General features: G+C 37.0%; 5 protein-coding genes across 6 annotated transcripts; 2 read left to right on the top strand and 3 right to left on the bottom strand.

The window, feature by feature from the left end:
• Nucleotides 1-6,462: 6,462 nt before the first annotated feature.
• LOC114253209 (uncharacterized) lies at nucleotides 6,463-67,126 on the bottom strand. Its single transcript, XM_028187997.2, has 7 exons — nucleotides 66,814-67,126; nucleotides 48,263-48,454; nucleotides 38,887-39,051; nucleotides 12,533-12,610; nucleotides 11,230-11,367; nucleotides 9,058-9,154; nucleotides 6,463-7,780 (listed from the first exon to the last, which is right to left on the bottom strand). The coding sequence occupies exons 2-7, from the start codon at nucleotides 48,441-48,443 to the stop codon at nucleotides 7,627-7,629; spliced, it is 813 nt and encodes a 270-aa protein (XP_028043798.2). The 5' UTR covers nucleotides 48,444-48,454; nucleotides 66,814-67,126; the 3' UTR covers nucleotides 6,463-7,626.
• A 445-nt stretch (nucleotides 67,127-67,571) lies between these two features.
• Nucleotides 67,572-81,655, top strand: LOC114253383 (protein I'm not dead yet). Its single transcript, XM_089734229.1, has 15 exons — nucleotides 67,572-67,676; nucleotides 69,563-69,686; nucleotides 71,869-72,021; nucleotides 72,520-72,635; nucleotides 72,925-73,039; nucleotides 73,472-73,574; nucleotides 75,241-75,301; nucleotides 76,101-76,226; nucleotides 76,521-76,635; nucleotides 77,042-77,154; nucleotides 80,164-80,255; nucleotides 80,585-80,677; nucleotides 80,748-80,941; nucleotides 81,018-81,155; nucleotides 81,407-81,655. Exons 1-15 carry the CDS (start codon nucleotides 67,672-67,674, stop codon nucleotides 81,533-81,535), a joined length of 1,677 nt encoding a protein of 558 aa, XP_089590355.1. The 5' UTR covers nucleotides 67,572-67,671; the 3' UTR covers nucleotides 81,536-81,655.
• Nucleotides 81,656-83,195: 1,540 nt separating this feature from the next.
• On the top strand, nucleotides 83,196-94,892 carry LOC114253401 (protein I'm not dead yet). The gene is made up of 16 exons (XM_028188270.2): nucleotides 83,196-83,278; nucleotides 84,973-84,987; nucleotides 85,108-85,243; nucleotides 85,786-85,938; nucleotides 86,656-86,780; nucleotides 86,860-86,971; nucleotides 87,325-87,415; nucleotides 88,632-88,692; nucleotides 88,777-88,902; nucleotides 89,908-90,010; nucleotides 90,520-90,638; nucleotides 91,501-91,592; nucleotides 92,236-92,331; nucleotides 93,128-93,324; nucleotides 93,906-94,073; nucleotides 94,648-94,892. The coding sequence occupies exons 1-16, from the start codon at nucleotides 83,196-83,198 to the stop codon at nucleotides 94,873-94,875; spliced, it is 1,905 nt and encodes a 634-aa protein (XP_028044071.2). The 3' UTR covers nucleotides 94,876-94,892.
• Nucleotides 94,840-100,185, bottom strand: LOC114253224 (protein I'm not dead yet). Its single transcript, XM_028188017.2, has 13 exons — nucleotides 100,044-100,185; nucleotides 99,326-99,441; nucleotides 98,949-99,063; nucleotides 98,766-98,868; nucleotides 98,332-98,392; nucleotides 97,816-97,941; nucleotides 97,586-97,700; nucleotides 97,286-97,401; nucleotides 96,808-96,899; nucleotides 96,639-96,731; nucleotides 96,351-96,550; nucleotides 95,670-95,807; nucleotides 94,840-95,314 (listed from the first exon to the last, which is right to left on the bottom strand). The coding sequence occupies exons 1-13, from the start codon at nucleotides 100,167-100,169 to the stop codon at nucleotides 95,195-95,197; spliced, it is 1,521 nt and encodes a 506-aa protein (XP_028043818.2). The 5' UTR covers nucleotides 100,170-100,185; the 3' UTR covers nucleotides 94,840-95,194.
• A 1,252-nt stretch (nucleotides 100,186-101,437) lies between these two features.
• stg1 (stargazin-like protein) lies at nucleotides 101,438-178,151 on the bottom strand. Of its 2 annotated transcripts, none has more exons than XM_089734338.1 (6): nucleotides 177,953-178,151; nucleotides 107,020-107,143; nucleotides 104,980-105,218; nucleotides 102,851-102,943; nucleotides 102,575-102,715; nucleotides 101,438-102,498 (listed from the first exon to the last, which is right to left on the bottom strand). In XM_089734338.1, the coding sequence occupies exons 1-6, from the start codon at nucleotides 178,023-178,025 to the stop codon at nucleotides 101,693-101,695; spliced, it is 1,476 nt and encodes a 491-aa protein (XP_089590464.1). In that variant the 5' UTR covers nucleotides 178,026-178,151; the 3' UTR covers nucleotides 101,438-101,692. The 2 variants fall into 2 exon arrangements, with proteins under 2 accessions (XP_089590464.1, XP_028044030.2); XM_028188229.2 differs by lacking the exon at nucleotides 177,953-178,151 and adding an exon at nucleotides 162,284-162,504.
• Nucleotides 178,152-288,358: the final 110,207 nt, after the last annotated feature.

A 288,358-nucleotide genomic window follows, 5' to 3' on the forward strand; every position in this document is an offset into this window, starting at 1 on the left:
GCTTTTGGCAGGGACGATAATCGCGTTTTCTTGCTCGTCACCCATGTTTTAAGCCAATAAAACATACTAAATATTTAATAAAATTACCGAAGAATACCAGAAGTTTCGCAGCGACACAGTTTTTTTTTGCAGGAACCCTAACTAAGCGCGACGTCAAATTATTTATTCTCAATTTAATTAACGGACCTAACAACTAAGCCGAATTACAACTTCTTTTACGGTCTAATCTCGCGTGTACTGTTTTCATTACTATTTCTGACCTTTCGAATAATTTACAGCTTACAGAGCGACTATCATCCGTGACGACGAAAAGCCGTAAAAGTATTTTTTAAATTAAGTGTACGGAGAAAATACAAACTAAGCCCCTAGGTTAGTTCTTGTTGTTGGTCAGATTCTCTACATTTTTATAAGTCGAGTAGGTAAACTTATCAATCATAGATTTGATTTTTGATCACGTTCTATTTGAGATAAGTTTGATAGTTACGATCATGTGTTTTTTCTTACAACTAATTAATAAAATTCTGCTTAGAAAAAAATACATTACATAATATTCGAAATATCTCTTCATTATATAAAAACAAAAACTTATTGGAATCGAAGCAACGTGGAAACGAAATAGAATATAATATAAATTATTTATAACGTGTTTACATACAGAATCTAGATTTAGATCTTTCGTCGAATAAATTTTGACATTTTCTAACTCTTTTAAAAACAAAAAACAAAACTCTTTCAAAGGTGCCTTCAAATCCGATCGGATCTTATGTATGTAATGAAAAATACACGATTAAAATAGACAAATAAAAAAATAAAAAAAGACGTGTGGCACTCGGAGCGGTATAGCATTTTTTATCAATTTATGCAATTATAAATCGGCAATAATAATTTAATATTAAAACAACAATAAAATAAGATCCGGCGAGAAACTCAGTGGGCTAACTTTCAATGAATCTGCTACATTGTGAGTATTCCATTTTGACCGCGCACTCACTAGAGGGCGCTACATGGATTTTTGGATTTTTTGGATTTTTTTCATTTTGGATTCTAGTTCTAACTCTCATTCGCCCAGAATCAACGGTTTAGCTAATTTATTTTTAATGCCACTCCAATCACTGAATGAGTAGTAGAAGTAGTAATAAAATTCTTCAACTAAGCGATACAAAATGGCACGCCCAACTCATTGTAATTTCATATAATTTTCTATTTTACAATTCCATTTGTCACCGATAGATGGCGCTTGACGCAAAAGCTGAATCGCGCTATCGTTGTGTTACCCACGAAATTATATCACATCTTTTTATAGTACACAAATCGGTGTTGAGACTTCTTACTTTAAACACTATACAAGCACAACGTGTGAATGTGTATGAACGCGAGCTACATAGTAGGCGTAGTGAGGGGTGGAAGGTTTTTTTCGTTACGGAATTTCATGATTCCGCTCTCAAGCCGCGCTCAAGGCCCGCGATAAAATCTATGCAATAGCTTAATAATATCCATTTGCACATATTATTACTTTTTTTATGTGGCTTTACTACCTAACGCTACATAACATTATTGTATTTGGTATGTTTACCCTTTCAACGTGCCGTGGGTAACCGACTCTCGAAGCTCATGATTACAGAGTAGCAAACCGCTAATGGGTTTGCTTTGTTTCTACGTTTAATGTAACGAGATTTTGTAATATGCATTAATGTTCATAATTGGACTCGAAAAATAAATTTTGGTTTTAAATGTCTGAAGAAATTTGGGTTTACGGGATATAATGAGAATATATACGCCATTCTGAGTGACAAAAGTTAAAGGCCAATGCCCAAAAGTGGGCCAACTTTATGTCAAAACTATTTGTACTTGAAAAACTATGCCTTATTTTTTCACGTTGTTTAGTTTATGTATCAACATTTCTTTCAACCTGGCATTGTTTTCCAAAAAAATAAATTACTTATTTGATAACATCCCAAAACTATCCATGCCATAGTTTTTAAATTCGCCAATAGACAAAGGGCTTAGCCCATACAGCCTTATATCAAACCTATATGCTGTCAAACGAAAGCGTTGTTTGTGACTTGAACAACAAATTTAAAAAAAAAAGCTAATGCTTATAATACACAGGCTTCTTAGTTTATTTTTGTTCAATTCAATATTTATATATTGTAATAATAATTATTACTTAAAACCATGAATTATTTAATATTTTTAGATATTAATGATTCCATTAGTAAAAATATCAATGGCCTACCATTACTCTATTCTTATTATAGTATAAAATATGATCAGAGAGTTTTGGCAACAACCCGAGTGAAGCGTCACTTGAATTTTTTTTTAATGTTTTTTTAATAGTTTATTGTGTAATTTGCATTATTTGTATTTGTAATATTGTGTATAAAAGGTCTGCGTAAACTCATGCTCAGTCAATGGTATTCGTCGAGTTGACGTCAAAACTCCCAAAAAGCAATAAAAAGAGATACACCGGCTTTTTATTGACATAAAAAATATATAACTTCGACAGACTAGGTTGTATAGGCTACGCTCTTTGCCTGCTTATTGGTGAATTTAAAAACAACAACAACAATATCGTTGCGGGCTTCCACATTTTCATTTCATTTTATTATTATTATGAGGATATAATAATAATAAAATGAACGTAAGGGTTTATTTCTAGCAACATTAACCACAATTAACTTATTTAATACTGTAAATAATTATGAGAGCGATTATTGATTTCGAAGAAAACAATTAACAACTTAATTTTAGCTGCAGAAAAAAACAGATTTCTCTTAAACCTAGGTGAGAATATAAAAATCGTTTTCTGAATATGAAACGATATTTCTTTGTCTATCAAATGAAGTTAAAACCATCATGACAGAATAACTTTTTTAGGGGCCCAAACGCCCATAGAAAATGGGCATTGTCCTTTTGACCATGATTCATGCTTTTTAATTTTATTGAATATTCTTTCCTTACCTACGAAATTGCCATTTAGTACAGAAAGTTGCAGTATTTTAAATTATTGAACAGCTTTTATAGCGGGTTTTGAGCATGGCGACCGAATCAAGAAAATCCGTAACGAAAATAAAACCTAATTGAATTTGTGAATAAACGCGCGACGTGACGTCCCACTGCAAGCGCATCATGAAAAATCTGCCCATCTCTCTCTCTCTCTCGCGCGGTCTAGCTTATGAGTGTGAAGGGGACAGTTAATTTTTTGCTTTTGTTAATGTTTATAAATATAGCGTCTAATTATAATTGCATAAGATCATAAAAAATGCTATGCAATAGCTTTGACGCGGCAGTCTTCGAGTGCTACACGTGTTTTTTTTTGTACAAAAAATATGTTTCTTTAGATTAAAGAGAAGAGAAGCGTAGAGAGGTCGACCGAAGAAGACACGGATGGAGTGTGTGAATAACGATATAAGAGAGAGAGGAGTGAGTGTTGAGACGACGGCTGATAAAAGAGAAAAATTAGCTGTGTCGACCCCACCTAGTGGGATAAGGTGGAGAAAAAGAAGAATAAGAAGAAGATTAAAATATGGCTTAAATACAACTTTGCTAGCACAGTGGTAAGTTTTCAATGCACTTTTCTAAGAAGGTCAGGTCTACGGGAGTCAATAAACTCTTCAAAGGCATTTTATACTGTCTCTCGGGTATTGGATATTGGTTACAAGGACTATTGAGTACGGTGGATGACGTAACTTCGAGCCCTAACTCTTGTAGACTAGAGATCATATGTTGTGCCATATGAGGTCGAGCGTTGTAGTCGTTGAGTCATATAGGAGCAGCGGGGTCGAACAAGGCTGGCCGGAGATTCACGAGCTTCTCCATCATTGTGTTCAGTTCCTCACTGTACACATTCGCAGTAGTGCTGGTGCCATTTGGTAAAAAGCTGTAATGAGTAATACCAGTACCCAGACCTGACCATCGGGCAGTGAACATAAATTTTTAGGGGCGAAATTTCGTTTGGGCCATAGCCTATCAGCTGAACCAGGGCTTAACCGATTAAGATTATCAAAAAGAATCCATTTTTCATCGCAAGTAACAGTTCGATTCAAAATCCCTTCTTTTTTGTATTTGTTAAGTAACACAAGGTACATCTTAACAGGTTCATCGCACTGGAGATCATCCAGTTCATGCGGCATCCACTTATCAGGTTTTTTACCTTGTTAATTTGACGCAAATGGACCAATGTGGTTTTGATGCTAACGTTGAAAGCTGTGACAACTCAGCGGTAGATTGATTATCGTCAGTTTCCACTATCTTCAGTTCGTCGTTAGGCTTAGTTTTTGGGCGACCACTGTGTTCATTTTTTAGATAAACATTTACATATCGGAATATTTCAAACAAAAAATAGTTGTGTGTTCGCTTATAGTGCTCACTCCGTACACGTTATTAATACTGTGAGGCATTTGAGCAACATTACTACTGCAATAAAACTCGTTTTCCACAATTACTTGTATTTTTATCATGCCCATACTGATGAAAAAGATACAAACGTAGTGATAACAAAACACTAAACAAAAAGGAAACGACTGAAATTCAACATTAATTTCAAATATTTTCAAAATGAAATTCATTTGAATTTACGAGTAGAAGCTATTGCCAGCCAAGTATGTTTCGACTGGGCAGTATTGTAAAACATTAACTTCATGTAAATACATGGAAAAGACGTCTTACTCGTACGAGTATTTATATGATAGCTTTATATGATATGATATAGGTTTATATGATATGATAGCGGTCTATTTTCATATTATATTTATATCTCTAAATACTTACCTAATTATAATATGGAGGTGGTAGTGATTAGTGCTGGTATCTACCCGTGCGTTCTCGCAAGAGGTCCTACCACCAGTAAGGGTCCTACCACCAGTAAAAAAGACGGTTTTAAAAAACATGAATATTGGTTCCTCTTCCTTGCGTCGATAATACTCAATGCTAAGGACTCTGGTCTTCTTTAATAACTTTCTCCTAGAATATCCTATAGCAGCCCTGCCTATCTTCAGCTGCGCGAATGGCATCTTGAACTGAAGTGTTGAGTGTAGAGCGTATCTGGTCCGACCAACGCATTGGACTTCTGCCACTGGGTCTTCTTTCGTATACCTTCGAAAATAGGATAAAGCCTGCCTATTATTACTGACATCAAAAAGTCACCGACTGGCCACTTTTTGATAAGACAATGACGTAAAATTTTAGACGTGAAATAGCGGTTTGATGATTTAATTCTTATGTTTTAGAGCAAACTGGAATTAAAGTGAGTTTAATTTAAAATTTAACCGAATCATCATGATACAGTTGCAGTATCATAAATTTATTGATTTAACGACATCGTAATGTTTGGAAATTCTTCTTTTTCAGTCTGTGTAAAATGTGAAAGATATTTACGTACATAAAATGAAATAGCCATAATAAAACAAACATGATTATTTTAGAATGTGCAAGGAAAACAGTTTTTTTTTTTAATAATTTCAAACCGTCACAAAGGCTTTTGTTGGATCTAGCTTGTATGCTAATCGGAGGCAGGGCTTAGTGTGAGCCCGCACAAGTATCATTGTTTTGCTTGTTTCTTCTGAGAAATAGATTTTAATACCAGTTTAAAGGTGGGATAGCTGTGGTACAATAGAATTGAGATAAACTACTGGATTTACTAAACTAGACATTCACATGGGCCGAGACATCTTCTGCATAATTAGAACAATAAAAGCCACTTAATACTTTTATTTGTAGAGTCGGAGCACTTAGCAAACTGTCTATGTAAAATTTACGGCGACACTTCAGGGACGAATAGCAAAATTACTAACCGGAAAACTATTTCAAGCCCTACGGAGGTGTGCCACCGTTCATCACAGAGCCGGCCGCGCGTTCAACAGTTTTTTTTAGGACACTAACCTCTGTTGACGTTGGCAATGTCGCAGCTCAGTGCTGGGCCAGTGCCAGATATTCGACAATGCGTATCCAAAAATAACCGGGTCGAAAATTTTATTCGACATTTTTTGTCTTGTAAAACGCTAAAGACCGGCGGCCGGTTCCGGTGAAGAACTTTCTTGCCCTTTCTAGAAAATCTGTCGTCTGGCATATTATTAAATTATTAATTAATTTTACTATGTTTAAATTTGACATCTTTGTCAAAACATCAAAGGAGTCGTTTATGTTTCAAACGTCAAGAATGAATATGTTAGATTACTGAATTAAATGGCCGAGAATTAAATTACTTAAAATATTATCAATCTTAATAATGTATCGACTTTGTTCTTTTAAATAGGTTTAGGATCCTTAGGAAACGAAATATTTTTTATAAATTGCAATAGTCTTTTTCAAATAAAAAGAGACTTATTTTCCAAGAGTTTATTCAATAAAAAAGATTTATAAATAGGAAGAACGTACATTCGTTACACCAACACACACAATAATGCTAATACAATGGAATAAACAATACCACTTCTTAGGACAACTTCCGTAATTTTTGTAATAAACATGTTAACAATTTGAAAACATAATATAACAATAACTAAAACAGCTACTCCGAGTACAGATTATAATTTAAAATAATGCAACAAATACATATTTATTTCTTATTGATTACGTGATCTTTTGTAGGGATATTAAAACACAATACATTACAATACTGCATATAACAACTCAAAATAGAGACGTAAAAGAGATAAATATTTTACAGCATGAATGATATTGAAATAAAATCAAAACGTTCATTTGATCCTTCTTCTTAGCTTTGTTGTTTAAAGAGTAAATGTATTTCGGTTTAAATTATTTTGGATTTCCCATAATTATCGATTTAAGAGCTCCATAACATCCCTACATGATTTTATTACGCTGGCTCTAACTTCTAACGAATTCGAATATCCCTAAAACTTTGAACATATTATTTCATTTCCCAACGAAACTTGGTCCCTACTATTTGTTCTTACGTGTGAGCATTTGCATAGAATATTATTAAATGCTCTTTTAAAATATTTACCCATGTGAATCATGGGTCTCGAAATTAATGTTTTGATGATATATTGACCTAATATATGAAACTGGTTTCCCTGCTTGTAAATGTATTCTAGTTTTTCATATATTTCAACTACAAGTATATAGTTACTCAATGCTGATTACGGAAGTGTTTCCTTTAAATCGTAATGCGTTAAATATAATAATGACTAGAATCAGTTTGCGAATATGTTTACGAGTACATGACAGCACAAAGTTTTACATTCTAGGTACGTGTAGATACAAACAATGCAAACAATATTATTATGACGAATATATAAAAAAACACTGCAGTCGGTTTTGACTTCGTTAATCCCATAAGACAGCGAATACATTAAAATCTAAATACGTATTTTACATTATAAATATTGCAAGCTGATAATAAAAAAAAAAATGTCGCAATAAAGTTATTATTTCCGTCGCTTATAAGATTAACAAGGCGTTGTAATATAAACGTTACATTAACTCCAAGGTAATAGAATCAGTCAGTTGTCTGAGAGATGTAAGTGACGCGTACTCGATCGTTTCTCATACCGTATACCGAAGACTTGGTCTTCGTTACAGCTATTAGTCATTTGAGCACTGTTCAGTAGAGAGTTGAGGAAGCTATCTCGCGAAGCAGTTCGCTTGAAGTTGAGAAAGACGTCATCGCCCGATGATGGTGGGTTCGTCGGCCATGGCGAGTTCATCGGTGGCTGCTTTGTCGCCTTTTCTCTTCCTTGAGTACCAGAGGAAGGAGCCGGCAGCAGCGAGATTAATGAGAACCACGAACCAGGCAAGAAAGAAACTGATGTGGTAGCTGTGGGAAAAAGAATAATAATTATGTTGTACGCTACTGAATGAAATTTGGCTAATTTTATACTACGAGTATAATTAAATATAGTATAATTATATAGTAAAATGGGTTAATTTTTTTTATCACAATAGTATGTTATTCCTTCGTCATGAAAATTAATAGTGGAGATGTGTTAAGTATTTTATTGGAACGAAGTTCCTTACGGCAGGCTTGGAGGGGATAGGGATTTTGCTGCGCGACCGAACTGAAAAAAATGTGATAGTAAAACCGTAAGAAAAAATCCGTGGAAAAAAGTGCGTGGAATAAAACCGTTAAATGAGACGTGCGCAGGCGCGACAGTCGCATACACAAGCGAGTAGTGTATAATACCTTTCTCTTTCTCCCTCTTTCTTTTCGTTCTGACAGATGAAATGACATCCATTCTCTTTCTATTATTATTTCTATTTTTCTATTTCTATGTAATTTTATGTTGTCAAACAAAAATAAAGAGACATATTTTGTTATTTTAGTTGATAATTTGAATTACGATGTTTTTTTATTTTAAGTAATTTATTATTTCCTAAAATACTGAATTTCCTAAATACTTTCTTGTACTTAAATAAAAACTAATCAGCAAAATTTAAGAGAAAAATCATGAAAACCTACATAAAATTGAGCACGATTTTTTTTGCAATTTGTGTCGATTCTACATTAGCCGAAGGAACTTCGTTACTACCTGGTGTCCCACGACACCACATAATTTCTTTTTTTAAAAAGAAAATGTAGCTGCACTTGGTATTTGAACACTGACATAGTCACATTGCTCGAGACGTATACACTTACTGGTGGTAGGACCTTTTGTGAGTCCGCGCGGGTAGGTATCACCACCTTGCCTATTTCTGTCGTGAAGCAGTAATGCGTTTCGGTTTGAAGGGTGGGGCAGCTGTTGTAACTATACTTGAGACCTTAGAATTTATATCTCAAGGTGGGTGGCGCATTTACGTCGTAGATGTCTATGGGCTTCAGTAACCACTTCACACCAGGTGGGCTATGAGCTCGTCCACTCATCTAAGCAATAAATAAAAAAACACTGGGCGTCTTATCTTTTGGACCACGACAACTTCAGATAAGTAAATAATGTAATGCCTTAAAATCAAAGTGTATGTATTTTATTTATTTAATTCAGAATCAAAACTTAAGGCAGCTCTTGGGCCCACTTTAGCGCGTTTGAAAATTTCATTCCAGACACATAAATCACAAAGATTAAACAGAGCACAGAGTTTAAATATGTAGCAACTCACTTGTGGGTGGCTCGTTCAGGGTACACATACTTCAAGTTTTTCTTCATGTGATCCACCGAAGACATCATCACCTGTACCACCACGAAAGTACACGATGCTGCAATAACAATTTTCATATAAAAGAAATCCTTTAATTTCCTATGAAATAAGTCGAAAAAATATTATAATAAAAAGAACTTCGACTATTTTCAACGATAGAATATAATAAAATTATTTCGAAAAGGGTTAACTCCTTCAAGCATAGTTGTTTTGACATGAACTTATATAAATGTCACTCCAAGTGAACGAGAACGAGGCGCCTTCTAAGAATTTTTCAAGTGATTCAGAGCGTGAATTTTATCAGAGAATAATCGAACTATCCATTAGGTATTTATTATATTCAACTAAAAATCTTATCGTGTATTTATTTTGTATTTAAGCTGTGGTCTACAAAATATCAAAATAACACATTTTAAGAAAAAGTCAAAAACGTAATTAAAATTTCTTCGTTACAAGAAGAGAAATTGAAAATTTTTATGAAGACCTTGAATATGCTCATACCAAGACGGAGGGAAAGGTCATGGGAGATTTAAATGCGAAAATAGGTTGCCCAAAAACAAACTACTATCCAGTAATGGGAAAATATGGTTATGGAGTGAGTTATGATTACCATCATAAACTGTCAATAATGAACTTCAAAAAGAAGAAGAGCCGCAGATGGACGTGTCTATCACCAGACCAAAATACTAATAATGAAATAGATTTTATAATGATAAATCACCATAAACACATTACTAATATCGAGGTACTAAGCAAATTTAAATTCTCTTCCGATCATAGATTAGTGAGAGCATAGTTACTTTTAAGTTGTCCAGTAAAGAGCAGAAGAATCTACACAACACCATCTAGTATCCCCAAGACAGAAACAGAAATTAAAAACTATATCGAAAATCTACGAATACACACAGAAAATATAGAAACAGAATGTAAAGAAAACCCAGATTAATGAATATTAATAAAAAAATTGTCAATTATAACAAAATAGTACTATGAATAGAACGAAAGCTATAAAAAATTGTGTTGCGTATTTTTGGGGGAGGTTTAATAACCTCCTCATATTATTATAATCTGAAATTAAAATCTCCTTTTCACATTCGTCTTGTACGACATAATAAATTTAGTAAACATATGAACGAGTCTACTCTAAACGATCCTTATCTAGAAATCTCTTTACATATTTAATTTGGAATGAACATTCTTAAGTCCCCGGTACCTACATAGTATTATGTTTTAATTTGATAAGAAAAAAAATTCCAAAACTGTTTTTTAGTTCAGTAGTCAATCTTCAATCTAAAATATTCTTAATTGTTAGTGCCAGATACAGCATAAATACTACAGCATTTGTTAGAGTTTCAATGAATATAGCTGATTTGATGATCACCTGATTAGGAAAATCGTTGGGAACACCAAAATAATTATTCGGTCGTCCAGTTCAAAATAAATGATTGAATACCGACATTAGGTTATCAAATATTTTAAATCGTGTTTGTTTTACATCAGCTACGTGACAGTACAAGGTTTATGGCTACCTAAACAGTAATCCACTTGATGCGAAATAATAATATAAAGCTTCGGACATTTGTACGAGATCAACAGGAGAAATAATTTTAGATGTTAGATTGTGGTTGCCCTTTTTTTTGAATTTATTGCATGGATTGATGACGAGCTCAAAACCGGAGATGTGAGTGTGGCCACTCACCTTGAGGCATGAGGTCTAAGCTTCAATCGAATAGTCGTTGCAGAACTCTTTAAAATGAAGCTCATTTCTGCTTTGCAGAGATAAGCAGGGTACCTACATAACCTTGCCATTAAGTGCCATTAACTGGCCCATAGCAACACAAACGTGAATGCCGCATGTGCAATCTCAATTGTGTTTTAAGAGTGTTTTTAAAGTTAATCCACAATTTTAATTTTAATAAAATACCATAAATAGTTTCCGAAAAGTTCTCAAATGCATGGGTACATTAATATTGTTTTTTTACAGTACCTCATAACCTCCACAGTGCCGTTCTTAACTTAATTTTCCTATCAACTACATTTAAGTGAGATAGCCTCGGAATTGAACCAGGTCAGGCTGCACTCACGACGCAATATCTTAATTAACTCGACCGAGCCGAGGCATGTAATACTCACTGCTAATGAAATGGATACCGGCGGCCAACCGCTTGAACATGTACCGAGGGTTGCGGAAAGTGTACGTCGAGAAACCACAGCCCATCGCCATCACGAACAAGCTGATAATACCGAAGGATATCATCGTGCGAACATAATCTGGTAAAGAGAATGGGACTTGAATACATTTTTCTTACTGCTGAAATGGCTGGAAAAGCTCACAGACCCCTTGATGTAAATAAGTGGTCCCATAGATAGATCGGTAGGCAGCGGCTTGGCTCTGATCCTGGCATTGCTGAACTCCATGGGCGACGGTAACCACTTACCATCAGGTGGGCCGTATGCTCGTCTGCCTACAAGGGCAATAAAAAAAATCAACGAAGTAAATGCCGCTAGTTTAGTTCTAAATTTCAGTTTTATAGTACAACAGCTTTAAGGAAAAACGCATTACTGTTTCAGGGCAGAAATAGGCGGGGTGGTACCGACCCGTGTGGACTCACAAGACGCCCTACTACCAGTAAAAATTAAATATTCTGAATTGAAAAAACATTCAACGTTGTGCACTAAGCAAACCAAACATTCATTGTTTTCCCGGGCTTAGCTGATACGATTGCTGGAAATCATATCCACATTGGTTCTGTTGTTGATGAGATCAGAGTGCACAGTGACGTAGAAAAACAAAAAACAAACAGCTTGCGATTTATTAATAGACTAGATAAAGTATTAACTTTTAAAAGAGTTTCCAATAAAAGTTGATTGTATTTAAGACTACTTTATTTAAAGTCAGCTTTGTACCATAACTGTGGTTTCGTAAGAAAGCAATAAAGAGAAAATAACTGCTTATTTAACCTTGAAACATTACTGAAAAGTTTTGTATATTTAGTTAAAAATTACATTTTTCATGTTTTCCTTTTGTGTGTCACAGCTATGTAGGTATTTTCTTTATCTTTGTTTCCTTTTACTCTTTTGGTTGTTTTATCTTAAAATTTATAACAGACTTTTTGTGTGTTTGCATAAATAATAAAAGCTGCCAGTTGGTAACTTTGTCAAAAATATTTGTGGAAGCACTGGAAGAGATTACTTATTGAAATAAGTAATGTCTTTGAACCTAAATTTTTTATTATTTTCTCCTGTAATTTTTTTCGTGATTTTTTAGTAAAGGTATTTAGTTTTCTAAAGTCTGGCAGTAGTTAGTCTTTCTTTGTCTGTGTTTTCAGCATATAGATATACTTTATATAATTGAATCATATCTGGGGCCGATTTCATATGGAAAATTTAACTTTAAATGATTCTGAAGAAATGTTTAGGTAATATAGATACTTACTAGCTATATTCACGTCATAGGCTGGATCAGCCGGTCTGCCGTTCTCCATAACTGGCTGTGAGAGATAATTTGTGCATACTGAAACAATAATTCATTAGTAAAACACTCCATCCAAAAAGTGTATGACCTATCAATTGGCGGAGAGTTCCTTGGCCGTGATAATTTTGTTACCCACATCCAAAATAAGGAGGAGGCTCTCAATTCCATTATTTTTTTATGTGTTATCTCGGAATGTTTTGTGCTTCTCATATGGTTCTATTGAAATCATCACAATCAGAAGTTTTTGAGTTATCCTTATCCTTAAATATGCATCATGCATATTGGATACGCATTATGCATATTTTATTGACATTGGCTAAATTGCTGAAATTCTCATTTTGTTGTAATCGTAGAAAATACAATTTTTTTATAAAAAAGATTACCGTTCACTTAAAAGTTTGAAGTTCGTCTACAGAAACTAACTAAAATAACAAAAACTAAAACACACAATTATGTATTACGCATTAGGTTATTATATTAGTAACTTAATAGGCTTACACATTGATTCCATCCGAAAGTGAGCGAAAAAAGACTGACGAAGCAAAAAATATTCAAGCCAAAGATTTCCCGAAAACATTGTATTAAAGGTATTACGTTACTTAACAGTATCCATTTGCAGCGTTAAACTTTGAGAATCGTTTCCTATTATGAGTAAATTTACGTGGTCGTTAGCTGTCAGATACGCGGCTTTACGCTTCCGCAAAGGTCCGGGCTTATCGTTACGTACTACACTACACACATGTATAGGTATTATAAAAATAGCGTATTACAGCTTAGAATCGCAGAAAGTAAATATTTATAAAAAGGGGCGGTGAAACTTTAAATATCAATTGGCATCTGCTAGGTGGTATATATTTATACACATTTAGCTATTTGTGGAACTATTAGATTCTGGACACTAAATATGTCTTCGTAGAGTTGGAGTTCTTTAGACACATTGCTTGCAGAGAGAGTTACAATGTCGAACTTTTTACTGGCGGTAGGAACTCTTGTGAGTCCGCGCGGGTAGGTACCACCACCCTGCTTATTTCGGCCGTGAAGCAGTAATGCGTTTCTAAGCAATAAATAAATAAAAAGCTGATGGTGACAGGCAAGTTAGAGGCAAACGTCCCAAGGGATACAGTCCCATGAGATAGTCGGTCCAAAATCGATCTTCTTTGAACAACAAGTTCCACGTTGCCTTTTACGAGTGTCAGGGATCGCAGCAGATGGAATGAAATCGTACGTGAGAAAATTTTACAGTGGGGTGGTCACGACCCTCAGTAATGAGGAAAGCGATGTGAGTGGGTGTTACAGTAAAAGCTTTGTGTTCGCGAGGTATAAGTTCTTTAAATATACCGCGAATACAGAAACCGTGAATATGGTATATTTACATATTATAATATATATGCATGAGATTATAAGGGCTACGTTTCCAGGTGACAAAATAAAAACATAATTCAGGCATAGTTTAATAAGGTCTATTTTACTTTTTTTATGATGACGACATGCTTGCAAAGGATATTCGGTTGGATACACCTACATGTTGGAATCATTTTTATCAATGTGTATATTTTGTACTGATGTACCGAATAGATCCACGAATAAAGATATCTTTAGCTGCGAATGTCGAAACTGGCTCGCATTTTTTTAATCCGCGAATACTCGTCGTAAAAACGCGAATAAGGAGATTTTACTCTATATATTTCAGTAAAGTTTTAAGGTTAGTGAGTTCACGGTCCGTCTGGTGTTAAGTGGTTATCGAGGTCGCATAAGCTCGAAGTTTAAATTATATTATATTATTAGCTGAGTTTCAATGCACGCTAATGACAAAATAGACAAACTGTAGGTATGCTGGTACAAATAAAGTTCGTGAAAATTTAAAAATGTTACATAGTATTAAAGACAGATCAGTAAAGTATTGTAGTATTTTCTTCGGTTTTCGCGATATTTTTCACCTTTCCTTCGTTTATATTTTGTTTTAACGGGTTTTACGTTTTAAGCATATTTTTTTTAATATGACACTAATTGCTCATAAATTTATTTCTAAATTAGACATGTAGAAATAAACTTCCTAATGAATATTTTAAATTATTTTCCGAACATTTAATTGGTCCTATGGGTTATGATCGACCTTGTTCTGCGTAAACTTTGTTCTCTAAGCAAGCAGAGATTTAAGCCTAAGGCCACAACTAATTTTATTAGTAAAAGTTTCTACCCTATTCATAAAAGTTTACCGTCACACAATGGAAGTTCAACTTCTCTTTAACGAAGGATGTGTAAGATGAACTTGATTAAAATAGGCTGCGTTTCATATTAAACTTATTGTTTCTCGACCATGTAATATAAATTTCTTTTCAATTCAAGTATTTTGAATGTTTAATAAACAATTAAATTGAATTGAATAATCCTCTTCCACAATAAGTATTAATTATTACGGTATAGTGACTGTTTTTGTTATACATAATATGCGCAGATGAACTTATAATGTAAATGATCTTATGTGGTTACAAGAGTGCATAAACACCAAATACGTGAAAGCCGCTACACACCTCAAGGCATGAGGTCGAAGACTCAATTAAAGAAATACGAAATATGATTATATGCCGGATGATATTATTTACTCGTGCGAGCTCACAAACCACCATCAGTATTTAATTTTGCAACTGTATAAATTTCAACCGTTCGATATTTATTAAAAAATAGCTGACCCGGCAGACTTTGTAGTGCCTCAATCAATAAATAAAAGACCTAAACTTTTGTATAAAATAAACTTAAAACAAACAAAAGGAATCCGTCCGACGGGGGACACATCAAAGGAAAAACAAAATTGTATTTTTTATTTAATTCCGAGTATTTTCATATTTATCTACCTTTTAAACCTTCTCTGGACTTCCACAAATAATTCAAGACCAAAATTAGCCAAATCGGTCCAACCGTTCTCGAGTTTTAGCGAGACTAACGAACAGCAATTCATTTATATATGTATAGATTATTACCTATTTGGCGTGTGATTGATTTTAGCTTATTCGATTTTTATGTTCTTTAAAATGCAAATAATCACGACACGATATTTTCAATTGTCGTAGGCGCCGCTAATTACAACTCTAACCTGCCTGATGCAGAGGCAACTAGCTACCGTCGGTGCTCTAGACCAGCCTTTGCCAAAGTGGGCGATAACACCCCCTTGTGGGTGCTGCAGGCCTAAAGGGGGCGGTAAGAGACCCAGAAAAAAAATGGGGGCGTTGTGTAGAGGCTTAAGAGGCGATTTGTAATTTTATCTAGGAGGACTCTTAGACACCAACAGAGCTCTCGGTATAGTGGTTTTTAAGTAGGCGAAAAAATCGGGACGTTACAAAATAATTTATTCCCAAAGTGGGCAGACAAAATAAGTCTGGGAACCCCTGCTCTAGATGTTTCACAACAGATCCATCTGACATACTCTCAAATTGACTCTCAGTACCTATACTTGCTCTTTGAATACAGCACTGAGAGTTGATTTAAACACTAGAAGCAACTAAAGCATAGGTCACTGTACTCGTCGAAGATCGACTTTTATGACCACATTTAGCCTACATCATCAGTCCATTGAGTTTCATTCCAGATATTCTCAACGGGCTGTGATTTAAATCTGGTAGCAGATGCACTTACAAAACAGTCACTTTTGAAGCATTAAGCGCTTACTTACTTAGTAGCTGAAAAGGCTTTTTGGCCCATAGATAAAGCAACCTTTATCGTAGAAATTGTTTAACGCGTGTTACGTACCTATTTGCTTGTAGAATTTCAATACCATCACAGTCGCAACATAAATTACAATCATCAAGGACGCTATTTGGCATTTATTCAATTCTGTAAGCTTCATGAATGATGATGACGTTTTTAAAACGATGAAAATCGATTTTATTTCATTTAAATTAGGTAATAGATGCAAAAGAACACTTGACAGAAGTGTGCCCGTCCGTACGTTGTGTTTACGGCTGTCAGTTACGACATCGTAAATCAAACGCCGAAATCGAATCCGAAACCTTTGCCAATATAAATCAATGGACCTTTAAAGTCAGCATTATTGGTGCAAAAATAACTTTTTAATATGATATCATAAACTTACATTCGTGAGTGTGATCTCTTGGAGTATTTTATATCGTTTTACTACGATTTTATTGATTCGATTCATTGAATGTGTGTGGTTTCTGGTCAGAGTGTTGCATTATAATTGATATTTTTAATTATAAATTGGATAATACAAGCAAACGTGGAGAGACGTAAAATGACATTATTTAATAAAGTGGTATGCTATTTATTTTTTGTAATCTAGTGATATTTCTGTTGGTGCTAATACCGTAACCTTATATTATGTTGAATCTTATATTATATTGTATAATAATTGCCCCATTATCTAATTATGATTTTTTTTAAATTGTCGCTTACTTGACTGAAACCGTTGACCTAATGCCAGGTGGTAACCGGATCTATTGATAATACAACGTAAATGGCACCATCCACCTTGAGATATAAGGTCGATATTTTATTTGTTGTTATAATGGCTGTGTTGCGTTATGGTAATTAAGCGAGGACTGTATTTTTTGTATGAAAATATATTCATTGAACCTTTATATTACAAATTAACGACTTTAATATAAGAAAACTATAAAATTGATGCGATGTGTTGCAGCTAGATTTGAAAGAGATTAGCTGTCATGGCGGACGTCGCTTGTTGACATTTTTACGTTCAGATATTGAATAACAGTCTTAACATTCAAGACGGAAGGCTTGCTTTACTGTGGCAGGGTGTCATGTGAGCCCGCACGGGTAGATACCACTACCCCGCCTATTTTTACCGCGAACCAATAATGCGTTCAGATTTGCCGTTGTGCTATAACACTGAGACTTAATACTCATGTCTCAATGTGAGTTGTGGTATTTAAATAAGTTACTGATGTCTATGGACTCCGGCAGACACAACTTACCCGTGCGGCCTCCCAATACGCCAATTAACTAATTGTAGCAATTACGAAATGCACTCTGACGTTTTTATCATCGTTGAAACGGGACTCGGGCTATGAGCACATTTCATTCTCTTATTTCACAATTTTCTTTTTCTATAGTTTATTCTGTGAACGCCAGAATGAAATAGAACACACTGCCATGTAAATTAGGTTATGTACATTATTTTGTAAATAGTTCTAAAAGTTGATGAGATTTAATGTATTTTTTTAAACTATACCCTCCTGTCCTCCTCCATGCGTCGTGTTCCTCAGTGCTGAGGATCGTGACCTTTACGAAATACATACGTAAAGGTTTTCTTGGGAAAATTCCGATCATCGTTCTCGTCGAAACTGAGGGCTCGACGAGTAAATTAACCCTCAGACACAGCCCACTGAGTTTCTCGCCGGATCTTCTCAGTGGGTCGCGTTTCCGATCCGGTGGTAGATTCTGCGAAGCACGGCTCTTGCTAGGGTTCGTGTTAGCAACGTCATCAGGTTTGAGTCCCGTGAGCTCACCTACTAGTTAAGGCGACGCTGATAGCCTCTCAAGGCTATCAGCTTAGGTAGGAAAAAAAAGGGAAAATTGCTAGCGGTGGGTTCCCGCGTCCTTCTACAGCAGAATTTCAGAGGCGATTTATTTCTATTAGTTAGTTTAGTTAAAACTATACAAATGAAACTAAATAATTGTCTTCTATGCGTTCCTAAGCCATTCATGCAAAAACTTGGTACAGTTGTTATTAACATTCCAGGATAGATTTCTGGCATACCAGCACTATTTATTAGTAGTAAATGACTTTTTCGATATGCAAATGTACCTATGTCCTTATTTCTGACGCGAAGGAATGATGCACTGCGCTTTTAAGGATGATGATAGCTTTGGCAGAATTTGCGGTACATAAGAGCTGAATACTGCATGGCCTTTGAGCAGATATAGAAATGCAAGCGACAAAAAAAAAAAAAAAAATCATCTATTATATAATTTATAAAAAATTTGGAAGCTACTTAAATGTATGACGGCGCATCACTTGAGAATGGCCGCGAATTCGTCTAATCTTTTTTTTTTAAATAGGATCCGAAATAGTCAGGACAAGCAATACAGGAATGGTTGTTTTTGAAGAAAAATAGGTGTAGACAGAAATTCAGATAGAATTATTATATTAAACAACACATTGGTTTAAAAAAAAAAAACCATAGCTTTAATAAGACGCAACATTACATCCAATGTCATTTCGAGGAGTACAATGTTGATCATATGCCACCACATTATTATGACCGACATTGTACTACAACATTGTACTGTACCGATATCGAAAACTCGAAGTATTTTGAGTTGAGTATTTTCATTTTGAGTTTTAGTTATTATAAATGCTGTTGAACCGATAAATTGGCTATCCAATGAGATTCCAGGTATTTTTTTACTATACCAAAGCACAAAAATGTCTTCAGGTACTTAGTTACATTATCTTTTTAAAATTTCTATTAAACTGGAATAGGTAAAAATACTTGTCAACTGAGTATTTCTATTCCATGCCGTACAATTCAGCAGTCTCGCTAACGCGTATTCTCTTGCAAGGGAATTGAATTTATTATGCATACCACGTCATACTCTCTAAGGCTATAACTTCAAATCACTCGAGAATTTCTGTCTTATATTTTACAGTACACTATCCTTTGTAACGTATTTTCTTGCACGAAAATATATTTTATAAAGCTTATAGCGTTATTTCATACTATCTTTAAGAAAGCTCTTATTCGAATTCCGCTACGTAGTCCGTAGTCCGTAGCTCCGTCCGCTCCGTTCGGGTGCTCGAGTCGAAATGTGTTGTGTGTTTTTTTTCCTACCTATTCTAGTGACCTCGATAGGTCATACTAGATTCACTGAGCGAGTAGGTGAGCTCTCGGGGCTCTAATCTGGGGGTGTTTCTAATACTAGCCCTAGCAAGAGCAGTGCTTTGCAGAATCTGCCACCGGAATCGCGACCCACTGAGAAGGTTCGGCGAGAAACTCAGTGGGCTGTGCTTATAGCTTAGTTTACTCGCCGAACCTTACGTCACAAGCGAAGGAACACAAGAAGTGTTGTGCGATAATAGTAACTCGAATTTATATTAGAGCAGTGGGGATCGTTTGTTCATAATTTTTTCTGAATACCGTCTTAAACAATTGTTGACTTGCGACTTATAAAATCAACAATTTTAACACCGAGGAAATAGTTAACTCTAACCAATCTTAGTTAACTAAATAGCAGGGTTGCGCCGATATATATTAAAATCAAATTTACAAAATATGTAAATTTGCTTATTATCCTCCAAGTACCTCTCTAAATGTACCACCGGATCGGAATCGCGACCCACTGATACGATTAGTTTGTAAATTATGAGTTTTTACGGTTATATTAATATTATCATTATAAAATAAGTGATGTGTATTATTCATAGATATTTTTACGTCTATGCGATTATTGAAATTTTCGTTATGTTACAGAAACTGTAAATATAAACAAGACAGCTATCCGTTGTTCATAAACGTTATTTTGATAATTTGTTTAAATAACATGTCATAAACACGACCCGTGAGATGTGTCCGTTTTAAATAAACGGCTGCCTCAAAATATTGAGATCAACAAAACAATGCATTGAAAATATGATTTGTTGCAACGGAAACATAATTCGCCCAGCAAATCGGCAATGATATTATTGTTATTGCATAAGTCGGAAGTAAGGTTATAATTTTGTTTTAACGAGTTTTTCAATGTCCTAAGTATTATACAAATTATTGTTAGCAGAAACAAATTTGAGTTCAAACATTTTTAGAACATAAAGTACGTGTGGCACAAATGTGTTTAAATTGAATTTTAATAAGGAATAAATTAATGAAAATGAATGAAGAGATTGTGGTGTGGTGGAAACTAATACATAATAAAAATAATGCACATAATTTTTTTATGACTTCACTGTCCTTAAGGTACCAATATCTGAGAGAGATAGAAGATTGTTTTCTCTTCGCATTACACATACCACTTAATCATGAGTATTCAACTCAAGCAATCAATCAAAGCTCGAAATATAAATTGTTACAGTGTACAAAGCAAACGGCAAATACCGCTCTTTGACCAAACCTTTTCGTTTTGAAACTGCAGCCTTTGATGTTGAGTAATTGATAAACATTGATGTTTATAATCGAAATAATTATTAATTATTTACAAAGTAACATAATTTTAGCATTCACGTGTGTAAATGTTTGTCTACATTCTGTCTCCATGTTTTGTACGGTAGCTTCAATGTGTGTTTTATTTATGTAAAATTATTTAATTTTACGACATAGAGTGTATTTACAGCGCGCGTGTCTAATTGGAAATCGGGCTTTTAAATATAGAACCACTTTCGAAGCAAATATATTGATGTTTAATTATAGTAACGGTTTATATTAAACATAATTCCACGAACGTTCAAGTAAATAGAGAGATGTGTTAACAGATTTCGTTCTCTTTGAATATTTTTGATACGTACGCATGGTACATCATCAAACAGATGACGTTTTATAGTATTTACTCACTGTTGTCGCAGTTAAAATATTAACAATTATGAATACTACTCGTAGTAGGACCTCTTGTGAGTCCGCGCGGGTAGGTACCACCGCCCTGCCTATTTCTGCCGTGAAGCAGTAATGCGTTTCGGTCCGAAGGGTAGGGCAGCCGTTGTAACTATACTGAGATCTTATAACTGATATCTCAAGGTGGGTGGCACATTTACGTTGTAGATGTCTATGGGCTCCAGTAACCACTTAACACCAGGTGGGCTGTGAGATCGTCCACCCATCTAAGCAATAAAAAAATAAAAAAATACTAATCGATTATGGCCTACACTTGTCAACGACCTAAGACTCTATTAATTATAGTATTCATTTAAATGGTTTACATGACGCATTTGTAAAAACTAGAGGTCCCGCAGTAGTCTAAATTCGACTATAATTAATTGGAATTGTAAGTTTGTACACTATTATGATTGTATTTTATACTTCTATAATCACAAATTTCGCCAAGGCTACACTATAAAAAAATATTAATAAAGACAAACAATATTTATTCTATTCTCAATTTGACCGCAGACGTCAAGAACAAAAGTTTGACAATAAATAGTATGCATGCGTGTGTGCGTCAAATACATGGTATGTAGTGTGTGTAATGTTTTCTTTATTGATTTAATGTATCTTATATGCATTATTTAAAAAAAATATTAGCATTGTGCACTTCTTCTCTATATTCTCTATAAGTGTGGAAAATTTCATACTCTTCCGTCCGCGCAATTTTCGTAAAAAGGGATACAAAGTTTTTGCTTCACGTATTAATATATAGATATATCTTCTACCCTTTATGATTATTTTACAGTTAGCTACATGCGTAATTGTTTCTGCTGTGTTCACCCACCCGATGCTCGATAGCATCTTCGTACGTTGTTGAAGTTTCCTAGCCACAATACATATTATGTACACCTTCACTGCTCACGTTGTTAAGCTACGGAATTATTTATCGTCTTGCGTTCAAAACTGTAAATCCATATCATTCATTAAGCTCTAATCTAAAATAATCACAGTTCTTTGATGTGGTCATGCGGGTACATTGTATTTATGAGCAGTGTTTCTGTAATGTATATTCAACGGAGCATGCTCATGTCTCTGAAAACTCGGAACGAAGATATACGACAGTGCAAGGCAGTTCCTTCTGCACTTACAAAAAAGTATGGCACGCATCGCGATAATTAAGTTTAATTATGTTTCTTAAGTAGCTCACGATCATTGTTAACAAAAACATACACAGCTATTATTGGGTACATATGTGTATCAATTATTAAATGATGTTAACCTAGCTCACATTTGTTATTATTTTATCGTTATCGCAAATACGACTCTATCATTCTGTTTTCTTTTGGTTTACAGTTTACTATTGTTTATTTATTAACCGGGATTGGTAATGCGTTTTAGATATCTAACCGCGGAAACGACCCGTTGACGACTTAAAAGAACCGATGCGGTATTTTTATCCGTGACTATAAATCTTATTGTGTGGGCAGAATAGAATACTGTTTATTCTTCACGGCATGTCTGGCCGGTTCCCGTGGCTCTCGAGCGATCTGTGTGTTAGTTTAGTTTTTTTTTTCTCTTCGGTAACTAAGCATGATGATTTAACGATTTCTACTGAAATAATAACGTTGAAATTTCACAGATAACGTTGTGTTTTTGATTTCATAAAGCTATAATTTATGCTTCGTACCTGTTGAACGAAAATAAATATTTTTATTGGGATAAAAAAAAAGAATGGTCTTGTAACGTGCGTTTTGTGTTCGTAGGGATAACCCTATGTGTGATGTTTTCTTATTCAAATTAAGGTTACTAATTTTTCAAAATGTAGTTATTTTATTCACATAGTCTATACAGCATTAATGCGTTTCGATTTGAAGAGTGGGGTAGCCGTTGTAACTATACTGAGACCTTAGAACTTATATCTCAAGGTGGGTGGCCCATTTACGTTGTAGATGTCTATGGGCTCCAGTAGCCATTTAACACCAGGTGGACTGTGAGCTCGTCCACCCAGCGTAGCAATAATAAAAAAAATATATATACTTTCTATGAGAGAAAAAAAAAACAATTGATTGGAATTAGAAGGATGCTCATAGCATTATGTTAAATAAAAATGCATATATATATCGGTAGAAACAAGCAGTAAAATATATTACATAAACTTATTTTAATGCATCGTATAATTGGCAAGTAGATTAGCTGTTTCGGAGAACAACGTGTACAAATTTCAAAACAAACCAACAAGTAAATTTTAAAAATGTTCACAACAAAAAAATATACGTGCGCCCAATATATAGAGTGATTGGCTCTAGTGAGTTTCTCCAACGGCTTTCACCAATTGATATCTATCTATACATACGTGTCAGCTGAATAAATTACTTAGTTGATTCCTCAACTTTGGTACGCTAAATAAAAGGCGGGCTCAAAAAAAAAAGGTAATTTTTAATCAAATTTTAAGGCTTTTTGTCTCCATCCAAAACATTTGCAGCATTTCTTAAAATATATTTTTGTATAATATTATTTGAATATTCTTAAAATATAGATTGTAATTTATTTGAATACTCCTTCACATTCGATATCACTCTCACTTGTTCTAGTTACACCGTAATAATACGTTCCGATTTGTAGCAAAGCGTTTCAGCTTAAACTCTGGAAGCTTTCACCTTTTTCCTCAAAGTAAATAGCTGGCATTAACTTTAATAGCCAAAGCTTATAGATAATAATTGCGGGATTCAAACAATGACGAAAACGATCAGGTATTCTGCTTTTGTGTTTTGTTTTTTATCGCACCGGATGGATATGCGACGTTAAGTGGCTAGAGACTATAGTTATCGCAATGTTTTAATAGGTCAATCATGTTCGTTCATATTGTGCAGCAGGGGGAAGTAATGACTAAATTATGCTCCAGCTGTGTCTCAACGGGAGATCCCGTGTTTGTGTATAGCAGAGATTCTGTAACGAAACTACATTAAGCTTGTCCTATAGTAAAATGCTTGTAAGGAACATGTTAGAGTGATTATATGGTACCAATAAAAGTAAATAAATCTATATATTAATACGTGAAGCAAAATCTTTGTACCCCTTTTTACGAAAATTGCGTGGACGGAGGAGTATGAATTTTCCCGTACTAATAGAGAATTTAGAGAAGGAGTGCAGATTGCTAATATTTTTTAAAAATTATGCAAAATAATACATTAAATCAATAAAAAAAGCATTACACATACTAAAAAAGCATTACACATACTACCATGTATTTGACTCACACACTTAAACATATATACCTACTCTTTGTTTATTGTCAAACTTTTGTTATTGCATATAGTCTGTGGTCAAATTGAGAATAGGTTAACATTATTTGTCTATAGTGTAGTCTTGGTGAAATCTGTGATTATAGAAGTTTGTTTAGTCTTTGACAATAGAACGTTAATAATGTTCAAACTTATAATTTCAATTAATTATACTCGAATATCGACTACTGCGGGACCACTAGTTTAATTTTAATACTACGATCTGACTGATGGTAGGACGTGCTGTGACCACCTTACCTATTTTTGGCGCTAAGCAATAATGTGTTTCGGTTTGAAGACTGGGACAGTCTATAATACTTAGGACTTAGAACCCAAAACTCAAGTTGGGTGGTAGCATTTATGTAGCTAATATCTGTGGGTTCCTGTACCCACTTCAGACCAAGCGGACCGTGAACCCCTATTCCCATCTAAGGAATAAAAAATAATTAAATTCTTGATTTTGAAGAGTAGTTGGTGAGATAATATTACTGACTACTGTTCTGTTTTTAAGTAGTCACTGGAGCAACAGCGTATGGGCCACTACACAACTAGAGACATGAGCTTAAATGTGTCTGAGTATGAATATACTTCAAACTGAAACGTAATCTGCTTCGCCGCCGAAATGTCGCGAATAAAGACATTTATCCATGTTGGCTAACATTTTTTTCTCGGCCACTAATAATTATGGAAATTTATAAGCTTTGTAGGCTTAAGTTTGATTTTCCATAATCATTTTTTCATTGCCAAATTAATTCGTCAACACTCGCGTTAAGTATAACCATCACTCTGGCTCCGATGATCTCAATCATATTACTATGTGGATCTCAGAAAACAATAAAACTGACTCATGGCATGTAATTGAACCTTTATGAATTGTGTTGTAAATAACATTAATAAACTTTTATAACTCTGACCTCATTACATGCAATAATCGCGTTGCTAAAGCTGTCGAAGAACTAGTTGAATACTGATCCAAGCTAGGGCGTTAAATTTCTATAGGGATACACAAATATTAGAATTTATACAAACAATTAAGTTGTATTCAAAGTTCAAGATTATTAGGACAATTATTTGTGATTGCATTGAAAAGCCGGTAGCCGGATCTCTGCTCTAGGCATTCTCGCTCACGACTCGGTCGTGCGCGGACGTGCTTTCCGATCCGTGGCCCGCTTGCGAGCTGCGTCTCTGAACTCACAGTTGTGCTCGACAGTGTAGTGACCGTGAATACATCGTGCTTACAATTCGGTAGTGCGGACGTTCCGATCCGTTGGTTGCTTGCGATCTGCGTATCGGAGTCCATTTTTGTGCGCTAAAGTGTTGTAACCGCGAACCCACCCTTTACCAACTGTCTTTTTCAAGGCAAAACCAATCGCTACGATCAGGCTTCCTGTGGCACTCACAGGCTAGCGATTTCCTAACCCTTCCCAAAACAACAGTCTTTTTCAAGACTAGACCCCCGCTCGCGATTCTGCCTGCTGTAGCATTATACAGCCCGAGCGGGTTCCTTTCCTTTTCCCCGCCGATTGCCGTTTTCACGGCATAGGCATTCCCCCCCCCCCCCTGCTCCTTGCTGTCCTGCAGCACAGGGGGGTTACAAATCCTATCCGGGGCCTCGCCTTTCGGCGAGTTCAACAAAAGTCCCGGGGCCGCCCCCCCCCGGGCAAGAAGACCGAAGAATGGAGCATGAAGATAGTGCTAGTGATATTGTCGGGTTCCTCCGGGATAGGTACCCGTCAATTAGGGCCGAGTATCTCGAATTTAGGGCCTCTCGTGGCAATTCCTTCCCCCCCGCGTCCGTCGCCGCGTATCTCAAACGTGCCTCGGAGGCACGCCGCACGCCCCCCGCCGCCGCGTCAAGTTCGAGCGCACGTTCCAACGATGCGACTCACATAGCGCCTAACGCTACCCCCACCCCCGCGCCCGCGTCGATTACGTCATCGCGCGCTTCGTCCGTCGCGACCTCGATCGTTTCGAGTTCAGGCTCCGATACCGAATCGGAGATGGATTTCGAATCCGCGTCAAGCCCTCAGCCTGGAACTTCGGATGGGTTCCAAACCGTAACGCGCGGCAAAAAGCGTACTCGCGCCGTGGAGTCCCGGAGCTCCACGACGAAGCAAACTAAATCCGCGACCGCCTCCCGCCCGCAGGTAGTCGTGACACCAGAGTCGGACTCCGCTCGCCGCGTAACCCCGCCGCCGCGTCCTAAGCCCGCGCCCGCTCCTAAACTAGCTGCCCCGCCCCCGCTGATACTTCAAGAGAAGACAGCGTGGAATCGCGTGTCCCAGGCCCTTCAGGCCAACAAAATTAATTACACCCATGCGCGTAACGTCGCGCATGGGATTCAGATAAAGGTCGCAACGCCGGGCGACCATAGGGCCCTCTCTTCATACCTCCGAAAGGAGAACATAGGTTTTCACACCTATGCTCTTCAGGAGGACCGCGAGCTCCGCGTAGTGATACGCGGAGTCCCCAAGGAGTTAGACATCGATTACATAAAGGAGGATCTGACCGCTCAGTCCCTCCCGTTAGTTAGTGTGCACCGGATGCACAGTGGGCGGGGCAAGCAGCCCTACAACATGATCCTGGTAGCTCTAGAACCCACCCCGGAGGCCAAAAAGAAGATCGTATGTCTCACGACAATTTGCGGCCTATCCGGGATCTCAATCGAAGCCCCCCATAAACGTGATACTCCCGGGCAGTGCTACAGATGCCAGCTTTACGGCCACTCGGCTCGTAATTGCCACGCGCGCCCCCGCTGCGTAAAGTGCCTCGGCGATCACGCCACATTAGATTGCTCGCGAGTTAGGGAAACCGCGACCGAACCTCCAAGCTGTGTCCTATGCCTTAAGCAAGGGCACCCCGCGAACTACCGTGGATGTCCTAGGGCTCCGCGTAAACGTCCGACCCACCCAGCCCCCCGAACCGTCGGCCCAAAGACTTCGGCGCCTTCAGTGCCGAAACCCGCCTTCGTGCCGGCTGCAGTTCCCACGGTCTCGGCGTGGAAAAAGCCGCTGCCGTATACGAAGGCGGGAACGCAAACCGCACCCCCGCCCCGCTCGCGACACGCCCCGCGCCCCAGCCCCTGCTCGCACCTCGCCCCGCGCCCGCGTTCCGTCCCCCGCAACCCTCTACCGCCAACGACTTCGCGCTCGTGCGCGACTTCGTCACTGCGGTCAACTTCGACCGTCTGCGATCGTTCGCAGACGCTATCCGTAGGTCGGTAACCCCCGAACAGCGGCTCGCGGCCGCGTTCGACCACATGGACGTATACGAGTCCGTGTCCCGCACTTTGTAAATCTTTACCGGTAACCAATGGCGCAAAAAGGTAGAAAAAAACCGTATTCCTTTACGTTAGCATTCTATAATGCTAACGGACTCGCGCGGCAACGCGATCAAATTTTTGAATTCCTCCGCGACAATCTTGTAGATATTTTATTAGTGCAGGAAACCTGTCTGAAGCCCTCGCGTCGTGACCCGAAAGTCGCGAATTACGTCATGGTTAGGAATGACAGACTCACCGCCTCCAAAGGCGGGACTGCCATTTACTATAGGCGGGCCCTGCACGTTGTCCCTCTCGATACTCCCCCGCTCTCACATATCGAGGCGTCAGTGTGCCGTATCTCGCTGACGGGACACTAGCCGATCGTCATCGCATCCGTTTATCTCCCCCCGGACAAGCCCCTTCTGAGCAGTGACATCGAGTCACTGCTCGGCATGGGAGACTCTGTCATCCTGGCAGGCGATTTAAATTGCCACCACACTAGGTGGAACTGCCATCGTACGAACGTTAACGGTAGGCGTCTCGACGCGTTTATAGACGACCTCACCTTTGAAGTAGTCGGTCCCTCAACTCCAACATGTTATCCGTATAACATCGCGCTCCGTCTGAGCACTATAGACCTGGCATTGCTTAGGAACGTAACTCTGCGCTTGCGTTCCATCGAAGCACTGTCAGAGCTCGACTCAGACCACCGACCTGTCGTTATGCAGCTCGGTCGCCCTCACAACCCAGTCACTGTTACGAGGACCATGATAGATTGGAATAAGCTGGGCACGTGCCTAGCCGAAGCCGCTCCGCCAATCCTCCCTTACGGCCCGGATTCGAATCTATCCCCCGAGGACACCGTCGAATCCATAAACATCATTACCGATCACATCTTTTCCGCGATCATTAGATCTTCAAAAGAAGTCGATGTGGAGGACAGCTTCCACCGCATCAGACTGTCCCCCGATCTTAGGAACCTCTTAAGAGTTAGGAACGCGGCAATCCGGGCCTACGATCGTCTTCCCACGCATTCAAACCGGATTCGGATGCGTCGTCTACAACGCGAAGTCCACTCCCGCTTAAGCGACGCGCGTAACGATAATTGGCATAGTTATTTAGAACAACTCGCGCCCTCCCACCAAGCATACTGGCGACTAGCTAGGACTCTCAAATCCGAAACTACCGCTACTATGCCTCCCCTCGTACGCCCTTCAGGCCAACCACCGGCATTCGATGACGATGACAAGGCTGAGCTGCTGGCCGATGCACTGCAAGAGCAGTGCACCACCAGCACTCAACACGCGGACCCCGAACACTCCGAGTTAGTCGACGGGGAGGTCGAGCGCAGAGCTTCCCTGCCGCCCTCGGACGCGTTACCCCCCATTACCACTGACGAAGTTAAAGACGCGATCCACAACCTACAACCTAGGAAGGCACCCGGCTCCGCATCCGCGCGCTAAAACTTTTGCCAGTCCAACTGATAGCAATGTTGGCTACAATTTTAAATGCCGCTATGACGCACTGCATCTTTCCCGCGGTGTGGAAAGAAGCGGACGTTATCGGTATACATAAGCCGGGCAAACCGAGAAACGAAACTTCTAGTTACCGTCCGATTAGTCTCCTCCCGACGATAGGAAAAATTTACGAACGTCTCCTTAGGAAACGCCTCTGGGATTTTGTTACCGCGAACAAAATTCTCATAGACGAACAGTTCGGATTCCGCTCAAAACACTCGTGCGTACAACAAGTGCACCGCCTCACGGAGCACATCCTGATAGGACTAAATAGGCGTAAACAAATCCCGACCGGCGCCCTCTTCTTCGACATCGCGAAAGCGTTCGACAAAGTCTGGCACAATGGTTTAATTTATAAACTGTACAACATGGGAGTGCCAGACAGACTCGTGCTCATCATACGAGACTTCTTGTCGAACCGTTCGTTTCGATATCGAGTAGAGGGAACTCGTTCTCGTCCCCGTCAACTGACCGCCGGAGTCCCGCAAGGCTCCGCGCTCTCCCCGTTATTATTTAGTTTGTATATCAATGATATACCCCGGTCTCCGGAGACCCATCTAGCGCTCTTCGCCGATGACACGGCTATCTACTACTCGTGTAGGAAGATGTCGCTGCTTCATCGGCGACTCCAGATCGCAGTAGCCACCATGGGACAGTGGTTCCGGAAGTGGCGAATTGACATCAACCCCACGAAAAGCGCAGCGGTGCTCTTCAAAAGGGGTCGCCCTCCGAACATCACTTCGAGCATCCCACTCCGTAGTAGGCGCGCAAACACCTCCGCCGTTAGTCCCATCACTCTCTTTGGCCAGCCCATACCGTGGGTCTCGAAGGTCAAATATCTAGGCGTCACCCTCGACAGAGGGATGACATTCCGTCCCCATATAAAAACGGTACGCGACCGCGCCGCGTTTATTCTAGGACGACTCTATCCAATGCTTTGTAGTCGAAGCAAACTGTCCCTCCGTAATAAGGTAACTCTCTACAAAACTTGTATACGCCCCGTCATGACGTATGCAAGCGTAGTGTTCGCTCACGCAGCCCGCTCCCACTTGAAATCCCTTCAGGTTATTCAATCACGATTCTGCAGGATAGCCGTCGGAGCGCCTTGGTTCCTTAGGAATGTGGATCTCTACGACGACCTGGAGCTCGACTCTTTTAGTAAGTATCTACAGTCGGCATCGCTGCGCCATTTTGAGAAGGCAGCACGACATGAGAACCCTCTCATCGTAGCCGCTGGAAATTACATACCCGACCCAGTAGACCGAATGGTAAACCGTCGACGTCGCCCAAAGCACGTCATTACGGATCCTCCCGATCCATTAACGGTGCTTTTAGGCACCACAAGCACCGGTCACCGTCCTCGTCGAACCCGTCGCTTGCGACGAAGGGCTCGACGAGCGAACTAACCCATAGACACAGCCCACTGAGTTTCTCGCCGGATCTTCTCAGTGGGTCGCGTTTCCGATCCGGTGGTAGATTCTGCGAAGCACTGCTCTTGCTAGGGTCAGTGTTAGCAACTCTCCGGTTGAGCCCCGCGAGCTCACCTACTAACGTTAGGGCGAAGCTGAAATAGCCTCTCAAGGCTATCAGCAAAGGTAGGGAAAAAAAAAAAAAAATCTGCTCTAGGAAATATTATTTAGTACTGAAAACCTGATCTAATATGTTACTTATAACGACGCTAGTAGCTGAAAGTAAGTATTGTACTTTTTGACGAAGCATGTTGCTGATAACTCTATTTCTGTAATCTGACGAAGCATGTTGCGGATAATAACATGTACTTTTAGGTTAGGAATATTATGCTCATTTTTTATTTATTAATATTCAATTGTGTCTGTGATTATCACTGAATACATGAAATTCTGAATAAATTTGTTTGTCTTATTTAATAGATTCTACAAAAAAGTTTGGAAACGGATTAAAAAAACATTATCATTTATCTAAATATGACTATGTTATTTGATATGTTGAAAAGTGTTTGTTTTTGTTCGCGGCGAGTTTATCTGAATGATTTGAAACTTTGGACAGTTGTTTTTGGAGCTTCAGTGTAGGTTTTTGGTATGTAGGTGGGTATTTGGTATGTCGGTACTTCGGAATGAATAAATAATAAAAGTCTTAATTGCGTTTTCTGTTATATGTATAATAAGATAAAAAAATATTTAAGGCCCTTAATATATTTTAAAATTAATATTAAAAATTAAACAGTAAACAGTATTAATAAACTATACAAAATTGAACTCTCTTTTTACTCAATGACAGACTTCATTCCATAACACTGAATTTTTTTTTTTTAAACTAAAGAGTTTTAAATAATAAAGATTTTTCTTTACACACATACTAGCTGGGTCCTCGTGCCCCCTCACGGAGCAAAGTTCAAGCTTCGGGATCCCCCTGCCCGGGCTTATTAAGATATATACGCGAAACACTTTTAAACATATAATTTGAGTGATACAACGCATCTCAACAGTGAGATCGAGTTTTATATAACGGTTTTTCTCGGCCTATGTTCTCTGACAGTATAGGCAAAGATATTTTAATAAAGCGGCGACATGGTCTGACGTATCTCTGAGAATAATAATGATATTGAACGGAGACGTGACAAAACTCGTAAAATTATATTAGGCACGCTGAACGACTACATTAGAGGAATCAATGCGATTATAAATCATCGTAACATGAAATTACATTTTATCATTACGTTTGATAGCTTGCAATCAGTACAGAAATACATGTTTTCTTTTATTCACACAGGTTATATTATGATGATTTTTTTTTGGGAGTAGCTTCATTTGCCTTGAGTCATATTTACGTATGTCCTATTCGACGCGACCTGTTATGATAATAATTCCAATTTAATATTTTTTTACAAAATAGTAAATGTATTTACTGGTGAATCGTTAAAAATCTAAATCGAAAAAAACTCTAAGGTAAATCTCAAGATACTGTTGATAAATTATGTGTGCAAATAAACATAAACTTCAAGAGCTCAACGTGGTTTTTTTTTACCGCGGAGACCGGCGTTGGTGGCGTGGTTGTCGACGATCGCCTCGACGACCCGTCGGTCGTCCTCGGGGTGGCGCCGCAATTCTCTTTGTAGTGTTATAACCGCTGGAGCCCCCTACTGATCCCAAGTGAAGATTTAACGTGTGGTGAGAGAATGCAAGGGGAGTCGTTTGGTGCGGTAGTGCCTTAAAAACATCCTTGGACCCGCTGTCTGATCACAACATCTGCAGATTACCATCAAGTTCCACTAACCCCGCGGGCTTCCTAGACGCGGACACGTCGTAGGAGATTCGGCCCCCTGTCCGAAAAAAAAGTGTCATTGTTGTGCACTGGAAATCGCTTAGTATCGTATAGTACGCAAGTTCATTTACCTATCATCGTTAAAAAATAGCGACAATGGCTTAAATGGCCTCTACTAAATATTATAGTATACAAACGAGACCTTAATACTAAATTAAGAAAATACATACAATTCACACAGCTTCGCTTCTCGGGCTCCCGACAAAAAGTCCTAAATTAATGTTCATATATCGAATAGAATCGGCATCATTTGAAACCGGCTCTAAACGAGGTCAACCCTGGCCACGCAAGCTGGGAAACTTATCTAAACTTGGTTAATCTTGTAATCCGTAGCTCCAGCAGCAGCGGGTGGGTACACTGAAAATCCATTTTGTAATAGATCCCACACCCTATCCGATACAAGCCAAACCAATTACGGTATGTCGTTAATAAACTTATTCAGGATCGAAAGAATCAAAATGAGAATAAAATACTATTTTTAGGATATTTATTTTACACGAGTTTAAACAAGTTTTTTTACTTGTGGTAGGACCTCGCGTGAGTCCGCCTGGGTAGGTACCACCACCCCGCCTATTTCTGCTGTGAAGCAGTAATGCGTTTCTGTTTGAAGGGTGGGGCAGCGGTTGTAACTATACTGAGACCTTAGAACTCATATCTCAAGGTGGGTGGCGGCATTTACGTTGTTGATGTCTATGGGCTCCAGTAACCACTTAACACCAGGAGGGCTGTGAGCTCGTCCACCCAAATAAGCAATAAAAAAAAATGAAAACCGTCGGTGCCGAGGGCTTTCCAAGTTCGCAATATCTCCATATATCCTTGATTTCCTTAACGGTAATGAGGGGTAACGCGTCCGCGAGTGGCAGGGAAGCTCTGCGCTCAACCTCCATGTCGACTAGCTCGATGTGTTCGGGGTCATCGATTTGAGCACTGGTGGAGCACTGCTCGTGCAATAAATCGGCCAGTAACTCTGCCTTGTCATCGTTATCGTAAGCTGAGTTGGACCTAAAGGGCGTACGAAGGAAATATAGGGGCGTTGGTTTCCGATTTGGTAAAATCAATATGGCGTGGTTCAACCACTATTTATTTTTATATTGTAGCTCATTGTAGCCATTGTGCTTGAAATTGCCTGCTTAATCAAGGTATCACATGGTGTAGTTATCATTCCGCTACACTAATTATAAAAAAATTAATTATAAAAAAAAACTGCGAACATTTAGATTAATTTGATGATGTTTTATGGTTGATCCTTAACTGTTCCTTAGTTTGTGAAAGCATCGTAAACTGTAAATATCTTATTTATGGTACCTAACTACAACTGAACGGGAATTTACTGTATCATTAAATCGTATAGCACGATCGTACGCTTTCAAATTGTGCATCACAAAGTGATTATAGCGTACGATTTTGTTATTATTAAGCAAGTTTTAGACCACCGTATAAATTTTGTTTTGTGGCGATTTAATCTGCCCATAAATGCTGATTTTTTATTCATTCAATATTTATGTTGTATTTATTTATTTGATCGCGTAATGTTCGCTCTTCAATTGAGGCAATTATCTTATTTGCATTGTTAACATTATTACAATAAAGCCTATAGTAAGTTGTCAGTAATATGCCTCGTATTAGAATATTATTTTATATATAGAAACGGGCCATGACAAAAGAGTTAAATGCCTTTTTTTATCATCGGTACGTAAACAGTTTAATTCTTATTTGAATCTATTAAAAGTGAGAAAATTGGTCCTTTTATTTACATTTTTTTTAATCTAATATATAAAATTCTCGTGTCACAATGTTCGTTCCCATACTCCTCCGAAACCGCTTGACCGATTCTCATGAATTTTTTTATGCATATTCAGTAAGTCTGAGAATCGGTTACTATCTATTTTTTATAACCCTAAGTGATTAGGGTTGTCCACCCCTAAAAATTTTTTTTATTTGGACATTTTTTTTTTGTTATAATGAGGTATTAAGTGGTTGAATGAGGTTTTGTTATTTTTATTATATATTCATCCCTCATCGTTCACAGCACTACATACCTCTTTCACTCATTTACCACATCCTTACACACTTACAATAAGTTAGTTTTTTTTTCTACACTAGAAATTCCCTAGAAATCTTATATATGGCAAAACAATGTTTGCCGGGTCAGCTAGTAATACATAATAATATAATCTCAGCGTTGAGATATCAACGATTATAATCGAATTTCGATTGTTGAGCGGGCACTAGGTATATTAAAACCTTTATTTTTCTAGTTATGTGTTTGAAATTTTATACATGTGTATTCCGAACGATTCACAAGGCGCTTGCGATAGTTAAAACACAATGAACGATGAACTGCCCGCGTCTGTGTCTCAGCTAAAATTTACGATGAAAAGTCATAACCACATACGTCATTCCGGTGAAATATTTGGTTTACGTACAATGTTCACGCTGGAACGATGAAATAATTTACTTTCTGACTACAACCGGTCTGCCGGCGGCGGTAGGTAAACGATTCTAGAGATAGCTCACTATATCCTATGACGTTGAATTATATCTGGTTGGTTTCTAATGAATCATGGAAGCTTAAAAATTTTTGTAATCGTGCTTCGTTTTGTTAAAACGAGACACGCCAAAATAAAGCTTATTGCAATTGAATTGAATTAATGATTGAATGAAGGAGTATATAAAAAAAAAACGACAGAAGATAAATTTTGTTGTGAATCGTTTGCTAAGCACTACATGTTAAAATAACAAATCTGTATCAATGTTTCTTTTCTAATTTCAAAACGGCATTTAAAGTTTTTTTTATATTGTAATATATATTGTATATCTTTAAACGAGAAATTATTTTATATAAATATACCTATATATATATATAATCTGAATCTCGGAAACGGCTCCAATGATTTTCATAAAATTTAGTATACAGGGAATTTCGGGGGCGAAAAATCGATCTAGCTACGATTTATTTTCAGAAAATGTTGTTTTATTCGTGTTTTCAATAATCAACTTTATCGATAATTTTGATTTTATTCTTTAAATAACCACTTCATATTTTTTTATTATTCTGTCGGTAAAATCTAAAATTATTATTTATATTTCATTATTTTATCAATATGTAATTCGTATTTAAATATAAATTTTAAAAAACAATATACCAACAAAAAATACCGCGCAAAGCTCGGTCATTATCTAGTATTTATATAAATCGCGCACATTATTCACGCAGATAATACCTACAAATCGCGTGTAGGACACACAAAATCAAAGCTATTTTAAATTTTCGTGTAGCCTCCGATTAACTGAGATCATTTATGTTTCTGTAGTCCGTAATAAGATGAAATTTATTATTAATTAAATTTTAAACATTACCAGCTTTAGCTAGAAAAAGAAAACAGTGCGGTAGTAAAGTAAACCAACGCTAGTTAATGGATAAACTGAGTGAGCTAAAACAGAAGATGCCATAGAAAAAAATAAACGAAAATTTAGTTCGGCGTGAAGATTCGCGTGAATGTTCAAACATTTCACGTTTTCACGTATATACAGTGGCCGTTCATTAGTCGTTTACATTTAGTCGGTGCTATAAAATTAGGAACACCGCACCTATTTCTCAGTTCCTAACGGATCGCAACAAAAATACTGCGCTTATATAAAGGAAATACTGAAAAAATTTGCGTGTGTTTTTTTTTTTTATTGCTTAGATGGGTGGACGAACTCACAGCCTGCCTGATGTTAAGTGGTTACTGGAGCCCATAGACATCTACAACGTAAATGCGCCACACGCCTTGAGATATAGTTCTAAGGTCTCAGTATAGTCACAACGGCTGCCCCACCCTTCAAACCGAAACGCATTACTGCTTCACGGCAGAAATAGGCGGGGCGGTGGTACCTACCCGTGCGGACTCACAAGAGGTCCTACCACCAGTAATTACGCAAATTATAATTTTGCGGGTTTCATTTTTATTACACGATGTTATTCCTTCACCGTGGAAGTCAATCGTGAACATTTGTTGAGTACGTATTTCATTGGAAAAATTGGTACCCGCCTGCGGGATTCGAAAACCGGTGCATCGCTTCAACACGAATGCACAGGACGTCTTATCCGTTAGGCCACGACGACCACACCTACCCGCGCGGACCGAGGCCGAGTTTCATTTCGTGATCCGAATGCGAAGGGGGTACGTGGAATATGTAGGACTGCCAAGGCCACCTAGTAAATTCCCCTGCACTCGCAACCGAAAGTCCGAGCCCCACCCGAGACAAGCTGTAGGAGAAGTAGAAGGGTTGACCCTGGTCAACATTTCAAACCAGACACGTGTTCATGCAAAAGATACCTGACAGGCTGAGTCATCGACAAAAATGACTCTACGTTTGTCAACATTTTTGGCAGCCCGTTAGGCTGCATAGGTAGCCCTACTGTTGTCCCAAGTATCCTGCCAATGTCAGCTATGCAAATCGCCAGGTTTGGGTAGCGCACCTCAATGTCTTCCCTAAGTCGTAAGCTAGTGAGGCCATAGGAGGCGGAATGGGGTATAGTCAGATCGCAACAATCAGATACATTGTCACCGCCACAAAGAGATCAGACCTCTAATACAGTTCACTGAGATTAAAGGCTTCGCCCTTTCACAACACCAGAAATGGGACGCGCCTTCGCTTTTAGGTCACAGGCATACCAGCAAGAACGCACGCGGTATCGGTGAAGGCAGTGCGGTGTTCTCATTTTTTTTAATTAAACTTGGTTGTGCTCTAAGGAACAATTCCCATGTTACAACCGATGTCTGACGAGCGACTCATATAATGACTAACTAACATCGTAGTCGGTAGTCGGTTTTGCGGTGTAGCTCTTGGTGGCTGACGCCGTGCAGTGCCTCGCGCGCCTTTCTCAAGGCATAGTCTCCCGGCAGGAATTGGGAGAAGAGGAGGACCCCTGTCTTCTTCTTCTCCCTGTTCTTCTCTGGAGGCGCCGGAGTCCAAAATAACCCGGTCTCTTACCCCCCTCGACCGGGTATCCGTAAATGGATTCCCCAGCGTTAAAAAAAAAAAAGGTAAGAAATAAATGTAGCCCGCAAAATAAATTCGCATGAATACGAGTGGTGACGCCCATACTGTATAAGCCCATATGGGTAGGTACTATCGTGCTTATAAAAAAGATTGTGTGTGAGAAATTTAAAAAACAAATTACAAGGTTTTACAAACTATTATACTTTTCTTTAATTTCTTGTAAAAAAAATTTTGTTAATTACACTATTAATTTACGAACACATTTATATTACCAGAAAACAATGTTAAAAATAAAATAATTCTGAAATGAGAGTTTATAAGAACGTAAAAGCATTGTATCTGTGTTGGCAATTTTCCAATTTACAAGTATTCCAATCTAATGGCTTAAGTACTTGTCAATCCCCTCTTCACTTGAGAATGCGAGCCCTTGCAGAACAAAGAAACAAATTTGTTTCTATGATACCAAAGCCTTACTCAATCTTTGGTTTATTTATATATATAGAAAATTTTTTATTTTATTAACCGACTTCAAGGAAGGTTTTCGATTCGATCTTTTTATGTGTGTTACGTCAGAACAATGTTCTATATGAACCGATTTTGATGATTTATTTATTTATTTCAAAGTTCGTACTTCTCATGTGGTTTTCATTAAATAGTTCTATCAAGTTCCGACTAGTTGTTTTAGAGTTACTCTTAATAATGCATATTTAGTTGACTCCAACTACGTTTATTAGTTCTTATTTTAATTTGTTTCGTTGAAGTAGATTTTCTTTTTTGTTAATTTTTTTGTTATAAATCATCATAGTCAGGAAAGTGGTCTCAGAACCAATCCTATTATCTTAAACTAGCGACCCGCCCTCGCTTCGCTTCGGAAACATTAAAACACACATGAAACCAAAAAAATAAAATAAAAAAAAATGAAAAAAAAGTAGCCTATGTTCATGAGGGACAATGTCGGCTTCTAATGGAAATAATTTTTCAAATCGGTCCAGTAGTTTCGGAGCCTATTCGAAACAAACAAACAAACAAATCTTTCCTCTTTATAGTATTAGTATAGATTATCTTAAATGATTCCAGTAGCCGTTATTATAACATATAACATAGGTTTAAATTGTTCAACAAGTTCATAAAATGGTTTTATGCTTTCTACGATTATTCATACCTTGATAAAACAAAACCAGTTACGTACTGGTTCTTTTTATTTCCAACCTTATTAAACATTGAAAAACTATTCGTACGATGTAACAGAAAACCAGTATATATAAAAAACCGTTGTCCATCCAAACACAAAGTATGCTACACATTTTCTGGACATCTTAGGTGATATGTCTCCAAAACTTAATATTATAATTTCAGTCAATAAATCATTTTCTAAAACAAAATACATATAGTTAGTTATATAAAGATAGTTTGCGCTACTTACATGTAGAATACGATCCCGTCAAGCTACCAATATCTTGAGGTTTGGGTGTAGTTATCACGGTGTGGTTAACCGTAGTAATATTAGGATGGAACACATATCGGCAAATCGCCCAAACTCCAGAATCACTCCACATTAGGTAACCACCTCTGCCTGGTAAGGGAATACCTGAAAAGATACTTTTAATGATGAATTTGCTTTAGAGAAGCCCCTTTTATATGGCAAAATAATATTGTTATTTTTGTGTCGATCGGCTTTAATACTGTTCATCTTTTACTTAATTCATTTTAATAAGGTTATCCGTAGATGGACATACTGGCAGTTTAATTCTTTTACATGATAACGGTAATTCTATAGCTCATTTCTTTGGTGTAGTGGCTCCTAAATCTTTCTAGGCTTTTCGATGGGAATGCATAGTTTTTGCACGGCCTAAACTCAGGAGATAGCGGTATCGAATTGAAACAAGGATAATGAAGATTTTAAGGAAAAAAAGTTTAAAACAATTAGCTTGTAAACAAGTAGACCGAGCAAAGTATATAAAAATTAATACTGAAAATATTGCAACAGTAACAGAAGAATCTATCCCTCACTATTTCAAGTTATTCAACAAGACATGTATCGGCTTTGCGTTGCCCCGTCGCCTTAGTCGGATGTATAATTAGTGGTGGCCACGATAAGAGGGTTATCGTGTTCTGCCGCTTTCTCGAAGTAGAACTACGATTCTGTCAAATTCTGCACCGAAGCAGTCCAATCCAGTTTGAAAAGTAGAACAGTACTTAGACTTGGTCTTTCGTAACTATGCACCTAATACCAGATGGGTACTGAGCTCTGTAAACAGTGATGGAATTATAATGACGAACGGACAGGACAAGTTAGGTGTAGGATATTTTATGTCAAAAACAGAAAAAACACATTTCGACCTCTGGCTAACGAGGATCACACAAACAAAGTATACCGTCGGAATTTAATTTTTTTTAACGAAACCTACAACTTCGTCCACGCGCGGATATTTGGAGTTGAAAAAGTTTGTTTTAAATTCAGGATCGGTTAAATATTGTAACTTGAAACTTTCCAAATTATAAATGAAATTTTGTGTAGTAAAATTTCTAAATAAATTTCAGTTGAATAATTAGTTACCTAATTAGTTGCCACATCCGATTACAAATTACGATTGGTAATTAGTATTCTATAAAAGACTGGGCTGGTGATTACTGACATATAAAAAATCCTAGCCAAATAATTATAATATTTGGATATGGAACGAGAGCTTAAAGCTCTCGTTTAACGCTTTAAATCAGGGTTGCGTTGTTAAAACAAAAATACGACATGAACAGGCGGGCCACATAAATTGAAAGCTTCAAGGAAAAAAAAACATGGATAGTTATGTTGAAATATGATCTTTATTACAAATACATTTGTGAATTTCCTTTTCTCTTTAGTGCGACACAACTTTCTAACGTGAGGAGAAGTTATTCAACCTATCAAATGTTACCTAAGCAAATGTTACTTTTCGTTAGTACTCATACATTTTACGGATACCTTCAATTCTATAATCCTATGAACTTTTTGTAGGAGGCGTCCTTCCCCGGTGAAGGGCATACTGCATGTCAGCAGTTCTACGAAACTGAAGTTCTACGGAACTGCTGTAGAGAAGCGACCGAATGACGGTGTATCGCATTCTGACCCAACAGTCTAGTTCTGGCCCATCGGGGTGGCTTGAGACGTTACCGGTAACGCCTGGGGCGGCCAGTCAGGCTGACTTAGCGTGACGGCTGACTTAGATTTTCGACGACTTTACCGGTAGAGCGTGCTTGCAGTGAGCTGCGCATCTGGTAAGGTAGACCGTGGGTAACCCTTTATCTTGCTCAGGTTCTGCTTCGGGCGGTGATTGGGCTTTGAGCGAGAGTGCAGGGAAATCATTTCTTTATTATCTCCAGCCACCGTGTCCCGCTGCCCCTAGACGTGGAAACCTCGTAGGTCTAGCCCGAAAAAAAATTATTTTTTACAGAATGACCGGTTTATTCTAAACCGTGAAATTAATATGCCTCAATAAATATATTTCTCATCCAAATAATGTATAATTAAATTTACATGCAGTTAACATTTAGTATTATGATGATTTGTAATAGTCATAAATTTTAGCAGCATCTTCTATTTGTACTAGATTAAATCTAGAATCGTAGGTATTTATCATGTTTAGATGATATATGAGAAAAATATAATATGTTTTTGTAATGACAATTTCTACAAAATGTTGATATTTTCCTTTTAACTATTAAGAGTAAAAATAAGTAACATAATTTTATTTATAGTTTTTCTGATTTAATAAACAAATTCTCGATACGGTTTTTCTTGACATTCATTCTTCAAATTTCGAAATTCGGTCTAGTAAGATCATAATATAGATATCCTGAAACTTCTACAGCCGATTGCATTCATGATTGGTTCATACGATATTTTTACCATGCGATTCATCCAAACTGCAATTCTCGGAATCATTACTTTTATGAATTACAATAAACATTATGAATATGTTTAATGATATCTGCTGGAGGATGTTCCTTTTTTCGGGTTTCACGGGTCCTAGACATAATTTAAACTTCCTACTTTTACGGTATAATTTGGCGTTTATTAGTGTTGTTATTGTATATTAATTTTTTTGCGAAAATTTTACGGTTGCCAGCACAGTAGTCATAATTGACGAATAAAATCCTAAACGGTGACTACCACGAAAATTATAAAGTATTCGAAGCGTCGGTAATATTAAAATGACAATATAAAACGCGAACTTATACCGTAATAGTAGTTTTAATTTTAATTTGACATAGTCGCGTTTATTCTATTCGATAGAAATATAATGGGCGTTTTACCTATAACGGGATGTATGACACAGGCGTTACAAAAATAATAATACCATATTGTGTATTAGCTCGCGACAGCCACATCAGATCGTGGCCAAATAATCAATATTAACTCTGGAGCGCCAAAGTTGATATTACTTATTTAGATGACTTTCAACATTTCAGATTCTTTGTACGAGCATAGAATGGGAGAATAGGTTATTTAGAAATTTACATTTGTCAGTTATCTAGTTTCCGTTCCTCTTCAACGGTAGGCAGCGGCTTGGCTCTGCTCCTGGCATTGCTGATGTCCATGGGCGACGTAATAGTAGTTTTAATTTTAATTTGACATAGTTGCGTTTATTCTATTCGATAGAAATATACTGGGCGTTTTATCTATAACGGGATGTAAGACGCGGACGTTTCAAATAATAATACCATATTGTGTATTAGCTCGCAACAATCATATCAGCTCGTGGCTAAATAACCAATATTAACTCTGGAGCACTAAAGTTGATATTACTTATTGAGATGGCTTTCGACATTTCACATTCTTTTGCATAGAGCGGGAGAATAGAATATTTAGAAAATGGCGTTTGTTAGTTCCGTTATCAAATTTCCGTTCCATTACAACGGTACGCTTGGCTCTGCTTTGGCATTGCTGACGTCCATGGGCGACGGTAAGCACTCAACATCAGGTAGGCCGTAAGCTCGTATGCCTACAAGGGCAATTAAAAAGAAATTCAACTATCATTCGGGAATCAGGTTCGGGAATGTCGCCACGGCACGTGACGTGTTATCGAACTTGCACAGACTCATATAAACAAATTCCGTAGATTACTACACAATTCATTTCGCGGCACTATTTCAGAATTCGAAAACAGAAACAATTGTCAATGCTAATGACTTCGACATAACTGGTTGTTACTGGCTCGTCTCCAAAAAGTCTTGAAGCAATATTAATAACCGCCCAAGCTGTTCCGGTGTTTGTATTGCCAAATGAGTTTTCGTTTGTACTCTTTGTATGTAGGAACGAAGCTAATTGGTTTTTTGAAAAGGAAGACCGATAAAAACAATTTCAACTAAACGATTCGCTTGCTAACTAAAACATTGTTTCTCTGTACCGTATTCAAAAATAAGCGTCTAATATTAATGATTAGAAACGAAGACGTCTTAATTATAAATATTAATTATTTAATATATAAAAGTATCGCAACTCTTGTATACAAGTTTTAGACAGCGGCTTAGCTGCATTTATTTGTTTCTATATTCGAACGCCTACCTAAAAATATATTGGGCTTCATTTCGTTTTCTTAATCAACAAAGTTTCTTGATTTAATTGTCTCTTTCGTTAATCTTGTGTGATCCTAATTACTTTGCTATATCGTTCGGCCTCGATCCAATCTGAGCTACTTTTGTTAAAGACATTCGGTATTTGAGTACTGGGTATTTTTATTTTTATCTCGTATGCATGTATTTGTGTTTCATTATCTACTAGCGATCCGCCCTCGCTTCGCTTCGGAAACTGTAATTTATTATTGATTTTCCCACTATTTAATGGATGTTATTATACATATAAACCTTCCTGTTTAATCACTCTATCTATTAAAAAAAACCGCATCAAAATCCGTTGCGTAGTTTTAAAGATTTAAGCATACATAAGGACAGACAGATATAGGGACAGAGAAAGCGACTTTGTTTTATACTATATAGTGATGACATACAAAATTGTAGCTGGATGAATTTTAATCAGAAACATTTGTGATACAGTTTTTTGTAAAAATTTATACAACAAATGTTTCTATATATAAAAAGACAAACACAGAACAATTAAGCATTATATTGTTTACTTCCGTTTTCGTGAGACTTAGACATAATTAAACATTTTTTTACGGTTTTATCTCACCTTCTTTGTTTTCTTTTCTTTATATTATTTCCGACGTTTCAAACATTTTACAGTTTACGAAAGCTGTATACCGTGAAAACATATATGTAGTTTTAACTAAGTTTAAAATCATTTTGTTTTGTGTTTGTCAACCGAATTTATTTCAGTTATTATTATTTTATTTGGCAGTATATTAATGAGATTTTTTTTGTAATCTTCGGAATTCGTTTATTCTTTCTAAAAGAAAACAAAACAATTAAGTACCCTTTGTCTCTTGTGTTTGCCCTCCGCATTTTAATGTTTAGTAGCTACTGACGAGCTTTAGTTACCCACAAAAAAGTTTGGAAATAAACAGTTTTTGTAATGTAAATAACAAAATAAAAACAAGAGAGAATGTAGCAAATACAATTAATAAGATTTATTATCTTGAAGTTTGAGTAACTGTTGTCGAATTTCGATAATTGAGCAAACACTAATACTAAACGTTACATTGTTCAACTTATATATTGTATTCTCTATAGTAAACAACAGGATTTTATATCGTACATCCACGGGTTATACGATAGCTTTGTAAATAAATTTCAGTAAATATAAAGGGCTTATGTATACATTGAATTCCAAAAAAATACATATTTTGCGAAAGACCGTAGATTGCATTTCAGCAGCCTTCACTTAGGGTCTGTTTAAATCACGCTTCCGTGTGTAGTATTTCAATTTATTATCTCAGTACAACATTATAGTCTTTAAATGTTATTTCTTATATCTCTTTTTATCTTTCAGTTTTCATTTCCTTTCGCCATCTATCTACCAGCTTTCTCAAATAGGTTGAGATCGTTCTACTTAGACCTGATTGTGGACTTTTAGTCTTCCCATATTAATTTGGCCACTACTTTGTTTTCTGTCAAAACTACCCACAAAAAATTAAACTACATTGAATAATAAAACAAAAAATACCGATCTAGTGCCCAGCCGTCGCCGCTTAATAGTTTACTACTGTTAATGGTCATAACTGTCTATAGCAATACAAGTATCTTATATCAATGTAGGCAGTTGCTTGACTTAAGATAATATTACTTGTACCAGCGCACAGCTTTCTATATACTTTACTTCTTCTTCTCCATCGTTCCCTCAATGCTGAGGATCGCGACCACATGTGACTTTCCCCCACAGTGCTCGGTCATGGGTGGCATGGACCACATTATATAAACCATCACCAACCGCTTTCTTAACTATATCTGACTATCTATATTTGTTCTATATTTGACTATATTTGTAGGCAGCGGCTTGGCTCTGCCCCTGGCATTGCTGAAGTCCATGGGCGACGGTAACCACTCACCATCAGGTGGGCCGTATGCCCGTCTGCCTACAAAGGCAATAAAAAATAATAAAAAAAATCTGGCCGGTGTTGTGTCCATCAGCACTACTTTACTACTTGTTCACAAACTGTTCTATTAGTGGTTGACAGAGGTAGATTGTCGTGTTCAGCTTACTCCAGCCCCAAAACAGTCCGGCTTGAAGGATGGGGCAGCTATTATACGATTTAATTGAGGGTTAAGCCTTATATTTTAAGCTGTATAGCGACACTTGTGCTCGATATTTTATTGGCTTCTTATTGGCCACTCAACACCAGGTTGAACATGATTCCTTTGCCTGTCAAATTAATGATTTTAGATCAAATCCATGAATTAATCAAACATGCTTTAAACTAAATTGTGACGTGTTATTTTGACAATAAAGATAACTATTATCTCTTATCATAGACCTATATAGTCTCTTATGACAACCCTCCTTCTCTATTCGGTAAATGAAAACGCGTATATCCCATCTTCCGTGGAGCACGTACAAAATATCACGTACGACGAAGCACATCGATGTGAACCTCGTTCTCAAAATAAAGGCATCGTGATCCCGTCCTGGCATACATTCAAATAAAACAATGCATTACAATGCACTGTCTCTATGTTTGCACGTGTGTACTGAACGCGTGTTACACGAAACAGAAATAGGCAAGCGACCATTGACCCTGTTAGGCGTTCTCAATATAGTAATATATTTCTTAATTTAACACATTTTGGTATAGTAATCGGGTGACAGACGATCAATTTGTAATGAGAGCAAATTATGAAAAATATAGGTAAGTTGTGGCTACGGTTGCAACACGTCCCGTATTTCCTGGGACGTCCCGTATTTTAGGCTTAGTTTAAAACGTCCCGGCGGGACTGATTCTGTCCCGTATTCGAACTGTACGATTATAATTGTATTGATTATTATAAATATGTTAAAACTGACTCGCTCCTCAGAGAAATACCAAAAAAAGTAAATAATTTCACTATATAGTTTTGTTTTTTATTTGTCCAGGGTAAAAAACTAAATTCCCGTATATTTTTTTGCTTATTTATGCATTTGACCCTTATAGGCTGAACTAAAATCTGGCAACCCTAGGTATGGCACTAATGAGCTATATAAAAACTCGATCAACGACTAGCTGACCTTTCTGTCACTCATGTTCGTGAAAGCTCAAGTAAAAAGTAACAAAATATGTCGGTAGTTCAAAAACCCACAATGCTTCTCAAAGATTATCGTGGCAACGTAACATTATTATAATATTAACTAAACGAGTATTAACTTCAAAGGCTGTCTAGCTTCTATTGAAATTTCAGAATGAAACAAACGATAAAGAACCTTTTATTTTTGGAATACGTTCCAAAAATAATTATAGCGCATATGTTACATTTCGTTGATACGCATATATCATTCAATGTACTTAAAATAAACAGAGCACCATGTGTTATCGTGCGCGCTCACTGTTATGACATTTATTTGACATGCCAATAAATATTAAGCTCAATCGATACTAGCAGATTTTTATCACTGCCCGTTTGAGTGCCGTGATATAACTGTAATAATAATAATAATATTATTTTTTCAACTTTTTTTTTACATGTTATTCTAACGATTGTTTTGTAGTTGATAAGTAGTTAAATAATAGTAAGTTTTTAAGGTTTTTAGGGCTGTGCGCGATTTAAACCGGGAAATTATTTTGAATTGGTTATTAATAAAAAAAATTGCATTTCCAAATAGGCTGGTGGTATGACGCCTTTTGAGTCCGCACGGATAGGTACCACCACCCTGCCTATTTCTGCCGTGAAACAGTAATGCGTTTCGGTTTGAAGGGTGGGGCAGCCGTTGTACTGCAAAAACTGAGACCTTAGAACTCATGTCTCAAAGTAGGCATTCCGCCTAATTTACTTTGTAGATGTCTATCTACGGTTTTCGGTAACCACTTAACGTCAGTTGGGCCATGAGCTCATTTACCCACATAAGCAATAAATAAAAGGCTTGATTGATTTAGCTCTATTCTTTAGTACTAGGGCTCTAGTATCTTTAGAATTATCAATAAAAAAATCAGTACATTAGTAAAAATTTCTCTCAATTTTGGATATTCCGCGATGATTGATTTAGATTACGTTAAGTTCAGAAATGAGTGAAACAAATAAATATATGTAGATCGCTTTAAGTGATATAAACGGTAGCGATGCGAGGAGCGAAGATGTGCTTTATTTTATTTATTTAGCGTTTCTTTGGGTTGTAACGAAATGAAGAATAGTGGATTATTAAACGTTTAGCATCTGTGAAATTACGCAAGTATGAGAAAATGAAAACTGGACCTGAAAGAATGTTACTTCGTGGCCTTTTTTCATTTTATCTTTCATTTAAAATAATATGTATTTATATACTAGCTGACCCGGCAGACTTCGTAGTGCCTCAATAGATAAAAAAAGGAATCCGTCCGACGAGGGCCACATCAAAGGGAAAACAAAATTGTTATTTTTATTTAACTCCGAGCATTTTCTTAATTACCTACCTTTTACCTTCTCTGGACTTCTACAAATAATTCAAGACCAAAATTAGCCAAATCGATCCAGCAGCTCTCGAGTTTTAGCGAGACTAACGAACAGCAATTAATTTTTATATATAAAGATTAATAGAATATTTTCATATATGAACAGAATATTTGTGTCTATACAACAGCAAAAATTGAACCGCAAGAAGCTATAAAACTGCCACAAGCTATTAATGACAAATTATTTTCGTTGACGTCGATAATAAGACATTCCTAATTTGAACTTAAAATTCACTGTCGCTGGCGAAACAACCTCAACATACTTTAATTAAATTTGTAAAAATAAAGTGTGAAATATTTTAGATTAGTCTCATGTTATTTTAATTACTTTAAAAACTAATTTTGAATTATACTCGTAGGAGCAACTCAAGTGTCAAATTGAATTTACGACGTGTTAATTCCATGATCACGGCCCGTATTAGTAAATGGCGTAATTAATTTGATGATTTGTGGGTTACTCATAATATAATTTGTCATGAAACGTGGTATTCGAAATAATTTTATGTCTGGTATTATTAGTAGTAAATCGCATATGCCAAAATATAAAACTTCTTAAAACGATAAAATTAGTAAAACACACCTTAAATACGAACTGAATTAATTACAATTAAGTCATGCTTCAGTTATCAACCCCAAGCATTACACAACCATAAGTTCGTGAATAAATAAAGATCAAACGACTAGAAATATATTAGTAAGTAGTAGTTGTAAAAACTTAAAATTCAATAAAGTACTCATTAGGAATCTTACCGTTTCCTGCATCTATGTGAACCCATTTTGAAGTACAGACGGCAGTTATCCATAAAAATGTGCACAGTCCTGAGAATACTGTGCAGCCAAAAAGGATTCGCCTCTCAATCACCAGCGCCTGCAGGAGAGGCCGTCTCTCAGCGCCTACAGATGAGGCCGTCGACATTTTATCCGTCTCCATCTTATCAATCACTGTAACAAAGAAAAGGTTTTCAGTAAGCATTGATAACAAAAATTATCTTTTTTGACGTGCAAACTAATTTTGTTCAAGGATATTTTTTTTCCAATTCTTTTTGTTTCTCGTTTAGTCGCTGGTTCTAAGCCAAGTTTGTTCCAGCAAAACTATTTTTGCAGTAAACAACATTTTCGAAATTCTTCATTAAAGTAATACGCAAATGAAAACATTTTCTATCACCTGCTATTTACAAACGCATCGCTCGCCACCGGAGCATAGTTCATACCTTATACCTGCAACCGCGTTAATCCATAGTGCGTTTACAGATCCTATTTTTATCATGTAAAATCCGGCTCTGGACTTAAATTCGCTCTACGGTACTTTTCGAAATTTTTTGAACATAGCTTAGAGTATCTAGGTAGCGGGCTAGCTGTGCTCTTGTCATTAATTCGTGATCGATCGTATTTTTAAAGACAGACATTCATCTGCTCAAGCATATAGGTATCTTGCAAATATATGTTGTTCTAATCACTAAATGTGATTTATGGAATAGCTTTAGAGACTTTAAGACTGTCGCCGTAAAGAGACCGACACCAGTGTTTTACTTTAGTGGCAGTCCAGTGACTATAACCAGAGTGAAATATAACCAGAATAGCCCAGTGGCTATTCTGGTTATATTTCAGCCGCAAGTAAGATCCCAATTTTTTTAGCTATTTCTCGTGGCAGTGGATAATTTCTTTCTGCTAATGCCCCACGTCACTAAAAAAGGTAGCAGAGTGAACTACCTTTTCCCCACCGAAACCCACAGCCGCCATGCTGTTAGTATAAGTGAATTGAGCTCGTTCAATTTTCGATGAAGGTCCAATCAAACACCATCCAGTTAACGACTAGGCTTTGTATCCTTGGCAAATAAGAAAATATGTGCCGCAGTCTCCTATTGAATTAAAAAAAAAATCTCTAAAAGAAATGGCCGATTTAATCAATTATGTAACTGAAAATACAAGCTATTTATTTTTCAAAACTCAGCCTGCGTTAAATATGATTTTAATTCCATCATTTTATTTTCCCACTTGAATGATCCTTGAGACCTTTGTGATTTATTATGAGCTCTGAGAAAACTTTATGAAGGTTTTTTTTTAAACTATCTCAAAACATGCTATTCAAACGTAATAGCTCTTTGAAATGAATTACATTTGTTCATCTGTCCTGTGATTGCAAATCTAGTTTTTGCGGGAGTTTCACAAAAGATTTCTAGTTAGAATTTTAATTTCAGATTATATCTCGTAAATACGCCCACGGCGTGTTTTATCTCGATCGCCTGATATTCGATGCTAACTCAAGTATGTCCTTACGCTGTCTTACACTGGAATACCGCTTAAGAGATTTTCGATAGCTTAAAGCTTAGTCTGATCAGCTTCGTAGTAATAATCATTTACAAAATATCTCAGTTTATATGCATTATAATTAACTATTATAATTACTAGTTTTATAAGTGTTGAGGTGTATTTTGAGTTCTTAAAGGCCGGTACTACTGTTCCGAAAGTTTATTTCGCGAAGCAGTCATTTTTGTGGGAATAGCGAAACAGCATTTATATAATTATGAAGACTTAAATCTCGCGTCAGGTTGAGAGAGATCTTTGTGCTTGTCTGATGCGATGTATGAAGGTTTCGGAGACTATTGAACAGCAAGCGAGCTTGTTGCACAGCTAACGCATTAAATGCTAATATAATATGAATAAGTACAACCTCTGAAAATTTCATGCTTTTTTTTTAACAATACAAGAGTCACAATATTTTGTGCCGCATTTTAGTTTAGCTGAATGGCTACTCATCTTAGTGAAATTAGGTTTTACGATAGTAAAATCTCTAATTTATAAAAATATTATATTTAAATTAATCACATTTAAATAGCTATTTAATCTGAAACACGACTAAAATACAGTTTACGGTTAACAGATGTCAACCAAAGATTAAAGCCATAACTAGATAATAACACGAAACTAATAATTACTAGAGGTCCCGCAGTAGTCGAAATTCGACTATAATTAATTGGAATTGTAAGTTTGTACACTACTATGATTGTATTGTATACTTCTATAATCACAAATTTCGCCAAGACTACACTATAAAAAATATTAACAAAGACAAACAATATTTAATCTCAATTTGACAATAAATAGTATGCATGCGTGTGTGCGTCAAATACATGGTATGTAGTGTGTGTAATGTTTTCTTTATAGATTTAATGTATCTTTTATGCATTATTTCAAAAAAATATTAGCATTGTGCACTTCTTCTCTATAATCTCTATAAGTGTCGAAAATTTCATACCCCTCCGTCCGCGCAATTTTCGTAAAAAGGGATACAAAGTTTTTGCTTCACGTATTAATATATAGATGTTTAAGTATATAAACGTCAACGGCAATAGTATTCACCGATCTCACATTATTGTAAAATTATTTATTAAACCGAAATATTTTTTTCACAAAGCAATTTCGTCAAAGAGTAACATCGAAAGTCATAAATCTGAATATACCGCGGAAAGAGAGCCGTGATCATTATTTATTGTCACAGTAGACGTATTTTGAAGCTTTAAAAATATGTACGTAATATCGTCTTTATTTAGCTGTACAATGTCATGGTCATTGTATAAGTCAATGAAATTATGAGGATTTTAAAAATATATAAATTATATTTTTTGTTGAAAATTGTGATAATTGAACTTGATTTTAATAAGATAGCATGGTCTTATCGTCTATTATTCATAATGTGCCAATAAATACGTTCAAGGCTTGCGTAGAATGGTCATAGTATAGTTGAACCTTAAAACAAATTCCTTCATCGAACTTTGAGACACAAATTGTATGATATCTGCAATGATAGCATCAAAAAATTACTCTGAGTATTCCGAACACATGAATCCTTCGGAATGTGCATGTGTGTAGTATTTTTATAGGTAGCTGTAGGTGAATGCCCATTACTCTTATTGAGTACTCCGAATACATTAATCCTCTGGAATGTGCGTGTGTGGAGTATTTTTATAGCTGTAGGTGAATACCCACCTGGCAGTAAATTCTTAACAAAACCTTAAGATATTACAAATTGAGACTCCTACAGACACAAGATTGAAGCCTTATCCACTAACTGCTTCAGGATAGAAATATGCAGCATAGGATTCACGCGTACAGGATCAGAAATATCTCTTTAGCAGCATATATGTAAGTTAAAAAAATACGAGTTTGATTACACGACATTAATTAATGGTCCTTCATAAACACGTTTACATAACTTCTTATGAATAGTCAGTTCACTTGGAACGTATATAAGTACCTATATAACGGGAGAATATTTTATCCAGATTACCAGATTACTAGAGTATGAAGAGCGAAGAACGAAACAGAAGAAAGAAGAAATAAAAACGAAGAAGAAAGACACAGTCGAACTGCCCCTGTGGGCCGCAGCGATACATACATTCCCGCCTAACAACGGTTGCATCTATGTAAATATTTTGTATAAAAATTATCATAATTTCCTTATTTAAAAAAACATGGGGAGATTCTCTCTGGGCAGAGGGGTTTCCCTGGGGACTGTTCCTTCCCCCTTGAGCGACGACCCCATAGCTTTTAACCATTGAGCGGACATTAAGATAACACCTAACGAAGCTTTCATGTATTCTTTTTAACTTCGGGAGATAATTGCAGCAATAAAGATATACAATTTTATATATTTTCCGAGCATCTGTCTTCATTCGTTGAATTAAAGCTAAAATTATTACGGGATACTTTTGCGATACGGACTGTATAATCAACTCCGTAAATCACAAAGTCTGACGTTTTTCGTTCTCATCCCTCGGTCTCATTTAAACACATGAAAAGAGTTTCTCATTTTATATTTCAGGATAGAATTGTTTGAGTCTTCTCCGTAAAGTTTCTCACTGCAAAATGCATCTAATTGAAAAACTTACTTTATTAAAATTAGGAGCTTAAAATTTTAAGCTGATTTTTGATGAAGAAGAAGTTTATGTCTGTATAGCATGATTTTGTTACTCAAGATTTCCTAATGCATGCGTATGCTGCATACATATATCAACTGACAACTAGAAATTTAGAATTAATAGTTGAAATCTTATGTTCTGAATACGATTTTTAAAAAAATTCAACAATTTTTACTAAGAGACGAAGTAATTTCCTTCAGGCATGTAAAGTCGGGAACGATTCATCTCTAATTACGTCACGTCGTTTACGAGCTCATGCTAATGGGATGTCCATCGTCGTGTTTAATATCATCTCTGAACTAAAATCGCATTTCATTGCTTTACGGAATGTTTCTACGCTTTATTCAGGCGTTCTACTTATTTCATTGTTCAATGTTCTACCATCTACTTCATAGTTTGCTACTTTTGGCTATAAAAATGCTGGGCCGCAAAATCGTAATTGTAAATCGCATTACATTAGATGGTGAATTGGATCTACATTTGAGGTAGTACTCATTTCAACATTTTATTATTATTACTATAACGAATTAGCGGTTTCATACCCAAAACTGTATTCTGAAAATGTAACGAGAGTATATTTTTTGTTTTGCCACTGTTGGAGTCGATTTTGTCGTTTGACCTTATCATGGGACTTGATAATTCCTAGGCTCTGTAGTAACAAAGGTGATGACCGCATCGTAGTACAATTAGTATTATCCGTACAAATTATAGTATCTCGGCCTCATTTATCTAGGAACTAAGATTGACTGTACTTTGGCAGTCTTGATAATGTTATCGGAATTGCCAATATTTATATTATTCTATCGAAATCGACTAATCACTAACAGTGTTGAATGATAGTTTTTCGCGATAGATGCTGTCTATGGACTAAAATGATTGTTAATTAGGTGTCCCGTGAACTGATTTACTAATCTAAGCAAATAAATAAATTTAACCTTAAAATTTTAATCATTCGTTGAATTTGAATTAATGGTGGTTCAATTACATCGTACATTTTATTATGCATAATGAATATTATAATGTATAATTTTACATACGTCTATTGTTTTTCTTCCTTTTTTCTAGATGTTAGTAGTTTTTTGTATTTTACCACCCCCTAAATCCCTGATCGGGTTAAGATCACCTTAGAAATAATGAATCATTTAAATTAAATCTCATGATTTTAAAGACTAAACATTAAAGTTGTCTACCATTAAAACGCATTTCCACATAAGCATTGACATAAACTCTTAACGCCAGATTTAAGCATCGTTAATTAGACGCGTCTGACGGACCCTTATCGAGGGGAGGATGACTCGGCGTCAGGAAGACTGGCGGCATGTACATTATAAAGACGCCACACTCAACAAACAGAGACTCGATACCAGTCTTATTATTATAGTTAACAATTTAATAACAATCATATTTATATGAATCTTGTTTAATATAAGGAAGGGAGAAGTCCTCTTGAGTTTCGCCGATTATTCTCCGGCATGTTTTTGGAAGAGAGCGTTCAGAATTCAAAAAGTACATGTTGCTTTATTATAATTTTTTAATTTGGATTTTAATAATAAAAGCTTTTAACGTATCGATTATTCTGATTTCTTTGATGAACGGAAAGCTAAAGCGATAAAAGACATAAGGTAGAAATTTCAATTGTAGTGTGACAAGGCGATACCATCTGTCAAAATGAAGTCGTCGTGGCCTAAAGGATAAGTCGTCCGGTGCATTCGTTGTTGCGATGCACCGGTGTTCGAATTTCGCAGGCGGGTACCAATTTTTCTAATGAAATACGTACTTCACAAATGTTCACGATTGACTTCCACGGTGAAGGAATAACATCGTGTAATAAAAGTCAAAAAACCGCAAAATTATAATTTGCGTAATCACTGGTGGTAGGACCTCTTGTGAGTTCGCACGGGTAGGTACCACCACCCTGCCTATTTCTGCCGTGAAGCAGTAATGCGTTTCGGTTTGAAGGGTGGGGTAGCCGCTGTAACTATACTGAGACCTTAGAACTTATATCTCAAGATGGGTGGCGCATTTACGTTGTAGATGTCTATGGGCTCCAGTAACCACTTAAAACCAGGTGGGCTGTGAGCTCGTCCACCCATCTAAGCAATAAAAAAAAAAAAAAAAATGAAAACATATTTTGTAGGCAGCGGCTTGGTTCTGCCCCTGGCATTGCTGAGTCCATGGGCGACGGTAACCACTCACCATCAGGTGGGCCGTATGCTCGTCTGCCTACAAAGGTAATAAAAAGAAACATGACTGCTTCGCGGGAGAAGGCGTCGTTCCACCAGCAAGTAAGCAATTTTTTAAGTGATGCGAATTTTTATTACACGACGTAATTCTTTCATGAACGTAAATTAGGTACATATTATTTAGAATAATTGATACTGGCTGCGGGCATCGAAAGCTGGAAAAATAATCTATACTCATCTTATAAAGAGGAAAGATTTGTTTGTTTGTTTGTATTGAACAGGCTCCGAAACTACTGAAGTCATTTGAAAAATTCTTACACTGTTTGGAAGCTACACTATCCCCGAGTGACATAGGTTATATTCTTTTTTAAAAAAAATAAGGGGTACTTACTAAAACTCCAATAATGTTACGAAAATTAGAAAAATAATAGTATAAAAAAATAAACAAATAGATAAAAACAAAATATATTATTTAAATGAAAATAAAAGTTCATTCAAATGATAATCATTATTCAAACTATCTTTATAATTTTCTATTTTTAGAAACCTGACGTAAATAGAAAGGTTAATGTGTGTGTATTATAATTTTTTATTTTGATATTTTTGTTAAAGTCCCGAGCGAAGCGGGAGCGGGCCGCTAGCATCAAATAAACAGAGTGTTCTATCCTTTCGACACAACGTCTTTAGTCAATACATAGGCGGCACTGAAAATTTCGGGAATTAACGAAGTGACACAACATTACTATTTAAAAATGTATTTATTGCTTTTCGAAGTATTCTCCGCGAAATTTGACACATTTTTCCATACGATGGAACCAATCATTGAAGCAACCATTCCATTCGGAAGTTGAGGTCTCCAAAATGGCCGTTTTGTAGGCGTCCACAGCTTCTTCAGGTGATGAAAATCTCTGTCCACGCAATTTATTCTTTATTTTAGGGAAAGTATAGAAATCATTAGGGCTTAGGTCGGGGCTGTACGGCGGATGGTCTAATAATTCTATGTTTTCTTGCTCTAAAAACTCTTTTGTTCTGTGCGCGGTGTTAGAACTCGCATTGTCGTGATGGAGGATGATGCGGCGGTTGCAGTTCTCTTTACGGAGTTCAGAAACGACCTGTGGCAAACAAATGCTAGCATACCATTCTGCATTAACCGTTCTTTGTCCCTCAAGAGGAATAGTCGTAACATGGCCGGTTTTGGAGCCAAACGTGGCCACCATTTTTTTTGCAACACTCCGTGAACGAACAATTTTTGTTGGCTTTAACTCATTTTCGAACACCCAAACTCGTGACTGGTTTTTTGTTTCGGGTTCGTACGCGTATATCCAGGATTCGTCACCTGATATAATGTTGTATACAGCATTTGAGGATCCTGCGTGGAATCTTTCGAGAGTTCTGACGCACCAAGTAACGCGAGCCGCTTTTTGCTCTTCACAGAGCGAATGCGGTATCCATCGGGAAAACAACTTTTTTACACCTAATTGTTCATGCAAGATTATTTGTATTTGACTCATGCCAATGTCTAAAGTTGCCTGAATTTCGCGGTATGTCACATATCGATCTTCCTCAATCAGCTTACGCACAGCATCAACGTTTTCTTGGGTGACTGCAGTTTTTGGACGACCTTGACGGGGATCATCACTGAGCTTGACACGTCCACGTTGAAACTCAGCAAACCAGCGATAAATTGTGGTTTTGGATGGGGCTTCATTACCAAATGCAGAAATCATCCGGTCAACACACTGTTTTTGTGTTAAACCACTTCGAATGTCATAATAAATCATCGCTCTTGAATTTTCTCGAGTCAATTCCATTTGCTCAACGACTAAACAAGTTTGACAAAACCTCGTGACAAGACCGAGAATCTTTTTTTAAATAAATAAATGGTATTCGATTTTTAAAACCAAGGAGTTTTCAATTAAAAAGATTTTAATATGATAGGAACAGTGGAAATATTCCATTCCCGATACTTTTAGTATATACCTATATATTATTCAGTCGATTATGTTTTAAAATAAAATATATATATTTATTTTGGTTCCATTGTTACTGTTGATACATACATCATAATATATCTATGTGACCTTTTGATTTTATAAAAGTAGATTTAACTTTATGATTTTGGTGTCAAGACTACGCAATGGTTGGCTCACTGCCTACCAATGCTTACATGATGTTCATTATATCTCTTTACAAAGTTGCATGTCTTGTCCGTAATTCATAATTGGATATTGGTTCGATGAAAGGGTAGTTTAATTATAGATGCAATTCTTGCAATAAATTGGTATATTTTTTTTAATTAGCTATTTTCTCAAAAGCAGTAAAGGCACCTTGAGATATAATGAATAATGATAAATGTTACATTCGTACAATAAATGCGTTACTCGTTAAATTTTGACGGTAAAAGTCTTAACGGTAAATGTAGGCATTCAAGCGTACTTTATCTTGCGGGCTTGGAATATACCATAATTGAGATGGAATAGTTCATATAGAGAGCGATACGCATTGGGGAGTTCGTTTTTTTATTACCTATTTGGGTGAATGGGTTCATGGCTCACTTTGTGTTAAATAGTTAATGGAAACCATAGATATAAAAACGTGATTACGAGTACTCATTTTGTGACGAGAAATTGAAATTTCAATTGGATTGTACAACGTATCCCACCCTGGAAGCAGGAACACATGACTAGTACTTCACGGCAGAAATAAACAAGATGATGACACCACTATCCCTGCCACTTATAATACGCTCTAACATCGCTCGTTATCAAAATGAGTAAGATTGCTGCTAGAGAAGGTATTAGCTAATCGGATACTGTTGCTTACTGGAAAAAATTATTCAGTAAACCTTTGAAATCCAGCTCATCATCATCATCATCATCATCAATAGCCCACAGTCGTTCACTGCTGGACATAGGCCTCTCCCAATTTACACCACCGAACCCGGTCTGCGGCTCTCCTCATCCACTTCTTGCCGGCCACCGTGCGGAGGTCATCGCATCATCTAGCCAGTACAACTAACTTTGGTATGTATGTACGAATATCTTGTGGAATCTTTGCACGTCATTGTGACAGACTTGTAGACGTCCGATTAATTTGCATAAAGGATTGCCGAATGCAATTTTATAACTTCGCTCTATTATCCTGACCAGTATCGAAAGGATAAAAAAAATTGTGAAATTAATTATTAGTTCGATTTCGTTATTAAAGCTTGTATTTTGGTTCTTATAGCTCTAATGATACAAAAACAAATACTATATCAGTTTGGAGATAAATGCATCTTAACTAATTATACTTATATGCGTTGGACGAAACATATAATTTATTGGATTATTAATGTGGATTAAAAACTAAACAATTTTAGCGCAACATTTTTATTACGTAATTCAAGATGGCTTGAATTAACGGTAACAGGAAACTACTGGACATACCAACGCAAACTCGACGACGGGGCGTCGCTTAATATTATTTTAAATTACATTTTTTTATGCTATCACAGTTCAAAATACTTTAAGCAATCGAAAATAATTTCATAGCATCAATTTATTATTCGTTGAACAATTATGCTTATTAATTTAAATAATCAATGCTTATCCTTGCGTCGTTATCCTCTTTACTGAGGTTCGCGACTCTCCCACTGCATCATTTTCTCATGTACGTTATAAAATAATTAATACAATACACTGTTTATAATATGTTAGTGGTCCTTGAGTTTTCTTATGTCAGTTAAAATTTGAATTCATGAAAACAATCAAAATAGTGGTAGTGAAATTAGTGATTAATAACAATTTATGGGAAGACGCGCTCACAGTTTACTGGACGTTATATGGTTATTGTAGGTCATAGACCTGTTTTTGAGACAACAAATTTCAGTTTTAATAAAAAGCTCTATGCGGGTGGGATAGCACTTTTTATCATAATCGGAACACGTGATTTCTTTGTGATAGAAACAGGGAAAAGATGATGCACGAAGCACTCTCGCTAGGGCCAATGTTAGCTCATTATCTAAGGTTGAGCCCCGTGAGCTCACCTACCAGTCACACTGTAGCTGGAATAGCCCCCTTTAGCCTATCTGTGAATAGGCTGGCAAAAAATACCCATTATGGTATCAAAACTGGTGGTAGGACCTCTTGTGAGTCCGCGCCGGTAGGTACCACCGCGCTGCCTATTTCTGCCGTGAAGCAGTAATGCGTTTCGGTTTGAAGGGTGAGGCAGCCGTTGTAACTATACTGAGATCTTAGAACTTATATCTCTAGGTGGGTGGCGTATTTACGTTATAGATGTCCATGGGCTGCAGTAACCACTTAACACCAGGTGGGCTAAGAGCTCGTCCAACCATCTAAGCAATAAAAAAATTAAAAAAACATATCCTATTACCAGTTCTCAAGTTAGGATTACGATATTTCCGAGTACGACAAAAAAAGTTTTTTTATTGCTTAGATGAGTGAACAAGCTCTTGGATTACCTGGTGTTCAATAGTAACTGAATCCTAAAAACGTTACAAATAAAAACGTTGTAAATGAAACATGACGTAAAAGATGCAATAGTATATAATTTGGCTATCACACCCTTCAAAACGTAATGTACGAATGCTTCACGGCAGAAATAGACAGGGTAATTCTACTTACCCGTGCGGGTTTACAATACACCCTACCACCACTTTATTCTACTTTACAGGAATATATTGGTAATCAGACATAGGTACTAATACTACGAAGTTTCAATATCAGAGTATCATAAAACGCAATTTCTTGAATTGTAAATGTAAAGTTAATCTCACAAAAATATTATACAATACACAAAAAAAGTATTATAGAAAACAGATATTTGTTATCAAGTTGTCCCCGAACATTATTATGACAGTAAAACAGTTCATTATACTCTGTATATCTCAATGTCATTATGGAAGCTAGCCAAATGAATTGTAACAGAAAAAAGTGCGATATTGTTACGCTACGTTAGTCATCGTTTACCGTTCTGACATTCTAACAGTTCAACAAGTGCCTAGAGAGATTGTAGATATTTTTCGGATAATTAATTAATAATTTCTCTATGCTTCAGTAAATATGAATTGACTTAAATTTATCAATAAAACGATGCAAACGTTTTGATTTTCGGTGTTTAAATAGCACAAATCACTATTTTATATTTTCTGTTTTTGAAGTGAAAACTTCTTTAGAATCGTTGTGATTTCAAACCGGATGCAACGGAAAAAACGACAGGTAAGAGACACAAATACAAAAATGTGTAGGATGAAGCCAGCAAAGAATGAGACAGAAATATACATACTATTTAATACAGCGCCATCTGTGAGATTTTTTAATACTAACGTGTGTATGAAAGCTCTTGTAGTGAATTTAATTTAGGATTATACGTGAAATTAAAATATCAATTCACAGAGGGCGCTACCTTACAATTATTTACTAATGACAAAATTTTACATATACTTAAGACGTTTAGGATAATTGTATTTTAATTTTGGAAGGTTTCACTTCTACCACGTGTGAATTGCACACTTTTTTTTTTTTAATAAGTGGTTTGTGTTTGAATCTGTGATTTATTCAAATTAAGTCCAATCTCTACTGTTTTCTTAATAGGCTTTCTTTAAAAATCTCATGTCTTTTGTTATTTCTAGTCGGCAGATGAGATAAGGTCCTTCGATCGCCTCTTAACACCAATGGACCTCGAGCCGGCTGTCCATACCTAATCGTTCACGTACTCTTAAAATCGGCTTCTGTGAACGCTACAAGCAACGCAAATGACTCCGCTCACTACCAAATCGTAGTAGGTAACTAAAAATGACATAAACAATTGTCTGCATCGTCATCATTAATGGCCACGCAGATATTTTACTTGTCCGATAAAATATGTCTAAATAAGTCTCTTAAAAAGTCTGCTTTCAAATTAAATTAGATTGTTTTATGCAACGTGGACATGTGATGAGACGAAATGAAAATGAGGTTGGTAAGAGAGTGCTAACTATGAATGTGGAAGGATATAGAGGAAGAGGTAGACCTAAGAAGAAATTGATGTATTGCGTAAAAGACGATATGGGTAAGAGGGGAGTGAGCGAAGAAATGGTATATGATAGAAGAGTATGGAAGGAGAAAACTTGTTGCGCCGACCCCAGGTGACTGGGAGAAGGGTAGGATAATGATGATGATGATGATGATGTTTTCTGCAACGTCAGGCCGTTCTACAATGGTCACACACAGATCGATAAACTCGTCACTTCGACTGAAATACTCTACTCATCCGATAAAATATGACTTTAATTTATTCCAACAGCTCAGAAGATATTAAGATTATTTAAGATCTCCAGAGAAAATGTGCAATGAGATGGTCAGAGGGTGTTAAACTCCCTAACCATTTCATTGCGTTATCTTTATTATTTATTAGCTTTGTCTCCTTAAATTGATGTTAACCCGACATTTTGGCATTCTAATATTGTCTGTTACGTATCGATAACCTAGCTATTAAATTAAATAAAATATACTCTCGTGCTTTGTATATATATTATATTATGTAGTAAGATATTAGAAGAAAGTACATGTTATGTAGAAAGACACTATAGACTAGTTTCAATTCTGGTACCAATTCGGCATTTTCGGTACACATAGCAGCTTGGTGTCGTTGGGTCTAAAATATGTAACTCTGTTCAACGACTGTACTTATAATATACTTTTCACACCCATTATACCTATATGTTTATAGAACGACGGGTACTGATAATTTTAGTGATAAATAGCGCGTTATTCAATAACTTGAAATGATTATGCTGCTAAGTATCAAGTGTTACTGTGAAATCGATGATAATATCACCCGATAAATGTATCTGAATAAATATTTACACGCACTATAGAATTTAGATTGCTCGTATAACATTGAAGATATCAAACCCAAATAAACTATTTAAGGAATTAAACGAAAGTAAGCCTAATTATGACTTACAAAAGGCGGACGATGAGTCGTAGATAAGAAACGTCGAAGATCGAACTCAATGGCGTATATTAGAAGAGGCTTATATTCAGTAGTAGATGAGCACAGACAATAATGACGTCACGACCCAAAAATATAGATATGACACAGAATACGTTTAACACATATTATACCTTTTATTGTGTCACAGATAACGCAAATACCCGGTTGAAATGCTATCTATAAGCCACTCTCCTGATTTAAATATGCTTCCATTCAATGCTTTTAGCTCTATACTTGCATTTTCAGCGTAAATTGTATATATTATATGAATAAAGCACACGTGATTCCTGGAGTCTTGTGACGTCAGCTGGCATTCATAGTTGAATTGTCTGTACTAGTAAATGTGCCAATGATGTAAACGCCCGCGCCATTAACTATTATCATCTCAATTTGCTTCACATAATTTTTCATATTATTATAAAAGAATATAAGACGTGCCTCAAAGATTTCATTGCCGGGCAATAAAATATTAATCTTATTTTTTTGCCACTTTGTTATTCTGTTGTGACTTAATCACTAAACCGATCATCCTGACGTTAGATAATCATAATAAAGCAACATAAAGTACCTTTCATTTAATATTTCTAAAGCAAGATTATTTTCTACAATAACATAAGTGAAGCCACGTGCACAAACCAGTATTTGAATATTAAAATTGCCTCTTTTTATTGTATTTTCTGGGAGACTGGCTTCATATAAATTTGAAATTACATTGCATGTGTAATTAATTCGTAGGAGTTCAGCCTAAAAAAATACGGTATCAATCTATATATTAAGACGTGAAGCAAAAACTTTGTATCCCTTTTTACGAAAATTGCGCGGACGGAGGAGTATGAAATTTTCCACACTTTTAGAGAATATAGAGAAGAAGTGTACAATGCTAATATATTTTTAAATTATGCATAAAAGATACATTAAATCAATAAAGAAAACATTACATACACTACATACCATGTATTTGACGCACACACGCATGCATACTATTTATTGTCAAACGTTTGTTCTTGACGTCTGTTGTCAAATTGAGAATAGATTAAATAATGTTTGTCTTTGTTAATATTTTTTATAGTGTAGTCATGGCGAAATTTGTGATTATTGAAGTATAAAATACAATCATAATAGTGTACAAACTTACAATTCCAATTAATTATAGTCGAATTACGACTACTGCGGGACCTCTACTTTTTATAAAAGGGTGGTACGTCGTAACTAACACGCACTTCCGATCGACACAAATGGGAAGTACTACTGCCTCAGCTATTTCTTCCGCGAAGCAATAATGCGTTGCGGCTTGAAAAGTGCAGCCGTTTTACTATAGAGGATTTGAACCCAATGTGAGTGACAGCATTTACGTTGATAATTCTGTGGGTTCCGGTAACTACATGGGTTCAATTGGGATGTTAGCTCGTTCACTCATCTAAGCAATAGGTATAAAGAGATACACACAAAAAAAAATTGTTGATTTTAATAATTTTTTTTTTGCTTAGCTGGGTTGACGAGCTGACAGCACACCTAGTGTTAAGTGGTTACTGGAGCCCATAGATGTCTACGACGTAAATGCGCCTCCCACCTTGAGATATAAGTTCTAAGGTCTCAAGTATAGTTACAATGGCTGCCCCACCCTTCAAACCAAAACGCATTAGGTACTGCTTTACGGCAGAAATAGGTAAGGTGTTGGTACCTACCCGCACAGACCCACAAGAGGTCCCACCACCAGTAATTACTCAAATAATTATTTTCCGGTTTTGATTTTTATTACAGGATGTTAATCCTTCACCGTGGAAGTCAATCGTGAACATTTGTTGAGAACATATTTCATTAGAAAAATTGGTACCCGCCTGAAATTCGAACACCGGTGTATCACTCAACAACGAATGCACCGGACGTCTTATCCTTTAGGCCACGACGACTTAAAACTCCAATAATGTAACCCAAGGTGTAAAAAAATTACCTAAAATATTCTTTACATCGCGTGCCCCGCGAAAGCTATTGATGATAGAATAAAATAATGTACTACGACTTTGTAGAACACATTATTATTTACAAAAAGTGTCGCGACAGCATATGTCTAACTATTATAGTTATGCCGCAATAAGTGTTCTTTTATTTATAAAAAATAAAACAACGTGAAATATCCTTGAAATTTTTGTTAAAGACTCGAGCGGAGCCGGAGCGTGCCGCTAGTTATTATATAATTTTATTTCGTACAGCAAACAATATTGTTTTTTATATGTGTAGTAAGAAATTTTATATAATCGTACATAATAATATGTATGAACACTCGTACACATGAACGTGGCCACGAACAAAGACATTCGTGACACCAGTTTTAAACAACTCATAAATGCTTTGTAGCGTACATAACTTTGTAGTGAATAACTGGATAATCTTATTATTTTCTAAGCATAATAATATATATTATGTGTTATTGGTAAATTATTTCAATAGAAGATTAATGTTGATCATGCCTATCTGTCACAACTAGAGGTCCCGCAGTAGTCGAAATTCGACTATAATTTATTGGAATTGTAAGTTTGTACACCATTATGATTGTATTTCATACTTCTATAATCACAAATTTCGCCAAGACTACACTATAAAAAATATTAACAAAGACAAACAATATATTTTAATCTATTCTCAATTTGACAACAGACGTCAAGAACAAAAGTTTGACAATAAATTAAATAATATACATGCGTGTGTGCGTCAAATACATGTTATGTAGTGTGTGTAATGTTTTCGTTATTGATTTAATGTGTCTTATAAGCATTATTTTAAAAATATATTAGCATTGTGCACTTCTTCTCTATATTCTCTATAAGTGTGGAAAATTTCATACTCCTCCGTCCGCGCAATTTTCGTAAAAAGGGATACAAAGTTTTTGCTTCACGTATTAATAATATAAAGATTCATTTATTCTAATGTTAGTAAAGATCGAAGGGTGAAAGGCGGTGAAAGGTGAAGGGTTTAAGTGATATTTCACTTACTACGCGACGATTACCTTTGTAATTAAAGGTGCGTTTTAGTTGGTATTAACATCAACTGTTCGATGTTTTTTAAATTGAACTTCAATGAAGTTTAATCCATTGAGATAGCTGAGGAAGTTTTTTTTTATCACGATATTATATTTTTACAAATTTTAAACATTAAATGGTTCTCCTGTAAATTTGCACAAACTTCGCTTAAGCCAAATAGCATTTCACCTCTCGATATAATAAGAACCACGATTAACGTGCTAATCTCGCGTTTTTATTATTACTGTATTGTTTCCGACGTTTCCGAGAACATCACAGTTTTCGTGGACACGATTGTAGTAGATATGTCTATATATTAATACGTGCAGCAAAAACTTTGTATCCCTTTTTACGAAAATTGCGCGGACGGAGGAGTATGAAATTTTCCACACTTATAGAGAATATAGAGAAGAAGTGCACAATGCTAATATATTTTTAAATTATGCATAAAAGATACATTAAATCTATAAAGAAAACATTACACACACTACATACCATGTATTTGACGCACACACGCATGCATACTATTTATTGTCAAACGTTTGTTCTTGACGTCTGTTGTCAAATTGAGAATAGATTAAATATTGTTTGTCTTTGTTAATATTTTTTATAGTGTAGTCTTGGCGAAATTTGTGATTATAGAAGTATAAAATACAATCATAATAGTGTACAAACTTACAATTCCAATTAATTATAGTCGAATTTCGACTACTGCGGGACCTCTAGTTATGAATAATTTGTGAATTTAAATGCCCCGAGAAAATTCTTGTGACGATTCTTTTATGTCATTTCTATCATCGTACCATCATCATTACATCTATCTAGTTATATTTCACCCTACAGACGTCCACTGCTGGACATAAGCGTTAAGACCATACCAAAATTAAATAGGTAGGCAGCAGCTTGGCTCTGCGCCTGGCATTGCTGAGGTCCATGGGCGACGGTAACCACTCACCATCAGGTGGGCCGTATGCTCATCTGCCTACAGGGGCAATAAAAAAAAATCGTTTGTGTGTTTCATTATTGTTTTTAAATTACCTTTATATGTAATCGAATATACGACCAAACTGGAGATCGTGGTCATCGAAAGGGGGTACAGTCACTACCTGTTGCTGACTCATCAAGCCGTGTTTCAAAAATGATAAGTCATAGAGTTTTATTAATTAGGATCGTGAAGGGAAGTTCATATTAGATCCGCATTGTGCGTGATAAAAATAATAATAATCCGGAAACTTACTGTGGATGATCGCAGGCTTTAGGTAGTAGGGATATTTCGATGGCTGCCAGTACAGTTTAATAAATACAATAACAACACTTAATGTTAATCTAACGATTACTTAATTTAAGGCACAAAACATGATTAAGCTCTGTTTGGAATTCACAATTCCAAGGACAAGCAAAGTTGAATAAGCCTTTGAAAATCCCCAGTAAGGGTCGAGAGAGGGCTTAATGTCTCTCAAACCTTTAGCACGTTCCTCAAATATTCAAAGGCCTAAGCAAACAATTTAAACGTCAAATGGTCCTCCCCGTCACGATATTTCGATTGAGGATTAACATAATATATCAAAGTTATTGGCCTAAAGTTTTGGCCGGATATTTGGCATTATACTATTTGCAAGATGAGAATTTTCAATATTATAAACTGCTATGAGGGTACCGTAATCCTGGTACTTGTTTATTTTTTTTATTTTAACTGTATAGTAGTACTATATCATGAGCTGGCTAGGCAAATATAGGTAGACCTCTTTCAATACTTTCTTGAAGTTCTTATAACTTTATCTTTTAATTTAGCCTTACAGAACATTCTGGTTTTGTCTCCAAATCCAGTTTACTGCTTCATCTCCAACTTTTTATTCTCATTTTCGATGCTTTAGACATTTTACTATTTGTGATCTCGATCAGGATACAAGATATTTTAAAATTACATAAAGTACCTAATTACGACATTTCAGATAATTAACCTAATTCAACGAGTCACCGTAATTCGTTTTAACGCCTGAAATTCATTCACCGCAATCGAATAAAATCAGTCGCATAGTTATAAAACTGCAGCTGTAACTTTTTCAAATAGTAACTATCCAATTTTCGTACTAATTAAAGTTTTTGTGTTAATACATTGGTCGACAGAAATGACAACGCTGATTATTTTAAAAATATATTATGCACCAGGTGTTAATCAACTAAATGTTAAAATAAAGACAGACCTGTTGATTGACGCGAATACGCTGCCAGATCTCGAGTAGTGTTGAGATACAATCATAAATATTTAACGACTGCGAACATCCTTCATGACGATTACGCTAATCATTTAGTTAGATAACACACATCAACCCGTTTACATGTTATTCGGAGGGCTATCGCGACAAGAACGCACAGTTTTGGAAGTTTTTTTGTGGTGTTTCCGTAGTTTAGAGTACGCGTGATGCGGATAGACGCGCGGTCGTACTTTCGGATCGCCCAAGCGTTGGGCGGGAACTGAAATGAAAGTGCTCGCACGTGAACAGCGGCTCAGAGACTGGGCAAGTCTGCGCGGCCTGTTGCTGGGTTACGTACAACAAACCGTCCAATAATGAAACGTCGATGTCGTCACGAATTCGTATTCATATCTAAGAAACTTTCGTCGGATACCCGCTTAATGGTTTCGCTAAAGCGAACTATGTTGTTCGACTTAATAATTTGTCGAAGTAGCTTTTTTTTTGGTAAATGTCGATTTAAGATTTAACGAATATTAAGAAATTCTGTATTATTGATAATTATAATATTTCAACATATAATACGATATTAATTAATTAATCTAACTAATTCCAAATTTTTTTATTGGAAGATTTTTAATAAGGTTTGGAAAAAGTTTAATTGCATAAATAAAATGCATGTAAACTTTTTGGAACAATTCTCTTAAAAAATAAAGAAGATTTCAAATTAAAAGCGAATCGTTTGACATTTGAATTCATTACAGAAGAAAGTAAGGACGCAAAAACTCAACTAAAATATTAAAAGTTTGACAACAAAGGCACATCAGGACACAGGCACGATTTGAGAGGAACCCACAAGGAGGAGTTAAAATGCCGTTAGTAAATAACCATTTTAAATAACTTCTTTGAAGTGGTTAAGACAGATTGTTCGAGGGGGCGTATAATTGCTGCACGTGTAAATAATAGACGGATTTAGCCAACTGACATGTTAATAGGTAATTTACACATACATTGGATGAAAGAAACGTTCAATGTACACTCAAAATAATCATGTCTAAAATTTTGAAAACATTACGGTTTGCTTTAAAATATATAGAAGGGCTTTAATATCAGTATTCATATTTTCTGAAACAACGGATAGCTTTAGTCTCATGCTAATATTGCTTAAAATTCAAACTCCAAACACGGACATAATATTTGGATAGATATTTAAAATGCTATGTTGTTTGAAGGAATGAAAAATAGCTAATTGAGTATTTCATTGAAAATTGTTATTTTGATGTATGATATTCTTTGGAACGTATTTCCAAACAGTTCCTAATCTAAGGAATGCCTTCAGGGGTCGGTGCTCGGCCCCCTTTTGTGGAATACTGGGTATGACTGGGTTCCACAGGCACCGGACAGCGCCACCTGTCAATACCCATATCGTGGTTGGAAGCGTCCGTAACGGGGTCGGGGTGCAGTTGAAGTACCTCGGTATTATAGACAGTCGTTGGGCCTTCTGTGCTCACTTTCAGAACGGGGGGTGGTGAAATCAATGGCCCTATACGGAGCGCCCGCGGTCGAGGTCACCTTGAGTCCTGGAGGCGCTCGCCGCTGACTATCAGTGGCGGGCTGACCTTCGTGCCCGGGTCGTAGCGCGTCCCAGTCCCAGTGTGGTCAGAGTGCGGAGGGCCCAATCTTGACGGTCCGTGTTGGAGTCATGGTCCAGGCGGCTGGCCGATCCTTCAGCTGGTCGTAGGACTGTCAAGACGATTCAATCGGTCCTTGTGGATTGTGTGAATCGTAACAGAGGACGCCTCACTTTCCGGCTCATGCAGGTGCTTACTGGGCATGGTTGCTTCGTTGAGTTCCTGCACCGGATCGGAGCCGGGCCGACGACAGGGTGCCACCATTGTGGTTGTGACTTGGACACGGCTGAGCACACGCTCACGACATCGATGCTCGGTGTCGACGTGTCGTGGCTGTTTGGACGTAGGTTGTTCAGCGACAGGAGGTTTTAGTCAGTTCGACTCTGACATACCCCGCCCCCTAACCCCAGTGGAGGGCGGAAGTCCGGCGATTTCCTCCTGACAAAAAAATCTAAGGAATGCCTTACGACTTTTTTTTATTTTTTATTGCTCATATGGATGGACGAGCTCACAGCCCACCTGGTGTTAAGTGGTTACTGGAACCCATAGACATCTACAACGTAAATGCGCCACCCACCTCGAGATATAAGTTCTAAGGTCTCAGTATAGTTACAACGGCTACCCCACCCTTCGAACCGAAACGCATTACTGCTAGGACCGCGCTGTACAAAGTCATATTACATAATTGTTTATTACAATACCTATTGTTTATTACAATACCTACTGTTCCAGTTGGTTGTTTATCGTACATAGTGATATAATAGCTGGCCTCTTTGAGAATAAGGACTTTACAAGCATGATTTGAAACGATCTAAGAAATTGAGTTAGAGATGAATACTTATAATAATATTAATTGTCATCTTCATCACAATATCAACCACAGAAAACTCATTCGATTCCCCCGTAAAACACATATTCAAAAGTGATCATAGGGATTGCTTAGAAAATTGTAACTGCCAACTAAATCTTTCCTCCTAATTCCTTAATTTCCTTCCTTCCATGCGTTACTCCTTATTCATTGTTTTTTTTTGTAAGAGAGACTCCCGTACACTTTGCTCCACACCATATTTTTAGGGTTTTCGTATATATTTTACTTGACAAAAATTTAATCACTTTTTTTCATGTTTCAGACCGGATGATATATTAGAGAGTAAGGAGAAAGCCAAGTTGTTTTTTACGGCGCATTGGAAAGGTTTCGTCTGTTTAATTGTGCCCATCATTCTGATACCATTGGTTACACCATTTCCAGGAGAGGTCAGCTGGGTTTATATAAGATTTTTAAAAGAACATTTACACAATTTCAAACAGTAAGAGCACCATAATATAATGAGGATTGTTTTAATTGTCACGCTTTATTTATCTAGTTGCTCGCTTATATTTTCTAAGAAAAGGCAATCGTGATAATAATAACAATAATAATAGTTTTTTTGGTTGAGTGATTACTGTTGGTCTAGAGGCCTTTTCAGTTTCACCAGGACAGGTCGGCGAGTAAGGACTCAGCCAGGAGAATAAACATGAAATTCTAGACAAATTATGAACTAATTAATCAGGGCATAAAAAAATTAAGAATTAGGCACCTCCAGCCTGCTTATTTTTAGAAAACAATTGGGCTTTTTAGCATTTTTTTAGCATGTCCATAAACTCTTGTAACTAATAACGATAAGCCTGAGAGAAGAGTATAATTAGATAAAGAATAATTTGAAAAGGAGCAATTGATGATTTTAATATATTTTTATATAAACTGTACAGATAAAAAATTACAATTAAAAATCTACATTCATATTAGCAAAGACGATCCTGTTTTCATGAGTTTTCTTTCAGAAAATCTTTATATGTACTATATACATACCTCTTTGGAATATATACGTAATAAATTCTGATTTTTTAAGTAATAGGTTGGGGGAAAAGTTATTTCGCATTATAGTATGTATGGACTTGTAATAAAATCTCTTTGGCTATACTATTTGTATCTGGCTGGTTTTGGTATCATGAAAAGTTTAAATTTTAAAGCAGATAATTCCAAATTCAAATTAGGAAAATGTGTGATTTTTATTTATTTTTTGTACTGTCAAGATGAGTGAATCTAATGAAGAAATTCGGTATATTTTGAAATTTTATTACAAAAAACCTAAAAATGCAAAGCAAACCGCGAAAAAAATTTGCGATGTTTATGGACCTATAACCACCTATGACTTATGACCTTATAGTGCAGTGTCTGTGAGAGTAGCACAAATTTGGTTTAAGCGTTTCCACCCCGGAAATTTTGATGTCAAAGATGCATGTCGCTCTGGTTGCCCTATTACGGATAAAATGGATGCCATTTTTGTAAAAGTGGAGCAAGATCGGCATATCAGTAGTAGACGACGACGTAGCTGAAGAACTGGGAATTGACCACAAAACAGTTTTGGCGCATTTGAAAAAACTGGGTACACAAAAAAACTCGATATTTGGGTACCTCACGAGCTCACTGAAATAAACCTAATGAACCGTGTACTCATTTGTTATTCTTTATTACGACGTAATGAAACCGAACCATTTTTGAAAAAGCTGATAAATGGTGATGAAAGTGGATTACGTACGACAAGAACGTGCGAAGAAGGTCGTGTTCAAAGGCCAGTCAGGCTTCACAGACTATGGCGAAACCCGGGTTAACTCACAACAAGGTGATGCTGTGTGTGTGGCGGCATTGGAAGGGCATTATTCATTATGAGCTGTTACCACCAGGCATGACCATCGATTCTAAGCTCTGCGAACTGCGAATTGCGAAACAACTGATGAGGTTAAAGCAAGAAGTTGAGAGAAAGCAGCCGGAATTAATCAACAGAAGGGGTGTGGTTTTTCATTATGATAACGCTAGACCTCACACATCTTTAGCCACTCAGCAAAAATTAAGAGAGCTTGGCTAGGAGATGTTAATGCATCCGCTGTATAGTCCTGACCTTGCACCTTCAGATTTCCACCTGTTTTGGTCTCTTCAGAATTCTTCTGGCAGTGTCAGGTTAACATCACGAGAGGACTGCCAAAACCAATTGTCGCGGTATTTTGATCAGAAGCCCCAAAATTTCTATAGCATGAGATCATGTCCCTACCTACAAGATGGCAAAAAGTTATCGAGCAAAATGGTGCCTACGTACTTTAGTTAAATGTAAATAAACTGTAATAAAAAATGTTGTGAATTTTCTGCGAAGAAGCTTTTTCCCCAACCTGTTATAATCGTTACTATTATTAGAATAATATGAAAGTGATATAAAACAATTTGGCATTAAAATTAAAGGAAATGTTTTTGATCTGTCTTTTAAATGTTCATTAGTCTCAAAAGAAAACTAGTTAATCAAAGCTAGCATTTATGGTATGAAAAAGAGAACTCGATCAATGCACAACTTATATCGGTTAATGCATTGAAGCTTGTTATTTATTAATCTTCATATTCTTTCAGAAGCATCAATGGTGCGCTTACACATTATGTCTTATGGGTATTTATTGGGTGACGGAATGCATTCCTTTAGCTATAACGGCTTTTTTGCCGGTCATGATATTTCCGATGACAGGCGTCGCAACCACTAATGAAACGTGCAAAGCGTACATTAATGTAAGTCAATTTAGATTATTTAAAAAAGGTTTTCAATGACGTGTGACTTAATAAATAAAAAGATATACAGACGAGACTAAGCTATTACTCTTAATCGCGAAGAAGACGTCACGTGTATTGTTTTGAAAGTAAGCCCAAACGCTATTGAAACTTCCAGATCGTTTTCCAAAGTGCGTGGCTGAATTCACTTTAAAATATTGATTCCAGTAATCACTTCATGAGATTAGATCATGAGTTTTTCTCATAAAAGTTACATATTTTATTACTAGCGCGCTAAAAATGTATTCAGAGTTAGTTTTAACTTATTTGTCAACCAATAAATATGACAATGTGTACTGACATTTGTTTGATCAGTATTTTTTAAATAAATTACACAATGTGTTCTCTCTCTATCTCACTCGTTTTAATTGGAATCGTAAATATCCAATTGCAAAAAAATGTTTTCAAGTTTTTTTTTAAACAGTTTTTTTTTTGTTTTTTTCTGACATTCTTTTTTAGGATTCCATAATGATGTTTCTTGGAAGTATTATGCTAGCTTATGCTGTCGAGCAATGTGGCTTACACAAGCGTTTGGCTTATTGTGCAATCAAAGCAATTGGTTATTCTCATTACAAGTAAGATTTACAAAGTTTCTATCAAACTTGAATCAAAAGAGAGATGACTTTTTGATCTTGTTTTTCCGCGATTACATCTTTTTCTTTAATTTCTTCTTCTTGTAATCAGTATCGTTTCAGTTAATGCTTAGATTCTGCTAATGATTCATCTTGCAATCGTGAGTGAGAGAGTTTCTCCTATCTTTCTTTATCTTTATCTTTATCTTTATCTTTATCTTTATCTTTATCTTTATCTTTATCTTTATCTTTATCTTTATCTTTATCTTTATCTTTATCTTTAATCTTTTAGGCTCCTTCTAGCTATGTGCATTGTAACTACTTTTGTATCGCTCTGGATAACAAACACTGCTGCTACAACTATGATGGTGCCAATAAACTTTGCGATATTAAAAGTTTTTGAAGAAGTGCGTACCATTTTAATAACTTTAGTTTAGTTTTTTAGTAACCTTAGTTTATTTTAACAAGTTTAGTTATGTTTTTGGTTGCTATTTAGTGAATTGAAATTCAGGAAAATACAAATTTTTGGTTGTGTGACAAATCGTGCGTAAACGCACAGGTACCGTTGTCCTGCCTACTTATGTCACGAAGCAAGCATACGAAGAACATGACTCTTTGATCTGTAGGATGGGACAGTCGCTACAAAGTAAAGCGAAAACAAAATACAGACAGTAGTTTACACAACAGAAGTTAGACCTTTTCCTGAGGCTCCCTTCCCTTAAGTATTTGGGTTTTTCTCTTAGGTATTTTTTTACTGTAAAATTAACAATACAAACTTATGCGAGAACTTGGGTAGCGGAATTGCATAATTTATTATAATAAATATTCCTATTTTTCAGCAAAAGATATTGAATATGTATGATATAAATGCTGAAGGTGAAAAAGTAGCAAGCGACCTAACAACGTGCTATTTTTGTGCTGCTACCTTTTCAGCTACGATAGGTAAAGATTTACTTCTGAACGAAAAGTAATAATTGTAAACTTTCTTAGTTTTCCATTATTTGAATACAGCATTGAAGTTATTACATATTAAGCTAATTTACAATTCAAATTTAACGGTTTCTAATATCCGAACCGGACATAGACGAAGTGATATCCACAATAAAACCCATCAAAAAACACGATTTAACTTGCCACGCTGGATGCCAAAGTCAGAAATCACTTTGTATAATAATACTAGCTGACCCGGCAAACGTTGTGTTGCCTTAAATAAGACTTTTGGGAAATTCTACTGTATAAAAATTTTTATAACAAAACCTCATTCAACCACATGATACCATAATAATATTATAAAAACCAAAAAAAAAATTCCCAAAAATAAAATTAAAAATAAATGTTTGGGGTGGACAGCCCTTAACATTTAGGGGTATGAAAAATAGATAGTAGCCGATTCTCAGATCTACTGAACATACTATTGATACACAAATAAAACCAAAAAAACAGGGCTGAAAAATGTATAGTGAGTAACACAGGATTCCGGCTATGACCTCATCCCTACTACATGATGTTTGCTGGATAAGTGGTGACACCTGGCGGGGATAACTGATCGATTGATAGTTGATCAGTAGTCGACCGGCAAGGGCGGGAGATCAAATTGAATTTAAAAAAAAAACATAATTAAAGGAGCTTGAAATTATAAACTCTGAATAAGAATTTATCGTACTACAACTATAATATTTGATCGCCATCTTGCAACCTTATTGCGGATCTGTGCATAGAATTAAAAAAAAACGGGATGAAAAAATAGGGGCTAATCGTATAAGAGTGAAAATTGAGAGTAATATGATTTTTTTTATTTTAAGTCATGACAAAATAATAAAAAAACTTGCCAAAAAAATTTAAGTTTATAATTAACAAATAAAAAATAGGCGTTGATCATAGAGGGATGTAACATCAGATTTTTTATTTTAATTCATGACAAAATAAAAATAAAAATCTTGCCAAAAAAATTAAAGTTTATAGTTAACAAATAAAAAATAGGGGTTGATCGTAGAGGGGTGAAAATTTCAGAGTAATATGAAATTTTTTATTTTAAGTCATGACAAAATAAAAACAAAATTCTTGCATAAAAGTTCAAAGTTTTTAATTAGCAAATAAAAAATAAAGGGTTGATCGTAGAGGGGTGAAAATTTAGGGTTGTATGTATTTTTGTATGCTGTATCATAAAAAAATAAAAACAAAAAAAAATGTCCAAAAAACAAAATCAAAATTTAGGGGTGGACCACCCTTAACATTTAAGGGGATGAAAAATAGATGTTGTTTGATTCTCAACCCTGGCCGATATGCACGCTAAGATTCACGAAAATCGGTCAAGCCGCTTCGGAGGAGTTCAATAACGCACCCCATGACACGAGAATTTTATATATTAGATTTTATATATTAGAAGTTAGATTCTTTCTATGATTTGGTTCTAGGTTCCATAAATTAGTGCTTCATGCATGGTTCAAGGAATCTCTCTTGATAAATCTCTTTTTCTATTTCTTCATTTATCTTCGGACGATATTCTTTTATGATTACGAATTTGGGAAATTCGATTTTAACGAATTCACATACAAAATAAAAATATGAAACATTTCACAATTAATTATCGTTTACTTTTGCATTTCAGGAGGTATCGGCACTTTGGTGGGCACAGCGACTAATTTGGTTTTCAAAGGACTATTTATGGCGTAATAAATATTTTACTCTCGTAATATTGGCGTAACGGAAACGGAACAAAGTCGAAAGTCTGTCCAACTCTTAATCAACAGAGACTGGTTTATTAACACTTTGATCTCCTCCAGCTAGTGTAGCGCTTCTCTATAACAGTATCTTCGCCTATTTTTTCTGCTCAACTTTAACTTACCTTACTAGTGCTCAGACTTTTCGTAAGCCATCATTAGTACTTACATCATTTTACTGGTGGTAGGACCTCTGGTGAGTCCGCGCGGGTGGGTACCGCCACCCTGCCTATTTCTGCCGTGAAGCAGTAATGCGTTTCGGTTTGAAGGGTGGGGCAGCCGTTGTAACCACACTTGAGACCTTAGAACTTATATCTCAAGGTGGGTGGTGCATTTACGTCGTAAATGTCTATGGGCTCCAGTAACCACTTAACACAGGTGGGCTGTGAGCTCGTCCACTTATCTAGCAATAAAAAGTGCTTCTGTATAGTGCCGACCAAAAATACACGATCCGTGATGCTTGCTATTAGAAGCTATTTACATAATATGTACGTGACTGAAGACCAAAAATTTACTGATCGTTTTTCTAAATTTGAGATTTTCACCTTGTATCTTAATAATTTAGCTACTAGCATTTGTGTTTAAAATGTTGTTGGCTCCAGTAATTGTTCAGTAGAAGGCAAGTCTCACCCATTTACGTCAATTTATAAGTTATTGTAATTACTTGGAAAAAGCCTGACTTCCAAGGTGGCTTTTTTGTTACTACCTCGAATAAAATATCTTAAATAATAAAATATCTAAATTTCAGTGCGTATCCTACTGCTCCGGAGTATTTGTCATTTCCATTGTTCTCTGCTTTCTCAATACCAATGATGATACTACTGGAAGCCTCTACTTACTTATATTTGACTATTGTTTACTTCGGCTTCCTAAGGTTTTTTTTTTTTTTTTTTTTTTTTAACTGATTGAATTTAATTTGTATTATAATATATCCTGTGCTTTTGCTCATATATGGTTAGTATCTGTAGTTGAAATTGTTAAGCTATTAAAAAAAAAACAAAAGTTATTGGTAAATTGGTAAATTACACTTGATATAAACTCTCAAAATATCAAATCATTTGATTTTACATACTATACATAATTAATATTATGGGTACGAATATCATTGCTTGTTTACACTCATAATTCACGCTCGTGACAGTGAGGTAAAAATTATTTGAAAATTCAGGCCAAATAGTGCTGCGGCTAAGGCTGCTCAAATTACGGAAAAAGCCAAGGAGGCTGCAAGAAATGCTATCGAGGAAGATTGCAAGAGAATTGGGACTATCACGTTTTGGGAAATCGTAAGTTCGAAATTCATATAACATTTTCAAAAATACATATTGATGTATATCGTCTATAGCAATTACAGTGTCCTGCAGTTGTACAGCTTTACGATTATTACATGACGTGGGTTTAGATATCTTGGAATAATACACTGATGTTTTTCAAAAATGCTTAGCTTAAGCGATGAGAAAGAGACTTAAATATATTTTAATGCGTAGCATTCCTAACATTGCCATCAGCAATAATACATCAGTACTGAGTAACAAGAATCTTCTAAAAACTTTTTTACTATTTAAGTAGTATTTCCAAGGACAACTACTAAATAAAATTTTAATATCAATCGATAGCTATTAGTGGTAATTTAAAGAAATAATGAAGTTTATTCTATTATATATATATCATAAGACCGTCAATTAATTTCAGATGGTTGTGCTATTATTTGGAGGTGCCATGATATGTTTCTTCTGTCGATCTCCGCAAGTATTTCCCGGATGGGGTGATAAGATTGCAGCACATTTTGGTGTGGAGAGCAAATTGTTCGTAATAATCATAATAATATAAATTTGTTAGTTCATGCATAACATTTTTAGCATATTTTTAATTTATTCGAAAACGTAACACTTGTTGAGTTTATTACATATTTTTCACACTAAATTTTATCACTTTGTAATTGGGAGTCGTTATGCATTAATATCACCAATTTTACTAAAAATACGTTGCCACGCTATATGTAGCTACATATATTGAACAGTAAGTAGTCGATTTTCTTTATTTCTTTCGTTATGAATTTCAATAACTTTGAAAATCATTACAGCAGACAAATATTGATTACCAATCTACGTTATCAAAAACCATATTACTGGTTCCATTTCAGTACATATTTATTTTGAACGTGTCTTTAGTTAAATAAAACTATATTTAAAAAAATTACAGTAACTGCTAAAAGTAGAAACCTGTACAGATGTAGTGAGAAATTAATTTCCTTCGAGAAAACTCGATCTTTATCGGAATACGATGACACCCAAACTGTCAATGAATGATCGTAATAAAAGAGTGCATTTTCATATCCATTATTATGGAACTTTATCGTTTAGTTTAAAATGACAAAATGAATAATGTCATTGTATAATTAGAGATGTTACAACCATAACAGTTATTTCTTATAACAGGATATTTACCAGTGTACTAAACGAAATGAGTTCCCGATATTTTTAAGTAATAATTGTTATGATCGTGACCATGTTAGTTTAAAATCATAATTATGTTACAACCACCTTCTGTAACTTTGAAAATACTCAGTTTTATTGTCATTAGTAAACAAAACATTATCTCCACTTTAAAACATAATTAAAAGTACAACAAAATAAAGCTTATTGGGAAATATTTACAATAGTAAAACAACGCCTGCCTAAATTTTGTCATTGGCGTCCCTCTCGTACCTAAGTAAATAACCTGCGTCTGAGAGGGATGCAATCGACATAAAAGGCTTTTATACTAAGGTCGTTAGTATACTTATAGGTACCTAACATTAAAATTTTACCTACTGCATATTTGGATCTATGTTTTCATTATTTTCCATTTCACAATCTGAGTAACAGTCAGACACTATCGTCAGATTCTTCAGTGCTTTCATTGACGTTAATAACAATCCTTTGCTGTTGCTATCAATTGCTATTTTTGAATTTGCTATTTTCCGATATGAAGTACAGGTAAATATGAAATATAATTCTTGGACTGGATTTTTTAACCGTTTTCGAGGTTTCGACATGGCTATACCTTTTTATAAGTAATCTGAAAATATAATTAAAACGATAGTTAATATTTTGATTGCGTATTACCACTCTACTTAGTCTAGCCATAAATACTGTTACAATTAAAAATTTAAAAAATCTTACATTTGAATTTGGAATCTGTCATTTTTATATGATTGCTCATTGGGTTCTCTCATTTTGGCGCCAATACATTGTACAATATTTTGCGATATTAAAACGGAGTGGGGTGATAAAGAGAACCGAATCGTTGTGATTGCATTACACAAAGTAGGTATGGCGCCAAACGTAATTTTGAAAACTCTCCCATATGCTTGGTATTAGTAAAATGTTTGTGTACCGGGCTATTAATAGGTCCAATGAGACCTCCTCTGCTTGTGACAGAAAAAGATCTGGCCATCCACGTAGTGTTCGTTCGAAAAAGGTGGTTAAAGCAGTAAGGGAAAGAATTCGAAGAAATCTTGTCTGAAAGCAAAAGATTTTATCTCGGGAGATGAAGATAGCACCTAGAACCATGTCGCGTGTTTTGAAAGATGACTTAGGACTTGCAGCCTATAAGAGACGTACTGGTCATTTCTTAACTGATAATTTAAAAGAGAATAGGGTGGTAAAATCGACACAACTGAAGCGGTACGCAAAGGGAGGTCATAGAAAAATATTGTTTACGGATGAGAATTTTTTTACAATTGAGCAACATTTTAACAAACAAAATGACCGTATTTATGCTCAAAGCTCTAAGGAAGCTTCCCAATTAGTCGACAGAGTGCAACGTGGGCACTATCCGACTTCAGTGATGGTTTGGTGGGGTATTAGCTATGAAGGAGTGACTGAGCCATATTTTTGTGAAAAAGGTATCAAAACATCGGCACAAGTGTATCAAGATACCATTCTTGGGAAGGTAGTGAAGCCCCTTAACAACACCATGTTCAATAATCAAGAATGGTCCTTCCAGCAAGACTCGGCGCCAGGTCATAAAGCTCGGTCTACGCAGTCTTGGTTGGAAACGAACGTTTCGGACTTCATTAGAGCTGAAGATTGGCCGTCGTCTAGTCCCGATTTTAATCCGCTGGATTATGATTTATGGTCAGTTTTAGAGAGTACGACTTGCTCTAAACGCCATGATAATTTGGAGTCCCTAAAACAATCCGTACGATTGGCAGTGAAAAATTTTCCCATGGAAAGAGTGGGTGCTTCTATTGATAACTGGCCTCAACGTTTAAACGACTGTATTGCAGCCAATGGAGACCACTTTGAATAAGCTTATTATACTTTAAATTGTTTTATATTTATGTATTAAACTAACACACTGTAAAAGTAATAAATGTTATTTGCAATATAATTTTATGTATTTTTAATTGTAATAGTATTTATGACCAGACTAAGTATATACATATATATATATTGGTCTGCTGATGCGACTTACCCCTACGGCTATAAGATGGGTACTGAAGCTATTTCAGAGAGCACGATAAATACGAACTTTTCTGAAAAAATACGAAGGAAAATCTTTTCTCACTATATCTATACTGTGACTGTAAACTGGGAATTAGGTACCCCCCACTCTGCCTATTTCTGGCGTGAATACGTTTCGGTTTGAAACGTGGTGCAGCTGTTGTGCTGTAAAAACTAAGAATTCGCAACTCGTGTTTCAAGGTGGATGACGGCATTTTCGTTGTTGACATACGTGCTCCAGTAACCAATTAGGACCAGGTAGACCATGAGCTCGTTCAGACATCTATGAAATCAAATAAACAAGAATTAATTTTTATTTTTCAGCGTTCGAGACTCAGCCCTAGCGATGCTTGTTACATTCCTTATGTTTCTACTTCCATCAACGCTCACTTTCTTTCAAAATTGGAAAGCAAAATGTGAGTTGTATTTGAAGTTTTTTTTTTCGCTTATATTATATAATTATTATGGTATTTGAATGGCTTCCGGTTTTGAAATTCTTGGTGCTATCAAAAACACATTCCTGTCACAGAAATCTTGTGGCTTTCTATATAAAATATTATGTACATATTTTTATACCCATATTCGTTGTATTTGATTCGGTTAATTCTTGAACGAACAGATAATAAATGTGATCATGATGCTGACTTTTTAATTCAATTTTTCTCTCTCTAATATTAAGATTTATAATGTTTAGTCCTTTCTTCGTGCTTATCATATTATTACTGAATTTAAAAAACAATTTTAGTTCACGAGGATCTTCCAAAGTCTCGAGTTTCTTCAGTACTTGATTGGCCAGAACTAAGGGCTCACATGCCGTTTAGCTACATGTTCCTCTTGGGTAAAAGCTTTTATATGATTCTGAAGTATACACTTGCTTAAGATACAATTCTAAAATTTTATTTTTATAGGTGGCGGCTTTGCTCTTTCCATGGCAGCAAAATCATCGGGCTTAAACGAGAAAATTGGAAACTATCTTCAGGGGCTGAAAGTGCTGCCGAATTTCATAAATTTGCTTTTGATTATTATAGTTGTAGTTTTCGTCACGAACTTTGCATCTAACGTGGCCGTTTGTAATGTTTTCGCTCCTATTGCTATGCAACTGGTGAGGTTATCGGATAATTTTTTTGTTTTTGTAAACTTGGAACCGGTTCGAAAGTTATTTTTTTTTTTACTTTTAGGCTAAAGAAATAAACCAGAATCCATTGTGGTACGACATAGCGGCAGGCTTCGCGGCTTCGTACTGTTTCATGATCCCAGTTGGCACACCTGGTAATTTAATTGTGCAAAGTGCTGTGAATATGCCGATGCAGAAAATGGTAATAAATTATTAAGTACTAAATGAAACTTCGGTTTTTGAACTCTTCTGAACTCTGCCTGCTTAATGTCTCTTTTTTTTTAATACACAATGTAAAAAGTAATGAAATTAAACTATAGCCCCTATGTCGAGAACTATGCATTGATCAAGGTTCTACTACTTACTGTTGCCACGCCTTTAAAAAAATATTTTATCAATTCTAATAATATTATTTAATATTGGAACAGTACTTTGTTTTTTATAATATTGCAGATAAAAGCAGGTTTCGGTCCCACTGTATCGACGGTCATCATATCTTGGTTGTGCATTTACTTCTGGGGTCCTGTTATTTGGCCGGACTTACATCAAATGCCAAAATGGATTAAAGATGCAAAACCTTAACTTGAAACCTTATTTTTTTATTCAGATTTCAATAACATTTATTTTAATATCATTTTGTTTTATAACAAAAAAGAAATGTTTTATTTGTGTAAGACAAAAAATGTGCATTGATATTAAAGATCGGAGCTAGCTCTCGGAACGTGTTTTTTTGTACTTGCCTTTTATATCTTATGATCCAAATGTACGTTACTTTCTTTGAGGCAGCGATGGGTAGAATAGAATTTACTGGATGAATTTAGCAGTGTAAAACAAATGTTAAATTACAGCCTAATAAATGTGCTAAAGAAATATACGTTTATAATCAAACCACGTATGACATTTTCGTTGTTTTAGTCCAATCTATATAAAAATGAATTGCTGTTCGTTAGTCTCGCTAAAACTCGAGAACCGCTGGACCGGTTTGGCTAATTTTGGTCTTGAATTATTTGTGAAAGTCCAGAGAAATTTTAAAAGATAGATAAATATGAAAATGCTCGGAATTTAAAAATAACAATTTTGTTTTTCCTTTGATGTGTCCCCCGTCGGACGGAGTCCTTTTGTTTGTTTTTAGTTTATACAAAAGTTTAGGTCTTTTATCTATTGATTGAGGAACTACGAAGTCTGCCGAATCAGCTAGTCTAATAATAAAAATGAAAGGCACCGTTATGACTCAACGTTTATGTCCCATTAACATTTATGTAGTTCCAGAAAATGTGGTTTTCTGTAATCTAAATCTTATTGAATATTGGCATTGGTACATATTTGTATGGTATGCTAAAAGTTTAAAGGCCTCTCTACTTACAAAAATAAGTAGCAGGATGAAAGGATGACCATGTTAAGTTGTGTTATAGATTTTTTTCTTGTGAATCTTCTAATTTCAACTTAGAAAATGGCATGCTACTTTCAAAAATTGTCCCACGCTCATACAGCTACGCTTTTGTTGAGCCTGACTTCTTCTAATATCTAATATCTTGATATTAGATTCACCTGATGTCTTTGAGCTTGGACAAGTCTTAAAAATATTGTCATGGCTTAGTAATAGTTGCCGTTGCACGAGTCTATAAATATATTAGTATATATTATATATTAGTCGTATTTTTACGTGCCACTGTTTACGCTTTGGTGAGCGGGCTTAGCCTGAGAGATTCCAACATCTGCTCTGGCAAGTGCTTGGCTGAATCTACCACCAGATCGGATTCGCGATCCACTGACATCCGATAAGAAACTCGGTGGGCTGTGTTATAAAAAAAATATTGCTTAGATGGGTGGATTAGCTCAAGACCTAACTGTTACACATTTAAGCTAAAAAGTCTATCAGACTCTTTATTTCAACTAGGATGTTATGTAATGTACTTATTAAATATCAAAGTAAGGTTTTTTGATTTTTTTAAATCGCCCAAATAACAATAAAACTAAATCCTAATAGGTTCACGAAGGTCCACCTAGGTCATGGGACTCTATGGTCTTTATTCCTATGAATATATTTTGTTTATGATTAAAAATATATAAATCACGTACAAACTTTTTTGATACAAAAAGTATAAATCAAATCAGTAACCAAATTCGAAATTTCAAAATTATGTCGCGTCGTTATTATTTTAATGGCGCATTTTTTGATGGGTGACATAATAATATATTCCTGACCTTAAATATATTATTGAGTGTGATTTAAACACCAAAAATGGGCAAGGAAACTCCAAAATCCGACGCAAAAGGTAAAAGTGGAAAAAATAAAGATGATGAAGGGAAAGGAATTGTTGATACGTGAGTAAAATTTTGTTTGTACAAAAAGTAATGGTAAATTATTGTGTTTTAATTTTCGAGGATACAGTGAAATTATTTGTTATGGCGAAGAATAAAAACAGAAAAGACATTTTAAAACAAGATTTAACTACTATGCTTAGTTAAAATGACAAAAATATTATTAGATATCTACTCCTCTATTTGTTTTAAATGTTCTTAAGCCCTTCTAATACAACATTTCATAGCTGTAAGCACATTTAGATAGCGCAATAACAGAAAACGATGTGAATTTAATTAATTCATTATGATAAAGCCTGAAAGATATTTTTTTTAAACAAATACACGTCGATTGAGACTTCGACTCCGACGTCTTGTAGATAACAGTATTCACGCTGTAGGTTTTTATAGCCGCTCAATATGAGATGCTCCATGAGTTCGGCTACCCATATACACTATAACACAACAGTTTAAGGCACTGGTATATATATGTACGTAATGGCAAATTGAGATATTATTATGAAACTCAAGCTTCCACGCTGAAGTAATAACATCGTGTAATTAAAATCAAACCCGCAAAATTATAATTTGCGTAATTACTGGTGGTAGGACCTCTTGTGAGTCCGCACGGGTAGGTACCACCACCCCACCTATTTCTGCCGTGAAGCAGTAATGCGTTTCGGTTTGAAAGGTTGGGGTAGCCGTTGTAACTATACTGAGGCCTTAGAACTTATATCTCAGGGTGGGTGGCGCATTTACGTTGTAGATGTCTATGGGTCCAGTAACCACTTAACAGCAGGTGGGCTGTGAGCTCGTCTACCGAACAACGCAAAAAAAAAAAACAATTTTTATATTGCATGCAATGAGAATAATTCAAAAAGTCACGCTTCTGCACTTCTTACACCTCTCTTATTTGTTTCTTCGTTAATCTAGTTCCCTTCACAATTCGATGTATCAGGACCATTTTATAAAACTAAATTAAATAGAGGTCCCGCAGTAGTCGAAATTCGACTATAATTAATTGGAATTGTAAGTTTGTATTATGATTGTATTTTATACTTCTATAATCACAAATTTCGCTAAGGCTACACTATAAAAAATATTAATAAAAGCAAACAATATTTAATATATTCTCAATTTTTCCACAGCGTCAAGAACAAAAGTTTGACAATAAATAGTATGCATGCGTGTGTGCGTCAAATACATAATATGTAGTGTGTATAATGTTTTCTTTATTGATTTAATGTATCTTTTATGCATTATTTTTAACAAATATTAGCATTGTGCACTTCTTCTCTGTATTCTCTATAAGTGTAGAAAATTTCATACTCCTCCGTCCGGGCAATTTTCGTAAAAAGGGATACAAAGTTTTTGCTTTGTTTTCGTATTAATATATAGATTACATAGTGTTCTTTTGGTATCAGTTAACATTGATTGTTTCAGAGATTGGGTATTCTTGGGTATCTTAATAAAATAGGAGTCACGAAAGTTTTAAATATCCAAAAGTAATATGTATTGGCTATAAGACTGCAAATTTTTGGTTATTTTTATAACTTTCCTGTGCTTTACAAAGAGTTCTTAATTTAATAATATTGTAAGGAGCAATTGGTGTTCCTTTTCAAAGAGCCCTGTAATAGCAATTGAAACGGAAACAGTCCCCTAATCAATTTGTTTTTTAACTTTACAATACCTATCTAATGTAATTAATTTTGTTTCAGAATCAAGTCGTTTTTGTAAGTATTTTTTTTGTTTCCATATTATGATTTAAATAGAAAAAAGAAATTTAAATAAGCAGTTACATTTCTTGGTGAAGTAAATAAATAAAATTTTAAACCTAAATAAACATTATTTAGCCGTGGAAAAGACCCTAGAACTCCGGTTAAGGGTGTCGCACCTAGAATTAAAAACGTGGTGCTGATGCACTTTAGAGGAATCTTTGGGATGCTGGTACCGATATGTGCTTTAACGTGGCAAGGAAAAAAAGGAGTGGTAAGTGATTGATTTTGTTACATATTTACGAATACCATATATGTCGTATTGATGTAAGCTGAATTGGCAAGAAGTCTAAAAATCACCTACCACCTACTAGATGGACCGACGACCTAGTAAAAAGCGCTGGGTCTCGTTGGATGCAGGTGGCAATGGACCGGTCGCACTGGAAATCTATTGGAGAGGCCTATGTTCAGCAGTGGATGGCGATAGGCTGAAATGATGATGATGATGATGATGATGAATTGGCAAATAAGTTCATTACTTAGCTGTGCCCACGTTTTGATGTTTTGTAATTTTACTTTATTTTCCTGATTTTGAGCTTTTATATTTTGTGATGTACTTGGTGTTATAAATCTTGTAATTATTTATGTAAATACGTGAACAGCCGTCAAAGATTTTTTTTGTTATTGGAGCGTTATTTATAGGCTTGAGAAGATGCCTAATTAGTGAGGTTTTTGGTAAGTTTAGTCTATGAACTGGTTTTATTTGACAAAATGTTTTTTAAATTATATATTTTATACACTGCTCTTCTTTTTAAGAATTCGATCACAGTTCAATGCATGTGGCTTTGGATGCTGTGGTTCTTTCTGCTGCAGCCAGTGGCCATACCCGCAACTGGATTGATTCCAATTTTCATTCTACCAATGGCTGGTGTTATGCCCACTATTGAGACTTGTGTCTGCTATATGAATGTGAGTTTATATTTTTATCAAATAAAAAAGACAGCCTATGTTTTTCTATCATAATTCAATTCCTTTACTTTTACGTCAGTGTGACTGTTTAACTTATCCAGAAATATATTTTTCTTATTTCATAACGCTTGTAGCTCATCACTAAAACGATCTGACATTGTGTTAATCGTATGGAACACATTCCGGATATATTGTCTACATCTAAATAAATTTGAGTCATACTAATTCATATTACGTCACCTATTTGCGTGCCTTGTAACTTTGCGTAAATTTGCGTAGTAATATTGCTGCACCTACATATATCGTTACTTTTTTTTTTATTGCTTAGATGGGTGGACGAGCTCACAGCCCACCTGGTGTTAAGTGGTTACTAAAGTAAATGCGCCACCCACCTTGAGATATAAGTTCTAAGATGTCAGTATAGTTACAATGGCTGTCCCATCCTTCAAATCGAAACGCATTACTACTTCACGGCAGAAATAGGCAAGGTGGTGGTACCTACCCGTGCGGTCCTACCACCAATATAAAAAACACAACATATTACACCGCCTAAAACAATCCAATTATTATTTTATTGTGGTAAATTAAAAAAAAAATTACCGAAACCAAGTTGCATTCGTTCGTTCATTGAATCAAAGGGCTTTTGTTTTATAATTCAAATGAAACATGATTATGTACCAAAAATCTCTGTTTAATTTTTGTACATTTATTTTAAAGGAAAATATAGTGCTATTTATACTAACGGGAATGTTGCTTTTATTGCTCAACAATTCGGGGGTGGATCGTCGCATAGCGCTTAAGCTTTTGTGTTCAGGAGACGCTTGTCAGTTTTCCGGTAAAAGGTTTGTAAGATTACCATTTTGAGTTATTTTTCCACGTTTTCGTTATAAATATAATTGGTAAGTTACAATTTGTTTTCAGATTGGTATTTAAATGTAGCACAGCGGCTTTCTTCTTATCCATGTTTAGTAGCAGATTGATTACTTCATCCATGATTACGCAAATGGTAACGCCTGCTCTTATGGATTTACAGGTACGTTCGATTTTATGTCATGTTCGGATTTTCAGTTTCACGCATTCACATAAAAAATTACTAAAGAACATTATGAGGTTAACAATATCCCAAAGCACTGATGAAATAACTATACTGAGACTTTAGAACTTGTATCTCAAGGTGGGTGGCGCGTCTACGTTGTAGATGTCTATGAGCTCCAGTAACCACTTAACACCAGGTGGGCTGTGAGCTATTCCACCCATCTAATCAATAAATAAAAAAAAGAAATAGTATTATTAAAAAAAACGAGTATCCAGCTTGGGCTTTCAAAAAACCGTAATTGAATTTTTCTTACCAGATTTTTGTATGCCTTACCTGTAAAACTTTTTTAGTCTGCAACATCAAGATATAGAGACAGCGAGCCTGATTATGATGAAATGAGGTACATCATTAACAACGCCATTCAAACCGCTTCAGCTATCGGTAACTATCGAATATCACAATACAATTTTACTTCAGTTTCTAAACGTTACTTCCCATTAGAATAAAGTAGACTCTGTACAACATACTACATCCATGTCTTGGTTCAATCCAAAATATCTGCTTAAGAACAATCTGCTGTTAGTTTAATGTATTTTAATATTAAGTACAAGATAACTGGTATTAGGGCATCTTGTGAGCCTCCTCCTTGCGTCGGTTTCCTCATTACTGAGGGTCGTGGTCATGGCCTTGAAACAGCTTAAATGTTTCTCTGTCCATGACTCTCTTGGGATGTAATTGTGGTGGGTTCCCACGTCCTTCCACATCAGTATTTCGAAGGGATTTAGTCCTTCACGGCAAACTTGTGAGCCTACACCACTACTATATTTATTACTGCCGCAAATATATGATGTGTACTTCGCTATAAAAATGCGACAGGTCTTTAAGCAGTATTACTTGGACTTTGATCTTATGTATGTAAGATTTGTAAGAACGGAACGTATGAAAAGAGTGGAACGGAGCGTTAAGATGTGAGTGAGAGAAAACCGGAAAGAAAGGGAAAAGAGAGTGACAGACAGAATTACAGAGAAAAGTAAGATGGCGAAGACGGTTAAAAATGTGTAAGGCGTAACAAAAGTGTTAATAATCAATCTTTATTATTATAACCGAAGATTTTGGAACAGTGACAGCTTTATTTTGATACGCTGCGATCCCTATTCTACATGTATATTATTCGATCTCTGTTCTTCTTTTCCTTCTCATATTATATATATTTACTTATATAGATAGACGATTGGCATTTTGTATCTAAAAGTAATTGTTCTTTCCGCGTATGTCTTAGTTCCGACACCTGTTTACGAGAAAAATTAGCTCGTTGTGTCTACAATCCTTAATTATGAGTATCGGAACCTAATATAACACGGTTTGTTCATAAAATTTACTGGTGGTAAGATCTCTTGTGAGTCCGCGCGGGTAGGTACCACCACCCTGCCTATTTCTGCCGTGAAGCAGTAATGCGTTTCGGTTTGAAGGGTGGGGCAGCCGTTGTAACTATAGTGAGACCTTAGAACTTATATCTCAAGGTGGGTGGCGCATTTACGGTTGTAGATTTCTATGGGCTCCTATAAACACTTCCAGGTGGGCTGTGAACTCGTCCACCCGTCTAAGCAATAAATAATAATAATAATTTTAATTTCACTTTACGCTGATTACTTTACAGGTAGCACGGCTATCCTGCATTCGGCGTATGCTACTCTTTGCTTTAAAGCAATCTGGTGCCAGTAAGATTCCGAATTATAAGTCTAGACTATTGTGTGAATGATTTCAATTGATGTGCGATTACGGTTGCTGAATTCCATTTTCAGGAGTGCACCAAAAGGAACGGAATATCCGGATATTTTCAATTACATGCAATACTCTGCTTTTGCGTTTCCGGTTGCTCTGCTAATTCACATACTAAATTTTGCATACCACATGATGCTTATCAATAGGTAATTGAATATATTACAAAATGCTGGATATAGGTATGTGAGATTCAATATTTATGTGTACCAGTGTTCGAAGATTTATTGAAATTCGACAATAATCACTAAAACCTTATAATTTAGATTAAATTTACTTATAATATTTTTTTTTGTTTATTTAAAGAAACAAAAAAAACTTTTTATAAACTATTTTTTATAGCATATCACCACAGCACTAAAATCTCATTATAGCTACTAAACAAACAAAAAAGACCATTGGTTAACAAATAAAGTAAAAGATACTGAACAGTTTTTCTCTTTACATGTTTACATAATTATTTAGTTTGGGGGCTCTTCCACTGATACATGTCTGTCGGGATATTTATTAGGGGGCATGAGTAAGAAAATCCAATCGCTTTTAGCTGTTGATACTACGATACATTCCTTAATTTGTTTCTTGTGTCCAAATTCTTCCTGCTTTTACCGCTAATTTATTGGTACATTTGCTTGTGGTAAGGTGTATTATAGCTTGGCACGTATATGTAATACATTTTTGGTCTATAGCATTTGAACTTATGGTCCGCATATGTCAGGAGGATTACAATAGTATTGAACCCTTAATCTTATCGTCTTTTCGCATTAAAAGTGTACAATTTCCAAAAATATTCGAAATTGAGTTAATATGCGGAATAAATTGGTATCACCAATATTTTTCTCATAAATACTGTCAAAAGAGCTTAATTTAGTGTTAGTTTTTTTAGTTTACCTATGTTTTGACTACTATTAACAAAATTAATACATAATTTTATCTTACTTTAAAAGACAGATAATGCAACTGGTAAAAAATAAAAAAAAATGTTGCAAAGATGATTAAGATTAAAAATATCACATGTTTAAAACACTCTCCTGTAAATTTTAGTAAGTTTTGAGATTATACAGTTTTAATGCGAGAAGACGTTATGTCTTATAAAATCTATAGGTTTTAAACATTTTCCTATTTCAAAACTGTATTTTTTTCATTAAAATGTACAGGTTTGTGGGAAAGCCGATGAGTTCGAACAGTATGAATGAACTACGAAAATCTCTTTTGAAACATAAAAGTTCATTGCCTCCATCAGTTACAGTTCATGAAAAGGTAAATATGAAATAAATTTCAATTATGACTGAATTAGTTTAGCCACGACTTAATTTAAAAGACCTCATTTTAAAAAAATTATGAAGAATTTGAAATCAATCAATTTCAAGTGACCTAGCAATTTTTATATCAATAGAAGATCTATGTTGTTGATGCCTATCTGTGACAATAAAAAAAAAATGATAATTTCAAAGTACAGCGATGTTGTGTGTGTGTGTGTGTGCGTACAATGTGAAGAAGAATGAACTTTTACATTAAGAAAATCATAATCTCAAGATTATGCCGTAAATGTAGTTTTTATTGTGTCTGCGACTCTCGAAGATCTAAATTTTAATTAAAAGATAATCGCATAAATACTTTTACATGTAGGTACTAAAAATTCCGAACATTGAACCCGTCGATTTACGGGGAGCAAAAATGATTTGACTATTTCTTTTTCTATAATTAATTAATTCATTATATTATCATTAATACATATTTGTATAATATCTTAGAATTTTTTTTTTCAGCTCACGGTATTTTTTTCGATTTTGGCTCTGATAGTATTTTTCTTCCGGTGGAGTAGCTTTCTCGAGCACATGGGCTGGGCTGCTTTTAGTAAAGAAAAAGGGGCACCAGAAATACCGGGGTAAAAATATCTTATTAATTGTATTTAGAAAAACCGGTTTGTCGTATTAAATTTGTATCTTTTATAATTACTAGCAGAACACATTAACGGTATGGTAAAAAGTATTGTTGAAATGTTTATATGCGGTGCTGCCTAAATATTTTTATTATTTATCATTATTTATTGTAGATTTCACATAAATCGATGTAAAAATTGACAATCATATAAACATTTCATTAACAGACTACACGTTGTTAAATAGTTGATACGTCATAAGGAAAGTTTTTAAGGAGCTTGATGCATTAGTGTATTTCAGAATACAGCTGTTTTAGATCTATGAGCAGCCGTCAAATTTGAGTGATATCTGTATATACTATATATTTGAGTGATATATATATAATAGACTGCTTACATCACCTACCGTAATAACAATAATACACATAATAATATCACGTATGTTCTCTACGAGTCACCAAACGCTGTATGCAAATTTTAAAAAAAATCTCTGTTGTACCTTACAAAACATGATATTATTATACACTTAAGGCTTTTATAATGTGTTTTTACAGCAATATTTCAAAACGTTGAATTAAAGTTAATGAATACTCATCAAACAAACAGATGATGTGGGGAGTGGTAATTAAAAAAAATACATACAAATTGAATTTGTTTAGCCTTTCTGGACTTAACGATAGCTTTTATTTGGAACCGGTCGTATATATTTTACAATAAGCAAGTTTATTTTAACTGGCATTTAAGTAGAACAAAATGATTTGATTTTGAATTTAACGAATATCCCGCGGCTAATTATTATTAAAGGTTATATTATATTTTCCATTTTCTTATAACAATTATCAGATGATCTTATAATTGTCGTTTTCAGCTTGAAAGACGCTACTGTTGCTGCCTTATTTGTAATTGCTTTACATATACTACCGAAAAGCTTTGGATTTGTTAAGCTCTTAATTGCTGAAAGTAAGTACAATCTGAATACTAAAATTCAACAGTGTAGTTTAGTTATGTAGCAGTAAGCAGCCGCTGTGGTATTGCTGATGTCCATGAACCACAGTGACTGCTTACCATTAGGTGGGTCGTGTATTAAAATATACTAGAGGTCCCGCAGTAGTCGAAATTCGACTATAATTAATTGGAATTCTAAGTTTACACTATTATGATTGTATTTTATACTTCTATAATCACAAATTTCGCCAAGACTACACTAAAGACAAACAATATTTAATCTCAATTTGACAACAGACGTCAAGAACAAAAGTTTGACAATAAATAGTGTGCATGCGAGTGTGCGTCAAATACATGGTATGTAGTGTGCGTAATGTTTTATTTATTGATTTAATGTACATATCTTTTATGCATTATTTTTAAACAATATTAGCATTGTGCACTTTTTCTCTATATTCTCTATAAGTGTGGAAAATTTCATGCTCCTCCGTCCGCGCAATTTTCGTAAAAAGGGATACAAAGTTTTTGCTTCACGTATTATTAAAATATATTATATTACCTATTATTATCAGTTATATAATTTTTAATTCATTCGCATTAGGTACCGATTTTTTTTGTAAATCATGGATAGCTTGTTAATAATTTACAATTTTTTTAGAGAGAAGTGAACTGCCACCGAACAAACCAGAATCAGCCATACTTTGGTGGCGATTTGTCGATAAAAATTTGAACTACGGCTACATGTTTCTCATTGGTAAGAACATTGTTTTACTGCGTTTTTTTTTCTCATGATTTGAAACTACGTTTATTTTTAAATGTATAATTAAACAAATGACCTTAAAATACACTGGGTATTAACTATAAGGATTACCTCATAGTAAATACCTTCGAGGACACCTCGATGTGATATTAATAACATAGATACCTCGAAACGTGACGTCATCGATATGCGTTTCGGTTTGAAGGGCGGGCAGCCTAGCCGTTGTACTTAAAAAAAAACTGTGACTTACAACTCAGGACTAATTACACAAATTATAATTTTGCACGTTTGAGTTTTACTATGCGATGTTATTCATTCATCGTGGAAGTGAATCGTGAGCATTTGTTATGTACGTATTTCATTAGAAAAATTGATACCTGCCCGCAGGGATCGAAACACCATGGTATCGTTCGATAGGAAGGCACCGGGTGTCTTTTCCTATAGGCCAAGACGACTTCGTTGCAAACTGAGACTTAGAACTCATGTCTCAAGGTCGGTGTTGGCGTTTACGTGATTGATACTTATGGGCTCCAGTAACTATTTAACACCAAGTGGGCCGTTAGTTCGTCCATCCATCTAACCAAAAAACCCATTTAGTAATTATCAATAGTCAAGCTATGAGTAATTATCTCATTTTGTAATTAAATATTAGCTTAAAGCTGCTATGGGAAAATAGGAATTATTAGCCGATGCCCTTTATTTTAGTCTTTCAAACTCATTATTAGATGTCATAACGTTTAAGATTTTAGTCTTCGCTATTGCAATTTCGTCCAAACTTATATTGTTTTAGGGTCTGGTGTTGCTTTACAAGCAGCAATTCAAGATACTGGATTAGACAAGATTATAGGTGCACATTTTGGCAAAGCTTTTACAGGTCGATCCTGGAATACATCATTGTTCCTTGTATGTTTAGTGACTGTCATATTTGCGAATGTCATGACTGGTGTAGCTGCCTGTGTTTCTTTTCTACCGTTTGTTTTGAGTATGGTACGTTTTTGTAGACTTTTTATAATATTATTGAGTCAATTTTTGTGAAAAATATGTTGTTACAAATCGATTACTCGTTACACATTACTCGGTCACTGTAAACTTTCATCAAAAAATTAATTAGGTAATAACACCGATTTGGTTGACCAAACAGCAATTAAAAAAATGGGCTATTATCCACTGGATTAAGGCACCGCAGGGCCGATCGTTGTTGCGAGCGTTAGGAAGGCCTGTGTCTAATAGTGGACATCTGTAGGCTGATATATAGATATGCAGATTGTTAATAAAAAGCGAGATAATTTTAAGCAGGTGATTATTATCATTAAATTGATTTTTTATTTTTTTTGGATAATGAATAATAATTATTAATACATATAAAATCAGCTCAACCCGCAATACAGCATTTACTACCAAACGTCACAAACATTGATATCTGAATATTAATTACCACTGTTGTAGATAAGAGACGTTGGTCTTCAAATCATTCAAATGAATAAATGTGTTCATGCCAGAGATTTAATGCTTTTGTTAATCTACATTGTTGTAGTATAAATAATAAAATGAATAAAATTTTCCTTCAGGCTGTTGAACCTAAAGCAAAGGTTTTCCGGAGCCATCCATGGCCATCTAAGGTGTATGTTGGTGCGCTAGGCGTTGGTGTTGGTTGTTCGTTTGGTTACATGTTCCCTTTTATGTATACACCTGCTTACTTTTGTCACTACACTGGGAAAGTTCCAGTTAAAAAAATGGTATGTATTGATCTCGTATTCTTGATATATTAAATTGATAAATAAGGAGCCACGCGTAGCGCCTCCGTACAGTGCGTCATAGCTAGCTAACTATATAAAAGGATAAATGTTTGTCACCAAAACAGACAATATTTAAAATTAATATAGTTTCTAATAAGGATGTAAAATTTTAAACAGCGATATTAGATAGTTTATTTTACTACATTATAATTACGGTAATGTGGGTTACCTGTGTAACTATGTAGTAACACTACAAACACATGTTACAAAATACATAATTTTGATAAAATTTCTTAACATTGACGAAGCTTATGTCCGAAGTAAAAAGTTCTTTATGAGTATCATGACAATTTTAATTATGCAGCAAAAGCTTAAAACTTAACAGAGCTTAACCAAACTATACAATAATCTACCAAATATACAAGTTTTATCAATATTTTCAATGTCGAGTTAATAATATTTTAAGTGTATCTAAATTTTTACCAGGCTAATTTTCCCAAGTAATGGGATTCTTGACAGTGTAATCTATTTTGTAACTAAATCATGTCTGTTTATTTTTTTCTTTCTTTTTTAGGCTAAATATTCTATAGGTAGTGTTATTATCAGTCTGATCGTGTTATGGTTGGCATTGGTCTATTGGGCACCGTATTTATGGGATCCCACTGACAAGGGTATAATGCCTGTAGCCACGGCCACTGTTTCTCCATCTGGAAATGGAACTACCCACGCAGGAGCAGGACCAGCAGCAAAGCCGACACCACCTCCTCCGGGACCAGCAAAACCGCCAGCGAAGAAACCGTAAACGTAATGAAAAACGAACAGACGGAAAAGGTTTTTTTTGTTGCAATTTCATTGTTCTTATATATAAAGGACTGATAGTTTAAACCATTTATTGAATTTGTTCAAAGTCACATATTTAGTATTTCAATGCCCATAAAACGTTTGTCAAAAAGCTACTTGCACATATGAACTACTTTTTATCAGTTATTACGTCAATATGTTCGAGAAGAACGGGATATTTATTTTTAGTTTAACTGACAAGTTTCATTTTGTAGTCGCATTGTAACTAAGGTTTTAAATAAATATTCAGTATTACAAATTGTTTATTTATTTATTTCGCACTAGGAACTTATCCATGAAGGATATTCATGTAAATCTGGCCATATAACTGGAGCCCAAAAGTAAATAGCAAACCAAGTGAGGATTAAAGTTGAAATCGTTGGTCCTATGCCTGCTTTTATCTAAAAGAAGATACATTTTCAACTTAATATATTTTAACTTTATCATAGCTACTAATATCACTTAAACACGGTGGAATATAAGTTACATGGTATATATAGTTCACACGCTATGGACACATTTTCTGTATAGACTAATATCTAACTGCAGAAACAATACGTCTGAGATTCCTGGATACAGTCGTACTTAATAAAATTTATTATTTCACATTTAACGCCTAACCCAATCCTATATATTTACTGATAAGATTTGTGAGATACAATCTTAATTATTTTAAAGTACATATAACATAAAAATTCAATTCAATCACCAAACGAGCTGGGTCTTAATTATACCAAACTGTAGAATAATGCCTACCATTTTAGAAGTAGGGATATCTGCAGCACCTTGAACTATCAGATTACCCGGAGTTCCAACAGGTAAACAAAAGCAATAAGATGCAGAAAATCCAGCTGCTATGTTATACCAGAGCGGATTAACCTTTAGTTGCTTGGCCTGAAATGAAAAATATTTTACCACTATTTTTCATATAGTTCGTAAAAGTTGGTGATTGAGTCAGGTGCAAAATTGGGAAGTAAACTGCTATTTATTTTAGAGCTAAATACCTTTTTTTTTTGTTTCTATCGCAAAGTAAATTAAAACGTGCTTTAAAAAATAAAGGTTTAAAATTAATAGAGAATTGACCCTAAAAAATCAACACTTCAATTAAACTAATACCGCAGCAAATGTTTATTAAGCCTGATTACTTTTTAAAAATTGTGATCAGACATATCAGTTAGAAATGTATTTATTACTTAAGTTAGGGCATTTTTTGCGTCTGCACACTTCCTCTTTCTGTCACGAAGTAGCAATGCTTTTTGTTTTCAACAGTGAGACAGCCGTTATGATTAGAATTATGATTTAGACCTCATGTCTTAAGGTGGCAGCACATTCACGTAGTGATTGTCTATTAGCTTCGGTAACCATTTAATGCCCGTTAGCTGTGAGCTCCTTCGCCCAACTAAGAAGAAAAGTGTGTTTTCTCTGTGATATTCGTACCAACTGCATAGCTATTGGAGCCAAAACATTGCAGACAACAACGTTTGAAGCAAAATTGGTAATGAAAATAGTAAAAGTAATGATAAGAAAAATTATGAATGAATTTGGTAGTGTCTTTAAGTTTTGCAAGACATCTCCGATTCGTCCATTTAAGTCTGAATACTCTTCTTTCGCTGCTTCAGAGAGAGCAAATCCACCTCCTGCAATGTAATGTAATCTTAATATTGCTCCGCTTATAATTTTGTTTTTTACTGAACAGTCTTATTCAAATTAGTTACGTCGTCTTACCTAAAAGAAACATAAAACTGTATGGCAATGTATCATTTACTATTTTCCAGTTTAATACAGATGATATAGGTGCCTTTGTTAAATCCCCGTAAGCTAAAAGTAATAAAAGTCCATAATTAATTACTTGATGTTTTAACGGGATCTTAGTTATAGATGAAAAGTAGCTTACATTTTGCCCTAAAGTTCTTAAATATATTTAAATTTGATGGGAGAAGAAGCATCAAAGTGCAAACTAGCATAGCAGGAACAGAATCTCCAATGCTAAAATTAATAAGTGTTTTCCATTAAAAGGGTGTTTCACTTGTAATGAATTTTACCAATATTAAAAAGCGTTGTTAATTGATAACTACTCTAGTATTATTGATGTTATTTATTTGTTATAACTATAATAATATTTTATTTATTTATTTTGAACGATGCAACAGGCGTTATTCAATACAATTAAGACATCAAGCTGACCTGCCAATATGGTGAGCAGCATTTACGTTATAAAGTATATGGATTCATATTACCAATTAGCAACGTACGGACGTAGAAGTTGGATGAACCATTCAAGAAACACAATGTATATTAGATAATCATTTCAAATAATTTCATATAGAGAATATTTCAAATCTAACACGATGAGTTTTATTAATATTACTTACAATTTGTTATTTTTAATCCCGAAATAACTGATGATTTTATCGCCCCAACCTTGAAAAATTTGAGGGGATCTTGCAAAAAATAATACCATTGCTCCACCAAATAATACGATTACCATCTGTAACAATAATGACAAATTACAAAACTTACTAAAACTATGTAACGGTCAATAAGCGAATCGCAAATTTTAAGACTGCACTGTAGTTGGTGTAGTACTGAACAATAAACTTGTATTCAGCAACGAATGTTTATTTATTTATATTAAAATTTCAGAAAGTTACTTTATTACAAATTTTACTTACATATTCCCAAAATGTAACTTTTCCTAAATTTACCCAATCGTTATCAACGGTCTTCTTTGCTGCTTCGATACTTTCTGGGGTGATCACAGAATCTTTAGCAGCTTGGCTATTGGGTCTAAAAATTTTGTATCCTTTTATATTTACAGTCTGTAAAATATTCTACATTTTTCTTATAGATTTAGCTAGTTAATTAAAATTATGCAAAGACTTATATCCCAAAGAACACTTACCTTAAAAATCCGAAGTACACGATAATCAAATAAAAATACATAGCTATCTCCATAAGTAACATATATGGTACAGAAAACGCAGAAAACTTTGGGAAAGATAAATATTCTGGGGCCAGTGGAAATGCTCTGAAAAATGAAGAGACGGTAAACGAAAACTACTCATTGGAATATATTATGTATATATGTGGGTGTATATATCTGTGATAATATCCGTAATATAAGCCTTTAAATTAAATATTTCTAATAACAATATTTGATTATTTCAAATTACAATTTGAATTATTCAATTCCAATCAAATTCAATTCAAATTTAGAACTTTAATGTACAATATTTACTATTAGCCTAAACTACAATGTATGATTAGAACATTTTTATTATTATATCTCTTTAATATTATAAATGTGACATGATACTGCTTATGTCGAAATTTCCTAAGGTTCCAGCGTTATGAACAAATTTTTTGTTGTAAAAACTATTACGAATGTTGAATTTGAACGATTTTTTTTTTATGATACCTTGAAAACAGTCCTTTAAACACCAGATTAGTAGCTGTTCCTACTAAAGTTCCAATACCACCTATAACAAAAGAAATGCTTCTTCTGATTTACTAAATACAATAGATAAAGAGGTAAATTACTAAACAAACATACAGTTGTAATCAGTACAATTCCATTTTAGCCGCTATGATTATTTAACAATGATTATATGATTAGTTAACAAGTAGAAGGGCTTGCCACAGACTTGCTGAAGATGTAAGCTATAAGACAAATAAGTACTAAGCAGTAAACTTTTCAATAAGTGGCACCATTATCAAAGATATGGATGCTTATTAGGATCACGAACCAGATAATTATTTATGTTTTAATTTTTGCGTTTGTATGTGTGTTAGTATTTTAGTTGTTCGTCGTGTTTGCAGTATTAATAAAGATGCATTTAATTTATTACTTACCTATAGTCGCCGAAAATGTGATAGCGCAAAAATAGCATGATGACAAATCTGTCGCAACCATATCACCGTTCTTATTGGGTTCATACATTTTTAAAGAATTTTGCTAAAAGTATATAAATGTTGATTGAGAACTTCACATAGCGAAAACATGTCATGTTATTCTTTGTAATTAATTATGCTTACGTCTTCAAAAACTTTTAATAAGGCACTATTGATTGGGACCATCATCGTTGTAGCAGCTGTGTTAGTTATCCACATCGAGACAAACATAGTAATGAATGAAATTGCAAATAGCAATCTGTAAAGTTTGGAATCATTTTGTGTAAAATAACACAGAAGTAATAAAATGAATACATACTTACTCTATGATTCTGTACTAAATGAGATTACCACTTGCGCAAGAAAACAGTAATTGGCCTAAGTAATTACATAATTTTTGCACAATTATTTTAAATCTTGAACACTATAAGTATATTTATTATTATATACAAAATATCGATACTTGAGAAGGATTTGTTTTAAAAATAAAACAAATAATAAGTTTATATTGCAAAATGTACTTGTAATGCGATAAGCCAATAGCTCTTATGGTCCAAAGTGCCAATCGTTTATGAAGTCCAGATTGCTCGACAGCAGCAGCCAGCATCATGCTCCCAAGAAACATTACAATAGTGTCCTATGGAAAATACGTTGTTTAGAGCAAAAAAGTTAGTAATCAGTATCAAAAAGTACAAAACCGGCCTGCAAGATATGTTCATTATGGTTTTGATCGTTTTAATTTTTATATCATTTCTGTTGAGAGAAAGCCTTTGGATTACTTTTTACAACATGGTTCGTTTCGGAGGTTGCATTAGAAATGATTGTATCATCTCCATTTTATTGCTAACCAATAGTAAAACTGTTTTCTTTAAAATGAAGTTCCTTGCCTTGTGTCCATTGCGTTTTTTCAAGTTCCTTCTTTCTTAAGCTGTGGAAAGAACCTCATTCTTGGATATTTCCAGATGCCATGACAGATCTTTCTTCAAACGAAATTTTAAAGATATTTTAAGACAGACAAGATTACATTCGTACCATTGCCGCTGTCCATAATTTACAGTCAACAATCTAGATGAAGTGAACTCGACCTCATCTGACGCTGTTGGCAATTGAACTATGTTTGTGTAGATTAAGGAATTAACTTACTGGAACTATTATTTCATTGATTTCCAATTAATTATTGTCAATGCAGAGCAGTTATATGTTATAAATAGTTATTGGCAATTTCAAAATGTTGCTTACATTCATATAGCAGCGGCACGTTTTAGCAGTATCCATGACGCCAGACATAGGAAAGATAAGAATCGGCAAAAATGATGTCACCGGTAGTGGGATACATTCCGTTACCCAAAATATAGCCATCAACATCAGGGTGTATGCACACCATTGATATTTCTAAGAATCATAATTAAATTTCTTAAGCGTTTTACTCCTACAAAAGCTTGTTTTTAACAGAAAACCTATATAACTGCATCGTCTGTCAATTATTTGTTTGTATAAATATAACGTGAAAATTACAAAAAAAAAATGTTGTATAATCTTTATAGCAAACTCGATGTGTTTATGTTTCCTACAGACGCTGAAACTTCTGAAACGATTTCGAAGAAAACTAGCCTAGTAAATGATTCTCTCCTCCGTGACTTCGAAAATTGCGATTTATTCACTATTCAAAACGTCGAAAATATTATATTACAGTAAAAAGACACGAGGTTGAACCACAAAATTACTTTTTACAATGTCTATGACTCACAAAGACCGACAAATATACTACGATCCTATGAAGTTTGGTAGTGTCTATAGTCAAATCAAAGATGGCCAAGAAAGATCAGTCGAGTTTGACTAGTAACTTATAAACATCGATCGGTGTTCAGCTAAATTTGACCAGCTCACCATCAGAATCTATCGTCAGCACTAGCGTTAGCACAGTTGATATCACTTAAAACTACCGAGACTACTACCCCAGCATCAGTGAAAATTCTTTTTAGTCGTTTACATAATTATTTGTACTATTTTATACGTTTTTGAAGAACTTGTGTCGAATCTTGTATAGAAAGATGGTAAAAACATTACCTCTGGTGGAAACGGTGTCAATATCGGTATCAATATTAGTGGCACTATAATCGTAATTAAGCCACGCCATGATGAAGTAAAGAACAGAATAGCCTTTTCTGAGATAGTAACTGGCGGGTCATCGTATCTGTCAAAATTATGGTTATTAGTCCTTTATAATTTATTATTTTGATCTAAAGGAAATCTTCACATTGTGATTATTTTGGGTACCCTGCATCTTGATCACCCAAGCTGCTCTCGTGTTAGACAATAGTGGGTAGATTGATTAATAAAAACAACATTTTTAGAATTTATCCACCTAATAAGATGAGTTCGACTTGCTTTTACCGAACAAAATTAAAGCCATTGAATAGAAATTCCTTTTATTGATACAATTATTTACTTACAGAGCTTCACTATCTTCATCCGTGTTTTGTATGCTAACATCACTATCTTTCGCAGTATTATCCATTGCGAAATCAGATCTTTTTCACTCCGTATAATAAAGACCTGGTAAATATTTTGTTTAAACTTTTGCCACTTATTCAAGTAGGCTCTGGTGAAATCAAGGGATTTACTTGTTATTAAAAAAAAGAGTTTTACTTTCACATGATCTCAAAATAACAAATAGACAAATGGCAGTGTTTATTTTAAGGAATCATAACAATTAAAGATCATCAACACAATGCACGTATTACGTTCTTAAATTCGAAAGACACTTTCAACCGTAGTTCATGTTGCTACATAAATCCAATACAATTAGTAATAGCACACGAACGTAATTGTCACTTATCACTTCTCGATATGCTTTATGATGGGGGTGGGTAACCCGACATCTCGGATCAAACGGGCGTTGTCCTACGATAAGGATCGGTGCCAACAGCACGGTCGTGTACGCCACGATCAAGACGCATAGCCTGTTGTTCGTCCAAGCCATTGTTATTTCTTGCGCCAACTCCAAAAGTCACTAGTTCTTCCTCCTGAGAAGGCGGTGGCTCTACAGCAGATGTATCCAAAAATCTCCCGCTGGCTACAGACGCTTGAGATTGGAATATCGATACGCTTCGCAACCCACTTAAAGTATTGGCACTTTGCGGTACTTCTTTAAATTCTTCGAAATAATTATCGCAGGCTGTCGGTCGTGGTGCTGCAGGGAACCCGTATAAGGTAGACGACGATAAGTCCTTCAGCGATGCTGAACTTAAATTAGTTCTTCTATTCTTATGTATAGAACAGTGAGGGAGCTCGTCGCCATCAAATATGAAGCGGCGGCCTTCACGCGGTGTAGCCGCTGACGAACCCGACGGAGGATACGTGTCTCTCTTCATCATGCGTCTTTCTAAAATTGTAGAGTCACGTTCTCTGAATTCTGAGAATGCATACTCTCTATCCCAAGCACGACAATCAGCCTTTGCCTTTTCCGTGAGCTCTGTTACCCAGTCTTTTTGATACCACTGAAGAAACAAAAATATCGCTGATGTCCCGGCCAACTCTGCTGCGACAAAACCGCCAATGTATAGCCCGAACGAATACCCGTAGCTGTAAGACATTCTGGGTGCATCGAAGAATGTCATGTATCGTAGTTTGTGTCCTAATTGCGATTTAAAAACCGATATGTACATAATTATTCCGGTCAACATTATTAAACCTGAAATAAATGAGAAATGATAAGAATATAGGAGTCGCGTGTTCAGAGATTTGACCATACGATTATGAGCACTTGCCTGAAATGATGAACATAACTCCGGCGATGAAGGTGCAAAGCCTACGTCCCTTAACACAGTGCCCGAGGACGCAACACAACGCGCCCACAGCTTGCGTGAATACCGCAAGCAACAAAGGAGCAGCCGAACGGGTCACCACATCTGAAATTGTTTTTAAAAGGAATCTTTTATTTTTCACCAAGGGCAAAGAGATCTTACCCAGTTAATATTAACTAGTCAATATAACTAAAAGGCTTATAATATAACAAACGTAGGGAAATTTAAATTAAAACTTACATGGAATTGCATTTGTCGAATCGCTGGTGTCAGGCATGTACTGGGATAATGGGAAGTACGGGATATCCTTACAACGGAATATTGTACTCCCAGCTGAAATGAAAATATAAAATGATTACTTAAAATATAAGACATAAAATCCAATTACCGAACCGACATTTTGTTGAATCCATTCATTTTTTTTACACGACGATCTAAAATATTATAAACACACGAATCTAATGTTCATTAATATGATTATGATATGGATATGGATTGCATAGACTAAATTGCTTTGTTATATAAACAGCAACAAGCAAAATAGATCAGACTAAAGACAATCTGGGACGTGTAAAACAATGGTATAGTTGCTTTTAATGAAGGAAACAGACTCGCAACAAATAGACGGACAGCTGCGGACGCAAGCCTTACAATACGCAATAGAAGTGGAACGAGAATAGATCGTTGAGCACAATGAATTTCCACGCTTCGCTCACAGGGGAAACGTCGAAGCATTGTAACCGAGCAACACATATAAGTTCTGTCCCCATTGTAAAAGTTACTACCAGCGATCCAACTATAGGTAGGTACGGACCCACAAATCGTAAAACATGTTGATTCAGTTTTTTAATGGCTTGAATTTTATGAAATCTATCGTTCGATGCCGCTGTATCGTAAAATGAAAGGCGTAGTCGAATCATTCATTTATTTCATTCATACTAAGAAAACAAAATATATTTCAATTCATGTGATTAATTTCATCATAAGAATTGAAATATATTTTGCTTCTGATGCTTATACCGCTCTAACAGTACTTTCATATAAATAAATAGTAATACGGTGGGCTGCAAACTCTTACTGAATAAACTTAAAATCAATACTCTGGTATGTTCACTAAGGAAAAACATTTAAAAACTCGTCATTTACTCGGTGTTGGCCTAGTTGTATTTATGTGAATGCTGAATTAGAAGGCGTCCTCTTTCTTAGAACTATTTATTACTCTTTTTGTATGTATTTGTATTTTGTATTATATCTCTATTTATATTTATATTGTATATTTAACTTGTTGGAAAACCAAAATAAATGATGAAATCCACACTAAAAAACTTATTTTAAATAACATGACGTAAAAGAAGTTTTTTATTAGTTGTAAACTAAAAAACTTGGCTACTTATAGTGTTGACAAGATAATTTTAAAACACGCATAGGATTATAGGTCTATAATAGGATTTGATTCCTTTTTATATGATGCTCTGTAAGTCAGAGTCAAAGTTGTCATGAATAAGATGTGATCAAAGTGGGATTGGGCGTAAGTTTTTGTTTATCTCGTGTTAAACCGATAACTAGAATAGATCACAAGGATAATGAGAATGCTGCGTACGTTGAGAAATGAGGTTGATGCCCTAATTGTATTGTATTACGACTCCCCCGCCCTACAAACAAGAACGTATGACTGCTTCGTGATAGAAATATGTAGGTGATACTTTCCTGTCTACGTACGCTGTGACATTTATAAATTAAGCCTTGAACTAAACGTAATAGTAGTGGTTTTTGTTAAATCAAGTGCAGTTGTAGTTGTTTTGCCTTTTGAACCAATTTTATTTTTACTACGCTTTTATTAGCTTCAGACGTGTGATATGTATGTTTGTAACGGAATCTTTGAATATGATTTTGACACCCTTCAAAACGTCGGATTAACTAAAAATTTGGTATACTTATTAAGGACCGATGACAATTCAAAATTAAAAAAAAAAATTAAAAATAATAATTGAAAAAATTGAAAATCAACTAAAAAATAAATAATAGTTAAAAAAAAAAAAAAATACGCTTTTATAGAAAATCCAACTAGAGTGCTTTTCAGGATATTATCAAAATAACCCTTCTACTCATATCTGTTCATAAAATATTTAAAACTACTTATACCATGCACCCTACGCTTTTTTACAATAAAATCATTTTTTCTTACACTATTTTTAATTCAAATTTATTCAAATTTATTTTCCATTTTTTAGTTGGATTTTCTATAAAAGCGAATTTTGTTTTTAAAATATTATTTATTTTATAATTTTTTGGTAGAAACAACGAAACGTCAACAGATTTTATTGGTACACAAATAATATTGAAAAATATGAAACGAAACGTGTACTTACGGTCAGTATGGCAAAGTCGCCAGAGTCCAGAAACTGTTTGTTTCGCAACCAAATCGTATTTGCCTGTTCCGTTGAAGGAAGGGTTGAGCATATTTTCTTGTGTGTGGAGCCAGTTGTTCGTCGATACCGCAACGAGGACCGCTACAACCGCAGTCCCAGCCGAGAGAGGAGTGAGTAGCCAGAGGCAGGCCACTGAGGAATCTATCTGGGCGACGAGTGTTGGAGAAGGGGGTGTGGGTCTGGAATGTATTCGAAAAAAATTATCGAGCGTGGTCCAATTGTAATTCGAAATGAATCAACCAAAAGAAGAGAACCAAAAAGAGTCAAGAAAGAAGCAAAAAGAATAGCATGAGCATATTTATAACTTTGGGAACATTTGATGATGTAATAATATCAGTAACCAATTCGTAACCACACGCGGAATCTAATATTATCCATCCAAACTTGTCCACAAAAAAATACGATGGATGGAACATATTATAAATATAGTAATTACTTTTTGAATTCATTACTTATTTTCCAGCGTAAAGAGGATAATTTTATGAATAGGTACTAGACCAAAATTGGAAATGGTCAACCCCAATTAGTATAATTTAAATATCCATTCGAATGTGTCGGTAGTGCGATTAAAATAAGAAATACGTTTTTACTTTCAGAGTATCGTTCCTAACCACTTAAGTATTAAATGCGATTCAGAATATTTGAATTGCCTATTTTTTCGTAAATTGGATACATAAATAATATCAAGCACTAAATGGCCATCGGTCAGGCACAAATTATGTTTATTCATCTATAAAAATGTCACCATCAACAATATTGCCCATCCAATTTCTGTATATAAAGAAATGAGCAACATATGTTTTGAATAAATATAACATAAAAACTGTTTTGGACTGTCTATTTTATGGGCAGGGCTCCATAAATCACAGCTTTCTGACCAAGGCTTCGAGGGTAGATAAAGCTTTGTCCGCTATGGCGTACGCACGAACATAAAATACCTTATAACACCGTCCTTTTGTTTACGATAAAAATATGGATTAAATTTTGTGCCGAAATATAGTGATCGAGTTTTTATATTCAATGATAATGACTTGCAGTACAGTGTATTACGATCGCGTACACAGCTTATGCGTTCCGGTTTGAAGTGGGAAAAAGTGCGACAGCATTATTTATACATCGAGACGTCGACCTTTTTGAGGCACGAGTCGATTGTTTCTATAGAACCATGCGGAAACGGTGCACATCCCTGATTCGCCGGGTCGGGGTCTGCCCTAACAGCATCCTGAAGACATTAGCAGACCGTTATGACTGTCAGTACTTGAACTATTGTACCACTTGTGGACTAACAAAAATAATAATAACCTATTAGGTAAATAAATATAAGGTAGAATTTGTAAGCAATGCTTAGAAAAAATATTATAATCTTAGTTCTTAAGGCCTACTTGTTTGTTATTATTCTTTGTTTATTTCATTTTCTTTTTTGTTATTTTTATTGGATTATTATTATCTGATAAATAAATGAATTATTATTATTATTTATCTCAAAGTGGGTGATGTTGTTTACGTTATGATGTGATACTTATTGACTTCCATACCCACCTGACATTCGTCTAAAACAAGCAATTTAGAAAACATACCCAGACCTCGAATACCAAATGTCATATCTATATGTATATAAATGAATTGCTGTTCGTTAGTCTCGCTAAAACTCGAGAACCGCTGGACCGATTTGGTTAATTTTGGTCTTGAATTATTTGTGAAAGTCCAGAGAAGGCTTAAAAGGTAAATAAATATGAAAATGCTCGGAATTAAATAAAAATAACAATTTTGTTTTTCTTTTGACGTGTCCCCCTGTCGGACGGATTCCTTTTGTTTGTTTTAAGTTTATTTTATACAAAAGTTTAGATCTTTTATTGATCGATTGAGGCACTACGAAGTCTGCCGGGTCAGCTAGTTTACAAATAAAAACTCCGACTTTCGCCAACGTATCGAGCTTAGTACGGTGATCCAAATCGCAATTTAAATCAAGAGGTCATTTACCTGGGCGGGCGGCGGCTGGCGATCGCGCCGCTGAGTGTAGGCGCGGGTTGAGGTCGCGCACCCCTAGGCAACGACGCGTGCACGCACTGCGCACCGCCGCCCCACATCCCTCTCTTTGATTTCACTGCAACAAATAACGACGCACTTTACCATTACCATTACCACATCCACAGACATACGCGTATAGAACAACTGCATAGTATTAAATCGGTAATCCATCGGTTTCAATCTTGTTCTTTGAATTTGTAAACAGTTGAATGATAGTATCACTTTTTTTCCGTAATAGATAAACGTGGTAAATGCCAAGCATATACATATAACTAAGCAGTAACCGGTGGCCATAGAAGTTATTTGCCAGAAACACAGCCACTGTTTAAAGCGTAAAATAAATAACCTAATTTATTTATTTAATGTACTGGTGGTAGGACCTCTTGTGAGTCCGCACGGGTAGGTACCGCCACCCTGCCTATTTCTGTCGTGAAGCAGTAATGCGTTTCGGTTTGAAGGGTGGGGCAGCCGTTGTAACTATACTTATTAATTAACTATATTAGAACTTATATCTCAAGGTGGGTGGCACATTTACGTCGTAGATGTCTATGGGCTCCAGTAACCACTTCACACCAGGTGGGTTGTGAGCTCGTCCACCCATCTAAGCAATAAAAAAAAATATATATCGTAGTATTTTCTAAGAGGTACATAGGTCATTGGCATCCTCGAAACGTAAGCATGCCTTTAATCATTATAAAATCATTTGATTTTTGTAACTGCGGCCTTTTTTTCCTGTGGTGCTATATTTGTGATTGGACTAAAGTTCAAGAACCTTTGTTTCTCTGTTTAAATTATTTTTATTTTTTTCATAGACGAGTGAAGGACTTCACGGCGCAACTGCTACAGTGTGTTACTACTGCTATAGCCCGCGAATACTACAACAAGGTTGACATCCATCTTAAGAAGTCTAGATTGTATTGTATATTACTGATGGCAGAACGTGTTGTTAGTCCGCATGGGTAGGTACCACCACCCTGCCCATTTCTGCCGTGAAGCAGTAATGCGTTTCGGTTTGAAGGGTGGAGAAGCCGTTGTACTGTTAAAACTGACACCTTACAACTCGTATCTCGAGGTGGATGGCCGCATTTCCGTTGTAGATGTCTATGAGCTCCGGTAACACCAGGTGGGCCGTGAACTCGTCCATTCATGTAAGCAATAAAAAAAACTCATGTGGCACTCTGGGACTGCCGCGGTAAAGCTATTGCATAGCATTTTTTATCAACTTATGCAATTATAATTAGACAATAATAATTTAATATTAAAACAACACTAAAATAAGACCACACTATATTTAAACAGATTAACAAAAGCAAAACATTAACTGTCCCTTTCCCATTCATAAGCTAGACCGCGCGAGAGAGAGATGGGCAGACTTTTCATGATGCGCATGCAGTGCGACGTCACGCCGTGCGCTTATTCACAAACACTACACAAGCGCAACGTGTGAATGTGTTGAACGCGAGCTGCATCGTAGGCAGATGGGGGTGTTAGGTTTTATTTTCGTTACGGAATTTCTTGATTAAGTCGCCACACTCAAAGCGCGCGATAAAAGCTATGCAGTAGCAACAAAAAGCATTCACCGTAACAACAACATACATGATGATGAATATTCCCTTACGGCCTCATACTACATCTAACAAGTAGTAAAGCTCTAAGCGTGTATTTAAATTGCACTAAGTGTGGGTTGGTTTGGCGTTCGGCCACTATTAAAATTTGGGTTTCGAAAATTTTCGATTTGAAATAACTTTTTTCTTTCTATCAGTGTCTATATGTCTTCTATCAGTGTAGTCGTCGTGGCCTAACGGATGAGACGTCCGGTGTATTCGTGTTGAAGCGATGCACCGGTGTTCGAATCCCGCAGGCGGGTACCAATTTTTCTAATGAAATACGTACTCAACAAATGTTGACGATTGACTTCCACGGTGAAGGAATAACATCGTGTAATAAAAATGAAACCCGCAAAATTATAATTTGCGTAATTACTGGTGGTAGGACCTCTTGTGAGTCCGCGCGGGTGGGTACCACCGCCCTGCCTATTTCTGCCGTGAAGCAGTAATGCGTTTCGGTTTGAAGGGTGGGGCAGCCGTTGTAACTATACTTGAGACCTTAGAACTTGTATCTCAAGGTGGGTGGCGCATTTACGTTGTGGATGTCTATGGGCTCCAGTAACCACTTAACACCAGGTGGGCTGTGAGCTCGTCCACCCATATAAGCAATAAAAAAAAAAAAAAAAATATCAAAAATTGCATTCTAAAGAATTAAATTTATATAAAAAATTATAAAATTATAACACACAATTCATTATAGTCGTCGAAGCATTATAGTATATAGCCATAATAAACTTCAATAGCGATTACGAAGTATGTAGGGGCTTTCGTTGGCTCTCGTAAATACGTTAGAAACATCGTATGAACAAATTAGTTAGAAGCGATAACATTGAAACGTGACAAAATCTAACAATGTTCAACGAGAAATAGACTCAAAATAATTGCACATTATTCCTTATATTGTTTGTAAGGGTACACTTGTGAAGAAAATGTCTAGCGTTGGTCGACGGAAAAAAATTCTTCGACTTGTGCCAAAAACGATTCCTGAATAGTAATGACCAAAGAGTTTATAGGATAGAATTTGTTTAGGTTTTTCTCTAGATGGAAAATAGATTTTCGCAATGGAACACGAGTTGACTTACAATTCACAATCCCTTTTCAATATTTTTTTTTCTATCTTTCTATCTTCTTCTATTTATATTTCTATCGAAAATAATCATATTAGTTGGATTGACCGCACCTACGTACAAACTTCTTTAATAACACAAATATTAAATATAAAACTCAAAATTTCAAAGTATAAAGTATATTTTGAAGTCGTCGTGGCCTAACGGATAAGACGTCCGATGCATTCGTGTTGAGCGATGCACCGATGTTCGAATCTCAGGCGGGTACCAATTTTTCTAATGAAATACGTACTCAACAAATGTTCACGATTGACTTCCACGGTGAAGGAATAACATCGGGTAATTAAAAATGAAACCCGCAAAATTACAATTTGCGTAATTACTGGTGGTAGGACCTCTTGTGAGTCCGCGCGGGTGGGTACCACCGCCCTGCCTATTTCTGCCGTGAAGCAGTAATGCGTTTCGGTTTGAAGGGTGGGGCAGCCGTTGTAACTATACTGAGTGAGACCTTAGAACTTATATCTCAAGGTGGGTGGCGCATTTACGTTGTGGATGTCTATGGGCTCCAGTAACCACTTAACACCAGGTGGGCTGTGAGCTCGTTCACCCATCTAAGAAATAAAATAAAAAATATATCTAATTGCATTTGATCTTTTAAATTTCATCTTTAACGCTATGATAAAAGATCGAAATTTATAACCGCAAGCTTAGAGTGAATAGTGAAAATTTTTTTAGAGGAATCTTGTCTTTAGGTACCTTTAGGTTATTTCAAGGTCACATTTGTTAATGGTTAAAGTAAGGGTTAAGGGCATTCATTTGATAGGGTAGCTTCGGAAGTCCTACACATTTCGAGTGTAATTTTGGTGTAGTAATATATACATATAGGTATATATTGCACATGAGGCCTAAGTCTCAATTTTAAAGGTCCCTGTTCCGTAACATATTAACACGTCGCGGCAGATGGTACCTAATCATCGCAGTCGAAGCCAGTCGAGAAAAATAAATTATAAATGAGTTAATAGCATATTGCATAATTATTATTTATGTGACGATTTTTATTAGTCAACTCTTACCACTAGTCACGCGAATTGCGGTAGGAATTGAGCAAATGAAACTTCATTAAAAAAAAAAAACTTATATTATTAAATGCATAAATACATTTTCCACCTCCAATGACCCAAACCTAAAATTTTCTCTTCAGTCTATCACAAAACTGTATTCGACTGGGAATTAGAACTAGTCCACTTAGGCAGTCAATCAAAGAAAGCATTGCAAACCAAAGCTTTAAAACAGCAAACCAACAGTATTCACCTCCGTGCTTTGTCAGCCTTAATTACCGACGTACAAATGCTTTTCATCTCAACGAGACCATTTAATTAACTCTTTGACTCGTAGATTTTAAGATAATGCGTTATTCTCATAGCTAAAGAAGTGAACAAGTCATAAGCATAATATTTAGCATATTATGAATAATTAAATTTATAATTAAATTGTTCCACTACAGTGATAGGGATTTCAGTTTGCATATTTGCAAGTAAACGTTTATTAAATCTTGTATATAAATCTATATAAATAAAAATGAATTGCTGTTCGTTAGTCTAGCTAAAACTAGAGAACGGTTGGACCGATTTGGCTAATTTTGTTCTTTAATTATTTGTGGAAGTCCAGAGAAGGTTTAAAAGGTATATAAATATGAAAATTCTCGGAAAATAAATAAAAGTAACAATTTTATTTTCCCTTGGACACATCTTGTCCCCCATCGTATGGATTCCTTTTGTTTGTTTTAAGTTTATTTTACACAAAAGTTTAGGTCTTTTATTTATTTAATGTACTGGTGGTAGGACCTCTTGTGAGTCCGCACGGGTAGGTACCGCCACCCTGCCTATTTCTGTCGTGAAGCAGTAATGCGTTTCGGTTTGAAGGGTGGGGCAGCCGTTGTAACTATACTTATTAATTAACTATATTAGAACTTATATCTCAAGGTGGGTGGCACATTTACGTCGTAGATGTCTATGGGCTCCAGTAACCACTTCACACCAGGTGGGTTGTGAGCTCGTCCACCCATCTAAGCAATAAAAAAAATATATATCGTAGTATTTTCTAAGAGGTACATAGGTCATTGGCATCCTCGAAACGTAAGCATGCCTTTAATCATTATAAAATCATTTGATTTTTGTAACTGCGGCCTTTTTTTCCTGTGGTGCTATATTTGTGATTGGACTAAAGTTCAAGAACCTTTGTTTCTCTGTTTAAATTATTTTTATTTTTTTCATAGACGAGTGAAGGACTTCACGGCGCAACTGCTACAGTGTGTTACTACTGCTATAGCCCGCGAATACTACAACAAGGTTGACATCCATCTTAAGAAGTCTAGATTGTATTGTATATTACTGATGGCAGAACGTGTTGTTAGTCCGCATGGGTAGGTACCACCACCCTGCCCATTTCTGCCGTGAAGCAGTAATGCGTTTCGGTTTGAAGGGTGGAGAAGCCGTTGTACTGTTAAAACTGACACCTTACAACTCGTATCTCGAGGTGGATGGCCGCATTTCCGTTGTAGATGTCTATGAGCTCCGGTAACACCAGGTGGGCCGTGAACTCGTCCATTCATGTAAGCAATAAAAAAAACTCATGTGGCACTCTGGGACTGCCGCGGTAAAGCTATTGCATAGCATTTTTTATCAACTTATGCAATTATAATTAGACAATAATAATTTAATATTAAAACAACACTAAAATAAGACCACACTATATTTAAACAGATTAACAAAAGCAAAACATTAACTGTCCCTTTCCCATTCATAAGCTAGACCGCGCGAGAGAGAGATGGGCAGACTTTTCATGATGCGCATGCAGTGCGACGTCACGCCGTGCGCTTATTCACAAACACTACACAAGCGCAACGTGTGAATGTGTTGAACGCGAGCTGCATCGTAGGCAGATGGGGGTGTTAGGTTTTATTTTCGTTACGGAATTTCTTGATTAAGTCGCCACACTCAAAGCGCGCGATAAAAGCTATGCAGTAGCAACAAAAAGCATTCACCGTAACAACAACATACATGATGATGAATATTCCCTTACGGCCTCATACTACATCTAACAAGTAGTAAAGCTCTAAGCGTGTATTTAAATTGCACTAAGTGTGGGTTGGTTTGGCGTTCGGCCACTATTAAAATTTGGGTTTCGAAAATTTTCGATTTGAAATAACTTTTTTCTTTCTATCAGTGTCTATATGTCTTCTATCAGTGTAGTCGTCGTGGCCTAACGGATGAGACGTCCGGTGTATTCGTGTTGAAGCGATGCACCGGTGTTCGAATCCCGCAGGCGGGTACCAATTTTTCTAATGAAATACGTACTCAACAAATGTTGACGATTGACTTCCACGGTGAAGGAATAACATCGTGTAATAAAAATGAAACCCGCAAAATTATAATTTGCGTAATTACTGGTGGTAGGACCTCTTGTGAGTCCGCGCGGGTGGGTACCACCGCCCTGCCTATTTCTGCCGTGAAGCAGTAATGCGTTTCGGTTTGAAGGGTGGGGCAGCCGTTGTAACTATACTTGAGACCTTAGAACTTGTATCTCAAGGTGGGTGGCGCATTTACGTTGTGGATGTCTATGGGCTCCAGTAACCACTTAACACCAGGTGGGCTGTGAGCTCGTCCACCCATTAAGCAATAAAAAAAAAAAAAAAAAAATATCAAAAATTGCATTCTAAAGAATTAAATTTATATAAAAAATTATAAAATTATAACACACAATTCATTATAGTCGTCGAAGCATTATAGTATATAGCCATAATAACTTCAATAGCGATTACGAAGTATGTAGGGGCTTTCGTTGGCTCTCGTAAATACGTTAGAAACATCGTATGAACAAATTAGTTAGAAGCGATAACATTGAAACGTGACAAAATCTAACAATGTTCAACGAGAAATAGACTCAAAATAATTGCACATTATTCCTTATATTGTTTGTAAGGGTACACTTGTGAAGAAAATGTCTAGCGTTGGTCGACGGAAAAAAATTCTTCGACTTGTGCCAAAAACGATTCCTGAATAGTAATGACCAAAGGTTTATAGGATAGAATTTGTTTAGGTTTTTCTCTAGATGGAAAATAGATTTTCGCAATGGAACACGAGTTGACTTACAATTCACAATCCCTTTTCAATATTTTTTTTTCTATCTTTCTATCTTCTTCTATTTATATTTCTATCGAAAATAATCATATTAGTTGGATTGACCGCACCTACGTACAAACTTCTTTAATAACACAAATATTAAATATAAAACTCAAAATTTCAAAGTATAAAGTATATTTTGAAGTCGTCGTGGCCTAACGGATAAGACGTCCGATGCATTCGTGTTGAGCGATGCACCGATGTTCGAATCTCAGGCGGGTACCAATTTTTCTAATGAAATACGTACTCAACAAATGTTCACGATTGACTTCCACGGTGAAGGAATAACATCGGGTAATTAAAAATGAAACCCGCAAAATTACAATTTGCGTAATTACTGGTGGTAGGACCTCTTGTGAGTCCGCGCGGGTGGGTACCACCGCCCTGCCTATTTCTGCCGTGAAGCAGTAATGCGTTTCGGTTTGAAGGGTGGGGCAGCCGTTGTAACTATACTGAGTGAGACCTTAGAACTTATATCTCAAGGTGGGTGGCGCATTTACGTTGTGGATGTCTATGGGCTCCAGTAACCACTTAACACCAGGTGGGCTGTGAGCTCGTTCACCCATCTAAGAAATAAAATAAAAAATATATCTAATTGCATTTGATCTTTTAAATTTCATCTTTAACGCTATGATAAAAGATCGAAATTTATAACCGCAAGCTTAGAGTGAATAGTGAAAATTTTTTTAGAGGAATCTTGTCTTTAGGTACCTTTAGGTTATTTCAAGGTCACATTTGTTAATGGTTAAAGTAAGGGTTAAGGGCATTCATTTGATAGGGTAGCTTCGGAAGTCCTACACATTTCGAGTGTAATTTTGGTGTAGTAATATATACATATAGGTATATATTGCACATGAGGCCTAAGTCTCAATTTTAAAGGTCCCTGTTCCGTAACATATTAACACGTCGCGGCAGATGGTACCTAATCATCGCAGTCGAAGCCAGTCGAGAAAAATAAATTATAAATGAGTTAATAGCATATTGCATAATTATTATTTATGTGACGATTTTTATTAGTCAACTCTTACCACTAGTCACGCGAATTGCGGTAGGAATTGAGCAAATGAAACTTCATTAAAAAAAAAAAACTTATATTATTAAATGCATAAATACATTTTCCACCTCCAATGACCCAAACCTAAAATTTTCTCTTCAGTCTATCACAAAACTGTATTCGACTGGGAATTAGAACTAGTCCACTTAGGCAGTCAATCAAAGAAAGCATTGCAAACCAAAGCTTTAAAACAGCAAACCAACAGTATTCACCTCCGTGCTTTGTCAGCCTTAATTACCGACGTACAAATGCTTTTCATCTCAACGAGACCATTTAATTAACTCTTTGACTCGTAGATTTTAAGATAATGCGTTATTCTCATAGCTAAAGAAGTGAACAAGTCATAAGCATAATATTTAGCATATTATGAATAATTAAATTTATAATTAAATTGTTCCACTACAGTGATAGGGATTTCAGTTTGCATATTTGCAAGTAAACGTTTATTAAATCTTGTATATAAATCTATATAAATAAAAATGAATTGCTGTTCGTTAGTCTAGCTAAAACTAGAGAACGGTTGGACCGATTTGGCTAATTTTGTTCTTTAATTATTTGTGGAAGTCCAGAGAAGGTTTAAAAGGTATATAAATATGAAAATTCTCGGAAAATAAATAAAAGTAACAATTTTATTTTCCCTTGGACACATCTTGTCCCCCATCGTATGGATTCCTTTTGTTTGTTTTAAGTTTATTTTACACAAAAGTTTAGGTCTTTTATTTATCGATTGAGGCACAACGAAGTCTGTCGGGTCAGTTAGTCAGGTATAAAATATGCACAATATTTTCAATAGATCAATTCGGTAATACTGCAATACCTGATGTTTCCAGGCAAACTTTGAATCGAGCTGTACAACCAATAACCGATGACCGCAAAAGAGGCAGCTTTATTGTTTGTATGGCAAACAATCCACGAGCGCTCTTTAGTATTTATTTGCATTTCTCTTTCACGTTGCTGTTTCTTGTTGTATTACAGTAAATTACAGTAAAGCATTTTTAATTGATTATGGGTCATTTTAAAGAAAAAAGTATATTTTGATACTTTAGTAGGTTTTTAAAGTTACTCATGTCCATATTACCACACGGGCAAACCTATAAAATATTCATTTTTTTGTTTCATGGTCGAGCTTGGAGTACTTTTTTTATTGCCCACCTGGTGTTAAGTGGTTACTGGAACCCATAGATATCTACAACGTAAATGCGCCACCCACCTTGAGATATAAGTTCTAAAATCTCTGTATAGTTACAACGGCTGCCCTTTTTTTTTTTTTTTCGGGTAGAGGGCCGAACCTTCTACGAGGTCCCCGCGCAAAAGGGGCGCGCGGGGTATGTGAGACTCAACGATCTGCATGGTGTTGTGAGCAGACCTGTACCCTTCAGACCGAAACGTATTACTGCTTCACGGCAGAAATAGGCAGGGTGGTAGTGCCTACCAGCGCGGACTTACAAGACTTCCTACCAGCAGTAATTACGCATATTATAATTTTGCGAGTTTGATTTTTATTACACGATGTTATTCCTTCACCGTGGAAGTCAATCGTGAAGATTTGTTGCGTACGTATTTCATTAGAAAAATTGGTACCCGCCTGGGTTCGAACATCGGTGCATCGCTCAGCACGAATGCACCGGACGTCTTATCCTTTAGGCCACGACGACTACAATAAATGATACATACTATTATGCATATACATAATAACTACTAGTAGCACGGTTATACCGCGCGGCTTACAATACCTCAGAATGCCAGTAATTGCCCAAATTTATAGTTTGGATTGGTAAATCGGCATATTACTAATTTAACATTTTATTTAAAAATATGTTATATTTAATTCCGTGCAATCCTCACCTCGCAAATTCCTCAATGCCTGAAGACAAAAGTCTTTAACCAGTGCATTCTCCCCGCTATGACCTACGGCGCGGAAACTTGGACACTGACGGCAGGGCTGGCCCATAAGTTAAGAGTCGCACAGCGGGCGATGGAGAGAGCTATGCTAGGTATTTCTCTAAGGGACAAAATCCGGAACGAAGAAATTCGACGGAGAACGGAAGTCGACGACATAGCTCTCAAAGCTAGCAGGCTGAAGTGGCAATGGGCCGGTCACATCTGTCGAGCCAGCGACGCCAGGTGGGGGAGGAAAGTCCTCGAATGGAGGCCACGGATGGGTACAAGGAGCGTGGGGCGTCCTCCAACCAGGTGGACTGACGACTTAGTGCGCACGGCGGGAAGTCGTTGGATGCGGAAGGCGGAGGACCGCATTATGTGGAAGGCATTGGGGAAGGCCTATGTCCAGCAGTGGGCAGATAAAGGCTGATGATGATGATGATATTTAATTATTTAAAAATACATATTTGTGCATTTCCGTCGTTTCCTCCGCCCTTTCGCAATAAAACCCTTTGTTTCATATCTGTACTGCATTGTGTTGAGGTCTGTCTTTGTTATGTTAATTCTTTTAATACGGACTAAATGTTCGGGGAATTTCTTTGACTTTTTGTAAAGCTTTGTTTGCTCATTTTTATTAAAACCTTTGTAATACGCTATACGGATTTCCGTTCTAATAACACATTTCTTTTTAATTAATATTGTTTAAGCCAATGTTACTGATCTTATTCAAATTGTACTCTAATAATACCTATGTACGTGTTTTTTATTTTTTTTTATTTTTTATTTATTGCTTATATGTGTGGACGAGCTCACAGCCCACCTGGTGTTAAGTGGTTACTGGAGCCTATGGACATCTACAACGTAAATGCGCCACCCACCTTGAGATATAAGTTCTAAGAGCTCAGTATAGTTACAACGGCTGCCCCACCCTTCAAACCGAAACGCATTACTGCTTCACGGCAGAAATAGGCAGGGCGGTGGTATCTACCCGCGCGGACTCACAAGAGGTCCTACCACCAGTGATTACGCAAATTATAATTTTGCGGGTTTGATTTTTATTACACGATGTTATTCCTTCACCGTGGAAGTCAATCGTGAACATTTGTTGAGTACGTATTTCATTAGAAAAATTGGTACCCGCCTGGGATTCGAACACCGGTGCATCGCTCGACACGAATGCACCGTACGTCTTATCCCTTAGGTCACGACGACTTCATTATAAGTACAAAAAGAAATCATTTTTTGTTACTATTTTATGTTTTAATACTACGTAGTTACTTATGAATCCGATTTGACAGATTCTGTCCAATCAGATTGATCTGAACAAACTGAGTTTTTAACAGAACTTTTTAGGTGGAGATCATCTTATGAAGTGTCACTTTTGTTTGCTTTCCATAAAATCAAAACTAATATGTAAAATATATGTTTTTCACGCAGACAAGCATACAAACGGTCCACTTGATGGCATGTGGTTGCCATCGCTCATTGTCATCAGCAATGCCAGGGGCACAGCTAAGTCGCTGCCTACCACTGAGTACTCTCCCCAAGCTTCGGTTGAAGGACTTGAAATAGCGCTTGGGAATAATCAGTCCGCTGAATTTCTCGCCGGATCTTCTCAGTAAGTCACGTTTCCGATCCGGTGGTAGATTCTGCGAAGCACTGCTGTTGCTAGAGCTAGTGTTAGCAACACCTCATTCTTTGAGCCCCGAGAGCTTACCTATACGCTAGGGTGAGGCTGATATAGCCCCTCAAGGCTATCAGCATAGTTAGGATAAAAAAAGGGAATCACTGTGGTGGGAGTTCATTCCAGAGCCGGATGGCACTTGGCAGAAAATGTTTATCCAGAACTGAAATGAAAAAAAAAAACAGAAAAGTTTATTCAAAACTGAACACAGTAATAAGTTTTTCAATCATTATATTAATCTTTTTTATGATGTAAAAAAAAAACACCATTCTATACTAGTAAAAGAGATTACTCTTACTTTTTTGATACCCATTAAACGTCGAAGCTTTCGAGACTAGCCCAGGATAAAATCTGGGAGAATTAGTTCGGGCGACTTTGGTTTATATTAGAACCAGATGCGCAACCAAACCCAAGCACCACTGCCGAAGATCGTACTGATGACGTAGATGCTCATCATCTACAAAATTGGGCTTTTTTGATCTACAAGAAAACGGAAATTACGTTAACATCGGAGTGGACTGTGACTATATTATACTCCGTCGCGTAGCAACCGCAAAGACGGGAGCTATGACCCCTTTTCACCTGCATTATCCGGAAGACTTTTAACCCATACTACGACGACTAAGAAGTTTGAGAACTTTTTTTTAAAAATCGTATAGCTTATAATTAAAACTACTTTCACGGTTTAATTTTACGGTTAATAGTATGAAAAACGACGAAAATAATAAAACCGAATAAATAAACATAAAAATAAACCTTAAACGTAATTTGAATAAGACTTATGACTCCGGAAAACCCAAGAGAATAACATCCTTCATGTACTGCTCGTAATCAGTGTCTTCGTCAAACTAGTACTTTAAAATTCATAAAATAATAAAATTAGAAACGTGTCTCAAGCTACCTAAGTGATGGCTGCCATTCAACATTTAAAAAGATTGTCCCACCCAAAAGATTGTCCCCAAAAAAACAAAACAAAAGAAGCGAAATAAAATAACCGAAAATTAAAAAGTAAAAACGAAATCATAATAATATAATACCATATTTATCAGAGTCCTCCTCACAAACTACGCCAGACACGAGCCGAGCCCAATTTAAAGTTAGGAAGGTCACATTACATTTCGTTCACCCAACGAACAAAATTCAGCCCAGATATTAAATACAGATTGTGAAAAACAGCGTGCGAGAACGTTCGCGTCGTTGCGAGGGCACACGAAATGAGTTTCATAACTTTTACAAGTTGTCCTCGGAATGACTTTCGCTTGTCTTTAGTGGAACATCGCGTCTGTGATTATGGTTAATGGCGCCGTTTATCGCCCGTCGTCACTATTAGAAACTTTCGTCTGTCAAATTTTCGTTCTGAGTGAACAATGCGTATCTTCGTTCGCTCTGTGAGTCAGAAACGATATCGTCATTAGTCGTATTGGTTTGATCGAAAAGACGATTACAAATTTTTTTAAGTGAAAACTTCTTTAGAATCGTTGTGATTTCAAACCGGATGCAACGGAAAAAACGACAGGTAAGAGACACAAATACAAAAATGTGTAGGATGAAGCCAGCAAAGAATGAGACAGAAATATACATACCATTTAATACAGCGCCATCTGTGAGATTTTTTAATACTAACGTGTGTATGAAAGCTCTTGTAGTGAATTTTAATTTAGGATTATACGTGAAATTAAAATATCAATTCACAGAGGGCGCTACCTTACAATTATTTACTAATGACAAAATTTTACATATACTTAAGACGTTTAGGATAATTGTATTTTAATTTTGGAAGGTTTCACTTCTACCACGTGTGAATTGCACACATTTTTTATTGTAAGAATTTTCTTAAGACTTATAAATTTGAATGGTCAATTATTTTAATCGCAATGAACAAAAATTCTCCTAAATCTAAACATATTTAAAACAAAGTTGTAGTGGTAAAAATTCTGTTATATGTATTTATATATAAGTATAGAATAACAAAACAAACTAATGTATAAATATTGTGAACTACTTGTAAACGCAGAATAAGGATTATATTTAATGAAAATGAACTGAACCTCGATTTTTTTTTTGTGTCGGGGCATATTGTAAGCATTTATAATGATAGGTACCACCATTTTAACTATTTCTGCCGCTTTTTGTGGGACTGCCACCACACAATATAGTAGAAACTGCTACTTTGGAAGACTTGAGTTGACCTGGGTAACCGTATTTACTCTTTAAGCTCATCCACAAACCATGTTAAATAAAAAGAAATACAATTTGATATCAGCATTACTCACGACATTTATGAATGACAAATACATAATTTATGAATGACAAATAATTACAATGAAACAAAAGTTTTTTTGTTGTATATTGTTATAGTTGTGAACTATTTATATTTCCCAAAAAGCCCGTCATCAATTACTTGCTCAACAATTAGTTATCTAGATAACGTTGTCTTGACATTGACATATGGTCTGTCATTGGAATCGCACACGTGATGTATTGACTTTCCCTTTGACCTCTAAGCGGACACAAATTATAATATGTGGTATTATAATGACAAATGGCGTATACTCGAAGTAATCAGGTGTTCCAGCTAGTAAAAAAGGCTGTATCAATATGATTGAGACTTCGAACCTGTCTGGTGGGCGACGATATTCATCATATAGCTTCCGATGTAAGTTCCGGTAATAGCATTGGATGAACTGGGAGATGCTGTTTTTTTTTATTACTTAGATGGGTGGACGAGCTCACAGCCCACTTGGTCTTAATTGATTACTGGAGCCCATAGACATTTACAACATAAATGCGCCACCGACCTTGAGATATAAGTTCTAAGATCTCAGTACAGTTACAACGGCTGCCCTACCCTTCAGATCGAAACGCATTACGGCTTCACGGCAGAAATAGGCAGGGCGGTGGTATCTACCCGTGCGGACTCACAAGAGGTCCTACCATCAGTAAATGCTGTTTGCGAATCTGTCTATTAAAAATATTTTTTATTCGTAATTAAACAGATAAGCTTTACAAGTATCGATTTAGGAATGTAAATGCTTTTTATTCAGTATTTTCATAGTCACGGACGACTAAGGTGTAAAGTATTCGGAACGTCAGAAATAATATATATGTCGTGGTTAACGACTTTTAGTAATATTAAGACGTTGTTTTGACTATTATTTTAAATGATGAAATGTGGTTTTGATAAATATCACAAAATGTAGGGTAGACTCCGTAACGCCACAGTGTAAAATGGCGGTACGTGGACAGAGTCGTGGCATTCCGTGTCAGACAGTCATTCAGTCCGTATCAGACGGTCCGTCCGTCTCAGTCAGTGTCTGGTCGGTCTGTCGGTATGTGGAACGAAACTGTCGGTTTACCCTGTCATTGTGAAAGTTGTGTGTGTTGAGTTTCAATAATTATTATTCAAAAGGTTTTATTGACTTTTTATAAACGGAGTTCAACCAAATACGAGTGATGACGGAAACTACCGCTTAGCCATCCCTGGCGCCGCGCCGACATATATAACTAGCTGTACCCGTCCGCTTCGCTTTGCATTTAAAATTAACATTATTATTTCTCACCCTAAGTAAGTAAAGTAAAGTAGTTACGGGAACCCATAGACATTAAAACGTGAACGCCTGTATACGCAAATGTTGGTGTACTCAATGAAATCTGCTGCTCATTCTCAACTGAATCTATTAGTCGTGTTCTACGACACCCATAGAAAGAGGTGATATGTATTTGGTGGCTGGTTGTATTGGCGAACCCACACCACGAAGTCAAATGAACCCAAAACATTTCCTAGACCCCAAAATAGGCTTAGGCGACTGCATTCCAAAAGTACAGCTACGAGTGATTTTACATTTTTACCAAACCCTCCGAATTACGAATGAACTGTTTGGTATTTAACGGTAATCTCGGTAAAATAATTACTACTTATCTCATAGAAATTGGTACAGCAAGATCAACAAACCACTTCCTATACCCATGCTTACCAAACTTACCTACTACGCTACTAGGTTTCAAAATAAAAAACGACAGCAATTGAAAACCGCTGAAAATTATATGCTTATTAAATTTACCAATCGATCGCACTAACAAAGAGAAAAGCGAAGTTATGTTGATAATGATTACAGGGAACAATATCGAAGGGACGTTACATGAAGCTTGATAGGTATTTGCGGTGATTATAATTAGTAGCGTTGCTTGGATCACTGTAATTGCGGTTATGGCTAGCGGAATTGAAAAGCATAATAGTAGTTTAAGGGTTGTAATTCGCATAATTGGTACATACATAGTTATACACAACCAGTTCAAACAAGAAATTTCAAACAAGATTTTAAAATAATGCTCGGTAATGCTGTGTGCGATTTGCATTAAAAAAATGTTTGTTAAAATATTATTTATTAAAAAACTATTACTACGTAACCTATACCTCAAATTTACTGTTTAGTTAACCAGCTATCTCAATCTACTTTTATCCTTTAGGGAGTCAAATAATTTAGATTACACATCTCAAGGTTGGGAATTTCAATTTAAGCTGAGATGGCTATCGAGTCCGGTAACCGCTTAAAAACAGGTGAGCTAAGGACTCGTCAGCCAATATAGAGAAATAAAAAAAAACATAATACAACTTTTATCGGTACTGAAGTCAGTAACCCTAATTAATAGCTTGATTATATGTTTGGGTCTATGAAACCTCAGGCAACCAATTATTCAACACGAATTGCCCCAAGGACAAATTGCTTAGATCCGCTTCTACCATGTTTTACATATTTTATCACTATCAATTTTCATTGCGATTATAATGGGCACATGTTTCTTCATATTATTATAGTATGGTGTAGGATCTTCTAGACTTAAATGAGATGCTTATTGGATGCGTATTAAGATGAGGGCCAGGGCTTGCACGAGATCCGCCACACACACCCCGCCACCCCCTTCTGCGATATGGTGCAGACTCGCAGAAGTCGAGCATCGTCTTCCACGACTCGTCATCGCCGAGCATCGATGCCACAACACTCAGCATCAACAAGTCGTTTCAGCCGAAGGTTCGTCCAGCCGTCTGGATCATGACTCCAGCACGGACCGCCGAGATTGGGCCCTCCGCGCTCTATGCTATGGCTTCCCCAAATGGCTCGAGATGCGGTAGTAGCATTCAAGTTCTGGTGAGTATGGATCACTTTTCATACTAGATTAATCAGTCGAGAGACCTCGTTATTATACTCAAGTAAGAATCTAGGAGCTTGTAGAATATAAAATAATATAATAGTATGTATAATAATATGTAACATTAAGACGTGGCAGTCTACCCAAACTTCTGAAGACAAAGAAATATATAAAAGAATAAAGAAGGAGACTAAAAAAATAGTGGCAGTGGAGCGTGCAGTTGCCCTAAAGACCATGTACGAGCAATTGGAAACAAAAGAAGGTCAAAAATGTATATTTAAGCTCGCTAAACAGCGTTGCTGGAGCACGAGGGATCCCACTAGATTTCGGGCTGTTAAAGATCCAAATGTTGAGCTACTGTATAAGGATAATGATGTACTATCAGCTTGGCATCAATATTATGAACAGCTACTGAACCCTACTCAAACTGCTATACAGTTAACAAACGTGGGTAGGAATATTGGGCTTATACCTCCAATACGTCCCAATGAGGTCAAAATAGCGTTAGAAAAGTTGGCCAACAAGAAAGCCACGGGACCGGACGGTATTCCAGTGGAAGCTTGGAAGTGCCTTCGCGAGCACGGAATCGAAACGCTCACCAAACTTTTCAACTGTGTGTTGCGCTCTTCCAAAATGCCAGCGGCGTGGAGATTGAGCACCATAGTTCCTATTTATAAGGGGAAGGGCAGTGAGTACGAATGTAACAACTATCGCGGGATAAAGCTGTTAAGCCATACTATGAAACTGTATGAAAGAGTGATTGACAGCCGCCTAAGATCAGAGTGTTCACTATCCAAAAATCACTATGGTTTTGTACAGGGCTTATCTATCACCGACCCTATGTTTGCTCCTAAATACGATCGCTGAGGAGTATCGTGCGAAACTCCAGCCATTGTATGTCGCATTCTTAGATATGGAAAAGGCATTTGACCGTGTGCCAAGAGATACGATCTGGTGGAGCCTTCGCAAGAAGAATATACCCGAACATTATGTTAACGTCATAGTTGATATGTACAGGGATGCGAAGTCAATGGTACGGACAGTAGTGGGTCAGTTGCAGAAGGTCTGCATCAAGGTTCAGTACTGAGTCCCTTTCTGTTCGGCATGGTTATAGAATCACTCACTGAGGTGGCGCAGTCCTCAGCCACGTGGACTTTCATCTATGCAGACGACGTTGCTATCTGCACCGAGAGCCGCACAGAGCTACGAGAGGCACTCCTGTTGTGGAAACAGCAGTTACAGGCCGGTGGCCTAATATTGAGTGTTGCGAAGACACATTACATGTCTTTTAATGACCCAGATCCAGGTGACAACAGTCCGATTTCCATTGACGGTCAAGTTGTAAACATGTGCGATCAATACAAGTATCTGGGAAGTATGATGCACAGATCTGGAAATTTAAAATGCAAGATTCAACACCGAATAGCCGCAGCGTGGCTAAAATAGCGAGAAGTAAGTGGTGTTACCTGCGATAGGAGGATGCCCGTTAAGCTCAAGGGTATGATCTATAAGACCATAATAAGGCCTGTTCTTATGTATGGCAGCGAAACATGGGCGGCAACCAAAAAGAACGTGCATACATACCATTCAAGTTGCTGAAATGAAGATGCTGAGGTGGATGTGCGGCGTGACTAAGCTCGATAAAATCCGCAACGAGTACGTGCGTGTAAGTCTAGGTGTACGGGACATCGCCGACAAGATGCAGGAGAGTAGGCTGAGATGGTATGGTCACGTGAAAAGGAAGCTGCCTGACTACGTCGGAAATTTGGCGCTACTGCTCGACCTCCCCGGTCGGAGACCTAGAGGTAGACCCAAGACAAGGTGGAGGGACGTAGTGCTGAAGGACAAGAGAGAATGCAATGTTGCTGACGAGGATGTCGAAGACAGAGCGAAGTGGAAGAGTAAAGTCAGGAAAGCTGACCCCACCACCATGTGGGATAAATAGCTGGGAAGAGAGAGAGAGTATATGTAACATTAAATAATCAGACGAAAATCGAATTGTGAAATGACATCGTAAAATAGAAAACCAATCGGGGAATATGAAGATTAATAGTGTTCACAAATGTAATTTTAAAACTTGAGTCATGTACGGAAATTAGACTGTCCCGGTTCGTTCCTAAGGGACAAGATAAATGGAACGATTCCTTTCGAAAATGACATACGAAATTATCTGACTTTATCAACTAATAGGAATTTTGCTCTAATAGGACATACTGTGAAACCAAACCGGTAGCTTACACAATCCTTCAATTTCTGCTAAGAATCACTTAACACTAGATGTACCATGATCTCGTTCTCCTGTCTATAAAATAGATGCTCCTCTTACATGATGCCATCTTCTTTCAGCACCTTTTTCCAATTAATGTGTTCATAGCAATTATATACTGATGATTTGCTTTATTTATTTTTTCATCATTTTCTGACTTATTTTTATAAAGGCAGGATGTAATAGTTACCGAAGAGCATTTTTCTTTCGAATCAATCTTACTCAAGCATTTTATCGTGACTTAGTAGGTTCAGACTCGTAGTTAAATAAAACGAATTTTCTTAGTCCTAGAGCCAGTAAATTTTTTGCAAAATTCAAGTTGCACAGTTATGTAAACACTCATACAACATCTCACCCAGAACCTATATAACATAGTTCTGAAAACTGATTGTAGTTAAAATAAATTGGAAGAAATATAAAATAATGTTTTGATCATACAGTTACCTCATAAAACGAAATACGTAATACTAAATATACTGTATTACAAAGTTTTTTTAAGGTTTTAATATTGTTCTATTATATGCTCGGTTATGTAAAATATTACACTATTTGTTATGGAGTGTAATTAATAGATGACGTTTTTATAAGCGCACTAGCTATACCCGTCCGCCTCGCTGGGCATTTAAAATTAACATTATTATTTCTCACCCCCACAAAGATTCTCATCATTAACGCCCCCGCAACTGGTGCAGGGAGTCCAACACTCCTATAAATATTAGCATATCTATTAAGTACATATATTTTCTACATGAATACCAGGTTTGAAGTCCATCGGATGCATGGATCAGTAGCTATAATGGAACATCTGTAAAAACCACTGTAGATTTATATATTATTATAAGTATCTTAGCTTCTATTCAAATGTTTTTTTATGGAATATTATGAATGTAAAATAATATCCACGATATATTTTTCAACGATTATATTTTTGTCAATGTTTTTTTATAGCAGAATGTTATAGATAAATAACGATTTACTGTGAAAGTCAACCGTGAGTACTATATGTATGTCTGCTAGTTTCGATCCCCCTCCCCCAAGCCAGAAGGCGTCACTTCCTGGGGTAGAACTAGGCAGGGCGGCGGTACCTACACCTGCGAGCTTATAATACGTATTATTACTAGTAATTACAAAAACGATAATCTTATAATTATTGTTTATTATAAGATGCTGTACCTTCATCGTGGGAGTGATTCGTGGAAATTGGTACGAACTTGTGTATAATTCGAATTTTATACTAATTTATACAATCCAAATCAATTGACAAAATAAAATAAATGCTAATGTTAATGCACCTCTGAACATTATTAAACTCTACCCAATACACGTTAATAATGTTCTGAATATCTAATTATTCAATGTTTTTTTTTCCATGCAACTGGCTTATTGATTTATTAAGTTGCACCAACAAAGTGATCATCAATACAAAACATTGAACAATTGACAAAAGTTCATGGCAGATGTCACCTCAATTATAGGTGCAATCGACAGTGCATTAACAACAAAAATAAAAATAATTATATAACTAAGATTTGATTACATTTGATTGATTGCTTAAGATTAATTTATATTTAATTGGGAAATGATCCGCGACAGAGTTTTCCTGTAAGTTGTGAGACAATTAGAAAAAACATCTATTACACTTAAAATTAGTTCAGCGCAATTGTATACTGAAAATTAGAAGTCCACTGGCTCCCAGAGTTTTTAAGTTAGCGAGTTGACACAGATGTCGCGGCGGGCGGTAGGCGCCTGCAATTTATTTAATGCGACTCCGCCTACATTTTACGGCGTTTTTTACCGAGATGATACCACCTCATCTTATTGAGCCGTTCGCTCCACATCCCCGAGGAGATCTTTTATTAAGTGACGGTGCTTCACAGCTCTCAGAGAGCGTTTATTTAAAACGAACAGTCTTTCTGCTTTTGATGCGGACAATAAAAACATTCCTGCTTTTATGACAAGATGTCGACGAACTGAATGCTTAATGAGGGAATTGGTTGGAGTGAATTACATTATTATTTAAGGAAAACGTAAACTTTAAACTTTTTGAGACGAACGTCGTTTGCATCTCAGTGCACATCAAAATTTTGTTGGTTTTGTAGTAAATCGAAATCTTAGGTTCTATTTCAGTAGTTTTTTTTTTATTGCTTAGATGGTTGGAAGAGCTCACAGCCCACCCGGTATTAAGTGGTTATTGGAGCCCATAGACATCTACAACGTAAATGCGCCACCCACCTTGAGATATAAGTTCTAAGTTCTCAAGTATAGTTACAACGGCTGCCCCACCCTTCAAACCGAAACGCATTACTGCTTCACGGCAGAAATAGGTAGAGTAGTTTACCTACCCGTGCGGATTCACAAGAGGTCCTACCACCAGTAATTACGCAAATTATAATTTTGCGGATTTGATTTTTATCACACGATGTTATTCTTTCACCGTGGAAGTCCATCGTGAACATTTGTTAAGTACGTATTTCATTAGAAAAGTTGGTACCGCCTGCGGGATTCGAATACCGGTGCATCGCTCAACACGAATGGACTGGACGTCTTATCCTTTAGGCCATGACGACTTCAGTAGTTTTAAGTTTTTTTTTTTATGTGAATAATTAATTTATTTCATAAATGCTCAGTGAACCTTATAAAAACAATTTATTAAAAAAGTAAACACACATTGTGGAAGAGTTGTAATATTCTCTGTTTATAACAAAAACAGATATTGTTTGAAACAATGGAAATGTATCTAAAAGTTATTAAATACACGAAAAGTAATCACAATATCTAATCTTTTGATCTCGTCTGATCTAACCGATATTTGCTCAGGATCGCCTCCTGTTTATAGCCCTTAGGGGATGATCAGAAAAACGAAACGAACCGATGCCTCTGCTAATATTAACGCCCGTACAGTCTGTATGATATAATAACAATTTTCACACATTTTTAAATTAATAAAAAATATAATGATAACCTACAAAACTGGTTATTTATGAGGTGTTTTATTAAATTGAGGAACAATAAATCTGATACGTTCTGAATCTGGAATATTACAATTATCGAAACACATACCCGCAGAGGAAACAGTGTCATTGAATGGTGCGTGCTTGTTAACTGCTCTACTAACCAACTACTTAAAATTTTCGAAGCCGGAGGATTTTCTGATGGAATTTATCCCATCATAATTATATTTATCACAGCGCCACCAGCAACCGAATAATCTAGTAATATCTAATCATCTAAAAATCATACGCTAAAATCATTCACAGAAATCAGTTTTAATTTCCCTCTACCATATTAAATAGTTCCGAATTATTTGAGATTAAATATTATTCACATGTTCAATACCAGCAGAAACACTCTTCTATAGGCGTCAAGCTCAGCTGTTGCAAAATAGATCACAGAATTATACCGAAACACATTTTGTGTGCTTCAGAAACGATTTCTTTCAGAAAACTCTAGGTGTCAGAATTTACCTTTTAATTTAGTAGTACCTAGACTGTTTTCGTTCATCTTACAAGCTCGTTTTATAGATGTAAACAACTTTTATTAGTTTCAAATAAATTTTATTATTGCTACTCAATGACATAATCAACGGAATAACACAATTTCTATAACGATGAAAAGCAACAATCAAGAAAGAGCCTAAAATCATTGATCAGAGAATTGGATCTTGAAAAACAAGTGATGTAGATTCCTGACAAATAATATTTTACTATTGAGAGGTCGCAAAAGTTTTCTTGAGCTCAGTTATTGTTGTTTACCGAAGTAGAAAATTACAGTTACTGCTATGTCGTAACAGATCAATTCCTTTCGAGTTTTTGTTATCTAATGTACCGCAAATCCAGCGAATTTGTTTTTGTTTTTATTTCGTCTGCGTTTTCGTATTTCACCGGCTCAAAAAATAAGGCTCATTACTTCGGGTATACCCAATTTTTCGCTTGAATTTTCACTGTTACAATTATATTATAATAATATTATGATTACGTAATTGTTTCTGTCGATTTGTTCATCTTTCATGCAACTACAGATCTATGAATGTTCATTTTTCATTTTAATAGGTTGTTAAAATAATTTGCTATTATATTCAATTATTATTAACTATCTAATTTTGATCTGTATAATTTGAGGCACGTAAGTGGTGACACGGCTTACAGAATATAATGAGAATTCATTTAATTTGGCCCATTATTTGCAGTTATGACAAAATTACTATTTTGTTTATTGACTTAGGAATAGTTTTTGAACCGAATTAACATATAATTCATCTACTGGTTTTGATACTGAAACTTGTTTGTATTTTATTTTTTAGATACTAACTTAACACTACTGAAACTGCGGGGCGTATCTAAAATCTAATCCAGGGCAGTTTTGGAGTTATAATTGAAAACTACTTACATTAAAGTTTTTGGCTACGTTAGCATAGCATGCATAGCCCTAGCATGGCCCTAACTTTTCCTGTCTGTGTCATGTAAATGGACTAAGAGTTATCTGACTATAATATGTACGTACAACGAATCTATCATCAACTGAAATTTTGTTAGTCGTCGTGGCCTAAAGGATAAGACGTCCGATGCATTCGTATCTAGCGATGCAACGGTGTTCGAATCCCGCAGGCGGGTACCAATTTTTCTAATAAAATACGTACTTAACAAATGTTCACCATTGACTTCCACGGTGAAGGAATAACATCGTGTAATAAAAATCAAACCCGCAAAATTATAATTTGCGTAATTACTGGTGGTAGGACCTCTTGTGAGTTCGCACGGGTAGGTACCACCACCCGCCTATTTCTGCCGTGAAGCAGTAATGCGTTTCGGCTTGAAGGGTGGACCTTAGAACCTATATGTCAAGGTGGATGGCGCATTTACGTTGTAGATGTCTATGGGCTCCAGTAACCACTTAACACCAGGTGGGCTGTGAGCTCATCCACCCATCTAAGAAAAAAAAAATTAAGGTGTAGTAGGGCTATGATAAGCCCTACCTATCTATCTATAATCCTACTATTGCTATGAAGCACTCATACGTTCCAGCTTGAAGGGTGGGACAACCGTTAAATAATATTATACAATAGAGAATTTGACCTCACGTCTCAAAGTGGGTAGCGGTATTCACATCGTATTACATATGGGGTCCGGTAACCGTTTAACGTAAGGAAAGACGTGAGCTCGTCCACCCATCTTGCACAATAAATAAATTTATTTAGTACAATATTTTATAGGTTTATTTTAATTTACTAATTGTATTTTAAATGCATTTTATATCGTATGCTCATTTAATAAGCGCAGTTAGTATAAGCATATTATATTAGTAAAGCATCTACATATTTTCCTTTAAACAGTCAATTAATGCATGTACTATGTTCTTTTCTGAATCAACCTTGGTCCACTGATCTGCCAATGTAAGATAATGTGCAGGAAGTGTAATACAAAAATAAATCCTTTACATTCTAAATTCCAAACAATTCTAATGTTACGACGTGTTTTAGTTTGAAGAAGATTTTTATATATCGGTAGGCAGCGGCTTAGCTCTGCCCCTGGCATTACCGAAGTCCATGAGCGACGGTAACCACTCACCATCAGGTGGGCCGTATGCTCGTCTGCCTACAAGGCTAATAAAAAAATCACATTTCTTAATTTACTAGCCCTTGGCACTTCTGAACGTTTAAGGCTCTTACTAAAGTTATTAAAAATTCGATTCTAAATTCTACGAGTATTATATAAATTTGAATTTTTTATCTGACGTTAAACGTTCAATCATTCCTTGCCGATAATCGCTTGATCCTAGTTAAGCTGGGATTAAATATTACAAGCAAGGAAGAAGCGACCTAAACGGCACGCATACAAGGCGCTCGCTTTCGACTTTGATCGATGATCATTGCGCGGAAATTTAAGTAGATACACGTGTTATAAGAAATCGGGAATCAGCTAAAATGACAGCGCATAAGCGAGTAAAATATGGCGTAGATTTTTGATAGTTACACATATAGAAGTATATAAGTATATTATATAGTCGTCACTAATCGTTAATTATTAGAGTTGAAATTGTAATATCATAGTAAATTGTTTTAAACATTTTTACATTTACCTTTCCGGTAACCGTACTCATCGAACTCGACAAAGAAGTCAACGTGCAACCTAACCCAGGCATTAGCTCGCTGAGTTTCTCGCCGGATCTTCTCAGCGGGTCGAATTCATAGAAGAAAACGTATCTTATAGAACGCTTAAAATCTATAAGATGAATGGACTCATGTGATGAATTTACTAAGAGATTATATTTTACATTAAAATATATTTTATGTTAGAAGAAAATGTGCGGTTCATTTCGACATAAAATTGGACTCAACTATTTTGTTTGGGTTTTAAATTTTTTTTTAGTTAAATTAAGTTTCTGATAAGCCATGTAACGATTATCAGAAGAGGAAAATCTTTTACGTTTAGAATGGCTTTTGCTTAAGATCATACAGGATTCCAAACTAAAAAAAAGTTTAATATATTTTTCAGAAAATAATAATTGCATTTTTAGTTGAGAGTAATATGCCTGTGCAAAGCTTTTGGTCGTGCAAAATCAAATGATATACAATAAACGATTCTCCTGGGATTTGTGCAAAAACAATGGGAAGCTAGTGAAGCATTTACTAATCAATCAGCAAGAGCTCTCCCCATCCAAACCACGTGCTTGAATGCGCCCATTAGATTGATCATTACCAACCCGTGTAGGTGTTATTTCGTTTCGTTAACTTATTTTAGATGAAGCCTAGGAAAATAGCTTCGAATCAGATGAATATGAGAGCATGATAATCATTTTGCAAAATTGAATGAAGGTAATATAACTGGCCGGCTGAAATATATACTAATTACCACTGAATGACCCTGTGCAGCCTAAGGCAATACTGATGTTTCATTACATGTATAACGATTGTGCTATCCTTTTATCAGAACTATATGACTGCTTTACGGTAGAAATACCAACGGCCTCATACTATCTCCTACATAGCAGTATCAAAAATGACCACTGGGGTGTTTGAAATATGGTAATAAGTAAAGGAAAAACCTTGACGTGATGATGCCGCGGTATACAAACATTTCTTAAGACGTGCAGTGTTACAACAGTACTAAGTCACAACGAGACTATTATCTTCGGAATAATATGATCCATATCTTCTATTGTTTGATTTCTAGTTTGCAAGCTTTCTATGCTTCTTATTTTCAACGCTAAAATTAGAAATTATAGATAGATACATAAAGCGTTTCCATTACATTAGAAACTATAAAGCAATTGTACTTTCCCTACAAAGTAATAAATGAATGGAGTCACTATAAACTTGGCCATCTTTATTGAAATTATGGCTTAAGTAGAATACCGAGCCTCTACAGTTACAGCGAGCAAGATTAACTTCTTGATAACTTTCCGGTAGATAAACTTGGCCTCTTTATATTAAATTATTCCCGAACTTCTGAGTTACAGCCGATGAAGATTTTCACAAGTGCTAATTGATTGATATCCCAATTCTGAATCTCTTGATTTTGTTTCCTATTGTCATTTGTAAATGGCAGCGAAACTCATCGCAGAGTCGACTTGAAAAGATTTCGAACAGCTGTAACAAATAAGCTGTTACTGTATTTAAGTATAAATATAGACTGATCTATAAATTAAAAAGTGATTCGTGTTAAATCACCATTTCGAATAATGGGGCCGTAAAATAATTTTAGAAATTAACGCATTTATTTAACATAAATCAATTCATACAGTTGAACAAATCTTCCGATGGGCTTGAAGGAGGCACAGTTCCCGAGATACTGGCTGCGTTATCTCATTGAACAGCCAGACTCACTCTCTGTGCCAGCCAGCCTTAGCATCACGTGTAGCCTCCTTCAAGCGTTTGGAGATTTCTGACAAAAAATTCTCTGCTTCAGGCCCCCAAGGGCTCATCGTCTCAACCGCCAAAGGCAAAAAAGAATAAGAAGACCCCAAACCCGAATAATTCCGCTTTTTTGAAATTTCTGCTGACGCATTTATTTAATTACAAAGTTATTGATATTTTGTTCTTTGCATATGCGATTCGGACATTTTTTGTTAAAGAACACAAATTAGAACTGATAATGACACATTATTTATCAGAGTAAGTAGAATTAAACTTGTTCTATCGCTGAGACAATGTGATTACCTCGTTGAAGTTATTAGGACATAAGACGATTATACTCAAACTTTGATGAGAAGTACTATATAGTTCCGAGATCTTCAGTAACTCACAATTTAATTCGAAATGTTAGATTAACTCATACCGCTAACGATTTAAAGATTACGTACGGCAGAATATTAATATATTATATTATTTATTGCATTATTAAATTTCGGCGTATTCAATTAAATGACTTTGTAGTGCTAACGTTGAAATTTTTAATAAATAACGGACTTTAATGCTCTATATAATTACAAAATTAACCAAAAATAGGGTTTCTGTTTGCTTAGGTCTACGTACGATAAAATAGTGTGGGTATTATAGAAATTTTATTATTATGAGAAGCAAATAGAATTTCTATTTATTTTATGTCGATGATAAAATGTTGTTATATATCAAATTTACAATGATATATCAATTTCATTTTCAAAATAATATGTATAACTTGTTCATTATTTTGTTTTTCAAGTAAAACAATTCAATTATAAATTTAACTAGATTTGTGACAGTGAAATTGATTTGTGAAAAGTGTTTTTTTTTAATTGCTTATATGGGTGGACGAGCTCACAGCCCACCTGGGGTTAAGTGGCTACCGGAGCCCATAGACATCTACAACGTAAATGCGCCACCCACCTCCAGATATAAGTTCTAAGGTCTCAGTATAGTTACAACGGGTGCCCCACCCTTCAAGCCGAAACGCATTACTGGTTCACGGCAGAAATAGGCGGGGCGGTGGTACCTTCTCGTGCGGACTCACAAAAGGTTCGATATACCAGTATATACCCTATTTCTGCTGCGAAACAATCATGTTTTCTAGTTTGAAGGATTGGGCAGCCATTATACAATCGAGACTTTAATCTTATATCCATAAGGTAGGTTATACCATTCACGTAGTACTTTTTATGGGATCTCCCCTTAAGAGAAGAGCTCAAATGCCAACCAAGTGCAATTAAATATCATTAGAATTTATTTTCTCAAAATCGTTTATCAAAAATTTAAGCATTGAATTTGTATTAAAAATGGAGGTTAGAGAGAATCGAGCGATCCTCTTTGAGGATTAGAATATTAAGGGAGTTACGTATTTGGCAACTCATAAGGATATCGGTAAGACGATTAAGCGCAAACTTTGATGGATGCTGATGTCGTTTCGAGGAAACCCTTCTTACTGTGTTATATGATCGCCCTCGAAGATCTTGTGGTCTTTAATTAAATCATAATAGAAGAGAATAATTTTGTTAACTATAAAATCGACGAATTATTTAAGGTATTTTCAACAAAAATATTTTTTTTACAAAAACAGATTTAAAAATTAGCAATTAACTTAGTTTAATTATTAAATTATATAGGTGATTTTAAAAAAACAGATGAAACATGCATAAGCCGGAAAAGGAACTTACAGTTAATTCATTTTTTTTATTCTTATCATACTGGTTGAGATCTTAGAGCGAAGTTATTGACTTAATTCATTATCATTGGTTCTTATTGCGTGTGTAGATTTCAAAGTTTTATCGAACAACATGTAAACATATATAAAGGTGGCCTACCAACTTAAAGGTAGGCTGCGGCTTGGCTCTGCCCCTGGCACTGCTGAAGTCCATGGGCGACGGTAACCACTCAACATCAGGTGGGTATGCTCGTCTACATACAAGGGCAATAAAAATAGTGTAAATAAACTAAAAGCGTATTACAAAGATAGGAATTCACCTCTTGGTGTTGAGCGGTTATTGTAGGATTTAATAAATATAATACTCTGAGTGTTGCCGACCGCATTTTCAATGTATCATTCCAATTCAGTCCAGTTCGCCTTCAGTATTTTGGCATGTCCAATAATGCACAAACGAGTCGAATTTTTAAACATTCAGATAGAGAACGTAAAAGTAGAACCATTCGTGTAATATGGCTTTAGGCACGAGGCCTTTAGTTTCACTTTCATCAGAGCTACAGCTCTCGAACCTAGATACTGATGAGTACTTAACGACATAAATAAACACGACTTTGGTGTTCACATAAAACTCGACATCCTTGTCTAATACAATGTACTACGTTAATCACTTTCAAAATGCTAATGAAGATTTAAATTCTCAAGTCGAATTGAAGCCGAGAAAAAAAAAATCCTTAAAGAAACTCAACGCAATGGGTCATTAAAGAGAAGACAGAGACATATTACCGCAAAATACTATCCAGTTTCAATTTCGTTAAGTAATCTGGAATGTCCACAATTTGGAGAAAGTATAAAACAAGAGCCATAAAAAGACGGGACTCGTTGCTGACTTTAGAACGATTAATAGCACGGTTATAATCCAGCAATTGTGAGAGATTATTGGTAGGTTGCGCCCCTGTAATAGACGCTACCTCTCATCAATCAAAATCGCGTTGAAATCCTGACAATAACAATGACGAGGGCACTCGTGAAGAAATTTGCGAAATGAACGCACGAAGACGCAATATAACAAATGTATATTTAATGTGAAAACGATACGGTTCTGTAATGTTCGTCTACAGAAAACAATTAGTCATCTGCGACAGTTGGACAAAATAAATTTACAGCTCATTATGTATTTTCGTTGTGTTGTTTTTACTTGTGGTACCTCTTGTGAGTCCGCGCGGGTGGGTACCATCTCCCTGCCTATTTCTGCCGTGAAGCAGTAATGCGTTTCGTTTTGAAGGGTGGAGCAGTCGTTGTAACTATACTCAAGACCTTAGAACTTGTATCTCAAGGTGGGTGGCGCATTTACGTTGTGGATGTGTATGGGCTCCAGTAACCACTTAACACCAGGTGGGCTGTGAGCTCGACCACCCATCTAAGCAATAAAATATATATATATTCGTAATGCTTTATGAAGTTTCGAAAAGATACATAATCTAAAACTACAGACACCATCGATAGATAAATTTACAGATAGTAGAACTGAGACGCCATTAAAAATTTTATCCCAATTCGTAGTTACAATTCTTTAAGGAAAAAAAATATCTGGAACCAACCATCTCCCACTATTGAAAAAAACCTGGAAACATTGTTATTAATTTACGACAATTTAATTCACAAACGTTTTAAAGGTCAAGGTGTTTTAAATTTTGAAATATTATTGAATAGCGACCCGCCCTCGCTTCGCTTCGGAAACATTAAAACACACATGAAACCAAAAAAATGAAATATTTTTTTTTTTTTAAAAGTAGCCTATGTTCATCAGGGACAATGTCGGCTTCTAATGGAAAAAGAATTTTTCAAATCGGTCCAGTAGTTTCGGAGCCTATTCGAAACAAACAAACAAACAAATCTTTCCTCTTTATAATATTATATTAGTATAGATATAGATATTATTTAATATTATTTGTGGTTTTTTAAATGACGTCAACCACGCGGTTCTGGTTTGTAAAATAGGATCTCCAAAAATTAAGCTTAATCGTTTCACGTTTTTGAAGCTCATCGTCCGGAAAATTACTTTTTACTTTGATCACTAAGTGGCTATTGTCTTCTGCGATGAAAACAATCAAGTTCACGGACATATTTTTTACTCGGTAAAATTTAATGTGGCTTAACTTAAAAACATTTCATTATAATGCTAGGAACCGCTCCCGAAAACGAAGACAGTTTGTTTTAAAAGTAAAGAAGAAAAACACAATTTTTTATTGAGCTAGTCAGCATCGTAACACGTGGAGTTCACGATGACTAACATTTCGAGATGTGATTCTTTACAGAACGTAGATTTCAGTACTGCAAATTTAATAACAACTTAGCGTCAATAAAAATATAAGTAAAATAATAGATAATAAAATATGAACAGACAGTTTTCTGTTGTTGTTTTTTAATCCCTTCCTAAAATTATTTTTAATTATTTTATAGAATATTGAAGTAATGCTTTACGCCAGAAATTTAGTGAATCCACGCACAACATTGATGCAGGTACAAAAACCATTTTAAAATAACATTGCATATATACACTCGACCAAAACTGTAATAAATAATAATAACATTACATAATAATTTATTACTGGTGGTAGGACCTCTTGTGAGTCCACGCGGGTGGGTACCATCGCCCTGCCTATTTCTGCCGTGAAGCAGTAATGCCTTTCGGTTTGAAGGGTGGAGCAGCCGTTGTAACTATACTTGAGACCTTAGAACTTATATCTCAAGGTGGGTGGCGCATTTACGTTGTGGATGTCTATGGGCTCCAGTAACCACTTAACACCAGGTGGGCTGTGAGCTTGTCCACCCATCTAAGCAATAAGAAACATGTTTTTTTTTTTTTAAATACTCATTAATTTCGTCTGATGACAAAATCATCGTAACCGAAAGAATACGGAGACGCCCATTGCATTATTATCTAGCGATGTAAGAGGGTAACTAGCGATGTAACTGTGCCAGCGTTCGAATCCCGCGGGCACGTACCAATTTTTCTATTGAATACGTAACAAATGTTCATGAAGTATCGGAAGCCATGACATGACAGTAACGATAAAGGAACAACATCGTATAATAAAAATTAAACCCGCAAAAATTATAATATGCGTATTTACTGGTGGATGTCTTGTGAGCCCGCCCGGGCAGGTACCATCACCCTGTCTATTTCTGCCACGAAGCAGTACTTAATGCGTTTCGGTTTAAAGATAGGGCAGCCGTTGTATAAGTGAGACGTATAACTCTCTCATGTTTCAAGATGGATTTCCACCCTTTACGTTGTGGATGCTTATGAGCTCCGATAACCACTTAATACCAGATGGTCCGCGAACTCACCCACTCATCTAAGCAATAAAAACAGTATGATTTCATTTAAGAAAGGTTATACATTTTATTACAAAACTATGCACAACCATTTTAATCAGACATTGTATGTCTTCAATTTTACAACAATCTAAATGAATTTTCGTAGAAAAGTGAATCGTACATGCTAAAATAAACTGTTAATCGAAATACTTAAGAAAATACAATAACATGAATGGTTTTATGATAAATGGGATTTTATTATCCTTCTATAACGTTATACCAGTGAGCAATGCAATACGTGATGAGAGTTCGTCAAAATCGTAACCAAATATTTTTTTTAATGTTAGTATCCACTACTTAGTATTTGGTAGGCAGCGGCTTGGCCCTGCTCCTGGCATTGCTGAAGTCCATGGACGACGGTAACCACTTACCATCAGGTGGGCTGTACGCTCGTCTGCCTTCAAAGGCAATAAAAAATAATATATATATATATCACTGATGTTCCTAAGGCTCAACAAGGATATGTGGAATTTGCTAGAAGCTGGCTAAGCCTACCATGATCCAATGTCCTCGAAACGCATCGAACCGCCAGAACTGGAAGCATATCGCTAGGAAGGCAATCCTCGGAAGCATGGTTGACCCAACGGATTCTTCTGCGTATACATTGTCAGCGCAACCACGACGACTCTGACAAAAGCGTCAAACTAAGAAGAAGCCCGAACGAATCTCCGAAACAAACCTTTATTTTGGGCCAGGGACCTAATCTCCAACGAGATACTCGTTGTACGCGCCTAAGGGTAAAAAATTGCGGCTGCTCTAACCGTTAAAATGAGAACGCATGAAAAAATATATATGGAAACCATAAAATGTTTCCTCGTTATAATCAAATTATGTAAAATTGGACAGCCCGCGTTTTTAAAAACCGTTAACAGAAAAATCCGAGGCTCTTGTGGTACTTAATAGGCGTGAAACGAGTTTCTCGGTCTCTGTTTCTTCAACAAATTTTAATTAGGCTCAAACCGCACCGCGAACTCTCATCTTTATTTCGCCTTCGAGTATTCCAGCGTACAACGCTCCCATCGAGAAAATTTGAATCCGAACGATAAAAATACAAGGAAAACTTCAAAAAATCACAAAATACATACAAACAACCTAGCCTCTTTCAAAATTGAAATATCAAAATGAAACGGTTTTGATGAAATTTGTTAATGATATGAACAGTTTTTAATAGCATGATAAACATTAATTTAAATCAATAACTAACTAAGTATATTCAGGGGTGCAGCGCACATTGAGAGACTTTGTGGGCACCCCTTTACTATTCAGTAACTTCAGGCTCAGCTTCAAGAGCTTCGGGTCACTGTGTCTGTGCTGTTGCAGCAGAATAGGTCTTCGACGCTCCCATAGCAGAAATTCGGGTATCATTCGTGGTCATGGCATTCGTCGTCGGCAAGATTAGAAGATTGGACTCGAAAATGGCTCTTCGGTTTCCCCGAGAAGATGCCAGCGACGATGTTTGCCATTGTAGCTTCAACGAAGTCACAATGGAGCAGCACATACTCGCGGACTGCCCCACCTGGAATGGGCAGCTTGTCACTATCGGCTATCGCAGCAAATAGACTCGGAAGCGATCACTCCATACTCTTGTAAAAGGAGGTGATGGAGCGAAAGAGAGAGAGAAAGCTCTTCCTCAGAAAGTTTACACACTGATTCACCGCCGCCGAACCGGAGAACTTAAGAGAGATTTAGTTGTGCTCCGGCCGCTGTAAGAGGCGGCCTACCCCGGTGATGTTCATGAGGTGACCGGAGGAGATAAGAGAGCATGCGACGACCTACTCGTAGACAATGTAGTTCAGGGCCCTGAAACTGCGATACTTTAAGACAAATATTTTGTTTGTATGGAAACTAGCGACATCTTGTAGCGGATCCCCCTAAACTTATATGTTGTTAAAGTTAAGGCATCTAATTATTGTATAACTAAATACAGAAAATAAAAATTTAATAAATTATAAAAGTCTTAATTTGTTAAAGAAAAAATAATGAAATTTTATCAATTTGTGGCTTCTGAAAATTTACAAAATCCTTCATTAAAAATAAAATATAGGATTGGTAATATGTTACGGCCATCTACAGGAGCAATGAGAAACTAATCGAAGCGAAGCCATCTAGTGGCCGACGCCCGTAAACAGTTTTGTTGAGTGCTTGAGTTGCTTGTCTATAACTAATTTATGTATATTATTTAAGATGTAGTTGTGATCTCTGACAAAAAAGAGCGGCCGGTTGGCGGTGTTGGCAGGGTTGAACTCGGAAGACTGGTTTTTGGTTCAGCAGGGTATTCCGGGAAACTAGCGGCAGATGCAAAGCTAAAAATAGCATTTCTTTTAAACACAGTACTTATATCAACATTCTTGTTGCAAGACATTTCTGTAATTTCAATTTCCAAAAACGCTATCTCGACAGCTTTACTCCGTTATCGGATAAACAACACAAGCCGAAAGTTCTTGTTTGCACGATTAATAAAGTAAACTGTTTTCTAGTTAGTATTCATGGTGTTCAACTAATTTCGTATTCATGTTGCGGAATAAAATGAAATATGGACTATTGAACGTGAATTCGAATACAAGGTGACTCAGAAATTTTGGATCTTTGTTGGGCTTGTCTTTTTGTCAGCACTTTGTTCATGAGTTTTCTATTTTTACGTTCACTTTAAGAGTTAAATATTTTTCATCACATCGTTTACTAGGGACATCCCTATTTTGCATCCGCATACGTTGTATCCTTTTCTTTACTAATTTGAGCCTAACCTTACTAACTTCCTCAAAATATTGAAAAGTATTGAAATTAATTTTTAAAGTAAATTTGATGTACCAACCCTGCTTACTGAAACAAGGACAAGAAAGAGAAACAGAACAGCTCATTAAAGGTTAAAATACATCTGTCTCAATCTGTGAATTTTACGATTGCTTCACAGCAAAATTGACATGACGTATACCCCTAGGCAGCACTCATCTGTACGGGCTCACATGACGTCCTAACATTAGTAATTACGAATAAATTTATAGATTTTTTATTATTAGCCGTAAGTGAATAAGTGCTAGGGGTCCTTACAAAATTTGGTATCTGCTTGTCGGGCTCGGCATAGTCGCATTGCTAGATATTGATACATGGGGTATCTCGATTTTAGGTCACAGTCGATTCATAAATTCACTATTACAGCAATTTTTAAGATCTCCTTAACGAATAGAGTCCGTCAACATTTTACTGTCAAACACGGTTACTCATAAAATATGTGCTGTCTCAGAAGTAACGTCCGTTTCGACCTTATCATAAAGTAAAGGTGGATAATATTTTTTTGTGCTAAAGGAAACTGCTACGTTGGCTACTCCCTAAATATTACGACGCTAAAAACACTTCAACCATACAATAATTTGTAACTGAACGCATCGAAACTTTTTTATTATTTTAGAACACACATTTTATTGCACAGGAATCCATTTATAATATTACCTGAATTTAAAACTATCTTTAAATGTTGACAAGACTCAACGTGCCTACGGGTCATAACCTTGGTCGACACTGACGTCGTGATTCTTAGCGTCACTTCATATATTATCTGTATCACTAATGTGCTGTGAAGATTTGTGGCCCTGTATGCGGAATCTGTTGGGGCTATCTGTGTTTTAGAATTTCCCTTTTTACACAAAACATTTAGTCTCCCGGTCTTGCGAACTCGTCCAAGTGGGTACCAGTCACTGCATTTGCGTAATGCGTTTCGGTTTGCATAGTTGGACAGCCGCTATGCAGGAATTGCGGTACCCAAGTGCCTCAATCGATAAATAAAAGACCAAAACTTTTGTATAAAATAAACTTAAAACAACCAAAAGGAATCCGTCCGACGGGGGACACATCAAAGGAAAAACAAAATTGTTGTTTCTATTTAATTCCGAGCATTTTCATATTTATCTACCTTTCAAACCTTCTCTGGACTTCCACAAATAATTCAAGACCAAAATTAGCCAAATCGGTCCAGCCGTGCTCGAGTTTTAACGAGACTAACGAACAGCAATTCATTTTTATATATATAGATAGATAGATAGATAATAGGTAATATTAAACTAACCAAAAATATGTTCACTTGAAAATGAAAGTGAAAAATATTATGTGAAAGTTTTTATTTTCGTCTCGTTCGAGAGATCATGTTTTTTTTCCATAATTGGTTTTTCTCCTATCTTGTTCTTGACTTCAAATTTGTTTTCTTTGTCGAATCGAAATCTTAGGATGTTCGATCCATCTTTACATATTTGTTAAATGAACGAGGCTAACTCACTAATTAAGATTGTTTGTTATTGATAAGAAATTAATGCTTTTATCCAACTCTTCTTAAAAGATAATTTCACCATCTTTTTCATAATTTTTTTTATCGCTTAGATGGATGGACGAACTCACATCCAACCTGGTGTTAAGTGGTAACTGGAGCCCATAGACATCTACAACGTAAATACGCCACCCACCTCGAGATATAAGTTCTAAGGTCTCAATATAATTACAACGGCTACCCCACCCTTCGAACCGAAACGCATTACTGCTTCACGGCGGAAATAGACGGGGGGGTGGTACCTACCCGTGCGGACTCCCAAGAGGTCCTACCACCCGTGAAGTCAGCTTCGAAGCAGTATGAAGGATGGAACACTCATTACATCACACAATTGAAAAGTGTGCTGTCGATAGTTTCCACTAACCACTAAACACTATCGAAACAGATCGAAAACCCATTCATTCATCTTATAAATAAAATAAAAACTTTTACAACAAGCTGTATAATTACTAATCAGCAGACTCAGATGGAGATTTTCTTCTTATATTTCCACCATATCACTTCTCCCCTTTTGGTAGCATTTAAATTTCTGGTACAAGAGATTTCCAATATTGTTTTTTAATGCTAGATAGTCGTATCGTTTCGTTAACAGCCAGACAAACATTTTAATTAAGATCTTGTTAAGATTAAGATCTTGTGATCACAATATGTCCAAAGTATATTGTGGAGATGTAATGACATCATTAAAATAATACCATTCGAATTTTCTACACAAAATATCAGCTAGAAATATATAAATTTGAAACCATCGAATTGTCTCAACAATGTGCAGTCTTAAAAGACATTTAACGTTCCATTAATTTTCATTGTTCACACAAACGTTTCACATCTAGAACAATGCGTACTCCTTACATTGCAAGCGTACCCTCGTACTTAAACAAAACAACCGTGAACAACAAAAACGGATATGTTTATGTTTATTTAAGAGATAAACACTTTTGCAAATGCTTGTTGTTTACTAAACGTCACTATTCATGTTAATACGGAGCGAACAACAAGCCTAATGTAGCAAGTTGAAGACTTTTACACTTCGAACATCATTCAGAATATTTTCAGAGTTGGCTCATTCATAGTCATGAGTTGCGAATAGATAATTTTCGGTATGCTTTTTTTCTTATATTTTTTTTGCCATGAGTTTATATAAGTGTACAAATTACGATCTCGATTATTGAAATGGCCTGTGTAGAGCTTGAGCGATTCATTGTTGTAAGTGTGTACAGACCTCCTGATGCGTTATATGATTCTTTTGAAAATATTTTGGAAAATGTATTGCTAAAGCTTTCTGTCTCTAATAAACAAATTTTTGTATGTGGTGATTATAATATCAATCTTTTAGAAAACACAAATACCACTATTAGATTCAGAACATTGTTAAAGTCATATAACCTCCCAAACTTATTTCTAGAGCCTACTAGGACAACGACCACATCGGCAACATGTTTAGATAACATATTTACAAATGTAACACCGATTAACAAAAAAATTATTAATCAATTAACATCAGACCATAGTGGACAATTTGTGTCTTTTGAATCTATTATGAATTCTAAAGATAAAAATACTCTTGTGATTGTTCCTATTAATAAAAAACGAATTGAGAAGTTTAGAAATAATATTAAGCAAGAACATTCAGAAATTATTTATAACAAAAACCCAAATTTATCATACCAGAATATGTTTGAGAGAATTAATATGGTCTTTACTGATGTATTTATTCCTAAAACTGTAACATTAAAAAACAAAACGGTGTTCAGCGAGTGGGCCACCACCGGAGTGTACAAAAGTAGAAAAAAATTGTATGATCTGTACTCTGAAAAAGCTTATAATAATGATGAAACATTTCATCAATATGTCAGGAACTATTCCAAACTATTTAGAAAAGTTTGTTTAGCGGCAAAATCTTTACATTTAAGTGATTTAATCAAAAATGCCCCTGACAAGATAAAGATGACTTGGAACATCATTGGTAGAGAAAGTGGAAAAGTCAGAAATAGCCATCAAGAATTCTCGTTAAAAATAGACGATAAATTGGTAACTAGTCATGAAGATGTGGCTAATGCTTTTGAAAAGTTTTTCTCTGACATTCCAGTTTCAACTACCACATCTCTAAATTCATCCCCCACAGCAGCTGAAATATTATTGCATAACCATGTCAAGAAATGCAATGAAATTTTTAAATTTAAGAAAATTAATTCAAACAATATGATAAAAAGTTTTAATAGCCTTAATGTAAAAAATACAGCTGACTTGTGGGGAATATCAGTAAAGGTTTTGAAGTCTGTAATAGACATTATTGCTTCTCATCTTGTTAGTATTTTTAATGATTGTATTAAGTGTGGTGTATTTCCTGACTTAATGAAACATAGTAAAGTGATTCCTCTTTTTAAATCTGGTAGTACTGATGACCCCTCTAACTATAGACCTATTTCAGTACTCCCTACGTTGAGTAAAATCTTTGAAAAAATTATTTTGACGCAACTTTTAGAACATTTCAATTCAAATAACCTGCTTCATAATAAACAATTCGGGTTTACAAGGGGTCGCTCTACAACTGATGCAGGTGCTTATCTAATCAAAAATATATTTCAATCTTGGGAGGAATCGCATGATTGTCTTGGAATTTTCTGTGACTTATCCAAAGCATTTGACTGTGTTGAACAGGAAACATTGGTGAGGAAACTACATCACTATGGTATTAGGGATGGTGCATTGGAACTTATTACTTCCTATTTATCAGGAAGGATACAAACAGTAGATGTGAAAGGAAATAGATCTTCAGGCACCACGTTGAAAATGGGTGTACCTCAGGGTTCCATTTTGGGTCCTTTTTTATTTCTAATATATATAAACGATTTGCCTAGTTTTATTGAGTCCCGACACGAGGTCGTATTATTCGCAGATGATACATCTTTATTATTTAAAATTAAACGACAATTACAAGTCTATGACGAAGTGAATGATGCGATTTCGTGTGTGGTTCATTGGTTCCGTATCAATAACCTATTATTGAATAGTAAGAAAACGAAATGTATTAAATTTACTTTAAAATGTATTAAATCATCTTTAAATGTGAGACAAGTAGATAGTAATGTAATTGTTTCTGAGGAATCATTGGAGCTTGTTGAGTCAACCGTATTTCTTGGTATAACAGTGGACTCCAAACTGCAGTGGGGACCTCATATTCATAAATTGGCGAGTAAGCTTAGCTCTGCAGCATACGCAGTAAAAAAAATTAGAATGTTAACAAATGCGGACACGGCTCGTTTAGTTTACTTTAGTTACTTCCACAGTGTCATGTCCTATGGCATTTTGCTATGGGGCAATGCGGCCGATGTAGAAATGATATTTATTCTGCAGAAAAGAGCTATACGTGCTATTTATAACATGCACTCAAGGGAATCCCTGAGGGAAAAATTTAAAGAAATTAAAGTTCTCACTATGCCATCCCAGTACATCTTTGAAAATTTGTTGTATGTTCGTAAACATATTGAGGAGTTTCCTAAGATGTCGGACATACATAATAGAAATACTAGGAACAAACACAAGCTTGTTGTGCCGATGAGTAGGTTACATAAGATACGAAATTCATTCGGGTGTTTGTCTGTGCGCCTGTACAACAAAATCCCACAAGATGTTCAGAACCTACATATACATAGGTTTAAGAAAACTATTAAAGAACATCTGTGCAATAAAGCTTACTATAAAGTCAATGATTATCTAGAAGATTGCACAAAGTGGGAATGAGTTGCTCGCTCCGGGAATTTCAATATTGTAAAATTGTTATGTTATAATTACTTATTGTAATATGAATATTTAAAAAAAAAAATATTTAAAATAAAAATCTAATATTTAAAAAAAAAAAAAAAAAACATGCCCGCTGAGTTTCTTGCCAATTCTTCTCAGGACGGAGGCTAATTCTTGTGAATTGGCGGTAATTCTTTTGACGTTCAACAAGTATGTACTTTCATTTATGTTGAATAAAACTTTTTTGATTTGATTTGATTTGATTTGATCTTTTATTTAAACATTTTAGCCGCGTAAAAATAAATTAGCATAAGCATAAGTGATCTTTTTTTTTGTTTTTTGTTTATACATATTGCAAATATATTTTGTTTATCTCGAAAATGATTCTAACGGCTTGGTATTTTATTTTCCTTGAAAAAACTGCGATTGTTACCAAAAACATCTTTATAGCCCCAGCACGTAAATCCCTAAGATGCTCGCATTGTTGCTAATTTTAGGAAACTGGTACGAGTTAAAACTTTATAAATCGCCATTACAAAATACTATTAACAAACTACTAAAAATATTTCTTTGTATAAATTGTATTTCTATGTATAATTATTACCTACAAAATGAAATTTGGAAAGAAAGTTTAGTTAGGACACCGGCTTTAGCATGTCTGAGAAAAATATAAAATACAGTAAAGATACAATGAAATTCTAATGTAATTTGATCAAGAAATTTGAAACAAATTTTAATGTTAGCTCAAGTCTAGCAGTTAATTGATTCTGACGAAGTCTCAGGTGTACTAAGAGCACAATAAAAGTTACTGTAACAATTTATTGAATTATTATAAAATAGAATTAGCTTTAACTTTATAGCTGCAATAGTGCTGCGTACCTTAAAAGGATAAGATCGTCGATGATGATAAGTCTTTATAATTGTTCATGACTGACTTCCACGGTGAAGGGATCTTTTTTTATTTATTGCTTAGATGATAATAGGATAATATAGGATATAGGATAATAGGTTAAGGATGATAAAATATGATAACGTCGTGTAATAAAAATGAAACCAGCAAAATTATAATTTGCGCAATTACTGGTGGCAGAACGTCTTGTGAGTCCGCACGAGTAGGTACCACCACCCCACCTATTTCTGCCGCAAAGCAGTAACGCGTTTCGGTCTGAAGGGCGGGGCAGCCGTTGTATTGTTAAAACTGAGACCTTGCAACTCATGTCTCGAGATAGGTTGCATTTACGTTCGACCCCTCTTGGGCCCCAAGCCTTAACTTCTGCTGTCATCGACTCCCAAATATCCCTAGCGCACCTCTAGGTACTTGAACTACGTAGGAGGTACGGCCACGGCTCGATTCCGATGAAGAAGAAATAACCTCGCACAGAAAAAAATCTAACCAACGAACTTTAGTAAATCTTCCTATTATGTTTTTGCTGCAAACCAGACATATACTTTAAAAGATGGAAAACAGCCATTGTATAATACATTTGAGTCAACCGCCTCATGTCTCAAGGCTGTGATCTCGATTTTTGATTATAGTGGACAGTGAACTGTTCAAGAATCTAGTGCAATACAAAATACAACGAATACCATAGAACAAAATCTCTCCATTTCGGACCAAATTTAGGACAGAGTGATGCCCCCTCCACATTAGAATACTTAGGCTTAAGATTTGGACAAGATCAACTCGTATTGATTTGCAATAAACCGTTCAATTATGAATCAGCAAATTCGACTATAACTACCTACCCTATCAATTCTCTTCTTGTGGCAGCATCCATTACAGCTCTACTTATTTGGACCCAAGTTCTCATGCCTTCCAGTTTGTAAAGTAGAATAGCAATTATTCCAACGCATTAGCTACAATGGCTTCAAATAACAGTTTAATTAAGTATTTAGACTCCAACCAAGAGCCATGATAATAAAGCGTGCACCTATTACTGGAGTAGTTGCATTGGTTATTTTCAAACCACACACGATAGAACTTACAGTACCTAATGAGTACCTAATTGATGTAAATACATGACGGCGAAGAACTGCAAACACCCAAACAATAATTTAAATCAATATTCTTTTCAGTACAGAAATACATTCTAATGTTGAAATTCCGAATTTGAGAAATTGCATCGATGCGTTTAAAAGAACGTGATTTGAAATACTTGTCACTGTCCTTGCTTACAGTACTTTCAAGGCAATGCATAGTCAACATGCGAAGAGAACCTATCAAATAACACATATAAAATATTATAGTGCCATAAGTGACTTTTACTATCTTATTTTACCGTTTTTCTTTTATTTTGTTAAACTTTGAATTTTTTTGATAGGTATTCAATGTGTATCACTCAAAGCCTGAATTAATACCGATTTAATTAAAGCAGATTTTCTTGGAAAAAATAACACTAAAATCCAACGTTCAAGTCATTTATTATAAACATCCAAATTAATTATAATAAACTTGTGGCTAAAACCTTGGGGCGTCGTTAGTAAATTATGGTTGTTTATTCCTTGGTTATAGAATTTTAAAATAAGTTTAAATGGCTCTATGTTGTAATTTGTGCACTTTATTTAAGCCTTTTAAGACTATTACAAATAACGTCCTTACACTTTCATCAAATCCAATAACTTTTACATTAGTCGCCTTCAACTCTAACACTAGGAGCAGGCTTAGGGACCCCGGTAACCGTACTCGTCGAACTCGACAAGAAGTTCGACGTGCAACCTAACCCATGCATTAACCGGTAGATAGTAGATTCATTCGCGAAGCAGCTTTTCTTGAGTTGCTAGGTCTCCTTTGGAGGCGCTCGGGAAGCTGATAACAAATCCCACTCTTCCTGGCTGAGCCTTTGCCTGCTCACCTGTCGAGAAACTGGAGAGACCTCCGGGCCACGAGTAATCGCTCTTCTTCTTCTTTCTTTCCTATTACCCTCTCCTGGGGTGTAGGGCTCGAATCAAATCCTTCCATTTACATCGGTCTTGGGCAGTCTGTTCTATCTCATCCTAATCCCTCGTTCATAAAAAAACCAAAGTTATCAACTTTATTTTATTCACAATGATTTATAAAAAATATATAATAAAAAAATATGCTATTTTTTGTACGTTATTACAAAGTTAAGTCGTACACTGTGTGCATTACTAATCAAAATCTTACGTTACGGACGTTTTTTCCCGGTTAGGGTACCCCTCCGCATCGTCCTGTCACTGTATATTCATTTTCGAAAACATCCCCAAAATATGTTATTATGTATATGCAGCGTTCAAGATCGGGTTATATAAATCTTGTTTCATTTCAATCTATTTTAGTTTCATAGGATGAATATACTCGCATAGGCTGTGAAAGACAGACAGAAGAGGTGACATAGTTAACGTAGTTAAGTTAACGTGGGTTAACGTGATGACACTGCTCCATCAGATTTACGGAACCCTATAAACAACATGATTTCATTAAGAACATACGGATTAAATTGATAAATTAAATTCTAGCTCCGCCTAGAGAAATGAACCGGAAATCTTGTCATGTCAATCAAAATATTTCGGGGGAAACGTTTGATCGGCCGAAATGAGCCTTTTTTTTATTTTTTAAAAGAGACATATACCTATTAGGTTAAGTCGGCTAAATGAGATGAAAATGATAAAAATCAGGAAATCATTACTATTTTTTTATTTTCATAATGACCAAAACAACAGACTTTCATTTTAGAAAAGTGCAATATGATGGTACACCCCCGTGAGGATTAGCAACACCAGACACAAGTTCCCAAGAATATACATTGACCAGATTTTATACCAGCTTTAAATTTGTCTTTGTAAGTCTAACTCCTGCTTAATTATTGCGATCAGGTAGCTTTAATAGTTGAATCAGTGTAATTAAACATTAATTTAACAAAAGCATTGTTTCAAGTAATATCGCCAACTTCAGGATCTTAAAGATATTTCTTCTAATTATGTAACACATTGACATACTTTTAGGAAATATGATTTTCCTACTATGACTTTTTCTATTTTTGAGTCCTTAACTCATCTGATTGTATGAAACTTGGTATATTCATATTATGTAACATAGGTGGCGAGAGTAATTTAAAGAAATCTATGTTTCTTAAATAATTAGCGATAAACACAGCGGGGCGTGACCGGTTTTTTTTTATTGCGAAATAAAGTCTGCAATCTTAATCATTAACAATATTCCAAACCCCAACCACTATGCATCGTGATTTCAATTCAAAATGAAGCAGTTACATTAACATTTAGCCGCTTTGTTCACTTTCCAAGTGCCTCTATTCTGAAGCCCTGGAGTATTTTAGACCGTCTGAATACAAGGCGTTGTTTTGTTTTCTAATTTCCTGGTAGGAAGCCTAGTTGGGTACTTGACGGTGTTCCGGCCAAATTGCCACTCGGTGAGATGACGCGGAGTTACTGCAGACTTCACGAAATGAGAACATTTGAAACCGACGCGCCACCTACTGTACTTACTTTATTTTAGAACTGTAGACGAATCTCGTATAGATAGATGCAATAATTTAAAAGTGTACACATAAAAAATAATGCAGTATTTTTGTGGCTTGATTCTCACCCAGGTGCAAATCGTTATAAAGCCAAAGATCCGTCTGTTTGCAAGGCACTATTACATTTGCACAAAATATATCAATCAAATGGCCTTCAGAATTGAAATGAGCAGAATTATTCACCCTGTACATAGGAGTATATACACTATAAATAGAACGATGTCTCGTTTAAAAAATATCAGAAATTTAATTGTGACTTGATCTAGTTATAAATCCAGTAACCACTTGACATCAGACAAATCGTCGCGTTGAGCCATCTGGGGAAATAAAAAAATGAATCAACAAACAAATTATTATTTCAGCTTGAAGTCGATTTTTAATTAAAATTTCTTGAAAATGTTCGTAAAATTTTAGACAATAAATGTTTTTGAAATTTAAATATTTTAATAACTTTCTTTCGCAGCCTGAATTTAGAAAAATTTTTGAAGATTTAGAAAATAGCAAATAATAAGCCCTTTGAGCAATTCATTCAAATATTATTTTGTACCAACAACGTACTTCAGTAGCACTTGGCTATCGTCCAAAAGCTTAACAGCCCTAAAATAAAGTTTTCAACTTATAATATCCATGTTTTATTACATATTAACATTGAATGTAGGACGATATTAATATTCATTAAAAATGTATGATAATATGTTACCCATGTCCCTGATATTAACTTAATATTAATAGAACCATAGAAAAAGCAGCTCCTAACGCTTTGTGTGGGTTTAATGCAATTAATTATTTAAATATAACTAGAGTGGATTTGGTTTTTGCCACTGAAACGTGTCTCATTTATACTATTTCATTTCGTTTTCTACTTCTAATAAAACATAAATTTTACAAAAAAATACAGGGTTTGCTCATGTCCATTATGTTTTATTTGACAATCGTCATCAGGGTGTTATAAAATTCTTCCACCCCGAAAATCTTATCCCTGCGCCATGACAAAAAACAACCACATACCACATTAAATTATAGATTTTCGTTCTTCAGTCAAATAGAACAAAGATATTCACACAGTCTGAACTCGACTTCATTTTTCTAGATGACGACAATAAAAGTTGACAGCACCAATCAATCTAACACTAGAGACTCGAATACATCGTACAAGACGTCAATGCTCAATGCAGTAAGTGAATTCGCATAAAGAGACAGAAGCGCGAAAAAGAATTTCACACGTCACGCATCACTGCTGGAGGTATCCGATCACGTGAGAAGCTCAAGGATGTATGGAAATTTTATGGAGACACATTGTACCCACTCAACTTGCTTCACGACGAGCGGTTTCTGTACATCGTTACGTATTCACTTCTTTATTTCTTGTTTCCACGCTGTGCCTTCGAAGGAAACAATGGTATCCATTTGGACGGTTAAGCTCGAAGAGGATGCGAGTAGTGAGCGGGAATCGAATTTGAGCAAATTGTACGTGCGCGCTCCGAAATACGAGAAGCCATGACACTTTTATCTCAAATATTTTTGCTAAGGAGAAAATCACGTTTCACTAATTTCGTTTATTCTGTCTTTGTGGCTCCAAAACTTGGGGCTGTTTCGTAAATGTATGGAGAAATACACTGTTAGCGTTTATGATGTTGGATGTCTTTACAAATAAATACCTATATATAAATCTACAGTGGTTTTTACGGATGTTCCGTTATAACTACTGAACCATGCAGCTGATTGACTTGAAACTTGGTATCTACGCAGAAAATACACGTAGTTAATGGATAGGCTAATATTTATATGAGTGTTGGACTCCCTACACCAGTTGCGGGGGCGTTAATGATGAGAATCTTTGTGGGGGTGAGAAATAATAATGTTAATTTTAAATGCCCAGCGAAGCGGACGGGTACAGCTAGTATTACTATGAATTCGTGATTTATTATGCATAATAGTATATAGTTGTTTTACTATACATGGTTTTTTTTATTGCTTTGATTGCTAGACGAGCTCACAGCCCGCCTGGTGTTAAGTGGTTACTGGATAGTTACATTCCGGTAAATTAATTTTATGCTTGTAATTATTATTTTTCTTGATCGATTTCTCGTGTCCGTAACTTGCGAGCGCCGACGATCTTCTGGACTCCGATTTTTCAGGTATTGCGGATATTAAAATATGTACTAATAATGTACATAGAAAATTTATAAAAAGACATCTCAGTAACGTCAAGTAATTCTTTAATAGTCAGACCAAGAGACACATTTTCTGGTGGCAGGACCTCTGATTCCGTAAGGGTAGGTACCACCACCCTGCATATTTTCTCCGTGAAGTAGTAATTCGTTTTTCAGGTTGAAGGGTGGGGTAGCCGTTGAAACTATACTGAGACCTTAGAGTTTATATCTCAAGGTGGGTGGCGCATTTACGTTGTAGATGTCTATGGGCTCCAGTGACCACTTAACACCAGGTGCGCTGTGAACTCGTTCACCCATTTAATCAATAAAAAAAATATTAAGACACGATATTAATAGTCTTTATTTAACGATCTTAAGTAAAAATAGTATCAAAACTGACTGGTTATAGCATTACAATTTTCTTGCGCGGAAGTTTCTATTGGAGCTTGAGAGCATTCGATGTGCTAAGAATATGGTAAACATATAATACATCTAGGATTGGTAAGAACGGAACGTGTGAAAAGAGTGTGGAACGGAGCGTTAAGATGTGAGTGAGAGAAAACGGAAAGAAAGGGAGAAGAGAATGACAGAGAAAAGGAAGATGGCGAAGACGGTTAAAAAAAAAGAGCAAGGCGTAATGAAAGTGTAAATTAATTTCTAAATTATTATTATAACAGAAGATTTTGGAACAGTGAAAGTTTTATTTTATACGCTGCGATCCCTATTCTACATACATATACTATACCCATGTAAAATGATTCTAGTAAATATTTTTCATTCGTATAGAAATGATTCACACTCGTTTTGATTAAAAAATAAAGTACACTTTCACGGTATTGAAATATTTCGAAGCTCTCTGCAAACAGAGTTTGGTATTTTGCTTTGTGTGTGGTCAAACGCATATTTCACGGATATTACACATCCGGGAGGCTATTCTAGTAAACCGGTATGAAACGTGCGAGATATCGAACGTAGTTATTAACTCGAACAGAAAATCGTTCTGATAGCGATTGGATTGGAAGCATTTAGCAAAGAAGATCAAAACACTCTGCTGATCTTCAAGAACACGTTGAAGGAATAACATCGTGTAATAAAAATCAAACCCGCAAAATTATAATTTTCACAATTACTGGTCTTAGGACCTCTTATGAGTCCGCAAGGGTAGGCAGAAATAGGCAGGGTGGTGGCATATGGCATATTGGCACCTTGCCTATTTCTGCCGTGAGGCAGTAATGCGTTTCGGTTTGAAGGGTGGGGCTACCATTGTAACTATACTGAGACCTTATAACTTATATCTCAAGGTGGGTGGCGCATTTACGTTGTAGATGTCTATGGGCTCCAGTAATCACCTTAGCACCAGGTAGGCTGTGTGAGTTCGTCCTCCCATCTAAGCAATAAAGAAAAATAAAGTTCATAATATATGAATTTTTGGCGCATTGCAAAATGCATTAAAGGGCAATCGTGTAAAGTGGATGGACCATTAAGCAGTCATAAAAATGATTCTGTGGAGTCAGAAAGACAGCTAAAGAATCCGAGGACGTGCGATCGCTAAGTGGTTAGATCAGTGATTCTCAACCACTGATCCGCGGCACTTTTGTGTGCCGCCAAATTTCAAAAGTGTGCCGCCAAATTTTGCGAATATATAATGTTAATATTATTAAATTATATCATTTTAAAAGAAAAATATTTTAAACATAAATATATTATATTTAAATCCACAAAAAAAAATTATAGTATATTTATTATTATTATATTATTATTTATTAATTATTAGTTTATTTCGTATATTAAAATTTTTTGATAAACTATTTATGCAGTGTGTTGTAATAAGTAAATAATTATTTTTATCTTTTTTTTTTGTGTGCCGCCAAATTTTGAAATCGTTAAATATGTGCCGCAACAAAAAAAAAGTTGAGAATCACTGGGTTAGATGATGTTAATAGGAGTATAAAATGAAAGATGTTATAGCAAGTAACTAAAACGTTATTTAGCTGAAAAACAAAAGAAAAATATTGTTCTAGTAGGCCATGGGTCGAATAGGACTACAGAGCCAAAAACGATAATGATTATACATTAAATATATGTTTTATTAGCATAGCTGTTTAACCAAACTCACTGCTACTTTATGTTCAGACATAAGGATAAACTCTGCTGCATTGAACTGTAATTTGAAGGATGGGATAGTCATTATACATATGAATAACTCTCTTAATCATTAAGAATATGATTATAAGGCAATTAAGACGTCGATCAATTCTCTTTTTTTATTGCTTCGATGGGTGGATGAGCTCACCGCACCCCTGGTGTTATGTGGTTACCGGAAAACATGTACATACATACATCACATACCCGTTTTGCAATAGCTAATACCCATCTTCTTTGTTGACGCAAAAAACATTAGATTCTTCTTTTTTTTTATTGCTTAGATAGGTGGACGAGCTCACAGCCCACCCGGTGTTATGTGGTTGCTGGAGCCCATAGACATCTACAACGTAAATACGCCACCCACCTTGAGATATAAGTTCTAAGGTCTCAAGTATAGTTACAACGGCTGCCCCACCCTTCAAACCGAAACGCATTACTGCTTCACGGCAGAAATAAGCAGGGCGGTAGCACCTACCCGCGCGGACTCACAAGAGGTCCTACCACCAGTAATTACGCAAATTATAATTTTGCGGGTTTCATTTTTATTACACGATGATATTCCTTCACCGTGGAAGTCAATCGTGAACATATTATGTTGAGTACGTATTTCATTTATTCAGTTCAGTACTCGAATTGGGTGAAATTATTAATTTAAGGTTTCCGAAATTACCCAGCTACATATTATATTACATCAATAAATAAGAAAAACTTGTTTGAATCTATCTAGACTTAACTAACTTAACATTCAGAAACTTTGTATAAAATATACTCTATTTGCCAAATGCATTTGTAAACGCGCTTATTTTTAAGGTTGTATTTACTTCAATGACCCAATCCCAATAGGCAGCTAACGGATTAAGAAATAACAATTTCAACTCACAAGTCCTGTATTAATTTTACCCAATGAACCCAATTAAAATTTATTGCGTTGACAGAAGAAAATTTAATTAAACTTATTTAAAATGTATTTTAATTACCACTCATTGTTAATGTTCTCAATAAATTAACGGAATACGTAATCAATTTTGTTGTAATTAAACAAAAGAAGATTCAAATTATCTATATATTAATACGCGAAGCAAAAACTTTGTATCCCTTTTTACGAAAATTGTGCGGACGGAGGAGTATGAAATTTTTCACACTTATAGAGAATATAGAGAAGAAGTGCTCAATGCTAATATTTTTTTAAAATTATACATAAAAAATACATTAAATCAATAAAGAAAACATTAAACACACTACATACCATGTACTTGACGCACACATGCATGCATACTATTTATTGTCAAACTTTTATTCTTGACGTCTGTTGTCAAATTGAGAATAAATTAAATATTGTTTGTCTTTGTTAATATTTTTATAGTGTAGTCTTGGCGAAATTTGTGATTATAGAAGTATAAAATACAATCATAGTACTCGTAGTGTACAAACTTACAATTCCAATTAATTATAGTCGAATTTCGACTACTGCAGGACCTCTAGTTGTTTTAATTGTTTATTTTCATTTTGACACTTAAGGCTTTGATAGTTGTAGCGGGACTGAATGTAAACCTTCACTGGTAGCTGTGCTAGATGTTTCTGACGTGAAACAATTGTAGCTTCTGACATTCCTTTGAGAGTCCCATATCAGTTACACAAGATAATTACAAATTTGACCTCATGTCTTAAGGTGGACAGCACCATTCTCATTTTCATGTCATGGGCCACTTAAAACCAAAAGGAGCGTGACATGGTCCAGTCACCTACACAACAAAATAAAAGACAAAAGCAAAAAATGTTTTGCCTTTGCACGAGACGAGCCTACGCCCTATCTCATGGTAAGTTGTCAGCGTCGATCATCGACATCAGCAATGCTTGAGGCACAGCCAAAGCCATCGCCTACGGACTCATCCGTCGTTTTAAAATTTCTTTAGAACACAACAAAATATACTCCTCATTGTTTGAATTAATTATTAATGCAAATATATAGATGAGCACACCCAAGAACGCCTTTATACTACAACGTTGTCTTTCAACTTGATTTATGAGATCAAAGCCTCACTTGCATAAAATTAATTCTCTTGCACGAGATGGGTTTATGCACACACACTCACACACACTCATACATATACGAGTAAAAGTTTACCGAATTCTATAGTTTTACATGATAATGCTGCTCTACAAGAAGGGTAGAGTCGCGGTAGTAGTATTGAATTCACAATTGCGGTTCACTGCACTCTCTACCACCAATCATTACCCAGGCTTATAAATTTGCAAGCTTACTTGATCATACTACAACACTATCCCTAGATTGTAAAAGTTCGTGAACACGTGCAAAATTTTTATTTCCTTAGAAAGTATTTGTAACTATGGGATTTAAATCCCGATATAGTAGCACCTTTGTCGCCAAGATGACTTGAAGTTTTTATTTTTTATTTATTGCATAAATGGGTAGACGAGCTCACAGCCCACCTGTTGTTAAGTGGTTACTAGAGCCCATAGACATCTACGACATAAATGCGCCACCCACCTTAACATATAAGTTCATAGGTCTCAAGTATAGTTACAACGGCTGCCCCACCCTTCAAACCGAAACGCATTATTGCTTCACGGCAGAAATAGACAGGGTGGTGGTACCTACCCGCGCGGACTCATAAGAGGTCCTACCAGTGCTATCGCACTTTCTAAATTGGACTGCATTACTAATGCGTGACATTAAAATCTAAGAATTCCGATAATGTATGTTATCTAGACACTATAACTGCCATCGACTAAAATTAATACACAATTCCTTAAGCACGGAACAATTTACACATATACATAATGCAGTCCCATAATTTACTATCGGTTTATTTATAGCATACATACATACATACATAATAATATATACATATATAACCCGTAAATTCCTTGCTGTCCGAATACTGAACGACCCTATTTGAATTATTTGGAAACTAAAACTTACTACTCAAGTTACCTTGGATGCTTGCGGTTGGGGACTCGAATACCTTCGGCCCAAGAGAGAGCCCTGATTTTAGGTTGTCTAGGATATTCTAGAAATTTAAGGGATGTTTAGCGCTACGGCCTTACAGTTAAAATACAACAATGCCCTATTTATATGTTTATGAACACTTATAATATAGTGAATGCATACAAAGAATAGATGTGTAATAAAAATCAATAAAGATCGTGTAATAAAAATCAAAACCTGCAAAATTATAATTTGCGTAATTACTGGTAGTAGACCTCTTGTGAGTCCGCACGGGTATGTACCACCACCCCTGCCTATTTCTGCCGTGAAGTAGCAATTCGTTTCGGTTTGAAAGGTGGGGCAGCCATTGTAAGTATAGTTGAGACCTTAGAACTTATATCTCAAGTTGGGAGGCGCATTTACGTTGAAGACGTCTATGGATTCCAGTAACCACTTAACACCAGGTGAGCTTGTCCACTCAACTAAGCAATAAAAAAAATGTGTATGAGTTCTAATTAACTTACTTACTCTTATTAACATATCATGTAAAAAATTCAAGACTGCTGCACGGCTTGTCTATTTTAACCGATTTGAACTTTCTTTAGTTTTGAAATATAAAGTAATAAAATATATTTAAGCGGTGTATTTATTTTCGTCTGATGATATTATTAAATAAAATTAAAATAATAAAGACACCAGAAATCTACGAATATTTTTTTGGATAAGGTACATATAACATCGACATTACTAGGAATGCTAGTTAATTTACCATAATAAAAAAGTCATTAAATTGGAGATTGTATACCTATAGATATCTAAGGCTGAAAGAGCAGTCCAAAAAGCTGTAAAATAACGATAAAATTAACAAAAAAAAAATCCAACTTTTTTTTTATATATTGCTTAGATGGATGGACGAGCTCATAGCCCACCTGGTGTTAAGTGGTTACTGGAGCCCATAGACATCTACAACGTAAATGCGCCACCCACTTTGAGTGGGTTGAGATGAAAGTTCTAAGGTCTCAGTATAGTTACAACGGCTTCTCCACCCTTCAAACCGAAACGCATTACTGCTTCACCACAGAAATAGGCAGGGCGGTGGTACCTACCCGCGCGGACTCACAAGAGGTCCAACAGTAAGTAACTTAAAAAAAAAGGTATCTAAAACCAAAAAGTTAACTAAAAATTATAAACAACACATATGCATGTGATTGCTGGATCACGGCATATTTGCTGTCGTTTATTGAAGAGTTCCATTGTACCTATATATCATAAAATATCGTCAGTACATAATACATAATTAGAATAGTGAGGCCACTACAAATTACTACGATGCTATTTAAAATGTTCCTACATGTTCTTTTGTACATTTTACAGTCACAAGTAATAAAACCATCATCAATATATATAGTCGAATTCAATTGAATATGCATTATTATGAATAAATCAATAATTACTGGTGATATAGGTGAAAATTGGTTCTCCATAAAAAAATAATTCCAGAGGTAAAACATAAAACCTCTTGATTTTTTTTGAACTCGGCCAATAATAAAATTCTCCTAAAAGCCCCTTGGCCAAACTGTATAGGCAATCTAATTCAAATGAATGTACTAAAACCGTAAAAGTTGAGCGTTTGTGAACAGGGTCTTTATTATGTCACTAAAAGTACCACGATTTTCTTTGGACCCCCTGGGAGAAGAGTTAATACGTAAATATAAGAGTTACAGATTGCGTGGGTGAGCTTTAATACCATGACGCGTAGTGCAGTGCAGCAGACATTCTTGAATACGCATCCTAGATTACTTTTAAGCCGTCCAACCGTAAAAGTTGAGCGTTTGTGAACAGGGTCTTTATTATGTCACTAAAAGTACCACGATTTTCTTTGGACCCCGTGGGAGAAGAGTTAATACGTAAATATAACAGTTACAGATTGCGTGGGTGAACTTTAATACCATGACGCGTGGTGCAGTGGAGCAGATATTCTTGAATACGCATCCTAGATTACTTTTAAGCCGTCCAACCGTAAAAGTTGAGCGTTTGTGAACAGGGTCTTTATTATGTCACTAAAAGTACCACGATTTTCTTTGGACCCCCTGGGAGAAGAGTTAATACGTAAATATAACAGTTACAGATTGCGTGGGTGAACTTTAATACCATGACGCGTGGTGCAGTGGAGCAGATATTCTTGAATACGCATCCTAGATTACTTTTAAGCCGTCCAACCGTAAAAGTTGAGCGTTTGTGAACAGGGTCTTTATTATGTCAGTAAAAGTACCACGATTTTCTTTGGACCCCTGGGAGAAGAGTTAATACGTAAATATAACAGTTACAGATTGCGTGGGTGAACTTTAATACCATGACGCGTGGTGCAGTGGAGCAGATATTCTTGAATACGCATCCTAGATTACTTTTAAGCCGTCCAACCGTAAAAGTTGAGCGTTTGTGAACAGGGTCTTTATTATGTCACTAAAAGTACCACGATTTTCTTTGGACCCCCTGGGAGAAGAGTTAATACGTAAATATAACAGTTACAGATTGCGTGGGTGAACTTTAATACCATGACGCGTGGTGCAGTGCAGCAGACATTATTGAATACGCATCCTAGATTACTAAGACGTCCGTGGTCTAACAAGTAAGCCGCCCCGTGTCCGCGTTTTGAGCTATATGACCAAACTTTAGCTTTAAATAATACCTAGGAGTATCTATCAGATATCACATTGAAGAAATAACATCATATAGTAAAAAAAATAATCATTTACACTATAAGTGTCTATCAAACCTAAGTATGTTACAGCTTTTCTGCAGGTAAAACAATAAAAATATATCTGTCTACATCTCAAGGTGAAGCTACTGAGGTTGGTAGATTGGTTGCCACTTTACAACATGTGCAACCAAATATTGAATAGTTTTTACAATAAATAAAAATTAGTGAAACATTTCATCTAAAAACCAATTAAAGCTTCAGAAAAAGCTACTTCTAATATTGAGATCATATAATTTGGATCTATAATCATTTACATATTACTCTAAGGGAGTTTTATTAATAAAACTTTGGTCATTCGTGGAGGTTCATCGCAACAATGGATTGTTGCAACTGCAAATATTAAAATTATATTCCCTACTACGTATTAATTTTAATTAATTACCTATTCCTATTTTAAGATTTGATGGATTAATGATTTATAATTTCGTTTAAATTTACGTTAATTTGATTTCAGTGAAAAATGCCGGAAATTAAACCTCGAAAATTATAGTTTAGAATTTACAAATTATCTAATGCGTATTTCCACCGGGCCGGTTTCATTAGTTAGTATTTTAAATATTTTTCATTCAGTATTTACATTTACAAACATATGGAATAATGTTTAATTCTTTTGCTACGAAAGTAATGCGAAATATTACTAAATGTCGCATTAAAAAACAAAAAGAAAAGTCTGATCAAAAAAAGATCCACGTCAAATGTCAACCCACAACAACTTGTTCTTACGTCACCTACAAATAAATTATCCTGTGAAAAAATAGGTAAAGAACGACAATAGTTTCCGTAGTCGAAAAAAAAAAAAAAAATATTATATACTCTATTATTCACTTACCATACAATAAATGTTAAAAAACGAGAGCAAATACTATCGATCCTCGAATCAAAAAACCACAAACATAACACGATTTTTTCACAAAACCTTTCTCACTAAAATAGTTGGTGTAAACTCGCTTCATCTAATATCATCGAAGGTTCTCACTACGAGGCTACGGAACGCTACGTCACGTGCGACCTCCGTAGCGTACGGTCTACACTGGTGTACAGTCGCAACGAACAATTGCTCCGAACTTGGCCGAACACAACCGAGAATGGCCGAGACACTGTAAGCCGTGATTGATATCAAATGAAATGTGAGAAACGAGTAGTTCCAGAGAGCTCTTTGTATTAAGGATTACAATTTTTTGTCGCCATAGCAACGGTGGTAGAATAGTGTCCTTTGCATAATATCTTTTGTAGAACTAAAACCGGTTGAAGGGATGTAAATTTTATTTTTTAACTTGCTGCTCGACGTTTCCATCCAGTGAATAGGTTTCGATTAGCTTATCTTAGCTTTATTAGATATTGAGTGTAGCTTACAGATGTATTCGAATTTCTGTTCAGTTTATGTTCTTCAAATTGAGTATTACATTAACTTATGAATTAAATCTAAAGTATTGTTAATCTAAATGAATTATCTAAGAAAAATAATTAAATCTATACACAAAAAGATGAAACAGTTAAATGCCATTTTCTATTCCATTTATGAATTTGTTCTTGCTTAGTTGCTGTTGACGAACTTTAGTGTTACTAATGTTCATTTTTTTTGAAAATAAAACTTTTGTTTTTCTTTCTTCAAAACGTCAATTGCATTATTAACCAAATAATAAATTTTAAACAACATAAAATTAATATAAAACTCGAAATCTCAGCAATTATTGGAAGGAAACAAGTTTATATAAATCGCTAAGTTATAAGAAGTGGATGAGGAGAGCCGCAGACCGGGCTCAGTGGTGTGGATTGGGAGAGGCCTATGTCCAGCAGTGGACGACTGTGGGCTGTTGATGATGATGATGATGATGATGATGCAATAGAGATGTTTACTGAAGACATCATGTGTGTTTTAGCAAGAAAGGCAGACGAGAACACGATATGTACATATATGTTTAGACGGTTATATGAGCTGCAAGAGCCCGTAAACACAACAGAGTTAACGGCATCGCCTTTGGTCTCAATTCTATTGGAATAACGGGATTTTACCCTTTTAGATCGAAACGCTATTACGCAACCCATCAAAAATATGCTCGATTTTTGTATCAAACATATAAGTATGATTACTCACAATATACCTTAACGCCATTACTTAAAGTAGGAATTAAAAGAAGAGTTCGTTAAGGAAAGAAACTAAGGATACGATCGTCATGAACCGAAATTACGAAATAGATAGCTAGGAACAGTAGTTTTTACTGGTAGTAGGACGTTTTGTGAGTCCGCACGGGTAGGTACCACCATCCTGCCTATTTCTGCCGTAAAGCAATAATGCGTTTTGAAGGGTGAGACAGCCGCTGTACTGCTAAAAGTGAGACCTTACAACTCAAGTCTCGAGGCCGGTGGCCGCATTTACGTTGTATATGTCTATGGGCTTCGGTAACCGCCTAAAAACCGATGGACCGTGAGCTCGTCCTCAAATGTAAGCAACAAAAAAAAAATTAAAAGAGATTGAGGAGACAGAAACATAATATAAAATTTGTTACCTATATCTTTTAATCAACAGTCGTCGCCTTTTAAGGAATAGTCGTGGTCTAAAGGATACGACGCCTGGTGTATGTGTATCGAGCGATGCAACTGAGCCGGTGTTCGAATCCAACTTAATTAATTTCATACCGGCGACTCGTAACACAAGTAAAAAAAAACACGTACACCCAACCCCTAAAAACAAAGGTTTGGCAAAAAACTGACTATGACCTTATTTTGAAATCGGATCCCGTGGTGCTGTATACGTTCACTAACCAAATAATCGTTGAGACGATCAAAGTAAACAAAGCCAAAAAGATTTTCTGTATAATTTGGGGCCGAATTTCAAAAACAGACAATAATTAAATAAATAAACGTCACGAGTAGAAGAAATGATATTTGATTATAGGGACCCGCCCTCGTTACGCTTCGGGAACTAATATATTATTGATCTTTTTATTATCACGTTATTGATTTTTATCTTTCACTAGCGGCCCGCTCCAGCTCCGCTCGGGTCTTTAACAAAAATTTCAACGATATTTGACGTTGTTTTATTTTTTTTAAATAAAAGAACGCTTATTGCGGCATAACTATAATAGTTAGACATATGCTATCATCAATAATTTTCACAGGGCATGCGATGTAAAGAATATTTTAGGTAATTTTTTTACACCTTGGGTTACATTATTGGAGTTTTAGCAAGGATCCCGAATTTTTTTCAAAAAAGATTATAGCCTATGTCACTCGAGAATAGTGAAGCTTCCAAACAGTGAAAGAAATTTTCAAATCGGTTCAGTAGTTTCGGAGCCTATTCAATACAAACAAACAAATCTTTCCTCTTTATAATATTAGTATAGATAATATCGCACACTCGGTTGTTTATAGTCATAGTTATTCAAATATTTGTCCAAATTATGAATTGTAAAAGACAAAGTATATCTACTTTAAATACTTGATGCAATAAAAGTATTTTGACATCAGGATCAATTTATTACTACCAAATGTGCGTCAGAAATAAATTGTAAGTTCTTATTGTGTTTATTGTTCAGTATTTTGGCCAGAATAGCTCGCAGATGGAAGATTTTTTCTTACTTACGTGACACTAATCATTATATTTTGGGTATACACACTATATCTTTATAAGTTATAGCTGACCCGGCAGACTTCGTAGTGCCTCAATCGAAAAATAAAAGACCTAAACTATAATAAAAGGAATTCGTCCGACGGGGGACACATCAAAGGGAAAACAAAATTGTTATTTCTATTGAACTCCAAGCATTTTCATATTTAACTACCTTTTAAACCTTCTGTGGACTTCTACAAATAATTCAAGACCAAAATTAGCCAAATCGGTCTAGCCGTTCTCGAGTTTTAGCGAGACTAACGAACAGCAATTAATTTTTATATACATATATAGATAACCTACGTGTTATTCTGATGTGTAATCTACATTATTGTGAAATTTCATCAAAATCCTTCTAGTAGTTTTTGTGTGAAAGATTAACAAACATACAACTACACATTCCTACAAACTTTCACGTTTATAACATTACTAGTGGGATGTCATTAACTTATTTTAGGTAATAGATGTAGCTACATATATACTATTACTGTAGGCTGTATTAGTTTGAGGAAGCTTTTAAATTATAATATCAAATAATTAATTATAATAAATCTTGCTATCTTTGTGATATGAAACGACGACCTTTAAGTCGATTCAACTAGGACTAGCCCCGGCTATCACCCACGACCTATAAGCGGAAAGCTAGACATTCCTCTAGACAGGAACTAGTATAATCATTGTTAAATCAATCAATCAAATTTCATTTACGTGTTACGCACACGCCTCTTCGTACAACTTTTTATTACTTACAAACGACAGATCGCAGGAAACTAAAAAATCAACCTATTTTTGAGTAATAGTCGCTAGTTCTCGACGAAATTCTGTATTCAAGACGTTTTTATAAACGAATTAATAATCATATTGAGAGCACCCAAGTGTAAGTTACACGATCCGGCTTAAGTCTGCTATGAAGCGGTTATTATGGGTTTCAGTTTGAGGTCTCGGACAGTCTTGATCTAGTCCAATTGAGGTTTGAATCTCGTGTCTTATAGTAGAGACTTCACATAATAATTACAATTATGAACTTCGGTCACCATTAAAAAAAGACGTCTGCGATCCCGTCGGGTTAAAATCCGCATCTAAAGCAATAAAAAAATGATAAAATGACCTACAAGAATTATTAAATTGTATCATTATGTTGTGAGTGTAAATTAACACCAATTAATGTATGCTAATTAAACACAAACAGGTCACAGACAGTGAAATATGATATTTTAAATAGCACAAGCCCAACTAGGATTACGTCGTCCGCATAACCCGTGTTTAATATTCCAGTAATTGTATCTGCGAAACCCGTGATATGTGGTTATTAAATTTACAATCGTTGTTTATCTCTCTAGAGAGTTTCCTGACTGATGTGCGATATGCAATAATTTCATGAATGCTATGATTCGGAATCCCTTGGTGGATGAATTCATTTTAATCACTGTTTTTTTTAATATTAGGGACAGGCAAGCAAGCTTACTGATACAGGTGATGGCACAAGTGATTACTAGAACTCACAGACATCAAAAGTTAAATGATACCATCCGGATTGAGAAATAACGTAGTGTTCATTGAATTGTACCATTATGATTGTATGAAATAATATAACACGACAAAACCCATATACATAATAGTTTTAACTATACGTGCCGACTTACAACATCACGAATCAACACAAGTCATTGATCATCTATCTATCTATATATACCAAATTAATTGCTGTTCGTTAGTATCGCTAAAATTCGAGAACAGCTGGACCGATTTGGCTAATTTTGGTCTTAAATTATTGGTGGAAATCCAGAGAAGGTTTAAAAGGTAGATAAATATCCAAAAAGCTCGGAATTAAATAAAAATAACAAATTTTGTTTTTCCTTTGATGTGTCCCCCGTCCGTCGGATTCCTTTTGTTGTAAGTTTATTTTATACAAAATTATAGGTCTTTTATTTATCGATTGAGGCACTACGAAGTCTGCCGGGTGAGCTAGTTATGAATAAAATCCCCAAAAATCGGATATTTTGCACAAACCCAAACTTCAGCAAGATTCAATAGCAAATAAACGAGTTTTTAATTTCAACGCTGAACTGTCTCCTATAAACAGCGAACTGTTCCCTATTTCGGGACGTTCACTAATACATAGCATGGGCATAAAGAAGCGGAATTACGCTAAAACTGTTTAACGTCCGTTTTAATAAATAATTATCTGATTTAATTACTCGATTCCAAATAGAAAGGTTAATAATAAATTAATGTTTAAAAAGGAATTGTTTTATACAGACATAGACTGTGAGACGTCATTTCCATAAATCAGCTTTAAACTCTCAATTAAATAATGCAAATGATTACTTAAGTAGAACGAATTGCACTGAGATTTTAATGAAAGTGGTTTTTTAGTTCCTTATTAAATGAGTTCCTAGCCCACCTGCTGTTAGGTGTTTTTGGAGCCCGAAGACATCATAACACATAATATCGCGAATGCCACCACCATTCCTGCAACATAAAATCAAATTCCGGAACACTGAAATGCTTCACGAATAAAACTCACACATAAGTAATTGATATCAGATTCAGGATTTTGTGAGCTTTATCTTTAAGCTTTTTTTTTCAAATGAATATAATGAAATTGAAAGAATAAATATAGCCCCTTAAATTGTCTATCTGGAGGGCCAGATTTTACTTTTTTTAAATATAATTTTATTTATCTATGAAATCTTAATACGTAATTTTTACATAGATATATTAACTTTGTTCTTTCAAGTAAAATAGCAATGATAAAAAATCATCGGTAGTAAAAAATCCTAAACAAAGAGAAAATGAAAGTAGATTTGGAGTTTTTATTTTCACCAACCCCAAGAAATCTGAAAGGAAATTCTCGTGGAGATATGCAAATCAAGAATCAGCCTGTAAAAACACATACGTTGCGTGTTGTTACATTATTTACATATGCAGCAGTGAGACAGCGAAAAAAGGTAGATTCACATAATAAAACGATTCATTCGGATTGGGAATAATGCTCGAGTGAGCACCTAACGATATATAAACCTGGGAAGTAGGGCCGTGGGTATAGCTATGCCGTCTCTGTGAATCTAACGGTTACAGATGGGCCACTGAAAACGCGTTTAGCGATCTATATGTATGATCATTGAGGTCGTAAACTAGATTCAATTAAAATTCAGTCGTCCCTTCGTATTTATGATCTGCGAAGTTTAATTTGTAAGAACGGTTTAAGAATAACCATATATTATAATCTTGATAGGTAAATGTAAGTTTTGTTACAGAGGCTTTTACAAATGATAGATGAAGATTTTTATTGCGAAGCAATCATACGTTCTGATTTGAAAAATGAGGCAGCTACAATATAATTCACTCTTCAACCAAATCTTTCAGCTCTCAATTAGTTGAATGGCTGAAAAGAAAAAACATAATATTGCTTACCAAGCTATTAAATATACGGTTGCCTTGAAGAGATCGCTTTTAGCGATAAGACCGCCTATCGTACAAATGTATGTGCTTTTTGACTGTTTTTTTATAAAGTAAATTGTGTTGGTGTGCAATAAAGTGTATTCTCTCTCTCTTTCTCTCTCTCTCTTTAAATATATGGCCTTCTTAGTTAAAATGTTGTCCGTCCAAATCCAGAAACTCATTCGTAACTAATTCGGCAAGACTCAACACTCAGAATTCGTTATTCGCGTCTTTGTTTCACTGAAATTTACCTAAATAATCATCGCGGATGTTTGAGTTTAAAGTTTTTATGGCCCCAGCTCGGGCTCCTGAAATACGTTATGCCACAGCCGCAGCACCAGGTATTACAGTTTTATTACTTCCAATTTTGTTTTATGCCCGCATCATATCCGAATCGATCGCAAACATAGATCTTTTTAATGTATCCAAATCTTTATATGTTGCCAAACGACATTTTGATGGGCCGTCCTCGTTGGAAGCTTTCATTTGAATTTTGACGTATGCCGTGATGGAGGTATCTAGGTCGTAACGTTTATCTAAAACGTTGAGCGGTGACGTGGGTCCCTTTAGAACTTCGAAGATGATGTGTTAGTTATGGATGTAGAAAAGAATAGTTATAATATATAGCAATTACAATTGAGCAGTTAATAACTGGTTTATCCCCATGCCAACCACAGCGAATTGCTCCTTTTTTTTTTTTTTTTTTTTTTTTCGGGTAGAGGGCCGAACCTCCTACGAGGTCCCCGCGCAAAAGGGGCGCGCGGGGTATGTGAGACTCAACGATCTGCATGGTGTTGTGAGCAGACCGCGGGCCCAAGGATTTTAGAGCCCACCCACTAAACGACTCCCCTGCACTCTTACACCCGACGTCCGATCCCCTCCGAGGTCAGAACCCGGATGAGGTAGGGGGGCTACCGCGGTCAACACTACAACCAGACGGCGCGGCTCACCCCAAGGACGCCCAGCCGACGGAGCCTTCGAGGCGAATCGAAGGCTCTGAAACGTCGGCCGTCTCGGTACGGCAGCCCGTCGGGCCGCCCAGACGGTGCCGCTGGTGTCCCGGAATACCCCGCTGGACCAGAACCAGCCTGCCGGGTCGGGACGCGATACACCGTCGACCGGTCGCTCTATTCACTCCACGGCAGCGCGCTAGAGTGCTGGTAGCGCGCCGCGCGGCCTCACCCCCTCAGGTCGCCCCTTGACCTTCACCGGGGGGAGGCCGCCACCTACAGGGGCCGGGACGTGCGGGCATATTCCCGCCTCCGGCCCCCGGCTCGACGGCGACGGATCGGTGCGGAAAGGGAAGAGCTCTCCCTCTCTCGCTCCGCCGCCTCCTTCTGCGAGATGGTGGACTCGCAGAAGTCGAGCATCGCCTTCCAGGACGCGTCGCTGCCGAGCATCGTAGCCACGACGCGCGGCAGCGAGAGGTCCTCTCCTATGACCGCAACGAGGGCGGCGCGTTGCTCATCGAAAGCGAATTGCTCCTAAGCTTAACAAATAAAAATGTTTTTTTTTTTAAATACATGTATATGCATTAAAATTAAATACTAACGATAAAAAATGATGCAAGGAATTGGCCTCCATGTTTTATTGTTTTTTTATAAGCTTTACAAAACCGTTGTTGCCCTGTGTTCTTGTAGCAACTTCATCAGGTCCAATGACAGTTCGTCATATTATCAACACGTATGATAAAATAACTATGATAAATGAAGAATTAAATAAATACTAAAACAAATCCTTTTCTCGAAGCATATTTTGAATTGCAATTATTTAGTTAAATATTATACAGCAATAGTTGTTACTAACAAAAAGACTCAACAAAATCACAACACAGGTTTAGATTGTATATTTCAATTACCTACTAATTGAATCCCATATATAATTTCTGAATGGCTTAATATTATTTGCGGAATGGCTCTAATTACCCTTATTACTGAAAGGTTTCCTAACAAGCACGCCCGAGGTAATGTTTTCGTGAAAGCCGAAATACGCATGCCGAAAATGTAATTGTATTCATTTTAATAAGTCGGTAGAGATTATTTAGAAATTGAAATATCCCGGTCAGATATCAATCTTCGTAATAGGTCAAGTTGTATCTTTTCTCAAGAATGTAATAAGATGTGAAACGTCCGTTGATTACAAACAGTGGTTCTGTATTAGAAATACAAAAATATGGGTTTATCCCGTGAAACTCTTAAATAATTGACAACATAAGCCAGGAAGTAAATTCCCTTGTAACCCAGTGGGCCAGTGTGGAGTGAAGCGACAATACATTGCTTCCAATTTTGGTAATACACGAATTCTTTAAAATTGGTATTAAGTTTTTTCCACTATAATAAAAGTAACAATTCCGAAGTACAATTTTAGTTATATTTGATACAGATGAATTTATTTTAATGATAATTCGAAACCGCGATCAAATGCTCACGATAATGAACGGCTCCGCTCAACTTTATACGTAATGTTGGAATGACGATCACTTCATCCTCGCAGCCTTTGTCTGGCAATTCGAAATTTGCAAAAAGGTCCCCAATCAGTACAGATAAAGCCGTTTGAGTCTCGCCAGACTAACGACCGCGGTCCTATCTGCCAAACAAACTGTAATAACAAGCACACCTTAGTACGTCTCTGACAAATCCTTATGCTGTGGTGCAAGTTTGATAACAAGTCCTTCGTTAGATGAATTATGGGTTTTAGTGACATTATAATAAGATTATGTCGTCATTGATATTCGGCTTTTGCTAGTACAACAAAAAGAACCCATTATAGGAAATTAGGCTTAGTTACTGTTTACACACGGGCATAGACATGCCTCTACCGATTTAAAAGATCTGTAACTAAGAATGGGCTTAGTTGATCCGAAACCTATAAAAAACAAATTATTTTGTAAAATAAATAAAACTAGTGGTCCCCTGGTAGTCGAAATTCGACTATAACTAACGGAAATTATAAGTTTGTACACTATTATGATTCTATTGTCAAGGACTATTTATTATACTTCTTTAATCACAGATTTCTTCAAGACTACACTTTAGACAAATTAATATTAATAAAGAGAAAACAGTATTTAATCTATTCTCAATTTGACAGATTATAACTGACAGCCTGCAAAGAAAAGTTTGAGAATAAACAAATAGTATGCATGCGGGTGAGTCTGTGTCAAATACATGGTAGTGTGTGTAATGTTTTCTTTATTGATTTAATGTATCTTTTATGCATTATTTAAAAAAAATATTAGCATTGTGCACTTCTTCTCTATAATATCTATAAGTGTGGAAAATTTCATACTCCTCCGTCAGCGCAATTTTCGTAAAAAGCGATACAAAGTTTTTGCTTCACGTATTAATATGTAGATGGTTGGTCTAATCTTAAAAAGAACTCTTGTTCTAATTTATTCCGCTTAAGGTAATACCTTGAACTAAAAGAAAGCAGGTTTGAATACAATTGCGATCTTTACAAAGTCTCTGACTATCGCAATAAAGAGGACTGAGTGATAAGGTGGGGGGACGTGGGGAGATAAGACGTTCCGTGGCACAAGCTATTAGAAATCTTTGCAAACAATAAACCTCTCTTATTGTGAATGAAAATTAATACAATTTTTTATTTTAATTTAAACAAGTTCTAAGATAACTTGTTAGCCAAAGTCATTATTTCCTACCCTAATCTTATTTCAAGCTAGAAAAGTTACGTAAAACATAAAGGCTTGAAGTGAATGTTATACAATTATGTTTGATTACAATGAAAGATTGTTTCTTCAAGACTTAATAATGAGGCCTAAAGTTCACACGCGCTTAAAAAAGTATTAATATTGTCTACAAATTGTCAACTATGATGAACCCTGAACGTAATAATTATCTTAAATTTTCTGTATTCTCTTGTCTTTGCCTTGTTATAAAAAAACTTTAGGACAAATGTAGAATCAATCACCGCTATTATGGCGGTTGAGACATAAATTTCATGATAAATCTGCGAAAAAATGTTTTTATATCATGTGTTTTTTCACATAATCTACTCGGATCTATACTGCAATTCCCAAAGACAGTTGAACAACACAAAATTTACAGAAATATGAAATAAGTAGCTAAATAAACACATTGTTGTGTTTCGTGCCCGGAATATCCGTCGCTATTTTGTTATCCAAAGAGCACGAATCCGAGAGCAGTTCACATTACCGAGCGTAGTATGAACGCAACGCGGTCCATAGAATTTAATATGTGAGAGCCAGACAACAGCAACTACCGCTTAGTGAAATCTCTGTTATACGAATCTTAGTTGCAAAAGAATTTTCATGTTTTTCTTTACTGTATTAATAAATTTTACGTCATAATTAACTAGCAAAATATTTCTATCGCCAGAGGCTTTATCACGTATTCAAAATAATTGAATACAAATATTGTTAGCAAAATTGAATAAAAACTTTATTTCAAATACTAATTAAAACTATTATTATTTAATTGCTTTAAGTATTAAGCTTACTGGTGGTAGGTCCTCTTGTGAGTCCGCACGGGTAGGTACCACCACCCTTCCTATTTCTGCCGTGCAGCAGTAATGCGTTTCGGTTTGAAGGGTGGGGCAGCCGTTGTGACTATACTGAGACCTTAGAACTATATTTCAAGGTGTGTGGCGCATTTACGTTGTAGATGTCTATGGGCTCCAGTAACCACTTAACACCAGGTGGGCTGTGAGCTCGTCCACACATCTAAGCAATATAAAAAAAACCTTTCCTCTTTATAATATTAGTATAAATAACAACAATATCAGTGTTTCTAATTAGAACCATCGATCTGATAGATAACGCGTACAACATTTCATATCGGGTAAGAAGCCACAAAAGATTCCACTTTAGTAGCTAGCTAGGGATCTCTCAAATTATTTTACAAACCATTGCGCCCACACAAAGGTCGCTATGATCCTATCAGTGTTAAATCACTAATAAGTTTTAATTTAATTAGGTGTGCAAATCTGACTGCACGGAATGAGTTATTACGTGAGGGGGAAATCCGTCGACACCTTTAAGACTTTAGCAAGGAGGAGACTCAGTTAATTTTATGCCGTTCACGGCTACTTTAATTTCTCGCTCGGCTGATAATTTTCTGGCTCCGGCGCTCATGAATATAATCCGGGGAAAGTTCATTGCAACAGTTCAGTGCAGGTGCCGTGTATGGCTCCTTGATATTTTATTATTATATCTCAGCAGATTCGACATTTATAAGCAAAACGTTATTTAGTATATTTACAATGTGTAATCACCTGAATATTTATAGATTCATGCGGTTCGATTCGTTCTAAGTATGTAGTGTCAATATATAGGACGCTCGTCGGTTTATATTTGTACTAGAATGATACTCTTTTTCAGTATTTTTAGTAGCAGGTTTTTTTGAAACGAAGTTCCTTATGGGACGATGCGGAGGGGTACCCTAACCGGGAAAAAACGTCCGTAACGTAAGATTTTTATTATAATAGTAATGCACACAGTGTACGACTTAACTTTGTAATAACGTACAAAAAATATTTTTTTTTATCATTCATTAACCACGATTTCATAGCGTTCGTTTGCGCAATACACTAACTCATAAGCAAACAACCGTGAATGCAGTGTACCACAATAAGCTCGCACCGTGGGTTGTTGCGAAACCTCCAGTTTAATTTTCTTTATACTTCGAATAGAACTTAAAATTGATATTTTTATAATAAAGAACTTCGTTCCTATCCGGTGTCCCACGACACCACACATCTTTTTTTATTATTTTAGAATTTAATCGGTAATTTCACAAAAAAATTTGAAGACAATTAATTTTACAATATAAACATTGTTAAAGAAGTATTTTCATCCACAAAATATATATAAGGTCAATTCCAGAGCCCATAGCCATCCACAACGTAAATACCGTCTCCCACGTTGAGACATGAATTCTAAATCTCAATTTTTAGTACAACTACTGCCCTACTCTTAAAATTGAAACGCATTGCTACTCCACGGCAGAAATAGGCGTCTCACAAGACGCTCTATTACCAGTAAGCCTTCAGCGTGCTCATACTTTAGGACTATGTGTTTCACTCTTGTTCATACATTTTATCATTCTTGTTTGTAACTACCAAGATATAGTATGTTAAAAAAACTTCGTTGCATTGTGTATGGTACACCAACGTTTCCTCATTGCCCTATATCATTCCTAACGATATAGCTTGAATACAAATTGTTAGCTTTTTTGCATACTATCCTTCGCCCTGGATAGAAATTGTCTGTCTCCATCCACAAAATACGGCATGACTCATTCTTTATTGACTGATAAATGATAAGTCTAAATATCCTTCTGAGTATTTTACTACGCAAAAAATACGAGAGGGATTCGTATTTACAACTGACGATATCACAATTTAAAAAATTCGTAATGACATTTTATATTAGAGCTCTATGGAAAGTCTTAATAGCTACAGAAACTCATTGATTTTATCTCTTGGTTACAGTGTTTACATGCAATGGAAATGATTTGCTAATAAACATAAATTAAGCCGATTTCGTAAACAAATTGGAAAAATCGTCTGAATACATATTCAAAATAATTATGAACACAATTTAAGATTAAGCGTGTGACGTACATTATACGAAGTTGTTTCACGAACAAAAACATGGTTTAGTTCCTAATCTGTGACATAATACAATAAAAATAAGACACGATAAAAATGTTTTAAAATTAATTTATTCAAAATTGCAATTCAGACTTCGCCCACGTATTTACTTGTGTCAAAAAACAGCAAACTGTGTGATCACTGCAGCGATAATTATACACAATCTATTGTATAAACAGGATTTTGCGTGGCACGATCACATAAATTATGATTTTTATCATTCCTCGAAATAGCTGGAACTTTGATGTAGAAGTCGTGGAAATGTTTTACAATCTTGTGTCTCATACATAGTACGCGTGATTTACGAAGACACTTTATATCGGAGTTATTGCATATTGTTTTGAGAATATATGGGTTATTGGGTATTTGGCACTTACCTTTGGTCATTCCAATAATAATGACTTTTTTATGAACGTAGATTGTCGGAAACCTTACATTTGTCTGATGTTGAGCAGCTACCGAAATGAATACCTACCTCTAAATGTTTTGAATGTCTCAAAACATGTAGAGATAATTTGGCACTCGGGGATTAGATTTGTATGTTCATGTTGTATGTATGTATATTCAAGATGAAATACAAAATGAATGATGAAAAGAACTAATCTAACCTACATAGAAAAAGTCTTAGCTTAGAAAAAATGGCAGTGGGCATGTCGCATATGCCTTACGGATGACCATAGATGAATGGATACGGATGGATGGGTGGATATACAGTAATTGTAAGCTCTGAGAAAGTGATTGCTTCACGGCCAAAATAGAAACTTCGGCGATATCAATTTCGATAATGAAAGCTGAGTAGATGATCGAAGAATACAATAATAATATTATAATATAATAATAAATAACAATTTTAAATAGGTGCCGTGTTTTTCAGAAGTTTTTCCAGGACGAAACACTGAGGTAATTCAAACGTTTCTGTGCCAAATACGGCAAATATAATATGGGAGCTAGGAACAAATAAATACACTGATTCTAAAATGTAATATCATTAAAATTTAATGGTTTTGCTGTTATAGAATATAAACAGTTTGGCTAGTATTAAATGTACTTAAATTCTCGACGTGTGACCAAAAATTCATCGTAAAAATCTTTACGACCAGAGATTGTCTTATAATCTTAATAAAAACTAAAAACGTTATAAAAACTTGGGAAAGGGTACTAATCTCCGACGTCGGGAGAGCTCTGAAAGATGAAACTTGCTTTGAGCTTTCATAATAAAAGCTTCCTAGCTACTATTTTGCATTTAAGTTATATCATGCAGCTGTTTTATTTCTCTGTTGTTATGCATTGTAAAGCTAAATTAAAGGTATTTTAGAGATTTGAAAATGATAAAATGTTTTTTTTTTGTTAATGATTATTACTATACGGAATCTGTGAAGATTCGAAATTTGGAAATAATATAATGACAATGAAAAACACAAATGGAAGATTTGTAATTTTCTTTTCTGTTTCTCTTCCTAATTACATAATAATTTCAGATAACTGTACCAATTTATAAAAAAACAACTTTTCAAAACAGGAACCCTTTTTTTGCTAAGTTAAAAAAATCTTAATTTTAGCAGCTTCTTATTGTTTCTTAACAACCTCTGTTCTGATTGATGATCATAGAAGTTTAAAAGTATATAAAAAACAATTTAATAATTATCTTACTACATTACCTTAACCACATATTGAAACAAAATTACTTACTCTTTATTTATTTTACTCATAATTCATTAAAAATTAATAAAAAAAAAATCGTCCACATTTTATGAAAAGCGAAGAGGTAACGTAATGTTTTACAAGTAAATTACAGGCTTATTACGAAGCGGCTTGTTTCAAAAATACAAATTGAATTGCGGTCTCTACGGATACGCTCAATGAATCGTGAAATGTTCAGTTCCGAATAAAAAATGTATTTGCTTTAATTTTTGCTGTTCCCAAAGAATTCCACGTATTAAATATAGAAGCAGCTAAATACATAATATAAAGTTAACATTAAACGAGGTTATATATCAGTGATAGTATTTTCTGAGATACTCTTTATAAGGCTTTAAATTTCCAATAACTAATTGCGTTAAATCAATTACGTCTTCTTCAATCTTCACTGAACAAGGTCACAGTCAGGTTAGTTAACCTGTGATTTATTTGCGGTAATTGTCACAAATATATAAAATACTTTTAATACAATAATGAAAAGCAACAAAATAAATTGAATATATGTCAGAATGGGATAGAGAGAAGCGTATTGGGAGTAAGAAGAAGGGATAAAATAGAACTAAAAAAGATCAAAGGAGAGACTAAATTTGGAAAAGTTCAATCAATATGCAGAAAATTAAAATGGCGCTGGACGGGACATGTGAAGAGAGAAAAGAAAGAGAAATGGACCAGAATTATAACGGAATGGTAAACTAGAGAAAACAGAAGAACTAGAGAAAGACAGCCAAAGCGATGGGAAGACGACTTGAAGCAACTAGCTGGGCCAGAATGGTTACGTACAGCAAAGGACAGAAGCAAATGGAAATTCTTAGAGGAGGCCTTTGTCGAAAGACAAGCTGTTAAGAGGAGAGATAAACCGAACGCCGAGATATGTTTTAGTGTAAGTTAATTTTATAATTTTCTTACCTCTATTGTTATAGTTTTATGTTTAGTTAAATAAGTTAAACTCTAACAGCAATAAAGGCTTATTTATTTATTTAATACAATAATATTTTTTCTTTAAATTTTCTTTATCTAAAATAACTAGAGTACTTCAGTGAATTAAAACAAGAATTCGAAAGTTAAAAGATAATATTATTAGAGTAAATTCACTAACGAAACCTCCCTAATACTTACCTATACTTATTTTCGTGTCATTCTTTGGAGAGTAGCCCGATCCGCCGCGGTACGATGTAGTACTGTTGAACATTTTTCACCAACTAGTTACAACTCACAGTTAACACATCGCCCATTCAATGAAAACACTAACTTATACTGCCGTTTTAAAGTTCTTTTTTATTTTAATTCTGTAGCAGCAGTCGAGTCATCCGGAGTATCCCCGTTTTGAAACTGAGAGAACGATTCCCGAGCGGCAGCGTTATTTTTGTTTCAACTCCCGCGCTGCTTATTCAATTTTAATAAAAATGTTTTCGCTCAATAGCGCTCTGTGGGCCAACAAATCGAATTCGCGAGTTTTACGTGCGAATAGCCGAGAGAGCCGCTCTAGTCGATTCATAGTTACGGTGAATAATGTTATGCGAGTTTCTTTTTAGTAAAACATAGCTGTATTCTAAAAAAAATCACTATACTGATCTATTTTTGCATCATGCATACAGAAATCGCTTTATCCGACTGTCTTGCTTCGTTTTTTGTAATTCAGGTCTCTGGGATAGTCTTTTTAATTTACAATACGTGCTCCGGTGTGACTGTTGGGACAGCCGTTGTGCAATCAAATGCAAGACCACGACTTCGAGTCCAAGTCTCAATTCACGCTGTGATAGTCTATTGATTTCCATAACGGACTTACTACATGTTAGGTTCTCAAAATGCGCAATTTATATGTTGCCTGTCCTGTTGATTTCCTTTTGCGGATACTATGTTAGATGGGGTAGCGGTGTGCCGATCATAAAATGTTAGTTTCATCAATGTTATTTTTCTTATTCTTAGTTATTTTTACGATCGCGAGACAAACAAATTCGCTTGTGGTAACAATTAATACAATCGGGTTGACTGCCTATTTTTATTTTAATGCAACCGAAAAGCTTTGCTAATTGCTGAAGAATATAATCAGATGGAAAACGTGTACCCGAAGTTGATAAAATCGGATTTTTTTTAGCGGGGATTAAATGCATTCGCTGTCCCTTTCCCACAACGAATGTCACTATAGAACATAATTATGTATCGCACTCTGAAACATTAATTTCACTGCACGAAATAGTGTTCAAGAAGAACTTAAAGTACCTATACACTTTCCTGAAAATGTTTGTTTCGTTATATTTATCGGCTGTATCTAAATTTGACTCGTTTATGAGACAATCAAAAATATCAGTCAACACAAGGCCTAATAACGTTCAAGGAATGGTTTCAAAATATTGTTTGTTTAACGTAACTCAATAACAACTTGAATCCATCCATCTCGATACTTATATCGAAACAATGTAACTAAATGAGGATCGCCAGTACAAATTTTAAGATATTAACACCTCCAGAATTACAGCAAACGTTGCTTGCGAAAAATCCGCGAAACAAATAGAAAATGAATTTTCGACAATTCTATTATCAATTTTTATTTACTAAATAAAAATTGGATTGATTGCTCCTTGGGAATAAAATATTCTATAAAATATATATTTTTTAAATCCAAATACTTTTGTAGGTTGCGAAACATCCATACATCCAAAAACATACAGAGAAATAAGTATTAGGTACTAGATGACCCGGCAGAGTTCTTAGTGCCCCAATCGAGAAATAAAAGACCTAAACTTTTGTCTACAATAAACTTAAAACAAGCAAAAGGAACCCGCCCGACGGAGGACACATCAAAGGAAAAACAAAATTGTTATTTTTATTTAATTTCGTGCATTTTCATATTTATCTACCTTTTAATCCTTCTCTGGACTTCCACAAATAATTCAAGACCAAAATTAGCTAAATCGGTCCAGCCGTTCTCGAGTTTTAGCGAGACTAACGAACAGCAATCTTAATATATATAAATCTCGTGTCACAATGTTTGTCCTCAATGGACTCCTAATCCACTTAACCGATTATAATAAAATTCGCACACCATGTGCAGTTCGATCCAACTTGAGAGATAGGATAGTTTAAATCTCAAATTATAGTCGCAATTTTAATTTATTGCTAATTATTTGTCTGTTATTATTTGACAGTCACAATTATCTGTTAACTCCAAATGATTCTAACAGATGTCGATACCTTTCGACTGGGTTGAGTAAGTAATCAATAGATGGCGCTGCTATAAATGTGTCATATAAGCTACAATTTAATAGCATAACCACCACGTGTTGTTGAGGCTAAACTATAAGTGAAAATTATTTCGTAGTAAACGCAATACAGTAAAACCCAATTGATCTTACTTTGTTATTTTTTGGTATTAGCATAGCCGACCACGTGTTATTTAAAACGAAAACCTTAGCCACAGCAACGTGTGGCCGGGACTGCTAGTTCTTTTATATATATTATTATATAAAGATAGATAAGTACAAGTGAATGTAAATTTGCAATATCGTTCGTATCAAAAGTGTACTAACACAAACTCTAAAAAGCTTTTTCGTTTTAAGCAATTTAAAAGGGCGTCAAATTTCTAACGACCGGTTTGATAAAAATAAATTAAGGTATTTCATGAGACTCTCAGGTAATTTATCGTTAAACTCTGTACACCCACGCTAGCTCGGATCCAATTACTACCTTAAAATCGTTTTACTGAAATATAAGGTTTTATTTGATTGTGAGCGTGTTAATTTTTACGCGAGTATACTCCGTAGTCATTATTGACTTCCATAAATATTTTAGGAAAAATTGGTTATGTCAAAATGATGAATATACAAAGCTTCGTTTGTGTGGGGCGCGAACCGGAATTGAAATCCAGTGTGACATCGAACATTTTCACGAAGCTTGGAGTGATGTCATCTGCACATCCGCGCTTCGCATATGCACACTACCGGTGTGTTTATTTTGTATAATCACTTTTTCATTTTTGGCCAACAGTCCCTTTGATTTTATTTTTTTGGTTCAAAAACTTTATTCGCTATCCCTTGCCATGGCATATACATTGCTTCATCGTCCTGTTATAGTAATTTCATGATACTAAAAAGCTACATGGTTACTCAAAAGCATAAATGCAGTGGACCAATGTATAGTGGCCATAGGTTTAATCGCCGGATAATCCAATCTAAGACTGTAGTAGTAGAATGTGGTACGATATTTTTTTCATGAAGCTAATTAGACGAATTACATTTATCTTTAACTACACAATACGTTTTTAAATGAATAGCCGCGTTTAACGTGTTTCTTCGTATTGATAGTTTGATTATCACGAACCCTGTAGCCTTGTATTTATTTCTCAAAGTGTTAATTTTAGGTGCCTTGTCAAAGGTATTAAAGCATAATTCCACTCTCCGATCACTACATTCGCCTGTTGACAGTCTAACGCTCTACACTAATCATAGCAAAATGATCGACCTTGATCTAGAAGAATATGCCCAAATAAATAAGTTCTAAATAATTAATGAAATTATCGTGAATACGTACATCATTTACACTAATGCTTTCGCCATAAACACGAGGCGGGCACTATGCTCTCGGTATTGCTTAAGTGCCAATTAAATGCCGCGATAAGTGTCCTAAGTGCTTACAACTGCTGAGATTACTGCCAGCTATTGTACGAATGTGTCATAATATACTTTTTGGAAAACGTAGACTATATATTTTACTGGTTCCTTCGTAATTAGAGTGGTTAATTATAAATGGTTAATTATAGTTGGGTTAGGATATTCACTATACTGAAAAAAAAAAAAAGTTTTTAAGTTGTATCAAATAATTTACTTAAAGTCAAATTACACACTTTAACAAATAGTCAAGAAAACTTTATTAAAAATCTTGAACACAATCTAGCTTTTAAATTTGTTAAAAAAATAGAGACAAAACCAAATATTTATATATGTAAGAGTTTAATTTATTATTTAATTTTGTAGAACCCACTGTTTATTATGAGATAAGAGACAAATTATTTTGATGAAACGCATTAGTAATTTTGCAAAATATTATTTATCCATTTATTGTGTGCTGATTGATACATTACATTTTTAAGTACCCAAGGATTTTTCCGAAATGGGTAGTCATTCCTTTGTCCCACCAATGTCATTCTCGTATCTATGGAGTCCTATATCCTATAACCACATAATTTTTTCTGAGTCGTGAGCTCATCTACCAATCTAGAGTAACATAAAGAGATTATTCAAATCCACTTCATTATTACTACCATTATTCTTCCTGATTTTATACGTAATTACTAAAAGTCGTATCCCGATGCTTCAATTACATTCGGTCTTCGGTATCGTGAAAGGCGGTAACAGAAAGTCAAACATAAAGCGATTGGCCGCCCTTTTCTTTCCACATTGCTCGCCTGAGCCAATTTATAAAGGCTGCCTGGTTGCCCATGGGCAATGTATCCAAAATAATCAAGACGCATTTGAGAGCAGATCATGGGAAAGTTAGATCCCTTACGTAATACTTCGTTTTTTTCAAGAAAACTACCACACATAAATTTCTTAACATTGACTTTACAACGAAATTTGAAATGATGCGGACTTTTGTACACCATACTTTAACATTAGCAAATACCCACATTCAATATTTTCCCGGCGAGCCCAAGCTTTTCCAAACGAGATTTTTTACAGATCGAATTAAAATGTCACGCCCCACGTCACGTAACGGCAGGGCACCAGCAAAATAGTGCATTCAGAGTACATCTGTAACCGAAAAAGTTCCAATAGAATTTTCTATTCGATAGTACGTAGATTTTAGTACGAAGGATTCTTCATGGTAATAGCCTATCCCGTTATTTATCAGGGGATTCGGGAATGGCCTGGCTTCCTCACTGGCTCTATCCAGGACCTTTAGAGACTTCTCTTTGACAAAAGATCAATAAATACAGCTGCTAGAATAAAGTGAACGGAAAGCGGTATTCATTACGGAAATCGCTTAGCACAAATATAATTAAAACGACTTATACTGTTTAATATTTCGTTTAATCTATACATATAAATAAAATTAGAGTGTCTGTTTGTAATATTGAAATAACCGCTTTTTACTACATGCATATGGATATATATACTGTACATACACCAAAATAGCATTTTTTACAATTATTGTCTGTCTGTCTGTCTGTCTGTTTGTTCCGGCTAATCTCTGGAACGGCTGGTCCGATTTTGATGAAACTTTCACTAGTAGGTAGCTGATGATATAAGGAGTAACTTAGGCTACTTTTTTTAGACTAGCTTTGCCCCGCGGTGTCACCCGGAGTGATTGTCGTACCGCGCGCAACATGGCGGGACTCGCCTATCAATAATAAAATTTAATGTTTCCGAAGCGAAGCGAGGGCGAGTCGCTAGTCGTAAATAATATCGTATTTTTTTTTCTACAATTTTCACTGTACTTCAGACAGCCTAATTGTTTGGCGAATCGCGTATAGGTCCGAAAATACAATATAGCCTAACATATCACTGTCCTGAATATTTCTTTTGTGGAATTCTTCACTGCTTAATTTAGGATTAGCCAGAGTTCATTAAACGTTTGACATTTAAAGGCAAGGCTGTACTTTCTATCCCTTGCGGTTATTTTAAACAGATACGAGACATAAACTCGTTTATATAGACCTCTGTTTATCAACTATGTTGTGTATAACAACAGAATATTGATTCCGACTTCGAATCAAGCCCGCACCTCGGGTTAAATTAAGCGAGTTATTAGCTACTAGACCAACGAGATGATTATTTTCCCACCGACGATATTTTTATTTAGTATACATACTGTATGTTACTGGTGGTAGGACCTCTTGTGAGTCCGCGCGGGTGGGTACCACCACCCTGCCTATTTCTGCCGTGAAGCAGTAATGCGTTTCGGTTTGAAGGGTGGGGCAGCCGTTGTAACTATACTTGAGACCTTAGAACTTGTATCTCAAGGGGGGTGGCGCATTTACGCTGTGGATGTCTATGGGCTCCAGTAACCACTTAACACCAGGTGGGCTGTGAGCTCGTCCACCCATCTAAGCAAAAAAAAAAAAAAAACTGCTTAAATTAAATAATAAATAATATTGTAAAACTTTATAAAAATACTAGTGAATACTATCTATAACGTTTCGCGTGATTATCACTAATTGTATGAAAATATCAATTTCAACGTGTACATATTATTATGACTCACCATCCACTTAGCTCATCCTTATAATTTCATTACAATAGCCGCTGCTGCTATCGACAACTTTACAAAATTTTAATAATCACAAAGCACTATCAGAAGATTCGCTTAGGAACGAATAGAATGCAAAAATTGAAATTACCACACACAATACGACGAAATAGAATAAATTTACTTTTTATTCAGTTACTTTGGCATCAAAATTTACTAGTAATCAATATAATGAACTAATCTGTAAATCTGTCCAAATTACAAAACTAACAATTTTTGAAATTTCGAATTAATATTCTGTAGAGAAATACGTCTACTTGTCGCTGGTCACAATAAAAATAAATTTCAACCAAATGGTAGCGTAACCACTCACCTACTTGAAACTCTGCCCGGGTATTTGCATCCGAAATTCCCTCTAGCAATAAAAAAAGATCAATAAAACTCTGGAATAACGCGTCGGTACGCGCTCTAAAGATAATACAATGGATTTTATTTAAAGTGAACGAGCAAAGGGGCAAGGGGTGCGAAAGGGGTCAGTACAGTTGAACGACCATCATTTTTCATCTCATTAACCAGATAATATGTCCTCGCGTGTCCTGAATGGGCAGCGGTTCGATTTGCTGTAAAGTTTTCTGTCTATTTATAGCAATTATTGAATCAAATTTAATAAACATACACTAACACAGTTATTAAGCACATTTAGCAGCGCTACAGCAAAAACTAACTTTGAAAAATGAACCGTTGGAAAAATAAGATTAGCTAAGTACAAAGCTACACGATCGAATAACAAGCTGAACTAAAAATTTAAGTAATTTTCTTTCAATCCTGGTTACCCTAACCAGAATTTCAGGCGAAAAAAGTTTTCGGAAAGTATACAAAATATGTTGGAAAATTTCAAGTTAAACGCACGTTTTGAAAATTGTGAAAATGATGTTATAAGATTCCTTTACACAGATATACTTAGTTTGGCCATAAATACGGTTACAAAGGAAAACAAAAAAAAATCTATGGCAAATAACATTTATTACTTTTACAGTGTGTTAGTTTAATACATAAATATAAAACAATTTAAAGTATAAAAAGCTTATTCAAAGTGGTCTCCATTGGCTGCAATACAGTCCTTTAAACGTTGAGGCCAGTTATCAATAGAAGCACGCAGTCTTTCCATGGGAAAATTTTTCACTGCCAATCGTACGGATTGTTTTAGGGACTCCAAATTATCATGGCGTTTAGAGCAAGCCGTACTCTCTAAAACTGACCATAAATCATAATCCAGCGGATTAAGATCGGGACTAGACGACGGCTAGTCTTCAGCTCTGATGAAGTCCGAAACTGCTCCGAAACAACCAAGACTGCGTAGACCGAGCTTTATGACCTGGCGCCGAGTCTTGCTGGAAGGACCATTCTTGATTATTGAACATGGTGTTGTTAAAGGGCTTCACAAGCTTCTCAAGAATGGTATCTTGATACACTTGTGCCGATGTTTTGATACCTTTTTCACAAAAGTATGGCTCAGTCACTCCTTCATAGCTAATACCCCACCAAACCATCCCTGAAGTCGGATAGTGCCCACGTTGCACTTTGTCGACTAATTGGGAAGCTTCCTTTTAGCTTTGAGCATAAATACGATCATTTTCTTTGTTAAAATGTTGCTCAATTGTAAAAAAATTCTCATCCGTAAACAAAAAATTTCTATGACCTCCCTTTGCGTACCGCTTCAGTAGTTGTTTCGATTTTACCACCCTATTCTCTTTTAAATTATCAGTTAAGAAATGACCAGTATGTCTCTTATAGGCTGCAAGTCCTAAGTCATCTTTTAAAATACGCGATATGGCTCTAGGTGCTATCTTCATCTCCCGAGATAAAATCTTTTACTTTCGGACAGGATTTCTTCGAATTCTTTCCCTTACTGCTTTGACCACCTTTTTCGTACGAACACTACGTTGACGGCCAGATCTTTTTCTGTCACAAACAGAGGAGGTCTCATTGCACCTATTAATAGCCCGGTACACAAACATTTAACTAATACCAAGCGTATGGAGAGTTTTAAAAATTGCATTTGGCTCCATACCTACTTTGTGTAATGCAATCACAGCGATTCGGTTCTCTTTATCACCCCACTCCATTTTAATATCGCAAAATATTGTACAATGTATTGGCGCCAAAATGAGAAAACTCAATGAGCAATCATATAACAATGACAGATTCCAAATTCAAATGTAATATTTTGTTTATTTTTAATTGTAACAGTATTTATGGCCAGACTAAGTATATCAATAGCACCACACAGATAGATCAAACTAACAACAGTGTATAAAAAACGATGCAATGATACGATAATATGAAGGCTTCGGACGCCACTCAATTCCAAATGAACTATGAACTCATCTACTCGTTCTACGGAAAGAAAAACGTGAAGTCCCATCCCATATTTGGGACTTACCTTTCAAAAACCGAAGCCTTTAAATAGCGCAATATGGGTTCCGATAATATGCTTAAGCCCGGTTGGCGGTGAGCATGTTTTCCTATGAACATCAAAAAATTTATAGCCCTTTCAGAAACTTGTTTCAAATTAGCATTACGATCTCATCAGCAAAGAAGGCGCTTCGTAAAAGCTTTTCATACAATATGGCGAAAAGATCCTCTTTTCTAGTCTCTTTTTTTTCATATTGAGTACCTACCGCCATAATTTCCGGTGAAATATTGTAAAACTTTGAAATTTTATGAAATCCGAGCATGCAGTGATGTATTTAGACCCGTGAGTGTTCTTAATAACATTTATTTGTGTAAATGGGTAAATTTTTATTTAATTTTATTTCGAAATTAAATTTTTATTTCTATAAACTTATTTTATTATAACAATAAAAATGTGACTAGCCTCATGTCTGAAAGTAGATGGTATTTACGTTGTGTGAGCCTCAGTTACCAATCATTTTAGAGGGGCTTGCCAACGCTAGTAGTGTAATTACACTAGCCCACATGATTTAGTCGGTTACAAAAGCTTAAAGAGAGCGCCCCATAATTGCGTCCTTGAGCTGGAAAGTTTTTGTCTTCACTGTTGTAAAATGGTTACACTATGCAGATTTTCAAACCAGTTTTTGAATAACGGAAGTTTAACTAAATTAGGTTTTGCGATCACTCGCATAAGAATGAGATATAGAGTAATTCCCGAGCTACCATCTCGATTTGCTAACTGATTCCTTTTTTTTCTAGATACGCGCGTATATGGCCCACCTGATAGTGAGTGATTACCATTGCCCATGGATTTCAGCCATGCCAGGGGCAGAACCAAGCCACTGCCTACCGTTTTTTGCCCTTGTAGGCAGACGAGCATACGGTCCATCTGATGGTGAATGGTTACCGTCGCCCATGGACTTCAGCAATGCCAGGAGCACGGCCAACTGCGGCCTACCTAAAACATGATGATGATATAAAATCCACACTGTATCTCCCTGCGTATTTTGACCGTGAAGAGACTATAGTCGTTACACAATACAATCGGATCTTCGACTGCATATCTCAAGGCAAATGACAATCACGCTGTGATATTTGCGGGCTCCAGTAATCATGAGATGGATCAGCTATCACCTATCTGTTCTAAAATATATATATTTTTTTTTATTGCTTACATTAGTGGACGAGCTTACAGCTCACCTGGTGTTAAGTGGTTACTGGAGCCCATGGACGTCTACAACGTAAATGCGCCACCCACCTTGAGATATAAGTTCTAAGGTCTCAGGTAAAGTTACAACGGCTGCCCCACCCTTCAAACCGAAATGCATTGCTGCTTCACCTCAGAAATAAGCAGGGCGGTGGTACCTACCCGCGTGGACTCACAAGAGGTCCTACCACCAGTATTTACCAGTTTACCATTCAGTCCACCGGATCGGGTATGACATCCGGGAACAAGGCTATCTATATATTAATACGTGAAGCAAAAACTTTGTATCCCTTTTTACGAAAATTGCGCGGACGGAGGAGTATGAAATTTTCCACACTTATACAGAATATAGAGAAGAAGTGGACAATGCTGATATTTTTTTAAATAATGCATAAAAGATACAGTAAATCAATAAAGAAAACATTACACACACTACATTCCATGTATTTGACGCACACACGCATGCATACTATTTATTGTCAAACTTTTGTTCTTGACGTCTGTTGTCAAATTGAGAATAGATTAAATATTGTTTGTCTTTGTTAATATTTTGTATAGTGTAGTCTTGGCGAAATTTGTGATTATAGAAGTATAAAATACAATCATAATAGTGTACAAACTTACAATTCCAATTAATTATAGTCGAATTTCGACTACTGCGGGACCTCTAGTAATGATTAAACTTTAAAAATCACTTCAATGAATCTTGTACCTTTTAATGTGTAGATTCAGAACATTAATAATTGCAAAACACGGTTTCAAACATGTTAAGTGCACCGCAAACACACAGCTCCTAGCCAAAATGCAAACTAAAGGTATAATGTATGATGTGGCCTAAAACTTCGCCGAGATACTGTAAATAAACATTTTAAACAGACAATATAAAAGCATAATAGTAAAAAGAACATATTTTTCATTTGTATTTGTACTGTCAATTTAATACAAGATACCCTACTAAACTAATGTTACCAAATATAAATACTCGCTACTGCCATACAAACTGTTATCCTATGACTATAAGAATATTTAATAAGATACCAAACAGCATTTTTTTTTTTTTTTTGTCAGGAGGAAATCGCCGGACTCCCGCCCTCCACTGGGGATAGAGGGCGGGGCATGTCAGAGTCGAACTGACTAAAACCTCCTGTCGCTCAACAACCAACGTCCAAACCTCGCATGAGATAGAACTCATGAAGAGGCAAAGGGGGGAAAGTGAAGCGTTTAGTGCGGAGCACATCTCTCCCATCACCCTCCCCCTCGGGACGCCGGACCGGCGGTCGTCGGCGCCACGACCACCAGCCCTCTCGGTCGGCAGGCTATCCGAAGCCCGCCTAGATGGCGCTGGTTAGAGTGAGCTATCCTACGGAATACCCCGCTGGACCAGAACCAGCGTGGGTCGAGGATAGCCGGCCTTCCATCACCCGGATGCTCTTGCGTAAAACGCGTGCAGAGCAGCTTGCACGTCGTCTTCTTAGGCCCCCCTCGCCGGTCCCCAGACCGACATATGAGGGGGGACCCGAAACACTTAGAGGGCCAGGGCTTGGGCGAGATCCGCCTCCCTGGCCCCCGCTCGACGGCGGCGGGATTGTGCGTCTCCCACGCGCCCCGCCGCCTCCTTCTGCGAGATGGTGCACTCGCAGAAGTCGAGCATCGCCTTCCACGACTCGTCGTCGCCGAGCATCGATGCCACAACACTCGGCAACGACAAGTCGTTTCCTACTTTTGCGACGAGGACACGGCGCCACCCCTCCCATGCGGGGCAGGCGACGAGCGTATGCTCTGCCGTGTCCAAGTCGCAATCACAATGGTGGCACTCTGCCGTCGGCTCGGCTCTGATCCGGTGCAGAAACTCACCGAAGCAACCATGCCCAGTGAGCACCTGCGTGAGCCGGAAAGTGAGGCGTCCTCTGTCACGATTCACCCAATCCACAAGGACCGGGTGAATCGCCTCGACGGTCCTACGACCAGCCGAAGGATCAGCCAGCCGTCTGGACCATGACTCCAGCACGGACCGCCGAGATTGGGCCCTCCGCGCTCTGACCACACTTTGGCTGGGACGCGCCACGCCCCGGGCGCGAAGGTCAGCCCGCCACTGACAGTCAGCGGCGAGCGCCTCCGCTTCCAGAACCCAAGGCGGCGTCCCAGCCAGTACACACGCCGCCTCAAAGGAGATGGTGCGATAACCACGGATGACCCTGACCGCGATGGTGCGTTGCGGCCGTTGCAGCAGCTTCGCCACCCCCGCGGCCAGGGACTGGCCCCACACAGGCGCCCCGTATAGGGCCATTGATCGCACCACCCCCGTATAGAGACGGCGCGTCACCTGGTCAGGCCCCCCGACGTTGGGCAGAAGCCGGCTTAACGCACCGGCCACCCCCAACAAACGAGGGACCAGGTGCTGAAAGTGAGCACGGAAGGTCCAACGACTGTCCAGAATGAGGCCGAGGTACTTCAACTGCACCCCGACCCCAATCCGGACGCCTCCAACCACGATATGGGCATCGACAGGTGGCACTCTCCGGGGCCTGTGGAACCACATGGCCTCGGATTTACTGAGCGCCACGTCGAGGCCCAATCTCCTGATTTTGCCGACGACATGCGCCACCCCAGCGGTAGCAAGACGGGCAGACTCAGCAAAACTCTCCCCCCGGGCCACGACCAACGTGTCGTCTGCGTAACAGAACCAAACAGCATAAGAGATCTTCCACTAACTCAATTTAAAAGAAAATTATATTTATGGCTAATAGATAAGGCTTATTATAGTCTGCAAGAATTTTTAAATGATAAGTGTTGTACATAATAAAATATTAGAATAAGAAGTGATAGAATGTAAAAATAGATAGATTTAGTAAATTTAGTGTTAGATTTAATATAAAAATAAGTTAAATTTTCGCATGCCTAAACAGGCGAAATATATGAAACTATGTCCTATATCCACAATATCTTGTAAACTATATTTCTGGCGAATAAAGATTTTCTTCTTCTTCTTCTTCTTACGAGATTCAAAATAGATAATAGAATTATGGACAGAATTATAAATTATTATTTTAATAGCTACCTAGCCTTGAAAGTTATTTTTTAATAAAAACTTACATTCATACACAAAACCTTCACAAATTATGTCACAATGAATCATATTAATTCACAAGCGACATCCAAGAGCAGACGCGCTCTCCTACATTTACCCGTCATATTAAATTATACGTAAATTCGACATTCTTTCCCATGTTACCTTCTAACAATAATTTAAAGAAAATACAACACCTATTCTTAGGGTGAAATACGTGAGGCACATAGCGCACGTGAGTTTGGCAAAGAACTCATTTTCACATGAGCAATTCCTTTCGTGTCCCATCTACTACATTCAATTCTCGAAGATATCGCGTAGGGAACAGCACAGTATTAAGAACAGATAAAAACGCGGACCATTTAACACAAATTATGCCAGTTTTAAACGCGAAGACATCGTTAAATGTAAAACATTTCTCGCTTCTTTTCAAAAAATTCTTTCATTTTGTCATCGGGTGTATCATGGCAAGTTTTTTACCGTTATTTGTAATGTTTTTGTAAAAAACAATTTGCGTAAATTGAGGTATGTTTGTTGGTTTGTTTGTTTTATAATATATGCATTCGCTCGCGTGTCAATTATGTTTGAAACTTAAATACTTATCGTTGACATTTCAGGAAAAAATTCTTGGATTTTTATCATAAAATGCGAGTAGAAATTTTATTAAATTTTATTATTAAATTATTAATTTTTTTATTAAATTTTAATAAAGATAATCGTCGTCTGCATCGTAACACTTTTGACTTTATTATTAGATTTTGAAAATTTTAACTGTACCGTTACTTAAACACACATTAAAATTTAAACAAATTTAATTTAGTTTAAATTTAAATTGCCCAATGCGACAACTGTTTTATGAATGCTGTTAATACCGCATGCTGCAAGTTTGAAATAGGTCACCCTTAGCTTTTTTTTCTGAAGACTTTGCATATCAAGTACGCGGCTAGTCAGTACATATAAGTGCTTATGATTGGCCATATATTTAATGTTGATGTCGTCAACAACGAGTTTAGCCCGTAATCACCTGCTGGCATAATAATAAGCGAATGAAGCCGCCGTGGTATAAAGGATATGACGCCCTATGTTATCGTATCGATGGTGGAACAATACCATAGTTCCAGTATCCACGAGCTTGCGATCCGCTAATTTTCGGTAGGCAGCGGCTTGGCTCTCCCCCTGGCATTGCTGAAGTCCATGGGCGACGGTAACCACTCACCATCAGGTGGGCCGTATGCTCGTCTGCCTACAAGGGCAATAAAAAATAAATAACTAAATAAGTTGTCAGTGACTACCTTAGCTTATAGAAACCAATACGTAAATGCCACCTTAAATACTATTGAGATATGAGTTGGAACTCTCTTTTTCATAATATAATGGTTGTCTCATCCTTCAAATTGAAAGCCATGATTGTTCCGCGACAGAAATAAGCAAAAAGGTGTTATCTACCGCCTCAGTTGTAGAATACGCTTTACGATCAGCACATATTACACTAGACTTTAATATCTACTGTGCACCTTAGAAAAGCGTCTCTTTTGAAATTTCAATCTATCAGTATAGCAAACCGACCTATACGTCACTCTCGCGGCCGTATTCCCGCTCGCTACACATAGTTTTTATTATCTATGTCCGTCTTTTGACAGATAATTAAGATTGTTTTACGGGCTTCCGTTTGAAGTGTGAGTTGCGTCATATTGTAATCTTATACCTTTAAACGAGCAATTCTTGTATATATATATGTATATAATCGGAATCTCGGAAACGGCTCCAACGATTGTCATAAAATGTAGTATACAGGGGATTTCGGGGGCGATAAATCGATCTAGCTACGATTTATTTTCAGAAAATGTTGTTTTATTCGTGTTTTCAATAATCAACTCTTCCCGACATCTATTGACGAATAATAATACTATTTTTCTTAATTGAGGGCAATTAACCGCTTTAAAGACACAACAAGATGGCGTTAACAAAAAAAAAGTTATTGCTTTAAATCGCAAATTGTTTGTGTAAAAAGACTAGAATTAGATATTTGATATTAGTGACTAACCCATAGTTTAATGAAATAATATCCTGAGACCTACCCCTCACTATATCAGTAAAATTCGATCCGTATTTAAAAATCCTGCCAACATGCAGTGGCCATGTTGAACCAAACAACACACTAATTGCAGTTCCATGCAAGCTCGGGTAAACCTAGCCACCATTTATCTGTGATACCCATCAATTTCTGTAACACTAACAGGGTGCTCTCAATTCTAGCGATGAAATTGAAAACTGAATAAACGTTTGCTAGTAAAACAGTTTTGGCTGATAGAAGAACGAATTGTAGGCCTTCACATATGATTACATTCTGCACGTAACTAATTTTTCAAAGTGTAAAAATGCGTTCGCGTTCTTGTAAATATAAGAATTAAAAAAAAAACAAAATAATTTCTTTATCCAACAAAGACTTATTAGCCGCTTTCAAATGACTATAACACCGATTTGGAAACTCGGTCTTAAGCCAGAAAACAATTGGCAAAAAACTCGGGGCTTGTTTCGTTAAAAAATAACGTACATTTATCAAAAGCATTTAATTAAATATAGGTATATAACTAGTCAGGTCATAAGTATTGTCACACAGTAAAAACTTTTCTTTTAGAATGCTGGCCACAAAAAGTTTATTGAATTCGAATTTCGAATTGTTCATGAAAATAAAAATGTATACTTTTAGAATTTTACTCATTTTTAAATACGGAGTGGACGCTTAAAGAAGACCGTGTTGCAGTTATTGCGTTGCATCGTTGCGGTTACGCGGCAATTCAAATTTTTAACATACTGAAAATTTGAATATAACCAAAAGATTCGTTTATCGTACCATTAAACGATACAATGAAGACTCTAGTGTAGATGACAGGTCAAGAAGTGGTCGCCCTCGGTCTGTTAGGACTCCAGCAGTGATAAAAGCTGTGAAGGCGCGAATTCAAAGAAATCCCAAACGTAAGCAGAAACTGTTGGCCCATCAGATGGGGTTAAGCAGAACCACGGTGAAAAGGGTGTTAAATGAAGACTTAGGGCTTCGGGCATATCGAAGAAAAATAGGACATCGTTTGAATGCTCGTCTAATGGACCTGAGAATGAAGAGATGCCGCGCTTTGTTGAAGCGGTACGCGGGAAAAAAATATCGGGAAATTATTTTTTCGGATGAAAAAATTTTTACCGTAGAAGAGAGCTACAACAAACAAAATGATAAGGTGTACGCACACAATAGTGAAGAAGCGAGCAACCGTATTCTGCGTGTCCAACGAGGTCATTTTCCATCCTCGCTCATGGGAGTTTCATATTGGGGCTTAACAGAGGTACATTTTTGTGAGAAAGGTGTAAAAACGAATGCAGTTGTGTATCAAAATACAGTCCTGACGAACCTTGTGGAACCTGTTTCTCATACCATGTTCAATAACAGGCACTGGGTATTCCAACAAGATTCGGCGCCAGCTCATAGAGCGAAGAGCACACAAGACTGGCTGGCGGCGCGTGAAATCGACATCATCCGGCACGAAGACTGGCCCTCCTCCAGTCCAGATTTGAATCCGTTAGATTACAAGATATGGCAACACTTGGAGGAAAAGGCGTGCTCAAAGCCTAAACTTTAGTGTCATAAGAATCTATGTTTTGTTAAGTTCATTTTGGTATATGAATGGTTACATAATGAATAAACTTGTTTCAATTATTTTACATTAAACATGTGACAGAATTTATGACCTGACTAGGTATATAAATTAGTGGCTAATGGACTGGCATAGCAAACACGTCTATTCATCTTTTTTTATTTATTTTTTTATTGCATAGATGGGTGAATGAGCTCACAGCCCACCTGGTGTTAAGTGGTTACTGGAGCCCATAGACATCTATAGCGTAAATGCGCCACCCACTTTAAGATATAAGTTCTAAGGTCTCAGTATAGTTACAACGGCTGCCCCACCCTTCAAACCGAAACACATTACTGCTTGACGGTAGAAATAGGCAGGGTGGTGGTACCTACCCGTGCGGACTCACAAGAGGTCCTACCACCAGTAATTACGCAAATTATAATTTTGCGGGTGTGATTTTTATTACACGATGTTATTCCTTCACCGTGGAAGTCAATCGTGAACATTTGTTGAGTAGGTACGTATTTCATTAGAAAAATTGGTACTGACCTGAGATTTTAACACCGGTGCATCGCTACAGACGAATGCTCACGAATACACACGAATCATCTAGATAAATTTAAAAAATATCCCAAAAAAATCTATGGATTATTAAAATCTTTAACTAAAATGTTGTCTTACGCACTTAGCAACCTTCTATATTGCCACATAAGTCTTTTGTTTTAAAATGATGCTACTTGAATGTATTTTGATTAGTTCTGCTATACAAATATTAGCTCGTTCACACTGAGAGCTGCTAGCCCGCATATTGTGAGAGCTTTACGCTTTGTGCTGATAGTTGTTTGCTTTAGTTGGTGGCAAACTATTACAGAAGATTGAAAGTAAAGAATTCTTGAAAAGTTTTCTTGGTATGGCTGTAGATAAAACTACATGCTATTTCATGATAACAATTTTGTTAACAGAATATCTTGGTAATATTATAATAATTTGATCTATTTAATTAAATATGCGCATTTCTGTTTTAGTTCTAAAAAAGCGGTATTCATAATTGGACATCCGTCTCTCTCTGAATACTTCCTATATTAAAAACAATTGTGAGTTCTGATCTCATCAGATAAATAAAAGTGTGATAAATAGAACACTGTGCTCTATTGCTATTGTGTTTTCGGCTTAAACTCGCAATATAAGTGGTGGCATTCACATTGTAGTGACTGACTATGGACTCGCGTAATCTCCTAACATCAGGAAAGCTTAAGTAAAAGCTTAAGTAAGAAAGTATTATTTGGAAGTGACCCACAGACAGATGGTTTGAAAACATCGTAGGGCTATTGATTTTATATTAATTGGCTTTCAATACAATATACCTAAACAAAATAATGTACTTCGCTCCATGATAGCTAAAAAACACGAAAAACAAGTGACATAACAGACTATTTACAAGTGTAGAGAAATTTTCGAGGCCACTTGACTTCCTTCGCAAGTAGTACGCCAAATCGTAAACAAAAATCCTGTGTGTATAAAAAGGCATTGAGTGAAAAGAGTAATTTTCTCCTCCATAAAAACAGTTACGCAGTTATTTATGGTGATACCGCAATCTATACAAGGGATTTCGCCCGGGGCAGAGCATTAACGATTATCCGGGGCTTCTCCTACAAAGAAAGAAATATTACTTTGACAAGTAAATTCCGTGTACGATATTTTTACGCTCATTGGACTGCCCTCAAATGAAGCGATCATTTTCTTGTTAAAAAATTTTCAAAAGATTCTTTTACAGAACAATCTACCTACAATGCCCATATTGTGACGTTAAAAATATAATAATAATCTGTCTCTATATATAAAAATGATTGCTGTTCGTTAGTCTTGCTAAAACTCGAGAACGGCTGGACCGATTTTGCTAATTTTGGTCTTGAATTATTTGTGGAAGTTCAGAGAAGGTTTAAAAGATAGATAAATATGAAAATGCTCGGAATGAAATAAAAATAACAATTTTGTTTTCCCTTTGATTGTAACCCCCCCCCCCCCCGTCGGACGGATTCCGCTTATTTCTTTTTTAAGTTTGTTTTACACAAACGATTTTTACACTACGAAGTCTGCCGGGTCAGGTAGTCAAAAATAAATTTGGAAATGTTGTTTTTGTTGCCTACTAGAGCAGAGAAGCGTGCGTACGGTTTACCTGATGGTGAGTGGTTCTTCTCAAACTTCATTCGAAGAAAAATATGTCACAGCCGAACAAAAACACTCTGAAGCGAGCTTCTTTACAGTCAAATGAGATGTGGCAAACATTATATCTGAACACGAATTATTGAAGAACGTAGTAGGTAGTTTCAAGAGTTAAAAAATTTTTTTATTTTTTATTGCCCTTGTATGCAGACGAGCATACGGCCCACCTGATGGTGAGTGGTTACCGTCGCCCATGGACTTCAGCAATGCCAGGGGGAGAGCCAAGCCGCTGCCTACCGTAAATTTTCTATTTTTTAGTTGGATGTTCTATAAAAGCGTACCTATTTTTTTAGTTTTTTAAACTATTATTTATTTTTCATTTTTTAGTCGAATTTCAATTTGTCAATTTTTTTTTTTAATATTGAATTATTATCGATCCTTAATAAGTATAACAAATTTCGAGTTAATCCGACGTTTTGAAAGTGGTCAAAATCATATTCAAAGATTCCGTTACATACTAACATACATACGTCTGAAGCTAATAAAAGCGTATTAATGAGATAACAGCATCATCTCAAAGCACTCATAGCGGTACAAACAATAGGACCAATACATTGATACGATATCGGCAAAGCTGAAAAAAGGCGTGTGGCACTCGGGGACTGCCGCGGTAAAGCTATTGCAAAGCATTTTTTATCAACTTATGCAATTACAATTAGACAATAATAATTTAATATTAAAATAATAATAAAAATAAGACCACGCTATATTTATAAACATTAACAAAAATAAAACATTAACTGTCCCCTTCACATTCATAAGCTAGACCGCGTGAGAGATGGGCAGACTTTTCATGATGCTCATGCAGTGCGACGTCACGCCGCGCGCTTATTCACGAACACTACACCAGCGCAACGTGTGAATGTGCTGAACGCGAGAAACATAGTAGGCGTAGTGGGGGTGTCAGGCTATTTTCGTTACGGAATTTCATGATTCGGTCGCCACGCTCAAGGCCCGCGATAAAATCTATGCAGTAGCTTAAAAATGTTGTTAAATTTATTGTATAGTTTAAACGCTTTTTTCTCTTTTCACTGAGGACCACTAAAGTCATCTGCTGTAATGTAAATGTGGAGGGCCAGGGATACTACTAGGGTTGCCAAACGTCCCGTATTTACCAAGATGTCCCGTATTTTAGGCTTAGTTTAAAATGTCCCGGCGGGGCTGACTCTGTCCCGCTTTCGAACCGTACGATTATAATTGTATTGATTTTTATAATTATTTTAAAACCGATAAATATATGTTAAAACTGACTTGCTCCTCGGAGAAATATAAAAAAATAAATAAAGAGCGTCACTATATAATTTTGTTTTTTATTTGTCCCATGTAAAAAACTAAATTCCTATATTTTTTGCCTATTTGAGCATTTGACCCTTATAAGCTGAAAAAAAATCTGGAAAATACAGGGTACTACAATATAAACGCCAACTTGGGATTTGAAGTTTAATTAAGCTTAGAAAATGCTTTACACACTGGAACGCAAGAATTCTTTGTAAGAATTACCATGATACTAGTAACTAAGTATGCGACTCTGGAAGAAGCATTTTATTTTATTAAATATCAATAGAATCGAATCAATAGAATATCCCATTTGTTTACTTTCATACGTACAGCTGACGCATCACAGAAACCACAAACAAACTAATTTTAAACTAGTTCTGTTCCACATATAAAACTCACGTAAACCTGTAATGATACAATTTTATGAGTGTCTAACAACTTTTATCGTTTTTCAATACGTCATCGTTGGGGTCTAGACACATAAAGCCATAAATATAAAACGTAAAATATTTAAAGAATGGATGTAAAAAAGTGGTGATGGATTTGTTTACAACACATCCCTTATAAAATTGTTTTAAGCCTTACTGCTCATCTACTTTTTTTACTTTATTGGGAATTTCTACCTTGCCGCCTTATTGATTAGAATTCAAAATATTTTGCGTAAAGCTTAATATGTTAGGGGTTATGAAAATTCAAATTTTATCACCGCTAATTCTGTAATTATGTTTCAATTTGTAAAGACATCATTTAAGAATACTACTGGTATATTTTTCTCGAAATCCCTATTTCTCTAAATATATGGAAATGCTATATACAGGGAGTTATTAAACACAAACATTGCATACGGTTTTTCCTCGAAGTACTTACAGAATGCTTTTCAGCCTCCGAATTTATAAACGCTGGACTATAAAACCTACATAAAATAATAGAAAATGTGGAAAAGATTGATGGTTAAAAACAAAAAAAACAACACGCTAATGGTATATACATACTTGTTATAATCCAAAGAACAAAATCTCAATAAGTTTGCTAACAGCCCATATGAGTTAACATCCACCTTCCAAAAGACACTCAACAGTTAAGTACCCTTACCCTTAGATACAGATGAAAATGAATTTAACAACATTGCTAACAGAGGTTCTAATTAAGTTAACGGTAAGCATTTAAGAATAATTTTAACAATTTCATGCGTATTGTCGATCTGCATTAAAATTTTATCGTTGCGCAGTTTTAGCCGCTTTATATGTAAGCCCTAACTCGTTGGCAGCAGAAAGAGAACCGCAATGCTGATTGTCGAAAACCGGTCGAGGCGTTATCGTGCGCGTGCGACACCGACGCCGTGATTTGCATACAGATAGTCCACATTTTATCCCAGCGAAACTGTACTACGGTATTTTTGCATTTTGTCGACGGTCCTCGAACAATTACCCGTTTCTTTTACGCCGTCGCGTCGGAGGTTCGTGAATGCGGCTTTGTTTCGTTGGCTTTAAATGTTGTCTATCGTTGTAAATATACAGATTTGAGACGACACTAACAGTAATGCTGTGGATGGAACTGATGTCATGAAACTCAGTTTTTTTAATACAGGATTTATTATTTTGCATAGTGAATAAGCTTCGGTGAAAAAGTATACTCATAATTCATATAGGTCAAATCGAAAACAAAATCAATCATAATAGGAAACGCGACACTGCATATTAACAAGTTAAGCCTCGCAGTTGATTCAGTCTTTTTTTTTTTACGGCCCACCTGATGGTAAGTGGTTACCGTCGCCCATGGACTTCAGCAATGCCAGGGGCAGAGCCAATCCGCTGCCTACCGAGTCTACTAGTACTATAAGTAGGTTAAAGAAACCACTCTTTGCATACTATATAGAATCTGTTTTGGAATGCAATAATACTCTGAGAGCACATTTTCTACCCGAGAAGCTTAGAAGTATCTTTCGATGAAGGTTAATCTAGTTTATGCTGGACCTGGGACTGAACAATGATATTTAATAGTAGGTGGACTATTCATATTTCACTATCTTTGTAGTATGTCATTAGTACCTATGTGAATTTAAAAAAATACTAACTTTAATTGGAATATTTCTTTCCATTATGTGCTGCCACTTTTGACGTATTCATTATTCTAAATAAATAAGCTCAAACAACAAATTTAAAACCGTTGTCTAAAATCTTTGAATTTACGAAGAAAACTCTTAGGCCCTTAAGTGTTTTAACTAAATACACTAAATCTGTAGCAACAATAACAATCTCAATACCATCAAACATTAATTAGGAATCTTGTTACAATTTACTACCTCTAATTTGGAGTTAATTAACTCAAATGGCTAAAGGTTTTGGAAACATAAGCCTTAGTGCACCTTTTCTTCATTACCACGGCGCCTGTTTGCTTCTTCTAGTCAAGTAAAAACATAAATATTTTACGACAAAAATTGTATTAACAGTATTAAGTAATATAAAGTGTGCTATTTAATTTTCTTACAATTGTTATAATGATTTGATGGCCGTTACTCCCTAACCATCTCTGTGACAGTCATATTACTTGCATGGGTAAGTACTCGTAAAATATGTTTGTCTCTTTCAATAATTCCAGTTTGAAAGATGAAGGAAGGATTCGTGGGAACTTCAATTCCTTATCTTAAGGTGGATGGCAATATTTACGCTGAGATGTTTATGAAAGCAAAAACGGTTTACTACATCCACAAATCTAATGCAACAAAAACATCCTTATGAAATCTCGCGAATCAGAAACGCAATAAAAGCATAGTTAATGCGTATAAACTAAGCTTTTTCACCCTATCGAATCATAGAGCTCGTTACTGACAAATCTATACATTTTTCAATTTTACAATTTATATTCATAGAATGATTTCTTTACTGGTGGTAAAGACCTCTTGTGAGTCCGCACGGGTAGGTACCACCACCCTGCCTATTTCTGCCGTGAAACAGTAATGCGTTTCGGTTTGAAGGTGGGGTAGCCGTTGTAACTATACTTGAGACCTTAGAACTTATATCTCAAGGTGGGTGGCGCGTTACGTTGTAGATGTCTGTGGGCTCCAGTAACCACTTAACACCAGGTGGGCTGTGAGCTCGTCCACCCATCTAAGAAATAAAAAAATAAAAATAAAAATAATATTTAAAATTGTATACATTCATGCTTTCCAGCTTAAAGGCTAAGATAGATATTACTATAATATAATTAAAGCTCCGATCTAGTATACTCAAAAGAAGAAACGAGGGTTTTTATCTGGTGATGTATAAGAACCCGGCACTTAGTAGTACGTCATGAGCTCATTAGCACATATATGTCTATAAACAATACAAGTAATAGAAAGGTGAATAGTAAATTATAGAATCTACTCTTGGGTCAGGTTCAAAACAATTCTCGGAATTTCAATGAGTGCTCCACTTTATCCACAGCTGGTATAATGCAGCCCGGTCCGGTTCATTTGCCGCGCCTTGCCTTTCGGACGCTTGCCTGTTGTGAATAGAATCCAAATTACTTGAAAATTTCTTCGAGTGCATTCTCGCTCAGAGAGCGTAGCGCTACCTCTATAGTACAATTTACAGGAAAAGAACAAAGAACTTATTAAATTTGCTGAATTGAAATGAACACACAAATTTCTTTTGTTTTGTTGATGTTGAAATTGAATTACGAATATGAGCCGCAATAGCTTTGAGGTAAAGAGGAGTATGTTGTAAACAAACCGGCTGTTTGGCTTTATTATCTATCTTAAGAATACTTCATAATTTTTTTTTTAAATTAATACCCTATTCATAGTAAAATAGAAGATCTATATCTACTATATTTTCAACCAACGAATAAAAATAGTAGCAGAAATATCATACCCAGTCACCTTAGTTTTTCCCGTAAATCATAAATTTACAAAAGCACCACTATTTGCTATTTCCTAAAGAAACAGTTTCATATACATTTATGAACATTCACAAAATCGTTGATATATATATCCCAGAATTCACTAAGCTGGAACAATGATTTGGTTGCCAAGATTGTAGCTTGAAACTTATAGGAACGGGTTTCCATAAACTGTGTGGTTGGTTATATTCTACGTCAATAATACAGTAGTTAATATGAATATAATAAGAATAATAGGAAAACCGAAGCTGATTAATAGCGGCAGTAATTGTTCCAATAACGGTTGTATTTCAAATCAAATGAACAATGAAACAAGCTTCTACGAGTATAACAATATAGTGAGTGTAGCACAGAAGGTAATAAAAACACTCAGATAACATGTTGAAGAATCCATAGTTGAGAGGACAGCTCTTAGCTAGAACACTTCCGGTCAAGTTGCGTTAGTTTTTCCTGGGCTTAGTAACACGAGAATGGAATTGGGGCCGTAAGAGAAGGGGCAGAGTACTAGGTGGTACCACAACAGGGCTGTCCAAACATAAAAAGAAGAATAATGTTGAATTAAAAATGGTTGATGCCCAACAGTTATTTCGGGTTGTATTCAAAATGGTTTTAGATACAAAATTGATAAATTAATATGGTTATAAATTTTTGCAGCTTTTTAATACACCCAATCTATTATGAATATTTTTTGGAAAAAAACTAAGATTGAATTTCGTGATATTAAAAAAATATAACATATAAAGGATAATTTTAATATGTTATATAATATATAATATATATAAAATGTTAATATTACCGAAATACAGAATCGCCGAGTGAATTTCATATAGTATAGTGTTTTTGGTAAATATCGCAAGCCTGCATGATTCCTCTCAATTTGTGGCCCACTAAAAGATAGTGCCATTGTAAAAATACTAGTAAAAGAGAAACAATGCCAGCAAGGCCAATAATAAAGTAATTTCTGTCATCGAATACCCATCAAATTCAGATATAAAACTACTACATATTAATATTCGAACACGATAACATCTCAATACCTATCAAATAAACAAAATAAAACTAAGATAGACGGACTATAATATATTTTTTCTGGAAGAGAGAAAAAAGAGACCTAGAACTAAATCACACAAAACAATGCTTAGATAGAATATTTTGGCGGTACACACGGTCTGGCATACCAGGTTTACGTCCGTACAAGGCTTGATTGGTATATATGTACATACGTAATAGAAAACCACATACCACCTTGCTCGTAGTAAAAGAAAACCTTTATTTAAGGCTACGTTTCAACATACAAATAGATATTATGTAAATGTTTAGTTCTTCACAAATGTTTTCTGAGTTTGAATAGGAGCAACCCTGTCTACGTTGCTGCAACGACACGCCGTGTAATCTCAAGTTAGCGAGCAATTTGGTGTTGCTTTCAGCAGAGCAGCCTTCACTATGGATTGTCTTCTTTACGTTGTTCTCCAAACGATGTGAAGTAAGAATACGGCTTAAATTTAAAGGATTTTTCTATTGTTTCTTAGCGTTCTTCTCAATTGATTTTAGAGTTTTATTTGTACGCTTAGTTCTTTAGAAACGCGTTTTTTTTTTAATTCTCAGAGATCAAGTACAATGTCTGAGACCGCAGTTTTTATATCTTCAAAATTCAGATAAAATTTTTGCTTAGATTGGTGAACGAGTTCACGGTCCACCTGGTGTGGAATGGTTACCAAAGCACATAAATATCCATAATGTAAATGCCGTCAACCACATTGAGACAGGAGTTCTAAGCTTCGGTTCTATAGTATAACCGCTTCCCTATTCTTCACACCGAAAAGTATATTATACATTTACTTCCAGCCGAAGTGGGTGGTGGTACCTACCCGTGCGGGATCATACGGCACACTATAACCAGTAATATAGTTTTATATAATAGTTTTCCAAAAACCATTAAAATAATATCCTAATCACCGAAAATCTGATAATTGTAAATTAAATTCATTTACTACGAATTCATTTGTAGTCCTTCCTAATATCACCAAATTACATTATAACCGCCCATCAACATACTATCTACAGATTGGCATCATCATCTTCTCCATTTTAAACGTGCATTAAATTTTAAAACACCATTAATATAGGCATTCTAAATTGTTATTTATATCCGAGGCACTGGATCGAGATAGCCGGCATAATCAGCCGTGAAACCGCCGAGCTATTTTGTAACGGGAACATGTTTAACACCCTCTTGGAGATTACCTCCCAAGTTAACTAGACGTCGAGGCTTAGTCGACGTTCAAAGTATTTTGGTTTAATGATTATCCCATCATTTATCTAACTAATTAGTCATTTATTTTTAACGGCCGTCTGGTGTAGTGGTAAGTGACATGGTCACTACATAAGAGGGTCGCGGGTTCGAATGCCGCCAAGGGAAGATATTTGTATGATAAATATAAAATGTCTTTTCCAGGGATAATGGATGTATATTAAATATATGTATGTGTATAATAAAAATCTTACGTTTATTTCCGTTAACTGGTACCTGTAACACAAGTTCTTTACGAGCTTAGCACGGGACCAGTTAACGTGGCGTGATTGTTAGTAAATATTTATTTATTTATTATTATTTCAATAATAATATAACTAGAGGGTAATTAACCTTTTACTGCCTCAAGTAGGTAAATGAGAAGATCGGTTATTCAAAACAACTTAAGATTATGCGATCTCGATTAAAAACTACTAGCAAATAGTCTTTGTTTTCTTTCTAAACTAAATCTGCATGACGAATCAGTAAGTAATTAAGCTTTAAAAAGTAATTATGCTTTTCAGTTATGTAATTAGCGTCTACATCCCATTATTTCTTTGACTTAATAAGATATGGCTCATCTAGTCTTAAATAATTGTCTGATGCTATTGAAATATAAAGTCGAAGTCTTAGTTTTATGGTTTAAAGGATGTCTCGCGCGACAAACTGCGCAAATTGTTCGTAGGGCACGTTGAGAGCTGATCTTATCGCTCAAATTCGCGATATTTTCTAGCTTTTTAGTATACACAAGAGCATAGTATTTAGTTTCTATTGTATATGTATATGAGTTTTGGTTTAGTATTCGCGATTCGTGAACAGGATTTCGCGTTTGTTATATCGTTTTTTAATACATTAAAAGTTTCAGCTAATGTTTTCGCTGGATATTAGTTTATTAGCTTTTAGTAGTATACTAGCTCCGGTAACTAGTAAAATTTCCCGCAAACTCATCTATGTATGATTATCATATCATAGTATCATCTATGACGTCGACGATGTACCAATGCATTTCTTATATCTCAATGAGAAGGCGGTATTCACACGCCAGCTTCGGTAACCGATCCGGTGGACCGTAAGTTCTTCTCCCATCTTTGCTAATTCAATGTCAATTTTAAAACGCAACAAAATCAAAGGTTCTTGCCCTAAATATTATCAAACATTTGTTGAAAAATTTCAATTGTTCGTATCAAAACTACTTTTGTTATTTTTCAGTCATAATTAATAAAATATTGAGCTTAAACAACTAGCTATGAATGAATGTATGAATGTATGAATTCAATATTTAATCATATTGTACTGAGGCTGCCCCTATATATGATGTACGTACGCCACGGTTTATGGGGGATAATGACGTCAAATGCATTTCCATGAAATATGGGCTGTGGCAGCCTTCATAAAAACATTCATTACACGAAATGTCACGTACATAATTTATCTGACGTCATTTACAGCAATTCTGGGAACTGCCAAGATATAATGATCTCTCAGTGTAAAGAGTTATCGCAAATTCTCTACGATATAATACGTAAAGCAAAAACTTTGTATCCCTTTTTACGAAAATTGCGCGGACGGAGGAGTATGAAATTTTGCACACTTATAGAGAATATAGAGAAGAAGTGCACAATGCTAATATTTTTTTAAATTAATGCATAAAAGATACATTAAATCAATAAAGAAAACATTACACACACTACATTCCATGTATTTGACGCATGCATACTATTTGTTGTCAAACTTTTGTTCTTGACTTCTGTTGTCAAGTTGAGAATAGATTAAATATTGTTTGTCTTTATTAATATTTTTTATAGAGTAGCCTTGTAATAATAGAAGTATAAAATACAATCATAATAGTGTACAAACTTACAATTCCAATTAATTATAGTCGAATTTCGACTACTGCAGGACCTCTAGTTCTCTGTTATTGGATAAAGGAAGTTAAAGGAATCATTTCAATATTACATTAATAAGATCGTCTCTTCACCGCCAAAGTCAGTCGCACTGAAATGAAAACCAATGTTTCAAACGTAAAAAACGAAATAAAACGTTAACAATAATATAATTTGGATTTTTTAAAAGTAGCCTCATTAAATTTTGTGGATGCTCTTTTATTTACCATTCAATATACTAGTGAGTAAATGGCAATTGATTCAATTTAGAGTACTAAATTAATTTAAAAAAAAATCCGTAGTACAGCTTTAGAAACATCGAAATTTGCTTTTAGTACGTTATTTCAGAATTTTATAACGATAAAATATTTTTTTTGCGTTTAAATACTTTTATTTTTGTGACTAAGGGATTACTCGTGGCCCGGAGGCCTTTCCAGTTTCACCAGGACAGGTGGGCGAGCAAAAGCTCTGTCAGGAAGGGTGGGATTTAAATACTATTTACTATTCACACATTCACTATGAGATCTTGTATGCGCATCGTCAGACTCGAGTAGATTAAAGATTTGGGGTATAACAAAAACTATCTTTAAGCACCGGTATATCAGATCGACGTGCTGAGAACGACTTCAAAGAAAAAATGTTACTAAATAAATAACGAATTGCAATTTTATAACATTAAAGTTACTATTTTTTTTTTTTTTTTGGGTCCCGGAGGCGGAGGCACTCGCTGCTGACTATCAGTGGCGGGCTGACCTTCGTGTCCGGGGCGTGGCACGTCCCAGCCCCAGTGTGGTCAGAGCGCGGAGGGCCCAATCTCGGCGGTCCGTGCTGGAGTCATGGTCCAGACGGCTGGCCGATCCTTCGGCTGGTCGTAGGACCGTCGAGGCGATTCGCCCGGTTTTGTGAATTGGGTGAATCGTGACAGAGGACGCCTCACTTTCCGGCTCACGCAGGTGCTCACTGGGCATGGTTGCTTCGGTGAGTTCCTGCACCGGATCGGAGCCGAGTCGACGGCAGAGTGCCACCATTGTGGTTGCGACTTGGACACGGCGGAGCACACGCTCGTCGCCTGCCCCGCATGGGAGGGGTGGCGCCGTGTCCTCGTCGCAAAAATAGGAAACGACTTGTCGTTGCCGAGTGTTGTGGCATCGATGCTCGGTGACGACGAGTCGTGGAAGGCGATGCTCGACTTCTGCGAGTGCACCATCTCGCAGAAGGAGGCGGCGGGGCGCGTGAGAGACGCACAGCCCGCCGCCGTCGAGCGGGGGCCAGGGAGGCGGATTTCGCCCAAGCCCTGGCCCTCTAAGTGTTTCGGGTCCCTCACATGTCGGCCTGGGGACCGGCGAAGGGGGCCTAAGAAGACGACGTGCAAGCTGCTCTGCATGCGTTTTATGCAAGAGCATCTGGCTGATGGAAGGCCGGCATCCTCGACCCACGCTGGTTCTGACCCAGCGGGGTATTCCGTAGGATAGACCATTCTAACCGGTGCCATCTGGGCGGCTTCGGATAGCCTGCCGACCGAGAGGACTGGTGGTCATGGCGCCGACGACCGCCAGTCCAGCGTCCCGAGGGGGAGGGTGATGGGAGAGATGTGCTCCGCACTAAACGCTTCCTTCCCCCTTTGCCTTTTCATGAGTTCTGTCTCATGCGAGGTTTGGATGCTGATTGTTCAGCGACAAGAGGTTTTAGTCGGTTCAACTCCGACATGCCCCGCCCTCCATCCCAATCCCCAGTGGAGGGCGGAAGTCCGGCGATTTCCTCCTGACAAAAAAAAAACTATTTTTAATTACGAATGAACTTCATGAATACAAAACTCCAGTTTTATTTTTATTTTTTTATTGCTTAGATAACGGACTAGCTCACAGCCCACCTGGTGTTAAGTGGTTACTAGAGCCCATAGACATCTACAACGTAAATGCGCCACCCACCTTGAGACATAAATTCTAAAGTCTCAGTATAGTTACAACGGCTGCCCGCCCTTCAAACCGAAACGCATTACTGCTTCACGGCAGAAATAGGCAGGGTGGTGGTACCTACCCGCGCGGACTCACAAAAGGTCCAACCACCACTAAAAAGTGTTAAGTTACTCTACTATTCTAGATTAAAGATATGTTCATTAAAGAATTCACAGCCTTCGGAATACATATAACAATAGGATACTCAAAACTCAACTCACATAAACATGTAGGAAATAAAATAACACCATCAATGAAACAACGCTTCTAAAAAAACCTTCATTTAACGTATTAATATTTTGATTTGGAATCGAAGCTGCCAATAACAGCAGCAATCAAATGTTCTACACAATGTTTCTGTCAAAGCAATCCTTGCTACACGTTTTTTTGCACAATAAAAAACATATTGGTTCTGTTTTCTCTCTAACAGGTGAAATACTGCCGGCTACTTGATAGGGAACTATTGAACCCTTTCTGACCCGTGTCAAAGGTATAGAGCACTTTGACAGTAACGTTATTAGCACGCGGCATGGGGTACAAGCCCGGCTTGTGTTCTGATTTAATAGCCCTTAAAAAAGTTCGATAAACTACATTGAAATAATACGCCTTTGGGACGCTGAAATGTTTATAGTTCTTAGAGTAATTTTTCAACATCGGTAATTAATAATGTTTTTCAATACTATTACTTTTCGTTTAATTTTTAAATTTAAGAATAATTAACAATTTCATGCGTATTGTCGATCTTTAAATTTATCGTTGCGCAGTTTTAGCCGCTTTATATGTAAGCCCTAACTCGTTGGCAGCAGAAAGAGAACCGCAATGCTGATTGTCGAAAACCGGTCGAGGCGTTATCGTGCGCGTGCGACACCGACGCCGTGATTTGCATACAGATAGTCCACATTTTATCCCAGCGAAAACTGTACTACGGTATTTTTTGCATTTTGTCGACGGTCCTCGAACAATTACCCGTTTCTTTTACGCCGTCGCGTCGGAGGTTCGTGAATGCGGCTTTGTTTCGTTGGCTTTAAATGTTGTCTATCGTTGTAAATATACAGATTTGAGACGACACTAACAGTAATGCTGTGGATGGAACTGATGTCATGAAACTCAGTTTTTTTTAATACAGGATTTTATTATTTTTGCATAGTGAATAAGCTTCGGTGAAAAAGTATACTCATAATTCATATAGGTCAAATCGAAAACAAAATCAATCATAATAGGAAACGCGACACTGCATATTAACAAGTTAAGCCTCGCAGTTGATTCAGTCTTTTTTTTTTTACGGCCCACCTGATGGTAAGTGGTTACCGTCGCCCATGGACTTCAGCAATGCCAGGGGCAGAGCCAATCCGCTGCCTACCGAGTCTACTAGTACTATAAGTGGTTAAAGAAACCACTCTTTGCATACTATATAGAATCTGTTTTGGAATGCAATAATACTCTGAGAGCACATTTTCTACCCCGAGAAGCTTAGAAGTATCTTTCGATGAAGGTTAATCTAGTTTATGCTGGACCTGGGACTGAACAATGATATTTAATAGTAGGTGGACTATTCATATTTCACTATCTTTGTAGTATGTCATTAGTACCTATGTGAATTTTAAAAATACTAACTTTAATTGGATATTTCTTTCCATTATGTGCTGCCACTTTTGACGTATTCATTTTCTAAATAAATAAGCTCAAACAACAAATTTAAAACCGTTGTCTAAAATCTTTGAATTTACGAAGAAAACTCTTAGGCCCTTAAGTGTTTTAACTAAATACACTAAATCTGTTAGCAACAATAACAATCTCAATACCATCAAACATTAATTAGGAATCTTGTTACAATTTACTACCTCTAATTTGGAGTTAATTAACTCAAAATGGCTAAAGGTTTTGGAAACATAGCCTTAGTGCACCTTTTTCTTCATTACCACGGCGCCTGTTTGCTTCTTCTAGTCAAGTAAAACATAAATATTTACGACAAAAATTGTATTAACAGTATTAAGTAATATAAAGTGTGCTATTTAATTTCTTACAATTGTTATAATGATTTGATGGCCGTTACTCCCTAACCATCTCTGGGACAGTCATATTACTTGCATGGGTAAGTACTCGTAAAATATGTTTGTCTCTTTCAATAATTCCAGTTTGAAAGATGAAGGAAGGATTCGTGGGAACTTCAATTCCTTATCTTAAGGTGGATGGCAATATTTACGCTGAGATGTTTATGAAAGCAAAAACGGTTTTACTACATCCACAAATCTAATGCAACAAAAACATCCTTATGAAATCTCGCGAATCAGAAACGCAATAAAAGCATAGTTAATGCGTATAAACTAAGCTTTTTCACCCTATCGAATCATAGAGCTCGTTACTGACAAATCTATACATTTTTCAATTTTACAATTTATATTCATAGAATGATTTCTTTACTGGTGGTAAAGACCTCTTGTGAGTCCGCACGGGTAGGTACCACCACCCTGCCTATTTCTGCCGTGAAACAGTAATGCGTTTCGGTTTGAGGGTGGGGTAGCCGTTGTAACTATACTTGAGACCTTAGAACTTATATCTCAAGGTGGGTGGCGCGTTACGTTGTAGATGTCTGTGGGCTCCAGTAACCACTTAACACCAGGTGGGCTGTGAGCTCGTCCACCCATCTAAGAAATAAAAAAATAAAAATAAAAATAATATTTAAATTGTATACATTCATGCTTTCCCAGCTTAAAGGCTAAGATAGATATTACTATATATAATTAAAGCTCCGATCAGTATACTCAAAAGAAGAAACGAGGGGTTTTTTATCTGGTGATTATAAGAACCCGGCACTTAGTAAGTACGTCATGAGCTCATTAGCACATATAGTCTATAACAATACAAGTATAGAAAGGTGAATAGTAAATTATAGAATCTACTCTTGGGTCAGGTTCAAAACAATTCTCGGATTTCAATGAGTGCTCCACTTTATCCACAGTGGTATAATGCAGCCCGGTCCGGTTCATTTGCCGCGCCTTGCCTTTCGACGCTTGCCTGTTGTGAATAGAATCCAATTACTTGAAAATTCTTCGAGTGCATTCTCGCTCAGAGAGCGTAGCGCTACCTCTATAGTACAATTTACAGGAAAAGAACAAAGAACTTATTAAATTTGCTGAATTGAAATGAACACACAAATTTCTTTTTGTTTTGTTGATGTTGAAATTGAATTACGAATATGAGCCGCAATAGCTTTTGAGGTAAAGAGGGAGTATGTTGTAAACAAACCGGCTGTTTGGCTTATTTATCTATCTTAAGAATACTTCATAATTTTTTTTTAAATTAATACCCTATTCATAGTAAAATAGAAGATCTATATCTACTATATTTTCAACCAACGAATAAAAATAGTAGCAGAAATATCATTACCAGTCACCTTAGTTTTTCCCGTAAATCATAAATTTACAAAAGCACCACTATTTGCTATTTCCTAAAGAAACAGTTTCATATACATTTATGAACATTCACAAAATCGTTGATATATATATCCCAGAATTCACTAAGCTGGAACAATGATTTGGTTGCCCAAGATTGTAGCTTGAAACTTTATAGGAACGGGTTTCCATAAACTGTGTGGTTGGTTATATTCTACGTCAATAATACAGTAGTTAATATGAATATAATAAGAATAATAGGAAAACCGAAGCTGATTAATAGCGGCAGTAATTGTTCCAATAACGGTTGTATTTCAAATCAAATGAACAATGAAACAAGCTTCTACGAGTATAACAATATTAGTGAGTGTAGCACAGAAGGTATAAAAAACACTCAGATAACATTGTTGAAGAATCCATAGTTGAGAGGACAGCTCTTAGCTAGAACACGTTCCGGTCAAGTTGCGTTAGTTTTTCCTGGCTTTAGTAACACGAGAATGGAATTGGGGCCGTAAGAGAAGGGGGCAGAGTACTAGGTGGTACCACAACAGGGCTGTCCAAACATAAAAGAAGAATAATGTTGAATTAAAAATGGTTGATGCCCAACAGTTATTTCGGGTTGTATTCAAAATGGTTTTAGATTACAAAATTGATTAAATAATATGGTTATAAATTTTTGCAGCATTTTTAATACACCCAATCTATTATGAATATTTTTTGGAAAAAAACTAAGATTGAATTTCGTGATATTAAAAAAATATAACATATAAAGGATAATTTTAATATGTTATATAATATATAATATATATATAAATGTTAATATTACCGAAATACAGAATCGCCGAGTGAATTTTCATATAGTATAGTGTTTTTGGTAAATATCGCAAGCCTGCATGATTCCTCTCAATTTGTGGCCCACTAAAAGATAGTGCATTGTAAAAATTACTAGTAAAAGAGAAAACAATGCCAGCAAGGCCAATAATAAAGTAATTTCTGTCATCGAATACCCATCAAATTCAGATATAAACTACTACATATTAATATTCGAACACGATAACATCTCAATACCTACTCAAATAAACAAAATAAACTAAGATAGACGGACTATAATATATTTTTTCTGGAAGAGAGAAAAAAGAGACCTAGAACTAAATCACACAAAACAATGCTTAGATAGAATATTTTTGGCGGTACACATCGGTCTGGCATACCAGGTTTACGTCCGTACAAGGCGTTGATTGGTATATATGTACATACGTAATAGAAACCACATACCACCTTTGCTCGTAGTAAAAGAAAAACCTTTATTTAAGGCTACGTTTCAACATACAAATAGATATTATGTAAATGTTTAGTTCTTCACAAATGTTTTCTGAGTTTTGAATAGGAGCAACCCTGTCTACGTTGCTGCAACGACACGCCGTGTAATCTCAAGTTAGCGAGCAATTTGGTGTTTGCTTTCAGCAGAGCAGCCTTCACTATTGGATTGTCTTTCTTTACGTTGTTCTCCAAACGATGTGAAGTAAGAATACGGCTTAAATTTAAAGGATTTTTCTATTGTTTCTTAGCGTTCTTCTCAATTGATTTTAGAGTTTTATTTGTACGCTTAGTTCTTAGAAACGCGTTTTTTTTTTAATTCTCAGAGATCAAGTACAATGTCTGAGACCGCAGTTTTTATATCTTCAAAATTCAGATAAAATTTTTGCTTAGATTGGTGAACGAGTTCACGGTCCACCTGGTGTGGAATGGTTACCAAAGCACATAAATATCCATAATGTAAATGCCGTCAACCACATTGAGACAGGAGTTCTAAGCTTCGGTTCTATAGTATAACCGCTTCCCTATTCTTCACACCGAAAAGTATATTATACATTTACTTCCAGCCGAAGTGGGTGGGTGGTGGTACCTACCCGTGCGGGATCATACGGCACACTATAACCAGTAATATAGTTTTATATAATAGTTTTCCAAAAACCATTAAAATAATATCCTAATCACCGAAAATCTGATAATTGTAAATTAAATTCATTTACTACGAATTCATTTGTAGTCCTTCCTAATATCACCAAATTACATTATAACCGCCCATCAACATACTATCTACAGATTGGCATCATCATCTTCTCCATTTTAAACGTGCATTAAATTTTAAAACACCATTAATATAGGCATTCTAAATTGTTATTTATATCCGAGGCACTGGATCGAGATAGCCGGCATAATCAGCCGTGAAACCGCCGAGCTATTTTGTAACGGGAACATGTTTAACACCCTCTTGGAGATTACCTCCCAAGTTAACTAGACGTCGAGGCTTAGTCGACGTTCAAAGTATTTTGGTTTAATGATTATCCCATCATTTATCTAACTAATTAGTCATTTATTTTTAACGGCCGTCTGGTGTAGTGGTAAGTGACATGGTCACTACATAAGAGGGTCGCGGGTTCGAATGCCGCCAAGGGAAGATATTTGTATGATAAATATAAAATGTCTTTTCCAGGGATAATGGATGTATATTAAATATATGTATGTGTATAATAAAATCTTACGTTTATTTCCGTTAACTGGTACCTGTAACACAAGTTCTTTACGAGCTTAGCACGGGACCAGTTAACGTGGCGTGATTGTTAGTAAATATTTATTTATTTATTATTATTTCAATAATAATATAACTAGAGGGTAATTAACCTTTTACTGCCTCAAGTAGGTAAATGAGAAGATCGGTTATTCAAAACAACTTAAGATTATGCGATCTCGATTAAAAACTACTAGCAAATAGTCTTTGTTTTCTTTCTAAACTAAATCTGCATGACGAATCAGTAAGTAATTAAGCTTTAAAAAGTAATTATGCTTTTCAGTTATGTAATTAGCGTCTACATCCCATTATTTCTTTGACTTAATAAGATATGGCTCATCTAGTCTTAAATAATTGTCTGATGCTATTGAAATATAAAGTCGAAGTCTTAGTTTTATGGTTTAAAGGATGTCTCGCGCGACAAACTGCGCAAATTGTTCGTAGGGCACGTTGAGAGCTGATCTTATCGCTCAAATTCGCGATATTTTCTAGCTTTTTAGTATACACAAGAGCATAGTATTTAGTTTCTATTGTATATGTATATGAGTTTTGGTTTAGTATTCGCGATTCGTGAACAGGATTTCGCGTTTGTTATATCGTTTTTTAATACATTAAAAGTTTCAGCTAATGTTTTCGCTGGATATTAGTTTATTAGCTTTTAGTAGTATACTAGCTCCGGTAACTAGTAAAATTTCCCGCAAACTCATCTATGTATGATTATCATATCATAGTATCATCTATGACGTCGACGATGTACCAATGCATTTCTTATATCTCAATGAGAAGGCGGTATTCACACGCCAGCTTCGGTAACCGATCCGGTGGACCGTAAGTTCTTCTCCCATCTTTGCTAATTCAATGTCAATTTTAAAACGCAACAAAATCAAAGGTTCTTGCCCTAAATATTATCAAACATTTGTTGAAAAATTTCAATTGTTCGTATCAAAACTACTTTTGTTATTTTTCAGTCATAATTAATAAAATATTGAGCTTAAACAACTAGCTATGAATGAATGTATGAATGTATGAATTCAATATTTAATCATATTGTACTGAGGCTGCCCCTATATATGATGTACGTACGCCACGGTTTATGGGGGGATAATGACGTCAAATGCATTTCCATGAAATATGGGCTGTGGCAGCCTTCATAAAAACATTCATTACACGAAATGTCACGTACATAATTTATCTGACGTCATTTACAGCAATTCTGGGAACTGCCAAGATATAATGATCTCTCAGTGTAAAGAGTTATCGCAAATTCTCTACGATATAATACGTAAAGCAAAAACTTTGTATCCCTTTTTACGAAAATTGCGCGGACGGAGGAGTATGAAATTTTGCACACTTATAGAGAATATAGAGAAGAAGTGCACAATGCTAATATTTTTTTAAATTAATGCATAAAAGATACATTAAATCAATAAAGAAAACATTACACACACTACATTCCATGTATTTGACGCATGCATACTATTTGTTGTCAAACTTTTGTTCTTGACTTCTGTTGTCAAGTTGAGAATAGATTAAATATTGTTTGTCTTTATTAATATTTTTTATAGAGTAGCCTTGTAATAATAGAAGTATAAAATACAATCATAATAGTGTACAAACTTACAATTCCAATTAATTATAGTCGAATTTCGACTACTGCAGGACCTCTAGTTCTCTGTTATTGGATAAAGGAAGTTAAAGGAATCATTTCAATATTACATTAATAAGATCGTCTCTTCACCGCCAAAGTCAGTCGCACTGAAATGAAAACCAATGTTTCAAACGTAAAAAACGAAATAAAACGTTAACAATAATATAATTTGGATTTTTTAAAAGTAGCCTCATTAAATTTTGTGGATGCTCTTTTATTTACCATTCAATATACTAGTGAGTAAATGGCAATTGATTCAATTTAGAGTACTAAATTAATTTAAAAAAAAATCCGTAGTACAGCTTTAGAAACATCGAAATTTGCTTTTAGTACGTTATTTCAGAATTTTATAACGATAAAATATTTTGTTTTGCGTTTAAATACTTTTATTTTTGTGACTAAGGATTACTCGTGGCCCGGAGGCCTTTCCAGTTTCACCAGGACAGGTGGGCGAGCAAAAGCTCTGTCAGGAAGGGTGGGATTTAAATACTATTTACTATTCACACATTCACTATGAGATCTTGTATGCGCATCGTCAGACTCGAGTAGATTAAAGATTTGGGGTATAACAAAAACTATCTTTAAGCACCGGTATATCAGATCGACGTGCTGAGAACGACTTCAAAGAAAAAATGTTACTAAATAAATAACGAATTGCAATTTTATAACATTAAAGTTACTATTTTTTTTTTTTTTTTGGGTCCCGGAGGCGGAGGCACTCGCTGCTGACTATCAGTGGCGGGCTGACCTTCGTGTCCGGGGCGTGGCACGTCCCAGCCCCAGTGTGGTCAGAGCGCGGAGGGCCCAATCTCGGCGGTCCGTGCTGGAGTCATGGTCCAGACGGCTGGCCGATCCTTCGGCTGGTCGTAGGACCGTCGAGGCGATTCGCCCGGTTTTTGTGAATTGGGTGAATCGTGACAGAGGACGCCTCACTTTCCGGCTCACGCAGGTGCTCACTGGGCATGGTTGCTTCGGTGAGTTCCTGCACCGGATCGGAGCCGAGTCGACGGCAGAGTGCCACCATTGTGGTTGCGACTTGGACACGGCGGAGCACACGCTCGTCGCCTGCCCCGCATGGGAGGGGTGGCGCCGTGTCCTCGTCGCAAAAATAGGAAACGACTTGTCGTTGCCGAGTGTTGTGGCATCGATGCTCGGTGACGACGAGTCGTGGAAGGCGATGCTCGACTTCTGCGAGTGCACCATCTCGCAGAAGGAGGCGGCGGGGCGCGTGAGAGACGCACAGACCCGCCGCCGTCGAGCGGGGGCCAGGGAGGCGGATTTCGCCCAAGCCCTGGCCCTCTAAGTGTTTCGGGTCTCCCTCACATGTCGGCCTGGGGACCGGCGAAGGGGGCCTAAGAAGACGACGTGCAAGCTGCTCTGCATGCGTTTTATGCAAGAGCATCTGGCTGATGGAAGGCCGGCCATCCTCGACCCACGCTGGTTCTGACCCAGCGGGGTATTCCGTAGGATAGACCATTCTAACCGGTGCCATCTGGGCGTGCTTCGGATAGCCTGCCGACCGAGAGGACTGGTGGTCATGGCGCCGACGACCGCCAGTCCAGCGTCCCGAGGGGGAGGGTGATGGGAGAGATGTGCTCCGCACTAAACGCTTCACCTTCCCCCCTTTGCCTTTTCATGAGTTCTGTCTCATGCGAGGTTTGGATGCTGATTGTTCAGCGACAAGAGGTTTTAGTCGGTTCAACTCCGACATGCCCCGCCCTCCATCCCCAATCCCCAGTGGAGGGCGGAAGTCCGGCGATTTCCTCCTGACAAAAAAAAACTATTTTTAATTACGAATGAACTTCATGAATACAAAACTCCAGTTTTATTTTTATTTTTTTATTGCTTAGATAACGGACTAGCTCACAGCCCACCTGGTGTTAAGTGGTTACTAGAGCCCATAGACATCTACAACGTAAATGCGCCACCCACCTTGAGACATAAATTCTAAAGTCTCAGTATAGTTACAACGGCTGCCCCGCCCTTCAAACCGAAACGCATTACTGCTTCACGGCAGAAATAGGCAGGGTGGTGGTACCTACCCGCGCGGACTCACAAAAGGTCCAACCACCACTAAAAAGTGTTAAGTTACTCTACTATTCTAGATTAAAGATATGTTCATTAAAGAATTCACAGCCTTCGGAATACATATAACAATAGGATACTCAAAACTCAACTCACATAAACATGTAGGAAATAAAATAACACCATCAATGAAACAACGCTTCTAAAAAAACCTTCATTTAACGTATTAATATTTTGATTTGGAATCGAAGCTGCCAATAACAGCAGCAATCAAATGTTCTACACAATGTTTCTGTCAAAGCAATCCTTGCTACACGTTTTTTTGCACAATAAAAAACATATTGGTTCTGTTTTCTCTCTAACAGGTGAAATACTGCCGGCTACTTGATAGGGAACTATTGAACCCTTTCTGACCCGTGTCAAAGGTATAGAGCACTTTGACAGTAACGTTATTAGCACGCGGCATGGGGTACAAGCCCGGCTTGTGTTCTGATTTAATAGCCCTTAAAAAAGTTCGATAAACTACATTGAAATAATACGCCTTTGGGACGCTGAAATGTTTATAGTTCTTAGAGTAATTTTTCAACATCGGTAATTAATAATGTTTTTCAATACTATTACTTTTCGTGTTAAATTTTTTTTAAATTTATTATAAAATTTTAAATTTATACTGAGGTACATTGTTATTTGGGCTATATATGGCATGCTATTTTAATATATTAATAAATTTGAAATTACTGTTACAATTTTGTTCACGACCTTCCAAATTGATCTGCTGGAATATTTTACGTATTAAATAAGGTGCCCTAAGGTGACATACCTACATACCCCACCGATATCCGACGCAAGGCCCTCATGGGAAGATTTGTTGCAGAAAAATTAGTTTGGTAAATCATAATGTACAAAAATAATGTTAGAAGTCTGCAGTAAAGTTAACAGACCCAAATAAAAAAACTGATCTACTGAATTCCTATCACAATAACAAAAAAAAAAATTGTATGAATTGAAACTATTCATTATGACAGTCTACTAAATTCTCATAATATATCATCATCAGGAATTGTTGGTGTTAAATCTATTTAATACAGGGCATATGTCATTTTAATCTTAATTCACATGAGTAAATTACAAGTTTGGTGCGACTTCTGGCTCTAAGCCAAAAAGCTGGCCGCATCAGCGGGTACGACTTACAACCAATAATTTTCTTTCAACGGTTTCTCCAATATAATGATTTTTTTCTTTGGATTGCCGTACGTGCTTCTATGCGAATAACTTGAAATCAAGGGCTATGCTCACTCATGAGAGCGTACCATTTTTTTAGATGCGCGAAATTTTGCATGTTTGTACACGTTTTCGAGTTTATCATTTCTATCAATCAATTATATCGTATCTGTATTGTACATCACGTAGGTGTATTGAATGACTAATCCTCAGAATCATTACAAAATCCAGAACGATTAGTGAAGCTCAGTGATTAGTATCTTAGAAACAATCTCATTATTCATTTTTCATACCATTCCACGCGCTCGCAAATTCGGTCAGACATAAGGTGTACAGAGATAAAACCTATAACTTGGGTGGCAGAGGAGTTTGTAGTCCTGTACAAGTGAGTACCAACACCCTTCCTTTTTGTGTCCCAAAGCAGTCATAATATATTCCAGCTTGAAAAGTAGAACAACTGTTACACATTTCCGACATACGCCTTGAGAGGAGGTGATGATATTCACGTTGTGATGTATATGAGGTCCAGCAAACAATTAAATCATTATGTGAATCATAAACGCATTCTCAACCTACGTAAAACAAACAGACACACACTAAAAACATATAAACTGCAGGATTCCCCGGTGATGGTGTGGGGTGACCATATATCCTGCTCGTCCCTTCAGCGCGGGGATCCGTGCGAGGTTGTGACTCCCGGTCCAAAAGACAAAAGAAAAAAGGAAAACCCATCATAAACAGTCGTTACACGACCTTTCACAACTTGTTTTGTGTAATTGAGGTTGTAAAATACTGTGCCATATATTATTATACTATCTATTACAATTCATTGTTGTTAATTTTGATACGCTTCTAGATTTTAATAAATAAATAATTATAAGAAGTTCCTCCTAATGCTAGAGGCGTATTCCTGACGTGTGCAAAGTGTAACGAAAAATTTCCTGCAAAATTTCGTCTTACGTCAAGTTAACGAACACAAAATGTGTCGAAATAATTTACCTAATGAAGCTTCCCGGTGTTGACTGCAATCTGCCCGGAGTGAATTTATTCACACCGAAAAAATCGAGGTCCAAAGTAGGAGAGAAAAAAGTATTTAATTGCTCCCAAGAAACGGAGAGAATGGTGAAAATTCGGGGTAGCGAATTTATAGGAGCTATTTGGATGCAAATGATGAGCTCGGTGCGGCCGCGCCCGTGACGGCGTAACCCCAAAAGAATAAGTGAGGAACGCCTTCCGAGAAAAGGCTCGTGAATACTTGTGATACGCTTCTACTATTTATTCAGGGTTTACACGTAATGGGACGTTAAGTTTTGGTTTTAATGCTGGAAATCCAAAGTTTTTTTTAAATTCTTTGGTAGATAAGAGCTTGTAGTCTCTGTTGATGGTTTTATGTAGGTAACGGTGATTACCCTTCTTCACGGCAATAATGCCAGAAGCAGCGTAAGACTAGTTTTCGAAATTACATACTCGACTTAACAATTTCACATCGTTTTATGTGCTATATCAATAGGATTGTGGCTACTGACTTCAAATTTGTTATTTAATTTGTAAATACGAGTATAACATTGACAAACAAGATGTCATCTAGTTTCACAGAAGAACTCCTTCATAACATTTCATTCATTTTCTGTGTAGTTGCACAATTAGGCTCAAGGTATTTTAGAGTCCCAGCAAGGACGAAACCAAAATCCTAATTAATTAAATTAAAAATAGTGATATTTTGTTTTTTAAACCAAAACATAACATTTTACAAAATATGTAATTGAAACTCTTGTAATGAAATGAAAAAACAAGATATATTTTAAAGTGTAACAATAATAAAACGAGTATAAGCATGAAGAAAATTCCCACGTATCCCCGCACTTTCTGCTCCAATTCCGCATTCAGTTACAAAATGTGTTAAAAGTGTTTGCGTCTGAGTCTGAAATGCATCCAACTTTACGTCTTTTGTCTGTTAAAGTTGTTGTAAACAAGTCCGACACCCGATCCTTTGTGGGATACTTTTGTTAAGTTAGTTTCTCGAGAGGCTTAATGCCAGAGCTGGACTAGCCTGCGGTGACTCCTTCCGGTATCTGACTACGACGACAAAAATTCCAATAACCTAACTTTTGTATTCTCTTCTACCAAACATCCTAAGCTTCGAATCCGATTTTCGGTTCTTAAATTGAAATATATAAATAAACACTATTATCTTATCTTATACCTTTACGCGAGCAATTTTTGTGTACTAATATATATATATATATATACATATAATTTGAATCTCGGAAACGGCTCCAACGATTTTCATAAAATTTAGTATACAGGGGATTTCGGGGGCGATAAATCGATCTAGCTACGATTTATTTTCAGAAAATATTGTTTTATTCGTGTTTTCAATAATCAACTCTTCCCGACATCTATTGGCGAATAATAAAACTATTTTTCTTAATTGAGGGCAACTAACCGCTTTAAAGACACAACAAGATGGCGCTATCAAAAAAAAATCGGTCATCATCTAGTAGTCATTATTATAGTACTACTAATTAATGTCAAAATACTTGATAGCTTTGTTTCGATTCCCAGTGTACAAGTAAATAATCAGCTCTATTTTGTAATTCAATACTAAATAAGCTAAACTTGATCGATTATCTAAAAAACCTGGTGGGAAGTAAAATATATTCAAAGTATTTCTACCTTAATTAACTTTCACAAAATCAACGTAGGGTAAAACCCAACCCACGACGACGTAATATAATAAATTTTCTAAGAAGCGTGGGCACCTAATACTTTAGCGACCATGTTTTAGTATTAAGATTGATCTCGTATCCACGGATATGACGTCAACGCAAAATCGTAAAAAAAACTACAAAATTAAATGTTATCAACATTATGCCGAAAAGAGTTGCAAGTAGTGTAAGGTTTGTTGTAAAATAATTAAATTTGTTAATGTTAAGACAATTTTCGGATTGTCAAATAGCAACACTGTTGGTGGGAGCAATTACAGTAGTGGGGACGTGACATAATAAAAAAGGCGGTAGTCTGAAAAAACGGGGCAGAAATCAGTGTATTCGGTAGTGAGCAGATGTCTAAAGATTGTAAAAGTGGAGTTACAAATAAAGCAATACAGAATTGAGTAAACTACTGCACTCTGTGTATTATTTCCTGACTGGTGGAAGTGGAGTTTTACAGTAGTTTGCGCATGTACTTCTCCATCAAAGAAGTTTTAACCTATTATTTTAGCAACGCTCTCTGATTATTCGTTCTTTGATTGATTAACTCATACTCGCTCGCATTAACTCGCTTTATTCTCTGTCCGAATCCTTCTAGTTTGTTCGCCAAGCACGCGAAACTCACACTGTACTAGACAATCATTAGTCTTATTAATAAATACCAATTTTTTTATAGTTAAAAGGATATCAATCACACTAAAACGTATTACGCAATGAAAGGCAATAGATTATCTATATATATAAATATGAAAATGCTCGGACCTAAATAAAAATAACAATTTTGTTTTTCTTTTGATGTGTCCCCCGTCGGACAGATTCCTTTTGTTTGTTTTAAGTTTATTTTATACAAAAGCTTAGGTCTTTTATTTATCGATTGAGGCGCTACGAAGTCTGCCGGATCAGCTAGTAAGTAATAAAAAAGTACGTAAAACATTTATAGCATTTGCTATATACTATTACGCTGTTTCATATATATAATGTGTATATCTGATTTATGATGTAAGAGGTTGGAAACAGCGTCTTGCGGTATGTCTGGGCCGCTCGTTAATGTCAAAATGTAAGCTAACAAGGCGGCTTCTAGCCACAAATCGTAATTCTACTTGACAATTAATCTTTGTGTTTAATAACAATGTACAAACAATGTTTCTGTTCAACGCACTAAGTACATTTACTAAAACTATTAGATAATATTAATCTTGTTTAAAAGGTTTCGTATGTCTATACTTAATATTATAAAGAGGAAAGAATTGTTTGTTTGTTTGTATTGAATAGGCTTCGAAACTACTGAACCGATTTGAAAAATTCTTTCACTGTTTGGAAGCTACACTATTCCCGAGTGACATAGGCTATAATCTTTTTTGAACAAAATTAGGGATCCCTACTAAAACTCCAATAATGTAACCCAAGGTGTAAAAAAATTACCTTAAATATTATTTACATCGCGTGCCCTGCAAAAACTATTGATGATAGAATAAAAAAATTTACTACGACTTTGTTGAACACATTATTATTTTCAAAAAGTGTCGCGACAGCATATATCTAACTATTATAGTTATGCCGCAATAAGTGTTCTTTTATTTAAAATAATAAAACAACGTCAAACATCGTTGAAATTTTTGTTTAGCGGAGCCGGAGCGGGCCGTTAGTTATGTTACATATGTTTAAGTGTCTAAATCAACTCTTTAAGAACTCTTAGTCGCATTTAACGAGCTGGACGAGAACGGTGTTTGGAATATCTAGAAGCTCTGAGTGGATCGAGGATCCGAAAGGACATGTCTAGAGCGACGGCAGCTGTTCGTTGTCCTGTCGTATGGGTCGCGAATGTAATTTGCGGCGGCTACGATAAGAGGGTGATCGTGTCGCGCCAGTTTCTCTGAGAAACGTTCTGACGCCGTCTTTAGATACTTACGGATCGGTTCTAAGTTAAAGTCGTCCTGAAGATCTACGTTCCTTACATACGGTGACAATTTTTTCCAACAATTTACTTGTCAATCAATGGATGAAATCTACCCTGAATGAATGTGGTTCGATCCCGGACTGATTTAATGTGGGGACGCAATGTCTTTCCTTTGCCGAGGATGGCTCCTAGGTACTTGACCTTCGCGGCCCAGGGTAAAAAAGATTGATCCGGGTGGAGGGATATTTTAGCAGAGAGAGGAATTAACATCTTATACTACAGAAAAAAACAGGCATTGTCAGAAAATTCGTATGAGCTGTATTTGGCGACGAAAAGTAGAGGGTACGGAAACACAGAAGATTCCAAGGGTCAAGTACTACGCAACTTTTGATTAATTTCTAAAGAGAATTTAATAAGAAAACAGAAAAGTGGACTAGGTTTGTTGTCATTTTCTTACAGTTCTTACGTAGCATTTTAGCACTGAAGTGCACTGCCGTGAAATTCGATTTTGTTCTTCATCATCAGTTGAATCAGTCAATCGAATATCGTGCCCTAGCAATTTAATGTCATAATCATATAAATCGTGTCCAATAAAATTTCTGTGTATCTGCGAATTTTGTAGCTAATGTTGGCGATATTTCATAAAATTATTGTATTTTTTAGATGTATAGACATTTCATGTAACATTGAATAAAAAAATTATAAATCGATTGTTTCAACTTTAAACAAAACAAACAACTTTAAGTCCTTCTGTACAATAATATGTAAAATACTTTTTTTTTTTTTTTTTTTATGATTGAAAGATTACTGGTGGCCCGGAGGCCTTTCCAGTTTCACCAGGACAGGTGGGCGAGCAAAGGCTCAGCCAGGAGGGGTGGGATTTGCTAACAGCTACCCGAGCGCCTCCGAAGGAGACCTAACAACTCAAGAGTAGCTGCTTCGCGAATGAATCTACTACCGGATCGGAATCGCGACCCGCTGAGAAGATCCGGCGAGAAACTCAGCGAGCTGATTCATGGGTTAGGTTACACGGCGAACTCTTTGTCGAGTTCGACGAGTACGGTTACCGAGGTCCCTAAGCCTGCTCCTAGAGCTGAAGGCGTCTAGTGCAAAGGTTATTGGATCTGATGGATCCGTAAGGACGTGTCTAGGGCGTCGACGGTGACTGGCTCCTGCATGATCAGGATTCGGGGAGTAGTCAGCGGCGGCTACGATAAGGCGATTATCATGACGCATAGCCTTATCGAAGTACCGTTCCGACGCTGACTTCATGTATTTCTGTATAGATTCGAGGCCCAGGTCGTCGTGTAGGTCAACGTTCCTCACGAACCACGGAGCTCCGACGGCTAACCTGCAAAAGCGGGATTGTAGAGATTGAAGGGTGTCTATGTGTGTGCGGGCCGCGTGAGCGAACACCACACTCCCGTAAGTCATAACGGGCCTTATGCAAGTTTTGTAAAGTGTCACCTTGTTCCGAAGGGACATTTTACTCCGCTTACAGATCATGGGGTAGAGTCTACCGAGAATAAACGCGGCACGGTCACGGACTGATTTTATATGCGGGCGGAATGTCATCGATGCATCCAGGGTAACGCCCAGGTACTTGACCTTCCTGGCCCAGGGTATGGATTGACTAAAGAGAGTAATCGGGGGTGTGAGATTCCTCCTCCTAATACGGGAGGAAATCCGTGTGGAGCTTCCCCTCTGAAATAGCACCGCAGTACTTTTCGCTGGGTTGATGTCTATGCGCCATTTTCGGAACCACTGTCCTAGGGCTAGGGCTGCGCTCTGAAGCTTCTTCGCGATTAGGGACTTGTTTCTACTGGAATAGTAAACAGTCGTGTCGTCGGCGAATAAAGCTAAATGGGTCGGCGGCGACCGGGGAATATCGTTAGCGAATAAGCTAAATAGGAGGGGTGAGAGGACAGAGCCTTGCGGGACTCCAGCTGTGAGAGGTCGTGGGGAGGAGCGGGTTCCTTCGACTCGATATCGAAAAGAGCGGTTCGACAAGAAGTCCCGTATGATGAGCACGAGACTATCCGGCACACCCATGTTGAATAGTTTGAAAATCAAACCGTTGTGCCAGACTTTGTCGAACGCTTTTGCGACGTCGAAGAAGAGAGCTCCCGTGTATAACGGTTTTGGTCGATTAAGCCCCACAAGAATGTGCTCCGTGAGGCGGTGCACCTGTTGAACGCATGAGTGATTTGTACGGAATCCGAACTGTTCATCGATGAGAATGCCCTTGGATGAGACGAAGTCTCTGAGGCGTTTGTAGAGCAGACGCTCATACAGTTTGCCTAGAGACATGAGGAGGCTGATCGGGCGGTAGCTCGTCGGATGATTTTTTGGTTTACCGGGTTTATGTATGCCGATAACGTCCGCTTCTTTCCACACCGCGGGAAAGATACAGTTCGCCATAGCGGCATTGAAAATAGATGCCAACATCACGATGAGTTGGACGGGTAGAAGTTTAATAACGCGGTTGGATATACCGTCGGAACCGGGAGCCTTGCGAGGACGTAGGTCTTTGATCAAGTCTTTAACTTCCATCTGGGTGACGGGTGGTAACGCATCCGAGGGTGGCAAGGAGGCTCTGCGTTCTACCTCACTGTCTACTAATTCTACATGAACAGGGTCCACGGATTGAGTGCTGGGCGTACACTGGGTTTGCAATGTATCGGCCAGCAGCTCTGCTTTTTCGTCATCATCGAACGCCGCGAGTCGGCCTGAGGGGCCTACGAGGGGGGGCATAGTTACTACCGTATCCGATTTGAGAGTACGAGCTAAGCGGTAGTAAGACCTTTGAGAGGGCGCGAGTCCTTCTAAGAAATCAGACCATCTGGCATCTCGGACTTCGGCGATGCGAGACTTTACGTCGCGTTGCAGGGCACGCATTCAAATACGATTTTCCGCGGTAGGATACCTGTCGTAGGCGCGTATTGAGGCGTTCTTAGCTCTTAGGAGCTCCCTAATATCGTAGGACAATTTGAAGCGGTGAAGGAAGTCCTCCGCTATAACTTGTTTCGATGACCTATCTAATGTCGAGGTGATGTGTGACGTTAAGATGTCTATGGCTTCAGCGGTATCCTGAGGAGACGGGGTAGAGTCCGGGCTAAACGGGAGCGATAGTGGATCAGATTCAGCCAGGCTGACGCCCAGCGTGTGCCAATCCACCACAGTCCTCGTGACGGGAACGGAATCGGGAGCGCGACCGAGCTTCATAACGACGGGACGGTGATCTGAATCTAACTCTGAAACTACTTCGATCGAGTGTAAGCGCAGAGTTACGTTTTTTAATAACGCTATGTCGAGTATATCCGGGCGATGCGCGATATTTAGCGGGTAGTATGTAAAATACTATATTCTCTCCAACTAAATAGAAATATGCTTGCATTAAACAAGGATAATGCACTTTTGTCCAACAATTGTTGATTAGTGTAACCATTACGGAAGCATTTTAGAAAGGATACAATAAAAGCTAAAAAAACAGTTTACAAAATCGGAATTAAAATATGGCGATCACGTTATTAAATCGTGATCATTCAAGCTTTGATACGATTTTGATTACTGAATCTATAATAACTATTATTTATAAAAGAACTGAAGACCCAAAATTAACACCAGGATTTCTATTTTGAAGTGAATTTAGAAAAGTTAACGAGAACATAATATTAAAATTAACATAAATAATTATTACACACAACACAAACTTTGTTTAGGACTATATAGACTACATAAATAGATTACGTCGCTTTCTCGGCTTTACTCAGATTGACAAGAGCTTTTATCTTAAGAAAAATATGGTCGAAATCGTGTCCCTTCTGATGTCTTGTTTAAAAATACACGATATCTTAAAAGGCAGCACGGGGTGCGCCGACCATGTTTCCGGCACTATCCTCGGCCGCCGGAGATGGCCCATTCATCGCCCATCGACATCTACGTACGGTTCGTGCAAACTCGACGTTTTCGAGCCGAAAAAGAAACGGAAGTCCGAAGAGATTTACTTTTATTCGTAAGATGAAATATTACGTATCCCAGATATATAACATTTCGTCTTTTCGCATTAAAAGTGTACAATTTCCAAAAATATTGGAATTTGAGTTAATATGCGTAATCATTTGGTATCACCAGTAGTTTTTCTCATAAATACTGTCAAAAGAGCGTAGTTTAGTTTTAGATTTTTTTTTTAGTTTACCTATGTTTTGACTACTATTAACAAAATTAATACATAATTTTATCTTAGGTATGTACTTTAAAAGACAGATAATGTAACTGGTAAAAAATTTAAAAATTTATGTTGCAAAGATGATTAATATTAAAAATATCACATGTTAAACGTTTGAAACACTCTCGTGTCAAATTAGTAAGTTTTGATATTATACAGTTTTAATGCGAGAAGACGATTTGTCTGCAAATCTGGCAACAATTTTGATGAGCGTTTGAATCGGTGACTTTTTGGCGGGAACGCGCGGAGTGAAGTTGTGTGATTTGTTTTATTTTGTCTATTTAGTGTGTCTTCGGGTTTAAATGTGTAATAATGGTGGCTTATTAACTGTGTGATATCCGTGAAAGTGCACAAATGTGGGAAAATGAAACAAAGCCGCTGGACGTAATTTCTCGAGATCCTCCAAAAAGTCCACTGAAAATTTTTTAGTAAATGACCACCATTTAATGAGATTATATTTCATCCCATATCATCTCATTTCATTTCATTTAATTTCATCCCAGTTGATTAATGTCTCAAATTAATCATCTTCATATCGTTTCACTCCATATTATCATTTTTCATAAAAATATGAATTTAAATTAAAATAAGACGTGACTTAAAGGTCTCAGTTACCAGGTCATAAAATCACTTAAAAAAAAAAGCGTTTGAATCAATTAGTGGTCTGAGTTTGGGGATATTGTTTTAGTCTTATCTAGCGTATTGTAACAATTTAGGAATCAACTCGTAAAAAAATAACCGTTTTTACCACAACCATTTGTAAAATTTACTATTCCTCTTTTCCTAATTTACATTTACATAAATCCGTTATAACACCGACATCTTTGAGAAAGAACTTAAACGGACCTCAGAACAATAAATTTGCTACGAAAAATAAATGAGGTCATTAACTTATCTGTAATATTGTCGTTTGAATAACTCAAAGCATTTAGTAGCTTGATTATTTCGGTTTTAAGCCTCCAAACGTGGAATTGCAGATTCCGAAAAAAAGTTGTATGAATTCATTTATCAATACAGTATGATTTATAGCTTCAAACTCTTTCACTAAATACAAATGAGAGGGAAGCAAGGACGTTGGGTCACTGCCAAAGTGAAGCCTGATTAATGACTTTAGAAGCGCGAGAGTGTTTAGTAAAAAATAAAAATTTAATTTTTTTGATTCGCCCTTGGACTGTACCCGATTCGCAGGACCGCGATCTTGTTATGTTTTATGTATTTGCGACAGCATTTAAAACGTTCTGTCAGGGCATTCTTGTCGACAACTTGTACAGTGAGCACCGATACTCATGATTACGTGGTCCGCATTTCTTATAGATTTGTTCGTGTTGTTTTTTTGTGTTTCGTTAACTTTCTCGTTATCTTCGTTGTAACTCATCACTATAAGTCTACTTAGTCGAGCATGTACACATTTAAAAAAATTTATTCCTAACCTAAAAGTACATGTTATTATCCGCAACATGCTTCGTCAGATTACAGAAATAAAGTTATCAGCAACATGCTTCGTCAAAAAGTACAATACTTACTTTCAGCTGCAAGCGTCGTCATAAGTAACATAAAGGTCCACGCTAACAGCAATGCGCGCGTAGGCATCGGCTAGTCAAACTAGCCACTCTGGATCGCACCCGGCCCGAAAGTACCCATTACGCTAGCAGCATTGCCACGCTGTATGGCAATGGATAATCTCTGAACCAGGTACGACCCAGACCGAGGATCGTGGCCCTGCCCTCTGAGGCGGTGGCCAATTGCGGAAATAATACATTTAAATATATCGAACTGTTCATAAGTCAAGACAGCTCTTCGACTTATGAATCAAAAAGCAATCGAAGTTGGTTTTTTTTGTCGAACAATTAAAGTCGTATAAGATATAATATGCGCATTAACCACATTCCTATAAGCTTTTTGTATACACCTAAATAGTCGTTCAATTTTAATTGTATTTTCGCGCCTACATATTAGGTATTGGTTGAATAGGCACGAATGCGAAATGTACGCATTTTATTCGAGTGTTTTCGATACTGAACACGAATATTCGTCCGATGTCAGTGTGGTTTTGGTTTTTGACGCGAATAATTCGACAATGGACTCGTGGACTTTATCACTATTAATTTATTATGTATTTTGCTGTGAATCGAATAGACGAAAATACTTTAATTAAGGTGATTATAGTATTGTTACGTGCTGGGGTTCGGGATAAATAAAATTCTACCGAAATATTCAACACTTAGAACACTTAAAACACTCACAAACACTTTAAAATTCTCAATTCGCTTCTTCCGCTTATCTTCAGGTGACCCATTCGCTGTTTCGCTTAAAGTCGTTCCGACTTATTGCGTGCCATTTCTGCAACACTTTTATAGTCGAGACGAAATCCCTAGAATCGTCGAGAATAATCCACAAAAGTCTAGTATTGTGTGTTTCCGCCATCTGAAAACAGATGGCGCTGTACTTCTCGAGCGTTCTAGATGCTACTAGATCCTTCTAAATTCGTTCGACTATTTGACGATAGATGGCGTTACTCTTACCGGCGTAACAGTATTATAGATACAATCAACATAGTTTTTTTATCTGTTTCGGCTACGGTTCTCGGTTGTCATTTGACATCTTCACTGACGTCTTTTTGTTATTTTGTATTTGTTCTTTTGTGAGTCGACACAAATTAAATTGATGCTGCAGCGACTCTCGTTAGATACATGTCTCAAAGATTTCTGTTCCTTAAAATATATTTCAAAGACGAATTGTTCGCCCATAGTCCTTAGTGAACAATAAGTGGGTGCCTGTGACGAAAGATTTTTAATTGGGTTTTGAAGCGTACCATATCTTTACTTTATCTTCAACGTAAAAATAACCTCAATTTACATTATGTTCACGCCAATTAGGCCAGTAATAAGATAGACTCTTGACCTTTGATCAAATGTCAAGTTGTTCAGAAAATGCCGTATTTCTTTCTCCTTTTAATTTTAATCTGGAAATCTTTTAGTAATACTATTCACTCTTTTCTATAAAATAAGATTTATCTTTACTGATTTTTTTTATTGCTTAGGTAGGTGGACGAGCTCACAGTCCACCTGGTTTTAAGTGGTTACCGGAGCCCATAGACATCTACAACGTAAATGCGCCACCCACCTTAAGATATCAGTTCTAAGGTCTCAGTATAGTAACAACGGCTGCCCCACCCTTCAAACCGAAACGCATTACTGCTTCACGGCAGAAATTAGTGATCAATATTTATTTGACGAAACTTGAAATAATATGCAGAAGTGTGATAATCAGAACTACATTAATACCTGTTTACATATTAATTTTTATATCTCAAGGCTGACAATGGCATTCACTTGAAGATTTCAAAAAAAGCTCCCATAACAATAAGGTAAACAAAAACGGTTCGAATTACGTCGTAAAATTAACTAGAATACTGTACTCGAACATTGAGAGTATCGATTTAGTTGTACATGGAAAAGTTGAGCAAGTAGAGGGCGAAACGCTTCAGTTTGTTAACTCTAATTTCAGCAGTAAGGTCGCTCACGTTTTTGGTATAATAGAAATACGCGTACCAACGAGAAATGTCTTTAGTGAATAATACGTACTGTGAATAATATAACGTGATATTTAACATGACAAAAATTGTGTTTGTTTTTCCTGAACACAAGTGGATGGATTTACCGGTGTGTCATATTCCATAGTTTTGATGCATGTTGGTCACTTTATGAACTCGCGCGGGTCGGTACTGCCACTCACCCTATTTTTTAGCAAAGAAATCATACTTTTACGCCTGCCGGAGAAGGCTTACTTTGTAGTTCAGTAATTTCCACCCATTCCACTGCAACCAAATATTCGTGTGGTGAATAGGTTTATTTGTTTTCTGTATTTCGGTACTTACGATATATATAATATGTATATCTTTAGCTGTAATTAATTATGCATATCGGTCCCTGGTTTTTAGTACAGAGAAACGTAGTTTGGGTCAGATGTCCGCATGCGATTTGTCCCCCGATTACTTCGACCGCTATTCAAAGCCCTTATTCGTTATTATTTCATTAAAGGAGGTGCCGACATTTATATGATAAGATGTCCATGAGTTATCGTAAGGAGGGTCGTGGCATCTAACCATGTATTGTTATGAAAAGGTCTATCACTTACCAACACCAAACCTAATTTTTTTATTCTTTATTACTACAAAAAATTCCTTGACTTTTTTACGCTATATCTGAACTATACATTAATTCAGCTTATGCATCGTTCAGACCATTGCCGAAGCTGAATTTTATAATAAACTCATCTTAGTCAACAGACAGGAACTTGCGAAAAATTAATTCAATGTTTTCGATTAACTTTAACAGCTCTTTGTATTCGGATCATCGCCATTGTCGGGGTAGTCAGCCGAAATCACGTTAACTTGATCGAATGTTAATTACATGACGCACTGGATCTTTCTGGAAGCTCGTTACTTGTAATTAGGGTCGGGTGTACTCATGACAAATTAGCTACAAACGAACAACACGCTCGATACGGTGAAACCTTTTGACTCGGCGCCAAACGCTTGATGAACTTTGAAAATTACAAATATATGTACAGACAGGTATTTCCTGTCATGACAACGTGAATGACACATGAGACATGACCCGATCCGGTAGTAGATTAATTCGTGAAACAGCGACTCTTGGGTTGTTAGGTCTTCTTTGGAGGCGCTCGGGTAGCTGTTAGCAATTCCCACCCCTCCTGGCTGAGCACTTGCTCGCCCACCAACCCTGGTAAAACTAAAAAGGCCTCCGGGCCACCAGTAATCTCTCAAACATAAAAAAAAGACATGATTTCAAAGTCTAAGTTACCTTGGAATAACAGTGTTTCTACCTTTCTAGCCGCATTATCTAATTGGCGAAATGGGCCAATAACGAATAGGCTGAATTAGGCAGAACAGCTCTAGTCAGGCAGATCTACATGGAAGGGCGAACAGTCTATTAAGAGACGACTACCGTGGACGAATTGTAAATAAAGTATCTTGTTTAAAAAAGCCAAGGTTGCATATTCGCATCATATTATTCAATATTCGTCTTGTATTTTGAAGATATATTTTTTGTAAAATTTTATTTAGGACTTATATTGTTTTATCTCTTTTATCGTAATCTCAATTGAAACAACCTCATCACTTGCATCCCACTACGGACAGTGGACGATATCTACTTAGTATAGAGGGTCCTGATAGTCATTTGTCTGGACATTGGCACGTTCTTGCAACATTATATTGAACGTCAGTCTATCTTGCTGTTGCCTGGAAGATTATACATAACACTAGGTAAAACTTACATGAAATTTTGGATTTACATTCAATGTGTACCTACACTAAACATTATGATATTCAGCTGGTCGTTTATTTGATTGTGAATACAAACCCTTAAACTCAATATGTTGTTTGCGTGGTGTAAGGCTTTGTTTGGTGGCCACAATAATAGGTGGACCTTCGAACTTTGCCTCGCCGGATCTTGTGTCGGTTCGTTCCGCAAACATGTAACCGCCTTTACGGTATAATCAACGGTCTTGCAATGCTTTAAATGAGACTACAAGTAATGTTCAATGTGGGCCGAATAAATGAGGACTAGTTAGGAGCTGCGTATGTAAATAAATTCCGAGAGCGTAATTAACGTTTTTCATTCTTATTTTATAGCCGCGAAGTTATCATGCCGGTCAGGAAGCTTACTCAATTGACGCTAAAAACTATATTTTTTTTATTGTCCTTGTAGGCAGACGAGCATACGGACTGATGGTGAGTGGTTACCGTCGACCATGGACTTCATTAATGCCATGGGCAGAGCCAAGCCGCTGCCTACCATAAATTGATATAGGCCTTTAAATGTCTTTAAAGAAATTGAACTAAAAAAAGAAAGTATTATAAAGAGTACGGACGACGGTATGTTATGATTCAACCTCGCACTCGAGAAACATTTCGGATAAATTCGATTGTTTAGACACAATGACACATTTTAGGTTTGCAAATTTCACGCATGCTACAGATTTACTTTACTCACTCTAAACGGCGCCATCTAAGTGGGCTTCGGACAACCTGCCGACCGAGAGGGCTGGTGGTCGCGGCGCCGACGACCGCCAGTCCGGCGTCTCGAGGGGGAGGGTGATGGAAGAGATGTGCTCCGCACTAAACACTTCACTTTCCCCCCTTTGCCTTTTCACGAGTTCTGACTCATACGAGGTTTGGACGTTGGTTGTTGAGCGACAAGGGTTTTAGGCGGTTCGACTTCGACATGCTCCGCCCACCATCCCCAGTGGAGGGCGGAAGTCCGGCGATTTCCTCCTGACCAAAAAAAAAATTCTACAGATTTCGACGAGATTACTAACCTATTTCTAAAAAGACTACAAAATATTTCACGATCACGTACGTACAATTCGTTTCCCAAAAATATATCGTTTAATTAAACGCATGTAATTATGTTCAACTTTGTCTTTGATAATCAAAATAAATTTGATTTGAAGTAGCATAGAGACTAATGCAAGCGTGTTTTTATTTAATACCCTTATATATTTATCTGCTATATATAGTAACATCGTATATAGCAAAACCAATAACACATACTAAACACGTAATTCAAATTACAAGCGGGAACGCCAAAGTTATAGGAAACTGTTGGAATGATTTATATCGGTAGGGTTAGCCCGCCGAGAGCGATAGTGCGGGATGTTAACTTATCCCAGTGGATGTGTGGACATGTATAGTTAAAGGTGCCCTTGTTAATAAACGATAGGTGGATCTCTATTCTAAACTTTATTGTTTCATCACAAAATTGGGTTAGCTATTAGAGTATTATATGACATGACATTTATTAGACATTCAAATTAATATTTCAACAGTTATTACTGTTTAACTTTTACTAGTTAAATTTGAATCTCAAAGTATGTTTTTATTAGGTATTCTCTTTTTTTAATTATTATTATTGTATTCCATCTTCGAGCCGATGAATTTCCAATGTTACGTACGCCATTATTGTCACATGCATCAGGCCATAAATTAAATAGTTTAAGTTATTTTCAATGTTAAATGTTTGTGATGTGGCAGTACTTTTTTAAATAAGTAAATAAAATATTATTGATTGTGGGCTATGTAATGAATTTATTTTACGGCAGATATTATTTTTGCTATCAGAAAAAAATGGAACAGCGTAAATTGGGAAACAATGATTTTCCTGGCACTGAACATTTGAAATATTGAATATGCGATTTATTTTATTAATTACATATTAAGCACTAAGTAAATAATATTAAAAAACAAATTAGTATGTATTTTGCACTATACTTTGCTATTGCACTTTACTTTTCTATAAGACTTATCCGATTATAATTAACCTCGTTACAGTTATTATTTATTGGTTTCCTAAAAAGGTTTTGTCTTACTACCGAAATGCGGTAGCGCCCGAATAATTTCAAGAAATTGATGATTTTCACACAATAAGCGATAGTCACAACACAACATTTACTAGACATTATTCTGGGCTCTAATCGATAGTAATCGAATTACTTAATTACTAGGGTAGATTTGTTTTTGCATTGACACACATTGGCCGATGAGCTCATAGACTATTTCGTATTTTGTAATTACCGAAATCCATAGAAATGACAACAATAATGCGATCTTGAGACCCAATTTCGAAACTACACTACTGTCTTATCCTTCAACTCAAATCTTAAAACTACTTACTATGACACCGAAACGAATCGTATAGGGATCTAACCACACAATGACACACCTAAATATCAGGAACTACGAAAGTTAATAAGATAACTCACATTCAAGTGAGCTTTACTATCGTATTACTTCGTAAGCAAAAAAAGAAAGAAGAAACGTTGCCATCAAAACTGTCATAAAAGATTATTTAGCTAAATTAGAACAGTCTAGAAGAATCGCAACAAATAACAGTTACCGAATAAAGAGTTGTTTCTAAAAACTGGACACTAATTGAATGTAGCAGCATAAGACGCAGGTCAAGAAAATCGAATAAGAAACAATATACACTTATCCTATCTTCTCACATGAGTTTATCTCTCGAACGTGAAAGCTACGTTTTCTCATTGTATCACTTGAGTATCGTTCCGTATCGATCGATAGCTATAAAATTCGTTGATTGACCCAGCCCACCTGCTCCGAGTTTACGAAGCTAAAATATTTACCGAAAATACCGTAGCAAAACTTCTCGTCACATAAGTCAAGGTGAATGTAAAGGCTCTTAAATATATCAAAACAAACATTCGAAGCGGGTTAGAGCCATTCGGAAATACGGCCCAAGAAAATTCGGCAGCGTTTTATTGCCGGAGGAGGGGTGCTGCCGATTTAATAGTCGCGTAAAAATGCGACTATCGCAGTTGAACCGGCGTTTCCCCGGTCACGTTTGTGAGCTTTCACGCAGTGTGCACAACGATGATATAATTTGTAACATCTTGATGTTTTACAACTGTAAAAGGAACCACTGTGTTAAGAACATTGTAAAAAGAGAGTATCTTTTGATGTTGCATCGTCGACATAATGATGATTGAATGCCGGATTCAGAATTGGCTTGTGAATTTTTTGAACGTTGTTTATGGCTATTCAAGTTTTTACGATCATTGCGTTGGAATGAAACCGATTTAAAATTTTTAACTGACACAACAATATCTGCTCTTTATTTTTTCCCTAAAATTTTGACAACACGAACAATTCTCATTTCGAACTTTGATCTTCAATACAAACAATACATGCTACATTTATTAAATGTTCATTCATTTTAGAGCTAGCATGAAGCCGAAATCCGAATGAAGGATTGATATTGGATCCCTTGCGAATTTTCTCCTTTTAATTAATCGCTTTTGCAAAGCTCAGAACTTCAAAGCAAAGGGTATCAGAGCAATCGGGTACGTTTCGAAGTACCGAAATTGAAAAAGTGTAATTCGTTACAGACATTTTTTTCCAATGGGTTTAACTTTTTACGGGTGAGTAAAAAGTTTAGAGGATTATCGGAAATTCGGACGATCTAACCTGTGTCCCGGGTATTTAATACCCTAATATATACACGGCAGCCTCATACAGATTTTCCTTAATTAAAATTGCAGGTGTTAAAGGCGTTTTAATTTTGAAAGATATCGTGCGAACGTTTAGTAAATAATGCCGTTTTATAATTTTAAAACAAAAAAAATCATTTTGCCTTTCCGCTTCGAGCTCCAGAATGTTATTGGAAATTTTAAAAGTTTTGTAACGCGCCTAAAAACACGGAAATTCAAAGAATTCAAACAGTCTGATCGATATTTTCCTAACACTTCCTTATATTTAATGAAAAAATTCCACTAATTTCTGCGCATACTTTTGCATTCGAAAAAAAAATTGAGTTATCCCCTTATCCGCTTTAAAGATTTTAAGGGTATATAGATTTGGATTGACGAACACTGAATATAAATTTAGACATCCTCGATTGCCAGAAATGATTACTTTTCTCCTTCGGGGGTCCAAGAACGTGACAACGGGAGATTGTAAAATTGTTATTCTAACCATGTTGAGGAACCCGTCCGGAATTACGAAAATTGTTTCGTTGATAAAAAAAATATAAAGCGTTATGTCAAAACTAGCCCCCAAAAAATTTTACAATTTATTTGTTCATATTTTGCAGCATTTAACAGGAAGGTTTGTGTTTTTTTTTTATCTAAATGGGGAAAATCCGACTGAAATCTATTTAGCCTGGTCGCGTGCGTCATATTCCTCATTAAGCTCCCGTGTCAGATATTCCGTAATTTTTCAATTCACGTTTCCTTCCTGAAAATTTCCATATGCGCGTCTTGTGTGAAGCGCTCACATTCGGGTATCGTTATTAACAAAAATCGAATGTCTAAAAATAGAATTATTCATACTATAAACTTAGATTTGCGTCCATCGCCTAATGAAAGCCTTCAGTTTTATTTTGTGATCAACATTACATTACATTTGTAATTAACTAAAGGCGTATTTCATTAGCATTTATAAAATATAGATCGTTCATGGAATAAAATACAAAAATGCAAATTGTTTATGTTAAAATGAATGGTTATATTGTCCGGCACTGCCAAAACACAATTGAGACTTTACTAAAACCACGTATTAAACTACGTTTATGATTTAATCTCGGGTTTACTGTTTTCGGTATATGCAAAGCTTCGAATACGGTACAATTTTCGTGGTAACAATGAAACCGTAAAGGTAGCATCAATTATATCTCTGAAAGAAATACCTCATACAAGTTCATTTCTCATATGTGTGAATGCTCGCATTGTGATTTCTATGAACTCCGGTAAACACTGAACTTTAGATAGACTGTTAGTTAGTTCACCCGTCTCTGCAAAATAAATCGTAAGCTAATAGTTCACTTTACGCATGACGTTCGTGTGATAATTTAAAATCATTAGGTGATTTGGCCTTGGTAATCTATACTAATATATAAATCTACAGTGGTTTTTACGGATGTTCCGTTATATCTACTGAACTATGCATCCTATTGACTTGAAACTTTGTATCCATGTAGAAAATACATGTACTTAATGGATAGGCTAATATTTATATGAGTGTTGGACTCCCTAATAATAATGACAATAAATAATAATGTTAATTTTAAATGCCCAGCGAAGCGGGCGAGTACGGCTAGTTTAATTATAATTCGAAGAAACTATTTTCTTGATCAAAGCAAGAAGTTCCTATACAAACGAGTAAAAACCAGACCAACGTTCAACCGACTACAACCGCATCTGTTCAATGAATGTCACTTGGTTAATTAATTTGCTATTGAATTGACTCATTGTTGAAAGTATTCAAATTTGGATACATTTAGTTCATATATACTCATCGCTACATAATATTGATGGAGTTTGCACTTAATCCGATGAACGACTTGACAAATTCTCTACATTATAATTATACCTAGTCAGGTCATAAATTCTGTCACATGTTTAATGTAAAATAATTGAAACAAGTTTATTCATTATGTAACCATTCATATACCAAAATGAACTTAACAAAACATAGATTCTTATGACACTAAAGTTTATTCAAAATGACCTCCGTGATTTTGAATACAGGCCTTCAATCTGCGCGGCCGGTCGTCTATCGCAGCACGAACGAGGTCCATGTCAATATCGGCGGCTGCCTTAATCAAGGATGTCTTGAGTGACTCCAAATTGGGATGAGGCTTTGAGCACGCCTTTTCCTCCAAGTGTTGCCATATCTTGTAATCTAACGGATTCAAATCTGGACTGGAGGAGGGCCAGTTTTCGTGCCGGATGAAGTCGATTTCACGCGCCGCCAGCCAGTCTTGTGTGCTCTTCGCTCTATGAGCTGGCGCCGAATCTTGTTGGAATACCCAGTGCCTGTTATTGAACATGGTATGAGAAACAGGTTCCACAAGGTTCGTCAGGACTGTATTTTGATACACAACTGCATTCGTTTTTACCCCTTTCTCACAAAAATGTACCTCTGTTAAGCCCCAATAAGAAACTCCCAACCATACCATGAGCGAGGATGGAAAATGACCTCGTTGGACACGCGGAATACGTTTGCTCGCTTCTTCACTACTGTGTGCGTACACCTTATCATTTTGTTTGTTGTAGCTCTCTTCTACGGTAAAAATTTTTTCATTCGAAAAAAGAATTTCCCGATATATTTTTCCCGCGTACCGCTTCAACAAAGCGCGGCATCTCTTCAGTCTCAGGTCCATTAGACGAGCATTCAAACGATGTCCTGTTTTTCTTCGATATGCCCGAAGCCCTAAGTCTTCATTTAACGCCCTTTTCACCGTGGTTCTGCTTAACCCCATCTGAAGGGCCAACAGTTTCTGCTTACGTTTGGGATTTCTTTGAATTCGCGCCTTCACAGCTTTTATCACTGCTGGAGTCCTAACAGACCGAGGCCGACCACTTCTTGACCTGTCATCTACACTAGAGTCTTCATTGTATCGTTTGATGGTACGATAAACGAATCTTTTGGTTATATTAAAATTTTTCAGTATGTTAAAAATTTGAATTGGCGCGTAACCGCAACGATGCAACGCAATAACTGCAACACGGTCTTCTTTAAGCGTCCACTCCATATTTGAAAATGAGTAAAATTCTAAAAGTATACATTTTTATTTTCATGAACAATTCGAAATTCGAATTCAATAAACTTTTTTGTGGCCAGCATTCTAAAAGAAAAGTTTTTACTGTGTGACAATACTTATGAGCTGACTAGTTATATATACATAATAATATTAATATGTCGCTGAAACCGCAATTATTAAACACCATCATCAGACATCATAGGGACCAATAGGGTGATAGAGCTTAGCAGACGAAAAGTATGACAGTTCTTAGGACGGAGGCACCGCTCTTCACGAAGGCTGGTTGGTAAGTGTGATGGCGTCTACGCGCCTCCATCGGCTAGGCTCTGTCGTAGCACGAAGTTAGCCAATTTCCGACGATACCGCAATCGTGCTGCGTTTCGTTTAGCTACCAAACCAATGACCGTCTCCGACAAATATAAACAGCGTAGAAGTCGTTAAGAAGACATTGTTAAATGCTATAATTCGCCTTAAGACATGACATGATATGTAGCTCTAGGTCAATAGTTTTCCTGCTCTGGAAAATGAAGCATGGCAGCGGTAGTTTCACATAATATGAGCTCCGAACTCACACGTTCTACCGCACAAATGAAGTCATTTTGGCCTAAAATATAAGACGCCTGGTGTACTCGTATCGGCTGATTCGACTATGTCGATGTTCAAATCCGGCGGGCAAGCCCCAATGTTTCTAAAGAAAAGCGTGTTTTACGAAAAAAGTGCCTTACTCAAGTACACGAATCACTTCCACGATGAAAAAATAACAGCTTACAGATCACCAAGTCTCAAAGTGACATGGTCCTCATAACCTCAAGTCTCAAAGGCTTTGTGACCATTTAACACCCCATTGGCCGTGAGGTTGTTCACCCAACTATGGAATTTAAAAAAAGCATTAAAAAACGTCATAATTTGAATAAAAAAAAGACTTCGGTTATGAAAATTATAATTTACGCAACCGTTTAAAAATTCTCCCTTACATTCCATAAGAGAGTTGGAAACTCAAGTACAAGATGTTAAAATGAGACAGTTGTTATATTTAAACACACATAACCCTGTACGTGAGGTTATAATGAATGAAACATGAGCATTATGGATGCGGGGTCGACGAAATGAGTACCCACGACGCCACCACAAGGAAACGTCTTTCTCTGTACCTGCTCTTATTGTACGCATAAAACAAAGGATCTTCCCTGAGCCCATTTCGATTGTTTAGTATAGTTAAATACTCGATATGCTGTTCATTAATAACTTAATTGACATTTAGTCTCCATAGATACCGGATCGTTAGTGTTTCGTCGCATACAGGTAACGCTCTACAACAAAAACAAAATTAGACGGCTGTCTCTTTCTAAATATCGATGTGCACTATTTATTGCCGGGTACTGTATTGAAGTGAAAATTTTGTAAAGGCTTTACAGATATATTTTTATTAAAAGTCTCATAATTTATCGATAATAAATTAAATTTCAGAAAAAAACTAATCAAAATTTTACATAACAAATGCTTAACCTACTCATCACACATATATTAAAATCAAACCTCAATAATTAATTTTAAGAAACAACCACGCCGTATGACCCTTTTTTTTTTTTTTTTTTTTTTTTTTTCGGGTAGAGGGCCGAACCTCCTACGAGGTCCCCGCGCAAAAGGGGCGCGCGGGGTATGTGAGACTCAACGATCTGCATGGTGTTGTGAGCAGACCGCGGGCCCAAGGATTTTAGGACCCACCCACTAAACGACTCCCCTGCACTCTTACACCCGACGTCCGATCCCCTCCGAGGTCAGAACCCGGATGAGGTAGGGGGGCTACCGCGGTCAACACTACAACCAGACGGCGCGGCTCACCCCAAGGACGCCCAGCCGACGGAGCCTTCGAGGCGAATCGAAGGCTCTGAAACGTCGGCCGTCTCGGTACGGCAGCCCGTCGGGCCGCCCTGACGGTGCCGCTGGTGTCCCGGAATACCCCGCTGGACCAGAACCAGCCTGCCGGGTCGGGACGCGATACACCGTCGACCGGTCGCTCTAATCACTCCACGGCAGCGCGCTAGAGTGCTGGTAGCGCGCCGCGCGGCCTCACCCCCTCAGGTCGCCCCTTGACCTTCACCGGGGGGAGGCCGCCACCTACAGGGGCCGGGACGTACGGGCGTATTCCCGCCTCCGGCCCCCAGCTCGACGGCGACGGATCGGTGCGGAAAGGGAAGAGCTCTCCCTCTCTCGCTCCGCCGCCTCCTTCTGCGAGATGGTGGACTCGCAGAAGTCGAGCATCGCCTTCCAGGACGCGTCGCTGCCGAGCATCGTAGCCACGACGCGCGGCAGCGAGAGGTCCTCTCCAATGACCGCGACGAGGGCGGCGCGTTGCTCGTCGAATCCAGAGCAACGCGCCAATGTATGTTCCGCTGTGTCATCCTCGTCGCGGTCCGCGCAGTGGTGGCACTGCGCCGTCGGTTCCCTTCCGGCTATCTTGTGCAAGTACCGGCCGAAACAACCATGGCCGGTAAGCATCTGCGTTAGCCGGAAGGTGAGGCATCCGCGGTCGCGGCCCACCCAGTCTGCGAGAACCGGGCGGACCGCCTCGACGGTACGGATGCCGGCCGACGGGTCCGCCAAGCGGCGAGACCACGCCTCCAGCACGGACCGCCGAGATTGGACGCCGTATGACCCTTTTTTTTTTTTTTTTTTCGGGTAGAGGGCCGAACCTCCTACGAGGTCCCCGCGCAAAAGGGGCGCGCGGGGTATGTGAGACTCAACGATCTGCATGGTGTTGTGAGCAGACCGCGGGCCCAAGGATTTTAGAGCCCACCCACTAAACGACTCCCCTGCACTCTTACACCCGACGTCCGATCCCCTCCGAGGTCAGAACCCGGATGAGGTAGGGGGGCTACCGCGGTCAACACTACAACCAGACGGCGCGGCTCACCCCAAGGACGCCCAGCCGACGGAGCCTTCGAGGCGAATCGAAGGCTCTGAAACGTCGGCCGTCTCGGTACGGCAGCCCGTCGGGCCGCCCAGACGGTGCCGCTGGTGTCCCGGAATACCCCGCTGGACCAGAACCAGCCTGCCGGGTCGGGACGCGATACACCGTCGACCGGTCGCTCTATTCACTGCCGTATGACCCTGCAAATTAATTTTTTTTTTTTTTTTTTTCCTACCTATGCTGATAGCCTTGAGAGGCTATTTCAGCTTCGCCCTAACGTTAGTAGGTGAGCTCGCGGGGCTCAACCGGAGAGTTGCTAACACTGACCCTAGCAAGAGCAGTGCTTCGCAGAATCTACCACCGGATCGGAAACGCGACCCACTGAGAAGATCCGGCGACAAACTCAGTGGGCTGTGTCTGAGAGTTAATTTACTCGTCGAGCCCTTCGTCGCAAGCGACGGGTTCGACGAGAACGGTGACCGGTGCTTGTGGTGCCTAAAAGCACCGTTAATGGATCAGGAGGATCCGTAATGACGTGCTTTGGGCGACGTCGACGGTTTACCATTCGGTCTACTGGGTCGGGTATGTAATTTCCAGCGGCTACGATGAGAGGGTTCTCATGTCGTGCCGCCTTCTCAAAATGGCGCAGCGATGCCGACTGTAGATACTTACTAAGGGAGTCGAGCTCCAGGTCGTCGTGGAGATCCACATTCCTAAGGAACCAAGGCGCTCCGACGGCTATCCTGCAGAATCGTGATTGAATAACCTGAAGGGATTTCAAGTTGGTGCGGGCTGCGTGAGCGAACACTACGCTTGCATACGTCATGACGGGGCGTATACAAGTTTTGTAGAGAGTTACCTTATTACGGAGGGACAGTTTGCTTCGACTACAAAGCATTGGATAGAGTCGTCCTAGAATAAACGCGGCGCGGTCGCGTACCGTTTTTATATGGGGACGGAATGTCATCCCTCTGTCGAGGGTGACGCCTAGATATTTGACCTTCGAGACCCACGGAATGGGCTGGCCAAAGAGAGTGATGGGACTAACGGCGGAGGTGTTTGCGCGCCTACTACGGAGTGGGATGCTCGAAGTGATGTTCGGAGGGCGACCCCTTTTGAAGAGCACCGCTGCGCTTTTCGTGGGGTTGATGTCTATTCGCCACTTCCGGAACCACTGTCCCAGGGTGGCTACTGCGATCTGGAGTCGCCGATGAAGCAGCGACATCTTCCTACACGAGTAGTAGATAGCCGTGTCGTCGGCGAAGAGCGCTAGATGGGTCTCCGGAGACCGGGGTATATCATTGATATACAAACTAAATAATAACGGGGAGAGCGCGGAGCCTTGCGGGACTCCGGCGGTCAGTTGACGGGGACGAGAACGAGTTCCCTCTACTCGATATCGAAACGAACGGTTCGACAAGAAGTCTCGTATGATGAGCACGAGTCTGTCTGGCACTCCCATGTTGTACAGTTTATAAATTAAACCGTTGTGCCAGACTTTGTCGAACGCCTTCGCGATGTCGAAGAAGAGGGCGCCGGTCGGGATTTGTTTACGCCTATTTAGTCCTATCAGAATGTGCTCCGTGAGGCGGTGCACTTGTTGTACGCACGAGTGTTTAGAGCGGAATCCGAACTGTTCGTCAATGAGAATTTTGTTCGCGGTAACAAAATCCCAGAGGCGTTTCCTAAGGAGCCGTTCGTAAATTTTTCCTATCGTCGAGAGGAGACTAATCGGACGGTAACTAGAAGTTTCGTTTGTCGGTTTGCCCGACTTATGTATACCGATAACGTCCGCTTCTTTCCACACCGCGGGAAAGATGCAGTGCGTCATAGCGGCATTTAAAATTGTAGCCAACATTGCTATCAGTTGGACTGGCAATAATTTTAGCGTGCGGTTGTGGATGCCGTCGGAGCCGGGTGCCTTCCTAGGTTGGAGGTTGTGGATCGCGTCTCTAACTTCGTCAGTGGTAATGGGGGGTAACGCGTCCGAGGGCGGCAGGGAAGCTCTGCGCTCGACCTCCCTGTCGACTAACTCGGTGTGTTCGGGGTCCGCGTGTTGAGTGCTGGTGGTGCACTGCTCTTGCAGTGCATCGGCCAGCAGCTCAGCCTTGTCATCGTCATCGAATGCCGGTGGTTGGCCTGAAGGGCGTATGAGGGGAGGCATAGTAGCGGTAGTTTCGGATTTGAGAGTCCTAGCTAGTCGCCAGTATGCTTGGTGGGAGGGCGCGAGTTGTTCTAGATAACTATGCCAATTATCGTTACGCGCGTCGCTTAAGCGGGAGTGGACTTCGCGTTGTAGACGACGCATCCGAATCCGGTTTGAATGCGTGGGAAGACGATCGTAGGCCCGGATTGCCGCGTTCCTAACTCTTAAGAGATTCCTAAGATCGGGGGACAGTCTGATGCGGTGGAAGCTGTCCTCCACATCGACTTCTTTAGAAGATCTAATGATCGCGGAAGATATGTGATCGGTAATGATGTTTATGGATTCGACGGTGTCCTCGGGGGATAGATTCGAATCCGGGCCGTAAGGGAGGATTGGCGGAGCGGTGTCGGCTAGGCACGTGCCCAGCTTATTCCAATCCACCATGGTCCTCGTAACAGTGACTGGGTTGTGGGGGCGACCGAGCTGCATAACGACAGGTCGGTGGTCTGAGTCGAGCTCTGACATTGCTTCGATGGAACGCAAGCGCAGAGTTACGTTCCTAAGCAATGCCAGGTCTATAGTGCTCGGACGGAGCGCGATGTTATACGGATAACATGTTGGAGTTGGGGGACCGACTATTTCAAAGGTGAGGTCGTCTATAAACGCGTCGAGACGCCTACCGTTAACGTTAGTACGATGGCAGTTCCACCTAGTGTGGTGGCAATTTAAATCGCCTGCCAGGATGACGGAGTCTCCCATGCCGAACAGTGACTCGATGTCACTGCTCAGAAGGGGCTTGTCCGGGGGAGATAAACGGATGCGATGACGATCGGCTGGTGTCCCGTCAGCGAGATACGGCACACTGACGCCTCGATATGTGAGAGCGAGGGAGTATCGAGAGGGACAACGTGCAGGGCCCGCCTATAGTAAATGGCAGTCCCGCCTTTGGAGGCGGTGAGTCTGTCATTCCTAACCATGACGTAGTTCGCGACTTTCGGGTCGCGACGCGAGGGCTTCAGACAGGTTTCCTGCACTAGTAGAATATCTACAAGATTATCGCGGAGGAATTCGAAAATTTGATCGCGTTGCCGCGCGAGTCCGTTAGCATTGTAGAATGCTAACGTAAGGGAATACGGTTTTTCTCTACCTTTTTGCGCCATTGATTACCGGTAAAGATTTTTATAAAGTGCGGGACACGGACTCGTATACGTCCATGTGATCGAACGCGGCCGCGAGTCTCTGTTCGGGGGTTACCGACCTACGTATCGCGTCTGCGAACGATCGCAGACGGTCGAAGTTAACAGCGGTGACGAAGTCGCGCACGAGCGCGAAGTCGTTGACGGCATAGGGTTGCGGGGGGCGGAACGCGGGCGCGGGGCGAGGTGCGAGCAGGGGCTGGGGCGCGGGGCGTGTCGCGAGCGGGGGCGGGGGTGCGGTTTGCGTTCCCGCCTTCGTATACGGCAGCGGCTTTTTCCACGCTGAAACCGTGGGAACTGCAGCCGGCACGAAGGCAGGTTTCGGCACTGAGGGTGCCGAAGTCTTTGGGCCGACGGTTCGCGGAGCTGGGAGGGTTGAACGCTTGCGCGGAGCCCTAGGACATCCACGGTAGTTCGCGGGGTGCCCTTGCTTAAGGCATAGGACACAACTTGGGGGTTCGGTCGCGGTTTCCCTATCTCTAACGCAATCTAACGTAGCGTGATCGCCGAGGCACTTCACGCAGCGGGGACGCGCGTGGCAATTACGCGCCGAGTGGCCATATAGCTGGCATCTGTAGCACTGCCCGGGAGTGCCACGTTTATGGGGGGCTTCGATGGAGACCCCGGATAAGCCGCAAACTTTCGAGAGGCATGAAATTTTCTTTTTGGCCTCCGGGGTTGGCTCCAACGCGACAAGAATCATATTATAGGGCTGCTTGCCCCGCCCACTGTGCATCCGATGCACACTAACTATGGGGAGTGACTGAGCGATCAGATCCTCCTTAACGTAGTCGATGTCTAACTCCTTGGGGACTCCGCGTATTACTACGCGGAGCTCGCGGTCCTCCTGAAGAGCATAGGTGTGAAAACCTATGTTCTCCTTTCGGAGGTATGAAGAGAGGGCCCTATGGTCGCCCGGCGTTGCGACCTTTATCTGAATCCCATGCGCGACGTTACGCGCATGGGTGTAATTAATTTTGTTTGCCTGAAGTGCCTGGGATACTCGATTCCACGCTGTCTTCTCTTGAAGTATCAGCGGGGGCGGGGCAGCTACTTTAGGAGCGGGCGCGGGCTTGGGACGCGGCGGTGGGGTTACGCGGCGCGCGGAGTCCGACTCCGGTGTAACTACTACCTTCGGTCGAGAGGCGGGCGCGGATTTCGTTTGTTTTGTTGTGGAGCTCCGGGACTCCACGACGCGAGTACGTTTTTTACCGCGGGTAACCGTTTGGAACCCATCCGAGGTTCCGGGCTGAGGGCTGGGCGCGGATTCAAAGTCCATCTCCGATTCGGTATCGGAGCCTGAACTATTAGAGACAGAGCTATTAGAGACGATCGAGGTCGCGACGGACGAAGTCAGTGAGGCTGACGCAATAGACGCGGGCGCGGGGGTGGGGGTAGCGCTAGGCGCTATGTGAGCCGCATCGTCGGAACGTGCGCTCGAACTTAACGCGGCGGCGGGGGGCGCGCGGCGTGCCTCCGAGGCACGGTTGAAATACGCGGCGACGGACGCGGGGGGGGAGGGATTGCCACGAGAGGCCCTATAGCTGATATACTCGGCCCTAATTGACGGGTACCTATCCCGGAGGAACCCGACAATGTCCCTAGCACTATCACTGTCGCACACAAAATCTTCGCTCATCTTCGGTCTTCTTGCCCGGGGGGGGCGGCCCCGGGACTTTTGTTGAACTCGCCGAAAGGCGAGGCCCCGGATAGGATTTGTAACCCCCCTGTGCTGCAGGACAGCAAGGAGCAGGGGGGGGGGGAATGCCTATGCCGTGAAAACGGCAATCGGCGGGCAAAAGGAAAGGAACCCGCTCGGGCTGTATAGTGCTACAGCAGGCAGAATCGCGAGCGGGGGTCTAGTCTTGAAAAAGACTGTTGTTTTTGGGAAGGGTTAGGAAATCGCTAGCCTGTGAGTGCCACAGGAAGCTGAACGTAGCGATTGGTTTTGCCTTGAAAAAGGCAGTTGGTAAGGGTGGGTTCGCGGTTACAAAACTTTAGCGCACAAAAATGGACCTCGATACGCAGATCGCAAGCGACCAACGGATCGGCACGTCCGCACTACTGAATTGTACGCACGATGTATTCACGGTCACTACACTGTCGAGCACAACTGTGAGTTCAGAGACGCAGCTCGCAAGCGGGCCACGGATCGGAAAGCACGTCCGCGCACGACCGAGTCGTGAGCGAGAATGTTAATTTATTCCAATGAATAACTTTATTTGTTTCCATGAAATGTATCCGATTTAAAACTCTTCTCGGCAAGCGCTGCGCCACAAAGATAGCGAATCAACCTAAGCCGCTTAAAAAGTGGGAACTTGACCATTCCGAATCGAATCTACTTTGATTTCCAACTTAAAGATCTTTTCAATAGTTGCGAAATGACTGACATTAATAATGTTGGCTATAGCGATATTTTACCGTATATTTTCAAAGTTTACATGATTTTTATTTATCTTTTTTTTGCTTATATGGGTGGACGAGCTCACAGCCTACCTGGTGTTAAGTCTCAGTATAGTTACAACGGCTGCCCCACCCTTCAAACCGCATTACTGCTTCACGGCAGACATAGGCAGGGTGGTGGTACCTACCCGTGCGGACTCACACGAGGTCCTACCACCAGTATCTGTATATATAAAATTCGAAGTTACCATATGTATGGGTGTGTGTTCCTTATTATTACAAGCGGGTGATCCTATGGAGTTTGGTAGCAATTGATCCAATTCAAATTAATGATTGGCCAAACTGGCTAAGTTTCGATTGAAAAAAATGAATTAGTTAGCCTATTATTTTGAACTTGTTCGATTTTAATGAAGTTCGTAGTTTTCAAGTAAAATCACGTACTTGTGTTGTTACGCTTCACACTTACTGGCTTTTTAAGGTGTTTATAAAATAAAACTCATTCCTTTATAAAATAAAGTTAATTATTGATTGGAATTCATAACGGTTAACCCATTTCTTTGTCGATGGTTTAAAAACCTACGGTTACTTTAGATTTAGTTTGGTCATTCATACTCATGAACTTCGTTTTCAAATACAATTTCATTCTGACTAGAAATTGAAAGCAAATTTAATACAAAATTGGTGTTATTTATGTAGGTACTTTTGAGCACCATTAATATTTTTGAGAACTTCGACAATTAAGTGAACCCGTGCGAAACACTACATCAAACAAGTCGAAAGTCCGGCTGCACCTTGATAATAAACTATTTCGCAGCGTGTACCGAACAGCTGGCTACAACGTCCCAAGTTCCGTTATAAATCATACCCTTTTAATGCCCGCTTCGTATCGGTCGGTTAAGGGTCAAGATGGTGATTTACAGAAGCCATAAACAGACCTAGAACATTATTACTACGTCAGCTACCCTTCAACGACTGCTTGTTTCACTTGTCACGAAGTTTGCTTTTATCAGTGTACTTAGTGCGAGTTTCTTAACGGTCTCGATAGCGTAAAAGTTAAGCCAATTTTGTATGCAGTTGAAACAGCGCCCCTAACGGCAAACGTTCCCATTCCATACAAATATGAGCTAACTTTTACGCTATCGAGAATGTTAAAAAACTCGCACTAAGCAAACTAGTCTCGTATCTCGAGGCCAGAAAACACGGATATATGTACATATGTATAAACATGATTGTTCGAACCTATTGCTCACATTTTAGAGAAAAAAAGGTTAGAGAAAAAATTAAATTGTAAGTTATATATTTTATGTCATATATCTACATTCGTCTCGTAGTGATTTCCAATCAAGATTTATTCAAATAACTTGGAATGTCACCTAAAAACATTTACACTAAAAAAAAAATAAGAATTCAAACAGCGTTACCTACGTCAAAAAATATGTCATTTTTATTTTCTTCATTCATTAATTTATTTCTCCGGATGGACCTATGGCTGACCTTTTCTTTCTAGTTCTACTAATAAAGTAGTCTTAAAGCTTTGTTTAGCTTCATCCAACTATCAAAGCTCGGGACAAATTAACAGAGAACTAGACTTTTTATCTCGGGAAAAAAAGGTGATCGTCAGCAATTTTCACGGCGAAAATAACAGCGTAATTTAAAAGGAAAATCGAAAATGTTATTAATTTTTATAATTCTTTATCGACAGAGTTCAAAATGTGATAATTTAGGTATTTTTTTTCATTTTGTCCAATTAAATTTTAGCCTCATGTACCAGGGTAGGCGACTACAGTCTCGTTATATTACATACCCGTTTTCCTGCCGATAAAACATCAATCATTCACAAAATAGAGCTCAAAATAGCACGTTGGTATCGACGGTTATATTCAATTAAGACAACAAAACAATACTATCTGTTTCTTATAGTTATTCGAGGGAGTGCATCATCTTTGTACAGCTATAGTTGTTTATGTGATATAGAACAAGCGAAACTTAGTTCTTCGCTTTGATAAAGGGAAGGCAAACTTCACAAGGCGCGAGTGCCAGCATTGTTTCCATATTGGCTTTCAAAGTTGAAAATTCAAGACGACCCACAGCTTTCTGCTGACATTCCTAAGACTTGAAATAATTTAATATGTCGGGGGCCTTGTTTGTGGTGGCTATTATATAGTATTTTGAATTTTTTTCAAACTAAATTATATGTTTTTGATTTTTTATTGCTTAGTTGTGTGCACGAGCTCACAGCCCACCTGGTGTTAAGTGGTTACTGGAGCTCATAGACATCTACAACGTAAATGCGCCACCCACCTTGAGATATAAGTCCTAAGGTCTCAGTATGGTTACAACGGCTGCCTCACCCTTCAAACCGAAACGCATTACTGCTTCACGGCAGAAATAGCCAGGGCGGTGGTACCTCCACCCTCACAAGAGGTCCTCCCACCAGTAATTACGAAAATTATAATTTTGCTGGTTTGGTTTTTATTACACGATGTTATTCCTTCACCGTGGAAGTCAATCGTGAACATATGTTAAGTACGTATTTTATCAGAAAAATTTGTACCCGCCTGCGGGATTCCAAAACTGTTGCATCGCTAGATACGCTCCGGACGTCTTATCCTTTAGGCCACGACGAGTTCATTACTTACTACTACTTACTACTATTATTACGACTTCACTTGTATTTAACCAACGGGTATAAAAGGTATCCCATTGATATTTTGTGTTTGTGATTGGCTGTGATTTTTCCCATTTTCAGCTAATGTTTTTTTTGTTTGTTAATCAAGCAGTATTTCACACAAGCTTAAAACCTCAGCTGCCGCAATAGCAGTGTACCGCATTTAACGTATCTAGTTTTTATTGACATTGACTACATGCGTACTCTTAAAAGGTGACAGATAATTAGTGTAGATAGGGAACGAAGATAACAAACAACAAATCAAAGTTATTTCCAGATATTTTATTTTCGCTAGTGTTAATAGTCGCTGTTTCTCCCATTATTTATTATAAAGTGAATCTATTATGATGGAAACACACAATATAGTACAAATTTGTTTTGCAGTGTCATTTAATCGTGATAACGATTATATGTTGTTCCCAGTTAAAACTGTACAAGTGACACCGAGCGTGTAACGGAACATTAGACATTGTACTTTTACAATTATGAACCTTAGATACAGTATTTTCATCGGCTTAGCGAGACGAAGTTCAATATCCCATCTCATCACGTTGTTCAATAAAACCTCAACCGTCCGTGGTAACGGAAACTGTACCATAAACAACCGATACTATAAAATGAAAATCGATACGAATTTTAAACTTAATCTTACAAATGTCAAAAAACTACTTTTAATTATTAATCGATCAATGATGATTTTGTTATGCTGTACTTCTTTATTTTGAGATGTTTATTTTGAGCCAAACGAAAAATAATATTTACGAACATTCAATTTGAAAGAAACAACTTTTCAACTTCAAATATTTACAAATTGAAATCGTAATGGAATTAAGAGTTCGTCGGCTTCGAATCCGGAGGGAATAATTACTTTGCTCAACTATTTCGATATAAAACTTGACTTTGCCTTGAGTGTATTTTGCGAACTTCGTATTCTGTCCAACTATTCTTGAGACTCTACGAGACCACAAATTTCGTTCTCCTTTCTAAAATTACAATACACAAAAGAATAGTACCGTTACATGTTTTTAAAGACGATACAGCTCCAACAATACTTCAGTTCTAACTATTCGGTCCTTACATATGAAATTAGCGTTTTGTCGTACTGACCACTTTGGTCTGAAATATCTCCTCTTTGGTTCAGAATTCCAAATTAAATTTTATAAATTCATTTAGCTGGTACATTTGAGTTTTGAAAACATTCATTCATTTGTTTTTTTCTCATTATTTTTTTCATTGGTGTCGCTTATTACCGCACAATGGAAAACATGAAATATCGGTATATTTCCTATCGGTATATTCTACCATGGCACCAGTGGTGCAGAAACAGCTCGAAGGATTAATGATGTGTACGGCTCTGATGTCGCAAAAGAAAGCACAGTACGTTTTAGGTTTCAACCTTTTCGTTCTGGAAATTTCGACCTTCAGAACCAACCCCGTGGACGGCCGGAAACCAAAGTAGAATTAAAGGCTATTGTGAAAGCGGATCCATCACAAACCACTTCAGAGATAGCTGCAGGCTTCGGGGTAAGTGATAAAACTGTATTAATCCACTTGAAGCAAATCAGAAACTAAAAAAAACTTGAACGATGGGTACCTCATGAATAGAGTGAATCGAACATGCAAACACGCGTCGGCTGTTGTGTTACTTTGCTCAACAGACACAATAATGAAGGGATTTTAAATCGAATCATTACTTGTGATGAAAAGTGGATATTGTACGATAATCGGAAGCGCTCTTCGCAATAGGTGAACCCTGGAGACCAGCCAAATCCTGCCCTAAACGAAAATTGACTCACAAAAAGTTACTTGTGAGAGTTTGGTGGACTAGCGCCGGTGTTGTTCACTACAACTTTTTTGTTATTGCTTAGATGGGTGGACGAGCTCACAGCCCACCTGGTGTTAAGTGGTTACTGGAGCCCATAGACATCCACAACGTAAATGCGCCACCCACCTTGAGATATAAGTTCTAAGGTCTCAAGTATAGTTACAACGGCTGCCCCACCCTTCAAGCCGAAACGCATTACTGCTTCACGGCAGAAATAGGCAGAGTGGTGGTACCCACCCGCGCGGACTCACAAGAGGTCCTACCACCAGTAATTACGCAAATTATAATTTTGCGGGTTTCATTTTTATTACACGATGTTATTCGTTCATCGTGGAAATCAATCGTGAACATTTGTTGAGTACGTATTTCATTAGAAAAATTGGTACCCGCCTGACATTCAAACACCGGTGCATCGCTCAACACGAATGCACCGGACGTCTTATTCATTAGGCCACGACGACTACTAAACTACTAGACTAGCTTTCTAAAATCTGGACAAACGTTCAGTGCAGTATCAGCAACTGCAAACCATGAAGGAAGAACTAGCTGCTAAACAACCGCGATTGGTCAATCGCTCTAGACCACTGCTGCTTCACGACAATGCAAGACCACACACTGCACAACAAAGAACCACAATATTAGATGAGCTACAATTGAAATGTCTGCGGCATTCGCCGTACTCCCCGGAGCTTGCTCCAACAGATTACCAGTTTTTCCGGAATTCGGACAACCTCTTACAAGGAAAAAATTCAACTCCAAAGCGGCAGTTCAAACCGCCTTCAAAGAATTTATTGACTCTCGCCCCCATGGTTTTTTTAGGAAAAGGATCAATGAACTACCTATGAGATGAAAAAAGTGCATAGATAACAACGATGCATAGGTACTTTGATTAATTAAATATATTTTACAAAAAAAAATATGGACTTTATACTACTCCCGTACAAAACGCCTATTTCATATGTAAGGATCTAATATTAACATCAAAGTGTTCTTTGTTCTTAGACTATTTCGACTGTCAAATAGTTTTATCAAAAACGAGCACGAAAAAACACGTATTTTGAGTGTCCCTTTCCGTTTCAGCGTAGAATTCGTAAAGAAAAAGGCAATTAGAGTTTCGAAAGTTTTCGTATCGAGTAAAGGTAATTCTCGAAGGGTCTGCCCGGTGAGTTTACTTAGTATTAGAGAAGTTTGCTTAGGTTCCGCCAACACTAGATAATATCGCAATATAAATATTATAGTAGTAAATCAAGTTCAAACGTATTATTTTGCGATTAACTAACACTCAAGAAGTATTATTGAGTTTGGGATTAAAACTAGTTTGTATAATTGAACAAGAGGATTTTTTTGTTATTTTTATTCTTAGCTCTAGTATAAGTACAAGTCAGCAAAAATTTAAAATGATTACCTTTCACTTACGTATAAAGGAATGACGTAAATATGCATTTATGTATGTATAAAAATTATCAAGCGGCAAGTATGAAAGCTGATGTATTCTTAGAAATACATATAAAGAAAACATAAACTGATATTTTTATTACTTTATTATATTAATAATTATTTTCGTTATCCTATGATTATCGTCGCTCCAATATCTCATGGTCTCTTGAAATGTCTCAAGTCGGATGGCGGTGTTCACGATAAGGCATCTATTAGTTCCGGTAATCCCTTAACACCTGATTGTGGGATCGTGCACAAGACTATAAATAGCCGATTAAAAAATTTTCATAAAAATAAAAAGAAAATAAATAAAATTAAAAAAGGATAAAGCTCTAGCCCATATTGTGTGCCCGAACCAATTCGTGGAGCATCACGGGCGCAAGTGTAATTCATTCTCTTAACTCGGATGCGTAAGAGACAGTAAAATTTCGGTAAAACGCGTCATAACTTTCGCTAGTGCTTAAACGTAACCACCATACCTGCCGCAAAAAAAAAAACAATATTATTACATCACTAACAGCGGCCACAGCCAATCAGGAACTGAATACACTTGAGACACAGTAAATAATTGCATGAGTTATAGAAAAAAAACCGTAGTTATCATCCACTTTTAAAATACGTGATATCGGTTAAAAATTATGTATTTTGAATACTTGGGATTTAATTAATACATTAAAAAAGTCATTTCATTTTTCGTAAACTTGTATGAAAGAAATTGGAGACGACTGATCTATCTGAGACGCCTGGATAGGCCTGGATAGTTGATTTGTAGCTTTGCAAATATATCGAGTTTCAAATTACCTTTTTCTAAATTCCGTACTTATTTTTAACCCAAATGACATACAAGAATAATAACAATAAGGTTATCCGTTTCCTAAAGGCTTCGGCCTCATGTCTAAAGGTACACAGCGGTATGAAATGCGTTGTTAGTTTCAGAAACATCTTCATATCTACACGGCATGGGCTAATCTGCTCTTCTGATCCAAAAAATTTAATGACAATGGTAAAATCCGCTTAGCTTGCACAGAATCATTAACCGTCGTTGTGTCGTAAATTTAGATTCGACAGACTTCACTGGAATTACTCTGCTTTGTCATACGTGCTAAATTTGCAACTTAGAAAGAATGAAATATGTTGCCTTTCTTTAAGCTAACGCATTGTTTGTGCATGTACTACCTTACCTTATACTACCAGTAGATTTATACATTCACTGTCATATAAAATCACGAACTAGCGAATACGCTGTCGTATTAATAATAGCTAATACCGGTATTGCCAGGTTATAACCATTACCATGATCAAAAGTCCCCTACATGCTCATAAACTATATTCAAGTCATAAACTATCTTAGTACGAAATTTCATCATATTCGTTAGGCATTTTTTTCTTGGTTGAGCAATAAGCATCCAAACGTCCAAAAACCTAAAAACATATAAACTTTCACGTTTATAATTTTAGTATAGAGATTTAAGAAAAAATCTTATTTTACATCTTCGACGGACCACTTTTTTATTTCCATTTAGCGAATTAATTGTTTTTTTATATTTTAGTTTAAATCGATGAAGTTAATCAGATAAAATTTATACATCCTAGGTCAATATGATTATACATTATTGTTTCATTTTTAACATAAATAAGACAAAATAATCTATTTTAAAATTTATAATAAAATAAACACGAATAATGAATTACAATACGAATGTAATAATCATTAAATTTCACTCGCTTATTTTAAAATAATAATAATATTTTGATGGAGTTACCAGTTTATAAAGTTTACCTAATTTCCGCTAAAAATCCATTATTGGGAAATGTTGAATACCAAAATTGGGAAACTTTTCCCCATCAAAGCAGTAATAACAACTCATTCAACGTCTATGGAAACGAGAAAGTACTTTCTATTCATCGAATTTGAAATGTCAACTTTGAAATCGATAAAAAGCAATTAAACTGTCTGAAATTAATGCTCACTCATTTACTTCCTAATGATATCTGGTGAAGTGATCAAGTTATAATGAAAAATAAGTTACTAGTTAATAACTAGTAAAAAAACACTTGTAACTTATTTGAGAAAATTTTAACTTCTTCATTTTTACCAAATACATTACATATACAATCATTAGCATTATCTTAATTTGAATCAATTTTTAAAACGATATTCCGTCTTCGTGAAAATTCGTCGATTTTTATTCGTACGTAAGGAGACTGACTGCAAGGGCATAGTCAAGTCGATTAATCAGGACTATTTTTAAATACTACAGCACCCAGGAAGCACCATGTACATTAGGAATAGGACAGACCTAACCCAATATGCTTATTTTCTTTGATTCTGAATGAACTTTAATTATTATTATTATTAATTCTAAAGAATATATTTAAACTGTATTATTACAGAATATTCACATGTTTCGGCTATTTCTATTCCAGGCGAAAAAAAGGTAAAAAAAAGAGATAATGGGATCATCTTGAATAATTCCTTAGGACACCTCTTACTCACTTCTACAAAGTAGGATTAACTACGAGACATATTCTAATCTGGAAAAGTACGATATGTGCCAATCAAATATATATATGAATGACTTCTCACACGAAAGAAAGAGTGTATGGACCAGAAACATAACATACTGTAAATACATACCGTCTTAAGACACTTAAGTCAAATTTTAAAAGCCGACAAACAAAATTAAAAGTAGGATTAAAATGCCCCGCGGAATTCATCAGTGCTAAATTAACTCGAGAATTTGCATTGTTAATTTTATTCAGCGCACCTCGCTCGTGTAATTATGAAGCATTCGGTTACAGAGCGCGCAATTGTAAGATTTATTACGATTGTTTTAGATGTTCCCTTCGTTCCACATATTGAGCCATTATGTAACAATTAAATATTTGCTTCGCGTATTAAAAATTCGGTTTTGGTTACAAGAAGAAATGACTGATTTTCAATTTATGGTATATAAAAGGGACGGTGGCGATTTTTCCGAACCGGTTCTTAATATTTTAGTAAGCGTTTTTTTTATTGCTTAGATAGGTGGACGAGCTCATAGCCCACCTGGTGTTAAGTGGTTACTGGAGCCCATAGACATCTACAACCTAAATGCGCCATCCATCTTGAGATATAAGTTCTAAGGTCTCAGTATAGTTACAACGGCTGCCCCACCTTTCAAACCGAAACGCATTACTGCTTCACGGCAGAAATAGGCGGGGTGGTGGTACCTACCCGTGCGGACTCATAAGAGGCCCTACCACCAGGTGCTTCCAATACCTCACATTCAGAGGGCAACGATTCAATTATTAAACCTAGACTTTAAAGTCTATTAAGCCGAAAACTGTAAGGTATTCGCAATGGACGAAGCTAAATACAATTAACAAAAGGGGCATTTAATCATAAAAGCAATTTGGATTATATCTACGTCACGTAAAACCCAACAACGATACTAATTGGACAGTTTCAATATTTTTAACTAATCTAAGTTATTACATAGGCATTTAGGGTGATAAATAAAGAAGTTACGTGATATAAATAAAATAGTGTTTCTGTTAAGGCATTACAAGCTTTTCTTGAAAGTTTTACTTTTACAATTTCTATACGAAGCAAATAAAATTCAGACTTAGGAAGCTACAAAATTATAACATGGAAAGAATCTTAAGTTAGGGTTGTCGAATACGATTTTTTTTGTTTATAAATATATCTTTAGTTGTCAGATTTCCTGCTTTAAGAGGCGAAGCTGTCGTTTAACGAAAATGACCTAGCTTTAATATAAAATTAGACGATAGATATAGTGATTAGTATCATGTGCCCAGAGACTAGAAGATTTGACAGTGTAATACGGTGAAAATGTGCTCAACTGTACATACTCACAGCAGAAAAATTATACAAAGGATATTATTTTTCTGCTGTGAAGAATTCGCGCGTCCCTATATAGAGAACAGTGTAACCAAATGGTAATACAATTAAGAATTTGACTTTGTCATAAAGAGGATGGTAAGGGCATCATGTCGGGTAGGCCATAGATACATTAGCCCATTTAATCTAAAAACAGGCATTATTTTAACCATAATGACGGAATATTTAAATTCTATATTGATTTTGATGTATTTTTATTTATTTTTGGTTTTTTAAAAGGGCAGTTGAAGCTTACAGCCTACCTAATAAATTTAGATTATTTGTGGTGACGCGTACCTTAATATGTAGGGGGAGTGTACCTAGTGTATGGTATAAGTCTGCCCTGGTTTCTTGTACGACTGGTGGTTTTAAAGGCGGTTGTTTATGTCAATTTGATAAAAAGGATACGAATTAACAATTTATTGTTCACATTTAGAAATATGTTGAGCTGACCGACGCTCTCGGGCTTCTTTCCAAACGCTACTGTCATTCGAAAACATATTCGTGTTACAATCACCTCACAATGCCAAGAAGTACTGAAGTAATTATAACATTATTATCAGTCATAGTAGCACCTTGTGAACCAACTTTGACTTAATTTTATTTCATTTGACATTGCATTATGATTTAAAAATAACCACCAACTCAACACCTATAATTTAATTTTATCATTGAAACTCCAATCTAATTCAAATTGTAATAAAGATGTGTTTTTAAAATTACAATGAACCTCGAAATGTTTAACTAAATACGTGCAAAAAAATTTGTTCCGTACTCAAAAAGCTTGACCATTTAATATTTATATTTCATAGTCGAAGAATTTGCATTACGATCAAGCGATGTGACTATACCAATATTCAAATGCCACAGATAGGTACTAATTTATTTAATGTAATACGACACGTGTCTAGCACATGTCCATGAATGATATACTAATATAATGAAAACCAAACATAAAAAGCCGCTAAGAACGTAACATGGCTGATTTCACTTTCAATTCTACGTAACAAGAATACCAACTTTATTGATTTCTCTAAGGAATTCTTTGGAAAGTGTTCTTCTAAAATATTTTCATCTACATCATAATTTAATTCATAACTAGTGAGCCCGATCAAGCCCCGCTGTGACTATCGATAACTGTATGAAAAACATCGATTTCTTGAAACCGCTCGTGAGCCACCTCTCTATGGTACTAAGTCAGAAACTTTATTCGGAGTGCTAAAGCCGAATACCAAGTACCATTACAATCCAGTAAATGTTTTAAGAACGCAGATACGATAAATACACAAACATTATTTTTTAACAACAGACTAGACACGACACTAGCATCGAAGAGACCGAGTCAGTAGAAGAATTTTTAACTAGTAATAATAATAATAATAATGTTAGTTTATATTAGTTAAAAGTAATTTAGGTAAAATAAAATAATCTCACAGTCATGTAAAAATCACTAAAATATGTATTGTGAATATTAAGCCATATTTTGTGAATTGTTTCACAGTAATTACATTTGTTTGTATAAAAGAAGTTATAGTTGCTATAACCAAGACTCAATGGCTAATTGTGTAAAAACTAAGACGTAGCTTTTTTGTAATAAACAAGGGTATATGGTGGTAGGTCTGGTGGTAGGACCTCTTGAGAGTTCGCGCGGGTAGGTACCACCACCCTGCCTATTTCTGCTGTGAAGCAGTAATGCGTTTCGGTTTGAAGGGTGGGGCAGCCATGCTTGAGACCTTAGCACTTACATCTCAAGGTGGGTGGCGCATTTACGTTGTGGATGTCTATGGGCTCCAGTAACCACTTAACACCAGGTGCGCTGTGAGCTCGTCCACACATCTAAGCAATAAAAAAAATTCAGAGTACATTAAATGTTGTTTCCTAAGGCAAATGTTTAGTGCTAAAGTGAAGCTGAACTGCGGAATTTTATAAAATAGAAAGCGGTGGAAAATTTAAATTCGTTATCTGAACACGTTACGTCTAATTACTAATTCATGTTCTAGTTAGCGTTCATTTTCTAGTTCTATACATAAAAAATTAGTTTTTTTTTATTGCTCAGATGGGTGGACGAGCTCACAGCCCACCTGGTGTTAAGTGGTTACTGGAGCCCATAGACATCTACGACGCAAATGCGCCACCCACCTTGAGATATAAGTCCTAAGGTCTCAAGTATAGTTACAGCGGCTGCCCCACCCTTCAAACCGAAACGCATTACTGCTTCACGGCAGAAATAGATAGGGTGGTGGTACCTACCCGCGCGGACTCACAAGAGGTCTTACCACCAGTAACATCTTGAAAAGTATTACTTCTGTTTGTGATTTGATTGACATGTACTTTAGTATTTGGCAACAAAATCATGCTCATACAACTAGCTTTGTGCTTAACGTGTCTATTTCATTTTCTTCTTTAATTTTCATTTTTTATATGACACGACTACGAGCCTTCTCAAGCGACTACCGCTTCATTATACGGGTCTGTTAGCGCTAGTAACCATTTACCGCTACACGGACTATGTGCTCATATCATATAGGTTGACATAGTCAACAAAACATCTTAATACACTTTAAAAGTGTTGAGAATTTTGTACAAGTTGAGAAAATTATTTTGCCCGTATGAAGGCAGCGCCCTTTTAAGATGTAAAGCAATCACATATTACATGTAACTCCCAACGCGGAAACTTTGATGAGTCTACATTTAAATTTCAGATCGTTCCGTATAAATTTGCAACCTAATATCCTTTCCTGTTTTACTGCTTTTCGTTCTTTTCTTTTGAGACTTGAGCGGTCCCCGGTTGTACTCAGTGGCTTCATTAAGCCGTGTTAACTATATGATGGAACTTTTTCGCTCAAAAAAGTTTCCTGCCCGCTCTACCGTCGGGATAACGTTGAAGATAATAGTGAAATATTTAATCATATTTATTTTTCGAACAGATATTGAGATAAAACTTTCGAGTTTTGCGGTACTTAAAATAATCTGTCTGATGAGATTTTTGCGTGGTGTATTCGTATTGTCGGCTCAATTCTTTTGTATTTAACTTTTTGGAGACCGGTTGCTCGTTATTTGGCCACTATTTTTACATTCACACAATCCGTTTATTTGTTGAGGGTATTTTTTGTAATTTTCTCTAAGTCATGCATTTTTTTTCTTTTTTACAAAATTAGTTTTGACGCAGATATAAACTCCTACAACGTAAAGAAGAATATATGTACGTAAACAACATAATATTTAAGTATTACATTGTAAGCAGATAAGTTTTGATTCACAGATCACATTTGCATGTACATTAACGTATTCTCTTGCCTTGCCATAAAAATGAATTTTGAATGACAAAATTTTCAATTACGAAACAATGCCTCCTGCTCCCGAACCACATTATAATTATTCTGCTACCCAATCGGTCTTCAAAGGCATATTGTGCATACCTTCATTATTGAGGGGCTCAGACCGAATGGAACGTGAAATTAACAGCACTAGCTGTATATCTGAGAGGCGCCAAATTGAATAAGGAGCCATTAGGAGGGCCCGTACCGATGATTATTAAAATTGTTAAAGAGACGCCTTCGTAAAAGCTTCAATGATTGAATATTGCACGACTCAATTGCCAAAAAAAATTTATAACTTTATTTTAAATTTTATTTGTGCGCTATTTTCTTCGGTTTTTGCGAATTTGGCAAAGATAAAGATAACCAAAATATTGTTTCTCTATAACGGAGGGACTCCGAAACCAATATAGATAGACAGGCTTATCATGATGCGCATGCAGTGCGACGTCACGCCACGGGTTTATTCACAAACACTACACAAGCGCAACATGTGAATGTGTTGAACGCGAGCTACATGGTAGGTGGTGTGGGGTTGTTAGGTTTTATTTTCGTTACGGAATTTCTTGATTCGGTCGCCGCGCTCAAAGCCCGTGGTAAAAGCTATGCAATAGTGTGGCGGGTAGCCATCATACAACGCAATATATTTGACAGATGCCTGAATCTCGCTTACGACATTTTCAAGATAAGCTTGCATATATACAAGTTCCGAACAACAACATTCGGACCGTCGGTCTACCGAGCAATATCATCCGCTCGGTGGAAGATCTTCCCTTTGTCGTTAATCAGCTCCAAAATAGCTTAAAATAGACAAACTAAAATAGTCTTTAGTATTATTTAGAAAAATTAAAACTTACCTGCAGGATTACACCTCCTCGTCGTCACATCAGTCAATTAATAGGTACTGGGCATCATACCCATTAGGCTCAGAGCGATCCAACTCTTAATTTCAATAGCGTAAGAGTTAAATACTGAATCTCATTTGACTTTAAAAGTATTCTATTATTATATATTATGTAAAGAAAAAGCTTTAAAACTCTTTAGTTTAAAAAAAAAGCTTTTTCTTAGACGGAATCACACCTGTCTGTCATTCAGTGAAAAGAGAGTTCAATTTTGTATACTGTTTAAAATATTAATTTTTAAAGAGATTAAGGGCTTTAAACGTTGTTTTGGAATATTCCATATCAATATATTATGTATTTTATTTGCCTTCATAGACAAACGAGAATTCAGTCCGACTAATGGTGGTTACCGTCGTTGGTGGTAGTGGTTGGTGGTGGATTTCACTGATTATATTAGAAATTTTTAATTATCTCAAATTTATCTGGTCTTTTTTTTTTTTTTTTTATTGCCTTTGTAGGCAGACGGGCATACGGCCCACCTGATGGTGAGTGGTTACCGTCGCCCATGGACTTCAGCAATGCCAGGGGCAGAGCCAAGCCGCTGCCTACCGCTTAATACTCTCCATAAGCCTCGTTTGAAGAAGGACATGTCATAGCGCTCGGGAAACACCGTGGAGGGGAGCTCATTCCATAGCCGGATGGTACGTGGCAAAAAAGATCTCTGGAAACGCACTGTGGATGACCGCAGTGGCTCCAGGTAGTATGGATGAACTCTACTCCGGTGGCGGGCGGTGCGATGGTAAAAACGAGATGCTGGTATCATCTCGAACAATTCCTCAGAGCACTCCCCATGGAACATACGGTACAAAATACAGAGGGAACCGAAGTCCCTCCGCAGACCCAGAGGCTTATGGAGTCTTCTTCTTTTCAGTATAAAAACTCATTAGAGCACTTGGCAAATTTATTCCTAGGTCACGACTAGGACACAATGTTCTATAACTAGTAGTTTATATGAGCACTTTAGCCCGTTTTAATACCTACCATCCCAGTCTTAATTAATCGAATGCAATTTTTAAATCACGTTGCTTTGAGTATTATGTTGAGTCACGATATTATGACTCACTCACTCAATATGATCACTATATTATATGATTTTTTGTATCTATACTAATATATAAATCTACAGTGGTTTCTACGGATGTTCTGTTATATCTACTGAACCATGCATCTGATTGACTTGAAACTTGGTATCCATGTAGAAAATACATGTACTTAATGGATAGGCTAATATTTATATGAATGTTGGACTCTTTACACCAGTTGCGGGGGCGTTAATGATGAGAATCTTTGTGGGGGTGAGAAATAATAATCTTAATTTTAAATGCCCAGCGAAGCGGACGGGTACAGCTAGTACCTACTATATATTTTTATATTAGCCACATAGGAACTAAAGCGAAAAATGCACACCTCATATGAGCAACATCCTTTGTGACGTAAATTGAATCAGGAGGCAGTCTTCATAAATTAATCGTTAATTCAACCTGTCTGCCTTTTAGAGCTCGCTTCTGCCTCTCCGATATTATAATACAATATTCGTACAATATGCCAGTAATAAGTTCAATTAACTGTATCGAACCATATAAGATACGATGATATTCCTAATATTCATGAGGGTATTAACATACACAGAATATGTTTTAAAGAAAATATTTTTGAAAAATGTTGACCACTCATCTCCACTGTAACTACTGCGTAGTCAGTTCTCGGATCAGACAACAAGAAAAGACTGAAGATGATTTTCAAGTGACCGAAAGGAAAGCTTTTTTTTTGGATTTCCAAACAACTTAATCACAAAATTTTGACTTACTTCCCTGCAAATTGGGATGAATGACTGCTGAAATGGCACTTAGCCAGAAACTAAGAGCTGCAGTCAGCTATTCTTGACTACACCACAAACCGTTTATGAATATGTGATGGAGCTTACTTTATCTATGGTATCAGTAATAATTTGATAAAAATATGTGATATAAAAAAAAATAGTAAGCAATTGATTGGGCCGAAATTTTACATTCCACATTTTACGGGAATCGTGAATCAACTCATAGTTGAGATGATAGAGTTCATAGTCATTTTTAAGATGTATAGTACCAAAATAAACTTACCTGCAGGGTGTTTTGTGGTCATTATACACTTCATCATTCATCATTCTTTCCTATTACTATCTGCTAGGGTGTAAGGCTCGAATCAAATCTTTCCATTTACATCGGTCTTGGGCAGTCTGTTCTAGCTCCTCCCACGTCATGCCCAAGACACTCAGCTCCTGCTCCACCGAGCGACGCCAAGTTGTTATTCACTTACAGATCCTAATTCAGTCAACAGCCGTCTGGTATAGTGGTAAGCGACATGATCACTACACAAGGGAGTCGCGGGTTCGAATCCCGCTAAGGGAAGATATTTGTATGATAAATATAAATGTATTTTCCAGGGTTATGGATGTATATTAAATATATATATGTGTATAATAAAAATCTTACATTTATATCCGTTATCTGGTACCTGTAACACAAGTTCTTTATGAACTTATCACGAGACCAGTTAACGTGGCGTGATTGTTAGTAAATATTTATTTATTTATTTAAAAAAAAAAAAAAATATTTCAACCGAACCTTGAGAATAATCCTCAGTGATATGCATGCAACTAGTTATCATCAAGCGGTGATTAGCTCAGAAGAAAAAACATAAAAGAAACTGAAAAATCTCCGGTCTATTACTTTCAAAGTATTCATATTATTTTCCGCCAGTAAGTTAATTAATTAATACTACTCGTAGTACAAACAAGCCCTGTATAAAAAGCGGCAGTTAATCAGTCGAGTTCACAACGAGACTCAGGTGTACCCGATCGATCAAGAAGAAAGTAATACTCTATTGAGGCTTCGCGTGAGTTTAGCACCCCGTAACTTAGTATTGTGTTTCATATTTTTTGCTAATGTTACAACGACAGCTTATTTGAAGGACTACAGGTGTCCCTCAAACTTTTACCATATCACTAAGTTGTTTTTAATTTTAGAAGTCCAAATTAATGGGTTTTAGTATATTATATATTGGAAAATGCAGTTTATGAATAACAAATCCTTGAAACCTTCGCCTTCTTGGGCCTAATGAGCCTTATGTAAATAAACTTTATGCTTCTGGTGTAAGAAGCATACATGTCCTAAAGCTTTGATGGGCAGTTCTGCTCTAATTCCATTCCGTCTAACCGGATACAATTACGTTCCTTGTGTATTTAAACTAAGGATGCACAGCGAGCCACCGGATGGACTGAACAGAACCCGTTATATTCGCCTAACAATACAGACTTAAAACCGAAATATGAATTTTGAACTTACCTTATCGCATTAGTCACTCACTCTAACCGGCGCCATCTAGGCGGGCTTTGGATAGCCTGCCGACCGAGCCGGGCTGGTGGTCGTAGCGCCGACAACCGCCAGTCCGGCGTTCCGAGGGGGTGAAAGGAGAAATGATCTCCGCACTAAACGCTTCACTTTCCCCCGTTTGGTGTTTCGTGAGTTTTGTCTCATGCGAGGTTTGGACGTTGTTGAGCGGCAGGAAGTTTTAGTCGGTTGGACTCCGACATGCTCCGCCCACCATCCACAGTGGAGGGCGGAAAAAAACCCATTACTCGGCAACAAGACAATCAAAGCTTACAAACCTTAGTATATGCCTTAACCCTTAACCTCTGTTTTATTTTTTATGTCTGTAGCTGTATAGACAAGCTGAGGCCAATATAAATCATAATGTGATAATGTAATTCTTAGATAATTTTTATAATATAAGGGCGGTTTATTTAACAAGACTATAAGTAATAAGTGCTTACAGCAAATGGCCATAACAAAGAGCTCAAAGTAGAAGTTTAGGTAGTAGGTAGGGTAGTAGTCAGGTAGGAAATATAAGTACAGGCAGAGAATTACCACTGCGGATAATTAATTACTTCTCCAGTAATTATTGTAGCTCGATATGGCTAGAATCACTGGCTGTTTCTATGATTAAGTATCCCGACAAACAATTACGATATCAGAATCCAATGAACCTTAATATCTTAAAGGGGCAACTTACAGGTTTTTTTTTGTTTTTTATTGTCTAGATGTGTGGACGAGCTCACAGCCTACCTGGTGCTAAGTGGTTACTGGAACCCATAGACATCTACGACGTAAATGCGCCACACACCTTGAGATATAAGTTCTAAGGTCTCAGTATAGTTACAACGGCTGCCCCACCCTTCAAACCGAAACGCATTACTGCTTCACGGCAGAAATAGGCGGAGCGGTGGTACCTACTCGCGCGGACTCACAAGAGGTTCTACCACCAGTAGACAGGTACACCTTCCATCAGAAGAAGTACGTCATATGCCAAGTTTCATGATGATATAAATCAATTGTAAGATATCATTACATTGTAACACATATGTAGACATAAATAGTATGTAATATGATTTATGGTCAGATCAGTCTAATACAAAGCATCGGTCATAATTTCCTCGATCGATCGATCAAAACCAAATTTGAGGATAAAGTTTGACAAAATATTGCAGAGTATTCCAAAAAGAAAACCTTGTTTGAAGGACATGTCAGTACTGAGGAAACAATTAGAAGCTGGGGTTTCATTTGATATATTAATCCTTTGGCAACGTAAATTGCTACATTAAAGGTTTTCCATACTCCACCGTGATAATGAATGTATATTTCTTTTTCTTTATCAATTAAAATTAAAAAGGCATTAAAACTAAGATTAGCTTGGTGGCTTCTATAAATATTTGGCTTCACTTGGACCCTGTATTCAAATGTTTGGGATTTTCGCAAAGAAAACACTAAGTAAGTCCGTAAGAATACCTTAGAAAATATTATCATGATAAAAGTATGTTAATACCAAGGTCTTCGTAAGTTACAACGACATTTTCCTTCTTCCGGATCCGCAGACCTTTTCCACGGATGAAAAATAATGTGATAATATCAAATCATAAGTTTTTGTTTATTGTCTTAGGTGGATGTAGCTACGAAGGATCTCCGTTTTATATTTCACTAAAAAAACCCGAATTCAATCCCAACAAAAAAGACGATCAATAATCTCATGCATCGAAAGAAAAAATATATACTATTCAATTGTAATTGTAAACCAGCCTAGAGACTAGAGCCAAGCCATTAATCGCTAGTATTGTAGTAATATATTATTATTTTCATGTTTTTTGTCACTTTGGCTCAATGTCTAGTGTTGAACTAATAGAAGCAAATGGCGCAGACCACAATAGGTCTCATTGAAGTCGTTGTCTCAAAACTACCTTGGAATTCCGTTTAAATATAATAATAGCATTATCAGATTTACGCAGTTAGAACAGTATTATGATATGGTAATGATTTGTAGATATGGACTAATGATGATTATAACAGTAATTTAATTTTTACCTTAAATTAAACGACATCTGAAAACTGAATACTGATTCATTCATTAAATCAATTGGCATATTAGATGTATGAGGACAAATTTATTAAATTTAAGATTTAAAGGGAGCTAGTACATAACCCTAATCACTGACAGCATCTTCCTACGAAATGTGCTTAGTTCACATGAGGAGAATTACTTATTACCCTTGTAGGCAGCCCGGGCCATCTCATGGTGAGTTGCTATCATCGCCCATGGACTTCAGCAATGACAGGGACAGAGCCCTGCCGCTGCCTACCGTTAACCAAGCCGTTGCCTACCGTGCTAAACCCCAGCCTACCGTTAGCCAAGTACCTACCCGTGCGGTGCCAAATGAAGCCCTACCACCAGCAAGTCTTATAAGAGAACCAATTTATAAGTTTTATTTTGACTCTAGATTTTGATAAGTTATTTATTTTAAAAAAAAAACTTGTTAACATCGCTCATCTTCAAAACATCAATCCAAAGAACTAAAACAATTTATAAAAAGTTCTCTCTTGGCAAGATGATTCGGCTTTCAAATTTTAAAGGAAAAGTTTGAAGACACTATTTATTAGCATTGAGCCAAAAAGTTAAAACGGCTGACCATCGACCTTCGTAATTACTTTTTCAACTTAGGAATCGAGGCGCTCATTCATCTCAGTTAAAAAATGTTTTACGGTTTCTAAGTGTATTCGGAAGTTGAATTGTGTTCTTTTAAAATTTTCGCACAAGACATTGATTTGCAGAAGCCTCAAATATTTATTCATTAGGTTTCGATGTTGATATGCACGTGCACTGTACTTTACTTTGTTTTACAATTGAATTTCTTCTTGTGATCCCATAGCCAGTTACAGAGACAGATACTGTTCATTTATCCGTAAGTCGAAGCCAATTAAAAAGGTCAAAGACTATTGATGACATAATAACAAAACGTTAAGATTAAATCCAGACGAAATTGCTGAGCATGATCTTGCACAGCTTAATAATAGAAAAATACGTAATTAAAAATATATATAATAATTTTAAAAAATATGTTACTGAAAAATTCCCATGATTTTGTTTTTTATGAAAAACAGTAGACGCGTTCCATATTTCTATTATCTCTCGTATTAACTATAAGAAAAATCTTCTTCGCGAGGGTTATCGTATCGCTTATAAAATTTATGATAAAATAAAATATATTGGAATTAATTTACATTGTAAACTATCTATCAAAGTACCTAATTTATTCTTCAGTTTTAAAACAATCCAGACTGAATTTCATCAAAATTTGTTCAATAATGAACAGGTTGTACGTGGAAAATTGTAACGGCTACATTCATAATCACAATATTAGTATAGCTTAATTTATTAGTCTTTGCACATTAGATTGGTATGGATTAGTGAACAGATGTATGCTTCTGAAAATCCAGATAGAGGGCTGAGGTACAAAGAAAAAATAAACATGGATATAGAAAACGATTAGTTGTTTACATTACATTATATAATAGTTGAAAAACTATATACTCGTATTTACTCATTTATACTGGTGGTAGGACCTCTTGTGAGTCCGCATGGGTAGTTACCACCACCTTGTCTATTTTTGCCATGAAGCATTAATGCATTTCGGTTTGAAGGGTGGGGCAGCCGTTGTAACTATTCTGAGACCTTAGAACTTATATGTCAAGGTGGGTGGCGCATTTACGCCAGTAACCACTTAACACCAGGTGGGCTGTGAGCTCGTCCACCAATCAAAGCAATAAAAAAAAATAACATCCAAAACTTTTATTAATAAAACCATTTTTTTATTAATAAGATGCCAAATATTTATTAAAAATTCTTTGTATGTATTTAAAAATGTGAAAATTATGCACCCGTTTCCTGTGTTTGATTATTAAATATGTTTTTGGATTACGATCTGTAAAACTCGAATTACTTTAAAACGATCCTTCTGTAAGGCGATGATTGTGTCTACGTCACTTTATATTTCTTACGGTAAAGCGCGACAACGTAGATGAAGCATTTACTTGAACTTTTCTAACTGTGAAATTTGTTGCGGAATCGAGTTTAACGTCCATTATTTATTCAAAAATGGATATTTAGATTTGGTGAAATTTATTATGAAGACAAAGGAACAAATACTCTTAGGCATGGCAATACGCTGTAAATATTTCCTGGGGTACACACCGTATTTTTCTGCTAATTTACACATACGTTTGATAAATTATCTTATATAGTTCATTTGAATAAATAAGTATTAGCTTTACTGAATATTACACAAATTAATATTATTATATATATATATATCCAACGGCTTTTCATGCTCAGACGTAGAAATATCCATAACGCCTATAGTGATGTCTGATATACAATAGTATTTTGATGTTGTTCGTGTATTGTTTCAGAAATCTTTCTATCTATCTATTGATAAGCTCGTAATGCTAATATATAAAATTAAGTGTTTACTTTCTGAGGTAACTAAGTGAGATATTCATAAACATATTACTCAATACCCACGTGCACATGTAGATGTTGCATTATAATATCGAAACTCCTAAAATACTTTTACGAAAAGGTCTATCCATCTTACTGGTCCACGGGGAAAAGTCGACGCGGGATAACGAAAATCTATTTGTATAAAAATATTCAGATACAAAATCTTTAAGAGATTATGGATCAAATGGGATTGAGTTTAATACAACTTTAGCGTGTATGTAATGCGATTATTATTTGTTTTGCAGTCGAATGATGTTTGAAAATAATTCGTAGCAGTTTCAACAGCATCAGCCCAGAGACGTCCACTGCTCGCCATTATGATCAGTCCTGTACAACCTGCATCCAGCAGATTCCCGCGACCTTTGGCAAATCGTCGGTCCCGAAACGCATTACTGCTTCGCGGCAGAAATAGGCAGGGTGGTGGTACCTACTCCTGCGGACTAACAAGACGCCCTACCACCAGTTGAGCTCCAATCATAGTCAATTGCTCTTTGAATGCAGATTTTGTATCCGTAGACGAGTACGTCTATCTGGGATGTACATCTATTTGTCTACCTAGGAAGCAACTTCATAATAAAAAATAAGCTTTATTTTGTATTTGCGGAAATTAACAAAAATTCCACCCTTTTTCTCTGTCTACCTCATGTAAGAAACCTGAAGATGGTCCTCACTTGGGCGTTGATCAGTCGGCCAGCGTGTAAAATAGGACTGTACTTAAAAACTGATCAGAGAACACAGTCGTCGCATGGCTGAGCAATTTAGTGAGATTTGTTGAAATACTCTACTTTTTTCATTGCACAAGATCTCTTTTTCATTATTAATATGAACATGTAAATAAACAACTTACACAAGCTGCCATCACAAAGGGACATTCAAAATATCAAACATTGTTTTAACATGCCCACCGGATTTGTATAATTTCTGTAAATTGTAAAAACAAACAAACAGCCACAAACTGGCGCCATTTAATCCAACAACAAAACGCTGAAATGAATTATTCATTAAAGGTTAAAAGCAGAATTGTATGCCTAGCTTCAATACGGAATGTTACATATAATGGCCATAGTTTTTTTTGTTGTTATTAAGATCAAACGGTCGTGTAAGCTTTGTTGTAAAATAACTATAATATAAAATTTTACATGTTAAAACTAAAACTTCATTCGGATTGCCATGTGGCAACAGTGTTGATGGGAGAAATGAAAAACAACAAAAACCAGCAGAGAACGAAGTAAATGGAGTAGTTGAAAAAATACGTTGGAAGCTGTGTACTTTATAGTGAGCACGGACATAAAAATATGTAAAAGTCGAATTACAAATAAAGCAGTCCAGAATTAGGTCAACTACTGTAGTCTGTGTATTATTTGCTATCTGGTGGAACTCTAGTTTACGCTAGTAATCTGAAAGCATAACTGGGTATTGAAACGAAGCTTAAACCGGGCAAACATAATATGACCGGATACGAAACCTTCAAAACATCCACCGGAATATTTCTTGTTCTGCAACACTTTGACGTGACAACGTCTTATAATTCGATGGAGCCTACGAAAAACATGACTCATGCGGCGTTACCTCGCTCTGAGGCGTTCCACGATCACGTGGCTAAACTGGCAATAAATTTCTCCAATTATTTGACGACAACAAAGACGCGATCATGGAACGCCGTAGTCAATTCGAGTCTAATTTGAACATTGAAGATGTATAACGCTGTCACGTTCAACTATTGTCAGTAAACCGATTTTACAGACAACCGATTTTTTTAGATGTTTTATTTCTCATACCTATCTGCCAGTAGCATCTAGGGGCTATTCCAGCTTCACCTCGATTGGTGGGCGATCTCACGCGACTCGACCTGAGAGAATTTGCTAATAACATTAGGTGCTTGCGATGCCTAAAAACACCGAGAAGAGATCGGTATGGTCGGAAAAGCCATATTTATGGCGACGGCGGCTTTAGGTTGCCCAGTCGCGTCGTCGGGATCGCATCTTTGTGACGGCTACGATAATGGGACCATCGTGCTGCAACACTTTCAATTTTTCGTTTAAATTTATACTGAATATTTGTTTCTCTTTTATGTCAATGTTATCACTTTGTATTTTATTATCTACATATTAATACGTGAAGCAAAAACTTTGTATCCCTTTTTACGAAAATTGCGCGGACGGAGGACTATGAAATTTTCCACACTTATAGAGAATATAGAGAAGAAGTGCACAATGCTAATATTTTTTTAAAATAATGCATAAAAGATACATTAAATCAATAAAGAAAACATTACACACACTACATACCATGTATTTGACGCACACACGCATGCATACTATTTATTGTCAAACTTTTGTTCTTGACGTCTGTTGTCAAATTGAGATTAAATATTGTTTGTCTTTGTTAATATTTTTTATAGTATATATTCGCCAAGACTATTCTTGGCGAAAGTTGTGATTAGAGTAGTATAAAATAGAATCATAATAGTGTACAAACTTACAATTCCAATTAATTATAGTCGAATTTCGACTACTGCGGGACCTCTAGTGTTTGTAATTCTTTAAATGATATTTAGAATACAATCGATCGAACAAATACAGGAATGAAATATTTTGTAGGAGGTGGTAAGGGTAGACAAGTACCGTTGATCTGTCTTCTATTTTATGTTTACTCAATACTACTCTTGCTTGAATCGTCACTCTTTTATTACTTCTAAAACAACTTGATGTATACGTTATCTGTCCAAAAACCATTAATTGGCCTCCAATTCACAAATTTTGAAAGCTTAGGATTCTAAAGTCAATTACATAAAAAAAATCTGTTAATGTCTGATGAGATAGGTATAAATAAATGCGTAATGGGCCTGATACAGATGAGAAAGGAAAAAGAATAACATCGATGCGAATTAACTACACAGATTTGAAAATGCATCTATTAGAGACAGCGTATATAATTTAAAAATTCAACTGCAGAAAGAAGCCTTGACAAGTTTCATCTTAAAATGAAAACGCTTAGAATAAGCTTATGAATGATACTGTACTATTATTCGTTTTAAGAAGATCACAGCAACGATATCTGAATTGATTAAGGAATATGCCTTCATCGTATATTAGCCGGAAATGTACCGGATGTAGGCAAAGAGCTCTAGTGGGCGACTTGATTTACAACTTTACTGTGGGTACAGCAGACACGCTCGCTTGATCACCGATTAGAAATACGTCCCGATAAAAGTCGTATTTTATCAACTTGATAGCAGCAACTTTGATTGGTTTTGCCGAAGTCGAATGTTCGAAAAAAGATTTTCTCTTTTAACCGATATCTAACGATGTTCTTTCCAAATAAATTCAGTTTTAGTTTCGTAGCTTTCACAGACGCCATCAAAAAGTATCTACAGGTAATCTTGTGCTCATCTTATTCTTATGATTCTTAATAATCAAACAGTCGATCAATCCAGTACCTAGTCCGTGACCACGAAAACTGTAAAATACTCGAAACGTCAGCAATAATATTGACCACAAAAATTGTAAGATTAAACCGTAAGTTTTAATTATGTCTACGAATCGCGAAAACCGTAGTAAATACTAATCGAATCATTTACAGTTATTGAGGCCATATGGGCAGCGTTACGTGTGCTCTACACGCAAGAAGCTTAAGCACATTGCCATTATGAAAGTCAATTTTAATAAATACCTAAATATGCTAATAAACAATAATATTCAGTAGAAATGAATAGTATCATTTGCAGTTATGAGTGAACGGTCCCACGACCCCTTTGGTGATAATCGTTTACAGGAGCCGATAGACTACATAAATCATAGTCTATGTTGACACATGCGACGGGAGTCTCATTTGTGCTATAATATAACGGCTAATCCACTCTTCAAATCGAAAGCCTTAAGTGTTTCGCGGCAGAAATAGATAGAGCAGTGTTTTTTATATGTGCGGTCTTACAAATGTGCCCTACAACTAGTAAAATAGTGCCAATGTGAAAAAAAACTAAGTTGGACAGGGTCTTGTACCCATGTTTTTTTTTAATTGCTAGTTGGGTGGACGAGCTTACAGCCCACCTGGTGTTAAGTGGTTACTGGAGCCCATAGACATCCACGACGCAAACGCGCCCCCCCTCCCTGAGATATAAGTTCCAAGGTCTCAAGTATAGCCATGTCTTGTTGTTAATGGTTCATGATAGAATATACTCTACCTGTGATCATTTTAATTATGTTAAGTTCTGAAGGAACGTTTGCATGCCGCGTGTATCATCAAAAAATTGACACTACCACGACCTTTTCTTTTATATCAATTAGCACACGGATACATTATTCTTGCACGTGCAAAACTGCGCTGACCGCGTTCGCTCAAGTAGTAACCTATCCGAACTTACAATACGCCTTACCACCAACGATCTTTTTTCTATAACTGAACGTAATAAATCAACAAACATTCTCGTCGTATTTCCTCCGAAAATACAAAAAAAAAAAAAAACTCGGCCAAGGTTTCTGAACGAAAACATTGGGACGCATCCCTCGCGTCTCGAGTCACAGGGCGCGAGTATATTTCACCCGAGGGACAATACATCTCACGGCTTCCACGATAAGTAGCTCATACAGATATACTGATTTATATGGACCGAAAAAAATATTACAGTCAGATACACGTATCTGAGGTCGCAATAATACTCGTGACGGAACTATTTTCGCGGATTGAAAAAAAGAATGTTTTATCGCTTGAACGGTGAATATAAGGCTGAGTTACATCAAAAGTTATAAACTATTATTTAATAGGGCTTAGTTAAGTTAGCCAAGGATAGTACAATTTTGTAATCGAAAAACAATGTACAATATTTAAAAATGAATTTTTGTAGGCTTTTTTATTTCACTGTTCGTTTTCGTGACAGAGCCTATTCATAAAATTTTTAATCACAGTGGCAGTTCGCACAATAAATACAGTTTCTAATCTGCCAGCCTGTCAATGTAGATGACAATGATCACAGTCGTTTCAATATAATATAACTAGCGACCCGCCCTCGCTTCGCTTCGGAAACATTAAAACACACATGAAACAAAAAAAAGAAAAAAAAAAATTAAAAAAGTAGCCTATGTTCATCAGGGACAATGTCGGCTTCTAATGGAAAAAGAATTTTTCAAATCGGTCAAGTAGTTTCGGAGCCTATTCGAAACAAACAAACAAACAAATCTTTCCTCTTTATAATATTAGTATAGATGTACTTATGATGTCGTCGTGGCCTCAAGGATAAGACGTCCGGTGCTTTCATATCGAGCGATGCACCGGTGTTCGAATCTCTCTTTTACGTTGTAGATGCCTATGGGCTCCAGTAACCACTTAACACCAGGTGGGCTGTGAGCTAGAAAAAAAAATGTTGTGTGTAATTTAGCAATAGCTAAGTAGTGAATTTTTAATCTAAAAGTAACATTAAAATCATTCGTTAATCAAATGGAAGAATTTGTGTTATGTTATAGAGTATGTTGATAAATATTTTCCATCGCTTTCTATACTCAGTATAGTAGTAACTTTATTCTGGGCGTGTGTTTTCCCATTCGATATTTTACGTTTGTTTGGTTTATTTTACGAGACGGTTTCGATATGAATTTTATTTACATGAGAGTATGGTTCCTCTGAAGATGTCACATTGAAATGCCTTGAAAGCTTAAAATCTATTTTCATTCCTAAGTTTGCAGTCGGAAATGTTTATACTCTTTTCTTTTTAACTTCTTTTTTTTCTCTACCTATTTTCTGGTATCTCAGGGGACTATACCAGCTAGGTACACCTGGACGAATAGGTGACTCAACCTGAGAGCTCGATAACACTAGTCTAAAGAAGAGCAATGCTTCACAGAATCTGCCACAAAATCGGAATCGCGACCCACTGAGAAAATCCAGCGAGAAAATCAGTGGTCTAAAACTTCTCTACAGAAAGTTCTTTATTACGCTTATCAACGAGCTCACTTTCTGCTTAGTGTAAGCCTGCTACCGGCCACCGATTGAGACATGAGGTCGATGTATTAGTTGTCAATTGTCTCAACCATCCTTTCAATCAGAACTATGGACAATAAATCCAAATTGGTGATCTCAATACGCTAGTAAGATACACAAAGAATACTAGTACCTATTCTACCCGTTTTTAATTAAGCAACCAATTAATATAACCCAAATATAATCCTAAATAAAAAATTGATGATTAAATGGAACCATCTGAAGTTAATTAAATTTATAATAGTATAATCCGACAAAGTTCACAGTGGACGACCCTTCTCGGGAACATTACGTTATAATCTCTGGTTTGTACACCACACATTATTAGTTCTCTCACACCACACAAACATTTAATCACTGTTACTGCGGCTAATGCGAAACATTATTTCGGACGAAGAAAGCCAGTAGAAATATAGCCGGGACGTGTTCAACAAAACAATGTACTATTCGTTTCCTTATGAGATTGATGGCTTGAGAATATGGTTATGTTATGCTAGGAGCAATTGATAAAATATAACGCTGTATTTCGTTGAGAACTATTATTAATATTTAGTATGTGAAAGTTATTAATATGTAAATATAAAAAATATTATATGTGAAAAACGTTTTCATTTTTGTGAAAGTCAGTCTTTACTTATGAAATTGTCATTTTACAAGACTGGCCATTTGCAACGTAATTTATCTATGACTGGTAAATTCTAAATTCAAATTAAGAGTATTTTAAACACATGGTATTCTATTTTCAAATTTAGTAATTTTTTTATTGCTTAGTGTTTTGTTTTTACTACATTTGTATGTTTTTCATCAATAAGGACACGAAAAAAACACGAGTAATCATGGAATAGGGGTCGCGGTCGCAATGGCGCATGAACGGTTCACAATATGAATGACGTGTAAGAAGTGAACGCCATAAACTTATGTGCATAGCTCATTATTGGTTTGAAAGCTGCTGACATAGTAATTTTGATCAAAAAAACGAACCTCGTGGTCACTTGAAAACTAAAGTCTACAACTACGAAGTAAAGGCGAATACTGAATCTAACGCAGAGGTAACAGCAGCATTCATCCATCCAAACAATCATCGTCAGCCTGTATCCATTACTAGATGTAGGCCCCTTTTTTTATTTTATTTTTTTATTGCTTAAGTAGGTGGACGAGCTCACAGCCCACCTGGTGTTAAGTGGTTACTGGAGCCCATAGACATCTACGACGTAAAAGCGCCACCCACCTTGAGATATCAGTTCTAAGGTCTCAGTATAGTTACAACGGCCACCCCACCCTTCAAACCGAAACGCATTACTGCTTCACGGCAGAAATAGGCCTCGCCCATAGTCCGCCACAATGAACGGTCCTACGCCTTCTACATCCAGTCTTTTTATACAGCGCTTTAAATCAGGATACGTAGCGTACAAGAGCAGCGATCGTCGGGAATGTCCTGCCAAAGTCATGCACACTGTACGACTCGACATTAATTACTCCGTTCAACCAGCTCGTGAAATATGAACCTGCAGCGATATCCCGTTGCATTGTGATTCCTTTGAATCATTTATGAGATTGAATAGCAAACATCTCTGCGGCACTGTTTTGGATACGCACAGGTCGGGTTTTTTACGCATAAGATCTATTACAATGAATATACAATACAATTATATAAAACATTAACATTACCCCTTTTTTATTGCTTAGATGGGTGGACACAGCTCACAGGCCACCTAGTGTTAAGTGGTTACTGGAGCCCATAAACATCTACAACGTAAATGCGCCACCCACCTTGAGATATAAGTTCTTAGGTCTCAAGTATAGTTACAACGGCTGCCCTACACTTCAAACCGAAACGCATTACTGCTTCACGGCAGAAATAGGCAGGGTGGTGGTACCTACCCGCGCGAACTCACAAGAGGTCCTACCACCAGACCTACCACCACCTACCCTTGTTTATTACAAAAAAGCTACGTCTTAGTTTTTACACAATTAACCATTGTGTCTTGGTTATAACAACTATAACTTCTTTTATACAAACAAACGTAATTACTGCGAATTAATTCACAAAATATGACTTAATATTCACAATACATATTTTAATGATTTTTACATGACTATGACATTAATTTATTTTACATAAATTACTTTTAACTAATATAAATTAACAATAATAGATGGCGCCAATAACATAATTTGCATAACAATTACAATCCTTAATTAAATTATTACTGTTAATTATAATATAAATCATATATATTGTGAGCATTTTCACATCAAAACAGTGTCTGCTAAATATTAAACATGGTAGAATAACAGTTTCATCTTCCTAATAATAAATAAATAATAACGTAGAATAAGTAAACTAAACTCTATAATATTATTCTCTTTATTACGGTTATTACTGTTTATTACTGTTTATAACGGCCGTTTGGTGTAGTGGTAAGTGACATGGTCACTACACAAGGGGGTCGCGGGTTCGAATCCTGCCAAGGGAAGATATTTGTATGATAAATATAAAATTAAATGTGTTTTCCAGGGTTATGGATGTATATTAAATATATGTATAATAAAAATCTTACATTTATTTCCGTTATCTGGTATCTGTAACATAAGTTCTTTACGAACTTATCACGGGACTGATTGTTAGTAAATATTTATAAAATGTATTATATTATTGTTATATATTATATTGTCAATAGTGGCGTTTGCGCCCATATACACGTATATAAATCATATTCTGTGGACATATTTTTCTTAATGCAATTTTAAAATGCAACTTATTAGTATACCTACGCATCGTCCAACAAATCGATTACAGTTGCGCTTAAAAGACAAGCCTTTTGACATAAGTAAGCATAATCATAATTTATTTGATGACAATGGGTCCAGAACGTGCTGCTTGAGAACACTTCCAACTTCAACGTAGACGCTCTCCGACTGAAAACGATATAATTAATTATGAAAATTTTTTTTTTTTTTTTTTTTTTTTTTTTTTTTTTTTTTTTTTTTTTTTTTTTTATGATTGAAAGTTTACTGGTGGCCCGAAGGCCTTTCCAGTTTCACCAGGACAGGTGGGCGAGCAAAGGCTCAGCCAAGAGGGGTGGGATTTGCTAACAACTGCCCGAGCGCCTCCGAAGGAGACCTAACAACTCAAGAGCAATTGTTTCGCGAATGAATCTACTACCGGATCGGAATCGCGACCCGCTGAGAAGATCCGGCGAGAAACTCAGCGGGCTGATGCATGGGTTAGGTTGCACGTCGACCTCTTTGTCGAGTTCGACGAGTACGGTTACCGGGGTCCCTAAGCCTGCCCCTAGTATTAGAGCTGAAGGCATCTAATGCAAAGGTTATTGGATCTGATGGATCCGTAAGGACGTGTCTAGGGCGTCGACGGTGACTGGCTCCTGCATGATCAGGATTCGGAGAGTAGTCAGCGGCGGCAACGATAAGGCGATTATCATGACGCATAGCCTTATCGAAGTATCGTTCCGACGCTGACTTCATGTATTTCCGAATTGATTCGAGGCCCAGGTCGTCGTGTAGGTCAACGTTCCTCACGAACCACGGAGCGCCGACAGCTAACCTGCAAAAGCGGGATTGTAGGGATTGGAGGGTGTCTATGTGTGTGCGGGCTGCGTGAGCGAACACCACACTCGCGTAAGTCATGACGGGCCTTATGCAAGTTTTGTAAAGTGTCACCTTGTTCCGAAGGGACATTTTACTCCGCTTACAGATCATGGGGTAGAGTCTACCGAGAATAAACGCGGCACGGTCACGGACTGATTTTATATGCGGGCGGAATGTCATCGATGCATCCAGGGTAACGCCCAGGTACTTGACCTTCCTGGCCCAGGGTATGGGTTGACTAAAAAGAGTAATCGGGGGTGTGAGATTCCTCCTCCTAATCCGGGAGGAAATCCGTGTGGAGCTTCCCCTCTGAAATAGCACCGCAGTACTTTTCGCTGGGTTGATGTCTATGCGCCATTTTCGGAACCACTGTCCTAGGGCTAGGGCTGCGCTCTGAAGCTTCTTCGCGATTAGGGACTTATTTCTACTAGAATAGTAAACAGTCGTGTCGTCGGCGAATAAAGCTAAATGGGTCGGCGGCGACCGGGGAATATCGTTGACGAATAAGCTAAATAGGAGGGGTGAGAGGACAGAGCCTTGCGGGACTCCAGCTGTGAGAGGTCGTGGGGAGGAGCGGGTTCCCTCGACTCGATATCGAAAAGAGCGGTTCGACAAGAAGTCCCGTATGATGAGCACGAGACTATCCGGCACGCCCATGTTGAATAGTTTGAAAATCAAACCATTGTGCCAGACTTTGTCGAACGCTTTTGCGACGTCGAAGAAGAGAGCTCCCGTGTATAACGGTTTTGGTCGATTAAGCCCCACAAGAATGTGCTCCGTGAGGCGGTGCACCTGTTGAACGCATGAATGATTTGTACGGAATCCGAATTGTTCATCGATGAGAATGCCCTTGGATGAGACGAAATCTCTGAGGCGCTTGTAGAGCAGACGCTCATACAGTTTGCCTAGAGACATGAGGAGGCTAATCGGGCGGTATGAAAATCTATTGTTGATCGAAGATGAAAATATACACAATTTTTCTTAGTATAACTTAAGCTTTTTAATGTTCCTAAGTGTAGTTATTCAATACTAAGTCACTTAACACTAATTAAGAATAGTTAGAACACTATTAAGCGATAAGGAGCGGCTTGGCTCTGCCCGTGGCATTGCTGAAGTCCATGGGCGACGGTAACCCCTCACCATCAGATGGGCCGTGTGCTCGTCTGCCTACAAGGGCAATAAAAAAAAAAAAAGTTTAGTGCAAATTTTGCAGACTATTAAAAAAAAAAAAAAGATTTCGCTGCATTAGAAATAAAAAAAAAAAAAAAAAAAAAAAAAAAAAAAAAAAAAAAAAAAAAAAAAAAAAAAAAAAAAAAATTTTAAAATTTTTTTTTTTTTTTTTTTTTTTTTTTTTTTTTTTTTTTTTTTTTTTTTTTTTTTCATTCGCCATTGTACCGCGTTTTTTTTTTTTTCTCTTCCCGCCCCTGTACTTGATATCACGCTGTATCGCTCAAAAATTGTTGTTTACAGCCCTCGAATGGCGGCTTATTGAAATTTATTGGCTTCAAAGCTCAGTTCATACGTGCCAGATAATGATGTTGCCGAAACATCGTTTTCGTGTAAACAGAATAAATTGAAGGCCCGCTTCGACATGAGGTCAACGTAACTGTGACCTGTTACGCGTGTGATCAAACCGGTCTATGTATTATTCATCATAGACACATATTGAAGGTTTGAAGGGTGGGGTAGCCGTTGTAACTATACTGAGACCTTAGAACTTATATCTCAAGGTGGGTGGCGCATTTACATTGTAGATGTCTATGGGCTCCAGTAACCACTTAACACCAGGTGGGCTGTGAGCTCGTCCAGCCATCTAAGAAATAAAAAAATAAAAATTTTTTAATCAAGATTCGAAACGCAATTACTGCATATGCGAATACGAATAGTCCGCTCTCGTATTAAAGATCCGAAATATGTTTTAGAAGCAATATAGTTAAATATTAATCGCTAATGAGTTGCTTATATATTCATAACCCCGTGTTTGTATCCCGTGATTATTAATCAAATAATTAAACAAATATGACCTTATGAAATTTGCAATTTAAATTTACGGTGAGTCAACCAGAATTAATCTCACCATTTAAGTAAACATGATTTTTTTAAGATTAATTTTACAATATCAGCAAATACCAGGAAATATGTAAAGAAAATAGGTTTGAAATAGAACAATGGGCAAATATTTGTTTTTTTTTTATATTTCAAATCACTCTACAATGTAATAAACATCCTGTATGCTAATAATTAAGGCAACCTTTGAAAGAGAAAATCTTATGAGGATTAATATAGAAGCGGCTGAAATCGGTTCAACGCGTCCCAAAGGACTTGCGCCCCGGGCACAGATTACCGGGTTATAGTTTGAAAGGATTACCCGAAACTCTCATCGACTGTTCACCTACAAACAAACCATTCAGGTTTCATTCTGGATTCCCTATGCCAGCTAGATACCAACCTATTTTCAACAAATATAGTCCAATGCGTAACGATTTTACGCGTAGCTTGCTTTATTCTTTTTCTTCTTCATAGCTTCTTCATGATAAATAAAAAAACTGCTCCTTGAAACATGAGATCGAAGTCTCAATTGTATTTTATAACGGCTGGCCCAGCTTTCACACAGGAACGCAAGACTGGTTTGTGACAGAAACAGGCATGGTGTATTTACATATCAGCACGGGAACGCATTATGCTCTAATACCAATTATTATACAAATTTATAAATTGTGAGGGTATTGTTTTATGGTATGGGTGGACGAGCTCACAGTCCACCTGGTGTTAAGTGGTTACTGGAGCCCATAGACATCTACAACGTAAATGCGCGATCCATCTTGAGATATAAGTTCTAAGATCTCAGTATAGTTACAACGGCTGCCCTACCCTTCAAACCGAAACGCATTACTGCTTCACGGCAGAAATAGGTAGGGCGGTGGTACCTACCCGCGCGGACTCACAGGAGGTCTTACCACCAGGAATTACGCAAATTATAATTTTGCGGGTTTCATTTTTATTACACGATGTTATTCCTTCACCGTGGAAGTCAATCATTAATTGTCCTTCATCTTAGTGGACTTGAGTGAATAGGCATAGATAGTCTCATTAATCGATACGAGTAAAACGTCGTATTTTTAAGCTATTGTTGCTTCATGTCCATGGCCAAATGGTATACACATCCAATATCCGAGGCCTTATAAATATGACGGCACAATATCAAAATTCTGAGATTATGCAGTGGTTTGATAAAGAATCCTGAATTCATTTGCTTTCTGTGTGCAGGGATAGGACATATACATGAGCTTAATACACGACCATCGATTACATCGTCCACAAGTGTAAGGATGTGTTATGTGGCCTGGTTGAGGTCCTTGTTGCGGGAACAAACAGGCCCATGTATCGGTCACCACCAACAGCCGGGGACTAGGAAATGAGCCTGAAAGGAATAACCATTATCCAGGTATCCAGAATTAAACCGAAGTACTTCAACTATACCTCGATTTTAATCATCTAAACATGACGCTCTCCAAGGCACATCAAAAGGCTCGAAGAAGGCCTTGGAAAAGAGCGCACCTCAGCATTCAGTCATTCCCAATGTTAAGACATTTATTAAGGGGTCCAGGGTACAAGGCCTTCCGAAACATCGCACATCGCGGAGATCCCTACCCACCGCCTACCTACCTACCCACTGCATTACTCTCCAGCACCACGCACGTTACGGATGGCCTCTGGTCCACTCTGAGTCCTTTAGTACTGTTCCGTCGACCACGATTAGGTGTCCAACGATGTGAGCTATCAGAACACGTTCCAAGATTCCAACAACTTGCCTATTTAGTAGAGCATCAAAATAAGCCGCCAGAGAATTTTGAGGATTTACGAAATGATTACAAAACCTTGAAAACGAGCTGTTTTCTGAGTAAAAGGATTTTTATTATACCAATTTATGTTACAAATAATGTATTACTATAATTCTAAGTGTTCGTAATTTACTCAAAATAAAGCTCTTGTGTTTTCTCATAAAACGTATTCTGTCACGGTTCTTACCGAACCACTTACTCGACAAAAACAATCCCGTTTCACTTGTGGTAATGTAAGAGGATATTTTTTTAAGTTAAAAGCCCCCTTTCGACGTAAGTCCGTTACAAAAAGTAAGCCTAGCTACCAGAGAGAGAGCCCATTAAATATTTGTAGTATCATATTTTTAGTATAAAAGAAACAATAAAAAGTTAGTCCCGGCTGCCTGAGAAGTTAGTTGAACAGCAAAAATATATCACTGCTCCCTCGGAGCTTAGTCTTACTTGAAGCAAAGCTATATAACATTTCATTAGCGGTCAGCCGACTCGTTCCAGTTACAGAGACAATAAATTTTCATTTTTGCTAAAGGACAAGTGAAAAGAAAAGATAAATAGGAACAGTTTTGCTGACCACATTAACTAAGCGATGCATACAAAAGGCTACGCTTTGATCTGAAGATTTTTGTATTCTTATATTATTTTAATTAAATTTTTACACGCGTATCTATGTCTTGAAGGCATGTGCATTAATGGACAAATTTAAAAAGTAAAAATAAAATTATATTCCAGTTACATTTCCATTGAGCCTGATAGATTACTTAATTAGCACATTCCTTTATAGGTACTTCGAAAAATTTGCAAACATTTGTACTTGTGTTTATATTTCGATTTTGTATAAATTTTTGACTTGACTGATTTATTTACCGTGAACACTCGTAAACATGTTTTAGGAAGATGCAAACTAACAACGGGTCCACAGTAGAATCAGGCGAGCTCATAGTACGTTTATATCGGGGTAGTTACATTACGTTCAGTAAAATAAAAAATACGCACATCTCTCAAGACGTCAGCTACTAGGGTAATCAAGCCAGACATTAATAAATACTATTACGATTGACGCTCACTACTACTGATAACCGAACCCTTCGGGAAAAGCCAAGAATGCTAATAAATTGTGAGTGTCAACAATAAATATAATTAACATTGTAAATGTTGTTTGTTTATCTCTCTTTCAGGTCAAAATTAAGCAACGGACTGATATGCTTTTTTTTCAAAACGATTAATATAAAAATAATATCAAATAATAATAAGATAAAAAGAATAACACGGGAGGTGTTACACGCGGGGGCTTCCTTCGTGGGTGTCGTAAGAGGAGAGAGACTAAGGGATTATCTAGAGAATGGGCAGCAGCGTTCTCCAAGTATCATAAGAGCACAGTGCGATCGCCAACCCAGATATTAAGCGTGATGATTACGGCAAAATCCGGGGCAGAGATCCGTGTGGCCGTTGTTAGAATGACTGCAAAGGACACGGCCCCGGCCCGGATGGAGTCCACGGCCGGGTAATGGCCTTGGCCCTCGGTGTCCTAGAGGACCGGCTCCTGTAGCTATATAATGGTTGCCTGGAGTTGGGACGGTTTCCAATGCTCTGGCGGACGGGCAGACTCGTGTTGTTGAGGAAGAAGGGGCACCTGGTGAATACAGTCACCGGGTATAGCCCTATCGTACTGCTGGACGAGGCAGGCAAATTCCTGGAATGTAACCTGGCTGTCCGCATCGTTCAGTGCCTGGTCGGGGTTGGAGCTGATCTGTCGGCGGAGCAGTACGGCTTCTGGTAGAACCGTTCGACCGTGGATGCGATTCTTCGCGTGCGGGCCCTCTCGGACGAGGCCGTCTCAGGGGGTGGGGTGGTGCTGAAGGTGTCTTTTAACATCGCCAACGCACTAGCACCCTGCCCTGGACCATGATAGGAAGAGCACTGGAGAGGCATGGAGTGCCCCTCTATCTCTGCCGCCTGGTTGGCTCCTACTTGAAGACCAGGTCGGTCGAATGTGGGTTGCGTCCATCGCTTCCTCCAGTGTAATTTGAATCACTCCGCCAGGGCACCAGATCTCCTCGTCCACACCATGGCGGAGTGGTCTATCGACGTCGTTGTCGCCGCGGAGCCGTACTTCGTCACCATCCACCAGGACTGCTGGATCGAGGACGTCGACGGTTCCGTGGCCATACTAATAAGACAGTCCGCGGCGTTACCCCCCTTGGATATGGTGGCCAGGGAATCCGGGTACGTCGTGGCTACGATCGACGGGACCATCGTGACCGGGGCGTACTTTTCTCCGAACAGGAGCCTCGCCGAATTCGAACAGTTCTTGGGTGGGCTCGAGGCGCTTTTACACCGCTTCGGGTCTCGCCCTGTCATCGTCGCGGGGGACCTCAATGCCAAATGGCTTGAGGCTTGGGGCTCCCCCGCATCGATGCGCGAGGCGAGGCCCTTTCGGAGTGGGCGATCGCAACCAGCCTCTGTCTCCTAAACAGAGGTACGGTCGCGATTTGCGTGCGGTGAAACGGGAAGTCTCACGAGGACGTGACATTCGCGTCCCCGTCCGCCGCATGCCTGACCCACGACGCGCTCGAAGGGGCGAAGACGCTCTTGGATCATAGATATGTCTGATTCAAGCTCTGCGGGTCCTCCTTGTCGTCGACGTCGTCATCTTCGGCGTTAGCTGCGGGTGCCCACGGTGAGGAGGAGCTCCCGCAAGGTGCGCCCCGTTCGTTCCCCAGATGGGCCTTGAAACGAATGGATAAGGAGCTGCTGATGAAGGCGGCCGCTGTTGCTGCGTGGGAGCCAAAAACCGCGCGGCTTTTTTTTATTTTTTTTATTGCTTAGATGGGTGGACGAGCTCACAGCCCACCTGGTGTTAAGTGGTTACTGGAGCCCATAGACATCTACAATGTAAATGCGCCACCCACCTTGAGATATAAGTTCTAAGGTCTCAGTATAGTTACAACGGCTGCCCCACCCTTCAAACCGAAACGCATTACTGCTTCACGGCAGAAATAGGCGGGGCGGTGGTACCTACCCGTGCGGACTCACAAGAGGTCCTACCACCAGCTTGCGGATGTGGATGCGGAGGTCGATTGGTTCCGGGGCACTATGGCAAGAACTTGTAACGCCGCCCCCGTAGACCACGTGGAGGTGCGTTCTGGTGGTCGCCCGAGATCGTGAGACTCCGCGAGGAGTGTGTAAGGGCACGCCGCTGGAGCGCACGCCACCGCCGCTGCCGTCGTCGCGACACTACATTCGCGGACACGGCGGCCCGGCTGCACGCTGACCGTTGCCAAAAGCATGTGGCGTTGCAGCTGGCCATCGGCGAGGCCAAGAGACAGAGTATGAAGACTGGCTTGCGCAGGCGTGGTAAACATCGTCGCAAGGATCCGACGGTTGGGGCTCGAGGTGGCGCTCGAAAAATCCCATGCCCTGTTATTTCACGGGCCGGAATGGCGCCGCCTGCGGATGCCCACCTCGTGATCGGAGGCGTTCGCATCGGGGTAGGAGTGACCGGTCTCAGGTACCTTGGCCTTGAACTGGATGGTTGTTGGAGCTTCCGCGCTCACCTTGAGAAATTGGGCCCTCGGCTGATGGCGACGGCCGGCTTCTTCCTAACGTCGGGGGCCCCGATGAGGTGACGCGCCACCTATACATGAGAGTGGTGCAGTCGATGGCACTATACGGTGCTCCGGTATAGTGCCAGGCCCTGACCCACAAGAACATCGCCGCGCTGCGACGTCCGCAGCGTGCGATCGCGGTCAGGGCCATCCGAGGATACCGCGCCGTCTCCTACGAGGCGGCGTGCTTGCTCGCCGGGATGCCACCCTGGGACCTGGAGGCGGAGGCGCTCGCTGCCGATTACAGGTGGCGTAGCGACCTTCACTCTAGGGGGGAAGGGCACCCTGGCGAAGGGGTGATTAGAGCGCGGAAGCTTCAATCTTGGCGGTCCGTGCTGGAGGCGTAGTCTCGTCGTTTAGCGGACCCGTCGTGAGGCTTCCGTACCGTTGAGGCGGTCTGCCCGGTTCTCGTGGACTGGGTGGGCCGCGACCGCGGATGTCTCACCTTCCGGCTTACCCTGATGTTGACCGGCCATGGGTGCTTTGGCCGGTACCTATTCAAGATAGCCGGAAGGGAACCAACAGCGCAGTGCCACCATTGCGCAGAACGCGACGAGGAAGACATAGCGGAACACACATTGGCGCGTTGCTCTGGTTTCGACGAGCAGCGCGCCGCCTTCGTCGCGGTCATAGGAGAGGACCTCTCGCTGCCGCGCGTCGTGGCTACGATACTCGGCAGCGACGAGTCCTGGAAGGCGATGCTCGACTTCTGCGAGTCCGCCATCTCGCAGAAGTAGGCGGCGGAACGAGAGAGGGAGAACTCTCCCCTTTCCGCAACAATCCGTCGCTGTCGAGCCGGGGGCCGGAGGAGGGAATACGCCCGTACGTCCCGGCCCCTGTAGGTAGCGGCTTCCTCCCGGTGAAGGTCAAGCGGTGACCTGAGAGCTAGAGAACGCGCGGCGCGCTGCCAAGGAGATTCGAAAGAGCAGCCGGTTGGCGGTGTATCGCGTCCCGAGCCGGCAGGCTGGTTCTGGTCCAGCGGGGTATTTCGGGATACCAGCGGCATCGTCTGGGCGGTCTAACAGGTTGCCGTACCGAGAAGGCCGACGTTTCAGAGCCTTCGATTTGCCTCGAAGGCTCCGTCGGCTGGGCCTCCTTGGGTGAGCCAC

Source organism: Bombyx mandarina, chromosome 17 (genome assembly GCF_030267445.1).
Source record: "Bombyx mandarina strain Sakado chromosome 17, ASM3026744v2".
NCBI lineage: Eukaryota > Metazoa > Arthropoda > Insecta > Lepidoptera > Bombycidae > Bombyx > Bombyx mandarina.

Bases quoted from the DNA above. Each gene is read 5' to 3' on its own strand.
- LOC114253209 (XM_028187997.2), bottom strand. From the start codon at position 48,443: ATGGAGACGGATAAAATGTCGACGGCCTCATCTGTAGGCGCTGAGAGA. The intron at 11,368-12,532 runs GTAAGTATCTAT...TCTCTTTACCAG, and splicing joins CTATGACGTGAATATAGCTA to ATTATGTTCGCACGATGATA. The intron at 9,155-11,229 runs GTGAGTATTACA...TTGTTATTGCAG, and splicing joins CGGTATCCATTTCATTAGCA to CATCGTGTACTTTCGTGGTG.
- LOC114253383 (XM_089734229.1), top strand. The intron at 73,040-73,471 runs GTGCGTACCATT...CCTATTTTTCAG, and splicing joins TATTAAAAGTTTTTGAAGAA to CAAAAGATATTGAATATGTA. The intron at 77,155-80,163 runs GTTCGTAATAAT...TTTATTTTTCAG, and splicing joins TTTGGTGTGGAGAGCAAATT to CGTTCGAGACTCAGCCCTAG.
- LOC114253401 (XM_028188270.2), top strand. From the start codon at position 83,196: ATGGGCAAGGAAACTCCAAAATCCGACGCAAAAGGTAAAAGTGGAAAA. The intron at 86,781-86,859 runs GTTTGTAAGATT...ATTTGTTTTCAG, and splicing joins TGTCAGTTTTCCGGTAAAAG to ATTGGTATTTAAATGTAGCA. The intron at 92,332-93,127 runs GTAAGAACATTG...ATATTGTTTTAG, and splicing joins CGGCTACATGTTTCTCATTG to GGTCTGGTGTTGCTTTACAA.
- LOC114253224 (XM_028188017.2), bottom strand. From the start codon at position 100,169: ATGTTGATGGCTATATTTTGGGTAACGGAATGTATCCCACTACCGGTG. The intron at 97,942-98,331 runs GTATCATAAAAA...TTCATTTTTCAG, and splicing joins TTTAAAGGACTGTTTTCAAG to AGCATTTCCACTGGCCCCAG. The intron at 97,701-97,815 runs GTAAGTGTTCTT...CAAAATTTTTAG, and splicing joins GTGTACTTCGGATTTTTAAG to ACCCAATAGCCAAGCTGCTA.
- stg1 (XM_089734338.1), bottom strand. From the start codon at position 178,025: ATGTTCAACAGTACTACATCGTACCGCGGCGGATCGGGCTACTCTCCA. The intron at 105,219-107,019 runs GTAAATGACCTC...AATACATTCCAG, and splicing joins GCCAGCCGCCGCCCGCCCAG to ACCCACACCCCCTTCTCCAA. The intron at 102,944-104,979 runs GTAAGTACACGT...TTTTCATTTCAG, and splicing joins GCGACTTTGCCATACTGACC to CTGGGAGTACAATATTCCGT.